At 46.7% G+C, this 261,413-nt stretch overlaps 1 protein-coding gene across 1 annotated transcript; it reads right to left on the bottom strand.

Moving 5' to 3' along the window:
• Positions 1–324: 324 nt before the first annotated feature.
• Positions 325–197,752, bottom strand: MED27 (mediator complex subunit 27). The gene is made up of 8 exons (XM_079927719.1): positions 197,541–197,752; positions 194,894–195,038; positions 133,147–133,277; positions 67,587–67,680; positions 29,059–29,166; positions 21,031–21,072; positions 3,154–3,231; positions 325–937 (listed from the first exon to the last, which is right to left on the bottom strand). The coding sequence occupies exons 1-8, from the start codon at positions 197,741–197,743 to the stop codon at positions 803–805; spliced, it is 936 nt and encodes a 311-aa protein (XP_079783845.1). The 5' UTR covers positions 197,744–197,752; the 3' UTR covers positions 325–802.
• Between the last annotated feature and the right edge of the window lie 63,661 nt (positions 197,753–261,413).

The raw sequence follows: 261,413 nt of genomic DNA on the forward strand, positions 1-261,413 counted from the left end.
TTGAAATGGAATATTTGCCAACACTCCCCTCTCTCCCGAAAGCAAGAAACAGGGACATGTGTCCTCAAAAAGAATTATTTCAGGGCTTCCCTGGTGGCGCAGTGGTTGAGAGTCCGCCTGCCGATGCAGGGGACACGGGTTCGTGCCCCGGTCCGGGAAGATCCCACATACCGCAGAGTGGCTGGGCCCGTGAGCCATGGCCGCTGAGCCTGGCCACAGTGAGAGGCCCGCGTACCGCAAAAAAAAAAAAAAAAAAAAGAATTATTTCAAACGCAGACATTACTAAGTTATTTTTCCTTCAAAAGGCCCATCAGATCTGCTCACATGTTCACGGAACTGAACGTAAAAGGTACTTTAAGAAACCGGAGACAAAGCCTTGTCCTGGGTACAAAAGGTTTATTGCTTATAAAAATAAGTTATGGAACAAAACAAAAACTGAGCACGACACAAAGGCTCATTCCAACTATAAAATGACTTAGAACATGGATCCAGGCGGGTCGATGGACTAGTACTGCGAACATACACGGGAGAACATGCTGCCTAACTTCCTTATAGTGAGTCCTGAGACGGTCCCTTGCCGTCCACGCGCCAGCTCAGGTGTACAACGGTCCCATTAACAGAGACGGATCTGCTCTTCAGGAAGCTCGGCCTTAGCGCACGACATGCTGTTTTGTGGAAGCGAGCGGGCGGCGGTACTGCTATCCGGGCCGCAAAGACACGTCTGAGCCATCGCTGTGACTGAGGGCTTGTCTGGGAAGGTGCTGGATGGGGGTCTGCGGGCTGGCCCGGGGCCGGGGCAGGGTTACTGCCGGCAGGTGTCGTGGAAGGCTTCGAGGGTTCGGAAATCCCTCCAGGTCGGGGGAAGGCCGTCCTGCAGGAACTTCCCGCAGCGCTGGCACGGGGCCTGGAACAGCTTCATGTAGCTCCTTAACCAGGTCTAAAAAGAGAAGTGAGGAGAGAAACGACAGAAATGGGATCCGGGTGCTTCGGACGTCATCCTTCCTGTCAAGCCTAACCATCACCAGGATAGAGCCTGAGGTGGCTGTGACCCCCAAGAGGTGCCCTGGGATTCTACAGCAAGCTCTGTGCAGAACCCACAAGGTCACAGCACTGCTGATGCTCAGTCCCGGCGCCCTGGGCCCCTCCCAACTAAGGGGACTTTAAAATAGAAATCCCTACTCTCAGGCAGGCAGCACTCCCGGAGGAGCGGCCGCGAACCACGGCGCAGCCTCACGGCCCGGCGGGGGCATGACCACATTTCCTCTGAGTCCCGAACGTCAGCACTGATCCTCTCCTTGTTCACCACCCAGAGGTGGCCACAGACACGTGCGGAGAGAGGGTGAGTGGAGAATTCCCCACTAAGGTCAACGTGCCTTCCTTCTGCTCTGATTTCAGAGGTCACCACTCACTGTCACAGTGTGGCCCGACACACCTGGGGGGAGGGCAGGGACAACCTGGTACCACATAACGTAATCAATGGCAAGTACCCGCCGGAGGGTGCAGAGTGCAGAGGGCCTTCGGGCATCACCCATGAGGATGAGAGTCTCATAACTCAATGCTCAGACTCAAGGAGACTCACACCGTACCAACCCAAGCCCACAGCGACAGGCCAGCGAGTGAGGCGAGCTCCCACTGCGACGGGGGTGTGCGAATCTTGTCACTTAACATCCTCCTGAATCAGGCAAGAGGAAACTGCTCTTCGGGGAGGTCGGCCGAGTGGACGGATACAAACGCTTCTGCTTCGGCACGGCTGCCTTCCTGGTGGCAGACCGCGGCTCACCCACCCTGTCCCCCTTCCAGAGGCTGGGGTTCAAGGTTTTGGCAATAAACATGAGGATGTCAGTGGATCACTCAGGCAAACTATTTATTCTTCCCAAACCCCAAAGTCAGTTACCAAAGGGGAACTGGGCATTACCACACGTCAGGTTAAAGAGCAAGTCTTTCGATCCATCCAGAAAGGAAGTACCCGCTAGAGACAGCCAACTGCAACAGTTCTCTCTACACGAGAGCGCCTGCGCGACGGCTCCGCTGAGCCCCAGGTCTGCTTCTTCACCTCCCCAGCGTGTGGGCCCATCAATGAGCCAGGCTGTATTTTCTGAGAAATGAACTACAGGCTCCTAGAAGCGTAACTGCGGCAGCAAACGTGACGAGGTGGATCGGAAGAGCAGAACTCCGCCTGGCTGTTGGCACTGAGCAGCGCCTGCTGACGGGCCCATTTGCTGAGTATGTTCTCTAACGGGCAGCCTTACCGGCCAGAGTTGAGATGGGGCAGCCTTACTGGCCGGAGTTGAGATGGGGCAGCCTTACCGGCCGGAGTTGAGATGGGGCAGCCTTACCGGCTGGAGTTGAAATGCGGCAGCCTTACCGGCCGGAGTTGAAATGGGGCAGCCTTACTGGCCGGAGTTGAGATGGGAGCGTTAGCGGCAGGGAGAGACGGAGCCTAGCGACGTGAGAGCACGAAGCCCCGTCAGCGTGGTGCTGAAACAGCTGGCCACGTCTGCCAGGATACGGTGGGGCCAGTTGTTGGCCCTGCTGAGACGGACTGGAGGGCGTGTGATCAATCAATGAATTGGCTCCAGGGGTGGGAGCCGGGGGCAGAGGGGAGTCCTGACGTGCAGGACCGATCTCCAGCACGTGAATATTCTGGTTCAATGTCAAGTCACCGACGGCCGAACAACCAGCTCGAGAAATTCTGAACGTTAAACGAGAGCTGGTGGGAGCCGACCCCAGCACACCGGGGGGATGGCTGTTTCTGGGTCACTCCCCATCCTGAGCTCTGACCTGGAAGTCTAAGGAGTAGGGGTCTTGGAGGAACGGTGTCACGGTACCTGCTCAGCGCCAAGCACAGGGCCCAGCACAGATCAGGAGCTCGATAAATACCTACTGACTAAATCAACATTGGAAACTGTGCTGGAAGGTCACTTCTGAAACCACCATGTGTTCGGCAATGATAGGAAACACCAGCTAATTAAGCAGGACATGGTTTCTCCTAGATCTCTTCCCAGTTGAAAGGAAGTATCATTTCCAAACTGGACCGTCTCCCCCCTGCGAGGCCCTTGCGAGCTAAAGACGGTCCAGCTACCTTCCGAGCTGCCTGTTCTCACTTAAGGAGCCAAGGCTCAAGGGGGAGATGTGACTCCTTAAGCCACTTACCATGAAGGATCGGACCACGACGTCGGGCATCTGGGGCAGCTGGTAGTGGAGCAGGGCGGTGGTGGCGTGGTCCGTCACCTGGGAACCAAGGACAATGCCTGGGTTAGAGCTACTCGGAACCAGCACAGAGAAAACAAGATGAAGGTGCTCTTTTTATATGACGTCTCGTGGAGGAAAAGACATCTAATAAAATCTGAAGGTTGAAAATTAGTTAGCAAAGTTGGGGGCAGGGGAGGGAGGGGAGGTGCGTTGTAAGCAGACAGGACCCAGGTAGTCAGGCCCGGAAGCAAGCGAAGTGTGGAAACTTCCAGCAACTCCAGACAGGCTGCGGCACCTGAGAGAGGCGAGGTCAGAGGTCAGCGGAGAGGTAAAGAGATGGCAGATCACAGCCACTGCATGAAACGCCGCCTGGACGCAGAGGCTCGTTTCCAACTGTCCATATTCGACTTCCTCTTCACCCGGGAACAGTTTTCCTGCCGGCGTAACTGGGCTTTCTACTTCCTTTAATTCCCATTCGGGCTCATAATTTGTAGCCATACAGATTCTGTGACTGTGACCTTGATCATTTCTGATGATCTTTCCCTGAGGCCTCACAGATCCTGCTGTTACCTTTCTGAAAAGCCGTGTCACTCCCAGTGTGGTCCCGTCTGACCAGCTCCCTGGAAGCTGTGGTCTAGTGGGCCATACCCACTGACCCATAACTCCCCCAGCAGGGCCCAGGGCATGACGGCTTTAAGTTCACTAGAGGCATCTGGAGACCAGATAACAACGTGCACTAGGTTTAAGTCCCAGCTGTCTGCTGACCTGATCCAACTACTTAATCCCTCTGGGTCTCAGTGTCCCTCCTGAAAAGCAAAGGGTTCGTCTAAGATCCCCTGTAGTTCTGAAATATGATGACACCATGGATTGCTAAGGCCTGCCATCCATGACCGAATTAACAGATTATTCCTAATTTGATAGTTGTGCTCAAACTCATGGTTTATTTCATTGTCTTCATTCGGGGGTCTTGCCATTACAAATGTTGTGGGCAAAGAGCAAAACGAAACAAAAAAACCCCGATAAAATGATTAACTTTGTGAACAAGAGTGAACACGGTGTGCTGACGGGCCTCAGCAGCAGTTAAGCAAACTGACCAGGTGGAAACCAGCAGGGCTGGTCCAGGTCCTGCACGGGGAGCTGCAAATGATCCAGAAATTAGTCCAGCTGTGTGTCCACACCCAAGGCCAGGGAGGCTACACCCTGAAGAGTGAGGATGCAGGCTCCCCAGTTCACCGAACCGCTAAGATGCGATTTCCCCTGGGATAAAATGGTCACGCACGTGAAGTGCCTACCCTCCAGCTGTGCCTCAGGCCCGCCTGCCCCCTCTCTTCTGCTCTCCCCGGCCCCCGGACTAGCCCTCTTTCCTTCTGGACTTTCATGGCCTGCCTGGCGGCTGGTGAACCCCGCTGGACGATCAGCTCTGTGCAGGCAGGGATCACGCTCGTCCAAGTTCATGCTGTGTCCCCAAGGCCTAGAACATCACCTGGCATCTAGCAGGTGCTCAATACATATTTGTTGAATAAAGAAATAAACTTAAAAGTGGCCACTCATCAAAGGCCACATACCGGAAACACCTGTACTGGCTTTCTTGCAAATACAGCAACGGTTCACATATCCAACATTGCTGAGAAATTCTTACCCAAATGACTTTCAAGATAAACGGCACTTATTCCTTCAAGTGCAAAGACTGTTTTTATTTTAAGCGTTTTTGACAGACAGCTTTCTAAAATGAGCAATGCTTAAAAAAAAAAAAATAACAGTAGAATGATAACTTGGCAAAATGGCGGGTAGTGATTGGTGGGGTGAAATGAACGGCTCCAAAATGCAGCAAAGCGAACTGGGCCCCGATGATACCTGCTTGAAGCTTGGTTCTTACCCATCAAGATGCCTTGCTAAAAAAAAAAACCCACACAAGTGCCATTTATAGGCTGATAAGACATTCCTTACAATCACATGTGCCGTTACAAAAGAAGCCAAGCTTCCGGAGAATTCCTTCTCCTGCCCCCACTGTTTATTTTACAAGCCTCTTAGAAGCCCCAGCCTGCATACAAGCCCGCAGAGCAGGTGTGCCGTGTGTCCGCTCTCCTGCAGCTGCGGGTGTGCTCCTTTCCCAAGTTGCAGAGGCTCCACCTCCAGCCCCTGGACGAGTCTAGATCCGTCCATTCTGGCACCTCGGGCGCCTGGCCTGGGGCCCGAGTTCCCAAACACACGGATCACCCAGAGGCCACGTCCGAGGCCGGGAGGCTTTGTCTGCATGCTTTCTTTGCTTTTCTTTTTACAGTTTTAAGCACGGATGACCAACGTTTAAAATTCAGAAAATGTCCCTAACTTGGATCCTCGGCTTCTCAACACACTGGAAGATCTGGGGGCAGTAACAGTGGGCCTGCCTGATGGGCTGCTAATGAAGATTAAATCAGTCCAACCATATGATGGGCCCTGTGACTGTGACCTGGCCCTGCTCACTGGCCCCCACAGATCCAAGTGGCCACCATCAGCGGGAGATAAGGAGGGGCAGTGCCTCTGGGCAGGGCAGGTACCTGCAGTTCGCTCTGTGTGCCCAGTCTCACACCCAGCCCGCTTCCCTCGTGCTACCTGCCGGGCCCCTGTGGCCTGTGGATTTTAGGGCCTTTACCCAAACAGCGCCAAGCATCTCTGCCCCTCACCCTCCTGTTCGCTGGGTGCCTGGCGGGGCAAACCTGTGCTCATCTACCCCTCCCTTCCTTAGCTGGCCTCTGGACTTGACCTCTCCTGGCTGAGTTTTGATAACTGCACGGTGCTAAGCCAGGCAAGGCATCATGTTAATTACAGGGGCATCTAAGGCGCTCTTTCAGACCTGTTCCTCCTGTGTTTGTTTTCAGCAATGACCGGCCATCCACCCAGCAGCCTAAGCTGGAAAGCTGGGCTTTTCCTCCCACTTGTACTCAAGCAGTCTCTTGCATTATAGCTCATTTATCTGGAATCCCTCTCCTTTTTCCCAGTCCACTGTCTAAGCTTCCGCCTCTTCCTGTCGGGATGACCAGAAGAGCCCCAACTGGTTTCCTCTGGCTGTGGCACCCAGAGGGGGTGTTCTGTGGCAAGGGGTCAAGTCTGTGGCTCTGGAGGTGTAAACTCTGGCTCCACCTCTTCCAGCAACGCCACCTTGGGCAAGTCACTTCATCTTTCTTAGCTGCAGTTTTCCCATCTGTAACAGCGGGATAATAACAAACATTACCCAGCACCTGGGGTAATGGTGAGGATTAAATAAAATAACGTGTGCACGCTGTTCAGTAAATATTAGCGATTATTACCACTAAGCTATAAATCTAACTATGTCACTGCCCCACTGAAAACCCTTTCAGAGCATGAGTGCACTCAGGGTAGAACCCAAAAGTGCAGACGTGCAGGACCTGGTCCGGCCTCCTCTCCCTTCCCCCTCCCACTTCTGAGAATGTTTCAGCTCCCTGTGCTCCACCTCCTCCCCTCCCTCCCCTCCCCTCCCTCTTCCTCTCCCCTCCTTTTTCCTCCCCTCCCCCCTCCCCTCCCCTTCCCCTCCTCCCCTCCCTCCTCCTCTCCCCTCCCCCTGCTTGGCTCCTCTTCCTCTTTCTGGGCCTGGCCTAGATCCTTGTGCTTCCTGACCGGGTCATGTCCCTTTACTCAGACCTTGTCTTTCATAGCATTCCTGACAACTGAGCTTGTATAATTATTATTTTTTTTTGCAGTTTGGGTTTAGTGTCAGTTTCCCTAACTTGGCTGTGAACTCTGAGAGGCCGGACACCATGTCTGCCTAGTGCCTGACACAGAGGTTTTCGAGTCGTGTGTTGACTGAACAGATGATCCCTTCTGTCTCTGAGACGTCCAGGGAGACTGGCTCATGTGAGGTTTGGGGACGGAGACAAGGGCCTTAGTGGGGTGGAGAGTGGGAGACAGGAGCTAAGGACGCTGGACCCTGGTCTACCCTTACTCTGCTGGGAATCTTGACCTTCCATCTGCTGGGAGTTGCTGGGGTTCACTGGCCGGTTCTTCCCTCCTTCCTGGCACGGGGGAACTTTCTGGTCTCTCCTGGAGTTGGGCCACGGGGCTAGTTCTGACCGAAGCATCAGGAAGCGGAAGGGGCGTGTGCTACTTCCACAGGAGATGGTGAAGAGCAGATGTGGACCCTCCAAGACTCCCCTCCCCCTGCAGTGCTGGGAGCCACTCCCTCAGACGGTGCATCTGCAGGGCGGCAGAGCCTCCGTGAAGCGGAGCCCAGCCCTCCGACAGCTCGGGATGGGTGTATGGTGGGAGCAAGAAGTAAACTTTTATTGTTTGAACAAGAAAAACTATGAGGCCTGTTTGTTACAGCAGCCTTCTCTCTCCTCTTCAGACCGAAATACTGCACCCTCCTTGGATTATTCATTTCCCGTCTAAAAGATGAGCCACGGCCTTTGCCAGGTCCGAGGGTCCTGTAAGCGGCGGCACACACAAGTCCAAGCTGCGACCTAGGAAGCCTCCAGAACGGGGCCGCGCGACATGTGGTTCACGGACCAGTAGCAGCAGCATCACCTAAGAACGTGCTGGAAATGTGAGTTCTTGGGCCCCAGTGTAGACCCGGAATCGGAATCTCTGGGTTGGGGCCCAGAAATCAAGCCGGCCTCTCCAGCTATTCTCAGCGATGCTAAAATGCAGAAAGATGCAACTGTTACTTGGCACCCAGATCCCCTGGGGGTCCTGCTACCGAGCAGCTGTGAATTACGCAGGTAGGTGTGGGGCGGAGCTGAGACGGGGCACTTCCAACAGACCCCAGGCCTGGCCCTGCTGTGGCGGAGGGGCCGCAGGCCGCTCAGGGGGCTGAGGATTCTGGGCCCTACAGGGAAAAGGCACTTCATTCTGGGGCACGACACAAAGGACTACAAACCCAAAGGAGAGCTTGTCTTTCTCATGAGTCACAGTGAACCACACTACCCAAACTTCATAATGGCGCTGTGGAAGGAGGGGCTGGGCTGGTAGTGGTGAAGTATTTTCAAAATGAAATATTTTCGCAGTGGGTGGCGGTGGACTGGTAGGGTTTTCCTTCCTTCTGACAGGTGCTCTTTCAGGACTGCGGGGTAATTTTATTAACCTGTGGGGAGCCACATTAATGAGAGCTTACTGTAAGGTCCGATGGCCCGGGTGAAAGGAGGCCTGGGGGTAAGAGAAAACATCGACCAGTATGAGGTAGGAGAGGCACTGGGACATAACGACCTCACCTGTTCTGGGAATCAACAAGAGACTCTAACTTCCTGCCCAGAAAACAATGGGGCTGACGGGAAGGGAAAATGGGCTTACGCCCCACAACAGACCAACCAACACCTGGCCCTGCTGTATCCTCACCAAATAAGGAATTACCCTGTATAGCAACCCCCCCTCCCCTGGCAAGCCGCCTTCTGCTTTTACCCCAATAGAAATCCCCCTCATCCAGGACTGGGCGCGACTTCTCTGGCCCCTTTCTCTCGGACCAGTGCACCTCGCCCGGGAGCGCTCCCTCATAAAGCTCACTTGAAGCTTTCCTCTGTTTCGCGGTGCCGTTTGTTAAGATCCGACCTTACACGTATGATGTCTGTGTCCCGCTCATTCAATCCCCACCATAGCTGAGGCGGGTGCTCCCCTGCGTCCATTTTAGAGACGAGGAAATGGGGACTTACAGAGCTTGGGAAGATGCCCCGGGCCACACAGCTGGCGAGCGGCAATGGGTACGTGGGCCCAGACCCTGCAGGCCCCAGCCTACACTGCCTCCCTCCTAAGACACCCTGGCCAGCTCTCCGGTTTGCTGATAAAGGCACACGTCCCAGGGGCCCCGGTGTCATCTGCCCATCACCTCCCAGCCCAAAAGTCTAAGGCAAGCCAGAGGCCCACCGCCAGGCGCAGGTTAGACCTGCAAATGTGGCTGGTGGGTAACAGGCTTCTAAGAGCAGAAAACACTGAATTAACTAGAAAACGTCCTTCTCCAGAAGCGGCTGGAGTCGCGCACCAAAGCTCTGTTTTGGCATCTGGCTCCCAGGCAGGGCACGGAATCAGTTTGTACATTACTGGGCGGGCAATCTGGCCAAATTCAGCCTCTTTCTTCAAAAGGCCCAGTATATTCTCTTAATTGCCAAATGGTGGCAGCTTTTTCTAGTGCCGACATGATCGTTTAGTTTCTTCAACTTCCCATCACCAATTTTAATAGAAGGAAACAAAGCTAATTTGCTCTTACGTTTTCCCTCCCTCCCTCCCAAACTTCCCCGACTGGTTTTCAGGTTCCCGTGGCTGAACTCCAAAGCAGCAGGTAAGACATGGTTGTCAGATGTTGGAGAAATTCACCTGCAATGATCTTCCTTTTTGTCAAAGCATTCCACCTTCAATATTTTTTTGTTTCCTGCTTTTCAACAACAAAGTTGTTTTTTTTGCTCAGCATCCCAGATGTGGGAAAAAACAGGCCTGGGGCAACAACAAAAAATTGCTATTAACTAATTTAAATCGACTCTGGACCAGTCTGGCCGCGGTTCGGGTCCCATTGTGATGCCGAGCTAATGAGATTCCCCTGGGAGATGAAAGCCACCCTGTCTGGCGGCTGAGGCCACAGAAGGGCACTAATGCTCCCGAGAAAGGGAGGCCATTCATCCACCAGTGAGTGCTGGTTTGAAAAGAGCTCCGAAAAGATCAAAGCAGATGGCGAACCCAAGGAAAGAGGGAGGAGAAGACATGAAAGTAACAATCAGCCAGGGAGACAGGGGATGCGGCAAAGAGGAGTGGGGTGCGGGGGAGAGGCCGGGGGCAGAGACTGTGCTGAAACCAGCAAGGGCGGGAAGAGGACGCGCACGGAAAAACAGGGCGACTCCAAGGAGTACGCAGACACTGGGGACTTCGCCAAGAAATGTCCCGTTTCATCTCAAGGCAAAGAAAAACTGCAGATGCTCTGGCTTCGTCTGGGGTGGGCACCTCCTCCCCCTCAACCCCGTCCCGAGGCTGGACTGCAGGTGACTTATTTACTTAAAGGAGGGCGGCATTTCTATTGCTGCCAACACACCCACTTTGCTTTATGAACCTTACTTTCAGTTTTCTCCTCCACCAACCAGGGCTTACTGAAATTCCCTCTCCCCCAGGCTCAAAGAGGCAGAGAAAGAAGGTCTTCCAGCACCCAAACTGATGGGGAACCCAGCTCAGAAAGGGAGAAAGGAATCTTTCAAGAGACCTTGGAACAGCTGCCGGTCAACACACTGAAGAAGACGACTCCAGTCAAAACACGTCCCCAAAACTCCTCCACCATACTGTGTGCAAAGAGCTTCTGGCGCCTAGAGGGTCCTTCGGAGGTCAGGAGTTATTTTAGCTGAACCCTAATGGAACCGCCTGCACTAACGGCAGGTTTCCAAGTCGACGTCTACTGAGCACCAGCTCTGAGCGAGGGCTGGTCTACACCACGCGGCCCAGGGAGGAGCCTGGGCTTTGGGGCCAGACTGCACAGATCCGCAGTCACTCAAGAGCCGGGTGACCTTGGACAACGATTAAATGGGTCAGTGCAGGGAAAGTGCTTGACCAGTGCTTGACAAATGGCAAACACCCACCAGATGGGAGTCATCCTATCTTTTCCTCACCATCCCCACAACCTTGTGATGGCACTACAAATGGAAGACAACTTCCACTCCAAGCGAGGGAGCAAAGTCACAGGGAGGTTAAGTGACCTGCCCAAGCCAAGCAGCAGAGCAGGGCCCTAGGCCTTCAGGGGACAGAGGCTGTGGGAGTGTGTGGGAAGGTGGCACATGAGGCCATCTCCTCCCTACTAGGGAACGGACCGCAAGACTCTTAGGGTAGAGGTGGGACTCAGTCCCAAGTCCGTTCGCTTACACCTCAGCTCTTACCACGTACACAGCTGTCCCTCTGCCTCACTACCAAAAGCTTCTGCCCATCTTACTCAACCACCTACCCTGAACCCAGCACCTACCCTGAACAAATCCCGACACAGGACCCTCAAGAAGATCTCAAGACTGAATGAGTCTCCCTGCCTTGCAGAATGACAGGAGGAAACGGGGCAAATGAAAGCCGGCAGTGTTAAGTCAGGTGGGCAGGCATACTACTCAAGGAAAATCAAAAGTACAGCCTAAGCGGGGGTGGGGGGGGTGGTGCTAAGAAAAGGGGGAAATCCCGCTGTTGCAGTGATGGCTTTGGCATACAGAGCCCACTCTTCTTCCCACCTGGGCCCTCCTTGAGCTGTGAGGGCAAAGAGAACGGCTTCAAGTCCAGCAAGACTATTTTCTGCTGAAGGTCAGCCCCTTAGAGCCTGGGTTTTATGGCGGCCAGACAGACTCTGTTCCTTATCCACAAGGGAAGAACAAAGGACAGAGTGGTGGTACACAGAGAGGATCAGTGAGACGCAGGGATGGGACCAAAACTCTCCTAATATATTATCATCCCCCAGCAGTTTCCTCTTTTAAAAAGCAACAATGTGTTGTATTTCTTGGTGGCCCAGGGACTGTCCTCGGGGATTCCTGAGTCCACTAAGGTTGTAGGCATCGTCCTGACTCTGTGCGGGCTTCCAGGCTGGAGGGGAGAGCTTGCAGTGCAGCAGAGGTGAGGCGTACAGACTCTGGAGGCGGGCTGCCGGGCACCACCCCCCAGCTTCTGGAAGGCTGTCTAGGCTGGGGGCCAGGACCTGTGCTGTTAAAAAGCTCCCCCGGGGGATTCTGATGTCAGCAGTGTTGGGGAACCACAGGTGAACGGGCCGCTGCAGGTCTCTGCCCACTTCCCACCACCAGGGGGCAGGACTTCAGCCACACAGCACGGGGTGGGAGCTGAGCCTGGACACTGGCTCCAGCAGCTAGGTGGCGCTCTTCCCAATGCAACGGACTAACGGCACTGAGTACATTATCTTACCTGCCAGCACGCAGCCCACGAAGCCCAAGCCCTCCCTGGCTGAGCTAGGAGAGCTGGGGCCTCTGCCTATTAAAAGTATGTCCCGCAAGGTTAATAAATAGGAAAAGTTAAGTACAAGTGTTTAGAAGTTGCTTATTTAAAAGAGAAGTCTGGAAGAGACCCAGATCTGGCTCTCCTCCAGTCGATACCTGCTTCCACATACTATGAAGAGGAGCTTCTCTCTGGCCTGTATTAATGTGAACAAAAGGGAAAGAAGACCCGGAGCCGTCGGGAGGCTGGGGTACAGTCCTAGGTTCATCACCAATTATCTGGGTGACCCTGGCCGCATCACTCCCCCCGCTGGCCCTTGGTAAAAGAGCACGAGGCTGCGATCACTGGGCGCCTCAAGGTCTAGGTTTTCCGTGGACACCACTGCAGGGCCTGCCTGCACAGCCCCGCCCCGAGGGTACCTCAGTGCCCAGCTCCACCCTCAGGCCAACCAGCGTCAAGTGAAAGCCCTCTGTTCTTTTAAAAAGGACGCGCTAATCCCAGCAGGGGGCAGGGGCACCAGGTTCCTGCCCCCCTCCACCTGCTGCCCTGACGTGATGTCACGGAGTCCTCAATTTCTGGGCCAGTTACCAAGAGCTCAGAACCAGGGAGACGATCAGCACAGCACTATTCTTGGGAACCTCTTCCCATCTCGGTGGGTTTCAAAGAGACTCTGGAGCGCAAACTAACAGGCAGCAAAGCCAAACATTTGTCACTTAGTCGCACACATGCTGGTCCTGCGAGTCCAAGAAATATAAATAAACTTTCATCTGCTGGACATGCTCTAATGCTATACAAGGAGATCAATCCACGAGTTTGGGGCTCCACTCCGGGCTCTGCCAAAGACAGACCCACCCTTGACGAGAGGGACACTAGGAATCTCTCCAAAGGAGAAAATTCTTTGTGGGTCTGGGAGTCAAAGATGTGAACCTAGTGTGTTAAATGTTTAAAGAGACAGCAACCCTGCCAGCAAAGTTGCTCCCAGGATGAGCACTGGTTTTACGAAGAATATTTAAAACAGCCCCAGAAGTGCTCATTTCATAAAAAGAGGAACCACGGTTATTTCAAAATTGAAGGCTATGAAGCCAGTCCTGAAAGTGCTGGGGGCAATGGGGAGCAGTGCAGAGACTGGCTTCTAAAACTGGGAAAAGAGTCCAGGAGAGCGGAAGCATGGGGCTTTAGCTTTTATTATGCAGCTGGAGTCTCTAATCTGTACCCTGGATTTGTGTGCCACGGGTTCGGCAGGCTGAGAGGCCCAGGGAGGAAGCACCACGGTCCAGGGGGACCAGGGATTTACTTAAGACAGGATCAATACTTCCTTCTCTGCTGATGAAGGAGTCATTTGCATGGGCTCTGAAGGGCTTAGAACTGTCCACCGGAGCCTGGCAGTGCCGCTCGGGATGAGACCAGGGCAGGGCTGTCTGGGTTGGAACTGGGGAGGGGGAGAGAGACACTGCTGCTCCATCCTGCTTCAAGCCCCTGCCACAGCTCTGAGATCCAGCTCTGTCTGAGAAGGATGATGCTCGTCTGTAAAGTGCAGAACATGGCCTGTGGCACAGAACAGGGCCTCCATAAAGGAGTTTCTGTTTGGTGTGAGGGGTTCCAACCCAACCCTCTTCAAAGTCCCAGCCAAGATGTCACTGAGGCCCCAAAGGGAAGCCCCTCAACTCCCAGGACCCTTGAGAGCAGGCTGGGCGGATCCTCCAGAGGCAGCTGTGCCTCTCCCAGGTGTTAACGTGGGGCGCCGATTCCGTGAGGCAGGTACTCTTATGATCTCTGTTTACAGATGAGGGAACTGAGGCAAGTGAGGCCACACAGAGAGCAGTGGTCAGCTGGGGTCTGAACACGGGACAGCCCAGCTCCCAGCCACTGCCAGACGGCTCACTGGGGGGAACGCGACAGGAGGCCGGCCAGGACGGGGGAAGGGAGGGCGCTGGGTCTCACGGGGGGGCAGACAGACATGCTGCCAGGAAGGTGCCCTCAGCGGCGGGCGGCCTGTGGGGTGGTGGGAAGGGGCCGGGAGGGCAGGAGGCTGGGCTTCCCAGAAGCGGCTGCTGGGTTCTGACCCGGGACACACGAGTCTCGGGCAACACCTCAGGAAGAAAGAAGCTGCGAGATGAAGGCAAGTGCTCTGCGCCTCCCTAACGGCAGAGAACCACAGACCGCTTCCAGCGGCGGGCGCGTGGGCGTTCCGGCTCCACTCTCACCGTCAAACTGGGGCGTGAGGCTCTTGGTCATCACCACCCTAAGCAGCGGTAGAGGGAGCCCTGCAGAGGGAAGGTGCTGGGGTATCATAAGGGGAAAACAAGTGATCAAATCTACCCCGGGTTTCGGAGCTTGTGAATCTTCAAACACGACCCTTAGGGGACAAGGTGGTGATAAAGGCTCTTGAGCTGCAGCGTGAGTGGAGTGACCCCCGCCCTTCTCAGCTCCCAGGGACCTGGGCTAACCCTTCACAACGTCCCCTCCCCTCTTCCTTCTGCGGACCCAGCCCGGTCAGTGTGGTCCGGCTCTCAGGTTAGGAAGGGGCTGCCCTCCGGGATAACCCTGGAACTGTCCGTCGCCTCTCCTGTCCCGAAGCTTGTCCACAGCCCAATGCTTGGCTCCTGCAGAGTTGCCACCCGCGCACGCCCCGCCCCGCCCCGCCACTGAGACCACGGACGGGAACCTCTCTTCCTTCGTGAAGCTGCCCCCCGGCCCTGCCACCGGTCAAAGTTGCTCCCTCGGCTTTCCGATTGGGGCTGCCAAGACACATGTGTGAGGCAGCAACAGAACACACAGAAACAGGACGCCAAGGCCACCATATACGGTCCATCGTACGCAAGCTCTCCTCTTGGAGGAAGTTGGACAGCGTTTGAGAGAAAAGGGGACCACGAGAGCAACGGGATCCAGAAAAAGCAAAGGGCCCTCCTACGACATGCGACCCCCTTTTGGAGGCTGAGGGGTCCCCTCTAGGCGCGGGGGCCTCTGCCGACGGCCTCACCTGGGCAGGGCAACCGCCAAGGGCAAGGACAGAGATGTGGCCTGCTGCCTTCGGGCTCTCACCACAACCACAGCCTCCTCCGGGGCCTTATCCGTGCTGTTGGAAGAGGGGCTTCTGGAAGGAAATGGAAGTGAGCTGGGAGGAAGAAATCTGAGATGTTCTAGAGCATGAGATTGAGAAGAACTGAACGCCTGTTGACTGAGTCCCTCTGGTGACGTGCGACGCTAGAGCAGGTACAGACACTCGGCCACGTGGGGACAGCCCCCCTTCCCGGGGCCTGGAACGAGTAACAAGTTAGGTCTGCCACACACTATTTGGGCAGGCACTCAATTTAAGCCAGGTACTCAGTGTCTCCAACATTTCAGAGAACTGGTCCTTCTAGGGTTCACGCAATCTTGTCTATTGACAAGCACTGGGTGGCTGCTTGATAAAGTCTGCCCCACAGAGGCCAGTGTTTGTATCGAAGCGTGAACGAGGGAGCGAAAAAATGAACGAAGGAGCGAACACAGGAATGAAGAAGCAGTGGCGGCCTGCTCAGAACATTATCCATCACCTGTCCACGGCTAAGCTCTGCACGGGACTGAAAGGGTTACTTTTGCCTCTGCTGCCTCTAGAATAATGACTGTGGACGAAGAACCGGACATCTGCGGCTATGACTTTTGTGCTTTGCCTCCAAGTGAAAGAGCTGCGACGCAGGTGCCAGTCCCTCCGACACCATCTCTCTCGTCCCCACCTGCCCACCTGGGGCTGCACACACACTCCAGCTCTTTCTGGCCTCCCTGCCAAGATTTAACGCAGTAAAAGTAGCTGCAGAGTTGCTCTCGCTCTTCCTAAGTTACTGGATGAAAATGCCCACTGTTTTGAAGTTAGGAGGTTAAAGATCAAAACAGTGAGCGCCCCTGCAGAGTTTAAATGTCAGAAAAATACGAACACGCTTGAAACCGTTCCCGGCTCTTTGTGATTCTGCCCTTTCAGACGGTGCCCCCTATTCCGAAGTTCCATTCTCTGAATCTGCTCTGCGGGAGGCTTGCGGGCTATAAAAAGCTCCTCTGCCCTAGGACCGAGTGCAGAGAGCCTCCGGGACACGGCGGTAAATGACGGGAGCCTGTCGGCAGCCGCGGCTCCACGGCCAGCTGTCCCCAGCCCTCCACCGCCGGGGAAGGGGGCTAATTGCTGACAGTCCCCGTCACAGACAAAACGCAGGTCACGTTTAGCGTCATGCGGTAGGATCTGCCACGGGACCTCGTGTGCTTGTCTTTAACCTGGGGAGCCAGGCACAGCCCGAGGAGAATCTGACAGGCGCGTGTTTCCATCCTCTCAGCGCCTGGTGCTATTTTCCAGAAATAAAAAGGCGAGTGTAAGCTTGGCTTGGCTCTGCGAGGCAGTGTCCCCTCCCACCCCCAGCTTTGTCACCTTGAGGGAGAGACCTGGGGGGGCTTCCCGCCTTCCCATCAGGCCTCTCTCTGCGGCGGCCACCGTTGCTACTTGTGGGCAGGAAAACACACACAACACACAGCAACTGCAACCGCATAATGAGCGCCAAGGAAAGGAAGCGCTGGGGCCCTACCTACAGCAGAGCAACGCGGGCAGACAGCTGCCCCCGCGCTGCTCACAGAGCCACGGTGGCTGCTAGTGTCCCCACCTCAGAGCTGGGGCTGGGGCACAGTTCCGGCGTCTACCCACACGGTTAGGACACTTGGGAACTGTTTCCTGCCCGAGAAATGACCTCTTATCGGTGACCAAGGATCCTCCTTGACCTTGTACTTCCCCAGTCACTTTTACTCCTGTTCCAGGTTGAGTCTTTCTGGGTCAGGTTGACAACTGAGCCTCCCCCGGCCGGGTTACTTGGATGGGTGTAAGCAGGCTGATGACGGGCAGAAGGGAACGTTTACCACTGTGCTCTCAAGCAGTGTCTTTCTGGGAAATGCTACGAGCAACATCAATCAGGACACCTCAAATTTAAGTGGGTGGACAGGAAGAAAATAGAATTCTAAGCAAAAGCTGATACTAAAAAGCAGAGTTTGGAAATGTTGCCACCTAATCTTTTCTTTTGGCATTTTGAGTTTGAAATGTTAAACAGCATCCTGTCAACTGGACCAGGCCTTCAGAATCTGCAAGGAACACGGCGGTGCCAGCTTTGCTTTCAGTCTGGCTGTGGAATAGGGAGGGCGGCCCTCTGACCCACAACATGGCCTGAAACTAACACAATGAAATAAGCCCAGTGAGGTCACCCCCCATCGTGATCCCACGTTCCACATTCCTCATCTTCTTTACCAACATCTTCCGCAAGAACAAGATCCCAAGCCCCTGCGAGGCAACGATGATTAGCTGGAAAGCTTTACTGATAAAGGATGAAACTGAATTCTGTACTACGTTATTTTCCAATATATTCCTTACTTTGACAGCAAATGGACAACGTTTCAGTAGGGACGAGCACGGACTCTGTAATCCACTAATTCTTACCTGCCCCTGAAAAAGGAAAAGAACCTCAACATTAGCAGCCTTTTGTTCTCATCAGAAAGCACTACCTCCTGTCTCCAAATTATGGTTCTTTAATCTAGTACACGTCAGTCTCAGAGGTCAAGTCCATTTAGTTAAAAAATAGGTGAGGGGAGGGATGACAAAGGAACCTCAGAAAGGGCTCTGCGTAAATACGGATAACATGCCATTCACCAGTTGAGATAACATTCCCATCTCTACAAATTCATCCATTTTTACTGCTTCAGACATGTTACATAAACTATGAGGAGGGAACTGGCGGGCGCTCCTGAATCTCCCCAACTAACCAATATCAAATTTTAAACGCCGCTGCGCTGCGTGTTTAAACGCTACTGCGCTGTGCGTTTAAACGCTGCTGCGCTGCGCGTTTGTAGTTTTAAACAAATATAAAGAGTGCTTGGCAGGTTATTTTTAGGGGCGGCAGAATAAAAATACAGCACTTTCTCTCCAAATCTAAGCTTCACCAAATCTGTGTTTCACACATTTTACAACTTCCTAATAAACTTTCTGCTTGCATTCAAAAATACTTAATACTACACAGAACATTAAAAACTATATTTGCCAAGGCAAGCCTGAATGGAAATTGGACATTGTTAAAATCCCAGGTTATGGGTCTGCGATGCCCGGGGCCTCCGAAGTCATTGCCCGCTTGTTGTGGAGCCAGAGAGTAACTCACTGAAATACCACAGAGGACGCTAAGATAAACCAGGTTAAAAAAAAAACAAACCAACACTGTGTTAACGTTCTTCTTCACTGGGAAAGCGAAACAAGATGCAGATACGAGCAGTGCTCTTTCTCCTCAGAATGCTTTTCAGCCACAGCTGCTGGGGGAAAATAAGAGCTGTCAGCAGGGACTAAGTTAGCAACTAAGGCCAAGGCTTTATGCAAGCTGAACAGGTAAAGGCCTTGGGTATGGTCACCTAGATAAGAAGGCCAAGGTTAAAACATCGTTGCCTACACTAAAGCCCACACGTGACTACGCACTTTTTTTTTGGGTGGGGGCTGCGTTGGGTCTTCATTGCTGCGCGTGGGCTTTCTCTAGTTGCGGCGAGTGGGGGCTACTCTCCGTTGCGGTGCGCGGGCTTCTCATCGCGGTGGCTTCTCTTGCTGCGGAGCGCAGGCTTCAGTAGTTGTGGCTCGTGGGCTCAGTAGTTGTGGTGTGCGATCTCTAGAGTGCAGCCTCAGCAGTTGTGGCACACGGGCTCAGTAGTTGTGGCGCACGGGCTTAGTTGCTCCGTGGCATGTGGGATCTTCCTGGACTAGGGCTCGAACCCATCTCCCTTGCACTGGCAGGCACACTCCCAACTACGGCACCACCAGTGAAGCCCGTGACCATGTACTTCTTTCCCTTAGGCTCTGGCCCAGGGAGGGAGGCTGTTTTTTCCTTTCTGCATCTAAGTTGCCCAGCTGGGTGAAGGACTGGGGCTGTCAGAAGAGCCAACACTATGATTCTCTTTTTGAAATGAATTTTAAGTTTCGGATTAGTTTCAGATTTACAGAAAAGTTGCAAACATGTTACACATAGTTCCCATATACCCCTCACCCGGTTGCCCCACTGTTAGCATCTTTCATTATTGGGTACGTTCATCACAACTAAGAAACCAGCGTTGGTTACTTATTATTGACTCAAGTCCACACTTTATTTGGATTTCACCGGTTTTTCCATTAATATGTTCTTTCTGGTTCAGAATCTAACCCACGGTAGCACACTGCATTTAACTGTGATAAGATCGTGACATTTTCATGCTTACGTAGGCTCCCTAAGTGTGTGGTGTTACGCCTCAGACCGCTCCCCAACCCTGGACATCTGTCCTTTGCTTCCCCCTTTCACTGTAAAGGGGCCCAGGGAGCAACGCGAATTGAGGTACATTAGACGCCAATAGCGGGCTGGTCCGTTAGCTCCTTTGATACAGAAGCCCAGTGCTCACTGCTGAATGCGGATGGGCTTTCCTTTTGGGTGATGACAACGTTTTGGAACTGGATAGAGGTGGCGGCTGCACAACAATGTGGAAGTCTAAGAGCTATGGAATTGTTCACTTTAAAATGGTTATGTTATATGAATTTCACCTCAACTGCAAAAAACCCACCACCCTATGCTAAGCTACCCGGCACACCCTGGACACAGTTTTTACTCAAGTGGGGATAACTCGGGCCCAGCTTTCAAAATCGCATCCTTCCTCCACACTAATCCCTCCACTGGCTTCTCACTGAATTGACAGTAAAATCCAAATTCTGCACCGGGACCTAAAGGCACCTGCAGGGCCGGCCCTGCCTCGCGTGCCTTCCCCGCCGCCCTCTGCCAGCTCCCATCGCACGGGTCCCAGCGGTGCTGGACCGTGCAAGTCCCTCCTCCACAGCAGCTTTCAGGGCTGCTGCTTCCACTGTCTGGGACCCTCTTCCCGTGGCCTTTCGCGTGGCTGGCTCCTTCTCCTGCTTCCCGACTCAGTTTAAATTTTGCTGCATAAAGCCCTCCTGAGACCACCCTGATGCGAAGGAGGTCCCTCCTGTCCTCGACCACAGCCCCCGGTAATGACCTGGAGTTCTCTTATTGATTCTGCTTCCTTGTTTGTCTTGTTTCCCCTGTATTCCTAGCACCTAGCATAGTGCCTGCCCACGGCAAAGGGGCTCAATAAATAATCGCTGTTGAACGTGAGGAGGCAATGAGTGGATTTACAACCAACTCTATTATCTGCACTGCTGGATGGAAGCGGACACAGAGGACGGAGAGCACAGAAGAAAGTGGCTGGTGCCCTGCAGGGGACCTGGCCTGAGGGCCATGGGAGAAGCCTTCAGAAGCCTCTTCAGAAGCCTTCAGAAGTATTGAGCTGGGCCAGGGAAGGGGCCCTTCCACCACTGGGAGCTGGGAAATGGACTTTCTCTGGTCACATTTCATTTTTTTCTGACATTTCCCAGAAAGTATTTCTTGGGGAAGCCCAACAGCTGAAAAAGATGCCACTGTAATACAGAGTGGGGGTGGGGTAGGGCCAGCCCTCATTCCTCAGCCCATCCTCACCCTTAAGGCACCCGTGTAGATTACAGGGCTGTGAGAAACTGAATTTAAAAACTGTGGGTTGAGTCTGAAGCAACTCAAAAGCCTCTGATTTTTTTTTAAAGGCATAATTTATATACAGTAAAATTTGCCCTTTGTGGGCATATAGTTCATTCCATGAGTTTTGAAACATACAGTTGTGTCATCACCGTAATTAAGACACAATATTTTCATTACCCAAACATGTTCCCTTATAGCTCTTTGGGGACAATCTCCTTCCCTCACTCCTAACCCCTGGCAACCACTGATATGATTTCTGTCCCTGATGTTTTCTTTTCCAGAACATGACATAAATGGAATCATACAGTGAGCAGCCTTTTGTGTCTGGCTCTTCTCACTTTTTAAAAAGCCTCTGATTTAAGACCAATGTTTACACCTCGAAGTATTCATATTTCCCTTAGCGCCTCCTGAGGAAGAAGCAAAAAGTACAACTTACCTTCTGGAATACTTGATAGTTGGATTTGGACCATATATCGAGCTGGGGGGGGAGAGATAAAATATCGGCATCAATTTTAGAATTCTGGACTCCAAGAAATGATATCGTAACTACTGTTATTAAGCTTGGAAAAAACACATGATTATAGAAAAACAGAATCTTGGGGTTGAAAGGATCCTAAATGTCGAGCCTGAATTTCCTCTTTATCAACCTGTGGTGATTTGAGAAGACGATACGAAGAGGTATAAGAAGTCAACCTGAGGCACTTGCTGCGTCCGCAGCCCCGTGAGCTGAGCCCCTCGTTCACTTCTCTAACTTTGACCCCTGCCACGGTTCTCTTGCGTCACCCAACATGCCAAGGTCAGTCCTGCCTCAGGACCTTTGCACCTGCTGTGCTCTTCGCCTGGACTGCTTTTCCCACAAACCCTCCCATGGCTCCTCCTTCACTTCCTTTGGCTCCAACATCACCTTGTCAGAGAGGCATCTCCCAGTTACTCTACAATATTCCCATACCTGTTGTCTTGCTTCTCTTTATTCTTTCAAAAATTAAAAATCTTCACAGCTCTTAAACTAACTGAAGCTTTTACTTCTTTTGTTTACGTTGTCCTGGCACAGGACCTAGCATGTTACAGGCATGCGTGGAGGAAAACAGTGACATGTTACCTCCAGATAACTCGGAAGAAAACCTCAAAAGAAACATAGGAAGTTAATTCCCTACACTATCAATTTGGCTGAAGAAAACTGTTGGGCAGCGGGTCACATTTGGGAGGATAAGTCAGGTTTCTATCATGATCTTAGTGCCGCGGTTTAGCCCAGGGCTTAACAAATGTAGCATTTAAAGACTATTCAGACATTGTGGAAGGGATAAGAACAACTTTTTGTATCTTTTCGTTTCACCAAATCACTGCCAAGATGACAGCGAGATGCCAAAGATTCTACATCTAAATTATTGGAAAAGTCACATCAATATCTGAAGCAATAGAGTTCTCTTTCCATTTTCAGCCCACAGCGGCTTCTTCTGCAGTTCTCTGCTGTTTATCCTTCCTGCCTGTTCACATCATACAGAGGCTGACATAAACACAGGGCCATGGAAAAAGAGAAAAGGAAGAATCTGCATATAGAGTGAAAAGTTCGCTTTAATTTAAAAGAGAAAATTACATACGTATAAAAAAATCTTCAGTATCTGCAAAATGTTTTAAATAAAAAAATCATCCAGACAGAAATACGCACAGGGTTAGTTAAGAGATGGACTCTCTAGCCTGATTGTGGCTTCTGAAAACACACAGCGCTCACTCCAAGTGAGGGTGTTGCTCTTTCTGAAGGCGTTGAAATACATTATTCAGGACCCTAGGGACCAGTTCTGACCACCTGGGATAGAAGGACGCTAGACGATACGCCCTGCTTCCCAGGCGCACAGGGGTGAGAAAGGGATCCGATGACAGTGGCTTCCCCTTTTGCTGTGAAGGCGCAGCAGGCAGCCTGTACTTGGTTTTCTGCTAGATTTACGCCAAAGAAAGCCATTTAAGCAGGTGCTCTAGAGTTAGTGCCCTGCCTCTCCTCAGGGCCAGCAGGAAGAGTTCAGAGATTCATTTCAGGGAGCCGGGACTGATGCAAGTGAATGTTCACTAGCCTCAGCTTATTTGCTACAAAGGAGGGCGTGGCTACCAATTGTTTGCTGGCTGCAATAATCAAAAAGGAGCGTTCTGGAAGCTACAAACTTTCAGCCCCATGAACGAGAAATTATGCTGAACTACAGTGTCAGGGAAAAGAAACTAAGCATCCCCCAGTACTCTGGGCACGCATTAGAAAGATCTTAAAATGGAAAAGCCAACCTTATGGTAACTGGGGCTGAATCTGCAGTCTTAGGAGCAGCCTGTGGGACTCTGGGGATTAGAATGAGTATTTTAGGGGTGGGAATGTGGTCTCTTTTCAGATAAAATGGAAACAAACCCCACAGATGACCAACCGCTTCAGCACAGATTCATCTGCTCTAAGGTTACACGTCAGACATCAAAGGTCCTCTTGATGCACAGGAAGAACTGGTGATAACAGTGACAGTCAAGTTCACTCACCGAAATGAAAAATCCGAATGCCCCAAAATCAGCAGGCAGAGGAACGCTGACTACGATGCCCATCAGCATCTCCGGCACAGCCGGAGAGGGCGGATACCATCTGCAGATGGCCACGTGTTCAGCCTGCACTGCACCTGCGTCATCTTTCTAAAGTCTCCCAGCGATCGCACGAGAATGATAAAATTATTTCCAATTCACAGGTGAGGAAACTGAGGCCCCAAGACGTTAAGCAGCTTGTCCAAAATCACATCGTTAACATGTGGTAGAGAATTCAAAACCAGGTGTGTCTCCAGAGGCCCAGCTCTTAACCTGGGAGGCAGATGGCCCTGTACCTAGAATTCAGAGGGAATGCTGACTCCCAGTGGCCCCTAAGCTGTCACAGCTCAAAGTGGTGGTGGGACAGTCTTGCAAAGCTCAAGGTGACAAACCTGTCAGGCCTGCTGACGTGACAAACATCGCCACTGGAATTCCTTCAGCAGCGAGCGAAAATCACGGCCGCTTACCAGAAAGTTATCAATTCTTCATTTCAAAAAATAGTACAATGAAACTATAAATTATCTAAAGTTAACACTTCCAAATAAAACCCAAGCCTCCCAGGCACTTCAACGTCTAAAGCTTTTATTTATTAGTAGCTTCGTCTTGCAAGGTCAACAGGTGATGTGTCAGTAGGGGGAGGGTGCTATAAACCAGACATGGTGATGGATTTCTCCACGGTCACCCAAGTTTTCAAAACCACAAACTTCTACTTGGTCATCTGCTTAAGTCTGCCCACCCTCCCCTGGAGAATAAAAAAGTGAACAAGTTTTACAGGTCTGTTCTTCTTCAACTTTTCACTTTCAATCAGGACATGCACTTGTTACTAAAAAACTGCTGAAAGCACAATTTCAGGGCATCCTCTGCATATGAATTAAACCGGATTCCCCTTCCCCGATAAGTAACAAGAGGCCATTTTTCTGAAGGTTGTCTGAACAATTTCAAAGGCTATAACAAATCAAAATGTTCCCTGCATCTAATATCAAATGGGGCTGATGCCAACACTTATTAGAGGAATCAGATTCAAGCTTCTTCCCCCAACCGCCTCGACCCAAACACACACACACACAACTCTGAAGTGGGAAGAATGCGGGGATCAGAAATTACCCTGGAGGCAGCTCTGGCTGTCTTTGAAGGTTCCCTTTGATACCACCATTTCTTTTCCTCTCTTGTGCTAGGAGGCTAAAAGCAGCCTTTTTAAAATTGATATGGGATAATTAATGAAGCTATAGCATTAACATAACCTAAATCCCCTAATAAGATAAATTCAACCGAGACACTTATATTTTTTCAGCTAAGTCTGACTGGTGTAAAGTCAGGACAATGGCCAGGTATTCAACATGCTGAGTCATGGCTCTTTGCTCCTCCCTGATGACAATGAAGAGTAGGGTGGTAAGTCTTAACAGCATTTTTATATTTTGTTTGAGGAATTAGTCTGCTGGCGCTTGGCATCAAAAATAGGCATCACAGGTAAAGACGCAGGATGATCAGGGTAGAGGCCGTGGCTGTTAGTGCAAAGTGAGGGACAGGCTTGCTGGGATTCTAATGGGGGGAAAACCTGCCAGAGCTGGAAATCGGGGTGGCGTGGGGCCACTCTTGTAACAACAGGGCTAAGAACCCTTTCAGAAGCTGGTTGCTTTCGGTTTGGAAGAAGACAGACACCTGCACAGGCAGGAGGAATTCGCAGTTCAGACCCCGAAGCCGAGGAGAGGCTTTCCCAGCCGTCAGGGCAGCGATCCACCCCCAGGCAAGCGCTTAGGCACCAGCTCAGCAAATGCAGGGCTGCACCTCTGCAACAGCAGAGCCGCAGGCAATGTGTTCTTAGACCACACCTCAGGCTCCGAAGGCTCCTTCCAAACCTGCATTTTATTTGGGATGTGCCAGACGGGCCAACACGTTAATTGCACTAATGCTTGTATGTAGATAAATGTGTAAGTTCACATATACCAGTATCAGTACTAAAAAGAGAACACTAATAATGGCTGCACAACTTTATTTTTATCATTTGTAAGGTACTCTGAAAAAAAGGGGTGCATCGAATTGGCTGGGCTTAGATTCTGGGCGAGCTTCTCTGACAAATGCGGTAAATGTGCCTTTAAAACAACAAGTGGGGACTTCCCTGGTGGCGCAGTGGTTGGGACTCCGAGCTCCCAGTGCAGGGGGCCGGGGTTCGATCCCTGGTTAGGGAACTAGATCCCACATGCATGCCACAACTAAGGAGCCCAGGTTCCGCAACTAAGACCTAGCGCAACAAAATAAATATTTTAAAAAACAACAACAAACAACAACAACAAGAACAAGTGGACTCAGTCCTCCTAATCGTGCTCTTCCTGCTTTTAGGGTCCCTGCTTATCTCTAGGCCAATGTATGCAGCTGTGAAAGGAAGCAAGAGGTCTCCTGTACCATCTTTGCGATACGACTCAGAATGCAGGCTCCCAGACACACAGTCACTTTCCTTCTGGTGAACAGAGAACCCACGCTAATCCCTCATCAGGGAGCCACGACCCGTGTGCATGTGCGTGCTTCCTTTATTCTTTACTTACGACTTCACTCCCTGGTGCTCCGTCTAGTGCCCGTCTCTCATTTCTGATTCTCCATTCTTCCAGCCCACCTAAAGCATCTTCACATCCCCAGGAGGCTTTTTCATTACCCCTCCCGCACACTCTTATTCTACTGTGTTTTAGGCACTGAGGTATATCCACAGGAGGGAGAGAGTCTCGGGACAGAGCCTGGACCCTCGAGGAGCCCCTGGCAGATGGAGGTTTGGGACCTGGCTTGGTGAGTGACTGTAGGCAAGTCATTTTACCATGCTGGGTCTCAGTTTCCTTGTCTGGAAGATGAGTCTAACAGTGGTACCTACGGTTCCATAACCACTGGAGGCAAGGTCTGTTTCGCACAATGTCTACCAGACCAAACATGGAGGACGCTAGAATATTCATTAACTGCAAGACAGACATGCAACAAATAATCAGGACGGACTGATCCTAGTACTAGAGGAAGACTGTTCAAAATGCCACGGAGGTTCGAGTGGATGACGATCACTTGTACTGTGAGTAGAGGCAAACCCAGGCCTGCCATCTCCAGAGCCCGTGCTCACAGAAGAGGCCTCTGGGAAAACGGGGGCCAGATGAGAAGGGACAGAGCGCTCAGCCAGTGTAAAGCCGGTAAGCTCGCCAGGTGGACGGGAGGGGCAAGCGTCCCAGGTCAAGGGCACAGAGCACAGGTGCAAGCGTGGGCAAGAATCTGGCACGTTCTGGGAGCCACAAGTAGCACGAAAGGCTGGACAGTAAAAGACGAAATGTATGTAGAGTGACGGCAGATGAGGTCGCAAAGGCGGGCAGAGGCCAGACCATAGGCATTTCCACGCCTTGCTAAGGGGTCTGGATTCTATTCTACAAGCCAGATTTTTCGGAAGTGTGTTTTGCCTAACACCGGTGTCACAATATGCTCCAAGAATAAAGGAAGGAAAAAGATGGATGGTCAAATTAGCTGGGAAAAGACTGCATACGATGTGCCCCTCTTGGGAGATTCCCAGGCACTTAGGCAAACTACGTGCTTAAGAATTTCCACAGCAAAGAAAGAATCCTACTGAACTTTCTCTAACCCAGCGTTTCTCAAACTTTTTTGATCATGGATTGCTTTGTGCCTACCATCTACTAATATCCCACGTTGCTGCTTTGGGCAACGGGGACATGGCAGAAAGCAAGAAATCATCCCCTTGGCTGTGTATTTCAGGAAGACGGCTCTGGAGGCCAGGTGAGGGAGAGACGGCGGAGGGAAGCAGGACTGCAGACTGGAAGTGAGGAGGCTGGTGCAGCGACTCAGCGGAGAGAGGAGAAGCGAGGAGTGAAGATAGATGGGAGGGGCCCAGCTGGAGGGATAAAGAGGGAGATTCGCCAGGACCCACTATCAGACTCCATATGGAGACAGCGGAAGGAAGGCCTGAGCAGTGGTGGTACAGTCACCCTGGAGAAGGACCAGCTGAGGGAAACTGAGGTTGATTTTGGACAGGCTGAACTTGAGGTCCATCGGGGGAGGAGAGGTCTGACCTCGACACAAATCAGGAGTGATCCCTGTGCGGGGGACACGTGCAACCACAGGGGTACATGTAAGAATGGCCAAGGGGCATGAGAGGAGGGGGAAGAGAACCCCCAGTAATCTGGGAGTCAAGGGGGTAGATGGGAGGAAAGGAACTACCCATAGCAGCTGAGGAGGAGTAATCAGAGAGAAATTCTAGAAGAATACACGTGAGACTATTTTCTAATTCCCTTGTTTTAAGTGCAGAATAAAAATAATACTAATCATTTATTGACTATTAACTAGGTGGCAAACCGCTTGTGTTATTTCGGACACTTTCGGTATGGGGCAGTTAAATAAATACCATGTTCAAGATTGATGCTGACATTTCAACTCAGGTAAACCTCCACTCCTGAGAATCTCCACGCAGAGTGTGCCTCACTGGCGCCCTGCATTCGGCGTCTCTTACAGCATGGTCATTATTAGTATCTAGCTTTATGTATTTATTCTTTATATCCCCAAGTCACTTGTAAGTCCTTGGAGAGTAAGGGCGTGTTTCAAAGCAGGGGTGACTATAAAGTTGTAAATCTTGAACAGAGGCAACAAGAACCCTGTCTCTAGATGACCACTGACTCGGGCTCTTGGCGAGGGTCTCCACCGCCCCAGCCTTGCCTCTGCTGCTGCGAAGGAGTTTGGAATTTCTCGTCTAGAATCGCCATCTGAGTTTCTGAGTCACATACACAACAGATCACACTTGCCCCAATTATCTGTTTTATTCTCCACACTTGCTCCAAAGACACTTTGGTTTTTCCAAAAGGAAAAAGGAAAGCTTCCCTGGAGGACTGCTCTTCTCTCAATGGGGAGATGTATGAGAACTCTGCAGGGACCTGGGAGTAAGAGTAGCTTCCCATGGTGACAACACTCAAGTGGAATGTGGACATTCGAAATGCTGGGTTACTTGTTCAAAATACAAACCCACTTTACAATCCCAAAATACAGACCCACTTTATGGGTCACACCTTTTATATAACACACTCTTATGTGCTAAGCTACATTTGTCCCCTGTTTTTGGAGAACAGTCTATCCTCATTATAATGTGGCCGTTGGGTGGTAAGTGCTGGTACAAACAAACTTTTAAATTTTAACGGGATTCATGAAGAGAAGGGAAAGCTCCAGGGAGAGGTGAAGATGCAGGCTTAGTGTCAGGAAGTGACCAGGGTGTATCTGGGTGGGTATCTCTGGCAGAAGGCTCATTACGCTCTGGAAGCAAACACAAATGAAGGCTGTCGACTCCCATTAGCATCTTCTGGTGCTCTCTGCATCTCCATATGGAGAAGAGAAATTAGGGGTTCACGTGGGTGAACTTCGCATGAAACAAATCACTCCTGGAAATAACTCATCTTTTTTCAATTACAGTATTCAATATGGACTGCTATGGATAACCAACTTCTGGGGGCTCCTTGCTAGTTTCAAGGAAAATGATCATTATCAGGTTGTGTGTCACATTAACTTGAATTTTCCTCATGGTTCTAGGAAAAGCAAAATGCTGAACCCTGGGCTATTGATGTGCTGTGCGACTAGGCAAAAAAAAAGAAAAAAGAAAAAGAAGGGAAAGAAAAGAAAGGAAGAAAGAAATTCATTTCCTCAGAAGACACATTTAATGAGGCAACTGGGGGTCTAAGGTGATAAATTAGAAATTCAACTAAGGGTAACAGGCTTAAAGGAAAAAGCAGAAGCTTGATGAAAAATGCAAGGAGAGAGAGAGAAATGTTTTTTGTAAAGTGTTCAGCTTCATACTGATACAGCTGTGATTGCTAGTGTTTAATGTCATTCATCTGGGACTCTATTACCTTTGTTCTGGGATACAGAAAATAAAGGAAAAAACCAAAGACTCCAGAATGCTTACCTTGCCATCCTCCGTGTGGACGTTTTCATTATACCCCTTTACTATCGTTCGATCAATGAACAGGCTCCGCATGACAACGATCACTTTCAACACCTTTCCCAAGGTCACCTGTCAAAACACACGTGTACAAGCAGGAATGCTTACATTGGAACATGCAAATCACATGAATTGGGCGAGACAATGAGAAGAAGAGAGGATCACCTCTCCTCCTGTTCCTGAGAGACACACCAGTGGACACTCGGAGGAAAGACGCGGTGGTCGCGCCTTGTGCCAGCCTCCTAAGGCGTTTAAGGTGGCGCAGGTCCCAATTCATCTAACTACCCTGAATTTATTTATAATATTGGCTTAGAAACTCTCAGGATAATTTCCAAATGTTTACTATCTGCTGGATAAAGTAAGTTTCCCTTTTTTTTTTTTTTCCTGTCTTAAGATTACCTTCTTCAAAGACTATCCTACAATTCTGGCCTTCTAGGAGTTAGAGCACATTTGTTTTCATATTATGTCGTGAGCCTATGTACACCCATAGACTATGCAGAGAGTACAGTAGAGGGGTGAAAGACAGGCGCCAGATATCCCCTGGTTGAACTATCCATTTTGTTTTTAATATTTATTTGGCTGTGTGGGATCTTCGTTGCGGCACGAGGGATCTTTTTTAGTTGCGGCATGTGGGATCTAGTTCCCTGACCAGGGATCGAACCCAGGTCCCTTGCACTGGGGGCACGGAGTCTTAGCCACTGTACCACCAGGGAAATCCCTGGACTATCTATTTTTAACAGCTGGTAAAAAGTGGAGCAGTTCTGAAGGTAAACGAAAAGTAGCTGAATTTTATCTCCAAAAAGGAACGTGATCCTGTAAATACATTTAAGTGCTTTTACTCCCTCAGAACCTAAGCACATGTTATAGATTAAAAACAAACAAACAAACAAAAAACCTAAAAAGAGTGCAGTTTCACACATGCCAGGGAAGAAGTGACCTGCTGGGCTTGCTGAAGAGGCTCAGCCTTCAGGATAGAAACGGCGCCTTCTTCTCTTTTCGGGGCTCACGAAACCCTTCTGATGCTTTGTCAAGCCTCCTCTTTCATTTCCTAGATGAGATCCTAAAAGCAGACTCAAAGGACCCAACCCAAGGCCCACTGTCTGGGTTGGTCCATGAGGCTCTGACATCACAGAACTGGCTAAAAGGAGTCCTGCTGGGCTCAGACAAGAGTCTCTGCCCCAAGCAGCAACCCGAATCCTGCGACTCAAGCAGCAGGCCATTCTCGGGACGCCACCTTCAACCATCCTTTCCTTACAGTTCTTAACCTACTGTTCAAAACAACAACGGTCTTCTCTTCTTGATCAGTCCTGGGTGTCAGTGAACATTACTAATACCTAGCTCCTTCAGTAACGTCTAGTGCTGAGTTGATCTCTATTTCTATATGCCCCAATCAGTACAGAATATAAACGGGGTAAGAAAAAGATATGACGTGCTTATTTACATTTAAGAGAGTGTTAAAAGCACCTTATTTCTGGATAGTACTTTTAAATATTGCTATACCATGTAACATTTAATAGGTCATTTCTTGCATAACTGGAAATCACTATTTAAGGATGCCAGTAAACCAGCAAGGTAGTAACAGAAACTCTGTCTCTAGTTTACATGCAGTCTTGGAAGGAAGCAAGGGAGGGAGAGGAACCCAGTTACAGTTCCGGCAGTCATAAGCACCGAAATTAACAGCCCCTTGCTGGGTTACAGTGAAGGTCCAACATACCCCGTCCAACAGTGCCACCATTTTCTAACATATTTTAACTCTCTTTGCTAAAAAGCGTAGATAACTAAGCAATTGTTTCCTTAAAAGAAACAAAATCTAGCTGACTTTAACTGATAAATTCCCTTAGGAATTTCTCAAGCTTCTTAAAATGAAATTAAAAAAAAAAAAACAAAAACAGGGCTTCCCTGGTGGCACAGTGGTTGAGAATCTGCCTGCCAATGTAGGGGACACGGGTCGTTCGAGCTCTGGTCTGGGAAGATCCCACATGCTGTGGAGCAACTGGGCCCGTGAGCCACAACTACTGAGGCTGCGCGTCTGGAGCCTGTGCTCCACAACAAGAGAGGCCGCGACAGTAAGAGGCCCACGCACCGTGATGAAGAGTGGCCCCCGCTCGCCGCAACTAGAGAAAGCCCTCGCACAGAAACAAAGACCCAACATGGCCAAAAATAAATAAATAAATAGGAAAAAAAAAAACCACACTAAAGATACTAGAAATGTTATATTTAATTTTTTTTGTTTTTATAAGTGATTTTTGGTATTTTAAAGTTAATAGTAAAATAGTTAATAAATGCTTATTATGGAAAAATCTAAAACTAGAGAAAAAGGGAATAAAATAATTGTTTATAGACTTTCCGTCCAAAGCTAATCACCACTTTAACATTTTGGGGTGCTTCCTTTTAATCTTTTTACTATCAAAGATGCACGGTTTTTGAATTTTTCACGTTTATAATTGAAACTAAACATATCATTTCAAGTCAAAATTTTATTTAAAATTATGAGGTAAGCATCATTCCATACTGCTGTGTAGTCCTCAAAACTGGCATTACACGTGGCCTGGCATTCTACTGAGTGGCTATACTATAATTTCTTTAACCATTCACCTATTGCTGGACATTAGCTGCTTCCAAATTTTCCCTAATATTAATATTAGGCTGCAATGTGCCCTTTTGTTCACCAAATTTTTGCTGCATTTGGTATTACTTCCTGAGGATAGATTGGTAGAATTGTAATTACTGGGGCAAACAGTACAAATATTGTAAGGCTTTTAATACAATCTACCAGAAGGGTTAAGAACAGTATTGTCAGCACCCCACTCTTATCAGCAGTGGGTGTTATTAAATCAAAACAAAACAAAATAAAATCCACCCCCTCCCAGAAGTACCGACTTAAAATTACCTTCTTTAAACCTTTCATTATGGAAGACTTAAAAAAACATATACAGAAGTAAATGAAATAGTGTAAAGAACCCCCATGGACCCATCCCAATGTCAACAGCTATAAGTCTCGGGCAGATCTTTGTTTTACCTACACCCTCACCTACTTTTCCCTTCCGGAATTATTTTGAAACAAAGAAGAGCCATGGTCTCGTTTTATCTGTAAATATTTCAGTCTGTATCTCTAAAAGATAAGGGCTCTGAAAACAAAAAAAACATAGCCATGCTGCCACTCCACATCTAAAACAACAACAGGAATTCTCCAGTGTTATCAAACCTGCAGTTCGGTCAGTGTTCATTTCCAACAGTCTCATAAATGCCACATTAAAAAAGAAAATTTGCTTGTATCAGGATCTGAGTATGGTCCACACAGTGGAACTGGCTGACCTATCTCATAAGTCTCTCCTAAACTAAAGGTATCCCTCTCTCTATCCCCTCTCCCCATGCTATTTGCTGAAGAAACTGGGTCATTTTTGCTATAGAGTTTTCCACAGTCTGGATTTTGCAGATGGCGTCCCGGTGGTGTACATGTTACTCCTTACTCTGTACTTCCTGTAAATTGGTAACTAGATGAGATTCAGGCTTGATTTTTTTTTTTGGCAAGACTACTTCACAGGGGTGTCACAGACTACCGACAGGAGGCATGTGAGGTCAGGGGTCTCAGTTCGTGATGCTGGCAGATGATGACCCATTAAATTCACCAGGGGTTACAGACGGTCGTATTCCAATGAGATCAACAGCCTTCATTTATTAGCTGGAACACTTTTATAAAGAAAAACTTCCCCTATCTACTAACTGGTTACCCAGCGGTAGAATTTATTATATGTGTGAGAGAAGATAAATGCTCAATTCTTTCCATTTATTTACCAGCTTTCTTTTTTTAAACTTTTAATTTTATATTGGAGTATAGTTGATTGACAATGCTGTGTTACTTTCAGGTGTACAGCAAAGTGATTCAGTTATACACATACCAGTTTTCAAACAACGCACTGTTTCACTAGTTCACTTCCAATGTAGATGGCTTAGTTTTTTTCCCTTAACATTATTATAAACTCAAAGAGTGAAACATATTTGATATATTTTTGTCTGATGCCATTGTTCTTCTTACGGACGCTCGAATGTTCTGTCTGTGGCTGGTAGGCATCTACTTGAGGCTGAATCCTTTCGTCGTAACCCTAGTCTCTGTGGTGGCTTCCTTGCTGTCTGGTATATGATAACCCAGGCCTGTCCTGTACGGTTCCCACCTGAGGTCATGAATCAGCCACCTCCTCAAGCAACTCTGGCTCCTTCCAGTGGGAAATGGTATTTCAAGAGCGCGACCAGAGCAAGGGGCAAATCATTTTTTGATAGGTTAAATTTTTTGTTTTTCATGCTATGAATCTGGATTAGGATAGTTTTTCCTTTCCCCCTTTTTTTCTTATCCTACATTCATTTATGTATTGAGGTTTAAGCGTTTCAACTTCTTTTCTAATAAAAAAATACGATACTCCGCAGTCATATGGCCCCCCCTACTCCTGCCCCCCCATCATACTTCACACCTCTGCCCTCCACCCTCAGCCCGTCATGACTCCCCCCCACCCCTCCTGCCCGGTTTGCTCTGGAGTCCTGGGATAGGCTGGTTCTCCATGCCCCGCCTCGTGCGCTGTGGCTTCACGCTATCAGGGAAGGTGCATGAGCCAGGCAGGCTCACCAAGAACACCCCTCCAGCTTGTGTCTATCCCGGGCTGCGCTAGTTTATGGACACTCAGTGCTATGAAGTCTGGCTCTGGTTTACTTTTGTTATCTCTTGAACTCGTCAAGGTCTATGAAGTTTGTCAATTCTTATTTTTTATAGAGCCAGGAAGGACCCTGGTACTCAACTGGATTGAATATGCACAGTTATGGCTTTTTGAATTTTTAACATGGTCATAAGGAAACTGCATACACAATTTTGAAGCTTAACATTTCGAGGCTTTGGAATCAGGTGCATTTGGAATTGGGTCTCGGCTCTGCTACTGGAAAGCTTGGCCCAGTTACTTACCTTCTGTGAACATCACTTTCCTCCAGCTAATGGAGATAATGACCGCGAGGAGTCAAGGAGACAAGGCGCCTGGTGAGGGGTGTGGCGCGGGGCCTGGTTCCCAGGGGCAGCTATTGCTACTCAGCCCAAAACCTTGTCTGGACTTCACAGAGGCGAAATGATTTGAAGCCAGCTAACATCAAAGCTGGAACCGGAAGGGCTGCTGCCTCCGGTCCAGTGAAATTGCCGCCTATGCTAATTTGCCTTTCTGCTGTCACACCTGGGGCTAAAGGGACACTGCAGAGAGTGGGTGACAGTTGTGCAGGCCCTGAAGTATGAACAAAAATGTGTTCCTGTTGAATGACTGCTGAGAGTCTGCGAGCCTGAGGTGCAGGCGGTGTGGGGAGGGCCCGAAGCTGCCACGAAGGCTGATCTTGCGGACTCCCAGAAGAGGCCATTTACTGTGAAGGTCAAGCGCACTGGGACTCCGTGCCACACCTGTCCCTTACAGGCAGGGTGACCAAGGGCAAGTCGGGCCACCTCTCGTGCCTGCTCGCACAGCCGCAAGACGCGGAGCGGCCCGCTGAGGAATGAAGTGCGACGACGATCCGTGGGAGACACGCGGCCGCGGGCCATCAGCCTTCGTTCTCCTCAGAGGTGGTGCGGTGGAGAGGGTCCTGTGAGCCCTTCGAGCCCTGCCCTCAGATGGAGCTTCACGTGTGCTCTTCCCAGCTCGCACGTCACCCTATAATGATTCAGATCCTTATGTATCTGGACTGTGCCAGTTCGTATCTGGATGCAGCAGGTTGCAGTGACCTTGGAGTTTTGGTAGACCGATCCGGCGGTGCACCATATACAGACCACCAGCACCGTTCTACAAACTAGCCAGTGCTGGCCATGGCTGGAGCAAAACGCCCAGAGACGGGACCACAACTGCTATGGGATCCCACAAATAAAGCTAATGCATCTGGTACCGAAGCGGGCTTGCCGTTGCCAAGGTAACCCTTCTTCCACACTGAGCAGGTCACTCACTACCTCCGCGTCTGTCCCCGTGTGTTCAGATGGCAAGTTGTGAAGAGTCTAGGAGTGCACTGTGCTTCCCCAACGGGGACCAAGGAGCGCTTGGAAAGGAAGCCGCTGGGCTGGACCACCCAGCTGGCCGTCACCCTTTCAGGAAGTGCCCTTAGAGATGCTGTCACAGCCCATCCCTTTGTGGGGGCTGCGTCAGCGGTCTTATCTGTTCTATGGCAGTCGCCTACCAAGCTGTATGGCATTGGGAGAATTTCTAGTTCACTACGGCGAGGCAAGTCGCAAAGTGGGAGGCAAGTGGAGGAGAATAGCAAACGTATTTCATTCTGCTCTGCTGCTGACTGCTATCCAACGCAAACGTGACAAATCTGGTAGTTGAGACGTTATTTACACTGGCAGACCAGGTGAGCTTGGAAGGTGGGAGAAGCTGACCGCTTGCCACCTCACTCCCCTGGGCTTGTGCAGGGAGAAGGCACCCTGAGCCTGAGCAATAGCTGTGTCTAGGATGCAGCGGAGGCGAGCTGACCAAAGGCTCATCTGCACGAGGAACCTGGACTGGACACAGCACCCCCTGGCCCGGCGTAAAGCACGTGTGTGGGAGGTGAAGTGGGGAGCACACTATCTGTCACTCAGACAAAGGCTGCATGGATGAGCTCTGATTCTGGGGCAGGGATACAGTTAAAAAAAAAAAAAGAAGCCAACCATATATACACATGTCCACAAATGTTATTTTCCAGGTACAAACAAGGTAAAAGTTTACTGTGTAGGTGTCCTTAAGGGGCCTGCTGTACTTGAAATGATGTTTTTCAAAGTGTAGTTAGAAAGGGGTGGGGAGGGAGGGAGAGAGGGGCAGACAGGCACCTATAGGAGGTTCAGGAACAGTTTTTCTTCAGTACAGAACCAAGAACCTTCCTCTCTGTACTAATGACAAAGAAAGATGAGGAAAAAGTGGATGATCCCAGTAAGCACCTATTTATTGAATATATAAGCGTATGTGTTACCTGAAGCACTGGGCAAGGGCACTACTTCAGAGGATCATGTACCTTCAGAGCTGGCAAGTTTTAAAAAGTCATTTTCTCCAACTCCTCCATTTTCTAAGGGGTAAACTGAAGCCTAGAGAGGTTAAGAGGTATCAGATACGGCTCCTACCTTGAAGGAGGTGATACAACTGACACATGCCTGAACTAACTGGAGGGGGGTACACGGCGCTTTACCATGTGGGGCTCACCGTGTACCTGAGAAGTTTTGGGGAGAAGAGTGCTGCGTCGCTGAGCTGTCGGAACATGCTTGGTTGGGCGCCTGTCCGTTTTACCCCACGTTTTGAAAGGTGGAGTTGGCCGTATAGACGCGCACTCCCCAGACGACGTCCCATGAAACATTCCTCCAAGAGATGTTCTTAGATGTGACCTGGAAAACACGTTCCCCCAAGCTTTTCCCTGACGCCTGGGGGGGTCTTCCCCCGAATAACGCGGACACCCCCTCGGCTCTATGACAAGGACTGGGGCGTGCCCACGGGGCTGTAGTTTCCTCCTCTACCTAAGAGCCCTGCAGTACAGCCCAGGCAGGTAGGTGTCTCAGTCTCACTCTGAACAGAAGGAAGCCGAGGTTTAGCACAGCTTCGAGGGCAAGGTCACTACTCTTCTGCACAGGGCCAGGCGCCTGCCTCTTGCTGTTTCCCCTTCTCATGCCCGGTCCATGATCCCGCAGCAGCGTCTCTACATCACAAGACACGGCGACCACAGAGCCTTGGACCATCTCATCCTCAAACCGCCGGCCATACTTTCTGGAACTCTGGTAAGTGGCTCAAAACTGTGCTTCACAAGGCTCCTGGCTTCCCTCCCAAATGGCTTTGTACTCGACCTCATCTATAAGATGCCACTCACACACTTGCTTTGTCTTTTTAGTGGTTTTTTTTTTTTAAGTGAGCGCTCTGAATTCTGCACAGCTGCTAGGTATGTGCAGCCCTGACAGAATCGTGCTGGGCGAAATTGTTCTCCTGACAGCAGGCCTCTCAGAGCTGCAGCAGCAAGGACTGGGGCCTAGAGGTTCAGAGGGAAACCGGCTGCTGCTTCTTTCTAGGAAAACTGTAAAACTGGAAATAGCCAAGAGAAAACGGAGACAGACCAACCCTGAAAGGCTGAAACGCTGGCCAAGCTGAGGGAGCGAAGATAAACTCGCTGTCATGGCTGGAAGAGGAGGTCACTGGTGCGAGGAGCTGGGCAGTAACCCAGTTGTAACAAGAAAATGGGCTGCGTGACTTGGAAACCAAGAGGTCAGACGGAGGGAGCATCAAAGATAAAACTGAAATTCCTCTACGCTGAAGGTCACCTGTTTTTTGCTCAATGGGGTGGCTCAGTTACGCCTCTGCTGATAAAATGCAATGCAACGTAGTGTGATACAAGAAAGAGAAAATCAAACTGGAAAGCGACTCCCATGGATGGGCTAGATTTGAGACGTGAAGTTGTTACAGCCTCAAGATGTGAATTATATCTTCCCTTTTGACAAAGACCTAAAGTACGGCAGATAAGCTGACTTCAGGTTCTGCTACCAACAAGTTAGAAAATCAACTTGCCAGCAAGGCAAGCAAGCACGGGAGTTACGTGTAAGGACTCTGGGGGAAGCAAAGACCTGAGTGTAGATCTCAGCTCTGCCCCCTCCTGGCTGTGTGACTTGCGGCAGGTTACCTGGCCTATTAAGCCCCGGCTCTCTTGCCTGTAGGACCCAGGATAAGGCTACTGTGGGGAGGAAATGACACCAGACTTGTGAAGGGCTTAGCACTGTGATTCAAACATGGCCAGCACGCTATCGCCACCCGCGGTCATGCCGGGTGACTCCCTCCTTGCCCTTGTCATGGGGCACAGGCAGCATGGGGAGGGGGCGAGGGCCAGGGCTCGGGAGCCTGAGAGACCCAAGGTCAAATTCTGCCTCTGCCGTGTACAAAGCAGCGTGGCTCTGGGGAAACCAACTCACGTGAGCTCTGGCTTCCTCGTCTCTAAGATGGAACCTTTTATAAGGACTGGGCAACCACTGCTATTAAGTGTCCAGGGGAGTCACTACTGTCACTCGCTACGTGGTAGCAACTGCTGTACCACTGCGGTAATCCTTTCTAACAGTTACGAAGCGCGCCGCCTAATAAGATAGGCTCATTTTTCTTTAGGTGGCTTATGCCCTTGATGAGTACATTTGCATCATCTCCTAAGGAGCCATCAGAGTTAACAATCTGGGCACTTCTGATCTTCCTGAACCCATTCCTCTCTTCAAAAGTCACAACTGCCCTGGTGGGAGTGGAGTTTCATCAGAGAGGTCTTACTCATTCTCCAAATTCGTTTTCTTTTCTTTTCTTTTTTTTTTTTTTGTGGTACGCGGGCCTCTCACTGTTGTGGCCTCTCCCGTTGCGGAGCACAGGCTCCGGACGCGCAGGCCCAGCGGCCATGGCTCACGGGCCCAGCCGCTCCGAGGCACGTGGGATCCTCCCGGACCGGGGCACGAACCCGTGTCCCCTGCATCGGCAGGCGGACTCTCAACCACTGCGCCACCAGCGAAGCCCTCCAAGTTCGTTTTCATGACAGGGACGGATTAAGAAATAAGTTTCCATTTCATACGATAAATAACAACTTCCTCACAGCCATCCACTCTCATCTGGCTTCATGTTCCCCTCAACAACAACAAAATTCACACACAATGTAAAGAAGCAAAAAGACAACAGAGAAAAACTGTGCTTCCTGACCTTGGTTTCTGGCTACCTTACAGGGTTTCCCTTGCAGTGTCACGAAAAATCCCCCAAACCGTCAAAACAGAATTTAGTTCATTTTCATTTATAAAACATACATTCAAATATATAACATAAACCCCTCTGGGAAAAAGGAGAATACGACGCCTGTATAAAAATAGGGCATCGAGATTCCAAAAAGATGTTGGGAGAATGAAGTGGGATACGGGTTAGCTGACAAAAGGAGAAGCTGACTATTGTTTTCTCCAATATGCTGAAAACGTCAAGTTTCTACTAAGGGATGTGATGCGGAATCCCCGTCAGCACACACACCCTTCACTTGTCCCCTGCCCTGAACACGGCAGTAAGGAAGCCACCGCACTCAACGTTCCCGTCTTGCAGGACATGCCTGCTGCCCGGAAAGCAGCTATTTTCTCTCCTGGGCGGAACCAGTTGGCCCAGGGGTAGGAACTGGGTCTGGTACAGAAGGTTCTCCCCATACTGGCTAGACCACGTAAACTGCCTCCTTCCAGAATCTGGCCTGGAGAACATGGAGAAGACTGGGAACCGAAAATAGCACTCCTCTGAGAGGGAGGCCATGTAGCGAGAGAGGGCGGAGGAACGAAGTGCTGGGGAAAGGAGGAGGGGAGACAGACGGACAGACGGATGCCCTGGAGCCTGGAGCTGCCTTGCGCTGCAGACGGCTTGCTTTCCGGTCCTCCCCCTCCGTCCACCCAGCAGGTACTTGTCAACGCATGTCATGTGCAGGCTAGGCGTCAGGTACACAGAGGTAAACGAAAGAGAGCTTCAGAGAGCTAACAGTCCCGGTGCAGGAGACAGGCAACAAATAAATATATAAATAAAAATGTATAATTTGCCAAGAGTTTTAAAGGAAATAAACAAAAAGGGGAGAGCTCAAAGAGAGATTATTTAGGCAATACCTATGTGCGAAAAAAATGACATTTAGATCAGATGATTCAATTATTCGTTTGTTCACTGAATGCACTCCAGTATTTCTTGGACACTCACTATTGTACCAAGCCTCGGCCTAAGGATTAGAGATGGAGCAGTGAACAAAACATCTCAGAAGGGTGCATTCTTGTGGGGGGGGTGAGCAGACAATAGAGAAACAAAAATATATCATCTGTGTGGGGCTAGGAAGGCAATAAAGCTGGGTGAGGGGGTAGGTTCACATGTGGTAGAAACCTATTATGTAAGGTGAAGCCAGGCCATGCGGGGTGCTGGGGCAGCGGCCGGCCATGGGAGGAGCCTGGCAGAGGCCTGGGCGGGAAAGACCCGAGAAAGGAGGAGGAGGCCGGTGGGGAGGGCAGGAGAGAGGCAGGCGCCGGGCAAGGGCAGGCTGGCGTGCTCGTGAAGGGCAGAGGCTCTGACAAGAGGTTAGCTGCATCCGGGGTGAAGTGGAAGCCGCTGCAGGGTTTTCAGCAGAGAAATGACAGGTTTGATGTGTGCTTTAAAGAAACATGTCCTTGGCTGCTTGGTGGAGAGATAAAGAGAAGAAACAGGGAGACCACGAGAGGACGATGACAGCTTCGACTGGGGCTGTGGCGGCAGAGGAGGTGAGACGCCAGTAGATTTCAGATAGAACGAAGATGGAATTGAAGACAGGATTTGCTGACAGATGGGCTGTGAAGTGAGAGAAAGGGGGGAACTAAGGAAGCTTGTAGGTTTCTGGCTTGAGCACCAATTAGATGGTTTTGCTATTTACTGAGATAAGATGGGGAAGCAAAGGGGTAAAACAGGGGGCAGGGAAAATCACTTCTCTTTTATGAAGTCTAACACACTTCTGAAATGTCTCAGTGGAGAGATGTTAAATGGGCAATTTGGAGACTGGGACTCACGGCTGGGGTCTGGGCTAGATAGTTCAAGTTTATGAGTGATCTTCTCGGGCCCTCGTTTTCAGGGCAGTCTGGGTGAATTCAGATGACCTGAAACCTCACCCTAAACCCACGCAACTGAGCAGCATCATCTGGGCTCTGAGGAGCTCAGGGGTGTTCTTCCCGGAAGAAGGTGGGTCTGTGGACTTAAACTGGAACCATCCCATCGACGGGCGATTCAAGTCCAGGTGGGTGAAGGTGATCCCCACATAGATCTGCCACTTGCCACCTGCATTAGAATGGGACCACGGTGCCCTTGGCACGTGTGACCCCATTACACCTCCACTCCTGTCGATACCCTGTTAGGCAGCGCTTGGCTTTTTCATATTTCGACTGTAGGATATGTGCCAACTTGACCTTGATGTAGAAAATTTTAATTCAAATCAATACGTGGCCAAGGTCACTTTAAAATCCAATTAATATGAATGGGAAAATATGCCCCACAGTTCTGTGAGCTGAAAATGGAACACTTGCAAGTTAACAGCAACAAAAGACACAACCAAACAAGCCTGTCTGGGTCCTTCTGTGTTTGATAATGCAGCTAGCTGTGTCCTTAAATACAGGCAGGTCTTAGAACACCGAAAAACGTTACATGGTTTGGGCTTCAGTTTAGGGGAGCTTAAAATTAAACTGTAGGTTCTTTTGAAGAAAAACATAAAATGTACTGAAAACTGTGAATTCCTATAACCTGATTCTAAATAAATTAAACCCTGGACTTCAACTCACCCAGGAATCCCTAGAGAGATCTAAGGCTTTGATAGAGTTTGAATAGTGGCAATTTGCATTTATATAGAACACCTTCCCAAAACTGCTTGCAATGATAACCATAACATAAGGGGAAACTGAGGCAGATTTTTCCGAGACCTACTCCTACTAGCAAAGGCAACCAGGGCTACAGGTCGCTTCCTCCTCAGATTTACCACCTTTGCCCCCACACTTACTCCTTAGTGATTTTAGAGAATTGCTTACTCTACACCAAGAATCAGAGACTCAGGCAACAAATGATGAGGACATTATGACGACTAGCTTCTTCCAGGTTGTTCTCTCCTCCTTCAGCTTCATTGCTATCCCGTCTGGAATCCCGGCTTTCCTACCCTAAACCAGGTTAGAACAGACTGTAAATCAAGTATCCATCTAAAAAGATAAAACTGCTTTGTAACTTTGAGGAACGACTGCAAATTATGTAACATTGGAATGAAGTATTAGGGGTGCCAGTGAAATATCATGAACCTATTTCTCAATTGATTTTATATTTGGATATTAAAAAAAAAAAAGGCTGCTGCAGGGATTGGAGCTGAGCTGTATGAGGAAAGGCCCGCTTTGGGTGGCCTTTTCAGCATCCCAGGGAATGCTCATGGATTTGAGGTGCAGATGTCCTGCAACACGGGCTGAAAAGAAAGCCTCAACCTGAATGCGGTCGGCTAAGGTCACGAGGCAGCCGTGTGAGGGCGTGTGTTCACCTCTCCAGACTGCACTGCGGCAGCAAATGAAAAGCAGCCCAGGTCTCTGCAGCTAAAGGACAAGCTGCTGCCTGGCATGATGTCTGCTCTGTCCTCCCCTCGTGGACTGGTTCAAAGGACCGTCTTGCACTCTCCTTCATTCAAAAATACTACAAACCAGCAGCCTTCCCATCCATCCGTCCCTCTCCCCACCAAGCGCCAGTTACCTCATCTGTTGCTAGCATGAATGCTCTTCACACACTCATTATTCTTTAATGATGCCTGTTTGTAAATAGCAAGATGGGATGCAATTAAGCCATGAGAGGCTAAATAAACACACACACTAATTAGGATCTTTACAAGAGATTTTTTTTTTCATGTATAGACTGGAATTTACCTTCATTAATCTAACTTAATTGCAATAGTGCACCAATAAAGAGTCAACACAAATTAAGTGCTCTAAATTATCTCCTCCATATTAAGGGTGAGCAAGCGATCCTTCCTTTGGGTACCAAGCCCTGCTCTGCAGAAGGAGGGAATGAAACGAGAAAACAGCACCGCTAAGCATCAGGAGGAGGATTTCGGCAGTAAGACGGGCGTCACAGCACTGTCACGAGGTTGCACTTCAGGTGCCTGAAGTTAATGAGGTCAGGGTCATAGGTTCACACTGCAGCCTTCGCCCCTCATGAGTCGACTAGCTTGGCTCAGTTCGGAGGTAGCAGACATCACCCCTCAACATTTGTCAGCTTTCTGTCACTGGTTCCAAGACAGAAAGAGTAAAGGTTTGGATCAATCAGTTCAAATCCATTCCCACCCCTAGAATAATAATGCCCAGAAACATTTGCTCTGTGGCAAGGCAGTACACAGCAGAGATTTCTGCACGAAAGGGACGTCTGTTAAGTGCAGGAAAAGAAAATTTCTGGTGTTTTGACCTTTGATTCTAGAAGGCGTGAAGGGTTATATACATTTGGCAACTAAACTGAACCGAAGCAGAATACGATGGTGTAGCAACATTAGACGTCTTTTTTGCAAAGGCCTCGGAGTACCAACAATTTATTCATTCAACAAATATTGACTGAACCCCTCCAGGTAGCAGGCACTGGCTGGATCAGGCTCAGGAAACTACTTTAGGAAAAATGTCACTCGCTCCAGAACTCTTTTCACCTTGTACATATTGTATTTGTCCTTCCCTGATCACTGCTGCTAAGTCATGTATCATCTTCCTCTTTGTCAAGCACAGACATGCACAGACGCACAGAGGCCCCAGCTTCCCTCCTGCTTCCTAACTGGGCCAGTGGTGCCACTAGCCTGGGGACTGCGACTCTGAAGAAAGCCAGGTCCTGAGAGGTCCAGAGGAGCAAGAGGGCTGAGGCAACTACCCTGAGGACCTGGGACTCTACATTCAGCTACATGACCAAGACAGCCTCAACCAGATTCCCCAGTTCCTGATTTTAAAATAAATACTTGGGATGTTCTCCATGACATTTCCCAAACTGTATTCCATGAGAAGGGGTCTGTGGCCAAATACGTCGGGGAAACTGTGTAGACATCATCCTCCTCTTGCAGATCCACAGTGTACGAGGGCATATTGAAGGCTCTGGAAAGGACTGCAGTGAAGGAACCTGCTTAACTAGCTTTGTTTAGCCAGTGAGTGCTCCTGAAACTTACTGTGCACATCACCCTCCTTAAGAATTCGTGTTGCAAGAAGTCCACGTTGGGAAACACTGTTAAATTACTACCAGAAAAGAAATACCCTGCCTATTCAGCCAGTCCCCAGCAGCCTGGATCCTGTTCCTCCAGTTTGATACTACACCTCAGCTCACTCCCTGCCTGCCTCCCTCCCCGCAGGTAGAAACAGCAAGGCATCGCAGACCCCAGAGCCTGGAACCCACAGGACCTGGGCTCACTGCGCACCAGACCAACAGAGTGTCCGATGATGGAAAACAGCTCCCTGACAGACTGTGGATAAAAATTTATCAACCCTAAGATGTTTAACTGCTCCCAGTTCAAGCACTTTCAAAGATTCACTCAAATTCATTTTTAGGGTTACATTATAAGTCTCTGAAAATCCTACTCTTGTAACAGCAGTACCGACAGCCCTCACTTAATCACTCTGGTAGATCATATTTAAAAACAAAATAGAGCTAAAAAAATTCATTCCATGTTAGTGAGCAGATGTCTAGCCCATTTGCAATTAATACGACCCACTTCCATACAATCAGACTGCTTAAAATTCCTGGAACAAGATGTAAAACTGAAGATGCAAATGTTCTGATTTTAATGAGAATGAATGGAAGCTATAAAACCCACTCTCCCTTTGAGGGTAGGTACAATCTACAAATAAGTCCCAACTGCACACTAAATTTATCAACAAAACAATCATTTGATAAAGCCTGTGTGAAAGAAGAAAGCAGAACTGGGAAAGTCAGGAGTATATTTGGAAAGCATTTCCTACCAAGATTAAATGTTATCAAAGCCATCATTCTTTTAAGGAGCTTTCAAGAAAACTTGACTCATTTCAGTACATTTCCCCCAGTTACCTACACATACTAGGAGATTCTTGTACTCCTTTGAGTCCATGAGATCTTGTCAGTGGACAGTGCAGAGGGTGATAGAAAAGACCATGACTTTGGTGCTTCCTGGATCACCCTTCAGATCCCAGCTCCATCACTATGACCTTGAGCGAGTTAGTTACCCTTCTGAGCCTCAGTGTTCTGTCTATACGATGGTGATAACATCTTGTGTGGGTGTGAATATCAAATCAACAGGGGTGTATTAAAGACCCAAACAGAGTTCCAAGCACACGGCAGGCACGTGAAGTGGCAGCAATGATTAGAAATACTATATTCATGGTGGCAGGGGCAGACTTGTCTAGGATCTAAAGACAAGTCTCAACTTTCACTTTTCTTTCTCCCTGCTTGGAAGGCCCTCCTGTCGGCTTACCGAAACCTTACCCCTTCCTCGATGGTCCAGTTTGGAAGTCTCTCCTGTGGTCTGTATTTTCACTAGGCAGCAGTGGGTTTCTCAAGGTGTGGACCCCACAACTCCATCTGAATCAGACACCCCACCCCTGGTCACCCTATTGGCTCTGGGCCGGAACTGACATTCCCAACAAGCACCAGAGCCTAGCCGCTCTCTGAACGCTGGGGAGACACCTAACTCGGGCGATGCTCGGTCGGCCTCTGTTGAATGAAACAGCAAAAACCAAGAACCTGAACTCTCACAGCACTTACTTGTGCCCCTTGTCTTCATTCATTTGTTCCATAGCTATGAAGGGAGTACCTCCTCTGTGCCAGGCACAGTTCTAAGCCTGGAAAGTTGACAAGGACCACGAAAGAACCGGACGACATATCTTCCTGGGGGAATGCACAGTTTCGTGGGGGATATGCTCCAGGAGGAGAGTAGAAGGGCAGGGGACAGGCACGAACACTCCTTCTATCTTTCGTGACTGGCACAAGCCCTGTGGAAACCAGACACTCAGAAAGGATTTGATGACAACCATGAACAAAATCAACAGGGTAAGTCTTCAAAGGCACAATAAAATTCTTAGAGATCTGGTAGCAGTTTGGAAACATCCAGAAATGACAAGGCACGCAGTAACGCAGAAAGAACGTGTACTTTGGAGGCAAACTGACAGAGTTTAAACCTCAGCTTTGTTACTTATTTGCTATGTGCTTAGGGCAACTTATCTTGCCTCTCTCTGTGCCTTACCTACCTCAGAGGGCTGATGGGAGATTACACTGCAAACAGCACATATGTTCATTGAATAAATGTTTACGGGGCACTCAGCATGTGCCGGGCACTGTTCTAGGCACTGCGGATACAGCAGTGAACAAAACGACGTCCCTGCCTTCAAAGAGCTCGCCTTGTGGAGGGTGGAAATTGACAGTAAGGTAATACATAACGTGCCATAGGGTGAAAATGCTATAAAGAAAAACAAAGCAGGGTAAGGGACAGGATGGCAAGGGGTGGGGTAGGGTGCTATTTTAAACAGTGCCATCAGGGGAGACCTAGAAGCTCTTAGGAAGCGAAGGAGAGAGCCAGGGGCAGAGGGCACAGTTGGTGCCAAGGCCCCGAGGCCGGAGCAGGCCTGATGTGCTCTGGGAGCAGTGAGGAGGTCAGTGTGGCCAGAGTGGATTGAGTCAGGGGGCAGTGGTGGGAGATGGGGTCGGGGAGGAAGGGGACCGTGTAGGGTCTGACAGATCGTGGTAAAGATACCTCTAGGTGCGATGGGAAGCTGGTAGAGTCTTCTACGCAGAAGAGTGACATTTCAAAAGCAGTGCTCTAGCTGCAAAGTGATTACGGTGTGTGAAAGGCTACAGAGGTGCAAGGGTGGCAGGAGGCTGCCATCAGCCAGGTGAGAAGGGACAGCAGCTGGAACTGGGGTGTCGAGTGGAGTTGGTGAGACGTGAGTAGATTCTGGATGTATTTCTTTCCTTCTTTTTTTTTGACTTTTTTAATTGGCGTATAGCTGATGTACACTGCTGTGCCGGTCTCTGCTGCAGAGCAAAGTGACTCAGTCGTACACACACAGACATTCTTTTTTATATTCTCTTCCGCTAGGAGTCTGGATGTATTGCTAAGGAAGAACCCGCAGAATTTACCAATGGACTGGCTGTGAGAGAAAGGAGACGCAGAGGCCACTCCAAGACTTCTGGTCTGGCAACAGGACGAATGGAGTCGTCATTTCCTAACACGGGGACCACTGCCCACGCGCAAGTGGCAACGTCAACCGGCACCTGGGCCTGAAGTCTGGGGAGAGACCTGGGTGAGGATGTAAACCTGGGCTTCAGCAGCAACTATTTAAAACGTATTTAAAATCCTGGGATGGATGAGATCACCTAGGGAGTACGGACAGAGAAGGGACCAGACCCAAGAACTGAGCTCGGGACACGCCAATGTTCTGGGAAGAGGAGGAGGAATCTATAGAGAAGACTGAGAAGGAACAGCCAGGGGAGTGGGGGAAGCTCCTGAAGAAGTCGCAGCTAATATTATGAATGTTAACTTTAAGGCAAAACCCAACAAAGCCCCTACTTCAAAATTCTGTTTGACAGTCCTCACATCTCTGTAGTTGAACAAAATGGAGGAATAACGGACGCCCTACAAAATAAGCATGATCACCGAGCAGTCACCTTACAAGCAGACACAGAGACAGTCACTGTGGAATTTTAACTATGCATACTGAAAAACACAGTTCAAGAACGAGGAGAAAAAGGACGGTGAGAATTCTCATCTACGTTTAAGAAACAGGTCCCACATTATTGCAAAGGGTTTTTCAACAGAGACAAAGAAATTTTTCTTATGTTCACAATGTTTATGATCAACAGTCAACATGGTTATTAAGCCATGAACAAGGCCCATACAATTTCATGATCTTCAACAAATGTCTAGTAGAAATCACTGCCATCCCCCCCCTCCACGCCCTGCCCCCATCCTGGCCGTCTGAGCTCACCAGCGGCTGGCCGGCTCCAAGGATTAAGTAACCAGGTGATCTCCACAACAACCCCACGAGAGAGCTCCATTTTACACGGGGAGGAAATGACGGCACAGAGACATTCAGTGACGACCCAACATCACATGGCTAGAATCGGCCAAGCAAGGCACTGAACCCTAGCCGTCTGGCTCCAGGTCTGCTTAGGAGCTCGGTTGATTATGATGGTGATGAGAATGACGTCAATCACTACTCCTGTAACTACATACAGCACAATTAGTTAAATTAATTTTAATTAAAATTCAATATAATTTACATAATTAATAATACTATAGACCATATTAGTATAAACTCATGCTCATCTTTTAATTCAATTGCCAACCGAAGTGGATTGCGTATGTCACTTTTATTAGAATCGAGCAACTGTTTTGTCTCAATGCACAGACACAATGAAAAGATTAAATGGAGGAAAAATCAACTGCATAGATTGGGATTAGGGAACAAAGTAAAATACCAAGATAAACTGCTTTTAAAATCAGCTGAAGATTTAATGCAGCTCTGGAAAGTTTCGATTATTTACACGCTTGGTCTATGCCGTGTAAATCTGGGCTAATGAGATTCAATTGCTGTGTATAAATCTGAAGCAGGACAACCCGACTGTCTAAAGAAAATAGCAGCTTGGACTCCTGTGTTAATAACTCTTCAGAACAAAGATTATGATTCGGGAAGAGTAACATCATTTTTGCTTCACATTATTGATTGCAGGGGGTATTGAGAGAAATGGCTCCATTTGGTCAAATATAAGCTCTGAGACAAGTGCCAGGGCGTCAAAGAATCTACTGACCAGTATTACTGTTCTTCTAATAACAAGACCAACAATGACAATTTATTTATTTATAATTTTATTTATTTATTTATTTTTGGCTGCATTAGGTCTTTGCTGCTGCACGCAGGCTTTCTCTAGTTGCAGTGCACGGGCTTCTCATTGCAGTGGCTTCTCTTGTTGCAGAGCACGGGCTCTACGCGCACGGGCTTCAGTAGTTGTGGCACGTGGACTCAGTAGTTGTGGCTCGCAGGCTCTAGAGCACAGGCTCAGTAGTTGTGGCGCACGGGCTTAGTTGCTCCGCGGCATGTGGGATCTTCCCAGACCAGGGCTCGAACCCGTGTCCCCTGCATTGGCAGGTGGATTCTTAACCACTGTGCCACCAGGGAAGCCCAACAACAACAATTTACATTGTCTCTTTGCCCTATGGAAATTATGAAGCACCAAGAGAACGCTTCTCCTTTGTAAAGTCCCCCGTGTCTAGTACCAAGGGCTATGCAGTGCTACGCACGGGGGTGGATCACCATAGATCCTCACAGGTACCTGGCCGGGTGGCGCACTTCCCCTTAGGCTCTTCATAAAGGTTTTGTGCACAGTGGTACATGATTATAGGTACTGTTAAATGCATCTTAAAGCAAAGTGATCCACTTAAGATCAGTCCAGGACACTGCTGCACTCTTTTTAACACAGGCATAAACAGGACTTCAGGAGCACAAAAGATGGAACTATCTCAGCCTGAAGAAGTAAGGGTGGGCTTCTTGAAAGGTAACATTAGACCCCAATCTCAAAGAAGGCGCAGCAGTTTTGCCAGAAGGGGCAGGAGCTGGACAAGGACACCACAGAGGGCAAAGCAGGCACAAAGCACAGAAGCAAACGGGCACGGAGTGTTTGGGGAATCTTGTGGTTTCTAAGGAGCCCCTGGAAACGAGGAGGTATTGAGGGTGGAGAGCCACTGGCATTTAGCATTCTGGGGTCAGGGATGCTAATCCTTCTGCAAGACACCACCAGCTCCATACAAGGAGAGACTGTCCCATTCAAAACGCCAGGAGTGCCTCCACTGAGAAACACGAGAGGGTACCCAGGTGGTGGTGGGAGGTAGTAAGAGGGGAAGAGGTTGGAAAGGAAAACTGAGGCCGGGTTCTAAAGACTGCCCACATACACCTCCCTAAGGAGGAGGGCTTTACCCTGCAAGCAAAGGAGTAGGAGACTGGCTTGGGGAGACCTGTCCTTTGGAATGAGCACTAAATATGGAAGATGGAGTGGAGGCAGAGCGTCCAGAAACAAGGAGGCCAGGGGATCAGCTAGGTGGCTGCAGCAAGAATTCCGGCAACAGAGGTGAGAGCGGGGGAGGTGGGCGGGGCCCGACTGGGAGGCGGGAGGCGGGATGGGCAGCGCGTCGGGAAGAGCGTGCAGGCGGCGTTTTGTGTGTACGGGGGTGGCTCACTGCGGAGCTTTCAATTCGGGGTCATCTTTCACACAGTGTTTGATCAATACAATTCTTGTATCTGCTACAAAAATGAAGATAAGTGATGGAGCAGAGAGCTACCAAATTGGGAGCAGGTATAAGACAAGAAGCCTGGAACTCAGGTACCCTGGAAACAGACCCAACACTTCCGCCATTGAATAGAACTGAATTAGGCCACACACACAAAAGGTAGTTGTGGCTTTACTGCTGCTGTTTAAGGTAACTGTGCATTTACTCAACCCCTTTTTCTGAATTCTGAAAACAGTTTTACCCCGCCTCAAAAAGGCAAGTGCCACAGGTTCCCACCAGCATTAATTTCATAAATCAATTAATAATAGTTAAAGCTAAAATCCAATGAAACTCCTTTGGAGTTCGAACAGCTTTCTCCAACATTTAAATTCACTATTATAAATGCTAGCCTAATGAAATATACCTGGTAGAGTTGGTGGAATGTGCTTCCCAAGTTTGGGGGGATAAACGCAATTGAGACGTGTTGAGGGAAACTAGAGGTCTGCATCATGGGCTTCCAAGGCACCATTAGAAATGACAGACCCCAGGAATTATTGGCATATTAGCATCGGGGGGGTGGGGGCGGTTCTGGGATGCCTAACTAGGTTATCCTTAAGTTAGACTCAAAATTTTTAGGGAATCTGAGGGACACTATCAATTACCACTTAGCCCTAAACACACATTCATGTAACAAGTGTCCCACTGCCTCTGGGAGCAACTGTCTCGAACCAATAGGTAAATAAACTAAAGAAACAACATATACCTAGTAAATGGTATTTGTAAAAAAGGAAAGGGGGGAAGGAAGGGAAGGAGGGAGGGGGGAGAAACGAAGAGGGGAGGGGAGGGGAGGGAAGGGGAGGGAAGGAAGGGGAGGGAGAGGAGGGAGAGGAGGGGAGGGGAGGGAGGGGAGGGGGAGGGGAGGGAGGGAAAGGGAGGGAGAGGAGGGGAGGGGAGGGGAGAGGAGGGGAGGGGAGGGGAGGAGAGGGGAGGGGAGGGGAGGGACGGGGAGGGGAGGGGAGGGGAGGGAGAGGAGGGGAGGGGAGGGGAGGGGAGGGAGGGGAGGGGGAGGGGAGGGAGGGAAGGGGAGGGAGAGGAGGGGAGGGAAGGGGAGGGAGAGGAGGGGAGGGAAGGGGAGGGAGAGGAGGGGAGGGAAGGGGAGGGAGAGGAGGGGAGGGAAGGGGGAGGGGAGGGAGAAAAGTATAAACTACTCCTTGAAATTAGTTCTAAGGGAAAAAAATGCTTTTGTCAGAATATAAAAACGATGTAACTAAAAACAAATTATTTATGCTTTAGCTGTCATTACACTGAAAAACACCTTTAATGACAAGCATTTGGGGTAAGCTGCCCCACTCCAGGCCCCTCCTTCGCATGGCCATTCTCTTTAAGAGCAGTGTCTCTAGCACTGTATTTTAACCTGGAAGCCACCAGAAATACAGGTGGAAATGAAGTACACCTGTTAAAATATACTGAATATAAAACAAGAATATGAAGATTAGAGGCTGAATCAGCAAGTCACCAGAGAGCCTCCCTGAGAAAGGACTTAGAGCTCCATCAGGGTTTAAGACCAGTGTCCTTAACCTTCTCTGGGAATTAACCACCCCTTCTAACGGGAGCCACATACCCTCCCCTCAGAAAAAGGCATGTAAGTGTATCTACACACAGGGGTTCAGAGATTTCCTGAAGCCCATCCAGTACCTTCCAGGAGTTCACGGGCCAGCTTAAGATCCCTGGGATGACGACAAGAGCTAGTTTCAGAAAATTAAGTCAGAACAGGAGAGGGAACCCCACAAAAAATGCCATCTGTATGTCTGAATGGAACACCGTATCTACACACACTGAAAATCACAGCCTTCAGAAGATAAAGCCAAGCAAGACTTTGGTGTCCATGTCCAGATGGAAGCGCTGCAAATATTTTGCCTAAGAAACCTCAGAATCCAGTGGGCCCTGAAAAATTACTGAGCCCGTGACCCCCTCTCTGCGTCCCTAGTGTAGTCTCCCCTTCTCGGTTTGCTCGGTCCCGAGTTCATCTCTGGCACCACAAGGCCTGGATACTCCAAGGGCAAGGAACACCCTGAGGAAGCAGGAACAACATGCTTCAGGGCTGGGAATGAATGAAATGACATCTGGGCAGCTTCAAGTAGTTTTTAATTTTAATGGGTGAAAGCTTGAGCTCTCGAGTCACACAGACCGGGGCCTGAACTGTCACTTACTGTTGGGGTTATCTTTCCGCTGTGACCCTGATCCTCTGCAAGTCCCAGCTTATTAACCTGGAAACGGGATAAAGTCACCTACCTCCTGGGGTCCCGGGCAGAACTAGTGAGGCGGGTGTGTAAAGACCTGAGCTTGGTGTCTGGTACAGAGAGAGCACTGACTAAACAAAGACACTTACTGAGGAATCGGTAAGATCAGGCCCGTATTTCTGTTCCCAGTGAATTTTACACTTAAGAGGACAGTTTTTGTTTTATAAAATTTAATCCTAAGCATAATGCATGGTTACAATAAAAGAAATCAAATAATATTTAAGTGTTTCAAGTAGAAAGTTAAAGAACTAACTCCTCTCCCCCTCCCCCATGAGGTAACCACTACTCTACCAGGAGGGTAAAGACAGCCCCCCTGGACTGTTTACAGATGAAGGTACAAACAGGTGCGTGTCCATCTCCCTCAAAGCCGGGACTGCACAGTCTCTACTCCAGGCTCACATCCCCTAATAGCTCATCTCAGTATTTTAAAAAATCTTTTAATTCAGTTTCTTTATATATACACACATCAATATGAATGAATATTATTCAACACATAATTACTGAGCACCTACTATGTTGCCAGGCACTGGTCTAGGGGTCTGGGACACATCAATGAACAAACAGACAAGATCTCACTCTTGTGGAGCTTACAGTCTTTCTGGAGGAAACAGATAAGAGACAATAAGCATAGAGAATTCCCTGGCGGTCCAGTGGTTAGGTCTCTGCGCTTTCACTGCCGAGGGCCTGGGTTCAGTTCCTGGTCATGGAACTGAGATCCCACAAACTGTGAGACTCATGTAACAGACAAGAAAATCACGTACTATCTTAGAAAGTGAAAAGTACTATTTAAAAAAAATAAAGGACATTCAGGCAGATCCGGGGCAGGGGGTAGTTACACATACTGGTCAGGAGAGGTCTTACGGAGAAGGGATACAAGAGCAAACCTCGAAGGATATGAGGAATGAGGCCTGCAGACGTCTAAGGGCAAAGGCCCCAAAGCAGGAGGGGGGTCAGCAGGGATGGGAGACTGAAGGTGGAGTCACGGCAGACGAGAAGGACTGGGGCTTCTACCGGGGTGAAATGGGGAGCCTTCGCAGGTTCTGAGCAGGGAAGACACGCTTCTTGAGTTTTCCTTTAAAAGACTCTCTGGCTCTGTGTGCAGAGCAGACAGGGGATGGGGGGAGACCAGTCAGGAGACTGCTGTACTGACCCAGGTGAGAGGTAATGGAGGTGTGGACAAGGGTGGTGGCAGTGGTGGCAGAGGTGGGGACAACGGTCACATTCTGGACCAGACATAATTTCATATAATGTAAAAATCTAAATATGCTCGCTTAAAAATGTTAACTTCTTATTTTGAAATGATTTTGAACGATTTCAGACTTACAGGCCCTATATGTTAGCATTACGCTGCATGAGCTTGGGCCTGGGTCCTTCCATCTGCCCTCTCTCCACACACACACACACACACACACACACACACACACACACACACACACACAGGTGTGCACACCCACACTCATACTGTCTATCACCAAGCCTTCACCCGTTAATTTGAGCATTCATTGGTGATTCTTGATTCTTATGTAAAACAATTATTACTATGGCGGCTGCCAAATTTTCTAATTCTTTCTGCATCTGTTAGTTCACATTCTACTGTAAGGAATGGTTTTCCCGTAGCTGTTTTTACGTTATACTGATACCTCCCATTTCTTTCTTTCTTCTTTTATTTATTTCAATCAGTATGGACACGTGGATCACGATGGTTTCTGTGGGCTGTAATCCGTTACTATCACATGTATCTTGGCGCTCAATGGTCCCAGGCTTGGCTGACAGGAGCCAAACTGGCTTCTGTGTCCATTGAACACACCCCCATCATTCGGTGAGCCCTTCCCTTGCTTTGGCCTGAGAAGATGTTCCAGGTTCACCTTATACTTCCTCTGCCCGTGTTCTGGAACCAGCCGTTTCTCCAAGGAGCCTAGTTCTTGTTAGCGAGAATGATGTTTAAAAACAAAGATGGGGACAAGAGACGCACCCATTGTTCCTGGAGTCTCCCTGCTTGTAGACCATCCCAGCAGATGGAGTTGGGACACGTGTGCACATGGGTATGTGTACACACACTTGTATCTATTTCTGTATCTATCTGCATATACGTATCAAAAACAGTTAGCTCACACTGACACTGCCAGTTTCACTCCAACACCAAGGGTTTATTCTAGCCTTTTCCTTCTTTTTGGTAATGTCCCTCTTCAAAAGGGAGAAATCTGGTTCCCGTTATCTGCAATTTATTTCCTTATTTCCTCAATCCTAGAATACATATAAAGTGGTTTCAGAACTGTTAGCCCATACCTTCTATGAAAAACTGGCAAACCACCAAGAGGTTAAACGTTTATTCACAGGTACAGCAGCCCTTAGCCCAAGGATCTAGAGTCACGATGCTGTGTTCAAAGGTTACTAGGGTTAGCTCTCCATCTCTTCCCCAAAGTGTGGTTACGTTATTCATTTGAAATACAGTTAGGTTTATTTATTTCTGTTTGCATTCCTTTTTTAAAAAAATCCACTCTAGTCGACTGTATTTATTTTTTGCATACATGAAACATTACCATGGTTCTAAAAATCAAAACTAAACAAAAAGATATTCTCAGAGACACATCCCCCTCCCTATACACATCCACCCTACCCTATTACCACCTACCTCCCTCTAACCAATTTCTTCGTTTCAGGTTTCATCTTTTCTGTGTGTTTCCTCTACAAATGAGAAGATAACAGATATTCTTTATCTCCTTTCTTACAAAAGAGGAAGCATATTCAGGATACTCTTACACTTTGGTTTTTTTCTCTTAACAATGTATCCTAGAAATCACTTCAAATGAGTCATAGAGGTCTTTCTCATTCTTTTTTAAAGATGAAAAAAAGCAGTGGTGTGGCTCCACTGTGTGGCTGTATCATAATTTATTCGATCACTCTCCTGTGCACAGGCACTGAGGTTATTTCCAGTGTTCTGCAATTACAAACAAGCTGTAATTAATAATCTTGTGCGTATGTATTTTCATACTGTTGGAGGTGTGTCTTCCGGGTAAATTCCTAGAAGTAGTACTGCTGGGTCAGAAGGTAAATGCATACAGAGCTTTGCCAGACGCTGCCCAAGTCCCTCCAAAATGGTCACACCAATTTGCATTCCCACTAGCAATGTATGATGGTGGCTGTTTCCTTACAGGCTCACCAACAGAATGTGTTGTTATACTTTTTAATTTTTGCAAATCTGGTAGGTGAGAAATGGCACCTCAGTGCAGTTTTAATTTGCATTTCTCTAATTATGGGTATGGTTGAACATCTTTTCGTATGTTTAAGTACCACTTTTATATCTTTTCAGAGGGTTAATTGTCTGCCTCTTTTCCTCATTTTCTGTCCTATTTTTGGTCTTTTTACCCTTTTTAAGAGTTAAAAAATGATCTTAGGTATACTAGCCCTGTATCTGTGATACACGTTGCAAACATTTTCTCCCAGTGTGTCGGCTGCCTTCTGACTTTGTGATGTTTTTTTGCCACCTAAATTTTTTCCTTTTTATGGTAGAGGCCCTGTTGATTTTAGATCCTACCTTTGTCACACGTAAACTTTTAAATGTAATTGAGTCTACTTCTAGTCTATTTTATTCTACTAGCCTATTTGTCCACCCACGAGCCAGCACCACACAGTTTTGGTTTTTTTTTTTCCACACAGTTTTAATTATAGAGGCTTTAGAGTATGTTTCAATGTCCGACAGGGCAAGATCCCCTGGTAGCTTTTCTTTTTTGGTTTCCTATCCTTTCTGCATGCTTCTCTTCCAAATGAACTTTAATATCAGCTAAAATGAAACCTTTTAATGAGTGTATTATATTTGCTCACATTTACTGATAAGACTGATACATGTGGTCTCAACTTGGTCACATGACTGTACAGTTATTATGTGCCTCATATTTCCAATGCTTCTTTCTCTAAGTGACGTTTTCTTTGCTTGCTCACTCGTTTACTGATTGATTAATTGTATTTAGGAAGGTTTATATTTTTGTCCTCACGCTTACCTTTGTACTTATACATTTTAATGCCCTTAGACTCCCATTTTCTTAGATACCATTTTAGCATTTTGTTCGTCAATTTTTAATGGAATCCTTTAAATCTTACCTATTACATATATAAAAATCAATGAGCTCACTCTACTTTCACCTTTACCTATCCCTTCTCCCATTTTTTGTTTAGATTATTTTTACTGTTAGAATACATAACATTTATATATTATTACTTTACCCTCATCACCTTTGTTTTAGTCTTAGATCAGCAATTAAATACACTATATGCTCACTATGAGTCCTTAGGCTGAAGTTTCCCCACTCTTCTCTTTGTTGACTGAATCTCATTCTCCAGTAGGCTCCTCAACATGGGCTAATGGGTAGAGAATTCTTGCATGTTTAAAATGGTTTTTCTCTGATACTTGAAAGACATATATACCTTTGATTCATACTTTCTTTGAAAATGCTGCTCCATCATTGCCTTGCTTGATATATTGTTTTTGAGACATCCAATGCCAGTCTAATTCTTTTGCCTTGTAAGTTATTTGATTTTTTGCTTGGAAGCCTTGAGGATCTTTATCTCTGAAGTCAGAGAGCATTATCAGAATACATCTTAGACGTGATTGTTGCTGGTCAATTTTCCCAAGTACCCAGTGAGATCTTTCAGTGTGCAAATTTAGACCTTTCATTTGTAGGAATTCTTCTTAGATTATAGTTTTATGTATTGGTTCTGTTCCATTATTTTGTTCTCCTTCTTCATGGCCTCCAATTATATATGTGTTGTCTCTTCTCTGTCTGTGCCTCACTTCAACCACTTTCTCTCTGAACCTTTCTACTTCTTTCTTCATCTGATTTTCACTCTCTTGGTTGTTTCTTAGCCTTTCTTCAGTGCCCTTTATTAAATGTCGTTTGAATCTATTTTTCCTTGAGCATCTTGAAATTTAGTCTTAATCTGAGATAATTTTATCATTTTTTCCTGAGTACAGTAAATCCTTTTCATTTCTTCATCTTTTTGCCAGTTTCTGTTTTTAATTTCTGAATTCCTGACTTAAGGATTTGTCTTTTCACCTCTCCAAATGCTTGAGGGTATTAAAATCAGTTTGGAGTGCTGTCTGTGTTAAATAGCTTTCTTCTGCTTTGTGGTTTTTGCTTCCTTGGTGGTGGGGTGTGTGTGTGTGGGGGGATTTCTTTAGTTGAAGTGTTTATTCCTTCAATATTTTATTATGAAAAATTTCAAACACCTAAAAAGTTGAAAGAACTGTCGGGTGAACACCTGTATTCTCATGAGCTAGATTCTGTAACTGTTATCATTTTGTTCTATTGCTTTCTCACATATATATTCATCTATCTGTCCATTCATTCATCTTAGTTTTTGGAAGAGTTTGAAAGTTGCAGACATTAGTGTATTTCATCCCTAAACACGAAGGCAAGCATATCATTAAGCAGTTTAATGTTTGTTAAAAAAATGTTTTCTGAGGTAAAATTTGCCTCCAATAAAGTACATAAGTCTTTAGAATGTACCATTCTCGGAATTTTGGCAACTGCGCACAACCATGTAAGCCACACCTCTGTCAAAATGCAGAACCCTTCCACCACCGCACAATGTTTCCCATGCCCTTCCCAACCCACGCCTGCTCTAACCCTCCCGGGGAAGTGCTGTTCTGATTTTTATTCCCCTTAGTTTTGGCTCATTCTAAAACATCATGTAATGCAATCATACCGTATGCACTCTTTCGTATGATGCATTTTTCCCTCAGCAAAGGTTAACAGTGGGTGTGCAAGTGATAGCTCATTAGGATTTGTTTGTTTTTTACTCACACATAATTCGGAGTGTGGGTGTTCTTGGTCTCTTAGCTGTGTCTAACGTATGGTTTTTGTAGTTTTATCTGTTCTTGTTTTTCCATATTGTTTGGAAGGTATGTGGAGAGACTTGAATTTAAATAACCATTCATAACATTTCTGAGTGTGAACATTTTCAAACATAAAGGAAGACAGATTGCTTAATAACCACCCAAATTTAAAAATTATCAGAGTTTTGCCATACCTGCCTTATTTATCCCTCCGTTTTCTTTGTTGAAGTATTTTTAAAGCAAACCTCATACATCATGTCGTTTGAGCTCTACATACTGAAGTATGTGCCTCTAAACAACAGATCTTTTGTTTTATAGCCATGAGAATGTTACTAATCCTAACAAAATTACCAACAATTCCTTGGCATCCTTGGAAACTTAGACCATGTACAGCTCCTCTGGATTGCTTAGAAAACATTCTTTTACAGTTGTTTTTTTGAGTCAGGATCCAGACAAGGTCCACACATCACATACTGCTGTTAAGCCTTTTAAGCACTCCATCCTCTCCATTTTCCCCACATTAAGTTAGTCGTCCTGTAGAATGTCCCATATTCCCTTGACTTTTACTTTTTGACTTTTTTTTTTTTTTCTTTTTTTGTGGGCCTCTCACTGTTGTGGCCTCTCCCGTTGCGGAGCACAGGCTCCGGACGCGCAGGCTCAGCGGCCATGGCTCACGGGCCCAGCCGCTCTGCGGCATGTGGGATCTTCCCGGACCGGGGCAGGAACCCGTGTCCCCTGCATCAGCTGGCGGACTCTCAACCACTGTGCCACCAGGGAAGCCCTTGACCTTTTTTTTAAACCTCAAAGTTTCTAATCACTAATAAATCTCCATTCATATCATTGCCATTGCAACAAACATTTCTAGAACCACTTTTTGAAATTTAGTTTGATAAACTGTTCTGAATAGTCCTAGCAGTTAACATACTTCTTAAAGCAGCAGTTCTCAAACATTTCGGTCTCAGGACCTTTCTACACTCTTGAAAGTTACTGAGGACCTCAAGCAACTTTTGTTTCTGTAGAATACATTTGTCAATATTTACCATATTAGAAATAAAACAGAAATGTTTAAAACACAAGACTACAGGAGCCAACAGGTGCCCGCATGATGATGTCATCCCTCACGATGTAGCCTCTGGAAAACTCCACCATGAACTTGTGAACGAACAAAAGTGACAAAGGAAAGCGATGTCTGAGTATCACCATAAAAACAGTTTTGACTCTGTGGACCTCCTGAATGGGTCTCTGTCATCCCTTGTTGCCAAACCATAATTTGAGAACTGCTGTTGTAAAGAATGGGTCTGATTTTTGGAAATAAATGTCCTTTGGAACCAGGTTTGGTAAACCAACTTTTTATGTGTCAAAAGTGAAGCGGCACTATAAAAACTGACTTTTATTATAAATTTTATGAGATGGCATTTTTCCAAAAAAAAGCACTTAACAAAGAATTCTGATAATATCCTGTGCTGTGACAAAAAATGGGTAGGCTATGTTAAAACACGGGTACAGCTTCGTAAAGTGATGGCTGTGGCATCGCAGAATTTTAGCACTGGATGCTCTCAAGAAATTTCTGAAGGACAACTGAAGCTAGTTCTGGCTTTGTATGTTTGGGAAAAACCTGTTTTAGTACTTCAGAACTGTTAGTGGGGTGTAAACTAGTGCAACTGTTTAGGAAAACATTTGGCATTTTCATGGGAAGTTGAATATTTGCCTGCCCTAAACCAGGGTGTCTCAGCTTTGGCACTTTAATTTGGGGCTGGACAATCCTTTGAAGTGAGGACTGTCCTGCTCATTGCAGGACGTTTAGCAGCATCTCTGGTCTCTACCCACTAGATGCCAGCGATACCCCTCCCCCCACGTTGTGACGATTTAAAATGTTTCTAGACATCACCAAATGTCCCTTGGGAGGCAAAAGAATCACCCCTAGTCGAGAACCACTGCCCTAAACTAAGCATTCTTCTCCTGGGAGTCGCTCTAAGAAAAACCTTAGCCCATGGGTCCCAAGGAACACGAACAAGAATGTTCAAAGCAGGGCTTCCCTGGTGGCGCAGTGGTTGAGAGTCCGCCTGCCAATGCAGGGGACACGGGTTGAGAGTCCGCCTGCCAATGCAGGGGACACAGTTTCTGCATGACCTTTTATTTCTTTTCGTAGGTTCCATATATATGTGTTAGCCCCGGTCCAGGAAGATCCCACATGCCGCGGAGCGGCTGGGCCCGTGAGCCGTGGCCACTGAGCCTGCGTGTCCGGAGCCTGTGCTCCGCAATGGGAGAGGCCACAACAGTGAGAGGCCCGCGTACCGCAAAAAAAAAAAAAAAAAAAAAAAAAAAAGAATGTTCAAGATACAAAAATAAAAAAACATAAACAAATCAATGACCACTGACAGAAAAATGGATAACTAAATTAGGCTATATTCATATAATGGAATATTTCATATCAGCAAAATGAATAAGCTATTGTAGCTAAACCAACAATTTGAGTAAAATTTAGTTAAAAAATAAAAAAAAGAATGTTGAGTGAAAAAATTAAGTCCCTGAAGACAACATGTGATACCTTTTAAAAATCATTAAGATAAACAGGCACAATTACAGAACACACTATACATATGTATCTAGGAATACATAGATTTGTGTGAAGTCCTCCCTCAAGAAAGAGGGAGGAAAGAGAATGACCCATAAAGGGAGGGATAACAGTTCCTACAGGACAGGGGCCGGGGACACTCACAGGGTATAGGGTTGCAGATAATGTTCTAGCTCTCAGGCTGGGGGGTAGGTTCACAAATGTTCACTCTATTAGTAAATAAATAAATACGAAAGGGCCATGTCTGGATCAATGATGACATTGTGATCATCAAGCAAGGATTATGATCGATTTAACCTGAAGTTAAAATTAAAAGAATCAAATGCCCGGCCCTACCCACAGTCTGTGAGGCCCAGAGCCTGGTCCCTGCGTGTTCTGTTTCGGAAGTCTCACCTCCTCCCTCTCTTCCCTCGCTCCCTGCACTCCAGCCAGCCTAGCCTCCTGGGTGTGATCTGCACACAAACCGTCCTGGGCTCGGGTCTTTGATGCTGCGCTGCCTCTCATGGGCCCGGCTCCAGGCTCGCCTCACTTCCCGCAGGTCTCTGCTCACAGAGGGGTTCCCTGAGCCCCAGCTCCCCGCACCATGCCCTCCTCCCTCCAGCCCCTGTGCGGATCTGCCCCCGCCCCCTCCCCATCATATTATGCAACACCTGGCTGGTCTCCCGTCCGTGAGTGCAACGCAGGCTCCACGAGTACACGGACTGTGGTCGAGGCTGAACGGCATCCAGCACTACGCCGTCCTCTCCTGGTGCTCAGTGTTTACGGAATAAATACATGAACGCTTTAGCAACCTAGCTCACAAAAGGGCCTGATGCTTGATCTGAGACGCATCAAAAAGGCCCACCTTCACTGGAACTCCAAGGGCACAATGGTTTAACGTTATGCTTTTTGAAACGTGCTCCACAGATGACTCGAGACTCGGGTGGGAAATGTGGCATTGGGGCTCTACCCCAGAGCTGCTGGATCAGAATTTCTGGGCTGCCTGCCAGGAATATGCATTTTCCACAAACTACACTGGTGATTCTTGGGCCTACTAAAGTTTGAGAACTACTGAACCCAGCAGAGAAATCAAGGCTCAAAACAGTTAAGCACTTTAGCTGTTCAACAGTCTTCCTACCTCAGAGAGCTTGGGATGGAGTGAAATGAGATAATGTGTCTAAACGGTTTAAAACAGATGAGTCATTCAAAAACAAGGCGTGAATACGTTAAAGAAACTGAGGGTTGGTAAAAAGTATATTAAAGAGATTGATAAATGAGACTATCTGTTGTAAACCATATAACAATAAAGATTAATCTATAACGTATTAAGGTACGTTTCAAGTATGGTTGAAGCTTCATCTGTGTCTTCTCCTCTTACATTTTCATACCTAGTGGATCAGTAAAAAATTGTGGATTAATATTTTAAATGCCGAAAGAAGCAGCTGCTTGTTCTACTCTGACTCAGTTAAGCTCTTACAATATTTTGACTGTTTGAAGAAAATTAATAATGGGATGTAAGGCGGCAGATTAACTGAAACTAAATATCAACACAGCTAGATTTATTTTGGGATGGCTGAGCTCATCTCTTCAAGGAACGGGAACAGAATTTACTTTATCTTGAGCTATTAACTTACACAACCCCAAAACAGCCCCCGACCGGAGCGGAGAGAGCCAGCCGGAGTGTAGTTAAGGATTAGGTAAGAGGCTGAAAGTTCAGATTTCATATTAGCCAGGACTTGGCCTGTCCAGGCTCCAGTCGATGACCCAAGGCTCACAAAGGTGCCAGGAGAAGTTAAGGTGATAACCGCCCTGAGAGTTCTGGAAGCAGGCTAGTTTCCTCTCCCCTGAGTAGCGGGTCCCCATTGCAGCCATGGGGAGAAACCGGGACATCCAGAAGAGAAAGATGCTTTTCTGCGTCATTCGTGCATTCACTCAGCGAACACTGACTCAGCCCCGATCTGTCCTCCCTTCCCTCCTCCTGAGCCTGCGCTCCCTGTGTGTCCACAAGCAGGAAGCGGATACAATGCCTGGGCCTCCAGGTCAAGCACAGAGCCCAGGCCGGAGGTGACTGCTCCTACGTCTGATGGGCTCTGAAGCCCGATGTCTCCAGGCCAACAAGGAAAGGCAGGTTTAGCTTTCAGAGGAGCAAAATTGATCCCAAATCGCCTTAGAAGGTGCCAATTCGATAATATAGTCCTCATTGTTTCCTTTCCCCTCTACATCGTGAAGAAGCTGTTGGTGACAGGCTGAGGCTCCCAGGCACAGATCTTCGTACATCTAAGGCACCTGCTGCTCCCTGGCAGGGATTGCTTGGTGAGGGAGGAAACCAAAATGGGATCACCAAACCTGCCCTTTGTTCACAGAATGCTCTGGAGTTCAATGACTTTATGCCATTTTCCCATGTGTGTGCACAAAAAATCCAAAACCCCCTCTGTGCTCACACACCAAAACCAGAAGAGATCTCCAGTGACACCAAAATCAGTGGAGCATGCTGACTGTGGACGCCAGGCCATGTTAACCAGAGCTGTTTCTGGACTCCTATGTACACCAGTGTGGACACCAGGCCACTACATTTCACAATTCAAGTGACTCTTGGAAAGAGCTGTCCGGGGCTTCCCTGGTGGCACAGTAGTTACGTAGTTAAGTAGTTAAGCAGGGGACAGGGGTTCGAGCCCTGGTCTGGGAAGATCCCACATGCCGTGGAGCAACTAAGCCCATGCGCCATGACCACAGAGCCTGCGCTCTAGAACCCACGAGCCACAACTACTGAGCCCGCGTGCCACAACTACTGAAGCCTGTGTGCCTAGAGCCCGTGCTCCGCAACAAGAGAAGCCATCGCAATGAGAAGCCCGCGCACCGCAACGAAGAGTAGCCGCTGCTCGCCACAACTAGAGAAAGCCCGTGTGCAGCAATGAAGATCCAACACAGCCAAAAATAAAATAAATAAGTTTATTTTTTAAAAAAAAGAAAGGAAAAGCTGTCTGCTCCACTGCTCCCAACACTGCCCTTCCTCCACTGCCTCTGTGGCGTGGGCAAAAGCTTAAAAATATACCCTGGTACATGTGCAAGAATGACCACGCCACCACTATTTAAAAAGCAAAACCGGAAATGACAGGAGAAAGAATAAAGTGTGTACCGTCACGGAATGAACTATTACATAACCATGAAGATGATCAAATTATCAGATACAACTACCAACATGGCTACATCTTAGAAACAATCACACAATATGACACTGTTCTTATAAAGTTCAAAATTCAACAAAACTCAACGACACATTACTTAGGGATCCATGTCCATGTGGTAAATTCATACTTAAAAAATGAAGCGAAGGGGATGATTATCAGGGTGGTGGTGATTTTGGGGGGAGAGGCAAGGACTGGGGAGAAGCACACACTGCTTATCTTCTGCTTCTTAGACTGGGTAGTAAGCTCATGTGTTTATCACTATACTTTTAAACTGGCATACACATTACATATATTCCTTTGTATACATCAAATTACACAATTAAAAAAAAACAAGAAAAAATTACCCGCCTGGTGTCTGATCACCCAAATCTTACTCACCAGCGCTATGAAGTATAATCAGAGACGGGAGGAAGAAGCACCCCGGAGGCCTGGAAGCCGTGTCCTGGCTGCACGAGCCTGGAGAAACCACGACCTCCACCACCCCAGGTTCCTCACTTGTGAAATGAAACCCATCGGCGCTACCTACCTTGAGGGCCTCTACGAGGAGGAAAGGAGATGAGCGCTAGGTAGAGCACAAGGCTCCGCGTGGTTCCGGGGGGGCAGGGGACATGTGCTCTGTCATACGGACCGCGTGCTCGGCCCTGCCTCTCTTCCCCTGAGGAATGACCTCCTCCACTCCATATTCTTCTCGGGGGCTGCCAAGGCAGGACCCACCCCCCCAGGGGGAGGGACAACTTCAGGTTAGGCCAGTGGGAGTGTTTCCCCTCGGATATATGAGCACAGGCGCAGGATGAAAGGACGAAAGGCAGTTGAGGTCAAATCACTTGGGCCACAGAGTCCAAAAGGGACCTTGTCGGGCTTCCCTGGTGACGCAGTGGTTGAGAGTCCACCTGCCGAAGCGGGGGACGCGGGTTCGTGCCCCAGTCTGGGAAGATCCCACATGCCGCGGAGCGGCTGGGCCCGTGAGCCATGGCCGCTGAGCCTGCGCGTCCGGAGCCTGCGCTCCGCAACAGGAGAGGCCACAACAGTGAGAGGCCCGCGTACCGCAAAAAAAAAAAAAAAAAAAAAAAAAAAAAGGGACCTCGTCCTGCTCCTGACACCCCTGGAGTGGACCTGGTTTTTGTCCCTCCTGGCAGGGCAGCTCTATCTTCATGTCTGTGAGCATCCAGCATCATTAAAAAGCAAAACAAAGACAAAAACCAACCCTTTTCTTGCTTCAGTTCATCAGAGCAGGTTTCTGTCGCCTGCACTCACGGAAGCCTGGCTGCTTTAGGAAACGCTGCTTTATTACAAAGCACGGTGCACTTCAGGCTTCGGCCAAGCAGGCAGAGGGAGGTGTCAGCAGAGACTGCCCACACGCGTCCTGCTTCAGCGGCCTAGTTGGTCCCCCCATCAGTCTCACTTGCCTCCCAAAGCTTTCAGAGTGCACCACCTCCCAGATTCACACAATTCATTTCAGAAGGATCTCCAGAAAACAAGGTTCACTCCTGCCTGAACCTCGTGCAGTGGCGCCCCACTGCCTACAGCACGGGTCTCACACTGTCTCCACCGGTCACAGGGCACAGGTGACTAGCGAGGGGACAAGGGGAGGTGGCAGCTGCCAGTCCCGCTCTCCGCCCAGGTGGAAATTCCCTTCGACCTCAGAGAAGATGTGTGTGGTGACAGCAAGTGGCCTAGGGATCTGCAGTCTAATAAAATACCATCTTTAAAAGTAAAAGCCAAGTAAAGCCATGATGTTAAAAGTATGATTATCCACCTGGCAATTTAATTCCGAATCAGATCACCCACTGCTCTTCCTATAAACAGACACCACCTTGTGTGAATTCCCATGTCACCTAAGGAAGATGACAGCTTGCTGGCCAGATGCACAGTGATCTGAATTAGCCACTCGTGGCAGTGAAAACGGTGTGTATAAAAGCGAATTCTGTCCTTGATCGAGCCCCTAAACTCTCACCATCAGTCTACGAAAACAGAAGCTCAGTGAGAAAGCAGATGAGGCTGACAGGTCGCTGTGAAGTAAAAGCCCACTTTCTCAGGTGGAAGTAACTCTAATATCTTAGACTGTTTGCCTAGAAGCCTGTTCTCCCTGCTCACTCCTGTCAATGCCAAATCCCTATACCTTCATCAGGAAACGCAGGCTCAATGACCCAGAAATAATTTGAGCAAACCTATCTCACTGTGGACACTTTCACTTTTATCTTCATTAACTCTTTGGTCCCTGTCAAGTATCCTGGAAGTGGGATTTATGTTTCAGCTGCTGGGTCTAGAGGATCTTAACATTTAGACAGTTTGTACATTTAACCGGGGCAGAAAATATTGCATGTTTTTCTAGACATATACAAATTGTTTTCTTTTTCTAGCAAAAGAACACTGTGTTACCTCATTCGCTGTATTTTTTAACTGAAAGAATTTTAAAGAAAATAGCATGTTACCCAGATGAACGTCACTGATTTTGCCTCGCATGTGAAATCCCGCCCAATTAACAATCCCACGTCTTTTCCTTTCTTAAGAGAAAAACACACATGCACACACAATAAGCCTGCTCTCTTCAGGTGAGTGGACTGAGTGAACAGTCGCTCGTCCTGGGTGACTACCTATTTATAAGAGTTTACAATGGTAAAACGCTGAAGTCCGGGGACTTCACACCAGGCCCCAGAGCAGCAGTGCTAGTGAGACGTAAAAAAACCACTCAGTCCTGAAGCTTGCCTTCCTGATGTCCATCAAAAACCATCACTCTAAACCAGTTAATTCTCCTTTTCTGTAAAACATGGAGGCTCCTCAAAATCTGTGCTCGAGGAAGGGCTCTCCAAGCATGTGTGTCAGTGCCCAGAGCGCCGGAAAAGCACCTCATCACTGCAGTCTCTGCGCCTTTCTAATTGCGACTATTGCGACTATTCTAATTGTCTCTGCGCCTTTCTAATTGCGACTGTAATGTAGCATTTCTATTCTACCGTATTTCCCAAACACACCTGTCTTTGGTGAATTTATGTGAATACAAACATCAGTGATGAGGTCCGGAGGCCAACTTGCTCAGAGCAAACCCACATCAGAAACAACAAAATCAGACTTCCCTGGTGGCCCAGTGGTTACGAATCCACCTTCCAATGCAAGGGACGTGGGTTCGAGCCCTGGTCGGGGAACTAAGATCCCACATGCCGCAGGGTAACTGAACCTGCATGCCGTAACTACTGAGCCCGCGCACCACAACTAGAGAGGAGCCTGCGTGCCGCCGCTAAGACCTGACACAGCCAAAAACAAACAAATGAATAAATAAATATTGAAAAAAAAAAAGAAAAAGAAAAAAGAAACAACAAAATCAGAAACCGTCAGTGATAAGCACTCAGACACTTTCTTCAAATACGGAATGGATTTTATAAATGATTTCCCACAGCAGGATCCAACAGGTGAGCGTTCCTACTGTCTTTGGTACACTATAAGACAGGTTCACCAGAACACCATGAACTGACTCACAGGGGACAGGGTCTCACACTGTATTTCCTGTCTGGGTAACTCTTAGATGAGCACTCAGACACTTTCTTCAAATACGGAATGGATTTTATAAATGATTTCCCATAGCAGGATCCAATAGGCGAGCATTCCTATTGTCTTTGGTACACTATAAGACAGGTTCACCAAAACACCATGAACTGACTCACAGGGGACAGGGTCTCACACTGTATTTCCTGTCTGGGTAACTCTTAGATGGGCTCTGCGATTTCATTCAAAAGCATGTAGAACGTACTACAGAATGCCGGTAAAGAGAAATAACGCTGTTCACCATCAAACTGGGATTTAATTTCCATTCTAGAGCTCCGACCACACAGAAACAGGTTAACCTGGAGGCCAATGTCCTTGCACGTGTCCCTACAAACAGGTCAGGCAGAACTTACGAGAAGCATGGCAGACGTCCCATTGGGTCTGGATAAGTGGATGGACATTTCAGGGAACATCCTGTCGATGCGGCTAATCACGTCGTCAACATACCTGAGAGGGAGAAAGACACACAGGTGAAAGAGCTGGAGCCCTAGTCACAGAAATACAAACCTACGGTACGCTTTCCTTCTCAATTTAATTTTTCATTAGTGAAATACGTTTTTAAGAAGGCAGATGGGATTTATAAGCCTTTTAAGGAAAAATACTACTCCCCAGTTCTCCCTCTTGCTTTTTAGTGATTTAGTGACCATCCATTTTTTTAGTGATTTCTGTTGGTATTTACCTCTGTATTTCCACATGATGTGTTTTTAATGCCAGTTCCTGGTTTTTCATTTTAAGGTGTGACCTCGTGGCTTTCTTCTATAGACCAGAATTTAGTTCTGCCACCTTCCTGGCCACTGGGCTCCAATTACAGCGCCCCTCCCTCTGTCCTCCTGGTCTAGGGATGGAAGCAGCTTCCTGTTTTGCTCACCTGTTTGCCTTCCTGTTTCCTCTTTGGCTTCTCATCTCAATCACCTCAATAATCAAGTCTCTGGATTAAATTCCTTCTGTTTTAAATACCTGAAGTCATTCCTGTTTTTCTGGTTTGAGTCTAACTAATTCAAATGATCTCACCATTTTTGCTTAAATCAGTATTTCTTGTTTACATTCTAAAATATCTGCTATATATATTTTTTAAATAGCTGAGCTGCATAGTGGCTCGTGAGTATATTTATTTACTTGTACAGTTTTTTTGTTTCACTGGATTTTCACTTGATTCTTTTTCTGTGTACCTATGACAATTTTTTCCCTTAAACTCTCTACCTGACTCTAAAACGTCTCTGACTACGGTCAAACATATCAGACATATCAGTTTCCATTTTTTTCTTGGAAACATCCCTCTGAAAGGCAGTCTTCTGTTCTTCTGGTCCAAATGGAAGCTGTACCTATTACGATTCAATGATCATTGAGATAACTGACATTAAGCACTTAGCATGGCATAAACTTAGGGCTTAAAATTTATAAATAACTCTTACTGGTATACCATGGGCATCGTGGGCATAGTCTGCAAAACTGTCCTCTCTTAGCAGGAAGAATCCCTCCCACCCCCAATACCCCAGCGGAAGCTCACTGAGAAAACACCAACCCACAGCATCAACAGAGCTGGGTCTGGCTCAGATCCTCGGAGAATAAAATCACAGCAGCACTTGTGCTCACCGTCCAATCACACGGGCACAAAGGGGATGTAGGATACAGTAGCTGAGATGCAAAACTATCTGCTAAGGATTTTTACATTGGATTTCGTATCTGTTGGATACGACAAATTAAATTACACGTCCATTAGATCAGGGACATATAAAAGCTATGTTCTCTTGGGGGAAGAGGGAGATTCGCTCTCCACTCATAACATGAACAGAGTTTAGTTTGAAACCTGGGGCTCATGAGAGACAGCAGACAACACAATGCCAGTTGTTAAAAAGTGAACATCAACATATGAGCTATGGAAGTCAGTAATCTTGCTGATTAACCTATCAGGTTTTCCCTAGGGAACGTTATATGCAGTTTTAAACTTCAAGTTGAAAAAGGAAGGGGGAAAACTCTAGAAGGCCCAGTGGTGAGTAACAATGATAGGAAGACCAGAGCAGAGACAAGCGAGAAGAGGCGGAGGTGCGCTGAAGGCCACTTGCTCCTGCAGAAAAGGGGGCTGCCTGTGGGGAGACTCGGGTATTCTTCAAGTGTGCAAATGGCTTTTAAAACTCGGTACCGAAGAGCCATCTTCCATCTCAAGAAAGGACCACAAGGTGAGGATGTGGCATTAAAAAGCGAACTAGCTTAAAAAGAAAAGAGGTACTGCTTAAAGGCAAGGCTCCATTCTGTTGATTTTGAAAATGGTTTAGAAAACAATCTTTCCTAGATGGCTAAGAGCCAGACTGACTAAGACATCATGCATCATCTCCCGCGGTCCCTTCTAGATTTACAGCTTCATGATACACAACCTTAGCTCTAAGCTTAAACGCTACAAAAGAGGCGAAAAGATGAGGAAAGGAGGAAAGTAACTCATTTTTCACAACTGCCTACTGTTTCTTGAGATGGTGGAAGACAGGTGGCAACATTCATGTCAAAAGTTCACACCAGGTCACTGGAGACATTTCTGCATTTACAGACTGCTTTGCTAACAACTCTACGTGTGCGATGTAAACCCAGTTACTTCAGACTCAGCAGGAAGCAGAAATCCACTCTCCTGTGTGGATGGAGGTCATTGCTAAGTACATGCTAATGGGGAGGGGGACAGCCAATGTCTTCTGAACGGATCCTCAATCAATAGCCATTATAGCTCTGGACAGTAGAATGCAAATGAATATGCAGAACTTGAGCACAAAGTTAACATCGTAATTTGCTCTCCCTTGTATCTTTCACCTTGAAGGTTCCGAAGTACTTTCTAGAAAACCTGTCTCTCTAGTAGGCTGGGAATTTAGGGGCATAGGTAGGTTAGGTGATGATTCCAGAAACCAAGTTCAGGGTGTAGATTTCCAGGACTCTATGCCAGCTACTCGATTTGCTTGCTTTCAGCAGGGTCCAGCATTCTGAAAGGGCAGAGGCAACACAAGCTCCCTGACATTTCTGGAATCCTCTGCATACGAGCTCTTTACTTGTAAAGGGAGGCAGCGGCAGGAGAAAAGAGCCCCAGAAGAAATATCTGATGTGGACATGGCAAAGTAGAGAGGTCGGGGGCGGTATTTTTGGTTCCCTCCCCAGCCAGTGATCTCAGATAAAGCTCAGCAAAGCTCAACCCAAAGATTTTATTAAGCAAAAATGCGCTTCAAGGAGATGGGTCTTCATTCCCACACCTAACATAAAGGAGATGCAAATTTCCTTTTTACAGGTGACATTATGTATTTGCCAAAAAAGAGAAAGAAAGTCAGCTGCATCTTTCGCTGAGGAAAACGATGTCGGAATCCTAGAAGCAAAAAATCAAAACATTTCATTTTCAAATAGACCCAACCTTCAAAACGCAAATGCACCACCACTAGTGACTTGACAGAAATAAGGAAAGCTTGGAACGGCAAATTAAAAAGCTGGAGCCGAGATGACATTTTCTTTCTGCAGAGGGTGGGGGTTGGCATGGGAGGGGCTCCTGGCTTCCTCTGTGTGCCCCGCCAGCCCCGCCAGCGTGTGCAGAGCTCAGAGCGCGGGCCCAGGACAGGTAGGAACAGCGCGCTCCCCTCCCACACGCCACCATATGCTGCACTCAGCTCTGCGGCAGGATCGAATGACTTTAATTTTTACCTTTGGAATATAGGCAAACAAGCACTAACACGGCAGTGGTGACTGGTTTACACTTGAGCAGACGCGGTGCAGAACGACATTAATTTCGTGCCAAATTGAGCAGTGAGTCACAATTTGCACATATCTGTCAACCTGTTAACAGGGTAATAACTTGGAAAGATTGCTGTTCCTATTTACATTACAGAGGCCTTTCGAAAACGGAGAGCTGCTTGGTTCTCCTCCTTGAAGCACTCAGCTGATCAGCTGGCTGGCTGGTCCAAGAACCAGGTTTTTAGAAACACAAACTCCTAGAAATCACAGGTTCAGATCAAGGTGGGATTCATAGTTTCAATATTTTCAGGTAGAAAATGAACTTTTAAGCAATTAGAGAATTCCATCTCCCTGTCACGCTCCTCAGTTACAGTCAGACTCTCAATGGGTTCTGATCCAATTTCCCCAGTGCATCCGATGGCTCCTTCTCAGGCTTTCCAAAGGCTTCCTTAGTACCAAGCTTCAGTCTTAACTATTCCAACATCTCTGCTGATTCAGAAACAACCATGCCTTTCTCAGAATCCTAACATTTGTCTCTGAAGCCCTATAAACCTTGTTCTCTTCTGATTTTCTTCAAGTAGCTTGGCCTGCTCCTTTAAATGTCCTTAATCAGAGAATTAAAGAACACCGGGATCTCAGAGGTCCTCTTACTCAATGTCCCCGTCAATCTAGGGACTTAACAGCATCTCCAAGAGATGGTCTGCTTAAATAAACAACCCTGTAGCACACCTTATAAGACAGCCCCATGCACTGCTGGACCACCAGGCTGCCTCCAACCCACTGACCAGTATCTCCCTCCACCCAATTACTTCCTTCAGCCTTGTGAAATCACACACGAATATTTCCTCTGAAACCTAAAGGCTTTCTGCAAACATGTAAAAGACTATTGGTTTCCCGATTTATCAGTGTTTTTAAATCTTTCTTGGGTCACAGATCCCTTTCAGAATGCACTATAAACTAAAGTATATGTCTGCTCAAAATTTTGCATGTAATTTTCTGCAGTTTATAGGTCCCTTAAAGTCCATTCATGGACCCCAAGTTCAGAAAAACTGCTCTAGACCTGTTCTAGAATGAAGGTATCTGGTTTTCTTCTTTAGTCCTTTCTGGGTGGAAAACTGTAGTTTTCAATAAAACTATCTTCATTTTGGAAGTATATATATACATTTTGCAGCCTAGAAGTGAACATAACTGAAGTGGTAGTACAGGGGGTACAATGGATCTGATAGTTCTGATCATCTTAAAATCATGCTTCCATGCTGGAGTCCAAGGTTAGTGTTTGTTTTTAAACTACTGTCTCTCACTGCTTATCTTTCCAACAAAGTCAAGGACCTACTTCCATGACCTCAGAGGTCACCTGATAGTAAGTAACCCTTTCTGCCTTCTACAGCCACATCACCTGTGCTTTACAGAAGCTCCTTGCTTGTAAAAAGAGAGAGCTCCCCACTTTCTGCATCACTGCTTAAGGCACAGCTCGGTGGCGAACTTAACCTCAAGTCCTCGGAGGGCCAACGAGGCCCCGAGGTCCAGCTGCTGCTCTGCTCTGGCCTGGCCCCGCCTCCTCCCCCCCACGTCCAGAGCAGGCTCGCACTACCTTGCACGCTGTGCTGTGCACGTTCTACATTCTCCACCTGGAGGATTCCTCTCATAACTCCTCCCACCCCCAGGCCCAGGTCAGCCCCGTGCATGCTTCAAGTCTTTGGGTTCCAGCTTAAATGACACTTCCTCAGGGGAACCTTCTCTGACACTCGCCCCGGTGCCCCCATCAGTAAGTGCGCCCTTCATCTCACCTCTTACGGCACTTTTTTAAAAATAAGTCTTTATTGGAGTACAACTGCTTCACAATACTGTGTTAGTTTCTGCTGTACAACAAGGTGAATCAGCCATAGGCATACACATGTCCCCATATCCCCTCCCTCTTGAGCCTCCCTCCCACCCTCCCTATCCCACCCCTCTAGGTCATCACAAAGCACTGAGCTGATCTCCCTGTGCTATGCGGCTGCTTCCCACTAGCCAACTATTTTACATTTGGTAGCGTATATATGTTGATGCTACTCTCGCTTTGCCCCAGCTTCCCCCTCCCACCCCATGCCCTCAAGTCTATTCTCTATGTCTATGTCTTTATTCCTGCCCTGCCACTGGGTTCATCAGTACCATTTTTTTTTTAGATTCCATATATATGTGTTAGCATACGGTATTTGTTTTTCTCTTTCTGACTTACTTCACTCTGTATGACAGACTCTAGGTCCATCCACCTCACTACAAATAACTCAGTTTCGTTTCTTTTTATGGCTGAGTAACATCCCATTGTATATATGTGCCACATCTTCTTTATCCAATCATCTGTCAGTGGACATTTAGGTTGCTTCCATGTCCTGGCTATTGTAGATAGTGCTGCAATGAACACTGTGGTCCATGTCTCTTTTTGAATTATGGTTTTCTCAGGGTATATGCCCAGTAGTGGGATTGCTGGGTCATATGGTAGTTCTATTGTTACACTTTTTAATTCTCTCTGCGTCTCCCGTCCCAGTTGTAATTAAGCAATTTTTCCCAGTGATTACTTAAGGTCTATCGCCTCAACAGGTCTCTCCAGGGGACTGCATGACCGCCTTCTTCAAGGCTGAATCCCAGCAACTGGCCACGGTGCCTGGTACCCACCAGGCACTCCTTAAATATTTGCCGAAGGAGCAGACAGGACATTAAAAGTAAGCTATGCAGACGCCAGTTAGGCGGTTATGAAACAACTACAATGCAAAGTTCTCTTTAGCAGGTGAAGATGTGACGTGTTGAGTTCACTACATTAGCCATCAAAAGTCACTAACAACGGCAACCACAGAGCCCCTCAGAACGCACCTCAAAGAAGGCAGCAGAGAGTCTTCAAAGTCTTAAAGCTTAATACGCAGCTACAAGATCCCTGCATCTGTTTTAGGAGCAGCTCGATGCTTCTAAGAAGGAAGAGCGTTCTGAAGGCATGCATTGTGTGACTGACATGCCAGTTTTCAAATGCTGCTTTTAATGAACTAATTAATTCTGCAAAAACATTAGGACAAAGATGTGTGCTATCAAATCAGGATTACAATACCAAAATGATAACAAAACAGAATGTGGAAGACATTTCTAAAGATATCGGTTTTGCAAAACATTAGTTGTCTCCCCTACACACTGAAATATATTGCAGGGTACCTGTTATTAAAGCCTTAAAATAACTTGCTGGACAGATGGCTTAGTTCTCTAAAGTCTGACCCCCCCTCAAAGGAAAAAAAAACAAAAAAACCCCAACAAACCAGGACTCTAGCCAGTGATCCCGTGTTAGCGAGACGTTTAGCAGCTCCGACCAGATTTAAATAGCATTTACCCCACACAGTGTGTACGATACATGCAGTTCATTTTCTCCACCCGTACAAAATCTGAAAGTTAGGAAATCATATATTAATAAACCACCTTTCTGGGGAAAGGGTAATGCCCGGCAGATAACAAAAAACAAAAAATAGGAGTAATTTGCACCATCTGAAAATAATTTAAGATTTTCCTCCACACCTGTCCAGAATGATGAGACCAAGAGGACTTTGCCAGTGGGTGCAAACAGAAGGGGGTTTGTTTAATTACTTCATGAGAATGAGACTGCCTGAAACTCCAACTATCAATCTCAATATGCTGAAGAAACAGGATTGGAAACTTAGGTCAAACTTGCTCACTTCCTCCACTTTGGCCAAATTTCTCAGGTTTGTAAAATATTTGTATCATCACGTAGGTCAGAGATGTTTAGTTATTCTCTAACTGTACGTAAAAAAGCAAGACTAGACGAGTGACAGACAGAAAGAGAAGCTAAGATTCCTCCACCGTCTCTCACCACGCTCCCTCCCTTGCCACCTCTACCCAGCTAGCTAGCTACCTACTGTTATTCTCTTTCAAGAAAAGACACTCAAAACTTCAAAATCTCTTTATGGAAACTCAACACTTAAGCAGACATGGCTGTCAAGAGTAGGAAGACCTGCTTCCTCAGAGTGGAACTGTAGCCAGGCCACAGAAGTAGAAGGGGAGCTTTCCCCTCTTCTCTCCTGAGTAGCTTATGAACTTTGAACTACGTGAATGTGTGACCTGAACAAATCTGGGAGAACCACCTGGGCAAGCAAACAAAAGCCACCTCCATTTCCATAAGTTGAAATAAACGCGCAAACACTCACCATATACTGAAATACAGAAACTAACCTTCCTTCTTCCATTGGGTGTCCAGCAGCCCAGTAAGCCGGGTATGTATGAACTGGGACACATGGCAAATACCATCATAAAGACAGAATTCTTCTTATACACGACTTAGCATGATTTAGAGAGGTAAAGAATTCAGTCTGTAAACTACCCCTATTATCTATTAACAAATATTTATTGAGTGCCTATAGTTGTCAATAATTACTGTGTTCAGGGAATGATCTTAAGTATTAAGGATTAAAAATAAATAAATTGTATTAGCTGGCTCACAGCAGGCTTTCTCTGGAGGGACAGGTCCAGTCTGTGCTTTCTGCTGGAGAAGAGTCAGGTTGAGCAGGAAAGCAGGCCTTGCTTTCCAGTTTTCAAAGCACTTTTGTATTCTTTATCTCATTCGATCTCTCACTAACTCTGTAAAATAAGAAGGGCAAGTGCCAAACTCCTACTTCATAAATGACAGAAAAAAGGAGGTTAAGTGACCTGCCCGAGGTAACAGCACAGCTAAATGGCAGAGCCGGGCCCAGAACTGACGTCTCTGATCCCCATTCCAGGGCTTTCCTGCACATCACAGTGCTTTTATAGGTCTGTGAGGATTGCACGGAAAAAGCAGATTGCCTTTTTGTCATTCCCCGGGCTTTATGAGACAACTGAGAAAGTTTTGAGTAGCGTATTGACAAAATGGAATCAATGCATGATTTTCTCTCTTCCCAGTCGTTCAGTAAATATCCGCTCGGTGCCTAACTGAGCCCAGGGACACAGTGATGCTCAGGTGGTCTCCGCCCTCAGGGGACTCACACTTCATTTGGTTACAAGCCATTTTCCTTCAAGATCACAGGCTTATTTCCAGGAAAAAACAGGACAACTAAGTTAAATTTCCTTCCATTCCCCAGTTGGGAGAAAATCAAAGCGCAAAGTTGGTAGGTTACAGGAAGGGGTGAAAGGTGAATACTTGTTTTGCATTTTACTTTACATTAATAACTAAAAGGTAGACGTTTTTCTCAACGTCTGTTCTTCTTGCATTAAAAATTTATTCAGGGGGACTTCCCTACAGTGGATAAGTGGCTAAGACTCTGCACTTCCAATGCAGGGGGTCTGGCTTTGATCCCTGGTCAGGGAACTAGATCCCACATGCGTGCCGCAACTAAGAGTTCGTATGCCACAACTAAAGAGCCCATGTGCCACAACTAAGGAGGCTGCCTGCTGCAACTAAGGAACCCTTGAGCTGCAACTAAGGAGGCTGCCTGCTGCAACTAAGAGCTGGTGCAACCAAATAAATAAATAAATACTTTAAAAAAATTTATTCAGATATTGGTGGGTCCTAGTTTTCCCTAAAATGCTGAAACAATGTATTAAGCTTGGGAAAGAATTCTGATTTCACTCAACATCTACCTCCTCTGCGAGCCCTTCCATGTTACAGAGAGGGGGAAAAAACCCAAACAAACAAAACACCCACATCGAACTTTCCAGCAAGACCAATTTACAATAGTTGTTAAATCAGTCACCTCTGTGGGATCTGCGAAAATGACCCTCAGAGCTCACAGCCCGCTCCCTTTCATGCTAGGTTCCTGTAACCACACTCTCCCCGCACCCCTCAGGGGAAGGGCCGGCCTGGGCTATTGCACTAGTCCCTGTGTTTTCCCACACCTGCCCGCACCTCTGGAAACAGGCCCTTTAGAAAAGACCTCCTCAAACTGGAGACCGCCTCTTTGCTGGAGACGCCTCCCGGAACTCTAAAAGGTTCCCCTCAAATAAATCCTATGACGTTCCAACCAACCTTGCAATTCTCCCGCTAGAACCAGAAATCGGAAAAATAAATTCAAAAATAGTTCAACTAATTGAGAACAGTAGTGACACGACTATTCTAAATTGGTAATGAAGTAAAACTTCACATACACTCTGCTTAGCACTTTAATTCAACATCATTCGTATAACAAGTGTCTCCTGGAGTGTTCTAACTGTGGACGTGACTACTTTTGAAATTCATGGCTTTAAACAGAATAATGGGATCATAATGAAAGTATCTGCCTCACTGAGAAACTGTTACCCACTCTTCTCCTCCTCTCAGTGCCCCCTTCTCCGTAAAGGGGCCACGCCCCTCCACGCTGCAGGCACAAACCGTTCCTTCTCAGACCACTGCCAAGCGCTAGTTTGCTTCTCCCTCTAAGTTCACTGTCCAGTTCACATTTGCCCCAGACCAACAATTTCCAAAGCGTGACATGAAACTCACAGCGCGGCATGTGGGGTGGGGTTAGGTGATCTGTGGATGAACACTTTCAAGGTACACAGAAAAGTATGTAAGGAGCAAATAAAACCTGTGATCTCATAGATATTACTTCTTAGAAAGGGGTTAAGTTTTAAAAATGAGTTTATTTAAAGAAAAATATTACGCAAATAATAGAACAGCTGACCAAAGATTACGGCAAAAATCCTATAGGTGGTTGAAAATGACCGAGTGTAGAAACGCCCTTCAAATAAGGCAGGTAATTAAACAGCTTTGTTTCAAAAAGGTTTTGCTTGTCTTTGTAGATTGCGGGGGTTTTTCCATTCTTAATGAATCTTCAGTTTTAGACCTTAAAAAAAAGAAAGTTTTCACCCATACATCTGGAGCTATTGCAAAGAGGAGCTATAGCCAAGCATCCTAGGAGGGGGTAGGTGTTTAGGTCAGCAATACCGCGAGGCACGGGCTCTGGCTGATCCATCACCCTGGGAGCTGACTACACGAGAAAGCGCGTCTGGGAATCTGCTACGTGAGCACGGGACCGGGGCCTTCTTAACAGAAAATAAAATGGCTTCCACTCGGGCACCGGCATGCATGGCCACGGGCTCCAGAATTCCTTTTGCCACCCTCGAAGGAGTTAAAACTTGTACCAGAATAGATTTCTCCCAGTGGAGCCAAATCTAGGATTCTACCGGTGGCAGGTAAAAGACGCTTACGGCGCCCTGAACAAACTCTCAGAGGGCACGCCCTACAGGTTTACGGTGGCCTCACCAAACCGGGGCCGACTCAACATTTACCGTATTGCCGTAAGCTGAGAAATCTTGCGGCAGTCTTTCAAATCCTGGCACAAGCTTTTACACTGCACATCAGAGGAGAAATAAAGTCAATCAATCTGACCCTCTTGCTCACCCCCCTGCGTCCTGCCTACTTGTTCCTCTCCCACAGCACTCCCATCCCAAGGAAACTTTCCTCTGCCCAGGGAAAGGGGAAAACTTCAGAGGAACAAAGGCCATCATTTACAACAAGGAAGGTCATAAGAATGATTTGAAAAAACAAACAAACAAACAAAAAGCTTGGAAGGGTGACTTCATCCAGAAAATGTTCCTCAAAACAGTCGACAACAGGCCTCTCAGTAATGAACACAATAGAGAAAAATCACTGAAATCAAGAGCAGATAATTTGGAAAATAAATAAATAAAATTGAGAAATTTCTAGCTAGACTGATCAAAGAAAAAGAAACAAGACACAACTTACCAATATCAGGAATGAACAAGAAAACATCACTCATTCTAGAGACATTAAAAGGATAATAAAAGAATGTTACAAACAACTTTGTGCAAACAAATTCGACAAGTTAGATGAGATGAACAGTCTTTGAAAGATATAGATTATATAATTGATATAAGAAGAAATAAAAATCTAACTTGCCCTCCATCTTTTTTTATTCATTAAATTTGTTATCAAAAGTCTCCACATACAGAAAACTCCAGGCCCGCATGGATTCACTGGTTAATTCTAACCAAAATTTAGGGAAGCGATAATACCAATCTTAAGGAAACAGAGGAAGAAGGAACACGCTCAACTGATTTGATGGGGCCAGAATACCCTCACACTGAAACCAGACAAAAGCACATTACAAACAGAGAAAACTACAGACTATATTCCTCATAAACAAAGACATAAAATCCCTTAACAAAATATTAGCAAACAGAATCCAGCAATACATAAAAAAGACAATACGTCACGATCAAGTGAGCTCTAGAAAGGCAAAGTTGAATTAACATTGAAAAATCACCCCATGTTGTGGTGTATACATAAAATGGAATATCATTCGGCATAAAAGGGTGCATTTTGTGTAAATTATACTTCATTAAGGCTGCTTTTTTAAAATGTTTAGAATATGTGTTGAATTCTCTGCACTACCGTCAAATATTAATGGGGTGAGAGTCAAATTAAGTCATTTTAGATAAGTCTTCGGGAGACAAGGAGAGAGACTGGATCCCCTGGGGACTCTAGGTGGTGAGAGCTTGGTTTGCTGCACTAAGCCTGTGTGAGTGTCAGGAAGACCATGTGCAACAATGCAGCCCTACACCAGGCGAGGGGCAGGGGCAGCATGGCAGTCACAGTGCTCAAAGGCTCAGGTGCAAAGGTGGGTTTCATCATCATCACTGTCTTCTCATCAGAGCCTGGGACCAGTCCTTACAACTTCGGTGTAAATGGACATGAATCCATAGAAAGTACGAGAGGAGATGCAGCCTTCACATACCAAACATGCCCACAGCAGCAGAATTTCAGCAGGACAACCTCATAGTGTGATGCTCTTTTGGCCTCCGTATTTGCCCACCTGGATTATTAAGCATTTCACATGCATTTAAATACAGAAGATATTTTGGATATGTTTAGACCTGTACATTACTAGTAAAGCAAGATATTTCCCTGGGAACAATTTTTGGATACTTTCTTTTCAGATGGAAAGGGAACAACAAATATTTTAAGAAGGCGGTACTGTAGTTCAGATCATAAGATCGCGAGTCGCACTGGATGGGTTCAGGTTCTAGCTCTACTAAGTGAGGCAAATTACTGGTGCCACCATTTTCTCCATCACCCCATCTTAGCCCAAAGTGTGTAGGGCAGTGTGCGTAGCTGAGAGAATCCTGGATTAAGTGTAGAAAGATCTGGGCTCTATCCTGGTTCTCCTGCTCACTCACAGGGCCACAGCGGGCAAATCATCTAGCCCTTCCAGCTTTGGTTTCCTCTTCTTTGGACTAGATGATCTCTAAAGGTCCTTCCAGCTCTGGTCAGTTCAATATACACTCCCTGAGAGCTTACTATATGCACAAAGAAGCAATTATACAGTTTCTAAAGACTACCCATCTTCGAATGGTACATATGGTGATTATTCTAGAAAATTCAATCAGTCAGAACACCCCATGCCTTAACCTTTGTGAATAATTGAAATCTATTGTACTTTAGTAAAATTCACCAGTGTTTTAACAGCAAGACTATTTCAAGTATACAGTCCTGGCATAAAACACATTGCCTTTGTCACTGTCTAGTGGGGCCCATTGCTAGAAATGTCTGAAGAAACGTATAACTAGAAAGGATTCCTGCAACCAAGTCTTAGGACTAAAGATGAGTGTCTTGACAAGAACCCCAGGAAACAGCAATTCTGTAATCAAGGAAATTTACAGGAAGGATTCCACCTGCTAGAGCTCACGTGTGAATATTTCCTGTGGCTGAGCAGAATGCTCCAGGGCTCGTGTAATTAACGGGCACACAAGGAATACAGCTTTCACCTGAGGATCTGAGAATAAAATAGGTAAAATCAAATATTTACTTGAATGCTAATGACTTTAGGAATAGAAGTCAGGAACATAAGCATACAGGTCCTTCAATTCTTAAACTTCAGACACCCACGCTCGTAAACAGAAGATCTGTTACAACCAACAGAGGCAGCCATAACTCAGATTTGGTTACCTTATATCCATCGCTCCACGTAATGCTCCAAATATCACCATATACACCTACCCTATGAAGGCTTTAACTCAGTTCTGACCCGTGAAGGGGCGTGTGTGTGTGCAGGTGTGCACGTGCATTGGGGACGCAGCTCGTAGTGATGGAATGTCCGTTTCTCCTGCTCGGATCCCTCCGTTGTCCTCGACACGGAGGACACAGTGAATCACCCTGTGAATGAGTCGACAACACAATGGTGTCCAAGTCAAACCCTTGGAGTTGTGTTAATCCGGAGGATTACGTGTAAAAGGAGAGGGAATCATTCCATTTTGGTAAAAAAGGGTGTAGTACCAACGTGAATAATAACAAAGGGATGACAAATTGGAGGGTGTGCTTAGAAGATGAACACACCAAGGAATCCTTTTTGGAAACAAGGTGTACAAAGACTTAGCAACCAGGGGAGAGAGTCTGTCTCTAACAGAGAGGAGATGATACAGCTACTCCTGAAACGTGCAAATGGAAGTTGCTGAGTGAAGACAGATCAATTATTCTCGGTCGATGAGAATAATAAGAGAGAGTTCCAGCAGGGAACACCGAGGTTAAATATCAGGCACAACTTTACAAGTGGAAGCATCGCCAGCAGAGTAGAGAGGCTGCCAGGAGGCGAGGAAGTGACCGCCTGTAGAGGCATTCAGGGTTAAACCTGACACCTGCCTAATTATGCCCGGAGTTATTCCTGCCACAGTTCAGAACAGCAGAGGTGTGCCATCAGAGAGGTCTGTTCTGATCTAAGGGAGGATGAAAACAAGGAGGTTAAACTCCTGCTTTTCAACACTTGTAACCCTCTGGAATAAGTGAGGGTTTTGCCCACTGGGCAAAACTCTTGACATTTAAACCCATCACAAGCCTGTTAAAATGGTCTGCAATCTGCTGCAGCGGGCAAGAAATCAAGATAATGGCGACTTGTTTTGGAGAAAAGAAAGGCAGCCGTCTGGGAGGTGCTCTGGGTGATACACACCACACCCAGAGAACAGTATGTCCTCCCTGCCCGCAATGCTCTATGACATTTTTCAGTCCTAATTCAAAGCTTCCTTTGTTGAGTTCCAAACGGGCACATTATTTGTTGTTAAACAGTGTAAAGTGTTTAAGCTTCATTAGCACGACTCAGAAACTTTTCATCATTTTCAGGAAAGTTCTAAGGGCCTGCTGACAGCTCTGGGAAGCACGACTTTTTTCAGATTTCCACTGTAAATGATGACTGACCATTGGCCTCTGCATTCCAAGGCCTAATGAAGGCAGCAGGGTACAGGGCAGAACTCGCACCTTCATTAACTAGCTGAGGGATCCCAAGGGATCCCATACCCTTAGGTAAGGGGAAATACCTAAGCTAGCAGAGCCCACGCATGCCCACTGGGACCCAAACGCTCTCAGGCTAAAAGGCTTTTTGCTCACTCTCTGAGATGACAGCGCATACAGTGTCACTCCCAGCACTTTTTTTCCTCCATGAGAAGGACTTTAGTGAATCTGCCATTTTTGGAAATACAGTCCAAGAGTTGACAGATTTAAGAATCATAATAAGAGCCCCCCCAAAGAATCATATAATTCTGGAGCTGGAATGCAACTGGGAGGACGGCTAGTCCAAATTCTTTACTCTTTGGAAGTGAAACTGGGGCGCAGAGGCTGGCAGGCTTGGGTAAAGCCTTCTAGCTGGTTGTAGACCAAGCTGGGATTAGAATGCAGACCTTCTGAATCTCTTCCGGTCCTAGATATGTGGCTACTAATAAATGTTACGAACCAGTAAACTCTTCCAAAAGACAGAGTTAAGAGCCTCTTAGAGTCACGTGTAAAAAAGTCGTCATTGTATTTTTCCACTGCAGTTTTTACAATATCCTTATCCACTCTCATTTTTCCAACAAAACATTCTGGTCATAGTTTAAATGTACTTGAAATTATGCCACACGGTTTGGAGAAATCTCCTCGATCTATTTTCAAGCACAGACTTTGGAGAAATAATGAGTTTGTGTTAAATGCACGCTTGGACGTACTCAACTCAATCTAGGCGGGATGCTGCCCCATGCTCGGTATCTGCTTTAGTATTTTCTGAAAAACTTTTGGAAAAAAAAAATAATCCAGTTACACGCATTTTCAGCACTATTCCCTTCTGTGAAGAGGTAAAGCTGGATGAAGAGTAGAGTAAAATGGTTTCATTTTATGTGGATTTCAAGTAACGGGCTAATGATTTTCATTCTGCAGATGTGGATGACACTTCAGCATTGATTCGAACACGCTGGATTCATCTATTTTGGTTTGTGAGGAAGTTTCTACTCTAAAGATAAAACTTCAAAAAACTGAACATGTATTTCGAAAACCTGTGCTGCACTGGTCAGTAAAATATTGAAGCATCATGTTCAACGAGACCATTTTCAAGCCATACATCACTTTCTGTTTGGGTCCAACCCAACTGTTTGAAAGCTCATTTTTACAGTGTTCAGGGATAATAACAACCGTATCATTCACAGGAGCCATGTCCAGTCAGTTTCTACAGAGAGTAAATGGAATTTTTCCAAATAGATCAAGTTTTAGTGGAGAGAACAAGGACCCCCTGGGGTTAGTATTTCTGAAACAAAATGGCCAGAAATTAAGTTTAGATAATTTCAGGGTATATTTTTCAAGTGTGACTGGCTCAAAATGGGAGGGCCGCCACCTTAAACATGACATTTTTTAAAGCCCCCAGAAGCAGCAAGCAGAAAAAGAAGATGGGAACAACCATGATCCCTGTGTCATGGCAAAAGGATTTCTGATACCAACAGCTGCAAGGGGCAGGACTCAGTCCCTGCAGCCTGGCCTCATTCGTCTACCACTACCGGACAATGGGCTCTTCCTCGTCAGCAAAGGTTTCAGAGGCCTCACGCCTATGTCTTTGGATGCCTGAATTTAATTTTATTCACTTTTATGACTATCTTTTTAAAACACAGGCATATTTATTGCTAACAAGAAAACAAATTATTTTATTAACGTTACAGGCATCAACTCAAGCCCTTGTGCTTTATATTTAAAGTTGTTTTTTTTCCGGTTTCTTTTCCTGTTATGTAAGCATTGGCTCCTGGCTGTTGTTAGTGTGTGTGCTGCATGTTTCCAAACGCGTTACCCTGACAACCCAAAGAAAATGGGCTCTGCAGGAGGGTCTCTGACAGTCTGGGGAAATGACAACAGCAACATCAGTGAGGCCCTCGCTCATGCGTCTTGGTTCTTGACTATGTAACAATTTGTTATGGGGGCCAGAAACTGAACAGTGACTAAGTGAGTGCGCGCCTATACGAGGCTGGTGACCCACCTGGCATTAAGTCCCTCCAGTCTGACTGTGAGGCAATGGAGAAAGCAGCAGAGATGCTGAAAGGGGTGAACACATGGGCTCTGGGGAACTTGGGCAAGTAAGTAAACACTCTCAGCTTCAGTTTCCTCAACTAAAAAATGATGGTAATGGTTGCATTTAGCTCAGAAGGTTGTTAGGATTAAATAAGGTGTGAACTACTTAGAACAGTGCCTGAAACCGGGTAATTACTCAAAAAACAACAGCTGCCTGAGGTGGTGGTAGTGGCGGTGGTGGTGACGATGTACGACTGTGAGGCAGCATCCCGGCTCATCTGTGCCTTTGTTAATTCCTTCAATGCCAAGATGGTCAACGAAAATTTCATCCAGTGAAGGCAAATCACTTTGGCCCCTTGTCAGGCCCACAAATAAAGCAACATGGGGATTTTTTTTTTTTTTTTTTTTTTTTTTTTGCAGTACGCAGGCCTCTCACTGCTGTGGCCTCTCCTGTTGCGGAGCACAGGCTCCGGACACGCAGGCTCAGTGGCCATGGCTCACGGGCCCAGCTGCTCCACGGCATGCGGGATCCTCCCAGACTGGGGCATGAACCCGTGTCCCCTGCATCGGCAGGCGGACTCTCAACCACTGCGCCACCAGGGAAGCCCACCATGGGGATTTTTAATGATGTAAGAACAAGAGGAAGAAGAGGGGAGTTGGTGGTGGTGGTGGTGGGGAGATCGTGGTCTTGTGATGTTGTTACCTAACCCCTGTCCCAATCTCTCTTATTTAAACCTTGAACCAAGGATGTGCAATTCTTATAAGATGGTGGACTGTTTTAGAAAGTGGACAGCATAAGGTTTAAGCGCAAGCGATCAAACTGGTCTGCTCTGATGGAGTCCTTTCGACACAAGGATGTATTAACCATATTTCAAGCTTTCCCACAGCACTACGCTAATGCACGTTCAATGTTACATTCTAAAATACCTCAACCCCTCCAGCAATTCCATTCTCAGTTATTTTAAACTCACTGTATTTATGTGACTGTACCTTTCTCAGGAAAGGTTTTTTAAAAGTGAAAGTATATAAACTTAGAGATATCATGTATGCATTACGAATTTTATTTACCTCGATCTATATCATTTATAGGTATTTTCACTTAATGTAAAAAAGGTTTGGGAAGGTGAAAAAATTCAGATCCCTTAATTTTTTCTTTTGCAAATAAATTATTCATGAAGCTCTCTCCCTCATTCCCAAATGGTTAGGTTTAAACAACTGCTTAAAGTGCTGTTTTTAACTGAAGAACACATTATTCATAAAGCCTGCAGCCCAGGAAACACTTACTTGCTAACTGGTCATTTTCATCTGATCAATGACTTCACAGGGATGAAACAGACCACAGTGGAATATGCTTCCAGCACCAGGCCAGTGGCATTAAGAGCCTGCCTCTCATAAACAAAGCAAGTTGGTTAATGGTCATTTTATGGTCCACTTATTACCCTGAAAATCTATCACCGTGTGGCTTAGTCAACCTTATCTGAAATGATTTGGGGGTACTAAGCACAGTGGGAACCTTCCTGTAACAGGTCAATGGATCAATTTATTTATTTCCAATTTGTTCTTTTCAAGTTGAAAAACCACTGAAGACTTTGCAAGCAATCAGCTCAATAACCACGGGGCGAGGCCGTCACACTGGATCTGGTGGTCTCGGCCCTGCTCTGGCATCTACGGTTCCTGGGTCAGTGCTCTGGCTCACAGGCGGCCCCGGAGCCGAGTCCAGCAAAGACACAGAGCCTGGGTTTGTCTCCGTGGGGTCTACGTGTCCACCAAAATCTTGGGCTATCTTATGTTCAAAAGTATTGCCGGGACTTCCCTGGTGGTGCAGCGGTTAAGAATCCGCCTGCCAATGCAGGGGACATGGGTTCGAGTCCTGGTCCGGGAAGATCCCATGTGCCGCGGAGCAACTAAGCCCGTGCGCCACAACTACTGAGCCTGCGCTCTAGAGCCTGCGAGCCACAACTGCTGAAGCCTGTGCACCTAGAGCCCGTGCTCCACAACAAGAGAAGCCAGCGAGATGAGAAGCCCGCGCACCGAAACGAAGAGTAGCCCCTGCTCGCCGCAACTAGAGAAAGCCTGGGCGAAGCAACGAAGTCTCAACGCAGCCAAAAGTAAATAAATAAATAAATTTATTAAAAAAAAAAAAAAGTATCGCCGGGCTTCACTTTTTCTTAAACACAAACCCAAAGTTAAGAAACGTTCAAACAATAAAAAATAAAGGATTCCATTTAAATGACGTCTCGGCCACTCTCATTTTTCGATACGTATTCTCAAATTTCTCATAAAAAATGTCACTAATTTTAGATGTCACCACCCCTCCTCCCCCAAAAAACTGGGGGAATTCTCTTTTTAAATTACTGTCTTTCAAATATTAACGCTCCAGTGCACAGCAACCAAGCATCAGCAAGACAGCGGGTGATCATCAGGGATTCAGGAGTCTTTAATGAGTCTTGGTGACCACAGGTATCTACAAGCGCGATATGGTCCTTTCACCTAAGATTAAGAGTGCATTCCTGCTAATCCCAAACTCAAGATTTTAAGGACCCGGCAGGTGGAAGTTTTCTTTTTGCTGAATTTCAAGTCACTTGCAATAGGGCTAAAAACTCAATGTTGTCCCTAACGTAAAGGAAGAACGACTTTTACAGTTTCTGAGGATTCTTTTGCTCTTCTAGTAGCATTTCCAGTGACATGGTTGAAAGTAAGAATTTGGAGTCTTTATGTCAGTCACCGTACTGATGCCGGGCAACATTGAACCGCGGACAAGAACCTGGAATCTGGACACTGACTGCCCTAGTTCAAATCCTCGCTCTGACTCTAACTATGTGACCTTGGTTGAGTCACCTAACCTCTCTGTGCCTCAGTTTCCTCATGTGTTAAGGAAACATAATAGTACCAACCTCACAGGGATTTTGGAAGGATTAAATGGCTTAATAAATGCAGAGTCCTAAGACTAGAGGGAAGCACCCAGTAAGTACTATCTGAATGCTCGCTAGAACTTGACCTCTGTCACTCTTCACTAGCTGTGTGGCCCTCGTTCACTTTCTCGCATCCCAGTTTCTTCATCTGTAAAACAAGAACAATAATAGTATTTTCCTCAGAGCGTGGCTAAGTAGCACTGCATGTAACGAGTGCCTGGCACAGGGTCTGGAACACAACACGCGCTCCACGTGCACAGTGACCACTGTCACTGTATCAGGAATCGAACACTTCTCACATTGCGTTCTACTCCATGCAAGAATCTTTGTGCTTGAATAAACAATATGCCGTAAGCTTACTCAAGATACAAACCCTGGGCCATTCCAATTTGTGGGTGTTAATTCAAAAATTTCAGAAATGCCTGGTACTATTTTTGGAACTGTACTTCACCAAGAAATCTCTCTTAAATGTATCCCCCAAGACAGCACTGCTGTGAATCAACAAAAAAAATGCTCAATGGCTACTTGCAAACGGATAATTGTCAAATTAAACCGAAGTGCATTTTTTTTTAAAGGTATCACTTCTGCTTTCATTATCAGATTACATTTATAGCAGAGACTCCAACTCAGAAAACACTTGTGTCTCATGACTCTTATACTCAGGGGCTGGAATGGGTCTTAAGCTAACAGATATCTATCAGAGCTGAAAGGAACCCAACCCCCTTATCTTCTGATGGATGGAAACCTAGTGGCATTAAGCAGTAGGCCCAAGGTCACATAATTAGGCCCAAGGTCACGTAATTCCTAAGGGCAGAGGTAGGGCAAGGATCTTGCTTTGCTTCTGGCTCCAAGGCCGTCTTTCTTCCCACTATATTAGAAGGCTCTCCAATGCAGACATTCTCTTTGTGAATTTAGAGTTTGCACTGTCTTAAACACCAGTTACTACTCTGTCTTTAGCCACAGTATGTGTCCACACACACGGTACAGTGAGGGACTCCACCACAGCAAGACAGAGACTGAGATGTCAGTTCTCTTTGCTGGGACATGGTAAACCTAGATTTTACAATGTCTGATGATACTTAAGTCAGTATATGTGACATTACTATTTTAATATCTTGGACTTTTTAGTCTAAGTGGCTTTCAAAACATTTTAGAGAAATATTTTTCTTTTACTTATTTTTCATGGTAATATAATCATAGTAAAAAGGGTTAGAGCTTTTGGGGAAAGTTTCACAATTTATAGGGTGGCCAGAGGGGTGGGGCCTTCTGTGCCCTTGATTCACATCTACTGCCATGGGGCCACCACCATTCTAGCCCAGTGGGGATTCAGGAGCGAGTAAGACAGCCCTGACAAACCACCAGAGAATGAAGAGAAGCTTCTGTTCAGGTGGCGATGGGCATCGTGCACAGAGCTCAAAGGGGGCGAGATGGCAGCGCGTGAGGGTGGCTGCGTCAAGACGGAGCCAGCATAAATGTTGGACTCTCTCTCAGTCTCCTGGAAACTAGAGCAACTAGACGGCAACAAGTGAGAAGTGGATGAAACCTTCAGTAAAACTTGATTTTAACAATTCCCCACGAACCAAAGAATACAGGTGGGCAGGACTGCACAGGGTCAGCAGCTGGGAGGCTGGATGGTGGGAGGGGAAAAGGGACAATTGATTGGCCCCAGGGCCACACCCCCCCAGGCCACCAGGAGACATCTCCTCCAAAAACAGGGGCTCTAACAGAGCGGAAGCCCTGAAACCTGGGGCTGGAACAGCTGGCAAATTGAGTACGTCTTCTCACCGTCTGAGCGAGGAAGATCGCAGACGCCCACGAGGGCTCCGCGAGGGCTGATGGGTCAGCCCAGGCCGTAGAGCGTCCAGCAAACATTCCACTCAGAAAGGCAGGTCCCTCACTCCTGAGGGCATGTGCTGGGAGTGGCAATCCCATGAAGCAGGAGAGGAAGCCCTGAAGGGTAGGAGGGCGGGCCGTCCAGAGCAAGTGCCCAGCAGCAAACACAGCACCTAAAGGCCGGGCCCCCAGCACCCTGGAAGGCCTACGCGGCATGGAGCTCTGAGAGGCAGATGCCTGGGTCCTTTATGAGATGGGGAGGCCACCTGGGCCGCCACGCTCCCTCCACAGATCAGGGAAGTCCATTTCCCACCCTGGGACGCAACAGAAATGCGACCCTGCCCCACTCAGTACAAGAAAAAAGAAGATGCAATTGAACAGACCAGTAGTCCACACCATGAAAAAGTGACCACAAGCAGATAAAAACTGTAACCAATTATTTCATACGGAGCTAAAAGAAATTAAGAACACAACTAACTGATGGTTTGAAAAAACAGCACAAATCAGAAACAGAAGTTCTCAGAAGTGAGACGGCCTGACAACAAGAACATATATAATGAGAACTAACAAAATTCAGGAAAATGTGAGAACTACTCTCTAGAAATCAGACCAAATTAAAAGAAACGTAAGAGCAAAGAGCCATCACAGAAAGCACAGTAAGAGAAACGGAGGCGAGAGGAGACAAGTGAGGAGTAGGAGAATCAAATGTGCTGTGTGGACCTTGGCTGGATGCTGATAAAAAGCAAGCCAACTGGGCTTCCCTGGTGGCGCAGTGGTTGAGAGTCCGCCTGCCGATGCAGGGGACACGGGTTCGTGCCCCGGTCCGGGAGGATCCCACATGCCACGGAGCGGCTGGGCCCGTGAGCCATGGCCGCTGGGCCTGCGCGTCCGGAGCCTGTGCTCCGCAACGGGAGAGGCCGCAACAGTGAGAGGCCCGCAGACCGCAAAAAAAAAAAAAAAAAAAGCAAGCCAACTGTAAAAGGACATTTTCAAGACAACTGGGGAAATGTGAATATGGGCTGAGTATTACATGATGTGAGGGAACTACTGTTAATTTTAAGTGTGATAATGACATTGTGATTATGAAGTGAATGACCTTATTTTGTAGAAACAAGTATTCAGGAGTAAAATGACATGATGTCAGAGATTTGCTTTCAAACCTTACAGCAGAAACAACTTTAAGAAAGCAAAAAGCAAAGAGAAAAGAAGATAAAGAAAATATGGCCAAATATTGGTGATTTCGGATTTAGGGGAAACGTTAATTGGTGAGGGGTACCTTCCTGCTGCTTGATCAGGGGAGAGCAGAGGAGGCAGAAGGAACAGTGCTGAGGCTCAAGGCAGGAACTAGCTTGGAGAGTTCCAGGAACGGGGAAAAAGCCTGTAGCAGGTGCGGGGTGATGGGGGGGGAGGTGTAGTGGGGAGGGAGGTCATAGGGGAGGTCAAGGGGGAAGTGGATAGAGCTGAAGCTATGGAACTAAGCAGGGGCCACATTATGTAGGCCTTTGTAGACCGGAGGAGGAGTTTGGAATTTGTTCTTAATGTGATGGGAAGCCACTGCAAGGTCTAATCATTAGGGACAAAGTTGAATTTATGTTGGAAAAACACTGCTGTGTGTAGGGGCAAGAATGGAAGTAGGGAGACCAGTGAGAGGGGTTTGCAGGACTTCAGGTGTGAGATGGGAGCAGCTTGGACCTGGGCCACATTAGTGGTGATAGAAGGGTGGGATGTGACATGTAATTTAGAGATACCGCTAGCAGACTAGATTGGGGGGAAGGAAAAGTGGAGGTGAAGAAAAGAGACATTCACTCTTGGATTTTGGCCATCATAATGATCTGTCTAATTGCAATCTTTTCCCAGAAATGAGAAGAAAATTTCCCAGTTCTCTATGATTATCTCTATACCGTGCTCTATGCAAAGGGCCCTCTTTCTCTAAAATAAAATTTCAAAAGCACTGTCAGATTTAAATCACCATCAGAAGTCTGATTTACACATGCCCTGGCTCAGGCCACTCCCTACACAGATAATGAAGCCATAAACACACAGACTATGCAGGTAAGTGACAGAGGACAGTTTACTGCAAGGCCCACTACACTCTCAGTTAAAAAAAAAAAAAAAAAAAATCCTACATTGGCAATTGCTATCTTCCCCCCAAGCATCTTAGCTCTAGTACAGGTATCTTCTAATTGGATTTGTTCCATCACAAACCTAAAGGTTTCAAATGTAAGAGGTTTGAACCATCGAATATTTATTTCAGATCCTTCTGGAGGAATGAATACTAAAATGATCTGTCCCTTCTCCTTACGTGGGAAATGAGGTCAAATTTCATATTCCATTTCTCATTGGAACAAGTCCTCACTACAAAATAGTGTCTTTAGGTTTACCGAAAACTGACAGTTTAGCAGGCTATTCCTCTATCAAACGCTGATTTTCAGAGATGTTGTACTGTAAGCAGAGGGACAGACAGTCAAGCAGGGATGTCTGTGTCGTCAAGGGACAAAGAACAGAAATATCTGCAAGGCAGCGAAGAACAAACATTACTTCCAGCAAAAATCAGCTCCTCAAAAGCCAGGCCCTCCTCCTGAGGGCACCAAAGTCCAACGTGACATGACGTGTCACCTGTGCGGTGAGTCCTCCCCAGCAGCCATCACTGGGCCTTGCGGACACGGGGGGCTCAGCAAACATCCACTGAAGGAACGAATGAGTGTTGCCTTTGATTCTAACGGTCCTTCTCTCCTGAACTCTCCAAGCCCCTGAGCTGGATGAACAGAGGCTCAACTAGGGGCAATGCTCCAGAGGCCACAGGTGGAGAAAATCCCTGGTGGCATCACAGAAAGAACTGTCGTGCCACAAAAGCTACAGTCTGGATGCTGGGCAGCCTACCAAGCTTGCTCCACTGGTCCTGTTCAGAAAATCAAGAACAAACTTAGCACCCACTGACAAAGGGAAGAAGTGGGAAACGTATAATGCAATCATGGTATGTTTTTCAGGAGAAAGGTGGAGGAAATGGGTCACCTCCCAGCCACTGAGGGAAAAAAGAGGCACTGTGGGCATGAAGGTTAAGGCCAAGAGGCTGAGCTGGATAGAGCCTCGTTATCAAGTAGCAAGTGGGCCACAGTGTCTAAAATGTTCTAGGTCTTTATCAGGAAAAGAGTAAGCAGCTGCATTATTCCAAATAAAAAGTGGGGTCCTTAAGAACACAGACTTCATTTGTTTTGAAGCATTTAAAATGATAAAATTAAGCCTAAAGGTATGCAGGAAGGAAGATAAGGAATGTTCAAACACCATTTATCTAGTATCCACCTGTAAAGGAATTTTAAGAACAGCATGTCATATCATGTCATAATATAATCGATCAGCAAGCATTTAGAAACAAACTTCACAGCTTTAAAAAAAATTGAGAATGTTTTCCAAAGAAGACATACAGATGGCCAACAGGCACATGAAAAGATGCTCAACATCACCAATCATTAGGGAAATGCAAATCAAAACCATAACGAGATACCACCTCACACTTATCAGAATAATTATAAAAAAGACAACAAATAACAAGTGTTGGCAAGGATGTGGAGAAAAGGGAACCCTCGTGTACTGTTGGTGGGGATGTAAATTGGTGCAGCCACTGTGGAAAACAGTGTAGAGGTTCCTCAAAAATCTAAAAATAGAGTCACCATATGATCCAGCAATTCCACTCCTGGGTATTTAGCCAAAGAAAACAAAAAACACTAATTAGAAAAGATTTATGCACCCCTGTGTTCACTCCAGCATTATTAACAATAGCCAAGATGTGGAAGCAACCTAACTGCCCATGAATAGATGAATGGATAAAAAGGATATGGTATGTATGTGTACACACACACACACACACACACACACACACACACAGGAATATCAGTCATAAAAAAGAATGAAATCTTGCCATTTGTGACAACATGGATGGACCTAGAGGGTATTATGCTAAAAGAAATGTCAGACAGAGAAAGACAAATACGGCATGATTTCACTTAAATGAAGAATCTAAAAAACAAATTAACAAATATAAAACAGAAACGAGTTACAGATACAGAAACAAACAGGCAGTTGCCAGAGGAAAGGGTGAGGGGAGAGGAAAGAGGTGGGGAGATTAAGGGGTACAAACTTGCAGCTGCAAAATAAATGAGTCACAGGTACGAAACGTGCAGTGTGGGGAATACAGTCAGTAAGTACGTCGTATCTTTGTATGATGACATACTATAACTAGACTTACAGTGGTGATCATTTTGAAGTGTACAGAAACATCAAATCACGATGTTGTGTAACAGGAACTAACAGTCTTGTAGGTCAATTATACTTCAAAAACAAACAAACAAACTTGCAGAAAAAGAGACCAGGTTTCTGATTATCAGAGGCAGGGGTGGGGGAAGGGAGAACTGGATGGTGGTCAAAAGGTACAAACTTCCAGTTATATAAGATAAACGAATACTAGGGATGTAATGTAAATACAGTAAATACTAGGGATGCAATGTAAATGTAAACATGGTCAATATAATGAACACTGCAGTACGTTATACAGGAAAGTTGTTAAGAGAGCAACGCCTAAGAGCTATCATCACAAGGAGCAAAATTTTTTTCTATTTCTTTCATTTTGTATCTATATGAGATGCTGGATGTTCACTAAACTTATTGTGATAATCATTTCATGATGTATGTAAGTCAAATCATTATGTTGTACACCTTAAACGTACACAGTGCTGTACGTCAATTATATCTCAATAAAACTGGGAGAAAAAAAACTGAGAATTTTTTTCCAGAACGGATTATGTACTTTTCTATATTGAAATGTATAGAAAGTCATTACTATTACAGAATTTATAAACAATTTAATATGTCAATAAAAAACTGCAAACACCCAAATGCCCAGAACAAGAAGATAATTGACATTAATCACAAACCACCGTCCTGTCACCGATTCCCATCTGGAAAAATCCTCAACTCTGTCAGTATACTTTCTTGCTTCAATACTTATCTGTCCATTCCCTCTTTCTTCCTGGTAACCCAAACCCTAACTGTGTCAGATATCATCCTGCAGGGAAGGCAGCCTCAGCCCGAGCCACAGCCGGAGGGTGAATCCAGTTGAGGTAATTCTGGGTCCCTGGGCAATGACCTAGATGCCAAGGGGCATTTGAGTGATGTGCGACCTTTTGGCCAATGAGACTTGTGGGGAAATCAGCTGCAGGGCTTCTGGGAAAGGTTTCCTTTTTCTTAACAGGAGGCACCAGAATAGGCAGAAACACTTCCATCTGGCCTTTACCTTGTCAGGACCAAATGGGCTGCAGCCATCTTGCAACCGTGAAGGGGAGAAAGACTAAAGGCAAAGGTCAACATGCTGAGAAGAGCAGTCTGGAAAGACGATGCCCACGAGCTACTAAATGACTGTATTTCACTGGATTCTAAGATACATTCCTCCCCCACATTTCATCATCTCTCAAACCAGATGTCTTTTACAATCAATAGTATGTCATAGTTTAATTGGCGGAGATTTTTCTTTTTCAGTGGAACGTAAAATGAGGGTACATCTTACAGCTGGTGACATCTTAGATTTGATTAAATATAGTACACCACAGCACACTCCCTATCTTTGAACTTCCTGTTATAATAAATTGTCTTGTAAATAAAATGTCCTGCTGTTGAAGTTAGTTATACTGGGGTTTCTGATACGTGTGGAGTAAGGTACCAGGCTTAACTGATACGCAGTCGTTCCTTGATATCCACAGGGGATTGGTTCAGGACACCCCCCTCAGACACCAGAATCTGAAGATGCTCAAGTCCCTTATATTTAGATAACGGTGCGGCATCTGCAGGTAACCTACTCACATCCTCCCGTATACTTTAAACCGTCTCCAGATTACTTAATACCTAATACAATGTAAATGCTATGCATTCAATAAATAGTTGTAAATGCAATTAAATGCTTTGTTGCTTTTGGGAACTTGCTAGACTTTTTTTCCTCTGAATAGTTTCGATCCGCAGTTGGTTGAATCTGGCGGAGGGCCGACTATACAGATCAAACAGGAGTAACCTGGGGCTCCCACGTGATACGGAGTCCATCTACTGACTTCCACTCCCTTCCACCTGTACTACTACTAGGCTAGGTTGTCCATGACCCTAGTCAGTCAGGATGTGTGATCATATCTAACCAGGCAGATAGGGTTTTTACAGTGAGAAGGGGCTTGGAGTTGCCAAATTTAATTATTTCATTTAAAAAATGAGAAAACTCAGGCCCAAAGGGAAGTGACCTGTCCAGAGATGTGGAGCCAGTCAATGGCAGAATTTGAGTCTTGACTGTGTGATCTGGGGTGTCCGGTACGCCCACTGGGGCCTCCTTGTGCCCACATGCCCAATGGTGTAGCACAGGAGAGAAAAATGGGTTAACAGGAGAGAATGGGTTAACTCAAGCAGCATAACTTCTCATCCAGTTCAGCTCTCGGGCACTACTTTTGCACTGGGTACTTTCTCCCCGATTCAGCTGTGCTCCCATGATCACCCTCTATTTGTCCCTTCACTAGTCAGTGCATCTGAGATCCCTTCCTCAGTGCTGGTTTTCTATGGATCGCCTCCATTTTCCATCAGTTCAGAAGCGCGTCTACATTTTTTTTTTTTTTTAAGAACAGCAAACCCAAAAGGTGCCGGGGAGAACTGCGTGATTCAGGCATAAAAACTTTGGTGAGAGTGGGTGATCAATGGAACCTAAGCGATTTTCTGCCTGATACACTTGGTTCTAAAGTTAACTGTCATCTATTTTCATGCTGACCTTTAAGCCAATGTAAAAAGCCATAAAAAGAAACTTAATTACTTTGCGGTCATTCGTAAAACTTGTTTTGGTTACTGTTATTTATTTTTTATCCTTTAATATGTGAGTTGGAAAAGGATTGCTGAATACTCAAGTATGTTTGTATAGTACCGTGGAGCCAATATTTTTAAAAAGGAATGTATCTCCCATTTTATCACCGAATAAACAACAGGTTAGCATCACACCTCTATTATGATAAGTTCCCCTAATTTTTAATATTGTAAGCAGTCACCCCTCTATATTACAAAGAGTATATACAGGAATGTGGTTAGTGGGCTGTCCAGACCGTGTTACTTTTCCTTTAAGCTTGCTGGCCAACCCCATTGCTTATTAATTCCTCCAACAGACAGTGGGCAGAAGCAAAGACAAGTTCAGCTACATGCTAGTGTTGCCAGAAAAGAGGGCAGGAAAGACTGGGACACATGCGGATGGTCATGTCCCAGGTCTCAGGACCGCCAAGTGTGGGTTCTTGGCTTCGTGCAGGAAAGAATTCAAGGGCTAGCCACAGTAAAGTGAAAGCAGGTTTATTTAGAGAGGTACATATTCCATTGACAGAATGTGGTCAGTCTCAGAAAGTGAGAGCAGCCCTGGGAGAAACACACTCCACAGACAGTGTGAGCCGTCTCAGAAGGCGAGACGCCCCCCACATATAGGGGGGTTAGTTCTTATGGGCTGGGTAATTTCACAGGCTAAGGAGTGGGAGGATTATTCTAACGATTTTGGGGAAGGGGGCAGAGATTTCCAGGAATTGGGTCACTGCCCACTTTTTGACCTTATGGTCAACCTCAGAACTGTCACAGCACCTGTGGGTGTGGCATTTAGCTGATGTGTTAATGAGCGTATAATGGAGCTCAAGGTCTAGTGGAAGTCAACTCGTCTGCCATCTTGGACCCAGTTGGTTCTAACCAGCTTATGTCATGTCCTATGGCTGTGTCCTTCTTTGAAAGGTTGTGCCTGGCTCCCTTCCTGTCTCACCAGAACACCAAGGAAAGAACTAACAGAGAAGAAAGGAGACTAAAACTAAAACCAATGGCTACAGGGAAGCACAAGTTTGATAAAACGTCCTGAGTTCTCATCCAGTTGCTGCTTCTAAATAAACAAGCTTCATAAAGTTTGAGCAAATATTATCTCTCTTGGTTTCAGTTTAAAAAGTAGCTGTGTCTAGAGTCATTCATTCTTTTAACCAACATTTACCACATCCTGTACTGTCAAAAGCACTGGGGGCACAAAGATGAACATGATACAAGCCCTGCCCTCAAAGAGTTCCTGGTCTAGAGAGGCAAAGAGAAACATCCACGTGGAACACTGGACAAGATAAGGAATGACACAGACAAGAAACACATGGGCATGATGAGGATACAGATGGCTTTGGGATCGACTGGGTGTGAAACAGGAGGGAAGGGGGCAGGGTACAACCTTTAAAAGAACGACACAGCCATAGGACATGACATAAACTGGTTACAACCAACTAGGCCCAAGATGGCAGAGGAGACTTCCACCAGACCTTGAGCAGCAGTATACGCTCCCTGTAACACGTCAGCACGCTAAATGACACACCCAGAGGTGCCATGACAGTTCCGAGTCTGACCATAAAAGTCAAAAAGTGGGCAGTGACCCAATTCCTGGAAATCCCCGCCCCTTCCCCAAAACAGCTGGAATACTCCTCTATTCATTAGCCATGAAATTACCCATCCCTATAAAAACTGACAACCCCGGTACCCTGGGGCCTCTCTCGTCTCTTCTGAGATGGCCCACACTCTGTGGAGTGTGTTTCTCTCTAAATAAAGCCAGTTCTTACCTATCACTGTGTCTCTCACTGAATTCTTTCTGCGAGACATCAAGAACATGAGCTTCATTAAGTCCTGAGAGCAGGTGTGTGATCTCAGTTAAAAGACCATGGGTTGGGGCCTCCCTGGTGGCGCAGTGGTTGGGAGTCCGCCGGCCGATGCAGGGGACAGGGGTTTGTGCCCTGGTCCGGGAGGATCCCACGTGCCGTGGAGCGGCTGGGCCCATGGGCCATGGCCGCTGAGCCTGCGCGTCCGGAGCCTATGCTCCACAGAGGGAGAGGCCGCAACAGTGAGAGGCCCGTGTACCGTGAGGGGGGGGGGGGAAAAAAAGACCATGGGCTCAAGTCCCAATCTGAGTTTCATGGTTTCAGGTGCAAGGGACAGGAATTCACTAAAACTAAAGGAAAATGAGGGAGTTCATTGGCAGGACACCCAGATGTCTCTTGCAGACCCAAATAACAGGAAAGCTGCCAGTCTTCCAAGGGAGAAGGCCTAAGAACTGAGGGGATCTAGGCAGCATCTCTGTCTTTCTCAGGGCCAACAGCTATTCCACTCACCAGGGTCTGTGATGGAGGACTGTGGGGTGTGAGGTCGGCAGCTTGTGTAGGAAGGGGTGTGAGGGCAGAGGAACTGGTGGAGACAGAAGGTTCTATACGGACCAGAGTGATATTACATATATATTACATATATACATATGTAATATATACTACAGAGAGGAGTTAAAAGAGATCTTAGAACTACATTAGTCCAACTTCTCATAGTTAAAAGTGAAGAATCTGGGGTGAACCAAAGTCTTGTGGGCCCAAGTTCACCTGGCTAAATTGAGAGCCCAGAAAGGACCAGCCTCTGGTCTCTCACTAAGCCCAGGAATCCAACCCCACCCCTACTCTAAAATGCTATGATGCAAGAGATTCAGTTATTTCTCCATTATCCTAATCAGCTGGTGATAAGTTATGATATTAAAATCAAAGGCCAACGATTCTCAAAAGACATGAAGCCCCGAGGCTTGGTAAATACTCTGGAAAGCAGAGTCCAAATCCACAGCGATGCTAGGGAGCCAGAAATCAAAATGAACAGAATTTCTCAAGAAGGAATTTAATAAAGATGGATGCATTGGGACTGACATATATACACTATTGATACTATGCATAAAATAGATAACTAATGAGAACACACTGCACAGCACAGGGAACCACTTAATGCTCTGTGGTGACCTAAATGGGAAGGAAATCCGAAAAGGAGGGGATATATGTATATGCACAGCTGATTCATTTTGCTGTACAGCAGAAACTGACACAACATTGTAAAGCAACTATACTCCAATAAAAATTAATTTAAATTAAAAAAAAATCAAAGGCCAAGAGGAAAAAAAGAGAAAAATGAAACAGACATGGGTGGGGGGGAGGTGGATTAGGTTATTTTATTACTGGGATGAGTGATAGGATTAATCGAATGCTAGTCCTGAAACCAAACAGTGAACAAATGTTATCACTAATCCAATCTTCCATTACTGATAGGCCGTGCCAATGGATTAAAACCAATCCTGCTGGGATAAACAAGGCAATCTAGGGAAGTGAGCAAAGAAGTATCTTCAAAGTCTCTTTTCTTCCTTGATAAGCTGAACTTTTGACTAATTTGCCTCATCACTTGCTTTTTAAAAATCTGTAAATATAAACTGTTTGCAGTGATTATGGAAATAGCTACCAAAAGACATCCAACCAAATAACAAACACAGCAATAAACTAAACTGGTTCTGAATGTAATCTACAATGCTATTATCTAATCAGGAAAGACTAAAAAACAGATCATTATGTAAGAATGCTGTAATTATAAAAGAGGCCTCCCCCCCCCACCGCCCGTTTTGCTCTCCCAAACCCTGATCACAACACAGTTATTTCAAGATTCTACTTGCAGGAGCTCCATTTAAACAGGAGAAGCACTAATTGGGACTCTAGTAGCAGCTGTACTACTTTGATGTCAGTCGCAAGGATGAACTTGAGCAGAATTCTTTACAGCCCTGCCAAGCCAGAGTTAGGAAGGTTAACCCTTAGGCAGCTCGTTCATCCAGTCCTGGTCTCTGGAACCCTATTCAACAGCTGCTTCTGCAGGAACACTCCACCTGTGACACGTCCTCTGACTGGGGCCCCTGTGACTATCACAGAGCAGTCAAGTAGCAACTGAATAAGTCAGATAAGGAAGTGACGGCTCCAGAGCCCAAGGCAGTCAGGTCAAGGCCTGGTTTCTGGAAACGGAAATGTATTGAAAGATGGAAAATTTGGTTTCCATTTGCCATGACTGCTTAGCCTTATACAGTCTCTCAGGGCCTTATTTTCCTTGAGTGTAAAAGCAAGCTGGTCTGTTACGGAGCTGGGTGGTGCTAATGGCTGCACAACAATGTGACGGTACTTAATACCACTGAACTGTGCACTTGCAAATGGTTAGGGTGATAGATTTTAGATTATGTGAATTTTAACACGATTGAAAAGAAGAGAAAGATCCAAAGAAAGTACTTTGGTCCAGCTGATTGCTAAGGAGTATTCCAGCTCCTTAAAAACCCAAATTAGGGCAATGTGATTTATCCAGCCCACCCGCTACAGGCTCTCGGTGGTGCAGACCAACCTGCTCTTCTGGCTGGCCCCTGAAGAAGGCCTGTCCCCCCACTCCGGGGGTTCTGGAACCCACTCCACCCCTCAGCTCCCCAGTAGCCGTGGGCTGCTCTAGGTCCATAGGAAGGACCTAAGCCACCTCAAAAATGAGTGTTCCTGACCAAAAATTTTAAACTTTAATTTAAAAATAATTAGAAAAACGGTGAATTGGTTATTATTGATGGATGCTAGAGAATCAACCCTACTTTGAAAACTGATGGATAAAGGGAAATTAAGCATTTACTCTGCCTGTCCTAAGTAAGTTGCACCACTGGATAACCAAGCAGTTGACTGGGGGGAGTGAGTCCTTATAGAAGCATTCCGGCGAGTAGATGAACAAAGGAATGATAGTATTAATATACTGCATTGCCCAGAAAGTTTGTTCGGGTTTTTCTCTAACATCTTATGGAAAAACCTGAATGAACTTTTCAGCCAGCCCAATATTACCACTCTGCGCCCTAATGACTCTAGACACCGGCCATAAACAGCTGCTGGCATCATCAGAAAAGAGAGACAACTAGACATTCTGTGCCTCCTGACAGAAGACAAGAGCATTGATGAAGTAGCCTTGGCAAAACAAGCAAATCAAACATGACTGACCAAGCTTCTTGATCCAACTGCCAGTCTATACAGTACATACAGAGGATAGAGCAACATGATCAAGAAAACCTTGAGGATGCAATCAGCAAAACCCAGAACACGGGAAACCATAGGACAAACAACCTGGTCTCTTCAACAACAGCAACAAAATCGTGAGAGAAGAAAGAGAGAAAGGGAAGAAAGGAAGAAGGGAGAGACTGGAGAAAGAACTAGTTTGTGTATGCTCGAAATTCTCCATTAAAAAACTTAAAAAAAAATAAAACATTAACAAAATTATTGGGGAAGAATTGGTAGAGGACAGATAATTTTTAGGGCAGTGAAACTATTCCGTGTGACACTATGATAGCGGACACATGTAATTACACATTTGTCAAAACCCACAGAATGTACAACACCGAGAGTGAACTCTTTGTAAACTATGGACTTTGCGTGATAATGACGTGTCAATGTAGTTTCTTCAATTCCAACAAATGTACCAGTCTGGAGGGTACACATCTGTACCAGGGTACACATCTGTACCAGTCTGGAGGGTACACATCTGGAAACACATCTGCTCAGTGGCAGAGTCACTTATCCCAGAACATTCCTTACCTTCGGACAGGGTTCTTTGCACTAGACCATGTTACCTACCTTCTTGCAGAGTAGCACCTGACCCCAGGAAGACAGATGGATGGACAAACGGACAGATACACAGATGGATGAATGGATAGACAGATCATAAAATCCACTCACCCACAGGATTCTATAGGATCTCTTTTTCCTTAGGCTGCTTGGTCTGCCCATACTGACATTTCAACTTTTTATTGAAAACATAGTAAAACTATATGGATCTCCAATTGAGAATCTCAGCTCAAACTGTAACTATTTCTCTTTCTTTTTTTTCCCCAAGGGAAAGATACTCATTTATTAATTTTTTAATTTTTTTTACATTTTTGAGTTCTATTTATTTTTTTATACAGCAGGTTCTTATTAGCCATCAATTTTATTTTATTTATTTTTTAAAATTAATTAATTTATTTTAATTTTTGGCTGGTTGGGTCTTCCTTGCTGCACGTGAGCTTTCTCTAGTTGGAGTGAGTGGGGGCTACTCTTCGTTGTGGTGTGCGGGTTTCTCACTGTGGTGGCTTCTCTTGTGCGGAGCATGGGCTCTAGGCATGCAGGCTTCAGTAGTTGTGGCACGCAGGCTCAGTAGTTGTGGCTCGCGGGCTCTAGAGTGCAGGCTCGGTAGTTGTGGTGCACGAGCTTAGTTGCTCCACGGCAAATGGGATCTTCCCGGACCAGGGCTCGAACCCATGTCCCCTGCATTGGCAGGCGGATTCTTAACCACTGCGCCACCAGGGTAGTCCCAGTCATCAATTTTATACACATCAGTGTATACATGTCAATCCCAGTCCCCCAATTCATCCCACCACCACCACCACCACCCCCGCCGCTTTCCCCCCTTGGTGTCCATACGTTTGTTCTCTACATCTGTGTCTCAATTTCTGCCCTGCAAACCGGTTCATCTGTACCATTTTTCTAGGTTCCACATATATGCGTTAATATACGATATTTATTCAAACTGTAACTATTTCTTTAAATGACTTTTGGTCTTCAAATTGCCAAAAGTACAAATATATCACTAACAAGAAAATCACTGTTTCTTGCGGGGAGGATATATAAAACAGCCTTAACATTGGGTAGAGGGGAGGGGAGAGGAGAGAAATCGAGCTGCCGCCTAACGAGAGCCATAGCTATAAGCACTAAACTGCTTTAGAAATGAACCGGCCACCGAGTTCATTAACTATCAAATGCTGGACCAGGCAAAAATTTCCTCTCACTCAGGGCACACCTGATTTTGACCCCCAAACACAGGCTACTGGAATCAGCAGAAGGTTGCACCGATTAAGAGATTCTAGCATTCAGGAGAGCCGAAAACAGACTGGCAGCACCAGTTCTTGTACACAGCAAGCTATTTCATGTGTCTGCACTTTGTCTTTCCATAAAACACATGGGACCTTAGGGCAAAAAGGTAAGGGGTACAAAATAATATATCACTCTTCACTTACCAAGAAGACTCTGACAGGAGACACTGCTGCTTCCCAATTAGTTCTTTAAAAAAATCAGTGCACGATATTCAATCGTTTTGTGAATTTTGCTCTTCTTGGAAACTCTCTCTTTAAAATGGGTTTTGACTGTTTGGTGGGAAAGCTGTAGACAAACGTTAGCGTGCCTAGTCCCATTTTTTCAAAGAGGCACAAGAGACGTTGAGCTTTAACTATTACTTCGCTGCTGCTAAGGAGAGCCTTCTTAGTTCAGGGAATTCTGACACTTCTTGCAGGAGACAGCAGTCAGCAAAGACACAATTTAATTCCTTGTTAGTGGAAGAAACAGTTCAATGGAGCAGATGAGGAAATAAAACCCTGGAGGAAGAGCTTCAGTCACCTAAATTTTTTGACAGAATTTGCACATTTTAAAAGCAAGGATTAAATCCCAGGTTTTCACCAGAAATCAGCAGAGCTTTCTTTCTTTCTTTTTTTGATTCTATTATAAATGGAATTGTTTTCTTTATTTTGTTTTCTGCTTGTTAACTGCTGGTGTATAGAAATACAACTGGTTTTTGTGTATTGATCTTGTATCCTACAACTTTGCTGAATTTGTTTATTAGCTCTAATTGCTATTAACATGTGACCCCTGTGCTAGTCCACACACTTTCTTTCATCCCCAGTTAATTGTTGAAGAGACGGAGTAGCTGGGACTTGCCCAAGGTTCTACTGCCTCTTCCAGCTGAGCTCCCACCCAGCTTAGCGCTCCAGCTCACCCCCTTAACTGAAAAGGCTCTTTTCAGTGTACTAACAAAGTCCAGCAAGTACCCTCTGCGAAGCCTCCCGTCCGTCTCCTCCAACTTCCCAATCTCTACCTCCTATTCGCCTTCTTTTAACCATTATCACGAGCCCAGCTGGACTCCCACCCCAACCCTGGCCCTCAGCTCTAGCTGTCTGGTCGCAGAGATAACGCTCAATAAGTGAAACCCCAGGACCCTTTACCCCCAATCTCCTACCTGGAGCAGAGAACCACAGGGGGCATCCACCACCTCAGTTCCCCCCCAGCCCCTGGTAACCCTGGTCTCCAACGAGACAGCCCCGGTCTTAGGTGTCCCAGAGCTCTGCACACACGGCCCTGGCAAGATCAGACCCTTTACCTGCAACACACCTTATAGGAAATGCAAACCAGGTTTATTTTAGGGGTTAGCCCCCCGACTTGGAATCTGGTTTTCATGCTCACAGAAAGGCAGCCCTAAAGGTGGGACTCCCGGCTCCAGATCCAGAGAAGCTCCAGCCTAGCTTTCTTTATCAAGAGCTAAATCTGGACAAGGGGATCATTTCTCAGAGCAGCAGGGCTCCTACCTGCGACAAAGAACACCGCTGAAATTGTTACCCAAAATATAAATATGATTTCAGAGCTGTTGGTGAGGACTCACATTTTGTGACTGTATGAAACTTAATTTCACACCTTGTATAAACGTTTGCTCATTCACAGCAATTGTTGCAAGTTCTAGGGAAAAACCACTATTTGCTTTAGCTACATTACAACACATCACATGCTTCTGATTTCTGCACAGGGTGAGAGCTAAAGACATTTTCCCTCAAAACTGGCATAAGACGAGCGTAAGCTCCATGGAGTCTGGGCCCATGTGCTGAAATGAAACAAAAATACCGTCTCCGATAATGAAGAAGTCAAACACATAAGAAAATGCACAGATGATCCCAAATGCTTTTCTCTAGTTCGTTTATTTCAAAATGTGGCCCTTTGTGAGAACTAATCCTAACTGATGCGAGTGGCACAGCTCTTCCTTCATCAACTACTCCGAGGAGAAGCAATGACTAGTCCCAAAGAGGAGGACCAGAGGGGACTCGCAGGACTCACAGCCACCTGGGTGGTTGAGCTGGTTTGCAGCCACAATGGCAGGAAGGCGATTTACCATATGGACACAACCACAGAGCAAGGCTACAGCGTGAGGAAGGAGGGCTACAGTCAGCTGTGCGGGCCCAGAATCATCATGCTACCACCCAAAGGCAGCAAGGGGAGCTCGGGGACAGGGGTACACTGCCAGGCAAGGAATTAACACGCTTTCAGACAAAAACTGGCCTCAGATTTCCCACCAAATCTGATCACTGATCTGTCTTCTTCCGACTTTATTTTGAAGTGGCAGGGAAGGTGAGAAAAGGGATTCTCATCGGAAAGAAAGCACTTGGGGAAAAGAGCTTACTATGCTTAGACCAAGCCCCCCATCCCACTTAGACATGGGTATGCTAGTGGCATTAGCAACAGTGGCAGCAGAGAGCATTTATTCCACACTCCGTATGTCCCTCCACGTGGAGTAGTCGGCTACATGGATGGCCCCCAACAGAACATGTCCTGGTATTTATGCCCTTGTGTTGGGCAGTCCCTTCTCCTTAAGTCTGGGATGACCTTGTGACTTGCTTTAGCCAAGAAAATGTGGCTGTACTTCGATATAACTCAGTCTCAATGCCTGAAGAATGCTACACTTTAGAAGGAAAATTTTAAGACGTGTATGCAAAATTTAGATATAAAAGCCAACTTGCCAACTTTCTCATTTCCTAATCATTCTGTAAAACTTTTCCCTCACTAAATAGGTACTGTTAATTGCCTGGGAAGAGTCTCCTTTTATGTCAGCAGTAGTTCTCATTTCAAAGGCTACCTGTAATGCTTTACAAAACTGGCTTTGCCTTTGGTGTGAGACAAAATATGGAAGTTTATTACTACATTAAACCTAGACTTCCCTTCCAGTAATTAACAATAAATATTTTTAGCACCTGAAAATGTGCATCTCAGACAGCTATGTAAATATTTAGCGCCATCCTTTTGAGACTGTTAAGTTTTCATTTTCAGTCATGCAGGCGTATGTAAGTGTTTTCATTAATAGCCTAATTATATCGAATATTTTCATTCTGCACAGTATTTTGCTTCTATATTTGAAATAATTGAATTCATCTGTGCTAATGAATGTTCTAAATGGACATTTTAGTAACTGAAATCAGCACATATTGTAACCCTCAGAACAATATGTAAAACAAGGACGAATGTTTATATTAGACCAAGGCGCTCAAGGTCACATTTCAGTGTAAATTCCTTGTGTTGCTCCAACTGACTCTGATGGGGGGGGGGGGGGGGGGTGGGGGGTGGGAAAGAGCTTACCACGCTGAGACCAGTTTTTTACCTCTAGTCTCACGAATAAGACCCAGCATCTTCACTTGCTGTTCAAGGCCCCGCTTGTCTTTACAACCTTATATTAATGCTCCCCATTCTTTTGTGTTCCTCTGACTGGAACTGTTGCCTCAGAGGCCTACACGGCTAAGCCTCCTGTCACATGTGCTCGAAGGTCTCCTTCTCAAGGAAGTCTCCCCTCACCATTCCTTTAAGGCAGCTCTCCCAGCTCTTCTAACATTCTATACATGACTTATTTATTATGGTTACTATCTTCCACACTCTCTCTGCTAGAAATGAGGACTCCACGAGGAAAGGGGCTCTGTTTTGTTCATGGAAATATTCCGAGCACCTAGAACCAGATATACATATATACACACATACATATACCAGACACTTAGTAGATATCTGTTTAATCAAGAATGACTTATCTGCCAGGCACTGTTCTGTTCTAGGCCCTGGGGCTACGGCAGTAAACAAGACAAACAGGGTCCCTCTTGCATAGAGACTTCAGCCAAATAATTTAAAAAAACCAAAAAAACAAGACGATAAACCAATAGAGGTCAGCAGACAGTGATGAGTACTACAAAGATAATTAAAAGGTAGTATGGTGGAGAGTGACTGGGGAAGCTACTTTAGACTGTAGTCAGGGAAGGCCTCTCTGAGGAGGTGATATCTCAGCTAAAAAACTGAATAAGGAGATCTCTGACTCTTGCACATGCTTGTTTTACTTTCCATATCCCCGACCCGTTGTGGGCTAAGGCAAGTCACAGTTCCCTCCTTCTGCCCAGTCTCTGTTTCTCCTGGCACTTCCTGCCTTTATACGGTCAGTACTTTGGCCCCAGGTTTACCTGTTATGGCCTCACTGTGGACTGTCCACTCTGTTGTTATGATGTTTCCCTCTACAGCCATTTACGCCGTGTGTCTTTTATTTAATTATTTTTTTGGCCGCGTTGGGTCTTCGTTGCTGCACGCGGGCTTTCTCTAGTTGCGATGCGTCGGGGCTACTCTTCCTTGCGGTGCTCGGTCTTCTCATTGTGGTGGCTTCTCTTGTTGCGGAGCATGGGCTCTAGGTGTGTGGGCTTAGTTGCTCCGCGGCACATGGGATCTTCCCGGACCAGGGATCGAACCCGTGTCCCCTGCTCTGGCAGGCGGATTCTTAACCACTGCGCCACCAGGGACGTCCCACGCCATGTGTCTTGAACTCAACTTTCTGGCATTTCTATCACAAGCTTAGTTTTCTCGTAGTTAGAAACGCAGGACCTGTTTTTGTCCGATACTCCTTGAATATTGTACACAGTAGGATTTTGGTGTGGGGGACAGTCTGAGTCTTTTTACTTTAACAGGTATTTATTCTATTGGGATTTACTGACAGTATAGATGTACGGTCTAAAACTGGTCATCTTATTTTATGGTTTCAGCTATTAGCGCTTTGCTGCTGTTTTTATCTCTTGCTATATGGATTGTCTTTTCTGTTGCCTTGGGGGTTTATACTGCATCTTCTTTCTTTTTTTTTCCAAGTTCTTTCTAATTTTACATCATATACTTAAACCTCTATTTCTTGATGTTTAGACACATCTCCGGCTCCCAAATAAGATGAGAAAGTACGCCTACCCAAACTCAATTCTGTTTGCTCTATGAATGTTTCTACATGCCCATGTTTTATAACAGTTACCTTCTCTTTTTATTCTTGACAATTATTTGGCCTTGACTATTTATACTAAACGACAGATGGCTTTGCCATTATTCACCAGAATGTAAACGCCTATATTCCCTGTGCCTAGAACAGGGCTTAGTACACAACAGGCAGTCGATATACATTTGCTGAATGTATGAAGGGACACAGTTGATCCCTTGACTCAACTGGATTTTTGTCATTAAGTACGTATTTGAAGAAAGGTTCATCGGCCTTTCCTAGAGTTCATGCTTTATCCCTACCTCCTTTTTTTTTTTTTTTAAAGAACACTGCTAACACTGCCATTTTTCTATATAACAAAACTTGGCTGAATATAAAAATTCTTGGGTCAAACTTTCCACACAAATTTTGTGGTATGCTCCACGGTCTCCTGGCATTGAATGAATGCTGTGGAAAACAATCTGAGGCAACGATTCTTGTAAAGTGTGATACTTTTTCCGGTCACCAGCTTTTTTTTTTTTTGCAGTTCGCAGGCCTCTCACTGCTGTGGCCTCTCCCGTTGCGGAGCACAGGCTCCGGACGCGCAGGCTCAGCGGCCATGGCTCACGGGCCCAGCCGCTCCGCGGCATGTGGGATCTTCCCAGACTGGGGCACGAACCCGCGTCCCCTGCACCGGCAGGCGGACTCTCAACCACTGCGCCACCAGGGAAGCCCGGTCACCAGCTTTCAAGTAGGTTAAGACCCTTCCTTTGATTGACTGGTGCATCTTTTGTGGGTTTTAACTTCTTTTTTGTTTCTTGCATTAAGTTTTATGAGAAGAAGCCTGGTGCAGAGACCAAAAATCCAGGAAGTCTTTGAAACAAGGAATAAGCAAAGGTATAAAGATGAGAGAGAGCAGAAGGATATGGGAATGAGCAACCGTGGATATGATGTTTCCCTAAACCAGCCCCGCAGAGAAATTCACTCAGCGTGGAAGTGGGGATGGCTGGGAAGATGGGCCGGCAGGAGCTGGAGCTCTCTTCCTTCATTCTAAACAGGTTCTATCTTCAAGAAATCACTACCTCCCCAAGTATCACACATGACAACGCACGAGATCAAAATGTTTTCCTGATGATAGTAAGTCAGTCTTTTAGGTATTTCAAAGGCATTCTTGCTTTCTTGCAAATTTACTCAATTTTCTATTTCCTCTTGCTTTCTATTTACATTATCCCAACTGTCAGGGGCACAATATTTTGACACAATAGCGAGCAATTAAAATGCTACAGGCAGTCATGAAGAATTATGCGTGAAACTGGTCCTCTTCCTACTGGAACAAGTACCAGAAAATCTCATTCATCTGGATTCTACTGAGGCAGTGGGGAAAGCAGTCCACTGGGAATCAGGACGCAGGGGATTAGCTCTGGCTCCCATCCTAGTTGTATGTAAGTTACTGTCCCTTCCGAGGCCTCAGAGTTCCCAGTTAAGCAATGAGAGTATATGCTGAGGCCCTGGGCAGCAAAAAACTACTGGAAAAGGTCAGAGTTTGTGTCTCATAAAACATGGACAGAATGAGTTGACTTTTAGGTTTACAATTTGTTTTTTTTAAATATGAGCTAGGAAAATTATTTCTGTAAATACAACAGTCACAAAGTAAAATAAAATCGTGATATTAAAGGGATAAAATCATGAGCTCTTCCTCCTTCTTAAAAATTTGTCTAGCATAGTGATTACTCGTATTTTTTTATTTAAAAAAAAGACAGAGTAAATACTGAGAAAACATCCTTTGTCAGCCACTTAGATATGCTTGTTTACACAGGAATAGTTATGAATGTATCAACTGTGATTTGTCCATTAAAGAAGCCATTAACTTTGCAAACCTAGCTCTGAACGAGGATACGCAGAAGTGTGGGGAGATGGGAATGGTGCTGGATTTCTTCATATTCATTATCTCATTCAAACTTCATAACAATTGCAAACGTTATCATCCCTATTTTGATAAATGATAACAAATCCTTATTTTGTGGGTGAAGAAACCAAGGCTGTGGCAATTATATAAGCAGCAGGTGACTATAAGGAAAGAATGTTTATAACACTTTGAAAATATTACATTATTCAGACTTCACTAATTAAGACTGAGCTTCCTCTTAGCAAAACCATGAAGCGACGCAGCTGGTGTGGTTCTAATATTTTACCTGGAACTTCCCCCTCAGGACAAAAGCAGGAGCCCAGGATCTCCCTTGACCTTTCATCCCATAAAAACATGCCTGAGGAGGCCCCAGCAGTGGGTTCTGTGGCTGCAAGCCACACTCTGATGTTACTCCTTCGTAGGTAATGTGGCAAAACACAAAACACAAAATTCTACCGTCTTAACCGTTTCCAAGTATGCAGTTCGGTGGCACTAACTACATTCACAATGTTGTGTAACCAACTTTGTTATTTTTAATTTAACTTTTTATTATGGAAATGTCTGAACATATCCCAAAGTAGAGAGAACCATATAATGAACTCTCACATCAGCCAGCTCTAGCAATTATCCATCCTGTTTTAGTTACCCACCCCCCATATAACCACACTTTTTAAAGAACTAAACTAGAATAACACAGATTCATTATCAATTCACCTACCATCTGCTCAGCATGATATTGCAGTATTTTAACACCTGCCCCTAGGAAGCAACAGATTCACCTTTAAAGTGACTGAATTATGAGCACCCTGCTCAAAATACTTTGTTACTGACCACCTGCTAGCTAAAACCCACCTTCAGCCAGCACCCTCCCGTGCCCCTGCTTTCACACAAACCAGGCAGTTCACGATCTTTTTCTTCTGGTCGCGCTGCATGGCTTGTGGGATCTTAGTTCCCCGGGGATTGAACCCGTGACCTCTGCAGTGAAAGCGTGGAGTCTTAACCGCTGGACCGTCAGGGAATTCCAGTTCATGATCTTTTCCCATCTCCGGTTTTCCTTAGACTGTCCTCCTCCAGTCCACCTAATGTTTCCTCCTCACACCTCCTCTGTTTAAGAAAGGCTCTGCTTCCTTCAAAGTCCAGCTCCAGTCCTCTCTGCAAAGGGTCAGGGCCCTCATGGTGCTCTCCTTCCCACAGGTGAGCCTACAGATACATTGTAATAAACACCTATGGCTCATCTCCAACAACGCAGTGATGCTCCACGGAGTCAGGCCCTCTGCAACCTTCCTGCTCTGATGGGCATCTTCTGTTTTATCCACGGGCCTCTTTCTGACCGACCCTGAGGCTCCTGACGTGGGGTCCTGAAATTGCATGTGCTGTTTGCTCGCAAGATTATAATTTCCATGAGACCAGGGATCTTGTCTGGTCAGGTATCCCAGATCCCTAGTGCCTAGAACAGCAACCAATTCCACCAATGTTTATTGAGCATCCTATACATTTTCCAAAGGTGGGGAGTGTCTCTTATTCCAAAAAAGGTCCGGAACCTCCAGCCTAGTCCTTTTGGATCCATGCCTTGGTCATACAGCCCACCGGGTCGTTGGTTTAAGGGTCACTTAAGAGGGTGTTGTCTCTTGTTTCACCCTGAATTCCATGCTCTGCAGCCTGAAAGCCAGTCCTGCCTCAGGGTCCTAGGTTCTGACCAGATAGAGGACTTCCATTAGAGCAGGAGATCTGGCCAAATCTTACCTCCCGGATGACCTCCGCTCACAATAATCTCGCGAAGGACTGTCTATACAAATCGTCAGGGGCTGATATTCCCTGTCTCTGAACATAGCCTCACCCTTCAATCGGATTGCAAGCCCCTCACAGTCAAGGGCATGTAACACTGTGCAGTAATCAGACATAGGGTGGGAAATCCATAAACACTTGTGGTCAATTCATTAATCAATGCCACTGGCATTACAGGGGCAGGGAACAATGAGAAACGTGGAGGTATGCTAACGAGCAGAGAGAAGTGAGTCCTGTCTTTTAAATCGTAATACAGAGGCACTAAAAGAAGAGCCTGTTTTCCCTTCCAAGACAACTTGTGACAGTTTTTCATAACTGCTACTTGTACCCAAATATCTTTAAGGCAGACGCACTAAACAACAGACGCTTGCTAGGTAAAAGAAGAGCTGCATTTCAAAAGCTGCAGGTGCCATCAGAGACCTAAGTCTGCACCTGTGGAGAGAGAACTACCCCGAGACACCACCATTCAGAACTGACATTTTAGAGCAGAGTTGTTACTTCCACATCCTCTAAGCCAGCCAGGAACCCCTTAGAAAACAGACAGGAACAACCTAATTTTATTAGTTGCTACAGAAATCCAAAGCAATCTATTTTCTAACTCCCTATTGGAAGCAAGAAAAATACCTTTGACACTTAACCCTGCCCACACCCCACAAAGATCTGAATCAAACTCAATAAGGGTAACAGGCAAATCTCCACTGAACTTTGTAAATGATCTGTCCTCTCACAAAGCCAAAGTATCAGCAATCTAACTTCCTGTTTTCTGGCAACACACTTAACAAACATAAATTAAGAATTTTCAAAATCAAAACGCAATAAAACATACAACACAAAATACATAAAACAGAATTTAATTTTTCTTTGAAGGTTCAGGAAGGAACTCAGATTTTTCAGTGTTTTGGATTAATTTAAATCAGGACATTTACTAAAAATGCCTATTAGTAGAGCTTTTTATAAGTTCCTTTGGTGACCTCTGTTATGATATTTTATTATTCTTCACTGCCCAATTCTTGTGATATTACCTGGAAAGAAAGCAATGTGCTCCCATGTATACTGTGTGTGTGTGTGTACTCAACAGAAAAGATACAAGCCAACAGGAGATATAATTTTATCTGAGTTTTAAGCTGATGAGAAAAACAGGAGAGGAAGGTCTTGTTACTGTTTCTAACACCATTAACAGGAATCTTTTTACTTTGTAGGACATGGCCGTGGAAGACGGCTATATGTAAACAAGGATAAAAATCTACAAAATTCCAATCTATCAACATTGTTTCTCTTTTGGTGCCATCTCTTAAAAGGAATGCACATACTCCTACAAAGGATAACTCTTCAGAGCCCACCTCCTCCACGAAGCCTTCTTCACTGCCCCTCACTAGAACTCCTGACCCGTAATATTCATTTGGTACGTACTACTATCATCTAAATAACAATATGCATAGTAAATAAGCAACTAGCACTTAGTGAGTGGTACTATCCTATTGTCCCATTATTATTATCCCCATCAACCAATGAGAACACTAAGGGTGAGAGAGGTTAATTAAGAAGCCCAGAGACACAGAGAATAAATGGGAGACCTAGGGTTCAAACCCAAGCAGACTGACTCCCAAAGCTATTTTTTCAGTCTATACTTCCTTGTTTATTTTTCATATGCACTATGTTCTAAATCCCCTTGCCTGTAAATGTCTAAGAACAAGGGTTCTCTGTGTTCCTAGAGTCCTCTACCACCATGCCTTACGTAAGTTTGCTGATAGTACATAACACAGTAGTTTAATATCAGTTCGTATTCATTATAAAAAAAAAAAAAGCCCAGACTCTTCTTTTGCAAGCCCTTATTTACCATGTTGAAAGGTTACAGAGAATGCCGCGTTTTATTGTGCTTTGCTTCATTGAGCTTTGCAGATACTGCGTTTCTTACAAATTGAAGGTTTGGCACAACCCTGCATTGTCAGATGATGGTTAACATTTTTTAGCAATAAAGTATTTTTAAATTAAGGTATGTAAACTGTTTTTTTAGACAGTGTTATTGCACATTTAATAGACTACACTATAGTGTAGACATAACTTTTTATTTTGTGTGTGTGTGTGTGTGTGTGTGTGTGTGTGTGTGTGTGTGTGTGGTACACGGGCCTCTCACTGTTGTGGCCTCTCCCGTGGCGGAGCACGGGCTCTGGACGCGCAGGCTCAGCGGCCATGGCTCACGGGCCCAGCCGCTCCGCGGCATGTGGGATCCTCCCGGACCGGGGCACGAACCCGCGTCCCCTGCATCGGCAGGCGGACTCTCAACCACTGCGCCACCAGGGAAGCCCTAGATATAACTTTTATATGCATTAGGAAACCAGAAAATACGTGTGACTTACTTTGCGATATTCGCTTTATTGGGGTGGTCTGGAACCAAACCCACCGTATCTCCAAGTATGCCTGTACAAAAAATATTAATACTGGCGGTAGGGGATAGGAACTAAGACCAGCATTCTGGATCCTAGCCACACAGTCATAGTCTCACGGCTGAGAAAGATTACAGCAGACAGGAGACACGCCTCTCAGATCCCCTTTGGGAAGGCCTGGCCGCCTGGCTGTGGGGAGTGCAGTCAGCAGGCAGCCTTCAGCGGCCAGCTCATTCAGGGTCAGTGTCAGCAAGCCACTTCTCTGTGTTAACACTAATTCCCAGAGACCTAAACCTTCCTCATGGTCTCCCTGTTAAGAGTTGGGGGGGACTTCCCTGGTGGTCCAGGGGGTAAGACTCTGCACTCCCAACGCAGGGGGCCTGGGTTCGATCCCTGGTCGGGAACTATATCCTGCACGCATGTCACAGCTGAGAGTCCGCATGCTGCAACTAAAAGATGCCGCATGCCGCAACGAAGATACCACGTGCCGCAACTAAGACCCGGCGCAGCCAAAATAAATAAAGTAATTAATTAAAAAAGAAAAAAAAAAGTGGGAGCCCACGGGGGTCAGGAAGCAGATGAAGCCCTAGCCGAGGCCCGGCTTATGGCGGGTCCACCCACGGGGTCTGCGGGCGCAGCTGGCGTGCGCCCTTGAGGCCAACGTCCTTGGCAGTCGGCACAACCACCACTTCAGGTCCTTGGTCTGTGGGGTTAGACCATCCATAGTGGAGAAGGCCAAGTGCAAGTGTGCTGCTGCCCTGCCCCACCCCACCACTGTCTCCCAGGCAAGACAGCAGTAGATCAAAGAGAATACTGCACCCCACGGCAATGGCAGAGATTAGTACCATCTTGAAGGATCTCAAGGACGCAGAGGAAGTGGTCTCCATCCTATCTGGACTGGTGTAATTTGCCAGTCTGACTCCTGCAGAAACCAGACAGATCCTGGAGGAAAACTGCAGACTACTGAGAGCTCAACCAGGAAGGTAGCCCTGATCACAGCCACTGTGTCAGATGCAACATCTTTTCTAGAGCAGGATAATACAGTCTCTGATCATACAAAGCCATTGGTTTAGTGAATGCATTTTTTATTCCAGTCAAACGAGAAGATCAGAAACAGTTCATATTCCATGGGGGGGACGGTACACGTTTACAGTCTTGCCTACGGGCAAACTTCTGCCCTCTGTCATAACACAGTAGGAAGAGCCCTGGATGTCTAGACATCCCTCTGACCGTCACAGTGATCCATGACATAACGACATGATACTGATCAAGTCAGATGAGCAGGAGGTGGCCAGGTCGTTGGAGGCATTGGTAAGATACATGCTATGTCTTCCCCATCCATAAAAATGTTTAGGGATCCGGAGGCCAGGTGCATGCCAGGACGTCTCACTGTAGAGAGACAGCCCTCTGCAGACTTCTCACACCCTACACATCTGCTGGGTATGCTGAGAATACAAGACCCTGACCACTCTTTATCTGGGACATCTCTCAAGGTTGTGTTTGCAGTGAGCAGCCTTGAGGGATAAGGTAACATCTCCCTGCAAATAAAGAGCAAACTTGCTGACAGGCTGCTATAATGCGGTGGGTTTTCCAGGCTCAGTGTCCCTTCCTGTGATGTAACCCACTGTGAGGGCAGGCATCCATCTAGGCCCACCCGAATCACCCCTTAAGGGATTCAGGAAACTAAGGAGACCCTGCTGACAGCCTGGCTACTCCTTTTCCTGGGACTTCTGTCAGCATCTATGTGACTGTGATAAGCTAGCATTTTAGCTTGCAGAAAAGAAGCGGGGGTGGGGAGGTAAAAGCCTCAGACCTTGCACAGCTCTTGACACCTACATAGAGTAAAACATAATGATTGCATTTTGCATCTCTTATCACGAGGAAAAGCAGCACCATGTCTGGTGGGCCTCTTTGGGTGCTATCAGACCCACCAAGTCCTCAGGTTGCACAGGCCCAGCCACAATCAGCTCTGAGATGGAAGCAGTACACCCTGGACCGAGCATGAGGAGAACCAGAGGCCTTGGGCTCTAGGGCACCACCACGCTGTCTCAGCATCCCTCCCGCAGCTTGTGTCTGTCTGTATAGGGAATCCCATACGATCGACTGGAGGAGGAGGAAAAAGCCCAAGCCTGCTTCACAGACAGGCCGCCTTGGTGTGTGCATACAAGCCAACAGTGCACGGCAGCTACGTTACAGACTCACTTGGGATGAGCGTAAAGGCCAGCAGTGAGGGAAAGGCCTCCCGACAGGTAAGGCTCAGAGCATTCGCAGCAAGGTGTCAACCTTGTGTGGAAAAACAAGTGGCACAGGTTAGACGATATATGGGCTCATGGGCAGTGATGAGTGGTCCAGTCAGATTGTCAAGGGCCTAGAAGGAACGACTGGAAGGTAGGACAAGAAAGTCTAAGGTGCAGACATGCAGGAACACATGGGGGTGCGCTGAAGGGTAGAAGATCTTTGTATCACCCACCATGGAAGAGCACTGGATAATCAAGGGGAAAAAGTGACCTGACCAGTTAATATCAGTCAGCCTTGTCAGCATGATGGACCCATGAACAAAGTGGCCACAGTGGCAGGAATGGGCCCAACAGCACGGACTTGCACTTGGAAGAGTTGACATAGTTACTGATGCTAACAAATGTCCAAACTGCCGGCAACAGAGACCAATACTGAGCCGTACAGGAACAGTGGTGTGGCTGACCGAGAGCGTGACAGACAAGGACATGCAGCAACAGGTCCCTCTTCCAGGAAGACCTTGCTGCCTGCCTATGGGAGCGCGGTCAGCACTCAGCCTTCAGCGGTCAGCTCACCCAGGGACAGCCTCAGAGAGCCACCCCACTGCAGTCACGGCCTTCCTGGAGCCACGTGCGTCTGGTGACCAAGCAAGGCTGGCCGACGCAGGACAGCTCTTACAGGCCATGCTCGCTCCATAGACCTCCTGGGCTTTGTCAGGCTGTATCACAGTTTACCGTCTTCCCCTGTCCAGTCATGCGTCTTCCCCCTTCCTCTGACAGGTTCTGAGCCCTAATAAATATAGCGCACCCCAAACTCCATCTCAGCACCTGCTACCGAAAAACCTGACCTATGACAGAGGTGAATGCAAGGCACAGCGCTAACTTGTACGGCTCAGATGCGTGGGTTCTGGGGCCCCAGTGCCCGGGTCTGAACCCTAGTCCCGCCACCTCCCAGCTGGGAGACTCTGGACAAGGTTTAGGCAAGGAGAGTAGCAGCACCTCTCAGAGGACAAATGTAAGAATGAAACGGGTGCCTTTTGTTTTGGCTTTCATCACTAACCAGTCCTACGCTCTTTCTTTCCTCCCTGTAGGTTCGGCTTTGGTCGGTGATCCCTCACCTCATTTCTTTGAACCCAGAGTCTATAAATCTGGGCTCATTTGTAGAACAGAAATATCTGTCCCTACTGGCTGATAAAGTATCGTTTCTCTGCCAAAAAGAAGTGCTAACAGGGCAGAGCTCCAGGGCCACAAGGAGCACTGAAGCAGAGAGCTGGAATTCGTAACACACAAATGCTGAAACCGCCCCCTTCTTCTTGCAAAGAACCAGAAGCAAGGGCTGTGTGGCCTCTGCTAGGCTCACACACAAGACTCAATAAGCAATCAGTGAAGTATCCCACGTGGGGAATCTCAGAACAGCAAACAGGGGTGATGATTCTATGATACCATCCAAAAGCATCACCTAAAAAATGATGCAATTTTTTAATATCCTGTTTCGGGGTGTGTTTTCCTCTCTCTCTTCCTCCTGCGCTGCCCCCCCCCACCACCAAGTCAGGAGAAAGCGGGAGGATACCAGCAGGAGCAGAACAGTCAAGGGTCCAGTCCTGGCTCTGCTCCTAGTGAACCTCTGTGACTTCTTGGAGAGAAACACCTCCCCACCTGCACCCTCAGTTTCCTGCACGGTGAAATGATGGGAGGGAAGCAGCTGCCTCCTGGCTCTTCTGGGTCTGGGCTTTCATGACACTCTAGACACGTCCCTCTACAATATCAGAGGTTCCTTAATGGGCAGGACAATGCCACATGCTGTCTAAATGTCTGTTGGATGAACTGTATTAAATTAATTGGTCTTAGGAGACTTTAAATATTTAAGTGCCCTTTGTTTAAAAAAAAGTGCAAAAAAAAAAATCTTTTAAAGGAGAGGAGAAGTTCATTTGTAAGAACCCACCCTAGCCCACCTCCGATCTGTGAAGTGAGGTTCTCTGCATGCCACACTTGGGGCCGAGGGGTGGGGTAGGGTGGGGTGGGGGCGGGGCCTATTTGAACTGACAAGAGAATATGGCAGTTCCGGCCAAGAGAAGGAAAAGGAATTTGGTGCCCTTTATTTACTTAATTTCAGTTATTTTATTTTATTTTTCCCAAGGTGCCCAAGTCAACGGGGGAAAAAAATCTAAATCTATTTTGTTATATGTCAGATAGGAAAAGAACATCCTTCTAGAGCTACTGTGCTTGGGATTTATACTGGCTTAGTGATATGATAAAAAGGAAATGAAATTTTATTTAAGACTGTGAGAGACTTACAAGGATATTTTCTTTGGGGCACTGAGATGTAAAGTAGGAGCAGATAAGTGGAAGGAAAAGGACCCTAGGAAACACTTCTGAGGCTGCAATGAGTGGGGCTAGGATTGGAGAGGGGACAAGTTATCAAATCTGTAGCTAAAACCCCCTCGGTTTCTTCTCTGGAGACGTAAGTCCCAGCAAATCTAACTCTGCGTGTGGAGAACCGGGGCAGCTGTACAAAAAGAAAGTTCCCAGAGCCAAACGTTACATTCCTTCAAAAGATCTACCTGGGAATGTCTTTGCCTGAGCCCCCAGTACCTCAGGGCGGGAGAGGTGGAGGGGGCATGAGGACGTTCTGCTCAACAACACGTAATGGAGTCAGTCTGTGGGCAGGGCACACAGGGGAATCCCAAAAGGCGGTTCCGTCCTATTACGAGTGTCTACCAATGCTTAGAGACTAGGATCTTCTGTAAGTTTGATCCCAAGACTGGCAAAGTGTCTTGCTGTGGTTATTAAACAGTAAAAAAAAAAAAAAAAACCAAAAAACTAAGTTTCCAGGGACAAAGATGAGAGGGGGAAGGGAGAACAACCACCTCAGAAAAAGAGCCAAAGACAGGAGCACTGGGTCTCAGGCCCGCGCTCACCGCAGTCTCCCAAGCCTTTTCACATCACGGCACCCACAGATGACATCTACAGACACAGTGACACAAGGAACTGCTCAAAGCCCCAAGCAAGTCTCCTTGAGAGCTGAAGGGATCAGTATCCCTTCACTACTCCAGGAAGTGAGCTCTGGGAGAAGAGCCAGGTAGAAGAGTGAGAGGTGGGATAGAGTGGTCCCATTCAGCAGTTCCCACTTCTCAGAGTCTTGCCTCTGCCCCTTCCTTTTAGATTTTAATGGGCAGTGGGCCTGTTTTTGGCTGCTCTAATATGAGCCACCAACATTATATTTAGGTCCGTTTACAGGGATTTTCAACTTTTCCGAGTCCACATCCTCCAAGGAGCCTTCCTGGTTCCCTTGGGTTGATTTCATATCCTTCTTTTGAACCCTAATGGCCTCTTTACTTGTCTCCCCAGGGCACTCTTAAGTTCTTTAAAAGAAGGTTTATTCATCACTGAATACCCAGCATCTAGCATTATGGACATTAGATTTTAATTTAAAATTAATAAAAAGCAGAGCAGACTAAATAAATACCAATTAAACATAAGGAATAGGGCTTCCCTGGTGGCACAGTGGTTAAGAATCTGCCTGCCAATGCAGGGGACACAGGTTTGAGCCCTGGTCCGGGAAGATCCCACATGCCACGGAGCAACTGAGTCCGTGCACCACAACTACTGAGACTGCGCTCTAGAGCCTGCGAGCCACAACTACTGAGCCTGCACCCTAGAGCCCGCGAGCCAAAACTACTGAGCCCATGCACCTAGAGCCCGTGCTCCACAACAGGAGAAGCCACCACAATGACAAGCCCACGCACCACAACGAAAAGGAGCCCCCACGTGCCACAGCTAGAGAAAGCCCACACGCAGTGACGAAGACCCAACGTAGCCAAAAATAAATAAATTAATCAATTTTTTAAAAACCGATAAAGAATAGCAAGAGTCTAGACTCCAGCGGTTCAGAGACCAGCACCCCTACCAGAAAAATCACTACAAATGAAACTAAAAACCTATCCCCAGCACCAATCAACTCCAGACCCACAGCCATGACACAAGTACAGGAAAGAAGATGGACATGGTGAAGAAAAGCCGTGACACACTCAAGTAAAACCTGCAGTGTTTGATCACCAGGTGCACCAGTCCCCGATGACCATCTCCTCTGAATTCCTCACAGCAACTGGTAGAACAATGAGCACACAGTAGGTACTTGACAGATACTCACCAATATATAATAATTTATCTATGACAGGCTCTATATTAAGGCATTTTCAAAGCCATAAAGGAAAGGAAACCTACATTTCTCAAATTTTTGCACTTCACCCAAAGAAAATATACAGATGGTAAATAAGCACATGAAAAGATGCTCAACATCATTATTCACTGAGGAAATGCACGTTAAAACCACAACAAGGGCTTCCCTGGTGGCGCAGTGGTTGACAGTCCGCCTGCCGATACAGGGGACACGGGTTCGTGCCCCAGTCCGGGGGGATCCCACATGCCTTGGAGCGGCTGGGCCCGTGAGCCACGGACGCTGAGCCTGCGCGTCCGGAGCCTGTGCTCCGCAACGGGAGAGGCCACAACAGTGAGAGGCCCGCGTACCGCAAAAAAAAAAAAAAAAAAACCACAACGAGATACCACTACATACCTATTAGAATGTCTAACGTTAAAAACACTGACTACACCAAGTGTTAGTGAGGCCGTGGAGCAACTGGAACTCTCTCACACCCTGCTGGAAGGAATGTAAAATGCTACAATCACTTTGGAAAACAGTTCAGCAATTTCTTAAAAAGTTAAACACACACCTACCATATGACCTAGATATTGTACTCCTGTTTACCCAACAAAAATGAAAGCATATGTCCATACAAAGACTTGTACCTGAACGTTTATACTGGTTTTATTTGCAATAGTCAAAAACTGGAAACAATGAAAGTGTCCAGCAACAGATAAATGAATAAACAAATTGTGGTATATCTGTTCAATGGAATACTATTCAGCAATAAAAAGAAACGATCTGATACGTGCAACACTATAGATGAATCTCATAATAATTATGCTGAGTAAAAAAGTCACATTGAAAAAAAGAATATATACTGTATGATTCCATTTATATAAACTTCTAGAAAATGCAAACTAATCTATAGCAACTAAAAGTAGCTCAGTGGTTGTCCGGGGACGAAGGTATGGGGTGAGCAAGTTTACAAAGGGGCATGAGGAAATCTGGGGGGTGATGTGTTGATTACCTTGATTATGATAAGTAAGGTGATGGTTTCACAGATATGTCAAAAACTATATACATTATACGTGTGCCATTTATTGTATTTTTTGTACATCCCAATAAAGCTGTTAAAAAAAGCTATAAAGAAAAATAAGACACATCAGATCAGCAATGAACTAAATTGTGTACTTCTGATTTACATAAATACATTTAAAAGCATCCAAAATGACAATGCAACATGCTTAGTTGTGATACTAGTTTAACTAGAAGGACGAACCACTAATATAAAATAAAAATACATTGAAAGGAAAAAAAGTAAAGTATCACCAGACCGTCTTATTCTGCGGACCAAAGAGTCACAAAGCTAAATAAAGCTGGTCAGGGAAATAAGGTATTGACGACACCGGATACATCTGGGAGCTGATGAGGAAGCAACCAAGTTAGGATCCACCTTTTTCTGAGTTTTAAATCCCAGCAGGTTCTCATCAGTAGCCTTGAGCAAACAGGCTCTACCAAATTTTCGCCACAACAATTATTCCCCTCATCGTATAGACGTGCTGACAAGTGTTTTCCCAGATACCTCCATCCCTGGAGTGTTCCTTGCGCCCCTCCTGGAGCAGGGGTCCTGAATCTCAGGGGCAAACAGGAACCACCCTGGGAGCTGTTTAAGAATATGGATGACTGGGCCTCTCCCCACAAAAAGCTCCCTATATGATTCTAATATGCAGCCGGGGCTGGGAATCACTGCTCTAAAGGCTCCCTCATCTCTGGAGAAGAGCTGGGCCGCCACATCCGGCTGGTTGGTCCCTTTACTTGGGAGCCCGTTCTAGTCCACTACTACCCAGCCGTCAGAATGTCCCCAGAGGGACATCCCTGGTGGCGTAGTGATTACGAATCCGCCTGCCAATGCAGGGGACACAGATTCGAGCCCTGGTCTGGGAAGATCCCACATGCCGTGGAGCAACTAAACCCATGCACCACAACTACTGAAGCCTGCGCGCCTAGAGCCCACACTCCACCAGAAGCCACGGCAATGAGAAGCTCGCACAGCGCGACGAAGAGGAGCCCCCGCTCACCGCAACTAGAGAAAGTCCGTGCACAGCAACGAAGACCCGATGCAGCCAAAAATAAATGTCCCAGGGTGAGGACTGACCTTGAGAGCTCATCCTAAGAACCAGCAGACCTTGAGCTCAGAGCTTAATCTAGGTTGAGGAACTGCCTCCAGACAGAATGACAATGACCGGTTCCTTTACAAGAAGCAAACTCGGGGAAGAGATGGACCTCAAGTCTGAGGAAGCTAGAAATAAGTATAACCTGGGCTGAAAATAGGGGTTTTTAAAATTATTATTAAAAATTCCTGTGTATCTGCCATGAATGAGGACTGTCAGAGCGACCGGCACCACCAGATCAAAACCCATTCTCCCCGAAAAGACTCAAGCTAAGAGACAACGCCACTTCCTAACTCAGGCCTGTTCCCACACTACCGAGGTCACTGTACCTGTTAAAGCTTACAGAACAGTTTTCAGCACAGATAAACAGAGATACTGGCTCGGTGCTTCCTGCCTATTATAACTCTAAATAGGGACTTTCTGGGCCCAAATCCACAGGTTACTAATGGCCCACATGGCAGACAGAGAAAGAAAGAGAGCCACATGAAGAGACCACCAAAATTACCTTCCATTCCAAGAAAGAACAGAAAGATGAAAAAAAGAGAGTTTCACTTAAAACCAGCGTGGGTTGGGAGTGGCACAGTGTGAAATATTAACAGCCCGGAAGCTCTCTTTGTTATGCAAAAAGGGATTTTAAAAAAAGATCCAGCTTCTGTCTGATGAGTGTACTACTCAAGCACCCGTTTCTTTTCTTCCTTTGCCCAGGAATGGCTGGAGTGATGTAATTACCACACTAGACAGCTGTCTTCCCGGATAAAATCACCTTGTAAAGGAGAAATGCAATTAGAGGATGCAATGAAATACAACTTTTAAACTGACTTCGCAGGCTGCCACATTCGAGTTGGTGCTTAATGCCAGCTTCTTTATTACAGTTTTCTATTTTATGCAATTTCTCTTTGATGCAGTATCTATGGGAGACATGGAGTCTTAAATTTTAGTCCACGTCACAGAGGGTCTGAGATAAATATAGGACAGATCAGCTGAGAAGCGAGGCCAGGACCAGAAGCAGACAATAAAGGGCTGAAGTGCCACCTGGCGGCGGGGCAAGGCTGGGCAGGGCGGCAGCGTCCTTCGCCAGCGCTTCCTCTGCGTGCCCTCTGGTCTCCCTCCACCACCCCGACAGAGTCTACCCACTCCCAAGACCTCTCCCATCACGTCTATACTGCTGACTGCCGAAACGCTACTTCTTCAACAACAATCCAAGCTCCAGACCCGTATTTCCAAAAAAACCATTTTGTTGTGAAATTGTAAAAAATATATTCCAAGGTAGATAAACAGTATAATGATCTCATCGACAGTATTACATTCTCATGATCCAGTTTCAACAATTAGCAACTCTTTTTATCATATCCTCCAACACTTTTGAGAAGTGGAAGGCTGGAGTATCTTAAAGCAAGTCGGGTCCACCATACCGCTTCCCCAAGGCTTATGGGCACCTCCCACGTGCTTCAAAGGGAACTCATTCTCTTTTCCGTTGGTTTGCAGACAGGAGTACTTCTACACCTTCAGATTGCCAGCCTGATCAAGCATACGCCTAGCCTGTCGAGAGGGCTTGACGAATGCGTGCAGAGTGAACGCTACAAACATAAACACGCTCGTGCGAGCACGCACACGCACACGAGCACGCACACGCACGCGAGCACGCACACGCACACGAGCACGCACACGCACGCGAGCACGCACACGCACGCGAGCACGCACACGCACACGAGCACGCACATGTGCACACACAGCAGCAAACCAGACGGCACGAAGCAGAGGTCCAGACGGAGGGTCTAGATGAGGAGACGGGATCCAGGACTTGCTACTGGCTTCCTGCCACGGGCCAGCACTTCCGAGAACGGGTGAACGCAAGGAAACCCTCTGGCGGAAGCAGGGGAGCACAGTGGTTCTCCTGTCCGTCTAAAGTACGGGTGTCGGCAGGCAGCTACTAGCTGAACCAAACATGCTTCTCTCAAGGGGAGAAGAGGATCTTCCACAACACATATGCTAATGGCGCACAACGACACAGAGCATTAAAACAAAATGTCCCTATGTTTATTCTCCACAGACAGACTTTTACATTAATATTTATGAGGGATTCCTCGTTTATTTCTCCCAGAGATTTTTCTCCTGCCCAAATAGAGGGGGTAAGAGATAAGTAACATGAACCAATTATCTTTTAAACAGCTACGAAGGACCACCGTGTTTATCTGCATTCTGCTACTTGATTCATCTTCCCAACACACCACCTTCCGCACACCAGCCCCTGCTCAGGGCCCCGGGCCTGCTGCTCCCTGTGGCGCCGCTGCAAGGCCTCTGTCTGCCTTTATGGCCCTGCTGTTGCTGCCCCGGCCTGCATCCAACCCTACCACCCTCACTCAGCAGAGCCAGACCCACAACTGCAAATGCTCACCTGCGGCATTCCTGCACCTGGCTCCCAGCCATTTTACACACCCAACGCTTACGCTTCCAACTTATCAAGAAGCATGAGCAGTACAAACACACGTCCAGCACATCTTGTAAAGACACTCTCGCCTCATCAGCTTGGTGGGGGGGCGGGGGGGCCAGCACAGAGGGGAACTAGCCTCCAGGGCCGGTTCACTCAGCCGTCAGTATGTGAGCCAAGGCCAGGCCGGAAAGGGACACAGGGAACCCTGGTCCCCAAGGAGTTTCCAGGCTTAACAAAACACAAGGCAGACAGTGGCAAATGCCGTGGAAGGGTTACCAAAATAAAGCCGTACAGGAGTTCAGAGTTGAAGGTTTCTATCTGCCCAGTCACTGAACCACATCTTCCCTTCCCCAGTCAATGCCACAGACGGAGAAAGACACTTTCCTTCTCCACCCGCCAATAACACAAGCAATAAAAACATAAGAAAGGACATTTCAAGAACTATTACTGACTGCGTCTTCTCCGGGCCCTTGAACGGAAACTCTAAAGACCAGGAACAGGCAACAGTGGAGCCTGGATACATAAGAAGACTAGTCCACACCCTTGGCCTCAAATGCCTTCTGATTCGACTTCAAGGCAAATGGAAAACAAATGTGAACAGCAACAAAAAAGCAGAGGAAGAAAATGAAATGATGCTTGTGCAGTTAAACTTTTACAATCCAATTGGGTGAGGCCCTGGGCTCTTCCCTGTTCCCACGCTGAGGTTAAGGGTGCAGGCTGGCTGCACGAGCTCAGAATACCAGGCATCTGACCACCAAGGGTTTCTTTCTGTCACAGCGTCGAGATGGTCTGACAACATTTTATCGAGTTCTCACCCTTTTCCCAGCCACAATGATAAAAACCTCAAAACAGCTAGGCATACCAGTTCCTACCAACCTTTTAACCTGTACAAGGAAAACTGGTTGAAACTAACAGGCTGAAAATTATTTTGTTGACGAAACAGAGGGATACAATGAATTACAGGATTGAAGAGACATGGACAGGTAACCCCTACCATATTAACACTCCTTTCCAAACTCAGGACGCTGAATAGGTTTGGATAAATTTTTTTTTTTTTGATAAGACTGGTATCCCTCACTATTCCGGGACACAGCTCCAGTCTCATAGGAAAAAGGCAAAAGAAATACTGAGTCGGACAGCTTAAACATAACTGATGTTAATAAATGAGCTTCTGGAGTGTTGGTTATTGGTAACTGATCTCTTCCTTATTAATATGGTCCCGCAATGGAGAGGAAGATTCTTCCATGTTCTAGAATGCAAACAATGTTTTAATCTTTAATTATATTCTCAATTTCAACTCTTCTGGAGAATTATAGCCACCAAGGCCTAGGATTATTTCTTTATTACACAGCCTCTCAGTGGTATTTAATGAATATTGTTACTTAATACTTGCCAGTAGGGGAAAGGAGGATTTAGTGAATTTCTACTCAAGTTTTGATGACTTTTTGCGGAATGTGAGGAAACTTACAGCTGCAAAGGTCTCTGTTTCCTTTCGGGAACACTTGCTCTGCTCACCAGCCCAAGCGCAGAGTCAGCCTGGGAAATCAGCATCCCTGGGAAAGGGGATTCAGGAAGCGATGCTGTGTATTTCTAAAGCTCACAGCAATGAACCGGTTTGCTTCTCATTCGTGGTGTATTCACTGTCGCTTTGCTCAGAGACAAACTAAACTCTAATAAAAAGAGATGCCAAACATTCTTGTTCAAGGCTCCTACCACCATCTAAGTTGAAGAATTTAGTATAAACTTATCAACATACCACCAAATTCTGCCCTCAACCAAATATCAAGGTCCTCGGGAGGCAAAACAAAGCCCAAGTGATCAAGAAGAAAATTAGGTCCCTGCAAGGAAGCAGGTTCACAGCCACTATCAAACGACATCTCTATCAAGGTTTCTGTAAGAGCATAGCTATTAAATACAGAAACTTGGAGTTTCATCTCTGTGTGGCTGAGGAAAAAAACTAGTAAAAAAGGTCTGGAAAATCAACAACAGAAGAGATAAAGATGTAACAGCCAGGAAGCTACAGGAAGAGACTCTGGGTTTAGTGCGCTTCATCCTGGCAAATATTTGCCTTTCTCAGTTTAAACGTCAGTGACCACGGTAAGTGGAGCCCCCTCGTTCATCACTATCGCCAAGGACGGATTCATGTCACCGCTTTGCTCTCCGTGATTCCTGTAGGTTTCACGTTAAGCAAAAGACAACAGAAGCCTCTGCCTTTCGAGAACAGAAGCTGCATTTACCACACATTTTGGAGAGAATCCAATCATCTGTATAAGCACCATGTGTAATTTCAAGTCGATGATCTTCTTGGGAATTAGCGTGCAAGGCAGTGGCAGAAAATGAGCCTCTTTCAGTTAAACTCCCAGAACCAGATCAGTGGCCACCGTACCGAAGGCAATCTGTTGTTCAAACACGGGCCCCCTAGGTGTGCGTGTGGTGTCATTATCCCTGTTACCTCCTGAATGGGCGGCCTTTCTCTCCAGCAACACTTGTCCCTGCACACAGTTTCTGTGTGTTGTTGTTACTCAAACCTGAAGTAGGTCATCCAAGAACAGGAGCATGAAGTGAAGACTCCCCACACTCTCGAAGGTATTAGACAATATTGAAGCAGATGCCCAATGGTGAGGAAATGCCGCTGGCAGGCTCGGAAGAACACCAAGGAATCCTTTTCAGCAATAAAATGGAACGAGGCACTGACACACACACCATGAATGAATCTCCAAAACACCACATCGAGCAAAAGAAACCAGGAGGAAAGTATTCCGTGCGGCATGACTGTTTAGGGAACGGGGATAGAAATCGGGGCAGTTGTTGCCTGGGGTGCTTGAGAAACGGGACACATGTATAGTCAACTCCTTCAGGGAGGTCTGCGGTAAAGAGGAGAGAGGGGAGCGGGGAACTGGAAGGGGGAGGGGATTATGAGTCGGGTGTTCTCCCAGGAGTTGGTTGTGGAACAAGCATGTCTGCATTCTACCAGGAGTGGGCCAGGACAAGGGGAACACTGATGGAGCAGGACAGAAACAGGAGACCCACGGAGAAATGGCTCGGAGCAGGTGAGAGGGGACTGGGCCTAGTGGACAAGCAGAAGGGCCGCTCTTGGCCGTGAGCGGGGACGGCGCGTCCCCGGTGACTAGCGAGAAGGCAGCCTACGAAAGGCCCTTAATTTCGTAGGCAGGACCTCTTCACAGACCATAACGTGATACAAAAGAAACTGCCTGGCCTGACAACTTCCGGGGCAGGGGGTTGGGGGGGAGGCAGGTAATACTTTTACAACTAACCTTTCTGTAAAACAATTTATGTTTTCTTTCCTGAAACCTAAATGAGATCTGTGTGTGCGGAAAATAAGAACACAGAAGAGTCTTTCACCTGCTGCCACTGAAAGCCGGCATTTCCTCAGGCCAAGGTGCTGAACAGGAGTCACAGGCCAGTCAGCTTGGCCATACTGATTAAAACCAACATCCCACGTTGCCACAAAAGCACACTAAACGATACAGCATAGAGCTGAGACTGCTATCTAAGAGGGCACAGATAAACGTGGCTCCAGCTGACATAAAGTAAGTACACAGCGAGCTCAGGATGCAACTCACAGATCGATCAAGTACGACAGCCACTTCCCAGGCTGATCCCAATCCTACAAAGGCCAAAGGCTGACAATGTTTACCCTGCAACAGGGGACACAGCTCCTTTATGAAAACGATAGTGTCCGTCTGCAAAAGACTTAATACGAACGCTCGGGAATCACGGAAGTGAGGTCGCTTCACCAGTGCCCTCTGAACGCTAATACGGGATCAAAGACCTTTCATCATGAACAACATCTTTGTCTCCTTACAAGCTTCTTTGGAGGGGGAGAAAGATATGAATCATTAATCCCACAAATCACTAATCCTCTGGGAACTCGGGGAGAATCTGAGTTTTCAAAGACTACTGCTATTAAAGCCAACCGCATTTAAAAAACAAACACATTAATGTGTGGTACAACTCTCCTGTGTTCTTGCCACGCCTGTGGTCTCGGCGCACTCAGGCAGAGACAGTGGTTTTGTGGCAGTAGCTTCCGTGCCACCCAACTGCTGACACAAGCCAATGCAGAAACTCAACTGCCACCACACTAACAGACGCACAGAGTTCCAGGGGTGGGCGAGCAAGGGGCCCAGCCACCGGTCCTTCACCGGCCTCCTCCACTGTTTAGAAATAAACCCTTTCCTGGTGAGCTGGGACGAAGTGAGAGAGTGGCATGGCCATATATACACTACCACGTGTAAAAGAGACAGCTAGTGGGAAGCAGCCGCATAGCACAGGGAGATCAGCTCCATGCTTTGCGACCACCTAGAGGGGTGGGATAGGGAGGGTGGGAGGGAGACGTAAGAGGGAGGGGATATGGGGATATACGTATGCATATAGTTGATTCACTTTGTTATACAGCACAAACTACCAGAACATTGTAAAGCAATTATACTCCAATAAAGATGTTAAAAAAGAAAAGAAAAAGGTCATTGGAGAATATAACACAGAAAAAAGAAAAAAAAAGAAATAAACCCTTTCCTTAGAATCCTGTAAGGTCTATGCAAGAAAGCATCCAGCTCTCCATGAAGGAAAGCCTCCGTCCTTCACAGCTGGCAGTGGAGAAATCGGGTGAAGTTTGGCTGGGCCTCCCTGAGTGGGTCTCTCTCAGCATCCTGCCTGTGGCCTTCTCGGGCACGTTAGGACCACTTCCTTAGGACTCGGCACACTCGACTATGACTCCCTACTACTTGTTTGTTCCTCTATTTCTACTCAGAGTGTCCTGAAAGCTGAAATTCTATCTTATTCATCTCCAAATCCCCAGCACGGAGCACAGAACCAACCACCTATAGGCCCCGAGTAAATATTTGCTGAATAAATAAGTCAATGGGGCTCACAGGCTCCGCCACTCTTCCCTCTGTGTAATGGCTCTCCTCATTGGCAACCGGGGTGCTTTTAAAATACGTCTGCAAATTCTTTTTTACTTTTAAATTTTCTAAATTTTTTGGCTGCGCCCCGCGGCTTACAAGATCTTCCTTCCCCGACCGGGGATTGAACCCGGGCCCCTGCAGTGAAAGCGCCGCGTCCTAACTACTGGACCGCCAGGGAATTCCCTGAAACATGTCTGCAAATTCTGACACTCCTTCCTTCACAAGGGAGAGGCTCTTCCCCCCCCCCCCACCGCCGACCTTGAATGTCAGTCAGACGTAGTGAATCACTTCTAACACACTACAGGGTGGAATGGATGCCACATACCTCTGAGGCGAGGCCATAAAAAGGAGAGGCTCTGCCTGGCTTGCCTTCTTCTAGATGGCTTGCTCTGGAAGAAGTCACCCCTAAGTCCAGAGGACATTCAGGCACCCTGTGGACAGGCCCACGTGGAGGGGACTGAGGTCTTCCATCGACAGCTGGCACCAACTTACCTGCCATGTCAGTGAGCCACCTTGGAAGTGACCTTTGAACCCTGGTCCAACTTGCAGATGACTGTGGTCCTGGCTGCCATCTGACTGCAATGTTACGAGAGGCTCTGAGCCAGAACCATGCAGCCAAGCCATTCCCAGGTAGGATCCACAGAAAATATGGGCGATTATGTTTACTGTTATTAAACCACTAAGTTTGGGGGCAACTTTTTACGTAGCAATAGATGACTACTGTAGCAACCCTGGAGGATTCGGGTGTTGTTTTATAAGGGAGTTTCAAGGGATTTCCATAATGACAAAGATAGTTTATGGTCATATCATACTTACAATAAAAATTCTGTAATGAGTCGTGTCCTACAGATAAAACCACAACATGGCTGATTAACAAGCAAATTTAAGTATTCCACAGGTCAAATTATACTACCTTAAAATCTAAGAACTACATTCAACAAACGTTGGGATGTGATACAGAACAATATTACAATTCTTCTTGAAGGTTGTTTCTTGTTTTTAAAAATTATATATTACATACGCATAGAAAAAAATCTAGAACAATATCCATCAAAACTTTAACAATAACTTTCTCAGGGTGATGGTATTATTATTTTTTCTTTCCTTTTTTAATACTTTTGGTCTTTTCAAAATGTACAATATGTATATATTACTAGTGTCCTATTTTTTAGTCTAAAAAATATATATATGATCCAATTAGGCCAGCAGCTATGAATTGCTGGTGTCTCTATTCTGGACATCTAACACTATAAGTGGCACATAGTAGGTGCTCAATAAAAGTGAACAGAATGTCCTTTAGCTGTAGATCCTGCCTACTGGATAGTCACTTTACAAAGGGATTCCAGGATAATGTGAGTCCACAAAGCTCAATGATGTGAAAAGGCAGCAGTCAATTTTCACAGGAAAGAGTCTACTAAGTAAAGGAAATCATTTCAATGTATTCTTAGGACGCAGTAACCACTTTTCTCTTTGAAACTAAGTATTTTGAGTGATTTATTATAAATTTATAATGACAGTTGTGAACACCAGTTGTTTTCTTTTCTTTTCTTTTCTTTTGGCATGCGAACAGAGTCTGTTGATTGCCTTGGTGCTTAAAATAGTTTCTAAGTGTCCTCATAATAGCATGTCACCTGTAAACAGGTTTCAAGCCAATGCAAATTAACAAATGGTGAACAGATGGACTAAGAATTGACTTTTGTCAAGAGAGAGTTAGCAACAAACACTTTTGGCTCCAGCCTTGCGGGACCATTAGAAAGTCTTTCACTTCTCGCCAAGCATCTTGCCTCAGTAGGCAATCCAAGCAGAGAAGATGACAAGTTATAAGGGCCCGTTAGACTTTTGAGAGCCGAAAGTTGAGATGTGCAGAACCACCAAATCAACACATGAGAAGCATGAGACAGAAGAAGCTTCCTGCCAAATGGTGAAAACTCTCTCTATCCTGCATCACTCAAAGAAACTGTCCCTGTATTCTCTGGAAAGGATAGCACCTGTGCATGCAGCAGACAAAAAATAACTTGTTGGAGGCGGGCTGGTTATGTTCATCCCGTCCTGGAAGCAAACGTTAACTGTGAAGAAAACCTGAAAGTCATAGGAATGGTGGGCTATGGGTGTCCACTGGTGAGAGCAAAGATCCCCAGAGCCAACCCCTGCAATCTCCCAGCTCCCGAATGGCCCTTCTCCTCCTCGTTCTCCGGGTCTCCCCCTCATGGCATCTCCTTGGAGAGGCCTTCTCTGACCCCTCCTTACCACCCTATGTGTTCCCTTCCTAAGTACTAATCATAACCAGAAATCGTTGTAGTAATTTATTAATTTGTTTAGGGGTACTTGTTTTTTGTCTTTTACCCCCAGTTAAACCAAAAGCTTCAGGAAGATGGGACCACGTCTGTCTTGCTCATGATTGTATCCCCAGAGCCTAGGGCAGTGCGTGGCAGAGAGCAGGCATGATAAATAGTTGCTAACCAAACAGAAAATAAATGAGATCCTGTGTAAAGGCAAACAACCGAATCTCCCCTGCAAACACTCCTCTGGACTGGAATTTTAAAATGTAGTTTGTAACTGAGGATGTAAGCAAAAGAGGGTACAACAGGAGGGCGGGTTGGGCTGGGCAATGTGTTTAAAGACCAAGTCGAGCTTTGGGGAGTAGTGCCCCTTTCAGGGGAGTGTTCACGTGGATAGAAAAGCTACTGGCAAAGACTGGTGTGCTTCAATTTCTGACTCCACATCACTGACTGAGCCTTGGCCTTCATCTACTGGGGCTTCTAGTAAAGAACAACCCAACGGGTAGAATAATTGTGGCATACTCGAACGAATACTACACAGCAACAAAAAAGAACAAGCAACCTGGATGAATCTAACAGATACTGTGTTGAGTGAAGACAGTTGATATAAAAGATTACATATTGTGTGATTCCATTTATATGAATTTCAAGAACAGGTAAAATCAATTGTTCAAGGAAGTCAGAATAGCTGTTAAACTTGGGGAGGGAGGCGGCACTGGGAACACGAGAAGAACCCTCGTGGGGGTTCTGGAAGCGGTGGCCACGTGGCTTGATCTGGGTGGAGCTACACGGAGGTAGACACATGTGAACCACCAGTGATCTGTACACTTTACAGTGTCTGCTATCTCTCCTGTTGGGAAAAGGAAGAGCACATATATTACTATTTTAAAAAAGAATCAGTGGGCCTAGCACTGATTCTAATCCCAGCTCTACCAGATTCCCTGGATGGCCTGCAGCTTATCAAAATGTGCTCCTCGGCTGTGTCATTTGTAAGATAAGGAGAACTGCCCTTATGCTCTGCCAACTCTGGGAATGTGACAAGGAAACAAAGAATAAGCTCTGAGGTATCCTGAAGTCCTAGAGTCACACACAAACCACGTAAACTATGAAGTGCATTATAACTGCTTCTTTTAAGACCTATGCAAAATAGATTACCTACATGTTTGGTTTCTAATCTTAACAGATACCTTTTTAAAAGAAAGAAATGACTTTGCAAAAACAAGTTTCCATTAGCTAAAAACAAGCACAGAGCAGACTTCCCCCAGGACAAAAGTACGTTTTTCAAACCCATCACTCACTGAGGCGGTAAGACAAGAGTCGTGGGTTGAGCCTTTGGTCTACGTTTAGCAGATACTCCCATCTGGTTAGCAGAACGTTTCAACGACTGTTGATTCAAAAGGCCAGATGCCAAACCTGCATGGTACTGCAACTGCAGAGAAAAACCAAACAAAAGGGGAAGAAAGATAACATTTGGTAAAAGCTAGACAAGGGGCATTACACTATCAAGACCTGATACATCTTACCGGCTCAGAACATTTTTAATAACTTCAAATACAGCTGCTAACTTTTGCTTCAAGGAATGTATTTATAAGGAGATAATCAGACAAATAGGAAAAGAAACATGAATAAGGTGTTCATCGTGGCATTACAAAATGATAAAGAACTGGAAACAATCTAAATGCCCAACAGTAACTGGGAAATTGGGTAAAATACGTAGAGAACTTTAAAACACCATTTTGTTGAATTAAAAAAAAACCAAACAGGTTACACTGTAAACAGAGAGACGCTTAGAAACATGTTCTCTAAAATGTTAACAGCGTATTTCTAAATAGAATTGGGATAATTTTTTACTTTATTTTTCACCGCTATTCATATATGCGTTATGTAAATGGTTTTAAAGCTTATGTCATTTTTTTACAAGAGGAGCCAGTGGGCTTCCTTAAAGACAGATTAGTTCTGGGAACTCCTGCTGCCGTCATGTCTTGCTTATAATAAAAAGCATATAACTCATGGTCCACTGCAGTAAACCGGGAGCACAACAGGCTTATCATAAACAGATTCAAACATACCGCTGGGCTGCTGTTTCCCGGGGTTAAGATACAAGTATCAATCACAAGAATAAACACGTGAATATATCTTACGATAACGTATACAAATGGATATAGGTTCACTGAACAGAAATGGTTGGAGAAGTTAATCCCACTCCATGGGCACGCAACTGGAACAACACAACTGGGGTAAGGAAGCAGGAGACTTTAAATGGGCTGACAGCCAGCATCCTTTGCTTTGTTCACGACAAACTGCTGAGCTTCGAGGTTACTTAGGACAGATCATCTTACTTTTCTAGACTTTGATTTCTCTATTGGAAAAGAGAAATAATACTGCCTGATTCTAAAACAAACAAGGACTTTTCAAAAAATCTTCTTTATTGAGTTATAATTTACATAAAATAAAATGCACACATTTTAGGCGTACAGTGTGATGTTCTGACAACGTATACCTGGGACACTGCCACCCCAATCAAGATACAGAAAATCTCCATCACTGCAGAAAGTTCCCTTGCGCCCCAATGCAGTCAATCTCCCTCGCCCCCAACTCCGATCATAAGGATCTTTCCATTTAAAATACAACTCATCACTCTCACTCATTGCCAAATGAAGCTTATATCCAATTTGACAGGTGACCGTGACTCCCATCTTCCTTCTTTAAATCCCATACTTTGTATTTTAGATCTTAAGAGCTGTCATTCATCTCCATAATAAAATTATCCTTGAAAGGTATCCCAATTTTCAACAGATGTAAATAAAACATTCAGATGTGAAAATGCCAAGCTAAGAATTCGGACTGAGACCATTTATAACATCACTATGTTTCTTCCTCCCCTTCTCACATTAAGCAAGGTCTTTCAAACATTTATTTAGAATCAACTAATATACAAATAGTAATTCATTCTGAAGCTCTGAATCAATTTCTTTTCAAAATGCTCTTCCAAGGCATAGATTTCCTTTGCAGAGTCAGCTACATTACAGCTCATGGTAATGAAACTGGTGACCACCATACAAAAGGGGCCGGGCCCTGGATGCAAAGGGTAATAACCTTCTGAAAAATAAATGGCCTCACCTAAAGCCACTGGGCTGCACACAATACAGAGTGGAAGAAAACAAAACCAATTGAAATGATCTGCTTCTTGAAAGTGGCTATAAAGATGAAGCTACCCAGTGACCCGGTAACACTGAAGCGTCTGTGTCTGGAGCACCCACATTGCTTTTTAACAGGCTCTTGATTTCCTTGGTCGATTTGCTGTGGGAGCCCTACGGCTGCACAAGACAAGACAAAGATACATCACATTGATAATAAGAACGGAGCTCTTCTCGGGGCGGAAAGGGGGGGCATAATTTGGCTCTAACAACTCATCGCAGACCAATGAATTTTGCTCAAATTTGTTTTTCTGCGACAGATTTCTTAAATGGGAAATCGATGGAAGCAAGGGACAGTACGAGTTTGAAAGACGATGTTTCAAAATGTCAGCTACTTGGGTTTCGATCTTGCCCACCAGAATCTGCAATGCGTGCAATATGATGGAGCTTTACGGAATTAAAGGGAAAGACAGCTTGGCAGGGGTCCCCTCCTGGCTCAAGGAATCGTCTCCTTTTGGCTCTCCTTCTTCTGTGTATCTTACTGGGGTCCACGCAAGCTCAGCCACTCCAGCCCTGCTGACTCTTTTGAGTGGACGAGTCCTGCTAACTACGCAGAGCAGCACGGTGATTCTGCCCACCTGGCGTCATCTGCCCAAACAAACCAACCCAAAACAGCAGAAACGCATGCCAGCTGCTGTCTTTCAAAGGGTTCCTTTGAAACTTCTACCATCTTGGATGCTCTTAATGTACACCACACCCCTAAGAGCACAGGAAGATGGAAGGACTTTTCTTCCCCCAAAACGAAACCTGCCTTTGAAAGCTGACTCACAGTGATTAAGCAACATTTGTTCACCATATATACGCTTCTCGGTTTCCAGGATCACAGCTCCGACTGTCAAGATCTATAAGGAGCCCATTAAATATTTACCGAACCATCTTTATAATGGGAGAAAAGGTCAGAGTTAATAAAACTGACAGGCAGCTCCTGTCCAACTGGATTTATACATTATTTAAGCACTAAATACTCCATCCCATGAAACACAGTTTAGATTTGAAAAGACTCTTGGAAAATGTTCACTCAGACAATGGTTCTAGAACAGGAGAAGGGAGTTCAGAGCTAATCTACAAATTAACATTAAGAACATATCACTCCCCAAAATACTGCCATAAGTTTTCAGTTACAGGCTCTGTAATATTTTCTATAAAATATATATTTCAATAAACATATGTGGCTTGGGAGCAACTCTATTTCAAAAGGCAACTAACTTATCAAAGTTATAATGTGATTTTTCTATCCAAGATCATTTCTCCATTAATCAGCAAGAATAAAATGAAAGGGGGAGAGAAATAAAGCCGTCCATTCTTTTAACTTCCACATCTCACAGCTGTGGGGAATGGGAGTGTTCGTGTGGTCAGCTGCGGTGAGGGGGCTCTTCATTTACTGGTAAGTGGCTACTCCGCAGTAGCAGCTATTTCCATGTTCTCTGGATTTTGAGAACATTTCTCTCAGTTCCTATTTTGCTATCTATTAATGTCAAACTTCTATTTTCTATGACTAACCTCGGATTCTTCTGTCAGTTCTCAACCTAAAGCCCTTTCTAATCAATTACGTCTGCTAATTAGCTCTAGGCCTGAGATATTTTCAGCAACTCATAATGATCTGAGGGAAACACCATTTTGAATTAGGAAAACCTTGATTTACTGCCTATTTCTTAAAGTAATGCTGTTTTAGTAATATTAAACATGCACAAGTGTTGAATGTTACCAGGTAGGGTCCTGGTAAACTCTAGTGTACAGACTAAGAGCCTCTGTAACAAGCATTCTCTTTGAAAATGTGCTACTGAGCTCTGCTACTAACAAGAGCTGTGCGGTCTTACACATCTCACTCCCCTCTCTGCAAAACATGCGTGATGTTTTCTCCAAGGATCCACCTAGCTCTAAGGTTTGATTCCTCTAGGTTTCTAAAGAAGTTACATGGGTATTTGACTTCACCACAAAGTGTTGAAGTAATGTCCCTACAATTTCATACAACAGCAAACCCTTTTCCTCTGGATAGCCTAAGTCTGTACTGCTTTTCAAAAAGTCCAAATCCAATTAGCTTTAATATGCTTCAAATCACAAGTAACAAAAGGTACTGGAAGGAGATGACATGAAAGGAAATTATTTTTAAAAATAGGACTCAAATGCAAAGTTTCTGACTTAAATCTCGGGTTCAGAAAATCAGATGAGCAATGATCCCCCTGCTTAGTTCTCCAACTTGTTTCACGTCCTCCATGTTGTTCTGAATGCTCTACCTGCTCCAGATAGATAAAGGACGTGTTCTGCAATGGACAGAAGTTTGAGAAGAAAATAGAAGGAAGTTCATCATACTGATTACATTCAATATACTAATTAAGCCAGTGGTGTTCAATTAGGCCTAGTACTTAAAAGCTGTAGTGGTTCCTAGAACCTCCCAGGGGACCATGGTACAGCATCTATTCATAAGCAACACTATCCTACCCATGCCATATGGCCTGAATCCCACTTTAAGAAAACTGACATTCAAAAATCTCAAAATTTATAAGCCAGATCAATGAAGGTTCGATTCTTCCTACTCTGAAAACCATTGTTTTGTTTTCAAAGACTCATCAAAGGCTTCTTTAAGGGTGGGGGCAAGTTCAACAACAACGACAGCAAGACTCCTCCAAACCTTAAGGCATTTCACTTTATTTCTAAAAATCACTTTACACAGAATTACACATACGTTTCTAAGAACACTAGGAAGACACATCGGTACTTCCAGTAACTAAACCCTTTGGATGAAGAATGAGCTAGAAGTAAGTCATAATAAATTCTGGCTGGCTTAGAGCAGGGCCACAGGAGGGGAAGAAGAGATGAAGGCTGGGGAGCCCCTGGGCCTCCTCCAGTCCCCCTCGGGCAGCTCCCTTCTCCCAGCAGAGCTCCTCTCTGTCACCGGGACTTGGCAGCAGGTAAAGTAGCCTGGTGTTCTTTCTTGGTCCAGGAGTGAAGCTGGCCACGAGGGAGACACATCTGGAGGACACAGCCTTGTTATTGATTAGCCTGCATTCTCTGCAACCTGCAGGGTAGCGCATGACGTACAGGTGATGCTAATGAATTTGTCAGCTCCTAAGTGGACTGGCAGATTGGTGAAACTGCCCTGGCCTGGCCTGTCACTGGAGCCAATCTGGAGAACAGAATGACTCCATCAGACAGTCCTCTTAAGGCTGGTCTCTTACAAAAGCAAACACACAGCTTTGCAGGTGCTCACTGTTGTGACAGAGCCCTGAAGGAATCCTTTCTCCCTCTTACTCTAATTGCTAAAAAAGCGGGCATGTCTGAACCTCTCCGCAGGCTTGAGTTCAGGAAAAGGCATCCATGGGGACTGCACTCGGATTACTTCAAATCATAGAATTCTCATGTCAGAGAGGAGTCTTAGTGAAGCCTCCCCTCCCCCCACCCCACCCCCACTTTACGGGAGAGCAGACTCTGACCTTAAAGAGGTCACACATATCACAAGAGGGAAAAAGGCCATTCAAGGTCCACCTTACGTATCTTCTTCCTGTGGTTTTAAGTGTGCTGCATCTTTCTAACCGGAGGACCTGGCGTGTGTCACCTCTGCTTCGGCAATGACACACAGGTCTTCTTCTCGGGCAGGCGGAAACTAGCGCTAAGGGAGCGGGCGCAGAGCGTCACTGGCGTTCGCTGGCTCTTGTCTGCTCTGTTCGCTCTGACCTCTTGCAGGCGCTGAGACGTCACATGTTTTTCCCTCCTACTGACTCCAGTCATGTCTAAGGTGGGGAGTTTGGGGAAGTTCTAAATGCTACCATTTTAAGGTTTTAGTATCATCCGGCATCAAAAACTTTGGTGAAAAGAAACCAAGAAACCATAGAAACCTCAATATTGTCAGAAAACGTAAATTCTAGACTCAGCAGTAACACATCTGACCTTCCTAGCAGCCTTGATATCGTTTGATGGGGCAACCGTGCTGGTGCTTCATGGGTTTTCATAAATTACCTTATTGTCCAGGAGAATCCACATGTCTATTATCTGTTTTTAACTGAGGGATTATCTTTGAGAATTTGTGTCATACATCATGGTAGTAAGAGGCAAGGGCACTATCCACGTGGGACCACTTCCCCTGCACATCACTGACCATAACAACCAGAGCTGGTTGGCATAAGTGTGCTGACAATCTTCCCAAGACGCAAGAGTGCACGCCAAGCTCACGGCCCCAGTCTAGGGACATCTGACACCGGGATCAGTTCATGCCACAAACACCTGGATCAAGCCACACGCCATGAAGCTGCCGTGTGTGTATGTGGCGCTGGGAGGGTGGGGGACGCTAAGGTGAGATTTTCATACAGTCATATTTCTCCTAAACCATTAAGCTTTCAACTAAAACCATTATTTGTACAAAACTAGGAACACTTCGTCACCACTTCGAGTTGCAAAAACCTTTGCCCCTCATTATTAAAATGTGTTTTGTTTCCAGCTAATGAGAAAGAACCATGTATTACAATAAAGCTCTGCTTCTTCTTTGGAACATAATTCTAAGGAAAGAAAGAAGCAAGGTTGCCTGGTATTATCTGTGCCAAGGAAAACAACTACAGAAAAATACCATAAATCTAATTGTTTTGCTCAGGTTTTTATCTAAGTATCGGATAATGATATTAGGTTCTTTTCTCATTTTATCTCCTACTGCTTCTTTCATATAGCCAATATGAAAAAGAAAGAAAGAAAAAACAACCTTAGATTTGAGCTTTTATGGGTATATTGTTTTTTTTTTTACTTGGGCAAAACAGCATCAATAAACCATAAGGAAGCGTCCAATTTATTTGCCTATTTGTTCTCTACTGGGAAGCTGGATTTCAGGCCTTTCAATTACCATGAAAGCAGGACACCAAGTCAGGGCTGTGCTTCTGCTCAACTGTGGCATCATTTCCATGCTAAACGCCATTTGGGTTTCTTTTTTCCTACATATGAGTCCTCAAATGTCCAAACTTCAAAACTGTCAAAGAAGTAAATAGAGAGCATGGATAGCAGTCTTCTTCTTTCTTAAATATCTGCAATGTTTAGAGTTGTTTAGAATTGTTCCTCTGGAGAGTTCCAAAACTCACACCTTTATTAACAGGCCTTTCTCCACAACTGCCCCTGTTTACACTACAGCTGCATGCATGTTGTCATACTTCAAGGATGTCAATCAGCTGGAACAGTTATATCACTCATATATCTAAACAGATCCAACAAAAAGCAAACTGTGAATGTGGCTAAAAACGGAGGAAACAGCCATCGTAGGGACTATTTGTAGAGGCAGAGAGAAAGCAGACAAAAGAAAGCGAAAAAGAGACCCTAACAGACAGACAAGGGTACACAAAAACTGGTGTTGCCCCATCTCCTGTTAACCACCCTGCCTTTCATACCAGGCTTTCAACCTGTTTGCCCTGCGTGGTCCTGGAGAGCAATGCACAGGGTCATAAAAAACATGTTGGGGGGCCACCGGGCCACTGAAGAAGGTGAAGGCAGGATATGCAAACAGGATCAAGGCAGAACCTGACGATTCACTAATGAGAGCGTTCTAACAGGCTAGTAAACGATGGCGACAATGAGCGCACGTCCTCTGAAGAGGGACAACACGGGGGCAATCCTGCTCACCTGCATTCGTATTAGAGGAAGCAGTCCATGCCAGATGGGCCACCATGTCCTTGTCTCCAACTAAGCCTGAATCACCCCAGAATCATTACCCATTTACACACTATACTATATCCAACAAAAACAAAATGTGTCCTTGACCTTTCTCTATCACTGACCAAAGACAGAAGTAGCAGGGAAGAATGACACGCCCCAGAATTAGCTTTATATTTCCACCAGAAATGCCAAATACTAGTTTTCTATTGCATACCTAGGGCCTGGATCCAAAGTCTAAAATGGAAGGCTAGAATGATGTCTAAGGTGCCTTCTAACACTGAAATTCTATGATGTTGTATTTCTCTATGAAAATGCAGTCTAAACTTGCATTGGTGAAATTTAAATATATTTTTGAAACGCAAACATTTTATCAGTCACCAGAAGTCTCTACTTAAGGCAGTTAAAGAAGGGAAAGGGCTCTTTGTGGTGTCTGATGCTTGGCTGTTAGCTGAAATCTAGTGCAATGCTAGAGGTCTAGCGAGTAACAAATGTTTGTTGACACACACTACTTTGTTATTCCTCCCAAACATTCATAGGTGAGGCCTGGAGGAAGAACTGAATATTCCCATACAATAGGTGTGTCCCTGGATATTTCTTTCTTTCTCTTCCTCCCAAAGAAACCAGAGGTTTTTCAACTGAGAAATGAGTAAAATGACAACCACCGGACACTTCCATACCTCAATTCTAGACACTGAATTCTAAGCATTAGTCATTTGCTGACTTATCACTGAAAAGATTTCAGTCGAGAAACCAGTAAACATGATTTTTAAAAAATTACCAATCTGACCAATTTAAAATTATGATTAGATTATTACAAACTTCTTTTATGGGTAGTAAAAATGATTCCTATGTGCTCATCGTCAGTCAGTTTAGATTTAGTTGGACAGTTTAACTCTCCCTTCTTCTAATGTCATGAAATGCGGAGCTCTGCTTTAAGCATCATTTTCATTACCATCAAAAGCAGCCCCCATCGGCTTCTTCTTCTTCCTTCCATAAACATCATAAACATCGTCAGCTGGGAGCCAACTGGCTCCAAATCAGGGATCTGACCAGCCTCAGCCCCAGCCCTTGCTTACTCAGGAAATGAAGCAAGGAGGCGGGGAAGAGGGAAAGGCAGCACAGAGAAAACTCAGAAGGAAGAAGGATGGGAAACAGCCATACGATCACTGACTTTTCTGACTTTAAAAGATACGCAACTATGATGTCAGTCAGACAAGCTGAAAATAACAGGAGTGGAAGCAAAAGGCCAGCAGCTCAGGTCAGAGGCCTGTGAGAGCAGGAATCAGGAAATAGAAGAAAACGTTCAGGAAGACACTCTTCTTATTGATCATTTTTAACAACTGCCTTTTCCCTTCGGGAATAGGAGGAATAAAGCCTGGTGGCTTGGGGGCAGTAAGTCCAAGGAGGCAAGTGCTTTCCTTTGTGCTTTGGCAGCAAAGGCTGCAACTCCAGAGGCAGTGTGGTCCCCTGGGTACCAGGAGGACGAGCTTTGTAGTCAGACAGCCCCGAGTTCAAACCTCAGCTCAAGTACGAGTTATTCTGGGCATTTCTGGGTGTTTCCTCTTCCCTCTGAGCCTGTTTCTCCACCAGCCCAATATGGGAAAAAAAAACAACCAGATTTCTCTCGCAAGGACAAAGCTGTTCTCCTGTTGACGGAGCACACGCCCTAAGGCAGACTTCAAAAGTGCCTTTTCCTTATCTCACAACCACCCCAGGGAGAGAGGTACGCAGCCTCCTTTTACAGATGAAGAAACGAAGGGCAGTCATAGAAATTAAGTGATACGGTACGTGCAGAACATGTAAGCACAGGGCCCAGCGCCCGGGGAACAGACAGAGCTGGTCTCGTGATTATCAGAAGTGACTATGCCCCAAAATTCGCCTCTTCCAACAATGCCCAGAATGACCGAATCTTCACAAAACTGATTAAGAGTATATCACCTTTTAATCAAATACTGTCATCCTAAACATGTCAGATAATAAACTGGTAAGTGTAATGGGAAAAAGGAAAAAGTACGCCCCCAGCCCCGCTGTTCTGAATGAGTTCGGTGTGCGGAGAAGGAGCCCCGGCTTGGTTCCTCTTGTACAAATGAGGAAAAGGATCCGTCACGCTGGTGATGCCTCACCCTCCCTACGGGGCCTAGGGAGACGCTGCAAGCGCTCCCCACTACAGGCGGCCCAGAGCACCAGCTGGGAAGCCCCTTCCAGTACACCGTGGAGAGCGGTTCTTAAAGCTACGAACCACCTAAATGCCCAGAAACCTGGCTCAACCCTGATGCACTAAACAAGCAAGTTACAGAGTATTTCTTAGGCAGCTAACAAAGTATTCAGCACTGGAAGATCAAAGTCTCTCTCCAGACTCCCAGAGTACAGTCTTGCCTAGGTATCCACGGGGGACTGGTTCCAGAACCTGCCGTGGATACCAAACTCCGCAGATGCTCAAGTCCCTTATATAAATGGTGCAGTATTTGCATATAACCCACACACATCCTCCCGTATACTTTAAGCCGTCTCTAGATTACTTACAATACCTAATACAATGTAAATGCCATGGAAATAAAAACAATGTAGATGCTATGTGCATAGCTGCCAGTGAGTGGCAAATTCAACTCTTGCTTTTTGGAGCTTTCTGGAATTCTCTTCCCAAATATTTTCGCTCTGCAGTTGGTTGAACCCGAGGATGCGGAACCCACGGATACAAAGAGCCGACTGTACTTGTTTCCTTCCTTATCGGACTGTTGAAGGTTTTTCTGTTGGTTTAAGTTCTGACTGTGAATGTCTGCACAGGATAAAACGGGTATGTTTTCGGTTTAAAATGAACAACAGGTCAGTGTGAAATTTCTACTGATCAACAGGACTGAGGTACGACTTCTACTGATCTTAATCTAATTAAGAGTGTAGGTATGTAGTCAACTATGTGGATATAAACCATGAGCCCTCTACTTAACCACCCGTGAGCTTGGGGGAGTTGTTCAACTTTCCAGAGCCTCAGTTCTCTTCTATTACTGGAGATAATACTGCTACTCGATACCACTTGATGACCCTAGAAACGATCTGGGGTTTCACGGAGCAAAACCACAGTCAGCTTCTTGGAGTTAGTGAGAATTAAGTACATGAAGGCACTGAGCAAAGTGGCTGGCACAAAATACACACTCGAGAAATGTTAACTATGATTATTATTACTCAGCTGAGGCTGCTGAGCCATTAACAATTAGACTGAGTGTGAGAGGTGACTAAGCCAATAACTGGAAGGCCTTGCCTCTGATGAAAAAACCTTAGAGGAGATGGACCAGTGAAGAAAAACAGGCCTGTTTCTGGGTGGATCTGGGTGAGGGGAGTGCACAGAGTTTGGCAGGACCATAAGAGAGCTGAGCCCCTGACACAAAAAGGGCTGCTCTGATGTGCAAGTTACTTACTTCTATGATGCTTGGCAGCCCTACGCAAACCCCAAATTGTGCTGTAAAGAACAAGTCACGCGTACAAAATGGGGACAGCGGGAGGCAGCTGGGAATGTCCAGGAAGGAACAGTGACAACACGTCTATCACCAGCCACATCCATCCAGAGGTGAGAAGCAGCCTCCTTTTGGACCAGAGAAGGGAAGATAGTAGGCAACTGGTGCCACAGCCCATGCTTCCTTTTGTTACACAAATCAATACACCGCCTTTCCCCTTAAGCACCTGGCAGGTAGCAGCTGAGAAGAGCTGAAGCCAGCTCAAGCCAGTCCAGAAGTCTTTCCGAAGCCCCTTTTACAGGGCTGGCCACTAGAGAATGGTTTTGTGTGTATCTGTCTTTGCCAGACGGTCTCGTACCATTTGACAAGCCCCACAGGCCTAGCAGAGGGCTCTACAGGATGTTCCATAATGTTTGCTGGGAATGGGATGGCCTGACAGATGCAGAGCACAGTGCTAGACACGGATGGATGTAAAAAGAAATGTTCTCTGCTTTTAGAGGGTCAAGATCTGCCTAGAACGCACGCTCCGTAAGAGCAGCTAAGAGCACCACAGAGCTCCTCAGTCTTCATTGCTAGGTCCCCTTGTCTAGAACAACGCTCCGCATAACAGTAATAACGACACGAGCCAATGTGTATATAGGACTCATTGTGAACTGACTACGTGTTATTCTAATTCATTTAATTCAATCAAACTATACAACCATCCTATGAGGTAGGTACTATTATCTGTATTTTACAGATGAGGAAATTGAGCCACAGGTGGTAAGTGGCCTGCCCAAGGTCATGGAGCCCAGTAAGTGGCAGGGTCAGGCTTGGAATCTGGACAGCCTGGCCCCAAAGTCCCTGCTCTGTAACCACTACACTCCATGGCTTCTCCAGAACTTGGCATGTTCTCAGTAAGGATTTTTAATTTTATTTTTATTTCCTTTTTGCTTTTTTTTTTAACAAACCCTTGTATCGAAGTATTTTTTAAAATAAATGAATACAGAACTAGCAGGGGACGGCTAGGGGAGATATGAACTAAATGACAGAGTACAGTGGGAATCTGGACTCTGAATCACCTTCTCGCATAAGGTCCCTACAAAGTGGGAGGATGATGGGGCTCTACTGCCTCCCCTTCCTCCCCTTTCCTCATCTGTAAAATAGAGATAATAGTACCTACCGCATAGGGTGGTTGCATAGTTTGAATTAAATGAATTAGAATAACACCTAGTTCACAATGAGTCCTATATACACATTGGCCCGTGTTACTATTATTGTTATGTGGAGCATTGCTCTAGACAAGGGGAAAAGGCCCAGCTCAGCCTTTTCAGGGTGCAACGAGCAGTCACACCCAGTTAATAAGGGTTTGCTGTGAGGCTCCCTGGGAAGTAGAGAGAGCAGATGTGTCCCCAAGCAGTCCCCTTAGAAAACAGGAGCAAGCTCGTGCCATTCGGCCAACTGCTGCCCAGCTCACGGCCGCTCCGGCTGCTGGCACTCGCCGCCTCTCCCAACTCCCTGCAACCAGCTGCTCCTGACTTGCCCTTGTTCTCTTCCAGGCCTCCGCCTGCTGCTATGTGAGTGGGCAAATTCGCACACACCACCTTTTCACCCAGTTAGTGCCTTCTCACACCTGAGAAGCAAAGGATGGACAAGAAGCTGGCATTACAGAGCCACAACTTTTTTTTTTTTTTGCAATATAAAAACGTGTAAAAAGTTTTGAAAGTCAAAAGCTTTCTCATCAATACAGGCGCCAAAACTCCTGTGGCAGCAAAAACGGACATGAACTGATGTGAGTCTATTTAAATCCTAATTTATCTCACGTAGTGTGAACAGTCGAACGTTTTGCTACACAATGTTTGATTACAGGGTACTGCCCCAGGCCCCGCTGGAGACATTCGTAGCATATGAACCACGCTACCTTTCAATAATCCAAAACACTCAAAATCCAAAACACAGTCGGACCCGAAAGCTCTGGACACGGAGCTGTGAAGCCGGGCCAGGCAGTGGCGAGCGGGCCGGCCAGCACGCGCGACTTCTTGTCACGCGGGTCTCAACCTGAACTTCACCTTCGCAGAGAGCCTCCTCTGGCCACGGGCTCCAAAGGTGCCTCTGGGTACTCTCCGTCCCACCACAGTGCTTTACCTTAATCACCGCAGTAAACCCAAACAGGTATTTTATCCGTATTGTTTGTTTCTTTGTTTAGTGTTTCCATCCCCCGCTCTACCCCACCCCCAACACATACACTAGAATAAAAGCTCCACTGAAACCCAGACGCTGGCTCTCTTCATCACCACTGCAGCTCCGACACTCAGAACAGTGCGTGCCGCACAGCTGTAGCTCAGTAAGTGCCTGATGAACGAGTAAATAAGACGACGCTCAGTAAAGGCACGGAGGCATGGCAGGAACGGCGCACAGCCAGACCCACACGCCCTGCCCACACAAGTTAAAAATCCATATACTCCCAAGCAGTACGGATTTGTTCACACCCTCTGCGGACTTTACTTGGTAGACAGTCGGGGGGAGGGGTGCCACTGAGGATATTAGGCAGGGGAGTGGTACAATCAAAGGGTACTATAGCCTCATTCTTCAAAACAGCCCGAGATCCTCTGCCATCAGAATCACCTATAGAGTGTCCACCAAAAATGCAGAGTCCAGGGCCCCACCTTAAATCTGCTGGATCAGAATTTCTACCAGGGAGCCCAGGAATGAACACTGTAAGAAGCAACCCAGGCAGCTCTCAGACACACTAAAGTCTGAATCCATTCATAGTATAATCTCAAAAACATCTGTTGACTCCCTGATTGAAGAAGTCAGTCTCTAGCTGGAACCCACCAAGAATACGCTACACAGGGAAACCTCAGACAAGTCACAATTAGCTAATCTAAGGACACAACACTAGTTGGCCCCCCACGTGGACTCAGGGTTTTAAACACAGATGCAATATGCTTCCAGCGTTGAGAAGCTTCCATCTTTCCAACTCCTATAAAAAAAAAAAATCTGACTGTTTCATGCATATATTGTTGAAGACTGGTGGAGACAGCAGGATAGGGTCGCACAGTAGAGACTGCAAGAGCTTTTAGAATTCTGAGACCCTACTCGAGCTCTAACCTACACTTGATTAAGCAAATACAAAACCTGCATTGCAAGAGTCTTCAAATAGTTAAATTTTCAATCTTTATAAAAAAGAAAACCCATCAGATTTGATTGATAAGCGTACTTTTTAAAACTAAGAGTAAAAAAGTGAAGATTGGCAACATTTTTTGCCACATAATTTGCTTTCTTTGCCTTTTTCCACAGCACTGCACATAAATCAAAGAGATGCTGAAGAGGTCCATACATCACCAGCTGGCGTTCCAACACTATTTACCAAGTCTTTAACAGACGCAGGTCAGAGTATGGAAAACCATGACCAAGGAGGCTGCAATTAAAGGGAGAAAATTAACTCAAGAGAGTTAATTAAGTTTACAAGTAACTTTCCAATGAGCAAGTTATGATATTTAATAAGAACAGCCTCCGTGAAGCAGGGTTACAAACTATGCAGGGGGGCGGGAGGGGGGGTTGAGGAAGACAAGCCAACAGAATTTTCCAAACAAGAACGTATATTTGAACAAGCTGCCCTTCTATGATTAAGCACACAAATCTGGGAACAAGGCAGGGGAAATGATGTTTTAATAAGGTATGAGACAGCCTTGTGAGCTGCATTTTGCATTACCCTTGCAAAAAAGGGGGGAGGGGAGCCCAAAAGTTGCAGATCAAAGTGTACAGGCTACTGTGTGTGCGTGAGCTGCCGCTAAAGGTGGCGCAGAGGTCAAGCAAGGTGGATTTAAATGGGCTCGACTCCCCATACAGAAAGTGCAAAGATCCCTCAAAGGCAGCATGCTGAAATGGGTGGCTATGTCCTCATTTCCAAGGACAGGAAGAGATGTACAAGGCTTTACTTGTCTGCCTCCATCAGCTCAGCTCTACCGTAACAAAGTACTGGGAGGCTCAGTCACAGACACTTATTTCTCACACTTCTGGAGGCTGGGAAGTCCAAGATCCAGGTGCCAGCAGACCTGGTTCTCAGTGAGGGCCTTCTTTCTAGCCTGCACAAGGCCACCATCTCACCATGTGCTCACACGACCTGCTCTTTGTGTGCTCACAGAGAGAAAGCGCTCTGGTCCCTCTGCCTCTTCTAGTAAGGCTATCTAATCCCATTATGGGGGCCCTACTCTCATGACCTCATCTAATTTAATCACCTTAAAGGCCCCACCCCCAATACAATCACAATGAGGTAACATTTGGGCTTCAACATATGACATTTGCGGGGGGGGGATATAAACATTCAGTGCATAAGATGGTCCATCTGTTCAAGATGGCACAGGCCTGGTGAGTGCCTGGCCAGGTGCTCCACCATTATTCCAAGAAGCAGGGCTGTGTGCACTGGCAGCAGAGCCATGCTTAGTCCTGGGGACAGCATCCCTCCTCCCCCTCACTAGAGCACTGCTGGCCTTCCCCTGTCCCTGCACAAGGGCAGCGGCTCTAATTTTAATGGAGTCACTGCTTCTTTGAAAAGTTCAGCCTTTAACACTGCAATCACCCCCCACGTACTCTTGCCCTCAACTATCACTCCGGAAAAGCTAACTGCTGATGGCCAACGTAAGACGAAAGCTCCACTGAGAAAGAGGCTTTAAAACGGCCTGTAGGTAAAAGAGGGGGAAAAGGTCAGTCTTTCCTTCTCAAGAATTCAGTGTTTTATCATCTCGCTTTGCTGCTACACAATGAAGTATTAGCATCAGACAGATCCTCTTAGAAGGCATACTAGGGAACGAGAGACATAATACCCTATTGCAAATCAGCCAGGTGCAAGTGTCTGCACAAATTTCTTAGAGTCGTGCAATGAAAAAGAGACCTTTCATGGAAAATACGAGCCCATTACATCAAAATGTGCTTTTTAAAATACTCAGATGTTGGAAACCTATGTGTAATAGAAGGCAAAATGTATCCAAAACTGGAGCCAGAGGTCTTCTTGTTGCACATGGTAGAATGAACAGTCATGTTCACTACACTCCCTCCCCAAACCACAAAAACTACAGCAAACACATACACAGGGGGTGTTAATTCCCAAGGATAAAGAGAATAGGAGAGGAGACGACAACAGAAAAGAGGTCAACTAAACCGTAGAATACAGAAAGCACATGGGCCAGCACTACCTCAGCAGAGCGCAGTACTTGAAACCTACCCTGGCTGGCGGGAGGTGGGAGGGAGAGGGGAACAGGGTTAGGGAGGCTGGGAAGGTAGAATGAGTCAATAAAGAGCGAAGTGAACTAGACTGTAGAATTTCCAAAGACTAAGGAAGTGGAGGCGCCCAGTATGGTGGAAGGCCAGTGGGGTGGGAATAAAAACAAGGAGTATCGGTTAAGTCTTTTGTAAACATAGATCCCTACTCCCATCAGAAGCCAGGAGAGGCTGACCTAGAGGGTCTCAGAGACAACTGAAAACAGGGGGACAAGTCTGCACTCTGAATGGCGAGACAGCCTCCCACCCCCAACCTTCACAACAATCGTGGTTCACTATATGGCTTGGCTGTGAACACCACCTCATACTCATGATAGTATAAAAACTGAGTATCGGGGCTTCCCCGGTGGCGCAGTGGTTGAGAGTCCGCCTGCCGATGCAGGGGACACGGGTTCACGCCCTGGTCCGGGAAGATCCCACATGCCGCGGAGCGGCTGGGCCCGTGAGCCATGGCCGCTGAGCCTGCGCGTCTGGAGCCTGTGCTCCGCAACGGGAGAGGCCGCAACAGTGAGAGGCCCACATACCGCAAAAAAAAAAAAAAAAACCAACTGAGTATCAATTAAAGCAAATTGATGGGGAAAAGGTGGGATATGAGAGTTAAATCTGTCTTCCATCGTGGAGTCAAAAGATGACATCTAAAATAGCAGTCTAAGCAAGTTGTTAAGAAAGACTGTAGGCAAGTATCCAAAGAAACAACTAAAAGAGTTCAAAGGAGTTCCCTCCAGGGAGTGGCATGTGGTACAGTCAAAGGACGAATGCTTTTGTTATAAACCTTGTAGGATTACTTATTCACCTTTCTGTATGCCTTTGATGAAAATAAAAACTATAACAGAAAACAGAAAGTAGAGCTTCAAAGTTAAGCAGGCCCTGAAAATGTGAGCCCCTGCATACTACAAAATGTGCGTCATCACCTGGGGACTATTAGTTTACTACAGTAACACTTAATTTTATTTCAAGTTTTACTGCAGCAGTTAAAGGTTTTTATAACAGCAGATGCCTTCCCTCCCACACATCAATTAATTTGCAAATTATCTCAGGTTGCAGATATAATGAGGTGCAGAGAGCTTCTTTCCACTGGTGAGCACTGCCATCAGAAGGTAGATGTGGTGGGCGAGGTGATAACTGTGATGTTAGCTGCAAGCCAGAGCAGCCTGGGCTCTGGAGGATGCTCCGCCATTAGCCCGCTAGCCCCGAGGACCCGTCCCTGGCCTCAAATCAAGAGAAAGAACATAACGGCAACCACCATGAAAGACGGAAAAACAGTGGAAAAATTCTAGAGACGCGCAAGGGAGTGAGAGACTGTCTCTGCCTCATGAAATAAAAGCATGGTTTTTACGCTCCTTTTTATAGCTTCTCATTCGGTGTTTACCAAGAAAGTAAACTTTTTGAAAAGAAAGGATGAGGCGCTCTCAGTTCAACTTTGGACTGTGGTTTGGCAAAACCACCTATCAAGCCCACACATTTGATTTCTTTTCTTTTCTTCTTTCTGAAAGAGCTGAACCGAAGTAACCAAAGTTGTTTCAAAACACAAGGTTGAAAATAGTTACACCGCTTCTGGCTCTGCCAAAGAACCGTTTCTTTTCTCACTTTCACTTAAATCTCTCTTTTTTTAATGAACCAAATGATAAGATGAACAAGAAGACACTTTATCGTTTTCACGTATGCAAATAACATTTTGTACGGAACAAGGCAGCAATTGTAGATCTTAACACCTTGAGGGGCTGAGAGGGCTCATGAGGCAGAGCCCATCGGTAGGAATGGCAAACACCTCCATCACCAGGGTCCCTTTCCCTGGTTCCACGTGCTCTAGGAAAGCCCTCTTTTCCACCCAGCCTCCCTCTTGGCATCTTCCCCCCCCCCCCCGAAGCCTTGAGTCAAGCCCCTTTCCTCATGGGCAGCGCCTGACACTGCAGCCCACGCTGAGCCGTCTTTCTGGTCTGTGATAAATTGTCTGAGTGTGAATAAGCATTTCAGGAGGCTTCCTGCTTTGAGAATTCACCTTTCCAACGAATTAAATAGGTGTCTACAGCAGCCTGACAGATAGCGGACACACATTTTCTCCTTCACAACTGGTCCTGTGCAGAAGTAAACTATCACGCAAATATCGTTCCTTCCCCACCAGCCGAAAGCAGTCTCAGGCACGGCGTTTGTTCCTCTAAACACACCACTCTATTAAGAATGCCCGTCAGAGCCTCTGGAGTTTGAGGACAATAATTTTCTTTACACGCTTGTGAAAGCAATCCAAAGTTCCCCTGACATTTTCTGACCTGGCACTGTCTGTAAAGGGCACAGGTTAACAACGTTTAAGAAAAGATCACATACAATAATACATACATCATGAAGATTCCTGGGACACTGTGTGGTCCAGGACTTCGGATTCAATACCATTACCACCAAGAAAAGAAACAGCTCTTCCTTCCACTCGCACACCATGCTGCGCTCCACAAGCACCATTAAAATGCCAAAAAGGCATTTTCGGATCTACCATCATCTGACATTTTTGCTACGGAAATTCAAATTTGAAAAACTTTGGTAAATTTAGAGTCTTGTGAAGTACCACCCGCCTCCCCTTCCACTCCCCTAAAAAGGGCAAGAAGATTCATCACCAAAGGCTACCCCTCCCTCGAATGTCAGCAGAGTGTGGCATTTCAGCGCATACGTTTGTGTACACGAATCTCCAACTGTTCTGAGATCTCCACCGTCGCTGGCATAACCGGATGAGTTAATAATGGAACGGCTGCCTTCCTCAACTCCTTTTCATTTGCTCTTCATTTCTGTTGGTGTAACTTAGACCCTCGGTGTTCTGTGCAAGTCTCTGGATTCTATTTGGCCTAAATGTAAGAGGAAGACACCTTCCTTCCTTCCCCTACCAGCCCCCCTCTCCCCACTCAAGAAGCCAAGGACATTCATAACTTGGTGATTAAAAATACACCATTTTTATTTCAAAAATTCAATCATAACACATTCCCTTCTTTAAAAATTTTATAGCATCTACACTTTCAATTTGGGATTTCTCATTCATGCTAGGTGAGCCTCTTATGTTCTATATTAAATGCAAGGCATGTGTGATCGGTACTATTAATAATATAACAGTGCCAATCTCAGAAGCAGCAACACAGCACTGACACAGAGCCCCTCTGAAGAGGTGTGGAATCGTGAGTACCCCGGCAATATTATTAAACACGCGGGAATAAAGAATGCGCCTTACTGCCCCTCCCAGCTAAAGAATCAGGAGGAATTTTTCCTCTTTCCCAAAGGCATAACGTATCATTAGCTCTCATAAATATAAACAGACCTGAAACAAAAACAAGGGATTACCTTTATTAGATTCAAGGAAGGAAGAAAGAGAAGGTGAGTTTTAAAGTATTCATGGACAAATCAAGATTATAAATTCATCAAAGTGTATCAGACTCAAGGATTTAAGGTCACTAAAAGTCACCTTTTATGATTATGACAATAAAATAAACCCCAGTTCTCACTTCTTCAAGAACCAGTTTCCTAACAAAGCTTGCCCTTCACTTTGATATCATCACAGTGCTCTGTCCAAGGATGCAACTTGGGGAATGCTCTCTAGAGACGTCTGCAGAAGAATCCAAGGTACACCTCACTCCCAGGTCCGACAGAAGGCTAAAAATGAACAAGTGGTGGAGAACAGCATCTCAAAGTGATAGCTTGGGTTTCTGACACGTTATCATGAAGACATTTAACAGCACCCTCCTTGTTTCCTCAGCAATCCCACGTACTGTTTAACTTAGGGATGGTTCCTCCCTTTGCATGCAGTGGATTCAGGCAGAGTTCCTAACTGGGCACTGTCTGTGGCCATCACCCTTCTCCTGTCTGGCTGTGAGCACAGGTCAACGAGAAAGAGACTCAAGGTAGGAGGACATTACATACAGGGTTTTGTTTTGTTTTTCATTTCATTCTTTTTTTTTTAATTCTTTACTGAAATATAGTTGACTTACAGTGTCTTTATTATAAAACATCCGATTGTTGAGAGTAAAAAATGGGGACTGTCTGTGCTGAGACTTCAGCTCACAGGTATGTGAAGGTGGCCTAGTTCGTTCACAGCATGATAAATTCGCCAGAGCACGCGCACGTGTGCGCGCACACACACGTGTACACACATGCACACTTACCTCAAATGAGCAGCACAGAAACAGAAAAGACAAATCAAGACTCCTAGTCTACACAACTTCTGAAACAATAACTATCGCCTCTAAGTGTCTAGTGAGTGCCAGGCATTTAGTATTTACGACCCAATAAAGGAGAAGGTGTTCTCACGAACCTCACTTCACCTTTAAGGGAAGAAGCTTAGGGAAGTTAAGTTACTTGACCAAAGTCACACAGCTGATCTCAGGTCCAAATGAGCCCAACCCTGCAAGTTTAATGACTAAGCTATACTGCCTTGTCAAATAGAGTTTCACGCATTCAATAATGAATGATTAAAAAAAATAATAGTGAATGATAGTTACAGATATGTATTGCAAATCTAGTACGCCTGGCACAGCTCTAAGTACAATACTGGGAAGAAAGCAACGAACAAAGCAGACTCCCATCCTCACGGACAGCACGTTCCAGAGGGGCACGGGAAAGACAACGAACAAAAGGAATAAGGAAAACACGCAGGATGAGCAAAGTCAGGAGCGGGGGAGCAGGTGGGGGCAGCGGGGGGGGGGGGTACAGTACTCAATAGGGTGGTCAAGGAAGGCCTCTCTGAGAAGGTGCCATTTGAGCCAAGACCTGAAGGTGCAAAGGCATCTTGAGGAACCCAAGGAAACTTGGGACAGAGGAGGAGACGCAAGCACGGTCTGTCTGGCACGCCCTGACGCTAAGAACCCCAGAGGGGAGCCTTTTTCGGGACAGCTGCAGGCTATACCTGCGCTGCTTCTCTCCCTCGGGCGCCTGTGGGTGGGTGAGCAGGTCTCTGGCCTCCCCGCCACCACACGTGATGGCTGACCGGGCTGGTGCTAAGCCCGGCCCTCCTCTCTCTCCAGCTCCATTCGCCAAAGTTCATTCCACACGAGGAGCGCTCGTCCTGACACTGCTCATTCCACATGCCCTCCCACGCCTGGCTACACACACGTAAGAGTGTGGTAACGTACTTTTGTTTGCCCATTGCATTAACAAAGATCTAAAGACTGGATGAAATCGAGTGCGAGGCAGAAAACACGCACTTGGTCTCTGTTGGTGGAGAGTGTAAACCGGTACAACTACCCTGAACGGCAAGTGGACAGTATCTACCAAAAGGGTAAACGCAGCTCCCCTTACGCCAGAGACTCCTCTAGAAACATACTGGACATCTGGGCAAACACTAACACGCCAGGATATCTGCTGTGGCATGGACTAGAATAACCTCAATTATTATCATTAATAACCTAAATCCCCTCTATGGAGAGCTGGGCATGGCACCCCCACAGAGTAGGCTCGGAGCAGCTGTTTAAAAAAGAATGAGGTAAGAGTGGTGAGGATGAAATACTGGTCTTTCAAAAGAATACGTCTGTCAGGAATTGCAGCTGTAAATGAAGATCCCTTCGTTCTTAGGAGTAGAGGGTCAGGATACAGGATATCTACTCTCCAATGCTTTAGCAAAAAATATAATAATGACAGTATGCATAATAACAAAGATAAAGTAAATGTGGTTGAATCCAGTTAAAGAGTATACAGAGTTTAAGGCACTATTCTTCCTTATGACTTTTCTGAAAGCTGGAAATATTTTCAAAATAAAATGTTTAAGAAAAGTGTCGAGACCATGGCCCATCATCGCTAGGGGAAAGCTCTACGACACGCAGATGACCGGGAGCCCCTTCAAGGAGCAGGCATCCAGGCCGGTACCCGAAGCAGGCTGAGAAGGGGCAGGGGCGGAAGACCCCTCTGTGGCAATAACTAGCCCAAAGCTTCAGTCGGTCAGTTAACACACAATCCCCTGACCCAGCCGGAGAGGCAATAACGCAAGTTCCGACACAGATGCTGGGTCAGGGGCCGTGCAGCCCACGCTCCCACCCACACATCTTCCCAGTCCAGCCCAGCGGGAGCTGACATTCTGACTGATGGCTGTGAAGGACCTGCAAACTCCTCAAAAGAAAAATAAAAGAATAAACAGGATGAAAATACATTTGTGTGCTGGGTTACTTAAAGTAGAAAAAGAGATATTTTGGAAACACCTGAAAAAGCCAGAGAACAAAAATAATATCTGGCTAGCTTTTTTTTTTTTTTTTTTTTTTTTGGGTGCACTGGGTCTTAGCTGCAGCAGACGGGCTCCTTAGTTGTGGCACGCGAACTCTTAGTTGCGGCATGCACGTGGGATCTAGTTCCCTGACCAGGGATCGAACCCAGGCCCCCTGCATTGGGAGCACAGAGTCTTATCCACTGTGCCACCAGGGAAGTCCCCTGGATAGCATTTGATAAATAAGAGCACCTCATTTTCCTAAGCGTCCGGATGCACTCGGAATACAGGTCATTTGGTTTATCTGTTATTGTGTTTTAACTGTATTAGTAATTCATATATCGGGAATGCCAACATCCCCTGCTTATTAAGAATGAACATGTTGCAATAGTTTGGGTTTGAATCTTGGCTCTGCCCTTTAGGACCTGAATGATCTTAGGCAAGTGACTTAACCTCTTTTTACCCCAATTTCAAAAACATATAATACACATAATTTCATAGGGTTGTCTGTGAAAACTAAAACACACCATTCACCGCAGAAATATTACTGATTCTATTTCCAGGTACAGTGCTAGGTGCTAGGGATACAGCTTTGAGCCTCATGGAGCTTACAGCCTGTTAAGTATAGCTAGACATTAAATAGATAACCCCCGAAACTAAAAATTCACAAACCTTTGTGACAAATGACTCAACGAAAAGGCCCAGTGCTGAAAGCCTAGGCCAGGACATTCCCAGCAGAAGGAACAGCATGTGAAAAAGCAGAGGGAAGGGGGAGCTTGTGAAAGTGAAAGGCGAAAGTGCGTGTGAATGTTGAATCGCAGTGCTGGGAGCAGGGGAAGCCCTCCACAAAGGGCGCGGTACTAACGGAAGCCACCAGACAAGAAGCACATCCTGACCATCGCATGCACGTAGTACTCCATGTATCGTGGAGAACGGGAAGCTTGAGTCACAAAGCAAATAATCAGAGTTGCAATGAGTGTAATCTTAATTTACGGGCTCACTATATATGGGGTTGCTATATTCTGATCACTTTCTGAAATGACTTTCTGACTGAGTGTTGCCTATGGAATGAAAGCATGAACAGTAACAGCTGTGTGAGGTTTTCAAGCCCACGGTTCAGTTCTGTACCTGGGCACCAGCTTGTTCAGCCACAAATCGCCCCAGGCATCTACACAAAATAAGAGTAAGGTAGGCTCTTAGAACAGTGGTTCTAGCAGTTGAAAGACTAGTTACTGGCACACAAAACAAACAGCGAGCCACCGAAATCCACGGAGCGGATGGTAATTCATATTTCAGAATCTGAAGCTTGGATGGTAGAGAGAGCAGATGGCTGTGCAATATTGCAAGCACATCCACAGCAACAATGGGCTCGAGCTGCCTTCGGTGGCCGAGAGCGAACTGGAGCTGCCGGGCGGTGAGGGGAAAGGACGACGGGCTGGCCAAGAGGCTCCTGGGGACATCACAAAATGCCAACAGGCAAAACAGGCAGGGCTCTCCCCGAGCAGCTGGGCCCAGGCAGAAGAGGCATGTTTCTCGCACACAAGCTTCGGCCAAAACAGAGAGCGTTCCCGCGCCAGAAGTAAGAGCAGCGTGCAGATCTCTGGATCCAGCAGGGATGTGTCACCTGTCTCCCCAATACCAGCTAAATCCTGCCTGGCCCACGGATGCCACAAGCTGGGTAGTGGGAGGACAGATGAGTGACGCAACAACTAAGGTGCAAAGAATCCGCAGAAGTTACAGTCGGGAGGATGCGGCCTTTCGTCTAGTGCGCGCTGCTACGTATTTAAGAAAAAACAAAAAAAGGCCCCAAGAGAAAGTGGCTTCACCAAGACGACACTTTCATCCATTTCTTTCGTTCGTTCATTCGTTCGTTCAGCAAATATTTATGCACTGCTTCCTAAAATGTGCCAAGCATCTTCTAAGCCCTTGGCAAACATCAATGAAATAAACAAAGAATATGTCCTAGCAGAGAAAGACAGACAATAAGCCCTTTTCCTTTTTAAAGTAAAATATACGGTATGTTAGAAGATGAAACGCATTGTGGTTTTAACACGTGCAGGCTAGGGAGGCTGGAAGCGAGGGTGCTGCAACGTTAAATGCGGTGCTTACTGAGAAGATGAATCTCGAGTAAAGATTTGAAGATGAGGATACAGACATGTGGCTATTCAGAGGAAGAACGGTCAGCCCAGAGGCCCTGAGGTGGAGATGGGAGCCCACCTCGGATGTCTCGGAATCAGGAAGGAGGCTACTGGCTGGAGCAGAGACGGCAAAGGAGAGGGGAGAAGCGCAGGGCTGGGAAGGGTGGTGGGCAGACCTCACGGGGTGTGGAAGGCCACCGAAAGCATGGTGGCCTTTACTCTGGGACAGATGGGAGCCACTGCAGGGCTTGAAGCAGAGGAGTGACATGCCTGGACTTTCCTCACTAAAGGACACCCTGACTGCTGGTCAAGACTAGGCTACAGAAGCAGGGAGAGTCACCAAGTCCAGGGCAGGCCCAGAACAAGAACATGAATGTCAACCCGGTTTAACAAAGGCTTCAGATTTAAGTGGTAATATTTTGGTCCTTTTACTTTCAACTTGGACTTCTAAATTGCAAAGAATGTCACAGACCAAAATAACTCCCCACAGGATAAAGAGTTAACGATTTTCCGATGGGAGAAGAACGTCTCAGGCTTCAAAAAAAAGTAAGAACACAAACAGAACTATTAGTAGATTTGATGTTCAAATGCTTTATCATCAAACCTGTCATTTACTGTATGAGTGCAATGTGTCAGGCGCTTTGCTGAGAGGCAGGAGGGCTCAGGGGCCCGCGGAGGGCTCAGGGGCCGGCGGAGGGCACGGCTCTGCGGCCAGACTTCACCACCACCCCGCTGTGGATAGTAACTGTACACATGCCTTAGGGCTGCTGTGGGGATTAAACGTGTTAATTCAAGACAAAACCTCGACCACTGCCTGGCACGTGCCGGCGCTCAATAAACGTCAGCCACTGTCATTACTAGCTGCCACAGTGCAGTCAGGTATGGGCCCCAGGCCGCCACACTGAGGGAGGAGAAGGAGGCGGGGCCTCACGGTTGCGGTCGCTGAGCTGAACCGCCCCCTCCAGGCTGTCTGATGTCAGAGGCCACGCCCACCCGTGTCAGCTTGGGAGGGACTCCTTCAAGCGAGTCCACCTGGAGAGTGAATGAGGACACCACTGCCCAAGGATGAGGAAAAGAAGTCAGGGGGCGGGTGTCCACCGGAGCAGAATCACGCCCCGTGTGGGCCAGGGGACACTGACACACAACACTGGGTCCCACCTCGAGGCGGTTTCACAAGGGACACCCTTCACCTCTGTGACCACAGGTCCAACCCTTATAAAAGATATTACCTCTGGCCTCTCTTCTGGCTCTGAAATGTCATGGTTCTGTGTTTTGGAGTTTTTTGTTTGCCTGTTTCCTAAGACCATAGAAGGGGGAGAAGTATCAATAAAAAAGCAGGACAATTTGATAAAGAAGAAACAGACAACACGTACTCCCCCCTCACAAACATCTTCTGATACGATGCATCTCACTCACAGTACCACACCGTTATCAACCATCCCACGTCACTTTTCAAGATGTTGTCAGATAGAAATTGATTACTTGTGAGATTTCAGCTCGTCGTGCTCAGCATCCGTCCTGACACACGGGTCAATCGACACGAAACAAAACCAGGCCTTTCAGGCCGGCGGAGCCTCACTCTCTGCCCTGAGGCGGGGAACTGAATTATTAAACGATGAATGGCAAGCATCGCCACCTTCTTGCTTTACTTCCCTGTGAGAGAATACGTGAAACTACACGAGGTAAGAGGCTGCATGGCAGGTGACTTAAGAACAGTCATTTATAAAACACATACATATAACACGGGGGATGGAGTGGCGGGGCAATGAGGAAAGGGGCTGAGCGGGCCGAGGTGACTCCACACACAGAGAAGGTGTCACCTGACGGGAGCCTGCCCATGCGAATGTCACGAGAAAGCTATAAATAAGGCTGCAAATCTATACGCTGGGCAAAAGTGTGACGCGGCAAACAAATACTAAGGCAGCATGTTTACTTTTAGCCGTGTCCTGATGGGGACGATCGGCGGCTTAACTACACCCAGACCTTTTAGCCCATTGAGATAAATCTGGATCAAGGACACGAAGGCCCCAATAAGAAGTATGAGAGGCGACAAAGTATTACACTTACTCAGCAGGTTTTCACTTCTTCCCGCCGGCAGGTCCCAGGCACGTGCACTCCACTCCACACTCACACACCAGCACACACTTCAGGATGTGCTAGGGAGGCTCCAGCAACATTTTAATTTTCCCCCTTCTTTTGCTAATGTCAGAGATAACGGATGCTTACCTTAGTCATTTCGCCTCGTGCTGAGACTGGCTGAGGGAAGGGATCTGCAGCCGTGCTCCAAAGAGCCAGGCTGCATCCGCGGCCAGGATCCAGGGCCACGGAGGTTCCAGCATGACTCCGGGGGGCGCCGCTCACGATTCATCAGTGGAGCAGTGCAAGGCAGGGACCGCATTACGCACGTGACCAAACCATGGGCAGCAAAGAAGGATAAAAAGGAGGAAAGGGAAAGAACAAAATCGAGCTGAAGAAGAGGGGCAGAGAGGGGAAACACAAAAAGAACAAAAGGTAGGTCAAGAGAGGGCCGCCAATGTCAGCATCCCTTAGTGCCTGACCTGGGTGAGGACGCAGAGGAGGAGACGCACTGACAGAGGGGAGAGGAGCGTGGTGCGGTGACGCGGAGGGCGCAGCACAGACACAGTCATGGGGGAGCCAGGCTCGAGTGGGTCGGACTGAGCACATAGACGTGTGTGCGTATTCTCCCTGTTCTCACATCCTCTGTCTTTCACCGTCAGCCTGGTGATTCAGAGGCGAGGAGCAATTGCATGGACCCTAAGTTTTGGAAAGGACAAGGTACGGAAAGCGTAAGGGAGCGGCACTGAATGGACATTTAACTTCTGAGAATCCAGCCTCGTGCCGGCGAGTGGCTGTACAATGCCCACAGAGCTCATCCGCGCGCCCTCCCCGCCCGGGGCTGCGGGCTCCCCTCGTGGAGTTGGCCGGCCTGCAGTGCTCCTGTGCGTGTCGACAGAGCTCTAGTTGTGAGCTGAACCCCTGCTACTGAAAAATGTGCAGCCACAGGAGCTGTGGACCAAAAAAAAAAAAAAAAAATTATGTTTTTAAATCTTTAAATATTGTGTGGCTTAGAAACTTAGGACCGAAGTCCAAATTAGTACTGTGTGGCAAGAAAAGGGGGGCTGGGGGGGGATTCAGTCTGAAGCAATTACGTGCAAGCACATGCATGGGGTCTGGCCTATGACGGCAGCTGCCACTGACTTTCTTCTTCTCAAGAATGCAAATGATTAAGATAGATTAAATACCTACTTTGCTTGAATACTCTTGATAATGAGTTTCTTTCCTTCTTTTAAGGGTGTTTGATGTTGGCAGCTGATGGATCTTGAGTTAAATTGTTTTAATTCAGAACAGCACCATCTGTTGTTAGGATCTGCCGGCTCAAGACAGGAGGCAAGACACCACCGCTGAGAGCCAGTGAAGGTGAGAAGCAAATGGTGCAGATGTTGGCGCGGAGAGGTGGGTGGCAGGGTGGAGAGAGCACTGTGCGGGGAGTTCAGAGACTGCGATTCTGGCCTCACCTCGGCCTCTGAGTGCCCATGAGATCTGGGACTCGATTTCTTCTTCTACAAAACGGGAGACTGGCTTGAAGGTGGCGATGACGGTGACACTGGCATTCACGACTGGCAGCTACGATTCTTAGTGCGTGCTGTGTGCCTGGCACTGAGAGGAGAGCATTACACAAACGAACTCACCTATACCCTTTTGATACCTTGTTTAAACTCCTTATGCCCGAGAGTATGTGTACTAATGTTGTCCCCATTTCACAGCTGAGAAAATCGGACTCAGAGAGGTAAAGTCACTTGCCCAAGGTCACACAGCTAAGAGTGGGAAAGCCAAAATATGTGTCTGACTCTGGAGACTGTGCTTGTAACCAGGGTACCATGCTGCCCAGCAGCCACTTAAGAGCCTTCGAAGAGCCCTGGGATTCCTGCCCCTCCAGTATCCAGAGCCCAGTGGCCACAATCTGCCTTTGCTCTGAGTCCTCACTGAAGCAAAAGCCAAGGTAAGAGCTAAGCAATTCTGCTCCTGGAATCTTAGATCTGGGAGTGGACTCGGCTGCACCCGGCAGTACTGCAAGACAGGTCTCATTTCACTGGGCTCCACTTTCAGTCCACATCTGTGACCCGAACATTGAAATGAGTTGTAAAAATTAACAAAACCTGAGCTAGATCCAGTGGAAAATCCCCAGCATTTGATTTTTGAAAGGCTCGCTAAGTATCTTCCAAGATATGCTTATTCACTTGGAACCATGGCACTGACTGTATGAAAGGGGTGATGGTGTTCCCATTAATCGTGTGGACATTACCTCGACCAAGCCTAGATATGGGAACAAGTTAGGGGGGCCATCGGGTTACTTTGTGAGGGGCAAGGTAAGTTTTCTAGTAACATCTGAAGTGGGCAAATATAAACTCTCGGTAATAAAAGCACTACCTCCAAACAACTTGGATATACTCTTCAGAAATCTATACAATTAAAATTAGGAGATGAGGAGGACATCATACTCCCCAGAAAATGAGCAGACAGTACAGTGTTTCAAAAGAGAAAGGAGAAGTAACAGCCTCCCAGAAGCTCAAGATTTAGGTGCTAGCGTCAGAGTTATTTTTACTGCCAGACTCTGGGCAACTCGTTTAACCTTTAAGGCTCCATTTTCCCAGCTACCATCTTAAAAAAAGGGGGGGTGGGGTAGTAGGTAAAAATGTCTGCCTTCAGGAAATAATAAACTCAAAATCGGGAACACTGCATGGTGGGGTGCACTGGGGGAGCTGGAGGAGGAGGGGCTCAAGCACCTGGGCAGGAACTGTCCCCTGGCTTGGTTTCTTAAACCAGGAGTAGGTACGTAAGTATTCACTCTCTTATTATTTATGCATTTCAGTATGAATAGCTTCATAGTTTACATATAAAATCTTGCGTAATTTCAAAAAGAAAAAGCTCTTCTGATTGCCCTGATGTGGAGAGCAAATGAAAACATATTCTATCAGAAAACAGTAAACGATGACTTCGATTAAAATTTAAGTTAACAGATTTAAAAAGGAATTCTAACGGTCAGTGCCGTAATTTATGATTCAGGAAAAAGAGTCTTGGCATGACGGAATCAACATTCGACAGCACAGTGGACAGATACCAATAAGATAAATGAGAAACCATCCAACCGAAAGAAGGGCCAAAGCATGAATGAGCAAAGTGCAAACGAAGACACACTAATACCACTTCCTCCTGGGGAGCTGGCAGAGCTCTTCTTCCGTTAATATCCGGTATTGACAAAAATCACGGGAAATGGCATCTGCACACACTGTGGTCCAGGGTGTCAGCTGGGACTTATTTTCTTCCTCATAATTGCTATAATTTCCAAATTTCTGTAATAAACCTGTAACTTTCATCATTTAAAATTAAGTTTTTAAGTGACTCATGAGTTTACCGAAAGGAAAAAAGAAAAAAAAGACAAAGGGTGGACAGAGAGGCAGGAGAAGGGAAGGAGGGAGAAGAAAGCAGGAAAGGGGAGCCTGAGGCTTGGCTCCAGGCTCGGCAGCTGCAAGCCTGGCACAGGTCACTAGCTCTCCAGGCTCAGTTTTCTCCTCCATGAAAGAGGGACAACGATGCATATGTCAGAGTCGCTTCTAGGCTGAGAAATAACGTGAAGCACCCAGCACGGTGTCTGAGAGTTTTACAGGTGCACAACGAATGCTCTTTTTATTATCACTCCTATTTCTCACGGCCGCCACTTCTTCAGGGGTCTTTCATCAGAAACCCTGGAGGGAGAAGGGGCTGGTGCCCACGAGGTCTGTCCTCAGGGGCGATGAGAGAGGCAGGAGGATGATGCAGGCTTCCCCCATCCCCAGGGTGGCTGGTCTATTGGCAGCCTGTCTGCCCAATGCACCACATTGTTAGTTTGCAAGCTAACGTTGTTTCTAATTATCTGCTGTGCAGTTGGATCTGCTGACCTCACATCTGAAGGACAATCCTGTATCTGCTTAAATGATCAAAAACAGTGCACATTTTACCCACAAAGTCCATGGTTGGAAAATTACCTGTAGAACTGAGTCAAAATGAAGACACTCATTTAATTTGTTTCGCTTCTGGTCAGTTTTCGTTTAACAAGAAGCATGCCATTAACAAGGTAAAAATAAAATTTATTTAATCCAGTGGAAATGCATTAAAAACAGGGAAAGGTTTTAATCGAAAGTGTTAGCTCATGCCACACACCAAAAGTAATTTTAGATCGATTAGAGTTAAAAGTATGAAATCAAGTCACAGAAAAACATGGGAAAAACAAGATGTGACCATCTCACAACTACTTTCTTCATTTAAAAGAGACATGAGACAAAAAGAAAAAGACCCAACAGATTTGACTAAATAAATACTTTAAAACTTCTGTGGGTTAAAGAAATATATAACAAAATCTAAGGCAAGCAAATTGGGAAGAATATATACAAAAGCAAAAAACCTTAATAGTAATAATGTTAAAGAAAAACAATGAAAAATATTTGCACAAAGTATGCCAAGATATGTGTTCAAGAATATTCCCTGCAGCATATTTTTAAGTATAAAATAACTAGGCAACCTGTCTATCAATATGAAAAAGTAAAATATAGTGGTTATATCCATATAGTGGAAGAGCACATGTATGGTGTACATACATATGATCTATATGAAATATTACTGAACGAAAGAATTATAAGATGTTCAGTAAGATCCACTTCTGTTGTTGATTACACACACACACAGGAAAAGGTCCTAGAGAACTATTCATCAAGCTGTTAATGGTGGTTATATCAAAAAAAGGAAAAAAAAAAGTGGTTATATCTGAGTGGTAGGGGTAAAAGGATGGGAAGGAACCCCACCCTAGCCCTTCACTTTTTACTTTTTAGACCTCTGTGCTTGTTTGTTTTACAACAAACAGATATTACCTTACAATTCCCCAGAAAGCAATACTACGGCAGCCACTCCCAACTACTTGTCAATATCTATTCTCCTTTACTTTCTTAGAAACAGAAGCCCAAGCTTTTAAACAGGAGCCACTGCTGCCCAGCCAGAAGACTATATTTCTCAGCAATCCTTGCATCTAGGTATAGCCAAGTGTCTAAGTTCTGACCAACAAACAAAATGTTCTGGCAGGTCCTGCGAAACCTTAAAAGCTCATGATGACTGCCCTCTGCTCTTTCTTCTTCCGGGTTGCTGCTAGGAATGAGAATGTGAGGATGGCTGGAGCTCCAGCAGCCATACTGGACAACTTGGGAATGAAAGTGATGCATGGCAAAGCAGTAAGATAAACGGAACCTTGGTCCCTGACAATACGGAGCTCCCGTTACCAACCCTGGAATATTTTGAAAGGACTATGGCATCTACAGCCAAACCTGATCCTGATATAAATACATTTATATGTCTAAACTTAGCAAATTAATAGGCAATGATCTGAATTGACAAATAAAGAGAAGAAAAGAAATACACCTAGGAAATAATATAGAGGTGAAAGTTCAATCTCACTACTAATTAAGGAAATAAACAAACACAGTAAACTGCTGTGGTTCACCTATCAACTAAGTAAAGATGGGAATATTTTTGTCTTATTCTGACAATTTTTTCCAATACTCATCTTTTCACACACTGAAATGGGCCAACTGGTATTGCCATGGATTGTCAAGTGGCATGGTCGTTTTGGAAAGCCAGCTGGTGATATGTACCAAGAGTGTTTTTAAAGATCCATACTGCATACCAGACCCAGGTAAGAGTGAGCATTCTCCACCCTGCCTCTCCACTGACTGCAGCTATGAAACCTGGACGGCACGTATGGAGCAGTTATCTGAGGAGTCTGAGAAGTAAACAGTAGCAGATGAATTAAGAAAGAAGACCAGAAGGCAAAGTACCACTGAACCAGGGATGAGTGAACCATCTGTTTATCCTCTAGTATCCCCCAGCCTGAACTCAACGCTGCCCCAAACTGGAAGTATGCATCTCTAGTTCTGGCTCAAAGAGTGGGAAGAGGGTTGCCTAGTTCAGAGAGAGTGGGCAAAATCGTCAGCTGTTGGGTTTTTTCTCCTCTCCATTCCCTCACGTCCCAGCTCCTCAGCAATTGTAGCAGTGGTAGTGACAACAGCATTAGCAGCTGCGATGGGAAACCAAAAGGGCCTAAAATTTTGAGGGGAGGTAAATTTCCTTTCCAATCAGAAGAGCTGTAGACCAAAGGGAGTGGAGGAACATGCCCCCACCCTTTTATTCTCTCTCTGCCGTCCCATTACTTTGTCCCAAACGCAATAGTGAGAAACACATAGCAGGGCAGGGCAAATAAAGCCCCAGCTTTCTAGCCACGGACCAGAAAGGAGAGGCCCACAGGACCAGAAAGTAAGAGAGATGGCAGGAAAAGGCGTGCCTGGGGAAGCAAACTCCTAAAGTTGTTTATGAACTCCTGCACAAGCATGGGTTTGCCCCTGGAGAGCATAAAATACATTCTTACTTAACAACTCGACTACGGGATAGAGAATCACCAAGTCACAAACACTGAGTGGCATAAACATGAAACAGACTGGAATAGCCACAAAAAGCCTTTGAAAACAAAACACTGAAACCACAGCCCATTGAAGGCTGATCTGAACCTGCAGTCTAAAACCCAACAGGGTCGACTGCCTGCTAAAACAAAAACAGCCATACTCGCCACAGAATTTAAACAGTTTCCTAACGTAATAATGAAAATGTCTAGGATACAATCCAACATTACTCGGCATATAAATGATGAGGAAAATTTCAATTCAAGTAGGTAAGGTAAACATACCACTACAAGATGACAGAGATGTTGGAATTTTCTGCCAAAGGCATTAAATGGCTATTATAAAAATGCTCCAACACGTAAGGGCAAACACTCTTGAAATGAATAGAAAACTAGAAAGTCTCAGCAAAGAAAGAGCAGATTCAAAGAAGAGCTAAATGGAATTTTCAGAAGTGAAGGACAGAAACACACACACACATATCTTAGACCACTTGGCACCTCTGCAGTAGTTCAACTGGTAACCTATAGTTTTATAATAAAGCCTGTCCAAATCCTGAAAAGTAAAAAAATCCATACCCTTTGACCCAATAAATCATACTTCAGGGGCTCTATTCTTAGAAAGTACTCCTAAGCAAAGATAAAACTTTGTGCATGAAGATGTTTATCCCATCAATATTTGTAACAGTGATAAACTAAATGTCCAATCTAATAGGGAAACAGTATGGGAAACTATGGTACATGTCCTGAATAGAATATTATAGTTTTTAAATTTTAAATTTTCTGAATACTACAGAATAATGTTACAATATCATTAAAAAAAATTCTCGGGGTATAATGGGAAACGGGGTGGGGGTAGTTTTGATTGTATATGAAGAATGAATACAACAAAGCTAAACACAAAAACAGTTACCTAGGAAAAAAGACTAGAAGGAAAGAATATTAAAGTGTTAATGGTGCTAAACTAAGTAAAGGGATTATAGATGACTTTTTTTCTTCTTTCTGCTTCTCTGTTTTTCAGATTGGAAAAATAAGCACATATTACTTTGAAAATAATAATTAACTACTTCCTGCCTCCCCCGAAATTTTCCCTATCTTGCACTCTCAACATGATCTCTCAAGCTACTAAGTCACATTACAGATTTTCCAACCAAAATTTTTCTCTCAGGATTGAAAAAAATGTTTCTTGAATGCAGGAATCTCAATTACTCTTGTTTCTAACCCTCCAGTCAAACACTTGGCAAGGAAAAATATTCCTACTGCTGATGGTTAATAAGTAATGTGAAATTATTCAGAACTACTCAAATCAGAACAGTCCTCCTTATTAGGAAAAAAATTTTTAATATGACACATTTGCAAGAACACCATTCCGAAGTAGCTTGGTCTCTATGGACAATTACAGAATGTCAAGCTGTCACACAGACGCCATTAATAACTAAACTGTTCTTTTGATTCCTCCTAACTTAAAGGTCCCCACCTTGCAAACTGTCAAGGAGGCCCCTTCCCCTCCATCTGTTCTACTGTACCAGGCTTAACATGAAAGGCCAACAGCAGAACCCCTCTGGGCCCGTCATCCTGGCCCTTCAACCACATGGATAAGCCAGCCCACTCGGTGGCCGCGGTCTGTCCTTCATCCGACACCCTGGTTACGGGGGAGGGGAGCAGGGATTGGCAGCATGCTGGGGTCTCATCACTCACGTTACAATTTCCAGAAGCAAAGCAGACCATTCCTAAACCAGAGAAAATTAGCTGTGACCAATTTTCAGGCTAAAAACTGCACACTGGGTTTCTGCCCTTTAAGCACTGGTGTAGCCGCTTAGTTAATTAGAGATGTGCTGTCGAAAGCAAACAGCACCAAAGGACGGCACAGGGTCAACGCTGGCGCCTGGGCAACTTGGTGTCTTCTTCAATCTCCCTGAAATGTGATTGAGCATAACCTTTAAGAGTAGTGAATCACCAATCAATTTTGGTGAAACAATCTTGCATGGGACACAAGAGCGTGCCCTGTAGAGGGAGGAACCTACCATGGCAGCAGGGCCTAACCATCTCACTGTGCAGAAAAAGTTACCAAGATTTATCTCAATTGATTTTACTTGCAAGGAAAACACATCATAAAACTGCAACCTCAGCTGGACACTAAAGGTCGGTCTTGGCTTCTTGAAGGATGAACTTGATATCAATAGTTATTAGGACACATTCATACAAGATACACAGGAGAGATGGAAAGAAGATGCTGGTAATCCTACTTAATCCTGATGCGGCCCTAAATCAGGCTCTGCAGACTGTGGGAAAAATCAAGGAGAAACTTCAGTATTCCTGAGATGAGATTCTTTTTTTTTTTTTTTTTTTTGCGGTACGCGGGCCTCTCACTGTTGTGGCCTCTCCCGTTGCGGAGCACGGGCTCCGGACACACAGGCTCAGCGGCCATGGCTCACGAGCCCAGCCGCCCCGCAGCATGTGGGATCTTCCCGGACCAGGGCACGAACCGGTGTCCCCTGCATCGGCAGGCAGACTCTCAACCACTGCGCCACCAGGGCAGCCCCTGAGATGAGATTCTGTGTGCATGTGCTCATCTTTGGAGCCAGAACAGCAGCAAAGTGGTGACTCTAGAGCCACATGAAGGGAGACGTTGTGCAAGGGGCTGGAAGATCACCAGCGTCGATGCTTCCCTGCTCCTGCACTTCTCGGTGACAAGTGAGTGAGACCCGGTCCAGTGTCCAGCAGAGAACTAGGCCGGCCCAATCAGGAAAATATACACAATCACAGAACGTTGGGACCTGGACAGGACTTTACAATCAGAAAGGGCTGAGAAAGAAACACAGCAATTCGAGCACTCAGCAGCTGATACTTAATTTCTGCTCCACCAACTGTCGACTGTCGACAAGGCTGGTTCCCAGAACCCCACATTACCCTAACCACACATTCAATCCTCGGGAAAAGTAGAAAAGTGAAAACACTGCCAGAAAGAAATGGAGGCAATCCAAAGAGAGCAAGAAAAGGTAAAATTTCTTCAAAAGAAACCAGAGTTGGGATGTGTGTGTGTACACACAGGTTTTACACGGTTTTAAAATAAAGTTATTCCTTTTTCTTAAACCTAACACCACAAAGTGTTCTTGAGCCCAAGAAACTGCAGGAATAAAATGTTTCTTACACTGTGGAACAGGCCTGATCATATCTATTACCAATTCAACAAACATCGGGGCATTACTTGTGATGTAATACAAATGGTACTTAACTACGAATCAGGAAACAAGGGGTCCAGTCACAAGCAGGTGACACGGGAAAGCACCCCAGAAGAGGTGAGGGCAGGTGGGCGTTTTGGGATAGGGAGGATCTGGGAAAAAGTGAGGAGCAAAGGATGTTTCAGAAGAGGCACAGTATCAGCAAAAGGGAAATGTGGAATCCAAGCTGACAGAAGACTGACTAGTCTGCCTACAGGAGGGTACACTTAGGGCGACAGACGGGAGAGGCAGCCAGGGTGGGCTGCAGTCGGAATGCCAGGCTAAGGAGGGCAGGGGTCACCATGGCTCACCACCCAGGACATCGCCGTGGCAGGAAGAAGGCAGGCCACAGGTGGCAATTTACAACCTGATTTTGGCTGCAAATGTCCAACAAGGGAAGTCACTGCAAGAGACAGGGTCCAGGCCGTGTCATACTCATGTGGAAGAGAACACTAGGAAGTCAATATAAATGACAGATGCGGAGTATCTTCCTTTGACAGTGAAAGATACTAACAGCAACAACTGTAGCAGAATGCCTTCAAAGGACTCTTGGGTTGGATTTCTCACCGTTTCTCTGTAGGCAAGTCTCTACCCGGTAGCTCCCTGCAAGAAGCCCCTGCCTCTCACACAGGCCTCCCCGCTCCCCACCTAAAGGAGCCCCACCCCCATCTGTTCCTAGCCTTTCATCCTGCTTTAGTGTGTCTTTAAAGCACTTCTTACTACCTGATGTTATTTACATCTTTTATTTGTACGCCCCCCACCCCTACCGAGAATGCAAGCTCCATAGGGCAAGGACCTGAAGACTTTTTTCACTGCTATACTGACAACACCTAAGCATACGGTAGGCATTCGATACATATTGGATGAATGACTGAAAAGACTCAGTGATGGCCTCAATCAGCGTTTATCAATCATAACTTGTCCAAGGAAACCCTAGATTCAACACCTACATACATATACACATATACATACATACACACACCCCCCACGCACATATACCTCACCCGACACACACACACTGCGGCCAGCACTCTAATCAATCTATCCTTTTCAACTGAAGTGTCAAGACAGTAGTTTTTATAATCAATCGTGAGATGCTTCCCAAATAATGTGTTCCCAGTAACAGTTAAAGTACACGAGACTGTCAATTATTTACTGATAAACAGATCAGACTCAAGGTTATCCCTCTAACATGTCTGCCACTCATTTGCATTTCAGCAAGCTTTCCTGAGTGAGAAAGAAAGGAGTAGAATTACAGCTGGCTGGTACATGGATTTCTAGAAGGATTAGCCCAAATGCCACATGTACTTCGTTCTAAAATCTGACAATGTTGGGGAGAAGAGAGGGCTTGTCTTAGCCACAGACTGACACCCTTTAACTGAGGGTCGATTTCTTTCTCATCCCATCATTATAATACTTTTCAAAGACCGATGCCATCTCTTGCCCACATCCCTGAGCCAGACATCAAGACTGTGGAAATACGCACAGTTAAATTAAAAGGAGGGTTATAGCACTGGTCTATATGGCCCAGAGTGCTTTCCAGCCTCTAGATCTGTGTCACCCAATATAGTGGCCACTGGCCACATGTGACTACTTAATTTAAATTTTATTAAAAAAAATTAAAAACGGAGTCCCTCCGTTTACACTAGCCACACTCCAAGTTACATGACAATAATACATGGTACATGTCAACAGTTACAGGAGTAACCTAGAGGATGTTTCCATCATCACAGAAAGTGCTATTGGGCCTTCTGAATTCCTAAAATGAGTATGTCACGTGCCAGACGAACTGCAGTGGAGGCGCCTGAAGCGCCCGAGCAGGCTCTTCCCTCGCCATCTTAACCGCGACGGGCATTCAGCTTATGATCAATTGTGCAAAAGAGGAACCATAAAATAAAACAAACTGTGGTCCAGGAAAAAGGGCAACAGGAGAGAGTAACAGGGCTACCACTCACTTTCTGACTTATTTCATCCAGCCCTAGCATTAGCTTGGCCGAGATACGCGCGCGCTGCACACAGCAAAGCTGTCACAAGCAGAGATGGATGTGGCCACACAGAAAAGGGACCGTGAGGGAGGAAACCAGCATCGGCGAGTACCCAGATCTCTTGACTCCAGGAGAGTTGCCTTAAGACAGTTTTATTCTTTTACATTTCCTTTAAAAGGGGTCAGCTATTTGTCTGCAAACTTCTGCTTCACAAGCAAAACCAAAACATCTTGGAGAAGGGCTGACGTTTAATCTGCAAACAGTCCCTTTTTTGAGGTTTCATAATGAAAGATTAATTCCACACAGTGGCTATCTAGTGGTCATGCACTGAGTGTGTTTTTTTTTTGAAATATACAATGGCTCTCAGGTTAAAGCCTAATAACTCTGCACGTAAGTAACATCTCAAAGGTAAGACTTCAATATACACGCAATGAGAAAAAAAAAAAATCTCTCCATAACAAAACCCAGTCAAACTTAGGAGCAGAGATTCTCCACACCACATTCCAGGTCAAGCGAAATTACTGCTCCATCCTGTTCTTTATGAATCGGCCCCTTAGTAATTCCATGGAAAGGGGGCTCAGAAACCTGTTAGTGAGCTAGGCTATAAAGAAAAACACAGTAAGGAAAAGAAAGTAATAGGGCGGGAGGTGCTAATTTCTTTACACTAAGCACCAAAGATCTGAATACAGACGGGGGCTTCTGGGGAAGTGGGGGAAATAGGCAGGTTGGTTAGAGGAAAATCTTTCCTTCTTATACACACGGACACGGACACTCCAGTGAGTGCTTACTACATGCCAAACCCTACAGGGAGTAATCCATAGATATTATCTCAATCCTCACAATAACTCAATGAGGAGGACACTATTACCCCAATTTACATGCGAAAACTGAGGCACAGAGACATTAAGCAACATGGCAGAAGTCACACAGCCAGGAAATGGCAGAAGCAGGCTATGAACCCAGAAAGCCAGGTTCTAGAACGCAAGCTTGAAACTCTGGTGCCACAATCCCGATGTTACTGCTCTGCTTTCTCCTACTGTTCTCCTTTGTGTGCGTTATGTTCCAGGCAAACCAGTCGAGTCTCATTAGCAGAAGATAGAGTTCACCAAAGTGTGTAAGATGGTGTCTACCAGCTGAGTCCTGGGCTGTTCCCAGGTGAACACTGTTTTTCACATTAGTAGCTCTGTATTACAATGTCTATTAGAAAACCCATACATAATTAATCATTAAAGAAGTCACAAAGTTTCCTTTTCAAAGAAAATATATTAAGGAAAAAAGTTAATCTATTTAAAAGGTATCAAGTAATCAAAAGTAAAAATGATATGGGAAGAAGAAGGTGGTATGGTAATCTCATTTTTTCAGATTGGCAAGTTCAGAAACCTAGTTTTTTAGCACCTTAATTTTTTTTTTTTTTTTTTAAACATTTGCTCACACTGCCCTTTCCACCTGGAATGTTCTTCCCATTTTCTTCCCCACCCTCCACGTCTGCCTGTCAAAAGCACAGACATCTTTCAGGGGCAGGTCAACACCACCCGCCACCCCCCCGCCCCCAGTCTTCTTCAGGGTGTACTGACCAGGGTCGTCTCCTCCAGAAGACCCTCAGAGGCCCCCTGAGCCTTCCCGGTGTGGTTATGGCTCTCTGCTCTGTACCCCACGGATGTGTCCTGCTCACCGCTCACTGCACCGGAAGGCTTGCGAAGGCGGCCTGGTCTTCTCCGGGGCCCCACAGGGTCCAGCACACAGGCCCTCCAGAAACACATCCTAAAGGATCATGCTGGGGCCGTGCAGAGCATTCTCAGGAGACGAGATCAGGTACTCCTCACTTCCGTCAACAAAGCAGAAAAGGCGCAAAAGAGCTATGTTCCAAATACTTCCTGAAGCAGAAGACTCCAGCAGAAAGGTCGGGAGCCCAAGCTATAAAGAACTGGAGATTATTTTGTCACTAATGCTCATCAAGTTTGACTGCAAGTCTGCGGGCCTAAACCAGGACTGAGCTTTCTGTAAGTCCTCCACAATGTGCCTCACCTTCTGTGAGAACTTTATAAACAAAATACAGTAATTAACCTTGGGACCACTGAAAACCACATGTACAACCAGACAAAATTAATATTTACAAGATCGAACAGGACAGCAAAGACGATTAAATCAACAAGGATTTAGATGTGGGTCAACTCAGACTCCAAACCACAAATGCAACCTGCTGCTAGGATGCCTTCCACTCACTCACAGCACTGCTAAGCTGCTTCCAAGACAGAATGCTAGGAAGGGAAAGGCATGTGGACTAATATTACACCGATGGAGGGAGGACTCCTCATTACCCACGCGTTCACTGGGTCAACAGAGCAGCCAGAACCACTAAATCCACAGAGAGTGCAAAAATCTCATTTTAGTCAAGCCTCCATCACGACGCAATTGTAACGAGTAGTCCTGCTAAGACAAGGAGCTATTTATTGAGCCCTTATTATATGCCAGGCACCACTGTAAGTGCTGCAGGCATCTGAATCACAGAAGCCACACAACACCCCATGGGGAGGCTGTTACGCTTAGGCCCCCTTCGCAGATGAGGAAGCGCGGAGGGGCTCGTCACTCAGCCCCAGGACACCCAGGAAGGACTTGGCAGAGAGGCAGGGCTTGAAGCTGGCATCAGACAGAGCCCAAGTGCTCAATCATCATGTCATATTCTGCGTATCTAGCTTTGCAGTTTTACCCTCAAACACAACTGACATAACATTTGCTCCCATTTCCACCACGATAATTATGGCATATTGTTTATTTTATGCCTTCATTAAGTAGGACAGATAATGGCCGTTTTTACAGCTCATTATTAGTCCTACAACGCACACTGCTCCTGTGAGAAACAAAGATTAATCTTCCTACATCTGCACGGACTCCTGGTTGGGGCCGTCACGACAGCGAAAAGGAGGAGCCGACCTCAACCTCATCAGCGGACGCCCTGGTAAACGCTCACATGGCGACCCATCCCCCGTCCCAGCGATTACATGAGAATTGCTGGGTGAAAACATCCCCAACTTCCAAGCAGGCATGAGCCATTTCAGAAAAGCAACTTTCTGACTTTCAGAGTAAGAGAGGAAGGCATAGCCATGGTCCCCGAGGACTCATGACGTGCAGAGGAAGCTTCTGACTGGCTCAGCATGACTCCTTCCTCTAAGACCTGTCCGCCCCAACTCCATGGGCACATTCATTGGACCAGAACAGTCAGCTGACTCCAGATTCCCTCATGGAAAGTGGAACTGCAAGGCTCTTCGTCCAGCCCCTACTGCTCACATCAACTGAGGTGATGTAAACACCAAGGCCATGAAGCTGTCTTGCTCGACCGAGAGCACCCACCTGCAGACAAAAAAGCCTGATGGAGACACACAAAGAGCCAGGGACAAGGGACCGTGAGTCCTAGAGTGCCGAGACAGGCAGAGGCGCTGCTCTGGTTCCTGACGTCTTTCTGGTTCTCAGCGCCATCCCCCTGGAAGCCCTGGCTCCATTTCCTGCCTGCTGGTCCCATAAAACACCCAATAAATGCCCCCCTTTTGCTTATTTTCCTTGAAATCAGATAAGCCTAGACAAGGTAAACGTAAACATTAGCCTGGTCACGTGAGGTGACCCTCAGCCACCCCCATTAAGCAGGACCATTTAAAGCGCTGGGGCTTGTTTGGGCCTCATCCACCTCTAAGGGGAGAGAGGGGGGTGGGATCATGGAAGGAGCCCCGGGCTCGGCCATCTCAGCGTTCAGGCAAACCTGCCTTTGCACCAGCAAGCAAGCAGGGACCACCATGTTCAACTGGCCTGATCTGCAAGTCTCTGGGAGGTCCAAATGTGATCGTGGATGGGACTCTGGGCTGTGCTCTGCTGTGAGCAATTTCTCCGGGAGTGCTAGGCGTGCCTGAAAGAGGGAACACAGAGCTGGGCGCTGAAATATTCTCCTGCGTTTGTAGCCAGTTTCCTTCTGCCTGAAATAATCAGGAATAACTTAGGCGGGACCTCAGTAAACTTCATTTTCTCTAGGATAAATATAAGCACGTGGCAAAGCCAATGGGAAGCCAGAATTTCAATTTCTCAGATATTAAATTAGCCAGTGACTAGAAAATTCTGCATATATCTGGGATTTTCTAGCAGGTGGTCCTAAACATTACTCATCAAAGTGAAAAGACTCCCTGAGTTTAGGACTCATAAGCCCCCTGACGGCAGAAAACCAAGTTTATCTTTCTTCAAGATGCTGAATAATCGATGTCCCCCTCCACTTTCTCAGCCCCTCCTTGACAACAAGGATGAAGTTGTCACCCCTATGGCCTCCAGTGAGGCAACAAATACAATGGAATATTCTGTGTTCAAGGGAAAAAATATGAAAAGTGACAATCCTATTTTTTTAACGTTAAGAATTTTATGAGACTTAGCCACCAGCTTAAAAGTAAAATCTTAATATATCAGGCTGAATGAAATATGTTGATCATATGAGCTCATTCGAAAGTCACACATAAAAAGCATGATACAATATGCATTATAAGGATTCCGGTCCCCTCTTCCTACTGCATAGAGAGGCAAAGTGCATTACTTTTTTTTTTAGCAACTGGAAGGTCATGTAAAGGACACTGACAAAAATGTCCGGGCCCTCCAAATCCACATCTCTACAACGCCAGTGAAAATGCATCAAAAGCTAAGGATTTTGCAACCAGCCCCATTATCAATACACCACATTTCATTTATCCTAAAACCTTCTGAAATCAAGATACACCTGAAAATTACCTTTGGCAGCGCTCTTCCTCGTGTTTTCTCGGTGCGTCTTACAATCAATGGCACCTCACGGTCAATAAAACAGAAGCTATTTGGGGAAGGCGCCACCCCTCACAATTCACACCACCTTCCCAGCCCTGAAAAGCACTAACAAACCCACAAACTCTAGCCGCATTCTGGAAATCCCGCTTTATCTGAAAGGATGAAGCAACAGCAGTGGCTAGATGTCCTCACTACATCAGAGAGAAATGAAACGTAACTCCCATGCAAGGATCAGAGAGAACAGCTCTCCACAAGTCAAACAAGACCTCTGGGATCAGAAGCCAAACAAGTGTTTTTCCTTTCTTAAAAGCTTCTAACTAGAGTATTCACTTTGGAGAGAGGCTCCTATCTCAGGGAGGGTAGGAGGGGAAAGAATCACCCTCAGAATGACTTCAGTGAAGAGCTTACAGACCAGCACGGGGCTCGGTTCAAGGGAGACAAGCTTCAGGTTTAAACAGTAATTTGTGCATAATTATCCTCACAGGTTGATACAAGATAGTTAGATTAAATAAATTAATCAAAGTACAAATTGTGCTGGCAAGCTCCAGCGTCTGGCTTCTCCTAAGGCCAACCTGCCAGCAGCACCAGGGCTGCGTTTCACAGCCCCCAAATCGGAGCTGGCAGGTGACGGGGGCAGGAGAGAGGCAGTCACACTCCCAAGCAGGGGAGCCAAGGTGACAATCAGAGGGGCGGGCAGAGGGAGGGCTCCGCTGAGCTGTAACAGTGGAAGCCTTAAACACAAGATCCATTACAGCCCGAACACCCACAGCCATTTACACATCACGGTTGGAAATAAATCCTCGGGAAAGCAAATTTCAAGGGGAAGCAGCCATTAATACGCCTTGCCCAAAGCCCAGCTCAAGTCAGATCTCTTGTCTGCCAAGAGGTGTGACCAGGACGCTCTCTTTCTCTCACCGGACCCCCTCACTTGGAAGTCAGGTTATTATCAATATATTAGGATCAATGCTAATCTATTTCATTAGCATACTCCTAAGAACTAACATTTATTGAGCCCTGGGCGAAGTTCTTTACTTAATGCTGGTAACCCAAGGAGGTAAGAACTATTATGATTCCCATTTAAAAGATGTGGAAACTGAGACTCAAGGACCAAGGGACCTGCCCAAGGTCACCCAGTGAACAAACCACAGAGCCTGGGATCAATCTAGATACATAGCTACACTGTCAGGGGAGGAGAGGAGGTTCAAGGTAGAAAAAATATTATCAAAGGAACGAAAACTGTTTCCATTTCTTTGTAAAAGATTAATTGATTTGCATGAACATGATCCCATGTGTAGAGATTCGTGGTAGAATTAGTAAGCGGGTCCCTGCTATGAGGTGAAGTAGCAGCGACCCACAATCTGGCAGAAACACAAACCCATGGCCACCGGCACATAGACACAGCCCAAAGAAGCTGGGTCAAAGGAACAAGGGAGAAGTGTTGACAGAAAAGTTGTAAAACACCGCCTTGATCTTTTCGGCTGTCAGCTCCATCTATACCCATCAAGCCAACTGATAAACATCTTTCTTTGCAGCTGGTGGGAGAACAAGCACACAGGGACAGCATCCGTTGCTGCCCTCCGACTGGGACCCCTGCACAGTCCCATTCAATGGCCACGTCTCTCTGGAAACTTCATCAGAGTGTCACCCTTTCTGAGCTTCTCTGCAGGAAACCCTTTGCACTCTCCACCCGTCACACTCCATTACTCAGCTTCCAAATTCAACTTTCAAACAAACTGTCTCAAACATCTCCTATTTTCTTTCAGAGGAAGGCATGCACGAGCTTTGCCTTTGTGTCCTGTCACCCCAAGCTCCAGATAATACAGTCACCCCTCATCTACAAAGGACTGATACAAGACTCTTTCTGCAACACTGAAAGATACTTTAGGAAAGAAAGCACAGGCAGGAGGAGAGGGACCACGGGAAGGAGGGACAAGGAATGGGCAAAGCCGTGAGGGATGGAGGCTGAACCTGGACTCGGGGAAGAAGTCCTCAAATCACAAAGTGAGCCAAGGCTAAAAAGACTGAAGGCGCCTGGTTCACAGCACACTCCTGCAGCCGTGCCCCACGAGGCTCTAGGGCTTGGCTTCGGGAGGGTCTGTCCAGCCCACCGCAGTCAGAGCTGGAGGTGAGGTTGTAGACATAAAAATAACAATACTCCTGGGGACTTCCCCAGTGGTCCAGTGAGTAAGACTCTGCACTCCCAATGAAGGGGGACTGGGTTCGACCTCTGGTCGGGAAACTAGATCCTGCATGCATGCTGCAACTAAGAGTCCACGTGCCGCAACGAAGATCCCTCGTGCCACAACTAAGACCTGGCGCAGCCTAAATAAATTTTTAAAAAATAAATTAAAAAATAACAATGCTCCTAGACCTCTTTATGTTTGTTACAAGACTGTGCTTTTTATACTTATGCTGGTAGTAGGTTGCAAATGAAGTCTGATGTGGCAGACTTTTAAACTATATTGTTTTAGCTTGAATATTCTATACTTTTAAAAATTTTTTTATAAATTTATTTATTTATTTATTTTTGGCTGCATTCGGTCTTTGTTGCTGCACACGGGCTTTCTCTAGCTGCGACGAGTGGGAGCTACTCTTCGTTGTGGTGTGCAGGCTTCTCACTGCAGTGGCTTCTCTTGCTGCGGAGCACGGGCTCTAGGCGCACGGACTTCAGTAGTTGTGGCACGTGGGCTTCAGTAGTTGTGGCTCGTGGGCTCCAGAGCGCAGGCTCAGTGGTGTGGCGCACGGGCTTAGCTGCTCCGCGGCATGTGGTATCTTCCCGGACCTGGGATCGAACTCGTGTCCCCTGCATTGGCAGGCGGATTCTTAATCAATGAGCCGCCAGGAAAGTCCCTGAATATTCTATAATAAGCTTTTATAAAGTATAACATGCTAAATCACTACAAAATTTGTTGTACTGTAAGAAGGGTGTAAATAAAATGCTCTGTATGCAAATTTAAAAGAAAAAGAAAAAACCAATACTCCTCTCTCTGTGGCAGTGGTGCTTGAACTTGTGGGGGCCACAGACCCCTGAAAGGATCTTGATGAAAGCTGAGGATTATTCTCCTGAAAACTGGACCTACATACATTCAGGACCCAACAGAAGTTTGACCGCAGACCCCAAATTAAGGACTCTTAACTTTTGTGAGCTACTTTTTGACAACATATATTTTATCAAACAAAAACAGGCAAGCAGCAATCAGGGTGGGAGGGAGTGGACAACCGACAGGCACAGAATATATATAATTCAATGCCCCCTCCAATCAAATGCTTAAATTATTTCTAGGACATCTCGGCCACATGCCAGCAGAGGCCGCAGGAATGGATGAGTACTGCTGTGACGACCAAGATCAGAGATCATTTCTACGGTCCTGAAGCTTTGGGGAGCTAAGTTATGTTTTAGCAACTCAAATTTAAAGATAACAACAACAAAACCCTGAAAATATGACATAATATAGCTAAATTAGGGAATTACAATTCACATAAGAAATTCTCCTTTGCCAGCCCACATATATATATTTAAAATGAGATTACAGACAATGACCTTTGTGACTATAAAAATGCTTGGGGTCACAGATCTCATAGACAGTTAGTAAACTTTTGGAAGTTTGTATCCAAAGATTTTACGTAAAAGAAGAGCCATTTTCTAACAACGCCCCCGTTATAAAGACACCACCATGTTCTCCAAACAGAAAGCAATTGCCCTGCATCTGTGCCACTGAGACAGCAAAGGCACACTAGAGGATAAAAGGATCTGAAGTCGGATGATCCGTGCCTCTTCCCGGGCATTTACAACCCGCTGGCCTGGGGCAGGTCTCTTAACTTTTAGGAATCTGAGCTCCCCCTTCAGTAAAATAAGGCTAAGACGCAGAGTTATTATGATGAGGAGGACAGTGACAAGAATGATGGTAACTAACACACACCAGCCCTCTTCTGAGCCCCTGCATATACTAAGCTTTTGATCTTCACAACAGCCCTGAGGGAGGAAACTGTCATCAACCTCATTTTACAGATCAGAGAACAGGAGTAAGTTGCCCAAGGCCACAAGTAGTAAAGAGAAGAAGCAGAACTTGAACCCAGGCAGGCAATCTGGTTCCAGAGCTCCTGCTTTTATCACCACGCTACACAGCCTCTCCGGCTGGATGATATGATGAACGCTTCCACACTTTAGAGACTGTAAAGTGCTGAAACAGGGACTTCCCTGGTGGCCCAGTGGTTAGGACTCCACACTTCTACTGCCGAGGGCCTGGGTTCGATCCCTAGTTGGAGAACTAAGATCCTGCAAGCCGCGCAGCACAGCCAAAAAAATAAAGTGCTGAAATACAATATAAGACACTTCTGCAACGTTCACTGTCTCCTTTCTTTGCCCTTTTCATATCTGCCTCAAAATAAGATAATCTGCCTTCTGTTTGTATCCCCAAACTAGTTTAAAAAAAAAGACCAAAAAAACCCTTAATATTCATTACCCTTCAGTAAGTCAGGCCGTGAGTGGAATGCACAAACCAAATAAAGACATCTCAGCAGCTGTGCACCGAGGAAATACCGCAGCTAAGAGTCACCTCCTACCCAAACATCAAGAAAAGCAGGACCTGGAACCCTACAGCCCCACCTCCCCCCTCAAAAACACGTCACTGGAATTTTAATATTGACTTCAAAGACAAGGAAGCTACTTAGTTAACTCAAAGTGTTTTGTTGGTTTGTCTTCTTCTGTTGGGCCTCGCTAGACATCGGAAATACCCTGGTGAACAGGCGGGCAGCGTCCCTGTCCCCTGCCCCAGCTATCGGTACTTAGTCTATCGCGAATCACGCCACAATGTGGGCAAGGGGGGCTGCAGGAGTACGGGGGGTTACCTCACCCTGACTTGGGGAGTTGGAAAAGACTCTCCCGAGTATGTGAGCATAAACAAATATGGAAAAATAAAGTGAGAGAATATTAGCCAAACAAAAAGAGGGGTGGGGCCCGTTGAAATAGGCCACTTCAACAGCATGAGGGCAGGAGGGCATGCAGGCTGAGTGCGGAGCTGGGGTACCATGTGAGCCAGACCGTTACCAGCTACATTACAGTCTGTCTTCATCCTGAGCGCAAGAAGAAATCATCACCATATTTTAAGCAGGAGACTTGTGAGATCAAACTTGCACATTTAAAGGTCACTGATGCTATGTGGGGAGAGATAGGAGGTGGTGAGACAGGGAGGCCAGTTAGGAGACTTCTGCAAATGTCCTGGCTATGAGAGAAGACGCCCTGAAGGAGGGTGGGAGTATTCGCTCATCCATTTAGCAACAAACACTTACCAAGCGCACACCAAGCACTAGAAACCATGGTTCGACCCCAGTGCTGGAGGTGTAAGGGTCCAGCGCAGCTGACATGCAGAGGGAGTGAAATCCAGGAGGCAGGGATGCTGCCTGATTGATCTTGCTGGTTGTCCTTAACCCACCCCAGAGCCAGTGTTTCCAGCACTCCCCTGGCCATCGGCTCCCAAGGCCCCACCTCCCTATGAGGCTGGCCTTATCTGACGAGTGGGAGTAGAAGGTGGAGGTACAGTGGTCGGGAACTGCCCTCCAGGCCCCACCGGGGTGCAGGTATTGTCAATGTGCCTTTAGGATCAACCACTAACTGGAGGCTTACGAGAGCCCTTTCCCATCTTGTGACTCATCAGAATAAAGCAACTCCACCCTCTGCGAGCCAAGAGCTCTGAAAACCTTCCTCAAAAGCCATACGTGCCCATCACTTTGTGACTGAGAAGGACAACACTTCACAATTCGGAGGACGTCTCAACAGGAAAGGCAACGTTCCCCACAAGACATCTTAACTAGGAAATTACCACACTCCAGTTCTATAAGCTGAGGCCCCCGAGCACGGCATTTGGGCCGAGGATTCCAATGAGCTGCCAGCAGGATAATGTGGTGACGCTCTCTGAGCTACTGTGAAAATGCATTAAAATCTCAATGTTTGAGCTCATCCAAGCAATTAAAATGAACACGGACTGCTCTGTTTTAGACTGGGAAAAACAAGGATAGGAGAGCGTTGGCCTCTATAATCCTCTGAGGCTTCTCGGAACATTTTAAAAGCATTTAGATAGCACCTTTGCTATCCAAACCAAGCTGACGGTAATCTAGTTAACCAGCAACATCTCCACTGGCTCAAATTAAGTGCTACGGGGGGAGGGGGCATGGCGGACGGGAACTTGCAGCGCTGAAAGGAAACGCGTACCCACCAAAGGCTTCCTCTGTGCTGGCCCCGCGCTAAGAGCATCACCTGCCCAGAAAAATAAGTGTCTTCACAAGCATTTTTCAGGTGAAGAGGACGAAATCTGGAGAGGAACTGTATAACATATGGAAAGCATCGCAGTGATTTTCACAGGAAAGAAAATACAATTCCACGTGATCACTAAACAAAACTCTTCAATGGTTGCCTCATCATTTTCTGCTAAGAAACAGACGTCGAGAATTTATTTTATCTTGAAACTCGGGTGGTTCAAATTCTCATCACAAACACCATGGATGATGTAGGATTTTGAATCAACTCATTCTCTGGGAAACATACTGAATTATCAAGTGTGATTTTAAATAGAGAGCTAGACAAATGATTGGATGGACGGCCAGGCAGGTGGCCAGGCAACAGGAGAGGACACAGCGCAGGCAGCGGGCCCCAGCTCGCCCCTGGTGAGACACTGAAGTCAGTGCACAGGGCCAATCTTACCCACGGGCAAAATCAGCCTTCAGGGCTTCAGGTATTTAAATGAAATTTAAACAGACCCATTCGCTGGGAGTTCCCTGGCAATCCAGTGGTTAGGACGTGGCGCTTTCACTGCCAGGGCCTGGGTTCAATCCCTGGTCAGGGAATTAAAATCCCACAAGCCCCATGGTGAGGCCAAAAAAAAGAAAATAAACAGACCCATTGACAAATAAGAGAGAATAACACATGTGCAGCACCCTTTGCAGTCACTAATCCACGTCAAAGGAAGCGCGGGGAGAGTTCTTTCAGGACAGAAACAGTCCAACTGGGTCAGGTCTCACGTCAACGGTGGCAGAAAGTCAGTACCCTGACTGACTGATGGGATTTTTTGCCTTTGGACACAAATATAAGATAGATATTTAGTGTTCTCTTAAAATCAATGAAAACCCCTTAAAACAAGCACAACCTGGGACTTCCCTGGTGGCGCAGTGGTTAAGAATCCGCCTGCCAACGCAGGGGACACGGGTTTGAGCCAAGGTCCGGGAAGACCCTACATGAGGTGGTGCAACTAAGCCCGTGAGCCACAACTACTGAGCCTGCGCTCTAGAGCCCGTGCGCCACAACCGCCGAGCCTGCGCTCTAGAGCCCGTGAGCCACAACTACTGAGCCTGCGCTCTGGAGCCCGTGAGCCACAACTACTGAGCCTGCGCTCTGGAGCCCGTGAGCCACAACTACTGAGCCTGCGCTCTAGAGCCCGTGCGCCACAACTACTGAGCGCCCACAAGCCACAACCACTGAGCCCGCGTGCCTAGAGCCCGTGAGCCACAACCACTGAAGCCCGCGCGCCTAGAGCCCGTGAGCCACAACTACCGAGCCTGCGCTCTAGAGCCCGTGCGCCACAACCGCCGAGCCTGCGCTCTAGAGCCCATGCGCCACAACCGCCGAGCCTGCGCTCTAGAGCCCGTGCGCCACAACTACTGAGCCTGCGCTCTAGAGCCCATAAGCCACAACTACTGAGCCTGCGCTCTAGAGCCCATGAGCCACAACTACCGAGCCTGCGCTCTAGAGCCCGTGAGCCACAACTGCCGAGCCTGCGCTCTAGAGCCCGTGCGCCACAACCGCCGAGCCTGCGCTCTAGAGCCCGTGCGCCACAACTACTGAAGCCCGCGCGCCTAGAGCCCGTGAGCCACAACTACTGAGCCTGCGCTCTAGAGCCCGTGAGCCACAACTACTGAGCCTGCGCTCTAGAGCCCGTGAGCCACAGCTACTGAGCCTGCGCTCTAGAGCCCGTGCGCCACAGCTACTGAGCCTGCGCTCTAGAGCCCGTGCGCCACAGCTACTGAGCCTGCGCTCTAGAGCCCGTGAGCCACAGCTACTGAGCCTGCGCTCTAGAGCCCGTGCGCCACAACTACTGAGCCTGCGCTCTAGAGCCCGTGCGCCACAACTACTGAGCCTGCGCACTAGAGCCCACGAGCCACAACCACTGAGCCCGCGTGCCTAGAGCCCGTGAGCCACAACTACTGAAGCCCGCGCGCCTAGAGCCCGTGAGCCACAACTACTGAGCCTGTGCTCTAGAGCCCGTGAGCCACAACTACTGAAGCCCGCACGCCTAGGGCCCGTGAGCCACAACTACTGAAGCCCGCGCGCCTAGAGCCCAGGCTCCACAAGAGAAGACACCGCAACGAGAAGCCCATGCACCGCGACGAAGAGTAGCCCCCGCTCGTCACAACTAGAGAAAGCCTGTGAGCAGCAATGAAGACCCAACACAGCCAAAAATAAATAAAAATTAAAAATAAATTTATTTAAAAAGAAAAGAAAAACCAGTGCGACCTTAGGCTACAGCAGAATATGGGCAAACTGGTGATATGCCAAGGGCAAACAAACCAGAAAAGTGTATATTACAGCAATAAATTTGCATTTGCGTTAAGCACAAGACAGAATTAAAATGCACCAAACTATAAAAGCAGGATGATATTTAAGATGTCAGGAGTGCAAGACAAAATTTCCTTTATGTTCAGGCCCTGTTCTAGATAAGTTACAGGTGTCAATTAAGTCACCCAGACCCTATCAGTTATGCTCCTTTCTGACAGTAAAGACAGGTAAACTGAGGCACAGAAAGGCCACTGATTAAAGGGGAAAAAAGACCAATAGTGGAGTCAGGAATTGCTGTTAAAATCATGTGCTTTGGGCATGTGCTGATCAAGTTCGAGAACTGGATATATGCTGAGTTCCAGGAAGATGGGAACGGATCAGTTTCCTTCACCGAGTCTAGAACAGTGCCTGGAACACAGTAGATGCCCAATAAGCACGTGTTCAACAGACGGATTAGATACTTCCTAGCAAACAGCACACCGCTCAGAAGCAGCTTGGAGATTAAGATGACTGAGCATCTTACACCGAGTGCAACCACTTTCTCACGTATGAATGCATGCACACACTCAAAACCTGCAGACTCTCTCGCTTCCAAATCTACCGTGTATGGTCATCGGAAGAGCGCCGAGCCCAAATGCTCAGTGGCGGCAACTACTAATAAGTGATCGGTAATTCAAGAAGCCTACTGACTGAAAATCATGATGGTACGACGTAACCCTCCAACCCTAAAACACACAGAAACATACAAACGGGGAAAAAATAAGAGCAACCGGCATCCCATGAACCCACTGGAGGACTAAGTACAATTCCTGTTAAAAAGGGGAAAAAAGTGGGCAGGGGGCTTATCTTTACACAGTCATCCCTGGGGACCCCACCCATGCCAGGAAGGGGATAAGAGGCTCCAAGGCAGTACCTTTCTTTTCATGACATGCCCAGCAAATATGCCAGTTAGTTGCTAAGATCCCAACTTCTCATATCATACTTATCACATCAGAGCTTAAAGCAGATGAGGGAACCTGCCTCTCTGAATCTGCGGGGCCTGGGGCTGCTCTGCTCATGGAGGTCAAGGCAATTGCCCTGAGCCACATCCATGCCTGGGCTGGGCCCCGCGCAGTCTTGGTCTGCGCACAGACTGCAGCTGTCAATGGGTCACACCCACCGCCATGGTTCCCTCTGATACAGCATGTGGACTGACCACTGCTCCTGCTTCACTGACAGGGGGATCAGCAGACACAAAACCACAGGTAAATGGCAATATTTTAATGGGCTTCAACAGTGGAAGAAACCTCTCTGCTTGCCTGGACATCCGGATGACATTCCCTTTTCAGGCTACCGAACACTGCGGGTCCCAGTTAGAGGGCTGGCGGTGTGGCCCTTGGACAAGTCGCTCTCTCTATAAAAGGAGGGGCGCTGCCCCACCTGATCGTGGAGGTCCCCTTGAGATCTAACACTTGGCCAGAGGGGGCACAGTGCCTGGAGTCTGTTTGGAAATATGGGGAGGTTGGGGGGGGGACTCAATTACGAGTGTCTACTCTGTCCCCGACGGGAGGCCTTCAAAGTGACACCAGAGCCCCAACCCTCGAGGAGAGGGGACGGACCTGGAGGGCGAGCAGCTGCGGCAGTGCGATCAGTGCAGCTGCTGAAAGCCTGTGGGGCAAACACCGACCAGATCAGCTCTGCCTGGTCACTCTGGAGGCTCCTCTGCAGCAGCGCTTTAATCTCTGGGCTCCTCCCAGAGGAACCGGGCTGCGTCTAGCGGAGCAGCCACAAACGAAACTAGAGATTTCAGAAAGAGCCTCCAATCCACGGGGTTGAGGCAAGTCTGACGGTGCAACAAGCTACTGACTTGCCAGAACCTACTAGATGAGTATACTGTCCCCGGGGGGAGTGAGGGTCTTGGGAGTTTCGGTCCCTTGGTCAAGTCAGCGAGGAAAAGCAGCAGGCCGAGCAGGGCCCCGGCCCAGGGAGCGCGGCAACCAGCTCCGGAGAGGCTGCTGGAGCCTCCCAAACACACACGTGACTGCTGCAGAAGAAGGGGAGTGCTGACGGCACAGGCACAGGACGCAAGGGCGGAACTCCCGAGCCCAGCCCAGAGGTCCTTAAGATTAGGGCATGGCCGCCAGAGAAGGGATAAAGCCTCTAGGCGCTCCCTTCCACACCTCCTCCCTTTCAGTTCCCCCACACCCAACAACAACACAAAGCTGCAGAAGGTCAAGGGCAAGTAAATAGCAGCGGACTCAGAAGGGAGAAAACTCAAACTCGTCGTCATCCAAAAAGGAAAGAGGAAGAGATTTACAGGCTTCAATTTACTAGGAAATAGCTACCTGCAGTAACAACTATTTACTAAAGGCCACTATACATCCTACCCTGAACAGAAACCTTATATACAGTTTCTAATTAGACATTCAGACCAATCCGACGAGACTGGTATTATGTCCATTTTCTAGTCCAGCAGGCTGAGGCTCAAAGGTGTTAGATAACACCCGAAGTCTAAGTCCTAACAGGACAGGGCTTACCCTTGTGGGGATAACGAACAGGCAGAGGAGGATAAAAGCTGTCACAGGTGTAAAAGCAGGGGCACCTAATCTGGGTACATCTCAGAAGACTTCCCAGAGGAAGTCTAAGACCTAAATGACTAAGACTTTTCCAAAGAAAGGAGGGAGAAGGAAGAAGAGCGTGTGCGAAGACCCTGAGATCAGAAGATTCTGGGGGACCGCAATGCATTTTGCAGACAAGAAGTGGCAAAAATAAGAGCAGGGAAAGCGGGAAGAAAGGAAGCTGAACGCTGAAGGATTCCCGATAAAATGACATGATGTCGGGCATTGCTTTCAAATACTCCAGTCCTCACCCCTGACCCCCAGAAAAGAGAGTAGGGGGATGTGGAAATCAATGAAATAAGAGTGGCAAAATAGTCTTAATTGTTGAAGCTGAGTAGACAATGGCTCATTAGATAATTCTCTTACTTTTGTGTAATTTGGAACTTTCCACAATAAAAAGTTTAGGGGTTTTTTCCCCCAGAAAGAAAGGAAGGAAGGGTGGGGGCTAGAGAAGGGAGCTGGTGCCAGGCCATGAGGCCCTGCACCCGGACTGCTAATGGTAAACAGGTCATCTACCAGGCTCTGCGCTGCACACTCAAGGGAGTATCCACGAAATCCTCACAGCCACCCTAAGACGCAGGACTGTTCGTGCCATTTTGCAGATGAGGAAACTGAGGCTAAGAAGTCTGGCCAAAGGTCTGTCTGCTTCAGGACTCAGGCCCCTGGTGCGATAACTAAAATGCCTCCCAATGCCAGCCGGGAGCTGGAATTGATCCTAAGGGAGATGGAGGAAACCACTGAGGAGCAACCAATCAGGTGTCTTCTTTGTCCAGGTCCCTGGGAACTGCCGAGCGGAAGATGGCTGCAGTGGGTGGGAAGGGGCAGGAAGCCAGAGGGGAGGCAGTAGCATTGCCCCAAGCAGTAAGGGGGGCCTGGGCTCAGACAGTGGCAGTCAAGGAAGGTGGGGAGGAAAGACTAAGTGGTTTTGGAGAGGTGGCATCAGTAGATCTTGGTCAGCAGGTGTGAGGGTCCAGGCACCCCACCACGAGGAGCAGGTCTGGGGGCGGGGGCAGGGTTTCCGTTCTGGGCTCCTTCTACCCGAGAAGCCTGTGAGTCCCACGTGCAGATGTCCAGCGGGCACTCTGACACGGGTCAGGATCTCAGGCGAGCTTCTAGGCTGGCTGGAGTGCGGTGTCATCCGTGCACGGCTGGCAAGTGAAGCGGCAAAACAGATGGGCTGGCCCAGAGCAGGCGTGGACCACAGGAGAGAAGCGCTAGTTCTCTCTCAGCTCTTTCCCAGCCCACACCCGCCATGAGGAAAAGAAGACAAGCAAAAGGGGAGGCGTAACATCATATTCTTTCTGCACTTGTAATGGTACACGTCCTTCCCCACCGTCAATGTGCAACTCACCAGGAACAAAAATGATATGGGACCATTTCCTGTCTACTAAGCATTCCTGGAAGAGAAGAGAAAGTGCCTTTTCAGGCTCTGGTTACAATGTACACAAAGCTCTGGGCAAACCGCACAAACCCAATCAGCCCAGAAAAGGCTGCTATAAAACAGCGAAAGAGGGACTCAGGCTGAGCCCCCCTCACCCCCAGCCCCGGACAGAGCGACTCCTGCAGGGCACGCGGGACACACAGCCAGCAGCCTCTGCAGCCTGCGCAGGGTAGCTTCTCAACAGAGTTCCTGCTCCTTTAGAGAAAAAGAAGGAGGGAATCACACATCTGATTCCAGGCCACAACAAAGTGACAATTTTCAGAAACCACAACTAATAAGTAGAACATAAAGATATGGAATTAGGCCAAAGCCTTGGGGTGGAACCCACTTAGAACTATGGGGGCATCAGGTGATTTTCATGACGGCTTACACTCGGTGTGTTACAGGAGGCTACTGCTGTCTAGAGAACCTCTGAAAGGTAATCTTCCCCTAAGGGCCTCTAGGGCTGCTGCTCTATCCTGGTCTGTTCTGAGATGCTCTGTAGCGTACACAACAGTTGTGCTTAAGAAACGTTACTGGACAAGAATTACTCTCCTCTGCTCCCCAGGTTACACTTTCATTTCCAAAACAATGGAAATGCATAAATGATTCCACTGCTCCTTCCCAAGTGACAGCCAAAAGGGACTCGAGAGATCTTCAGTCCAGCTCTTCATTCTACCAACAAGGAATCCAACAGTATCTAGAAACCCCGGAGATTGGTTTTGTTTGGTTCTTTTTCCTGTTCGGTTGTGTTACTCTTTGTTCTTTTCATAATGGCTCACACAGTATCAGGGCTTTGGGTGGGGAGGGAGGAGAAGCGTGCAGGGTTTAAGGCCAACTAGGGCAGCCACTATTGCAGTCAAACTCACTCTGCTGGTAAGTTCATGCTGAGTGACAGGGAGCCAGGAAGGTTAGATTTAGGTGGAAGAACACCTCTAAGAATGGTACCTGCACCTCTGCTAATAATAACAATCCAGAACAGTGCATGGTCCAAAGCCACGGTGATTAAGGCTTTGGGGGGCATTTAAGTGATTTTCTTTCCTCATTATGTTCTGAATGAATCCATATTCCCTGAGTGAGTCGGGGGTGGGTCTGGTGATAAGGAAAACACTAGGAACAGAAATTAGTTACTGATAACACACCAAGTGGGATAATCCCTAAGAGGCTGATGGGGTTGGCTCGCCTCTTCCCAGTTTTCGCACTTCTGTCAAAACAACAGCTGCCGCAGAACACCTGACATCAGGTGCTGTCGCTCAAATCAGGCTGACTCAGTCAACTCCGGACGACTTCTACCACGTCCTACCCGCTCCTGAGCGCTGGCTGCCAACCCGGCTCTCTCAGGAAGGGAACACCAGGTGACAGGCAACACAGACGAAACTTCCAACCTCAGCCCTCAAAGAGCTTATCATCAGTTCACCAACTGACCTCACCTTTCCCTCCAAATTACGCTTCTGGAATCTGGCCCTGGCCTCCAGCACAGGACCTGAGAATTTTCTCTCATCTACCAGTAGCACAACTAAATTTCTCAGTAATGGCCCAAACACAAGCAAGCAAACCACACAAGGGGCTGTAAACTAAAAATTCAACAGAAAACCCTTTTTACTTATTCTTTCATTCATTCAGTGAATTTTAATTGACTGTGCACTGAGTACCAGGAGCCCTGCTAGGCGCTGGGGACCCCCCCTGGGAACGAGAGGGACACTGTCTCTCTCCGCAGGGACCTAAGAGGACGGGGCCCCTAAGGGAAAAGGCTCCGTGTTGCAGTTTTAACCAATCCTACCCGTTAGCTCCATGATGCCAAAACGTCAAGAGCACCTTCAAGGCTGGATGTGAGGGACATGAATGTTACAGCAACTTAAAGCCACTGAGTAACCAGATTCTGATGAGAACAGCTCGGGAAGGTAGAGTGGAGCAAATGTCTTCAGCCTTTCCAACTGAATACCCTTGGAATTGAAATTTGCTCTTTCTCTAATAAAAGTGAAAAATTAAGCATGCAAAAACAAAGAAAAGGCAGCGCCAGCCCCTTCCTCAGGGCCCATTTCCCAATCCGGGGAGAAAGCGACACTTCTGGGGTCTTTGCTGCTTGAGACATCACCAGGAAAAGGCTGAAGTCTTCGCCCCCTTTTCAGGCAAATACACAAGCAGCCTCCTGCCATAAACAAACGCAGAAAGTCAAAGCCGGAAATCAAAGCCTGGAGACAGGACACTGGAAACCTTCGGACAGGGGCCTTGAGAATAGTTCAGCCTAACTCTCAGCATATCTGAACGTAATAAGAACAGTCCAGAACAGCGCCTGACCCCAAGTCATGATGATTAAGGCTTTGGGGGGCATTTAAGTGATTCTCTTTCCTCATTATGTTCACATTCACTATCTTACAGCAAGGACCGCGTTGACGTCAATTATTTTTTGCCGTCGTCGAGAGCCTGTCATCTCTCTACAGAACAATACTCTATAGGTGCACAAGAGTTGAAAGCTAAATTCTTTCCCCAATTCAGCACGGGAAAAGTGCTGCTCCCAGCAATTTGACATCATTTCATTAGATTAGATTAAGTTTTATTTTTTTAGGTTAATTTTTAAATGTGTTATCCTAACAATTATGCCAACTACCATGTAATTAACATTCTGACTGACTTTACAAAAATTACACAATCCCCTAAAGAAAATAATTAGTCAGTAAGCGTGAATGAGACTTCTCTATGGCCAATGGCACATAAAATAGAAAGTTCATCACATAATGGGTGGTATCAAAGCCTTTCCCACACTTCCTTCAATTCTTAGCCAACAGTGCAGAAAGCTGACATTGGCAAGTTACCCTAAACTTCACCTAACATATTAATGCACTTTCCGGTTTAAACTCGTCGAGGGTAAAATGAAGAATGATGAAAGCTTTTGCCATTAAAAAGCTCTTTTCATTTGTAAGAGAGGCATGATAAACATATATCATTGCTGCTTCCATATCCCCAGCTGGAAATAAGAATACTGGCTTGTTTCTTGGGGCTACTTCTTGAGTTTATTAAAGAAATGTACATAAGGCATCCTTACCCTTGTTTTCCTCTTTCCTTTCAAGGTTTGAAGTACAGTATTTGTATAATAGATCTTAAATCCCTTCCAGAGTAAGGTAAGGTATAAATAAGCAATAGTCAAATAGGACATTATCTACCATAACAGAAATAAAAAACGTTTCCCCTGTAGCCCACCTTTGAATAACTGGCAGGGGCTGCCTAGCCCCAGAACAGAGTTGTGAGCCCAGAGGTGGCCTTAGCAGGAAAGAATACAGAGGGTGGTTAGTGACGTCTGCCCTGGACAAGAGTGACAGTTTCAGGACCATGTCCCATGTATTTGCCATCTCCATCCTTCAGTAAACCACTAAAAATGAGTAAAATGTGATACCAGTTTATGAATAAAATATAACATATGAATTGCTCCTGTGATGAAGGTTAAAGGGGGAGAAATGTTTGCTATAGTCAAAACCTTAAGCCAAACCTGATGAAAGCATCCAGTTTTAGAGGAAAGAACACTGACCTACATCAGGAAAGGCAAATTCTAGTCTAGCTATGAAGCCATGAGCAGGTTGGTTCACATGGCCTTGGTCTGCTTGGCTATAAAACAAGGGGGTAAGATAAACATCTCTTAAACATTCTCTTTATTTTGCCAATTAATGTTCTAAGACTCCAAAAGCCCCTCTCTGCTGGGGCACTCGGAAGCTGGCGGAACAGCAGTTACTTCAGAGGCACGCACCAGGCCAGGACATGACTGAACCCCTACACCACTCACACTGCTCACATGGGACCTAAAATCTGTGATACATTTCTACATCTAGTTTTAAGCTGTAGCATCTCCAGGACAAGAATTTCCACATACGTAATATTTCTTTTCCTTAACACATCCTCTTTTCCACCTGAGGGCAAGGGTGGGGGGCAGGGACAGGGTCTTCTATTTTTATACTCTAATAAATTCAGCAAACAATTAAAACTACCTTCATTCAAAAGTTAAGAGTCATCACTTCAAGTTAAAACCAGTCGCTTCCACTGAGTCCCACACACTCATGGTTTCGAGATCAGCCTAAATCTTCCCACCAATGAAGTGTCCATCCCTCAAGCCTATTCCAAGAACATTACCCACGTGATACATGAACACAGCTTCCACGTCCAAACGCCAAAAAGCAAGACTTTCTACCAGGAGTCCAACCAGAAATAAGTCACCTACAGATCAGATCCCACCCAATCACCAGGTAAACTCACATTAGGATGTCCAAGCGTGCCCCTGGGGAAATAAGGATGCTCAAACAGAAAACCCTGAGAGGGCAGGGCTATCTGCGTAGGGCCAGAACAGTCTCATGTCTGGCCCTGGCAACTGCAACAGACATCTCTAATTTCTTGTCTGCCCTGCGTCCTCTCCTGCCTCTATCTAATTCCAAGCAGCCCCAATTCCTGTGGTTTAGCTGATCTGCACTGGGCAGTCAGAGAATCCCACCCCCTTAACTCAATGAGCTGTCTGGGTAGGTAGGGGCCACCTACCAAACAGGGCCAGAATCCGTTTTCAGGGTCTGGTGTGGACACCTGGAGATCACCTAGTAGAAGGACCACGCAAACCTACAGCTGCCAGTGTGTCTTTTCCACCACTGGGAGATATCAGGCCAACACTGGGAAGCAGGCGTAGACGGGGCAGGAGAGTGACAGATCCCCATACCACCTGGGCACCCTGATCCTCGAGACTGAAGTGGGTCTCTGTCAACAGCAGCCCAGAGCTTGGAGGACAAGCCTCATAGGTTAAATGCACGCATCCCAGGTTCAAGGTTCCACTGCAAACCGAAGAATGTTAAATACTCTTCCAGACAAATTCAAAGGAAAAATTCTACACACTGGAAACACTGTCAAGGTTTACCTGTCACTTAAGACCTGAGAGGGAAAAGAACCACAGGAAAGAGGAAAAGGATGACGGATAACTGGAGGGGGCAGAGCAGTTCACAATCAGTAACTGTAAGAACTATTATCTCCAGGGAGGTAGCAGTCTAATGAGGAAAGCTTCCCAAAATGTCCCAAACATATATTCTAGCTTGCTCTCAGCAGCAACAAAACGAAACACAACACAATAACGCACAGCGCCCGAACAAGAGGAACTTGTTAGTAAACAGACTAACTGTTTCCAGGCTTCTGAGCCTAATTGCTCCTGTTATTTTTACACTGCAGCTTACTTTTCCTTTACAGCCGTCCTAAGGTCTACGCCACGGGCCTGCCTACTGCAGGAAACCATGAATAGCAAATCCCAGGGAGAGCGTTTAGAACAATCTCCCTCAGACGGGTGTAGAGTAATTAGAGCAAAGAGAGCATTAGGAGGTTATTTATTTTATACGTAGTATACACACTACTACGTATAAAATAAATAAGCAGCAAGGACCTACTGCTGGTTATCTATTTTATAGCACAGGGAACTATACTCAATAGTTTGTAATAACATGTAAGGGAGAGAATCTGAAGAAGAATACACACACACACACACACACACACACACACATATACGTATCACTGAATCGCTGTGCTGTACACCTGAAACTAACACGATACTGTAAATCAACTATACTTCAATTAAAAAAAAAAAAGATGAAGAAAAAAAAGAGAGATGGGGACTTCTCTGGTGGTCCGGTGGTTAAGACTCCGCGCTTGGGTTCGATCCCTAGTTGGGGAACTAAGATCTCGCAGGCCACGTGGCACGGTGCGGGGGGCGGGGAGAGAGAGACAGTAATCTACCAAACTCTAGTGATGCTCTTCCATCAACAATGGGGAGGACAGGCCAAGCAACATAAACCATGCGAGTGGCTGCACACTGAGACCAGCAGTCCTTCACCTTCCGGGGGTCAGGGACCCCTCTGAGAATCTGATGAAAGCTAGGAAGTCCTCCCCAGAAAAACACACACACACACAACATTCTGCATGTGATTTCATGGGGTTCATAAAAGCTGCTCCCTACACCCAGCAACCAGGTTAAATGCACCTGACTCTGAACAATCCTCAAAGACTTCAGAGGGAAGTCTGAAACTTCCAACTCTGTAACCCGATGCTGAATCAGAACAAAAAAGGAAAGAAAAACCCTCACTCTCTGCCTTTATGAAATGCAAGAAAACTTGCTTTTTCCTATGTTAGCTCCATGTCTGACATGTCCCCCTTACCTTGTTTGACCACTTATATGCCTGAAGGAGCTGACTGTAGAGAGGGGTTTTGTCCTGCACGGGATCCAGACTCAACAGCCCGCTGTTATGGAGAGGATGGTTCTCAGAAGGCTTGCCGACCAAGTTGCTCAGCCGTTCCAGCTCACTGAAAAGTAAACAGATACAGCAAATAAACCCGGGTCCACTGCAACTCCAGTGCTAAGCCAACCACACTGGTCAACGGCTGTTCTTCAAACCGCCCATCAAAGGTCCCTTAAGAAGAAATACTTTCTGAAAGGTTAAGAAGACTAGGGCCACTTGAGACAACCCCTAACTAGGGGCTGATCTTGTTTTGCAACTGAGCTCTCTGGCGCCATGCTAAAGGAGAACAAGGGTTAAGAGCGATGAAATCAGTAAGCCTCCTAAAATCAGCCTTGAACAACTCGAATCATTCTCTGAGGGGGTGTGGGGGGAGAGGACACTTTCTGGAATTTTGAAACGCAATATAACACTGCTTCTCACTAAGAGTTTTCAGACCCACGTACAGATCAGTACCTTTGGCAGAACAGCAAGTACCTGAATAAATGATGATTATTTACCATTCACACAGAGATAGATTTGTACGTGGTGCTTCACAGATGTTAAAACTTAACAAAACAAAGAAGAGGGCTTCCCTGGTGGCGCAGTGGTTGAGAGTCCGCCTGCCGAAGCAGGGGATGCGGGTTCGTGCCCCGGTCTGGGAGGATCCCACATGCCGCGGAGCAGTTGGGCCCGTGAGCCATGGCCGCTGAGCCTGCACGTCCGGAGCCTGTGCTCCGCAACGGGAGAGGCCACAACGGTGAGAGGCCCGCGTACCGCAAAAAAAAAAACAAAGAAGAGATAAAGTAAAGAAACGGAATGGGAAGACAGCACCGAGGGGCTGTGTCAAAGAAACATGCTTCAGTCTAGCAAAATAAAAACCTCTAGAGCAGCTTGGGAAAGGGAGCCAACAGCAAAAGCACGTTCCAGGGCTTCCCTGGTGGCGCAGTGGTTGAGAGTCCGCCTGCCGATGCAGGGGACATGGGTTCATGCCCCGGTCCGGGAAGATCCCACACGCCGCGGAGCGGCTGGGCCCCGTGAGCCATGGCCACTGAGCCTGCGCGTCCGGAGCCTGTGCTCCGCAACGGGAGGGGCCACAGCGGTGAGAGGCCCGCGTTCCGCAAAAAAAAAAAAAAAAAAAAAGCACATTCCAGAAGCACGCCAGTCTGACGGGCCAGTCTCAAAGCGTCAACAAAGGCTTTGTAGGGACAGCTGCTCATGCCACGTTCATTCTGGAATCTTCAGCCACCTTCTTCTTGGTACTGCTGTCTAAAGATTTAAGAAGGCAAAGGGGTGATGTCAACATTCTTAAGCTTTCTACAATGGTGAAGGGTTACAACATCCTGTATATTACCACGGGAAGCCAATAGAAGAGGAGACGGACGAGAGGAAAGAACCACCAGCGCATCCCCTCAAGCAGGGAAAGTATTAACGGGCACTGCACCAGAGAACAGCAAGTGGATGTGGGAGTTGAGGAGGGGTGTGTGACTTCCTGGCTTTCCCCCAAAACAAGAATGGCAGCTACTTAGAGGAAAATAAATAAATAAATAACAAGAGGCTCCCATCATTTGGTCACCACCTCCTCTTCCATCCTACCTCCTCCTTCCATCTGGTTACTAAGGGGACCAAGTTGAGACGGGAAAAAAACAAAACAAAACAAAAAACCCAGCCACTCCAGAAATTATAGGATGACTAGCTCACCCAATGCCTTCCCCTGCTAAGGTCAGTTCTGAGAGGTAAAAGGCAAAAAATCCTGCAATTCTAACCCTCCTGGAAAGGACTGACTCTCATAAGCAGGGGAAGGCAAGTCCAGGACGTAACCAATTAAAAAGGGCCTACTATGTGCCAGGCATTTTACAAACATCCTCTCACTTAATTTCACTTACAAAGTAGAAGAAGGTGACTTGTAAGAAAGAAATATACAATCCTTAACCCTAAAAGACCACAAATTAATATTTGTTGGGGGCCGGGGGGAGGTGTAAGCAGAAGTGATTAAGCTGTTTAAGGCAGAGATTAGGTCTCTCTAGAGACAGAAACTTAAGAGGAACAGTGAGAGTGGGAGTGAAAGTACTGATCAGGTGGTTTCGGAAGGGGTAGGGGAAGAAAGAACAAAGCCTATTTTGTCGTGTTTGGGGGTGGGTTAGAGTGGAACTGATGAATTCCAGGTTCAGGGACGAAAACCTGGGGCCAATCAGATGGAGTGCACTTGGCTTTGGGGCAGCGCTGAGCAGGTCCTGTTTGGTACTATTTTATCAGACATGGTGGGGCCCAGCGGGCCCACAGGTGAGAACCCTGCCGAGCTGAGATGAGGAGTGGAAGTTCCTGGGGAGAGCACGTCCCCCAGTGAGAAATGGAAGGACCACTGAGGGGGTCCAGGGCGGAGGGAGACAGCCAGGACCTGAAGGCCAAGAGAAGGGAGACGAGAAAGCGGGGGTGGAGGATGAGGTGGCCCTGAGGGGCAGGTAGAGGCTTGGAGAGGAGGGAGGGGGAGCAAGAGAGCAAGGAAAATGGACAGCAGCCCCTGACTGAGAAGACTCGCGCGGGGTCGGGACAGGGTGGGAGGTCCCCGGCCCCTTCAGCCGGTACCTACTTGAGGTCCCGGTTGACCGAATGCAAGTTGTCCTGGAAGTGCGCAATGAAGGCCTTCTCCCGGCCCTCCAGCGTCTCCTTGTTGCGCATGCCATCCTTCAGGCAGTCGAACACCCTGCTCACGCTGGAGCGCAGCGCCTGGATGGCACTGATGGCCTGGGCAAAGGCTTCCAGGTTCACGCCGACACTTAACACGTCCGCCATGTTGCCGCCGCCACAGTGGGCCCTCCAAAACCAGCGAGCAAAAAGCCGCGCTCGCTGATGACGCAAGCCCTCGAAGGACTCTGGGAAATGTAGTTCTCGCGGGGTGGGGCGGCCCAGGTGATCCCTCAGAGCCCTGTCCCAGAGAGGGTTTCCACTTTAAACATGCGTGGGCAGGAAAGTGATCCCCTGGATCTGGGGCAGTCGAGCTGTACGCTCGGCTTTCCTAATGGTGACAAGGAAATACAGAAAGTTCCCTCACTTCCCCAAACTTGCACTCTTGGGAGTCATATGGAGAAGAATTGCTCAGAGCGTTAAGGTGTCCGTAGTGTAAAGCGTTGAAAAAAATGCTTCCAAATTCGTAAATCAATAGGAGAGAAGGGAAATTTCTTCCCTACAGTAGAATGCCAACTAATAAATGTAGAAGAAACGATGGAAAGAAAATTACCATTTGGCAACCGTTAGATTAATAACTGATTCAGATAGGAATTGAAGGATGCTAGTGGGTGAACGTGTGAGGAGTAATAGCATAGTTACATAGTCTCAACGTATCATTCCACAAGAAATTTGCTAATTAAGAAGGGAAAAATAATGATCCAGCAATTTCAGTTCCAGTTGCATACTTAAAAGAAGGAAAAGCTGGGTCTGGAACAGATATTTCTATACCCACGTTCATAACAGCATTATCTACAAGAGCCAAAATGTGGAAGCAACCCAAATGTCCATCGTGGGATGAATTCATAAACAACATGCAACATATACATACAAGGGAATATTTATTCACCCTTAAAAAGGAAGGAAATTCTGGGACTTCCCTGTTGGTCCAGGGGTTGACTCCGTCGGCACTGACACATGCTACAACATGTGTGAACCTTAAAGACATTATACTAAGTGAAATAAGTCAGACAGAAAAGGATAAATACTGTATGATTTCACTTATATGAGGTACCTAGAAGAGTCAAATTCATAGAAACAGAGAGTAGAATGGTGGGTGCCAGGCTCCATGTGAGTGGGGATGGGGAATCAGTGTTTAAAGGGAACAGAGTTTCAATTGGGGAAGACGAAAAAGTTCCATGGATGGTGGTGGCGGTAGCAAAGCAGTGTGAATGCACTTAGTGCTACAGAACTGAACACTTCAAATGGTTAAAATGGTAATGTATGTTTTGTATATTTTACCATGAAAGAATTTAATTCAGTAATGTGAAGGTAATAGGTAACAGTGACTTCATAGTGGAGAAACCTGGCTGACACTACTCTTAAAAGAGATCAAGGTCAACGTCACCAGTGTAGGACAAACCACCCCCTGATATGATCCACTGAGGAGAGCACAACATGACTTCTGTGATATTCCTGCCAAAAATGCAAAACCTGAGTCTGATCAGGACATCTGACAAACTCAAAGACATTGGACAAAATAACTGACATCTGAAAGAGAAAAACAAATACTGTATGCCAACACATATATATGGAATATAAAAAAAATGGTTCTGATGAACCTAGGGGCAGGGCAGGAATAAAGACGCAGATGTAGAGAATGGACTTGAGGACACGGGGAGGGGGAAGGGTAAGCTGGGACGAAGTGAGAGAGTAGCATTGACATATATACACTACCAAACGTAAAATAGATAGCTAGTGGGAAACAGCTGCATAGCACAGGGAGGTCAGCTCAGTGCTTTGTGACCACCTAGAGGTGTGGGATAGGGAGGGTGGGAGGGAGACGCAAGAGAGAGGAGATATGGGGATATATGTATACGTATAGCTGATTCACTTTGTTATAAAGCAGAAACCAACACAACATTGTAAAGCAATTATACTCCAATAAAGTTGTTAAAAAAAAAATCACAGGTGACTGAAAGAGCTTAACAACCGAGTGAATGGCTTCCATGTTTCCTTGAGAAGCCAAGAGTGTAATCTGTAAGATATTCTCCAGAATAATGAATTGGCATGGTCAGCTCTCTGAGTTAACGCCTCTAAAACATGGTCAAATAAATTTGTGCTTGTCTCTAAAAAAAAAAAAACAAAAAAACTGACATCTGACAAACTCAAAGACGTTAGACAAAATAACTATTGACCTATACTTTCTCACAAAACACTTGTGTCACGAAAGACCGAGAAGGACGGAGGAGCAGCCCCAAATTAAAGGAGACTAAAGAATGCATCCCATGATCTGGGATTTTCTTTTGCTGACCCGATTGAGACAATTGGTGAAATCTGAATAAGTTTTGTAAGTTAGTTCATAGTATTTTATAGGTGATGATGTCATGATTTTGTTCATCGTATTGTGGTTATGGAAGAGGATATCCTTGTTTTGGGGGAAATATACCCTGAAGGGCATAAAGGAGCATTGTTATGTCTGCATAAAAAAGAAAATAATATGGATATGTTTATTTAGAGAGAGAAGGATAAAGCAAATATGGTAAAATACTAACAGTTGTGGAAACTGGATGAGGAGTATACAGAAATTATTTGTACTATTCTTGCAATTGTAAGTCTGAAATTGTATCAAAATACTTTGTTTTCAATGGCCATCGATAAGGGGCATAGAAGGTGTAAACACGATCTAGGTGGCAAGAAAAGCCTTCAGTTCTACCAGGCTGTGCAGACCAGGATTTTTAAATTCTGTAGTTTATCTCAAGCCCACTTCCTTAATCATTCTGCCACTCTTCTCCAACCTCACTCCCCTCACACCCCCTCAATAAAATTCTCTAGTTCTGGAACACTAAAGATAAATTCTGCTCAAACACTGGGCTCTGATGTAGCTCTCCATGAGTATTTAAATTTAAATACCATTAAAATGAATTAGTAGTCCCATAAGAAAGAAAGGTGTTTTATTGTCTTGGGTTTATAGAGTTGCTTTCATTTTCTGACGTATACCTCACTTTTCTAGTGTGGCCATTTATAGTGTTTCCTAAGGAGAAAGGGTAGAGATAGCAGGAAACTTCTAGGTGTGGAATTTTAAACAAGTCACTGAGCCTCGCTGAGCCTCAGTTTTCCCATCTGTAAAATAGGTCTAGTAATAATACCTTTTCTTATAAAATAGCTTTGGGATTTATAACACCTTGCAGGCAAAGCTTTTGAAATATTGTTCAGTATATAATAATCACTCAGAAGATCATAGCTGTTAGGAGGATGTGCTGAGAAAGTTTCTGATGGGGCTGTGACGTGTGCTCCCATCCCCCACTTGAAGATTCTTTGCACAGAATCAAGAAAGGATTAGCAAGAGATCTATTCAAATTATCTCTAATGATATGACCCTGTTGCCAAGAGCTTGTCAGTAAACTGTGTGCTATAATTCACTATTTTTTTTTTTTTGTGGTACGCGGGCCTTTCACTGTTGTGGCCTCTCCCATTGCAGAGCACAGACTCCAGACGCGCAGCCTCAGCGGCCATGGCTCACGGGCCCAGCCACTCTGCGGCATGTGAGACTTTCCCGGACCGGGGCTCGAACCCGTGTCCCCTGCATCGGCAGGCGGACTCTCAACCACTGCGCCACCAGGGAAGCCCTATAATTCACTATTTTTAATGGCCTTTTCTTATCTCCTTTGTAGTGTAGGGGGGTTGTTTTTATTTTTTTACGGTTTCTGTAGAAAATATGTTTTAACTTTTCAAAAGTAAAGTATCCGTGTCTGTTGGCTTGTTTTGGTTGTGGCTTCAGTTCATTCATTCTTTCTAGGGGAAGAGTAGAGAAGGCTAACTCCATTACCGTTTTTACTCACCTGAGGCTTAGAGAGTGTGATTCCTGCTGTATATTTTGTCCCGGGGGTGGGGGGGGGGTGGGGTGGGAACTGTACCAGTCTATTTCTGCCCACACCCACGTGTATCTATAAACACGAAGTTTTGCGTACAATTTCAGGGGGTTCACAGCCCCCACTAAAGCCCAAGCATGAACCTCTGGTTAGAATCATGCTCTAAGGCAGACACCACGGGAGGATGGCTGGCAGCTAACTTGTAACCATCAGGTCTCCAATGCCTTGGGCACAATAGATGTTCGCTCTGTGAAAGCAGTGAGTTAACCCAATATGTTATATTTGCTTCTTAGATCCTCTCTCCAAATTATTTCATCTCTTTGTGTACTCAGATACCACCTCTCCTTCCTGCTCAGCCTTCCTCCTATCACCCACCCCGACACACACACATACAGACAATTAGATTTTCCTTTGTCTCATTCTCTGATTCAGTGGTTTAGACTATGATTGGCGCAATAAAGTACAAATACGCTCTGCTCCCACCGTCATTAGTTTTCAGGGTTTCTCTTGGGCTCTGCTCTTCTGGGAAACTCAGAAATTGATCAGGGGAAATATACATTTCCCCTGAACCTAGTAAGGAGTCTTTCATCACGTCAACAAAAAACTTTTCATTATGGAAAGGAATGGACAGAGTTTCTCTAAGGTGTTGTAAATTCTTGAGAATGTTGGCACATATATGCTTGCATCTGTGCGTGTTCGTGGGATAAAAATTACTTCAAAGGAGTTCATTTTGAGACATATCAGACTTTAATTATTATGATCTTATGTTTGGGTAAAAGGCAGCACCCTGCTACGAATACCTTCCAGAACGAACAAGCCATTAGCTTGGTGCTAGCAGCTCAGACGTATTAGAATGAGCAATCAGGATTAAAGTTGTTAAATTAAAGTTGGATTTAATTAAAATATGCTGCGACTCCCATCATATTCAGAGAGCATGTGTTAAGCATTCAGACTGAGAAAGCACCTTCATCAATTAATAATTATTAAGGATTCACTAGACGCAGAACACTGCATTGGACGGTTGGGCAGAATGTCACCAGATAGATTTAAAACCAACTTTTCCTTGGATAAGCCACAGCGGAACTGAGCCACCTGTCATAGTCAATGTGGCACAAGGCCTAAGACCTTGGGGGTGGCCCTGAGGATTACACTGAGGCAGCACGCGGTGCTGGGGACACGGTAGGCATTCCAGTTAGTCGTTCAACAAATACAGATAATGAATGTGCTCGACATTTTGCTAAACACCTGGGGAACCAATGGTAAAACCAGGTCCAGCCTAGCCTGATAAATATCACTGAAAATATCTTGAAGTAGATAATGTGTTCTTCCCCGTTCATCTGTTTAAGGCTCAGGGCATCAGTCATTTTTAAATTGCTTAGGACCAGGTTTACTCTAATTAATTTAAGCAAGTTTGGTAAAGAATCCTCTTTTGGTCTCTTCTGAACCTACCCCCACTCCTGTTTCCCTCTTTTTTCCTGCTTCTCATGATTTTGACACAGTGATGATGAGGATGGTAACAGGGATGATGGTGACCAAAGTGGTCCCAAGGACAGAGGATTCCTGGAGGTCAGGAAATCAGCCCAGGCTCGGCCCCACTGGGATCTCTCAGTTAACCCTTTTGAACCTTAGTTCTTGCATCTAGAGAATAAGGAAGTGGGATGGCCCCCAGAGCGAACCATCAGCCGTGTAAGATTAGAGGAACTTTTTATTAATTCAAGAGAGGGGAAAGGGAGAGAATCATTTGCCTTTAATGCCAATCACAAGCACTGCACCAGGGTTCCTGCACTCCCAACGCATTCATTTACCTGGAGACATCCACTGAGTGAAAGCATTAAATAAGGATCCAAAGAGAGCACATTCCTGTCCCCACGGCGTTCGCTCACAGCCTAGCAGGGGAGACAGTCACAAACGGGACATGAAAAGCTGTGAGGTTCACGTGTGGGGTAAGAGACCTGAATGGAGAATTTTGGAGGCCTTAGAGAGGGTGGTCACAGCGTCCTCCTGCAGAGGGGAGGCCTGGGCGAAGCCTGCCGAGGTGACTAGGGGCTATTCAGGTGCAGTTGGGGTGGGGGAGGGGTAGAGGTAAGAGAGTTCAATAGACAGTTCTAAGTGGAGGTGTGATGTGTGGAGATTAGATCTGTGTTTGAAAGTCCATTCTCTAGCTGCAGAAGTGGTCAAGCCTAGAGGCAGAGAGACTAGGAAGCCAGGGGGACCTGCACCTGCGGAGCAGACAACAAAGGACCACATGCGAGCCATACTCTTCCCATCTCAGGAAGCCAGGAGGTATTTTAAATATTTTAGTAAATTATTGATTGCCCATTCAGATGCTCACTTAATCAACAACGAGCGTGTTGTTAGGGACCTCCGCTTTCTGCCATGTTCATACGTAATTAAGTACAAAACATCTCGGGAATGGACCCTTTTACCAACACATTAGGCTGAATCAAAGTGGAACAGAACACAAGTTGTTTGCGCGGGCTTGACCGCAGCCCATTTGAGGGAGGAATTGCCTTCTGATTCCATTACGGTGTTATGTGGATGGTGCATTTTAATTAAGAGGAACCATGGACGGCCAGCACCGGAAGCTACCAACCCTGGAACCCTCACCCAGAACCTGGGGGCAGATGCCGAGCTTGTGGGCTCCCAGGGAAAGCCAAGACATGGGACAGCCGCAGCAGCGCGAGGATCTTTGTCTCAGAAGCTCTCACTCAGCACCCCTCCTCCCCGTCACATGCCCTTCCAGCTCCATGTCCCCTCCTCCAGTTCTCGGTAAGCCTCAGGAAAGACAACACAAAGAAGGCATATCGGATTCCCGACAAAGAAACGATCCATTCACCTTGGCGATGAAGTCTTATTTTTTTTTAATGTGTTGCTTTATTTTTCCTAATTACAAATACACGCTTCCTTTTGAAATCTTGGAAGGTGTAGACAAAGCCTACGTAAGAAGATAAAGTTATGCATAGTTCCACCTCTCGACATACTGGCTATTCACACTTCCACATTATTTTACAAAATTGGAAGCTTACTATTTTCTGACCTCCACTTTTTATAATAGAGCCTAAATACCTTTCCCTATCATGAAATAGTCTTCGAAAACATTTTATTTATTGCAAGGATTCCATTCGATGGTTTACAGAATTTCTTGAATCCCCTATTGTTGACCATCTAGGCTTTTCTACCTTAAACAATACAGCAGTGGACATCCTAACTTGTAAATTTTTGTGTGTAAAGTGAAGCCATTCCTTGCAGTTGATGTCTGTTCACCATTTGGCTGCAAATCACTTTCCCTGTTTGGGGATAAGAGGTGTAGAGGAGAACCAGGAGACCAGTTTCCACCTCCTTGGTATCACCAGTCCATTCTTAGAAGGCAGTGGACAGGGGGCAGATGTAGAGGGAGCACAGGTCTGGGAGGACAGACAGACACGTTAAGGTCCCAGCTGCACCACGTAGGAGTGATCCCATGAGAGAAGTGTTTGTCTGCAGCTAACAATCACAGGAAAAGCTAAAGGTAGTTTAAAGAGAGGAGGGCTTATTGGTCTCACGTGGTAAGTGGTCTAGAGGTACCTATGGGCTGATGTAGTGACTCATCAGGGACCCACACCCTTTCATCTCTCTGCCCCAGCACCCTCAGCCTCGTTTCTGTCACTTCTTGGTTGCAAGACAACTGGGTCCCAGCTCTGCCTTACAGGCGGGAAGAAGGAGGAAGGAGCAGAAGTGGCAGCAGCAGACTTGTGCTCACACCTCGTTGGCCAGAATGATGTCACATGGCTACCTTTACCTGCAAAGGAGGCTGGAAAATCAAGTTTTATCTTTCTTTTCCAGCACTGCTGTCCAATAGACACATAATGTGAGCCACATATTTTCTACTAGTCATAGTAAAAAAAGGTAGAGAGCCTCACACCTACTCGGATGGCTACTATTTTAAAAAAGAATGAAAGAAAATAAATTTTGCCAAGGATTTGGAGAAACTGGAACACTTGTATGCTGTTGGTGGGAAGGTAAAGTGGTGCAGTATGGAAAACAGTACGAAGGTTCCTCAAAAAATTAAAAATAGAACTGCTATGTTATCTAGCAGTTCCACTCTGAGTATACACTCAAAAGAATCAAAAATAGGGTCTTGATATTTGTACACCCATGTTCATAGCAGCACTATTCACAATAGCCAAATGGTGGAAATAACCCAAATGTCCACCAATAGATGAATGGATAAGCAAAACATGGTATGTACATACAATGGACTATTATTCAGCCTTTAAAAGGAAGGAAATTCTGACACATGTCACAACATAGATGAACCCTGAAGACATTATGATAGTGAAATAAACCAGTCACAAAAAGATAAATACTGTATGATTTCTCTCATATGAGGTACCTCAAATAATTGAATTCATAGAGACAGAAAGTAGAATAGTGGTTGCCCCGGGCTGGGGATAGAGGAAAATGGGGGGTTGTTGTTTGATGGGGACCAAGTTTCAGTTTTGCAAGATGGAAAGAGTCCTGGAGATTCATTGCACAACAATGTGAATGTACTTGACGCTACTGAACTGTACACTTAAAAATGGTCAAATGGTCAACTTCATGTTATGTGTATTTTACCACGATTGAAAAAACTAAGGACAAACCAGGTGAAATTTCAACAATAGATTTTACTTAACCCAATATATCCACGATACGATCATTTTAATATAAACATCACTAATGAGATCGTTTACATACTTTTTTGCCTACTAAATCTTTGAAATTCTTTGCGTGTAGCTAGTGGCTATACTATTGAACAGCACAGCCCTAGAATAAAGGCAGGCCAGGGAGAATCATGAGTGGGAAACAGAGGTTGGGTCAGCCAGCTTGACCCTTGGTCAGGTTAATTAATCTCCCTGAGCTGGGGGATGGGACACGGGTGGTGTTCCGTGTGACTGGTGCAAGAATTATGTTGGTTAATATGTGGAAAGCCCCCAGGAAACTGTCGGGCACAAAATAGCTGCTGCTGTAAATAGTAGTCATTGCTATTCATGTTTTCACGTATCCATGGAGAATGGAGATAACAATTAAAAAGGACATTATGCGAACTGTTTCTTTAAAAGTTTGTAAGGCAGTAAGGGAAATTTGAACATATTTTGTGGGTTTTTTTTAAGGGTCATCTTTTAGAGGGACACACTGAGCTACTTCTGGATAAGACGATATAATATACAAGCTTTGCTTCTCAATAATATGGGGGGACAGAGGTAAGTGAGGGAAAGGGTGAGAGAAGATTGACTGTCAGCTGATAATTGTTGAAGCTGGTGATGCGTTTGTGGGTTTCATTATATTGTTTGATATTTTTCCATAATGAAAAGTTTGTTTTCTTAGGGATATCATGTGAGTATTGAACACGCCTTGAGTTTTTCAGAGTCTAGGTCTTTTTTTTTTTTTTTTTTTTTAAGGATTTGTTGGTTCTGTTGACAGCCTGGTAGACATCAGTGGTCTAAGTGGCTTCTTGGGCACCAAAAGCAGTCAGCACACTGTCCACTGTGACGGTCGTTGCTGGAAAGGAAGAAGAAAGCATGGTATGGCCCACAATCATTTTACTCCTCCTGTATAATTTCCCCAAGAAAGAGACTTCCATTTTCTCTCCACCCAAAATGTGACGGCTTGTGTTACCTGCGCTGAGTTGAAGGCTGTTTACGTGGTATTTGACTCTATTCAACGACTTGATTTTCGGGTGGGTTTTTGTGTTTTCTTTCCATAATTGAAAATATGTAAGAGCTAACTATAGTAATCACTTTTATTAAGTGTTCAGTTACTGAAAGGCAAAGAACTTTTTAAAAAATAACAGCTTCATTGAGATAGAATTCACATACCTTAAAATTCACTTTTTAAAGGTTTTTTTTTTTAGCATATTCACAAAGTTGTACGGCCATCGCCACTATCTAATTCCAGAACACTTTCTGCTCCCCTTAGTCCCTGGAAACCACTCATTATTTTCTGTCTCTGTGGACTTGCCTACTCTGCACATGTCATAGAAATGGAATCGTATGATATATGGTCTTTTGTGTCTGGCTTTTTCACTCATAGTGTTGTCAAGGCTCGCCTATGTTGTAGCATTCATCAGTACTTCATTCTTTTGTGGCAGAAAGGAATGCATATGTCACCTTTTGTTTATCCATTAAACAGCTGATGGACATTTGGGTTGTTTCCACTTTTTTTGGCTATTATGAATAATATTTCTGTGTACGTTATTGTGTAGGTATATGTTTTCAGTTCTCTTGGATATTTATCTAGGAGTAGAATTGCTGGGTCAAATGTTAACTCTTTTTCAATTTTTGAGAAACTGCCAGGGTTTTCCGTAGTGTCTGCACCATTCTACATTCTCCACGTCCTCACCAACACTTTTCGATGTCTGCCTTGTTGCTTATGCCCACCCTAGTAGGTGTGAACTGAAATCTCATCGTGGTTTTGATTTGCGTTTCCCTGATGACTAATGACGTTAAACATCTTTTCTTATGCTTATTGGCCATTTGTATATCTTCTTTGGAGAACTGTCTATTCAAATCCTTCATCCATTTTTAACTTTGTCTTTTTATGGTTGTGTTTTAAAAGGGCTTTTCAAATTAATTCTGAATAATACCTGACATTGTAGTGAGCATAACTGAGCACATAGTAAAAGTTCTTTGAGATATTCATCATACCACACCTCACCCAAACTGCTAACCACCACCCCAATCTGTACTAGATATGACAAGCTTTCATTATGAATAGCTACCGTAACCAAAATATCTCCAAACCCTTTCCATGAAAGAGAACAGAGGGAGGAGGAGGATGCCATTCGTTTTCATACCTTGTGTTTCCCGGGCAATTGCTGGCATCTGGCTGAGTGATAGCTCTCTGGGTACTGCTCTTAACAGGAGAGATATGAATGCAAGTCAGCTAAAATTCAAACTGCTATGAAGATCAAGGCCATATGAATGGTGACCACCGAGTCTGAAAAGAACTTATAGAAGGGAGAGTCACTTTATCTGGGAGGCAGAAAGGGCTCACGTAGGATGTAACGTTGAAGCTAATCCAGCTATTCTCCAGTCTGTCTGAAGGATATTCTGGGATTGATATCCATAGATTGATAGCCACATCTTGATTCTCAAACATTTATTCAATAAATATTGATTAATCGAATATTATAAGCCCAGGGGATTCAGCAGGGCACACGGTGAGATACAGTCCCTGCCTTGCAGAGCCCACATTCTAGTGAAGGGAAGCAGATGGTAAAAAAGAGTAGCTCTATCTATAATATGTCACGTAGTGAGAACGGTTCAGAGGGAAAATAAAGCAGGATGAATGGACAGAGAAATGAGGAGGCAGCCGTTCTGATAGGTTGGTCTGATAAGGAGAGCTTTGAGTGGTAACTGGTGTGAGGTTAGGGATCGAGCCGGGTGGATACCTGTGGGAAGGGCATCCCTGCAGAAGAGAAGGCAAAGGAGAATTCACAGGAGACAAGATCACATGCAAACATCTACCGTGGAACAAAATAGCTCTTGGGCCACACATCAATGTTACGTTGATGCATTCCATCAGGTCTTTGTTGGAGTCATCTCGCTCATCTCACTTTAATTCCGGCGAGTTTGTTGTCATGTTGTTTGCTGGTGGAAGATGAGAGGGAACCAGTAGGAGCAGAAGGTCTGGGGGGTCTTCTGACTGAGTGGTGTGGTCTTTAGGCCTTTCCCTTTGAGAACCTCTGTACTGATGAGAATCTGGTTTTCAGCAAAGTCCATACCTCTGAAGAGACCATACCTAGAAGCTGTGGAAGGAATAGAAGTTTGGGGATTCAAATGAAATAAACAAAATATTGGCCAAATCTGGCTTCACAGAGGTTCAAGACATCTTCTCCTTTGTCTCCTTTGACCTTTCCCCTATGGACAGGTTCCTAAAAAATTATGATATTTCTTACTGGAGAGAACCTACCCAAGTCGTCCTCTTCTTTCCGTAAAGGAGCTGGATGTGCTTCATTTGTAGCAGAGAAGATGAGAACAGGAAGAAGGTCGTGATGGTGACCCTCAACTTACCTTTGTGTCAACCATGGGGAAGACTCCTGTGTAATCTAGTGGCAATAATGAGAACCAGTTGTGGGGAGGAAGATCTCAACCTAACATTGCAAAGGACTTCCTAGAATCAGGAAGGCAGTGAGTCCAATGACTAAAGGTATTCAAGTAGAAAAGAAATGGGCATTTATCTGGAGTCTATGCCGGGGATTCCGACACTGGTTGGTAGGGTAGACCAGAACCCCCTTAGAGCTAAGAGTCTATAATCACATTGTACTGTCTTTCTTCTAGGTAAAAATCAAGACCATTCATGAATGGGAACCCCATGGAACAACTTGAAGGTCATTTACAGTGCACTCTAAGTGTTTTTCCTCGAGTTACATGCTGTTAAGGGGGCTTTAATTAAGCTTTCCCCGCCGGGCACAACCAGGCTGTTTGTGGTGAGTGCAATATGCCGTCCCAGAATATGTCAAACTTCATTTGCAAATTATCAGACTGCTGTTTTTTTCCCAGAGCCAATCTGCAGAGTAATACGTTCAATAACTTTTGCTCTTTTCACTCTCAAAGATAGGTCTCTTTTTGGAGTCGATAGCGCAATGAATGCGGAATCTGGTGCAAATTCCAATGGAAAGAAAAGATATTGTTATTTAAAGGCCAAATAACGGCTTAAAATTAGAGTTGTGAAGGCATTGAAAAACACCAGACTTCCCAGATGGCTTGGAGATAATTCACTGTGCACTCAGTCCGTTCACACGCTAAAAAAAATACTTTTGACTCTGTTTCTCCTCAGATTGAAAGTTGGTGCCTGCATTAAGCATATGTGCTTCTCTCTTTAAATTTAGCTCTGAGTCATGTTGTGTTACATTAGGAATTCAGCAGGCAGGCGCTTGGAAAATGTACATCAATGCGTTTATTTTTAAATTAGACAAAAATAAAAATATATGTTTAAATATATTAGGCTGTATTTTTGCCCAGTTTCAAAATGGTTGTTCTCAAGAACAGATTAGATAAAAACAATAATAACGATGATGACACTCTGATTCTGGAACGCTGCCCATTCCCAAGGATCCCAGAGCAACTTGACAGATCCTATAGCTCCTCGCCCCCAGCCCAGCTAAGCACGGGATTCGTCATTGAAACCTCCGCCTCCATCAGGGACCAGGCAGCTCCCTTAACAGCTGCAGGGCGGCCTAATTAAGATGCTCCTTCCCCCAGAGTGTCGGGTTGCTGGGCAGAAGTCAGCTAGGGGTAGGGACGGTCAGAGGGGCAGAGGCGGACAGTCTGTGGGGACACCTTTAGCTTGGAGGCTACACTGCTGGACTATTGGGCACAGAAGGACAATGCTGGGTTCAAATCCTGCCCTGTCCCTCCTAATCCATGCATCCTTGGAAAAGTGATGGGATGGGGCCTCATGTGGGTCTCGGCTTCCTCATCTGTGAAATGGAGAATGGTGCCCATTTAGGGGTTGCTGTGAGGACTGCTGAATAGAATTCATTGAATTAATTTAGTCATTCACACAGAACAAATGTATTAAGATCTATGGGACAAAGTGGTGAATAAAACGAACGGACCCACAGTCCCAGCCCTCATGATGCCTATGGTCTTAGTGGGTAGAGAGACACTTAAGGAATAATCATAGCCATCACTATTTAATCAGAATTATGATGAACACAAGAGGAGAGTTTGCAACGTGGGACCCATCCTGATCTGAAGGCTCAGGAGAGCTCCAGCAAAGAAGTTAAAGAATGCAAACTGTTGGGTGGTGCCCAGGCACGTAGTAGGTCCTTTTTAGTCCTTTGTATGGGTTTCCTACAGCTGCTGTAACAACTGAAAAGTTAGTGACTGAAAACAACACACATTTATTCTCTTACAGTTCTGGAGGTCATAGGTCCTGAATGGTTCTCACCTGGCTAAAATCATGGTCCCCGCAGGGCTGTGTTCTTTTTGGAAACCTGAGATAAGAATTCATTACCTTGCCACTTCCAGCTTCTAGAGGTCCCCTGCATTCCTTGACGTGGTCCCTTCCTTCATCTTCAAAGCACATCACTCCGACCTCTGCTTCCATCTCCACATCTCCCTTTTCTGACTTTGACCCCCACCTCTGCCTCCCTTTTCTAGGGACCCTTATGATTATACTGGGCCCAACTGAATAATCCTGGGTATCCTCTCTGTCTCAAAATCCCTAACTTAATCATCATGGCAAAGTCCCTTTTGCCATATAAGATAACACACTGACAGGTTTCAGGGATTGGGTTGGGGGGAGGTTATTCTGTCTACCACAATCCATGAAGTTTAACATCCAAAAATAAGACTAAAAGAACAGAGAGAATAGAGGGGAGGAAGTTATTAAAAAAAAAAAAAAAACTATGCACAGCAGTTTCCCAGAGCTATATGTTTCCAGATTTAAAGAGCCTTCAGAGCGCCTAGCACAGAAGCATATCAAAAGCTCCAGAGAGAGAATGTCGTACTCAAAGGATCAGTGATCAGGCACTGAACTTTTTAACACCATCACTGGAAGTTAGAAGATACAGTGCAGAACCTTCATAATCCCGAAGGAAAATAAATTCCCAGCCCAGAATTTATGAATAATTTTATCAATTAAGTCTACATGTGGACAAAATACATTTCAGATGTACTAGGTCTCAACAAATTTTCCTCTCATGTACCCTTTCTCAGGAAGCTACTAGAGGATGTGCCCCATCAAAATGAAAGCGTAGGGCTTCCCTGGTGGCGCAGTGGTTGAGAGTCCGCCTGCCGATGCAGGGGACACGGGTTCGTGCCCCGGTCCGGGAAGATCCCACATGCCGCGGAGCGGCTGGGCCCGTGAGCCATGGCCGCTGAGCCTGCACATCTGGAGCCTGTGCTCCGCAACGGGAGAGGCCACAGCAGTGAGAGGCCCGCGTACAGAACAAAAAAAAAAAAAAAAGAAAGCATAAACCAAGAAAGTAGAAAACAGAGAATCTAGGAAAGAGCAGATGTAACACAGGAGAAAGGCAAAGCTTACCCCAGACGACCCAGACCACAGGTGTGCCTTGGCTCACAGGTGTGCATCAGGTTCAGCACAGCAATCAGGCCCAGGGTGTAGGGCTGAAAGCAAAACATGGAATTCATAGGTTCCTGAGGTTTTTATTATATCAACAAGAATTTTATAGTTATGATGTAGTTTGGAGATATAGTTAGCTACATAGAAAACTAAGCGACCAGAAAAATTACTAACTCTGAGAAACACAAAATTGTACGAAAATGTAATCATAGTACATTGTGTGGTCTTGGCAAACAATATTTACATAAAGCATAGGACAGTAAGCACTGCATATTGATTTAACTAGAATCTATGAGATTGAGAAGATGAGTAGAGGGGAAGTATGAGAGAGGTGGAGGCGGTGAGAGAGGGAGAGAGAGAAAGGGAGAGAGCGTGTGTAAGAGAGCTAAATCCTCATTTTCTCTAGTGGAAGTCAATTAGAAGTTGCCTACAGCTGAAAACTCGAGACGGCTAAAAGAGTTGAAGGTGGCTGCCTCTGGGGAAAAGATCAGGGTCAGCAAGGGGGACCAGTTTAAAAAATAAGCCTTATATGTCTTTTTGACTTTATAAACTATGTCCATGTATTAAAGTGATCTTCAATAAACTTTAAAAACATTTTTAAAGGAGAGAGATGGGAAGAATGCTCCCTGTAAAAGGCGGCAGGTGGTGGGTTCTGGGAAATGTAGCCCCTCTGTCAGTTTCAGGTTTTCTCTGATTTCAGCCTCATTAAATGGTGGGAGGGAGATGATTTCAGTAAAGGACATTACATCTGTAGGAGGTCCGGCTAGGTCACAAAGCCCCCTGCCCTCCCCAGCAATCACAGTGGCTGCTGCCAGGAGAGCAAGCGGGGTGGCGGACAGGGCCCTGTGAGGTGCAGGCGGCTGTCACTGCCTGGAATCCTCCCAGCAGGCCTGGTGGCCCCGGTGGAGGGGTCAGCTTGGGAGTGACAACGCTTCCTGGGACAGACCCGGGTGGGGAGGCAGAGAGGAGGACTGGAGAGAGACTGGGGAGATGGGGTGGGGGGATGGGGCTCTTTCTTGCATTCCGCTCCTGACTCTCACTGGGAATGTGAATATAATTCAGCTTGCTCCGGCAGCCCAGCCAGGGCCAGTCTCCATCCTCTGCTATCCTCACCTCTCTGTTCCACCTGAGACGAAGGAAAGGGGGCAGCCCTGGCATGGGGACTTACCTGGGGAGCAGAAGGAAATGTTGCCCTCCATCAACAAGGAGGTGTCTGGCTCCTAACGGGACTACTCCTGAGATCTGAGCAAGACCCCGGGCTGCACAGGCTCTGACACTCTGGTGGTGAAGAGTTTAAAGAACATGGTCGGGCTTCCCTGGTGGCGCAGTGGTTGAGAGTCCGCCTGCCGATGCAGGGGACCCGGGCTCGTGCTCCGGTCCGGGAAGATCCCACATGCTGCGGAGCGGCTGGGCCTGTGAGCCATGGCCGCTGGGCCTGCGCGTCCGGAGCCTGTGCTCCGCAGCGGCAGAGACCACAACAGTGAGAGGCCCGCATACCGCAAAAAAAAAAAAAAAAAAAAAAAGAGTTTAAAGAACATGGTCACTTCTAGTTCAGGGATGGGAGAATGGCAAGTGACTCTTGTTGGTTTCCTCTATTTCTCTTTTAAAATGTGATTATGATCACCATCGAATTATGCTGGGACCTCAAAAGCAAAACACATTTAAGATGTGCTGTCAAAACATTGGAGCCCAGACTTCCAGGGCCTGACATCCTGAAAGGGAGATGGAAAACCAGTCTGGAGGCCCTTGAACAGCGGACTTCTCCCTCTTGAGCCCAGGGAAAAATAAGCTTAGCCCCCAAATTCTCCACGGAACTGAAACCCATGTTTTATGCAACTGACTAGCCTGGCTGATTAGTAACAGATATTTAAAAGGTGTGTATAGTGGAAGGGTGGGTTGTCTGGGGTCAAGTGAGTTTGGAAAATGCTACGTTAAACAAAGGAAGTGGGCAGGGATGCTAAATAGTTTAATATTCATTGTAAATATCCAAAGAAGGTTGTTCCTTTTGACAGTTGCACCTGTTTCCAAGAAGCATCCCATAGGGTTAGAATTCCATGGAAGATGCTTTGGAAAACACTGGCCAAGCATCTGGAGCACCTGAGGGCTTGGGAATCCTGAGCCCTCATCTGCAATGTGCTTGGTCAGAACACACATTCATGTTCTTCTCTGTTCCCCAACCCCCCACTCCGTGAGGCTACCCTGAAATGTTTGCAGGCGGGACTCTACCTTTTTCTCATGCACCAGCCATGTAGTGCCTGGTTTTCATACAAGACATCTTTGTTTTTAATTGATTTCTTTAGACACGGAGAAGAGCCTTGGGAAGTAGAACCTTAGGGGACCTGATTCTTCTGGTTCTTTCCTGAATTCTTGGATCTCTTTTCAACCCCCTCCCCCCAAAAAAAATTATCATGAGAATTTTTAGGCCACACCACCCTGAGAATCAGAATTGTTTAGTTTCATGCCTTAGGGCCGAGAAATACGTATTTGCTAATAAAAGTCCTCATGCAACAGTTTCAGAAAGGGCCCCTTTATACCTTTTTCAAAGTCAGAGTACCATAGGTCTACTTGCAACAGAGTCTTCTCGTGCAGTATTTGTTTCAAGGCCATGGAAAGATACAGGTGACAAAGATAATCTCATGAATATCCCTTGGTTCATACTCTCCGAGGCCACTGACTTTGCACATCTGAGCCTGGTGAGCCATTAACCCTCTCTTCCTTCCTTCCTTCATTCACCTGTCCAACATATATTTAATTAAGTACCAGCTCTTGAGTCAGGCACTGAACGAGATGCCTGGATACGGTGAGCAAGACAGATGTGACCTCCGCCCCGGTGGAGTTGACAATCCAACTTCATAACTGATATTAAATATTTCCCGTGGGGCCACCATGTGTGGTTGTGCAGGGTGTTCACTGCACAAGGGTTCCAGGCCAAAGGGGAAAGTGGAAGCTGAAATCTACCCCTCAGTCCACTCACGAAGTCGATACAGTTTGGCGCTGCATCTGTCTGGAGGGGCCCTTTTTCTGATTTGCACAGAGGTGCCGCTGTGTAGCTCAGCAGCAACTCTGACTTCCTGTAAGGTTATAGGGATTAGAGACCTGTAAGTAGCCTCGTGTCAACGATTTCTGGGTTTATTATTAGGGTCTTTAAGCCCCAATGTTGAGCTGAGTGGTTGTTAGTCCCACATTACAAACAGCAGGCTTGCACTAGCTCATCTGAGTAGTGAGAAAGAGAAGAGCGGACTTTGACCAATTCTATTAGAATGGGTGTCAATTATTTCCCGAAACAAGGTCTGTGTCCTCTAGCTATCCTTTGAGAAACTGGGGCATTCAGCCTTAACCACTCGGATTTGTAAATAAAAAGTTTCCCTTCCCGCACTGTCTGATCCATCCTGAATAGCACAGGTGTGTGTGGGGGCGGGGCCGGGGGCGGGGAGATCAGCAGAAGCGCACAAATTCCACCTGGCAATTTTTACCGCTTAAATTCAATGTTTTCTCATTCTGGGTGGGGGGAATACTCTTTTTTTTTTTTTTTTTTTGCGGTACGCGGGCCTCTCACTGTTGCGGCCTCTCCCGTTGCGGAGCACAGGCTCCGGACGCGCAGGCTCAGCGGCCATGGCTCACGGGCCCAGCCGCTCGGCGGCATGTGGGATCTTCCCGGACTGGGGCACGAACCCGTGTCCCCTGCATCGGCAGGCGGACTCTCAACCACTGCGCCGCCAGGGAAGCCCGGGAATACTCTTTAAAAGCTGAATGGCAGCATTTGAGAAAGTGTTGAAGACAGAACGGGGGAAATGTGATCAATCTTTCTGATTTCCAAAGTGTGTTCTATGTTTGAGAGGGAGATCATTTTTGTGTGTGAGTTTCCTGGTTCAGTGCTTCCCAATTTTTCATGTGCAAATGAATCACCTTGATACTTCCTAAAACTCAAGTCATGATTCAGCAGGTGCCTTTCTAACAAGTGCCCAAGTAATGTGGATCCTGCTGGTCCACATACATCGCAAAGCCCTTGCATTCCACGTGCTCTGGCATTGGAGACACCGGAGTTAGTGCCGTGCTCCGCCATGTACTCGCTGTGTGACCTAAGTGAGTTAATTACCTTCACTGAGCCTTCGCTTTTTCCTCTGTAAAACAGACAGATGAATACCCACTCCTTAACCTTCTTGTTAGGATCACATGAGATGACAGACACATGGACAGCAGCGTGATGTCTGGCACATTGGAGGCACTCAATCAATGTGGGCATTATTTTCCCTCTGCCTTTTAAAAAAGGAATATCGGAAGAAGGGAGAAAACTTAGGAAAACAAAACCTCAGTTGTCACGGTCACCTGGTCTTTGTCACAGAGTCTAAGCCACAGGGGCTCAGAACCTGTGTTTCTAGTCTCAGTCTCCCCGAGGGCTGCGCCTGTGCGTGGCACCTAGTTGCTGAATGAATAAGGCACTTCCGTCAATAATAGTAGCTGTAGGTGGCAGTGGAGCCCACTTCCCCCCTATGGTGGCAAAATTAGAATATGTGGGAGGTGGGGGTAGAAACTAGATGAGAAATCTCTCTCTGAGGCTCTGATACCTCCCCCAAGGGACATCCCTTCTTCCCATTGAGGAATCAATAGTCCAAAGGAGCCTCCAGAAAACGTAATTTTGCCCTCTCTAAAATCATGCATTGCTCGGTACTGTTCTTTCATGTGAGTCCCCAGAGAGGAAAAGAACTGCAAGGGTGGCTTAGGAGGCTTTATCAGCTGTGCTGGGATGGAGAGTCTCCCTCCTGGGATCCCCAGCCTTGGAGACCTCATAGTTCCTTAATCTCCTCCCTGGGGTTTTAGCATGGAACTCTTTGTAGGGTTGGCAGGTCTTTGGCTAAAGACTTTGGCTAAAGTTGCACTGTCAACTTTGCAACTTGCTCTCACCAGTGTGTCTCACGGCTGCTCTGCCCCTGCCCCTGCCCAACCAGAGAGGTCTTGGCATCCTTCTGCCCAGGCATGGAAGTTCCAAGCCTTTGCCCCCCTCTCCAGGCCAGATTGAGCTGTCTCAACCTCGCCTTTCATTTTCTTTCTCTGTGGGTATAATTGTGTTGACAGCTACGAAGAACCAAATGTTTCCCTACATGGTTTAGAAGTGTGCGGCCCATGAGGTTCCTTTTCATTTTGTTGTTTTCACCAGGACTGCAATGAGCACAGCTGTCAGGAGGAAAACCTCAAAACATTTTGGGGAAATAGCAAACTTAGCATCCCAGCAATGTGTTACCATTAGACTAATGAATCAATCAGGCAGTCAAATCACATTTACTGCCTGAGAAGAATGTGCCTCTCTCTGAGCAGGTGTAGTTCAGGATGCCAAAGCCAGGGCCCCCTCTAGTACAGCCCAGCAGCAAATGAAGCCCAAACCCAAGCGAGAGCTGGGAGGAAATGGGGGGCAAACAAGGTGGGACACATGTCAGTTGACCGGTAGGCAAATTACCAAAAGCTGTGTTTAAGAGCTGAGAACCGGGAATTAGAAAGACAGCAAAGGTGGCAAGAGAAACAAACACACCATCTCCCTGAATCCATCAAACTACATCTCTCTCCAGTAGGACTGGATTAGATTTATTTTTTGTCTTAAAGGGATTTATATTTACCTGTTAAAAACAACTTTGAAAATAAAGAAGTGCATGAAAAAGAAAATTGTTCACAATCCCACTTTTGGCTGGATATACCATTTGTATATATCCTATTAATATGTGTTTACTAGCTTGTGTGGTTCAGAAGAACCTTGAACAATTGTTAAATAAATACATCCCTGCTCCTCTTTACCCTAGAGCAGCTTCCTGAAGCCGTCCACGTGAGAAGCAGTCCAATTGCCAACCAACATCTACAATTCTGAGCAACACGCTCATGACCCTTAAGGCTCGTATTAGAATTTGCTCTTTGTTTCTCACGTCCGCAGTATCTTAGTATGTGTGGTATGTCATCAAGTCATCAAGTCCTGATTGTTCCACCATCAAAATGTATTTCATATCCAATCACCTCTCACCACCTCCTCTGATGCTTCCCGTGTCACAATTATCTCTCATCTGGAATGTTGCTTTATCTTCCTCTCTGGTCTCTTTGCTTCCCATTTTTGCCTTCCTATGTTTCATTCTTCTCACAGAAGCCAAAAGCATCTTTTGGGATTGGCATATACACACTACTATATATAAAATAGATAACTAATAAGGACCTACTGTATAGCACGGGAAACTCTACTCAGTACTCTGTAGTGACCTATATGGGAAAAGAATCTTAAAAAGAGTGGGTATATGTCTATGCATAACTGATTCATTTTGCTGTACACCTGAAACTAACACAGGATTGTGAATCAACTATACTCCAATAAAAATTTTCTTAAAAACCTGTAAATCAGGTTATGTCATCCCCTTCTTGTAACTCTCCTGTGACTTCTCATTGCATTTAGAATGAAATCTAAACTCGGTGCTCTGCCCAAGAGGACCCCAGCCAACCTTCCCACCTTACCTCTTACCACCCTCTCCCAGGCTCACTCCATTCCAGCCCTGCTGGTCTTCTTGTTGTTCCCTGGATGTGCCAAGTTCATTTCCCACCACAGGACCTTTAGATATGCTCATCCGTCTCCCAGGAATGCTTTTCCCACAGATCTTTGTATAACTGAAGGCTTTCCTCCATGAAGACATTCTCTAACCACTCTTTCTTTAAGGGGGGAAAAAAAAAGCTAACTCTCCAAGCCTATTTTCTTTCTTTTTTAAAAAATATGATAGTTACTATGAAACTATTGTTAAAGTACACAGTCACTCTCAGAGAACCTTAAGCTGCAGACTTCCAGAATCTGAGAATCATAAAATTTTGGAACCTAAATTTCAGTCATGGGATCTTCATTATGTCAAAGCTGAGAGTTGAAGATTTCAGAAATTGTCCATTCTAAGAAATTCACTGTATAGATGGAGAAACTGGTCCCACTGGGATTGAATGACTTGCTCAAGGTCCAACAGCTAAGGGGAGAACTAGGATAGAACCAGGTCTTCGAACTTCGAAGCAGTGCTATGCCTCTGTACCAGTGGTTTTCAAACTGGGTTTCCCAAGGCACCCAGAGTTCCTCAGAAGTAACATGAAGGTTAAGCCTCAAGGGTAGAGGTAAGAAAAGGGATGGTCAGAGAGGGGATTCTCAGGCCCTCTTCAACTGAAAGAGTTCTACTTTTATCCCATTTATATTGAGAATTGAGTAGTTGTCTTTCTATTTTTTTTTTAATTTTTTTTTTCCAAGGAGGAATTTGAACTTTATTCTATGGATGTGTTTTAAAAAGAGAAGCAGCCTGATTAGATTTGAGATAAGGTTACATTAGACAGCAGTCCTGAGAATCCTTGCAAATTCTCCTGGGGAGGAGGGGAGGAGACTTTGGGAGATAGTAGAGTAGATTTGCCCAAGGCATAGACACTGGTGATCCAACAAGATCCCCACTAAGATCGGGAGACTGGAGATTTAAAACAAATTTTTAGGGTTTTTTTGAAATAACTATAGATTTACAGGAAAGTTGTTTTTTAAGAAGAGTTCTGTGTTCTTTTTTGCTCCCGCCAAAGTTTCAAAAACCTCTGTGCTATACACTATGCTCAATAAATAACCATGAGAGGCAACAAAGAAATAAAGAAAACAAAACCCCACACACAATCACAGTGGTACGAATGAGATCTTTAGAGGTATTGGTTAGCAAACCCCAGGTGGATACAAACATTCTAACTACATTTTCCTGCAGGCAGTTGTGGTGGATGCAGAGTGGTTAGGAGAGATCTGTCTACAACAAAACACAGTCTAAAAATCTGCATCTGAGCTCACTTCTCAAATAGAGCCTGGCAATTTCAGGTTCTGGACACAGAGAGGAAGAGAAAAGACTGTCCTAAAATGTACTTCTGGCATCATATCAGGAGCCACATGTATTTACAAAGAAGGCATACACTCCTTTGTGACAATAACATGCCTGGAGGATTGGATCCCAGTCCTGATTAAGTCCTTCAGCGACACAAGGAAAATCTCTCCATTGATCACGACTGAAACTCCCAGTTACCACCCTCCAAAATGCATGTTTCCCATCCTAGTGGGGCTACACCCCCAAAATTCAAAAAAAAAGTAACCAGGTCAGGATTCAGAAAGTAGCAATCAACAAGAATAAAAGGATTCACAACTGGTTGTGAAAAGGCATTTGTCCAGGTCTGCAATGTCAATGTTGAAAAGTGGTAGAATTTTCATAGATAAGCTTCTTCCACTCTAGGACACTTTGTGAACAGGGAATAGGGCACCCAAAGAGTACACTCTTCCAGTTCCCTAACTTTCTCTTTGTGTCCTCCACCCTCTGGTAGGTTGATTAGAAAGACACATAAACACATAGAATGTGTTTGTAAAGCACCTTGGTCCCCACGATGGGAAATCTCACTTCCACTTTGCTCGGGTCCAGATTTGATTTCACTGCAGTTCAGCATTTCTGCGACTGCTGAAAGATTAAAGATAAGAGATATTACCTATGAAAGCTAAGAGCAGAAGTAATTCTCAAGAGTGACAAGCCCCTGCTTATAGAGGTCTCTTTGTTTCTAGTGGGTTTTCAACCCTGTGCAACCCTGTTCCCTTACTTTGCTTTTCTGTTTCTGGTTGTTTTTTTTCACACCCATTCAACTCAAGAGTCATGAAAAGCCTTGACTCACAAGACAGCAACAATACATTATTTTTTAGCGTGCTTTATTTTCTTCATGGCTGGCGTGACTTTATAACTTATTATCCAAATGACACTATGAGAGTGAAAGGGGATCACAATTAATAAATGGTCTATATTGTGTACATTCGGTTTCTGCCACTAGAGCATCCGAACTCCCTGAGGGCAGACTATCCGGTTGCCGACGGTGTTATCAGCACCACGGACAGCGGCCCGTATAGGACACGCAGGGAGTGGGCGGCAAGGCGGTGGCCATAATGGGAGGTAGCTAATGGGGTGGCTCGGATATACCTAATGTGAAACTTGAATGACGAGCACGGGCTTGCTACATGAACAACTGGGACAAGAATATTCCAAGTGGAAAGTCTAGCTTGTGTAAAAACCGTGAGAAGAGAGTAAGATTACAGCTTGTTAGAAAAGCTGCAAGAATACCAGCATGGCTGCTGTGGGGAAGGCGGCTGGGAACGTGAGGAGGGATAACGCGCGCGTCCAGGGCCTCCTGGGGGTCGAGACTTTACCTCAAGGGATGTGGAAAGCCACTGAAGTTTATTCTATGGATGTGTTTAAGGGGAGCGGTGACTGAGTCACTTTTCTGGGTCCATCCACATTGAATGGGATCTATATACTTCAGGGTATTTTTTGCTTTACTTTTTTTTTTTTTTTTTGGCGGTACGCGGGCCTCTCACTGTTGTGGCCTCTCCCGTTGCGGAGCACAGGCTCCGGACGCGCAGGCTCAGCGGCCATGGCTCACGGGCCCAGCCGCTCCGCGGCATGTGGAATCTTCCCGGACCGGGGCACGAACCTGTGTCCCCTGCATCGGCAGGCGGACCCCCAACCACTGCGCCACCAGGGAAGCCCTGCTTTACTTTTTAATAGACAATACTTTCACATCGTTCAAAATTTGGAAGGATTCACTGAAAAGTCTCTTTGCCCTCTTTTTTTCCTGGAGTCAACCATTGTTATTAATTTCTTTGAAGTCTTGTGCCTGTAAAAGTGTATATAGGGCTTCCCTGGTGGCGCAGTGGTTGGGGGTCCGCCTGCCGGTGCGGGGGACACGGGTTCGTGCCCCGGTCCGGGAAGATCCCACATGCCGCGGAGCGGCTGGGCCCGTGAGCCATGGCCGCTGAGCCTGCGCGTCTGGAGCCTGTGCTCCGCAGCAGGAGGGGCTGCGACGGTGAGAGGCCCACGTACCGCAAAAAAAAAAAAAAAAAAGTATATATAGATATATATATATATTGCTTATATATATATGATATATATTCATGTATATTTTTCCATCCTTTTGTTTAAAAAATAATGAAAGCATTGTTTACACACTCTTCTGCGTCTAGATTTTTTCATCTGATACAATGTATCTGGGAGATCTTCCTCATCAGTTGTAGATTTTAGTTTAGCATTCAAGGCATCTCATCTCTCTAAAACTGTTTCCTGCTATTTCTCATAATCCATCCTTTTCTGTGAGACCAGTTAATGTCTTTCATCTAAATCTTTAGATCATTCTTTTCTAAACTGTGTTTCATGTTTACTGACATTCTTTTCCCCACCCCACCTCCAGATGAGTTTGGGAAATGCCAGGTTAAACAAGGATAAGTAAGGTTTTGTATTTTCGTTTGTTTGTTTGAAGAACTTCTCTGAACTTCAGTGGACTTTAATGTCCATGCAGACTCTCACAGAGGGCCTGTGGTGTGCAGCATTTCCCACCTGTCCTGGATTTTGAAACTCTTTCCCCAAGCATTTCAGGGAACTGAGGGGAGCTATTGAAAAGGCATTGAAAATGCTGTCTCAGACAGTATACCTCTCCCGTGGGCCCTACTAGATAAAGACTGACTAGTTCCTGCTACCCAACTCCCCTCCTTTTATGCTTGATGCTGACCAGTACTTTTCCCTTAATAGTTTCTCTCCAGACAGGTTAGAGCACAATCGATTGGGTTACCACTTTCTAAGTCAGTCCTGATGCTATACCCTAGTCATCCTGATTAGATTTGAGTGTTTCCAAGTCAGCAAGGCATTCACAGACTATTTCTCCAAGAGCATAAATGTCCAAGTTTATATGTTCCATGCTGATTCTTACCAGATCCATGTTGAATGGGGGTCTTCAGCTCCAAACTTGGGGCACCTCACCCCAGCTTCCTAAGGACTAACTAAGGCCAGAGGGCTTTGCACTCCACCTCCGGTGTGCTCTCTACTGCCCCACAGAGCCTCCCCAGTCCCTGTTCTCATACTTGATTGTGAAGGATATTTTATTGGACACCAGTCTTCTCTCTCCGGCATAACTGAAAAGCCTTTCAAGTCAGAAACTTTGTTTTCTTCTTCTTTGCATGTTCTATATCAACATCCCTCCTGTACAGTGCCAGGCACACTGGAGTTGATTAATATTTAATTTTCTTTTACAATAACTTTATGGGAGAGGACTATAGCTATGTCTATAGCTTCTCTCTCCGCTCAGAGAATAGAAGATGTATTGCTCAATGACAGCTCTGCAAACTAGTGTTCACGTGACCTGGCAGGCAGCAGGTACTCAGCAAAAGCAGATGGACGCAGTCTGCCCATCTATTTGAATAGTCACAGAACCAAGGATTATAAAGGCTGGGGGGTGTTTCAGAGGCCATTGAATCTGTCTCCCCTCACTTTATTTAAAAGGAAGCCGCCAAAGCGGGTCAGAGCTTACCCAAGTCCACACAGAGCTGAGACTCAAGTCCAGGTCTGCTGCCCTGCCCTGGCTGGCTGTCACTGGCAATGCTGCCTTGTTGGTAAAGTGGTGTAGGTGATGCCCACCTTGTAGGACTACTGCGAGGCCCACTCAGCTGATGGGGTGCATGTAGAATTCTTACTGCCTGGTGCTACTGCTTCCACTCAATGTGTGATGGTCATTATTGCTAAGCAAATGTCCTTCCACCCAATACCTTGTAAGCTTGAAAGAGTAAAGCTGATTTCTCTGCATTTCTAATGACTATCAGTGCCCAGTAGGCTCAGCAAGCACTTGACGATGATAACCCAGCAATCTGATGGCCCATGAAACTTCCATCTTACAGCCCTGTCCTCTTCCTAAGGACCAGAAGGTCGACTCTGAGGGAAAACTGGTTTCCTACGTGACTTTTTTAGACAAGACTCTAAACTTCCCTCTGCCTCAATCTCCCCTGTTGGCTCACTGAGCTTGGCCAAAGGAAGAAGATGCAGCAAAGCCTTGATTGATGGATTCATTAGGGCTTGGAAAAGACCTCTAGTCCTTAGAGCGAAGCACTGTTATTTAAAGAACACTGATGGAAGAGTGGAGTTAGGTATTCAAATCGCCCTCGGAGGACTGACAAGGCAGCCAGTCATTGTAGGGCATTCAGAGAGCTAATTCCTTGCTTCAGTATTTAAGGTCTTCGAAAAAGCTACATCCATCTTCCAGGAAGCAAAGAAAAAATGTACTTGCTTCTTCCTGCTATCTAGAGATTATTTAGTGCTCTGATATTGACACTGCTTCTGTAGAAAGATTTAAAGATAAAAGTGCAATGTATTCAAGTGCTGATCATTTTTCATTGTCACTTAGTGACAGTACAGCCTGGAGTCGATCGCTGCAAATTTATCTTTTGTGATATCGATTGTGTGCCTGTGTGCCTAAGCTGTTGGCAAATACCTGGCTTCATCAATGAGGGCACGCTGCAAGTGATGTGGGGGAAGGTATGGGCAAGAGAGAGGGGGCCCAGTGGGGACCCCGCCCCTAGCTTTCTGCTGTACCGGGGTCTGGAATGGGCACTGCCAAGAAGGTCCTGGAGTAGGAGAGCCAGAACAGATTGACCAATAAATGCCTGTTTAATCATCGCGTGAAGTCCCTGAGGTGCAAAGGACAAAAAGGCCCAGAATGATTTGTGTCCTGACGTGTATTAAAAGTGTGCAGGGCTGGATTTTTAGGCTTCTTTGAAATTCGTCTCTCTTCCCTAAAGTGGTAAACAGCTTCCCAGTTTGGGAGGCAACTGAGCTCTAGCCAAAACCCACTTTTCTTCATAATAACAGCGATATCATTTACAGAGCACCTGCTATGTGCCAGGACCCTCACTGGAAGCTTCCCTGCATCCTTCTTACAAAGAGCAACCCTGCAGTGTGGGTGGGGGACTGCAGAAGTTGGAAGAGGTTGGTGGTCATTATCATGCATCTTACAGAGAAGGCTGAATCTGAAGAAGTTACAAGACTTGCCGCAGACCATCTGCCTTTCTCTCCTCAATCATTTTCGTCTGTCTTATCTCCCGGGCCATCTTTCCTTTGAAGCTTTGCCCCAAATCCCACCTAGTCTCCCTAATAGGAGTGGTTCTCACCAGACCACAAGCCCTCAATTAAAAAATAAATGACAGTAGAATATAATTGAAGAAGAAAAATCAAAAAGAAAGAAAAGCATTGGGTTAGAGTTAGGAATGTAGCATTCTAGACCTGACTCTGCCACTAGCTTATATGGTGACCTTGCTACTTAGCTACTGTGGACTCAGATTCCTCCTTGTAAAATGGAAATTAAATGATAGAGTTCCTGTTGCACAGGGTTGATATGAAAGTGTACTGAGATAAAAGCATCAAGTGCTATTGCTAATTCACTAGTGTAATAAATATTTCCAGAGGCAGGACTAAAGTTGGGACACCCACTTGGTTCTGTGCAGATTATGTTCTCTAAAGCAGTGGAGAGCTCCCAGCTTTAGGGTTTGAATCCCTCTGCCACCTCTTGCTTATTGTGTGATCCCAGGCAAATCATTTAACCTCCCTGACCCTCAGTCTCTTTATCTGAACTATTGAGATAGTTGTTCCTGCTTCATAGGGCAGTTATGGGGACAGGAGATCACTTATGTAAAGATTCTCAGGAGGGGGTGCCCAGCCCAATGGGACACGTGTTGAAAACACAACAGATACCAGAGGCACTCAAATGGCTTTCATATCCAGGGTCTCTGCTGTCTGCCCACCCATGCCTCGCTGCCTGCTGGCTTCCAAGTGCGCCTCCCCAAACTCCCCACATCTCTAGCCATCATGGGCTTAAGCACTTCAGGTCCCATTAGAGACCACAGACCCATCCAGAAAAGGTCTACTTCAGGATGGCTGAAGCATCCTTGTTGTAAATGCCGGGAGTTTCTTTCTTTCTTTCTTTCTTTTCTGTAATTTAAGGCCAATTTTAATAGATTTATAAAAGTCATATATACAAAACACGTTCAACTAACTACTGTAGCCATATACTTTTTACACTGCGTCATGTATCTCCTAAACTGGAACACAGCAGCCGTAAACTGAGGTCTGTCCCCCACTATCGCTGCTGTTAACGGGGAATGCCGAGAATTTCTAAGAAGGATGAGCTCTCACTGTCCTTGATAGGTAGTCTATATCACCTGTTTCTAAATTTCATCAATCATGCCTCCTCCAACCCAGCTAAATCATTCCTGCCTCCTCCCCATGACTAAACTTTTCAACGCTGGTCCCCTCGTTTTGTCTGACATCCGTTTTGATGCTTCTAAGACAACCAGGAAATGGGGACCTCATCCCTGTCCCGCCCCAGCCATGGACAGCCCGAGTTTTGGAAACCGGAGAGTCCATAGAGATTATTGAGAGTCCAGCCCTCTTATTTTACAGATGGAGAAACTGAGGCCCAGGGAAGCGATGATCTCAGTAAAGTAACAAGATCAATGTTTTCAAGACAGTTTGGCCTTCTGGGTATAAATACATATAAAATTAAAATGAATAAGCCCTAGGACTTTATTGGATAAGTTAATGCACATCAGTGTCATGGTTAAGGTCAGGTGAGTAGAGCTATTAGCTTAGCCACAGTTTAATACTGTTTACTGAGCACTCCCGCTGGTCAGGAAAAGGACTTCCAAGGCAGGTGATTTAACTCATTCAATTCTCACAGCAATCCAAGGAGATGGGTGCTCTTACCCCCACTTCCCTCCCGAGAAGACTGAGGCTCAGAAAGGTTACATAACTTCTCCGTGGTCACACAGCAAACTAGAGGCAGAGCTGGGTTTCAAATCCAGGTCTTTCTAACTCAAAGCCCATCACTTCAATCTTGATGACATTTGAGATTGGAAGTCACAAGAGTGGCAATAAAGCATGAAGAGGCTCGAATTCCAAAGATGGGAGAAGAAAGGGCAAAGAGCTATCTTTGGGGAGCAAGGAACTAGGCGTAGCAGTTTGTAGAGTTGTCTCTTCTGCACTGGGAGCATCCTGGGCACGAGGATGGGGCTTATTCATCTTTGTATTGGAGCCTGGCACAGAGAAGGTGCTCAATAAATGTTTGGCGAATAATAAATGAAAAGTGTGGAACATAACTTTACCAAAGGGAAGACTGGGGGGAAAAAAGTACCACACAGAAAAACATATTATAGTCCAATGTATATGCGTCACCAATATTACACACCGGGAGAATGAGAGTGTGTTGTCATGACCCCAGACAGACACAAAGTATAGACAACCGGCCAAGATGCTACTCAAGCTGCTCATACAATGCCAGTGCTGCCAATTGTCTTGTGCATAGTGATAAGGTCATGAGAGTTACATTTACTGAATTCTTACCAAGGGTCAGGCCCAGCACTGAGCACTTTAAACAAATTGTTTCATTTAAGCCTCACATCAGCTCCCAACAGGTAGGTGCTGGGGCTAGTCCCACTTTACAGAGTAGAAAACTGAGTTTCAGAGAGGTTAGGTGATTTGCCCAAGGTCACACAGCTAGTAAGAGGTGAAGCTTGAACTTGAAACCTCATCTGCTAATTTCAAAGGTCTGTTAACTCAAAATTAACCAGTTAAATTGAAGTTATTGTCTGATTGTCCTTGTCATTGAATTGCAGACTTGAGACCCAAACAGCCATCAGCCTGGGAGCCAACACTTGAAAAATATTGTCCTAGTGTCAGTGTATCAGAACTTGACAATGATCTACATCTTACCTTCTGGTTCTTGTTATTCATCTTCATCTTTCCAGATCCCTCTCCCCAACTCTTTAATCACTGCTTGTCACCTGCTGATCTCCTGGAGTTTTTTTTTTTTTTTCCTATTTTTTTTGGAGGGGGGAGGGGTGGGAGGATTTGTGCAATCATCTGGAGGGTATCTTCCTAGAAAAGAATATAATCACAACAGCACCCTCTTCTAGATTCCTTTAGAGGCAGGTGGTCACTGAAGCACCCGTATTACGTTCACTAGAGTCTAAGTTCTGGGAAGACAGGGCCCATGTCCGTTTGGATGCTGGCAGTGTAGTGGATGCCCACAAAATATTTGTTGAACAAATGAATTTAATATCTCCATTGAGCAGAAATGGTACTAACATCTCCAAGCTGGGTAAGATGCCTTCTGCAGTGCATCAACCTCCTTGATTTCCAGGTCTCTGGGAAACATTTCCAGCTTCCAGAGCTGTAATTTTTTCTTTCATCCAGAAAACCACACAGGGCTGTCTGCTGGGTCAGCCTGACTGGCCTGACTCCACTGGCCTTCCAGGGGCCAGACTTTCCTGGTCTACAGTGCCCTCCCAGAGGATGAAGCTCCTGGGAAATGTATATCTAGTTTCCATGGAATCAGGATGACCTCAGAAAGGAAATTCCCTACTGCCCTGTAAGGACACTTTCCTAAGCAGAGGTTCTGGAGTCTGAGTGACCTGTGTGGCCCAGGATGGAGTCTTTGGAGTCTATGAAACTCTGGGGGAGCAGGGGGCATGGGGATCCCACTATCAGCATGCATGTCTTCTTTGGAATGTCCTTCCTAATCTTGACCATTTTCCCCCACTTTGCACTTCAGCTAAGGTTGTTCTCTGCCTGAACCTCTTCCAGCATTATTTTTGCATTGTTCTTCTCTCCAGGGAATATCCCGTTTTAGACTTTCCTCACAATTGAATTTGTCTTTCTCCCTCTGAGCCAAATCTTATTTTGTTATTTTCCATTGACATCTTTAACCCCCTCTGAGGCACCTGCAACACTTCTCTGCCCTTCTGGGTGATAGCAGCACCTCTCAATTAAGGACCTTCTGCAAATTTCATTAGCATGCTGTTTACTCCATTTTCCAGATCATTATTAAAGATGTTTAAGAAGAGCGGAACAAACAGCAATTCCACACACCTTCAGCAAAGCTGTGCTCTGTCATTTATCTTTGGTTTGTCCGCGTGCATAGCTCCATTTCCAAAGTAATGCTCTTCTCCATCCTGTGTTGAATTTATTTCGTAAGGAAAGTCTCATGACATATTATGGTAAACATTTTACTAAAATTGAATCTGATAACTACCCCCGTATGTGTGGTGCCAGCAAAGGATGAGTTAGCTCGAGGACCTGCTTGTTTTCAGTAGAAACATTGCCAGGGAACCCATGGTCTTTGGGACGCTAGCTGAGTTTCCACGAATCTCTCTATCACCTGGTCAACCAGCCGAGACCTTGTATTAAATACCTACTGGATTCTGACTTCCACTGTGCTGGGATGAGATAACGTGGAAGAAGTGACCTTTGTCCTCAAGAATCTTACAGTTCAACTGAGCAGAGAGAACATTCATACACGCATGTACCCACCACACAGAGAGCCATGAACAGGTCTGGGTTCTGATGAAAGCAGCATACGATCAGGTACAGGCTGCACTGAAAAATACTTGAGTGTGGCATGTGTTTTTAAACCTTAACTTTTTTTGTTTTGTTTTGTTTTTTGCGGTACACGGGCCTCTCACTGTTGTGGCCTCTCCCGTTGCGGAGCACGGGCTCCGGACGCGCAGGCTCAGCGGCCATGGCTCACGGGCCCAGCCGCTCTGCGGCATGTGGGATCTTCTCGGACCGGGGCACGAACCCGTGTCCCCTGCATCGGCAGGCAGACTCTCAACCATTGCGCCACCAGGGAAGCCCCAAACCTTAAGTTTTTATTATGGGAAATTTAAACATGCACGAAACGCAGAACGAGTATGAGTCCACAGGCACTCATCATTCAGTTTCAACAGTTACAACATTTTACCGTTCTTTTTTTCTTTAATAAATTTATTTATTTATTTATGGCTGCGTTGGGTCTTCGTTGCTGCGCGTGGGCTTTCTCTAGTTGCAGCGAGTGGGAGCTATTCTTCGTTGCGGTGCACAGGCTTCTCCCTGCAGTGGCTTCTCTTGTTGCGGAGCATGGGCTCTAGGCTCCCGGGCTTCAGTAGTTGCAGCACGCAGGCTCAGTAGTTGTGGCTCGTGGGGTCTAGAGCCCAGGCTCAGTAGTTGTGGCGCATGGCGTTAGTTGCTACGCGGCATGTGGGATCTTCCCGGACCAGGTCTTGAACCCGTGTTCCCTGCATCGGCAGGCAGATTCTCAACCACTAGCACCACCCGGGAAGTCCCCATTTTACCATTCTTATCCCATCTCCTTGCCTCTCCTTTTTGCTTTTTTTTGGGGGGGGGGACACTTTAAAGCAAATCTCAGACATGATATCATTAACATCAGTAATGACTTCAGAATATACCTCTAACCAATAAGGACTTAAAAAGAAAAATAACCATAATACCATTATCATATCCAACACAATTCAACTATACTCCAATACAAAATAAAAAATTTTTAATTTTTAAACAATAGCTTGTGCAGTTATGTTCATGTAGGTATTTGTAAAATTCGATATGCAACATAAAATGTAATAAATTTGGATGTGAATTTAATTTCAATAAACCATAAATATATGAAGCATATTTCAAAAAAGGATAATTCCTTATGACAGATCATCTAATACTTGGTTTCCTTGTTCAATTCTTCCCCTTGATGTCTAAAAACTGTCTTTTTACAGTTGGTTCATATGAATCAGGACCCAAATAAGGACCACATGATGTATTTGGTGGACGTGCCTCTTAATCTACAACATACCCTTTTCTAAAATTAATTAATTAATTAATTTATTTATTTTAATTTATTTTTTATTTTTTATTTTTGGTTGCGTTGGGGCTTCGTTGATGCGCACAGGCTTCCTCTAGTTGCAGCGAGCAGGGGCTGCTTTTCGTTGCGGTGCGAGGGCTTCTCATTGCGGTGGCTTCTCTTGCTGCGGAACATGGGCTTTAAGCGTGTGGGCTTCAGTAGTTGCAGCACGCGGGCTCAGTAGCTGTGGCACACGGGCTAAGTTGCTCTGCGGCATGTGGGATCTTCCCGGACTGGGGCTCGAACCTGTGTCCCATGCATTGGCAGGAAGATTCTTAACCACTGCACCATCAGGAAAGTCCTGGGATTCTTTTGTACGGCAAATTGTTCCTCTGCAGATGAAAAAAACATATACATTGCATTGGCCAAAAGGTTCGTTCAGGTTTTTCCATAACATCTTATGGAAAAACCTGAACGAACCTTTTGGCCAACCCAATATTATTCAGCTTAGCAACAATTACAAAATATATTTATACAAATCTATAGTAAACATCTATTAACCCAAATGTGCTATGTCTGGGAAGGGCCCTGAAGGGAAGGGAAGCACAAACAAAAGAGAACAAGAGCCACACTTCCCTGGTGGTGCAGTGGTTACGAATCTGCCTGCCAATGCAGGGGACACAGGTTCGAGCCCTGGTCCGGGAAGATCCCACATGCCTCAGAGCAACTAACTCAGTGCCACAACTACTGAGCCTGTGCTCTAGAGCCTGCGAGCCACAACTACTGAGCCCATGTGCCACAACTACTGAAGCCTGTGCGCCTAGAGCCTGTGCTCTGCAACAAGAGAAGCCACCGCAATGAGAAGGTCATGCACCGCAACAAAGAGTAGCCCCTGCTCGCTGCAACTAGAGGAAGCCTGTGCGCATCAACGAAGACCCAACGCAGTCAAAATAAATAAATTAATAAATTAAAAATTTATTTAAAAAAAAAGAGAGAACAAGAGGACCAGAAGTATAAGGAAATCCCAGCCAGCGTTAGAGAAGCTGAGAAGGCCCAGAGTGGGTGGTGGGTGGCTACAAGAAAAGATGGCTGAAAATGTGTCTCCACCAGCCCTAAACTCCTCTGTGTTTAAGGCTCCACGGATCGCTGGGGTGAGAGGGAAGCAAGGCCTGGCGTGTGACACCCAGCCAAGATGGAACGGCTCAATCTGACACGATCCGTATGAGAGTTCTGCCTCCATTTGGAGCAAAGGCTTCAACTTTTGAGCCCAAGTCTCCTCCCCAGGCACCTGGCTTGACAACTCTCATCTCAAGGGTCACTGTGCACGTGAAGCTAAAGGACAGCGGTGTCTGCTGCTCGGCCGGGGCTCCGTGGAGAGAGCTGTGTCGTGCGCCTGGCGGGGCTCAGCTCAGTCTGTAGCTCACCGGGCAGATGACCTGTTCTCTCTGCCTGACAGCAGGTCATCGCCTGGGGAAACTATCAAATTGATCGGCTCTGGTAACAGGTTGATCGGGTGTGGGGATGGGGGCGCGGTATGAAACATTCGACTAAGTGGGAAAATGGAGCAGTTCGTTCTGAGTCCTGCGGGGAGGTGGCCTTATGGTTGCGTTCCAAGTTTGGGTGAGTGATTTGAGAACAACTTCCCTGTCTTTTCTGAGATATTTGTACCACATTCAGATCATCTTGCACTTCTGGTCTCAGGTTTATTCTGTATAATGTTCCCAAAATACTAAGTAGGTTAGGTAATTCCTCCAGGGCCCTTGGATGCTCTGCCCCGATGTGCTGACGGTGCATTTGTTTACCCAGAGGGAACCAGGTGAGGAGAGAGCCTGGGCCCCTCCTTCCCGGGAGTACCTCTCAGAATCTGTGTAGCTTGTCCACACGCAGAACTGCAGGGTTCCATTCACTCAACCTTAAGACAGGGGAGAAGGACCTCAGCTCGCCCCTCTCGCCCCTCCCTCCCCTGCCGCCCCTCCACAAAGGGATTTGGAGGGAAAAGTTGAAATCCTCCGTAAATGATCTGGGCCTATCACAAGAGAGCGGCAAAAGAGATACGAGCTGCTATGGGCATCATCTCAATATTGATCAGGGCTTACAGTGCTTAATTCTTTACTGTTATCAAGTCTCTCTTAACTCCCAGCCGTCTTCAGTCCTTGTTCATTTCAGCTTTCTGTCGAAACAAGGTCAGCGTGGCAGCTGTTGGGGCACTGGGGGCCGTATCTCATCTCCCTCCTCTTATATTAGTAGACGCTTTGTCCCGCCACTCTTCCCTTTTCCATGGCCAGCCCCCAGCAGATGGTATGGTTTCAGGAGACCACCAGAGACACGACAAAGCTTTTCTAAGTCCATTAGAAATCCATTATTTAGGGCAGCTGCCCCTACTTCCTCCCCATTCCCTCTCCCCTGACCACTAAGATCTCATATCAGGAAACTCGATGTTTGGTTTCCTGAGGGAAAAAGCCTGTCTGCATCCAGAAAGTGACACCACGTGCCATCCGATGTCGGAATGAAGGTCTTCCTGTTTGGATGCCTGGGAGCAAAATAGCTGTTTGCACTCGGCACCATCTCAATTCCAAACTCACCTGCCGGTGGACTTGAGAGCGCGCCAAGTCCTGGCAGGGAAAGAAAGCGGGAAACGGAGCGATGTCTGAGTCCTTCAAAGCCGGCGATTCAGACAGAACTCTACTGCTAGTGATTTCAGCCATCGGCTAACTTCGTTTCAAAGAGCAGATCTCAACAGTCTACGCTTCTCTCCACAAGCCCCCAAAATAAAGCCGGCCGATCATGAAGAGTTGCCCCTCCCCTGTTTCTTGTTCTCAAAGCTGACTTGAGTTTCTTTCTGAACACGAGGATTTCCTCCACCCCCTGCCAGGGACCCCCTTGTCCCTGAAATGTGAAAAAGAAAGCAGCAACAGAGAGCTGATGTCTTCGCAATGAACGAAAACAGCGACGGGCAGCCTGGCCCGCTGCCTCGCTGAAGATCTGCCACCGTACACGCTCCTTCTCTCAAAGCAAGGCTCACAAAGTGCTCATTCCAGCTTCTCCAATCACATCGTCATTGTATTAATAACTTAGCCCTAGGGTGGGGTTGTCTCTGCCGGCGAGTGGCTTTGGGGCTTCAAGGTATCAACATACTCACGCTACCAACTTATCAGCCTGGCTGATAGAGCATCCGAGCTTTCTAGGGAGGTGTCGGGGGGGGGGGACCTGGAATAACCTCCGTTCCTCCGCTGAATGGAATCCCTGAGACGGGAAACACAGTCCAGCCTGTCCTGCATCGCTGACCTTCCTAGAACATTTGTGAGAAGACTTTAGCTTAGACCTTGGAGTCAGTTAGACACTGCCCCACTCCCACCCCCGCCCCCCAGCCAGGGATCAAGGGCAAAGGGCGGATGGCTGGTATAGCAAACCTGATGAGTTGGATTTGTGAAATCTGCTATGGGGACCCCCAGTGGAGTCTCCTTATGGTTTATTTCACTGCCTGCCAACATGTGGGACGCGTGGCCCTGGTGGTGAGTGGAAGCGCGTCAGTGGAGTCGAGCCTGATGTTGGGTAATGTGAAATCACAGTAAGAATTACTCTCTTTCCTGTTCTTTTTCAAACGTCACGTTGCTTAAAGGGAAATCTGTGACTCTGGGGCTCCTGAATCTTTCACGCCTCCCTAATATCTGCTAATCTCCCTCCTTAACAAGGAGACCTGTCCCCAGGCTCCCCGGCCTATGATGGGAACAGTACCTCCTGAAACTGACAGCCTTGTTGGGTTTTTGTTGTATTTATTTTTATAGTTACCTTATGTTTGCAGCCAGTTGTACTGATTTCCCATTTAGCATTGTGATATAAAGTTTCTATTTAAAACAAATATTATTAGGTTAAACATTAGATGATTCAAAATTTAAATTTTGGGCACAAACCCATGCCCCCTGCATCAGCAGGCAGACTCTCAACCACTGTGCCACCCGGGAAGCCCTGTGAGCCTTGCTTTGAGAGAAGGAGCGTGTACCGTGGCAGAATGCTTGGAGTTTAGGGAACCTGGCTCTGTTTGAGTTGTTATGGGAGATAAGGCCCTGAAAACTGCCCCCAGAGTGGTGCTGGGAGAAGGAATGGGGGCTGGGGCAGGCAGGACTGCTCTGGGAAGCCGGAGATCACTGCTTCTCTCTTGTGGTCATTTTCTCCTCCTTTCCCTCCCCTCCCATCACAGGTGTGGGGGGTTGTACTAAAGAGACCCCTCCTCCCATTCCCCTGGTGTCAAAAACTCCCTTTCCTTCAGGGAACTATAATGATTGGTCCATGAGTGGTCATGCGACTCAAGCCAGACCAATAGAAGTCCTTCCCTGAAAGTTTTCATACTGAATCTAGGGGGGAAAGTCCTCATTTTCCTACAATTCTTTGGTAAGGAATTATAAGGCTGTGGCTGCCCTATAGCTGCTCTTTCTGAGAGGATGGTGTTCATCCACAGAGAAGAGTTGAGATGGGAGACAGAGAGACAGAAATAGAAATCCTTGATTCCGTTCAAGTCCCTGGATCTAGGGAACCCTTCCACCAACCCCTCTATTTTTGTTGACTGCTGACCTAAAGCAATGCATGCCTTTTGTGCTTAAGATGGTTTGGGGTACATTTCTCTCATTTACCTCTAAGAGAGCCCTGACTAATTAAGCACATGAAAAGGTGCTTGACATTATTAGTCATCAGGGGATTGCAAATCAGAACCCCAGTGAGATACTCTACACCCACTAAGATGGCTAGAATCAAAAAGACAGAAAACAGCAAGTGTTGACAAGGATGTGGAGAAGTCAGAACACTCACACATGGCGGCCACTTTGGAAAACAGTCTGGCAGATCCCCAAAGGGTGAAACATAGAGCTACCATTTGATCTAACAATCCCCCTCCCAGGTATATATCCAAGAGAAATGAAAACGTGTCCACACAAAAACATGTGCGTGCATGTTCACAGCAGTATTATTCATAATAGTCAAAAGGTAGAAACAACCCAAAGGTCCATCGGCTATTGAGTGGATCAACAGAATGTGCTCTATGTCTGTTCAGTAGAATGTTTTTAGGCAATGAAAAAGAGCGAAATACTGATACGTGCCACCACAGAGATGAACCTGGAAAACCCTATGCTGAGTGAGAGAAGCCAGCCGCCAAAAACCTCACATATTGTAGGATTCCATTTATAGGAAACGTCCGGAATAGGTAAATCTCTAGAGACAGAAAGCAGATTAGTTGCTACCTAGGGCAGGGGCTGGGGGTCGGAGTGACTGTGGGAGGTGACTGGGGAGGGATGGTGACAGCTAAGGGGAGAAGGATTTCTTTTTAAGGCAATGAAAATGTTCTACAATTGATTGTGCTGATAGATGAACAACTTGTGAATACACTAAGAAGTCATTGAATTGTATAATTTAAGTGGATGAATTGTATAGTATGTTAATTATATCTCAATAAAGCTGTTTTTTTAATAAAAGGACCCCTGAGTAATATAGTGGTTATGGGTTGAAAGAAGACTTGGGAGAAGAGTGCAACTTGGGAGTTTACGAAATCTGTGCAAACACCTCTCTCTGCATCAGGCTCTGCCCCAGGCATTGCTTGAACCCACCCCAGCCCCGCCACAGCTAGTTGAACCATCTCCATTGCCTCTGCCAGCTGTGGGTCCTGGACCTAATGCAGGACCTCAGAGGCCACAGCAACAGGGGATGGGACCTGATGGCTGTCACCCTTTTGATCTGGGTCTTTTATTTTGCATAGAATTTAAATATGCAGATCAGGAGGAAGGGAAGGAAGGGCATTCTGGGCGGGGGTCAGGAGTAGTGGGGAGGTGGGGAGAACAGCCCAAGCACAGGCAGAGAGGTGGGAACTTGTTGCTCAGGTACCAGGAATGACAGGTGGCTGAGTTTGGAGTAAGGGGTCTATGGGATAGGGGAAGGAGGAAACCTCAGGGGCAGGGAAGCCACTTTTCTTTCGAGCTCCCCTGTGACATTCGTCTCATGATGGTCCTCAGTAAAAACTCACTGATCGGACTTCCCTGGTGGCACAGTGATTAAGAATCCGCCTGCCAATACAGGGGACATGGGTTCGATCCCTGGTCTGGGAAGATCCCACATGCCGCGGAGCAACAAAGCCCGTGAGCCGCAACTACAGAGCCTGTACCCTAGAGCCCACGAGCCACAACTACTGAGCCCACGTGCCACAACTACTGAAGCCCACGTGCCTGGAGCCCGTGCTCCGCGACAAGAGAAGCCACCGCAATGAGAAACCCGCGCACCGCAACAAAGAGTAGCCCCCGCTCACCACAACTAGAGAAAGCCCACGTGCAGCAACGAAGACCCAACGCAGACAAAAATAAATAAATAAATTTATAGCAAACAAACAAACAAAAAGACTCACTGATCCATCATCTCTCTGGGTCTAAATTTAACTCCGTCTGACCAAGACTGGCATTGTATCCAGGTGTCTCACCACTCCTTCTTTGTGTCCACCTAAGGAAGCAGGATTCATCCTCCCCACGGCTGTGCCTGTATGATGCCAACGCGTGGGCTGATGTGGTCCACCTGGCCCAAAACAGCGTTTGGAAGAACAGAGTCAGACTAGCTGCCTCACTAACTAATAATAATAATAACTAATAGCTGGCATTTGCTGGTTTCATAATGTGCTTCACACACACATGCCTTATCTCACTGAATCCTCGTACCAACCTAGGAGGTGGGTCATATCCCCATTTTATAAATGAGGAAAACGAGGCACAGAGAATCTAAATGCCAGTTGTTAATGGGTTAATTAATATATTAATTTAAACCATCTGCTTGGTGGTCCCCTTGTAGGCAGTTTAAATGAAATGTAGGTCTATTGCGTCACTTCTTATAGAACATGGATGACAGAGAGTAGGAAATAAGAACAGCTCACCAGTTTCGGGCCAGGCAGTACTCCGAGTGCTTTGCATGAATTATCTGCGGGGAGTTCTTTCCAAAGGGCTGTGAGGTGTTTCTTCTCACCCACGCTTTGCAAGTGAAACACAATTCAAGCAATTTCAGTGACTTGGCTAAGGTCACTAGTAAGTGGCAGAACGGGGACCCAACCCAGGGCCCCGTGACTCCAAGTCCCACCGCCCTGCCCATCCAGCCTGAGCGCATGGAGCTCTGTGGTACAGGGGCGCCCACCGCTGAGGTCAGTCACGAGTCCCACGGCCCCTGCACTGCCCGTGGCGCCCTACCCTGGGCCCAGCCTTTCCTGAGGCCTCCTGGTCTCTCGGCATTTTCCTCCAGGCCGACTCAGCACAGAGCAGAACTCTGCCGGTAGGACGGCCACTCCTGAACCCTGGCGTAAGTTGGGGCCTGGCTTCCCGTGTGAGGCAAGGCTGGGGTGGAGCAAAGGAAGCAGGAGATGGGAACTTCTCAGCTTCCCGACCTAGAAGTGGGGATATTTAGGTTACTTCAAGAGCAAAGGAGAAGTCCGGGAAAGATCTTATGAATGGGGAAAGTGCTAGAAAAAGGTCAGGCTAGAGATGGGTATGGTTAATAAGGCCATGGAGACTTCCCTGGCAGTTCAGTGGTTCAGACTCCGTGCTTCCAGTACAGGGGGCACGGGTGCGACCCCTGGTCAGGGCACTAAGATCCCACATGCTGCGTGGCACGGCCAAAAAATAAAATAAAGCATTGCAGTAATAAAGATTAAAAAACATTGAAGACAAATAATTTCATATACTGTATTTCCTTTAACCAGCTGGTCACAAACTCTTCAGAAACCCGGATTCCAGCCCTGAATGAGTGAGATTTAGAAGCAGAAGGCTGAGTGCGCGAACGTTTGTGCCAGGCTCTGTGCAAAATGCCTTTGGACGCTCAACCTTCCTTCCCAGCAGCCCCGGAAGTGAGGAGGGCTGTCCTCATTCTCAGGTGACGGCAGAGGCTTAGAGAGGGGAGGGAAGTAGCCAGAGGTTATGCGCATAAGGAAGGGGAGCTCTGCTCACAGCCAGGAATCTGACAACACACCTGCCCTCCTGCCTGATCTTTGTAACAGCAGGTAATGACATGGTCCCCCAATCAAAACTATGCAAGAAGTTGTACACTGAGCAGTCTGGCTTTTCCCCACCATCCTTCCCCTACCTCCCCTCCACTGTTGGCAAGCATTTTATGACCTTCTTATTTATCCTCTGGGTTCTATCTGCAAGCACAAGCAAATATATGTAATATATCTGTCTCTCTCTGCTCTGAACTGCCCTGTAAGAAATTGGATGACTCTGACGCTGCCATGCTGAAGAGACCCATGGCAGGCGTGCAGAGGGACAGGTCCCCCAGCTACCCCAGCTGTTTGAGACAGACGTGTGAGTGGGCGAGCCTCTGGAAGATTCCAGCTCCAGCCACTGTCTAACTGCAACCCTGTCTGGGACCCCAAGCAGGAACTGCCTAGCTGAGCCCAGTCAGGTCCCAACTGTGAGAGACTACAGTCCCGTTTTCATGCTGTTTAAGCCACGAAGGTATGCAATAGTTTTGTTACACAGAGTCAGAAAACATGGGTCAAGGATGCAGTTGGTAATTTGGGCTGGAAGTATAGCAGGGAGATCAGAGGTCTGTTGGCAGGAATCTTGGTTCCAGGTGTCCCATGGCTACGGCTGATTGGAGCTGGGATTGTGAGGAAGACGATGCTTTTCTTTTTTATTGGAGTGTATCGTTGATTGACAATGTCGTGTCAGTTTCTGCTTATACAGAAACTGACAGTTTATACATACGGTTTATAAACTGTTTATTTATACAGTTTATACATATACATATATTCACTCTTTTTTAGATCCTTTTCCCATATAGGTCATTACAGAGTATTGAGTAGATTTCCCTGTGCTATACAGCAGGTTCTTATTAGTTATCTATTTTAGAAGCAGTAGTTCATATATGTCAATCCCAATCTCCCAATTTATCCCTCCCCTCCTTCTCCCCTGGTAACCATAGGATTGTTTTCTACAACTGTGACACTATTTCTGTTTTGTAAATAAGTTCATTTGTATCATTTTTTTAGATTCCTCATATAAGTGATATCATATGATATTTGTCTTTCTCTGTCTGACTTACCTCACTCAGTATGCAACCTAAACGTCCATCAACAGAGGAATGGATAAAGATGTGGTACATATATACAATGGAATATTACTCAGCCATAAAAAAGAATGAAATAATGTCATTTGCAGCAACATGGATGGACCTAGAGGAAGAGGATTTTTATGGCGGCAGCTTGGGCGCCCCCCACCTTTACTCCATGCCCCCTCCCTCCCCACCACTAGGACCCCCTCTGCTACTCCATAGCGTCCACCCTTTGTCAACCTCATGAATCAAGTCTGCTTTGGGAGAATAATCTGCATCGCGCCAGTGTTTTTCCTTCTAGGGCTGTGAGCTAAACCTAAACCTTAAACCTGAGTTCTTCTTGTGAAAGGAAAGATTTTACTCCATGGTAAAAGGATTGAAGAAATCATTAAGCAGGGAGAGGAGGAGCGTCAGGGGACAAGGATGGGGTCAGCACGGCACTGGAGTTGGCTCACCACGGCTGATTATTCAATTTTCAGGAATTTTGTGAGCTGGTTGCTAAACACAGCCATTATTAAAAATAGAATTACAGGGCTTCCCTGGTGGCGCAGTGGTTGAGAGTCCACCTGCCGATGCAGGGGACACAGGTTCGTGCCCCGGTCCGGGAAGATCCCACATGCCGTGGAGCGGCTAGGCCCGTGAGCCATGGCCGCTGAGCCTGTGCGTCCGGAGCCTGTGCTCTGCAATGGGAGAGGCCACAACAGTGAGAGGCCCACATACCGAAAAAAAAAAAAAAAAAGAATTACATAAACTTATAATTCAATAAATAATATTAAAAGCAAAGGTAATAAGTACCCAAAACTCATCCCTTCCTAATTTTTTAACACAGTTTTCAATTGCCTGTGCCCTTGATCGTATTTACATCTATTGTGTGTGTGGTGGAAATACTGCATAAGGATGGCCGCCCAGCATCTCTTCCTGACCCCATGGTCAACAGCATCACGTTGGCAGTGTGAAACTAGCCACTGTGGGAGTATTTACACCATGGAAATTGGCCAACGCGACAAATCAGAGCTTTGTTTTTCCTCCTTGAGAACAAGTTGCAAAACCACTTTGATTCTGGGGAAATGATTTGGAGACAGGATTGAGATAGGGTCAGACCAGATTGACCCCCCCCAGCCAGATGTCTCATAGAGTTGCATCTGGCCGCACGTGGTTTCACATGATGTAATGAGAAGACACACGTGTTGTTCTCTCCAAGGCCTGCAGAGCCCGTTGTCCCCTTCTCCACATTTTGTTTAGTGTAATGATATGTTCCTCTGGCTTGTGTGAACAGTCTCAGGCTGTGGGTTCAGGCCCTCTCCCCGCCCATTGCAGATACAGATGCCCTGTGGCCCTCACTGAGCCACACACATCCAGGAAGTAGGGGACAGAAAAGAGGTGAAGTCAAAGGACCTCTCAACCATTGGCTCCCTCGGCCCTCTCATTTAGACCTTTAATCTTCACTTTCCCATCTCCCCTCATCACTACTGGGGCAACTCAACACAACAAAACCCACACCTATTCTTTATGCAAAACTATTGTTATTGGGGTGAAATCCATATAACATAAAATTAACCATTTCAAAGTTTCATTCATTGGCATTTAGTACATTCACGATGTTAGGCAATGACCACCCCATCTTGTTCTAAAACATTTCCATCACCCCAAAGTAGAACCCCTCATCCATTACGCAGTCCCTCCCCCAGCCCCTGGCAGCTGCCAATCTGTGTCCTTTGTCTATGAACCTGTCTCCTCTGGCTATCTCATAAAATATTTGTCGTTTGGTGGCTGGCCTTTTTCACTTAGCATATGTTTTCAAAGTTCATCCATGTTGTAGCATGTTACCGGTACTTTGTTTCTTTTTATGGCTGAATAATATTCCATTGTATGGATAGACCACATTTGTTTAACTGTTTATTGTCCGTTGATGGACGTTTGGGCTATTTCCACCTTTTGGTTATTGTGGATAGTGCTGCTGTGTACATGTACTTGTTTTTGTATCTGTTTTCAATTGCTTTGGGTCTATACCTAGGAGTGGAATTGCTGGGTCATATGGTAATTCCATGTTTAAGTTTTTGAGGAATCACTGGTGCCCACACCTATTCTTGCCTAGTGATATTGAGAGCAGAGAATTCCTTGAGTGGACGCATCAATCATCACATCCCCAGGGTCACACAGATCTGGGTCCTGCCACTTACTCGTGTGGAACGCCGAGCTCCTCTTTAACTCTGTCTGATACCATGTAAAATGGGAATGATAATGGAACTTACCTCTTAGGGAGGTAGAGAGCATTCGGTGAGTTAATACACGTCTTCTTCACCCAGTGCCCGGCCCACAAGGAGCCCTCCGTTAATGGTCGTGGTTCGCACGGTAATGCCAACAACTGTGGCTGAAACGTAGAAAGACACAGCTGGGAGAACATTGGAGACCATCTCATCCAATGGGACACAAAAGCCCGGGGGCATTCATCCTATGTGTCAGCTCTGGTACAGGTCTTACTAGCCTCCTTTCCTAGTGGCCTTGACCCTGGTGCGGTTCTGACCAGAAAGAGATGGTGGGGGCTGCTGAGAATGCCTCCCTCCTCTGCCAACTCCAGGAGCCCATTCAGGGGTAAGCCGGCCCCCACCAGCTGCCCTCACCCTCCGCCGCCCTCACCCTCCGCCTGCTGATCCAGCTCGGCCCTGGTAGCAGCACCAGGAGAGGCAGCTAAATTGGGGGGTGGCTGAACTAACCGACCCGCAGAACCCTGAGGTCACAGGAAGAATCAGAGAGCGGCCACCCCCTCTCCTGCTGGGTCACATCTCAACTGAATGTTGACTCCCAAGGACAGCATCTAGAAGCCCAGCTCTGGAGTCCTGGGGGATGGAGCTTGGCCCCCAGGTAGCGAGGCCCTGGGCCAGTCCAGAGACCTCCAGGTCTGTTTCCACCTCTCCGAAAAGGGATGATAATGGGACCAAGTCCATCGTGTTTGGAAGGTTCAGTCCTCAGTGCCTTCACATCAACTCACAATCCACATAACACAATAAGCACGCTGCTCAGGCAGAGCAAGTGCCCAGTTAGTGGTGGTTTTAGTCAGTTAGTACTAGCTTGGAAGATTGCAGGCACCACTAGTGATAATATAGAAAAGTGAGAGGGAAGGTCATGTTAATAGACCTGGAAGGGGAAAGTCACCTGTGCCAGGAGACAGAGGCCTGGAACCTTATAGCCACGTGACCTCGGGCAAATCCTTTCCCTCATGGGTCTCAGTGCCCTCATCTGTGAAATGGAAGGGAAGGGCCCTGGGGATATCTCCGAGGTCCCTTCCAGCGCTGGGATGTGAAGATCCCAGGACAGGCTCCCACAGATGCTCTGGTGTCCCCAGATCCCCCAGGGGCAGCTGGCTCACCACCTCAGCCCACCCCACAGGCTGTGACTCGCCCGCCCCCAGGCTCTCCTCCCTGCTGGAGACGGTGTTCCTTCCCAGAGAAGGGTCCAAACAGCTCTCCTGCCACTTGTTCCTCGCTGATGGGGGAGCAGTCTTTGTGGAGGGGCTTTTAAACCTTCCTGGTTGCAGCCAGTATAGATTAGCCTCGCTCCTTAGTGGGATTCTTCTGCGCTCACCGCCCGCGTCCCCTGCTCCTTCCCCCATTACTCTGGGCCTTCCTCTCTGTGGCTGGCGGGCTGGGGGCCTGGGGGCCCTGAGCCCCTGCCTGTCAAGAAGGACGGCTGATTTCTGAGCTCCCTGTCTGCGGGTGTTGGCTCAAGTCCTCCGGGCCCTCTCCCAAGCCGGCTAAGCCTCGCCCCCCAGGAAAGACCCTGCGGCGTCTTTCCTCCCTCCTAGGTCCCTGCAAGCGTGTGTGGGTGGACTTCCCACAGCACCGGAGCCTGCCTTCTTGTTCTTGCCAAAGAACCCCCAAATGTCACTTGTGAACGTTCTCCCACCTCACTCCTGGGTTTCCTCATCTTTGGGTAATGATGGTGGCTTTCAGGCCGGTCTGTTGCTATGGAATTCAAACTTATGACAGCTTGGTACCGTTTCGTTACCCATCAGCCTTTGGTTCCCCTGACTTCCTTTACAGTCAACTCAATAAAAATGTCACCTCGCCCTCCTCTTTTTAGTATTTATATTTCAGATCGATGTGAGGCCCGAAGCCTGTCAATTGCCCTCTGATGAGCTGCAAAAAGGAGCTGAAAACGGCTAGTGGACCCGGGGAAGCCACCGGTAAAATGAATCAAGTCTTTTTCACACATGGCAGCGTCCTTTTTTTTTTCCATTGAAGTATAGGTGTTTACAATGTTGTGTTAGTTCCTGATGTATAGCAAAATGATTCCGATATCTATATATTATATATATAATGTATATGTATATTCTTTTTCAGATTCTTTGCCATTATAGGTTTGCTATTACAATGTATCGTATATAGTCCCCTGTGCTATACGGTAGGACCTTGTTGTTTATCTATTTTATATATAGTATCAATAGTTTGTATCTGCTAATCCCCAACTCCTAATTTAACCCTCCCCACCCCCTTTCTTTTACAAAACAGAAACTCACAGACATAGAAAACAAGCTTACGGTTACCAAAGGGGAAAAGAAGGGCAACATCTTTTATTTCTACAATTGCGATGTCTGCCTCTGTTACCTTCCTGTGGCGTGAGGGGACTGCGTGTCCACTCCTTGGTGCTCTGAATCCTGCCAATTTGTACCGGGTTGTCACAAGCACTCACAGCAGCCTCGCGGGAAAACTCAGCCTGAGGAGCAGTGCAGAAACGGCTCCTGGGTCATATGTATATGTATAACGGATTCACTTTGTTATAAAGCAGAAACTAACACACCATTGTAAAGCAATTATACTCCAATAAAGATGTAAAAAAAGAAAAGAAAGAAACAGCTCCTGGGTGGGTGCCCGGTTCCTGGCACACAAAGGAAGCTGAAATCGCCTGCTCCTGGCTCTTCTGGGATGAGAACGTGCTTTTGCTGGGGCATGTGCTCCTGACGGTCAATCGATACACAAGTTAGGAGATCAACTGCCCTCGGTTTAGGTTTCCAATAGCCCCCTCCTCAGGCCATCAATAAAGCGGGAAAGATGGTCATCTCTAACATGGTACTGGCCCCAGGGCTGCTTCCATGGATGCCAGAACATCTCCCCGAGGCCCGGAAGGGAAGACGACTGTCTGAAGGCTGGACTTAGGCATCCACACGGGGACACCGAGACGGGCCATAAACACGCAGCTCGGAGAGCGGGAGCTCAGTCCTGCTCTCGTCCACGTCCCCTGGATGGTGAGGCAATGGGGATAAAAAGGACGACAGTCGAGGTTTTTGAAGCCGGGAGAAAAGTGTCACAAAGACATGGCAAAGGGGGCGGAGTGGGGTCAGGGAAGAGATTGTGTTTGTTTGTTTGTTGTTTTTTATTTGTTTTGTTTTGGCTACGCCATGCGGCACGTGGGATCTTAGTTGACCGACCAGGGATCGAACCCATGCCCCTTGCAGTGGAAGCGTGGAGTCCTAACCACTGGACCGCAAGGGAATTCCTTCGTGTTTTTAAAAATAGTTTATAAATTAGGAAGCAACAGACCATAATGACTAAGAGCATAGACTTTGGAGCTGGACAGGCCTGAATTCCAGGTCTGGTTTCTCTACCTCTTCACTGTGTGATTTTGGGCAAATGACTTAACATCTCTGGGCCATTGATTTCCTTACCTGTAAATGGAGGGTAATAATCGTGCGTGATGGGCTGGTGGGAGGTTAAACAGCATAATACAGGCAGAGACTGGCCACCCGTCTGAGCTAGAGAAAGTGCTCGGTCCTTTTTAGTTGGTGCAAAATTTGACCCTTGCTCTGTGCCAGGCACTTTGAAGCCCTTTTCTGTACATTAACTCATTGGATCCTCAATAATGGGGTAGCTAGCCAGGCGTCACAATAGTTTCTAGAACATTTCTTGCAAAATCTGAGAACTTGACTGGTATCCATGCCAGGTTTAGAGCCATTTCTCTCTTTTTTTCTTGTGCTATTAAAATTTTAATTTATTTTTTAAATTGAGAATGACTTGAATAGCAAATACAAAACACCATGTCAAGTTGAGACAGAGAGATCCTGGAAAAAAGGATAATGCATTAGATTTGGACGCTTTTATTTCCTCTTTTCATTGAGGTACAGTTGACTTACAGTGTTGTGTTAGATTCAGGTTACAGCAAAGGGATTCAGTTATACATATATACATATACATAGTCTTTTTCAGATTCTTTTCAATTATAGGTTATTACAAGATACTGAATATAGTTCTCTGTGCTGTATAGTAAAATCCCTCTTAGAGAGGGAGGGGGAGGGGCTATGATTAGAAATGCCGGGGCAGGGGACCGAGGGCCACCTGAAGGAGGCAGGGCGCGCACAGCTCGTGTCTTCTTGCCTGGCGGCTCACACACGCGTTTTCTTTTCTAGCCTCTTCTTTTGTTTGTTTCCTGAGGTGAAATTCACATAATATAAATGAACCATTTTAAAGTGAACAGTTGAACGGCATTTAGCCCCTTCACGGTGTTGTGAGACCACCTCCTCTGTCTAGTTCCAAAGCGTTTTCATCACCCCCAGGTGAAACGCCGTCCCCGTGAGCAGTCATTCCCAGCTTCTCCTCCCCCAGCCCCCAGCAGCCACCATCTGCTTTGTCTCTGCGGATTTGCCTGTTCTGGACGCTGCATATAAATGGGATCAGACAGGATGTGGCCTTTCGCCTCTGTGGCTCCTTGCACTTCGCATAACGATTCTGAGGTTCATCTGTGTTGTACAATGTATCAGTACTTTATTCATCTTTACAGCCGAATAATATTCCATGGTAGAGATCGACCCCCTTTTGTTTATCCACCATCCATTGACAGACACTTGGGTCGCTTCCACGTTTTGCTGGTTGTACATTGTGCTGCTGTGAAGGTGGGCACGCAACTCACGTACTCCCGCTCTGTGCTACTCTGATCTGCAATTCTCAAACCTGTTCGCTTCTCTCTTTCTGCCCTTGCACAGGCCTGTCCATGCCTCTCCCCTCTCTATTGACTCCTACCCACACTGCAGGGCTCAGTTTCATGCCACTTCCTCCAGGAAGCCACCCTGCTGCACTTGGGCTGGCTGGTGGTCTCCTATACCACCCGGCCATCTCCAGGCAAGCCCTTCTGCACATGGTGGTTATTGCTGGAGCAGCCGTCTTCCCCGATGGGAATGTGGCTCTGTGATGGCTCTGATCGTCATTGCATCCTCAGAGCCTGTTAAAGTACTGGGTGCGTAGTAGGTATTCCTAAAATGTTTGTTGAATGAATACGTGATCATCATCTCTGCAATTGCCAGGTCTTCTGTGGCAGCCTCGTGGATTGTCTGACCTGGGAGCAATTGCCAGATGGCAGGCTGGAGTGGGGCTCCTTGTGGGGAGGGGAGCTGCCACCTCCAGTTACTATTCCCAATGGCCCCTTGGGAGACTTGTTGATTAAAAATGTAGTATGAAAATGGGAGCAAAACTGCCATTAAAAATGATCAGAATCCTGCTCATTATTCTATTTGGAACGATGCTATTAATATTAATGACCCTTAAAAATACTTCATATACAGGCACTTTCCCCTCCTGCAATGCGGTCTTGTTCCTACCCAGACTCTCCAAAGCTTAGGTTCTTCCCCCAGCTCATCCCCTCTGGGGAGGGGGGCGCACCAGGACAGAGTTCCTACCACTCACTCATTCAGGGACTGTCACCATTATTTTCCCCACCCCCAGCCACCCATGCAGGCAACTCAGCAAGTGCTGTCCCCAGCCCCCTACCCCGCCCGGGAAGCAGGGAATATGGGCCTTTTTACAGTTTTATTTTGTAGTTAAGCGCCATGGTGGTTTCTGGGAAGGGGAGGGCAAGGTCTGGCGCTGGGGGAAAAGGCTAAGCTTTCCCTAATCAGAGGGCAGCCGAGAGATGACACAGACGGAATGAAAAGGGCCGCTTCAGTAGAGGAAATGAAAGGAAATCATTCACGGGAGGGCAGAGTGAAATGCCCTGTGGGGCGGCCTCCTCTGGAGCCCATCCGCTCCGTGGCAGCTTCAGCTGGGGGACACCGGACCACAGCCTGAGAAGCCTCCAATTAAAAATATTAACCCCGACGCCAGGGGTCCGACCCAGGGCCTGGTCACGGGGGGAGCAGCGGCTCTGCTGTTTGAGGAGGACTTGGGGGGCAGCAAGAAATTGGGGGAGGAAGTGGTGAGAACTCAGTCCTACTGGTCGTTTTGCCTGTCCTGGTGGGAGCAAACCATTCTTGGCACTTGGTGCCTGTTTCCTGCCCTTGTGGCGTATCGACCATCCACCTGCCCCTTAGGGACCCCTACTTCTGAGGCCAAAGGCATGGCCTCGACCCCACTGAAAACTCCCCAGCGTGGGGAGCCTGCCCACCGTGCTCACTGGTGGAGCATGGACCCTGCATACAGCAGGTGCTCCGTAAACACTTTCTGAATGATAATGATATGACATCATCACTGGTTACTTGGCCCTAATTCATTATCAGCAAAATCCCCAGCTGTCTTTGGAAATGATCGAGGGGAGGGGCGGAGAGCATTTAAGCATCTTTATGCATCTTGGGTGGGTTTCTTAGGCTTACATTTCTTAATAAATGTATTTATGGCAAGAATTTAGCAGGCATTTTTTTTCTCCAGGTCCAAGACGTGTTGATCACTTTTTTTTCCCCTTTCAATAGAATTGACATTTATTGGGCACTGGGCACGCACCCAGGGCCTGTTCTGAGGGCTTTACTTAACCCTCACACACCTGGGAGGCAAGCATGAAGGCAGCCTTACCCCACAGCTAGTTAAGCGCAACTTCATCAGTATGTCCCAAAGAACAGGCACTCGCCCCCTCTTCCCCACGCGCAGACCTGCACATACACACACACACGCACACGGACACGCACACCTGCACCTACACAGCTTCATGGTCATGTTTAGTAATTGGCTAATATAAAAAGCTTCTACAAAGCATCACACGTTACAAGAATCCCTCACTTCACCCCACAGGTACATTCCTCACCTTGTGGCCTTGATCAGGAAACTGAGGCTCAGAGAGGTTAAGGAACTTCCTGAAGTCTCACAGCTAGAAACCAGCAGACTATAGGGTATGGTGTTTGTTTAAATGCCAATGTGTTTGAAACCCAGCCCAGCGGGATCTTCTGATTTGCTGTCATGTGACCTGCCCCCTGCCCTTCTCTGGCAGCAGGCTGGTGCTCTCCACACCTCCCTTGCCTGGAGCACCACAGGCTGCCCCTGGCACCGTCTGGTGGCACAGGTCGGCGGCGCACTCCGCACCTTGTCAGATGGCTGCACTCTCTCTAGATGATCAGGCCAGGCTTCCCCAGCCTACTGGTCTGTCTTCAGTCTTCTTTAATTAAACAGCAGCTCTCCCTGGAAAGCAATTGAATTATCCGATTATGCGCTCCTAACCTGATTGCTCTGGTTCACGCAGGGGGCTTGGAGACTCCGGTGTGGGTGGGGTGCCAGAGGACCCCCTCCCATTCCCACCTCCCTCCCCTGCCCCACCCTACCCTACTTACCCAGGGCCGGGTCTGTGGTTGGTTGGGTATTGTCCCAAATAGTGACCAATCTGGGACCCCACGGCTATGTCTCCCAGGGCCTCCGCTGCCATTAAACTCTCCCGAGTGGCTGCTTCTCCAATGCCAATGGCTGCGAAGGACCGCCCCCAATCCCCCTCAACACTTAAGCTCTCGGATCTCTCTGTGGCCCCTACAATATTAAGCTCCTGGGTCTGCTGATCCGTTTGTGTAGTACTTCTCCTCAAGCTTTCTCGTAGGCATCTCCTGTGTGCAGGCACCCGGCCAGCAACTGGGCATGGGAGACAGAATCTGCTGTCACCTGGCCACAGTCCCCGGGCGTGGCCTTCACCCCGAGCAACCAAGGCGGGCACCGCCAGGTTCACCCCGCCTCTGCCAGGGCGCAGATCAGATCTCCACCCAGAGGGGTGTTCAAGATGTCATTGTGAAAATAAATAATAAATATTAGATACAATTCCAATGCTGCGTGCAGATGTCGTAATAACTCTGTATTGAGTGAGCTTCCTATAGGTAGCAAGTGCTAGGTGCTTTATAATTAAATGCGGCTGTTGCTGCATTTTGCTTTGAGTTTGAAAATATTTCAAACCTACACAAGAATAGTAAAATTAGTCCCTGTACACCCTTTGCCTAAGTTCACCAACTGTTAACTTTTTGCCCCGTGTGCTTTATGGCTTTCTCTCTCTCTCCCCACGTGAACATACATGATCCTCATAGCCGCTATTGTTGGTGTTTTGCAGAATCATTTGAGATGAAGTTGCGGACATCACACCCCTTCACCAGCAATTGTATGAAGCTTGTGTATCCTAAGAACAGGGACATTTCTCTTTCTTTCTTTCTTTTTTTTTTTTTTACATATTTTAAAATTTATGGAGGTCAAATTCATATAATGTAAAATTAACCATTTTAAAGAGAACAATTCGGTGACATTTAGTACATTAATGATGCTGTGCAACCACCGCCTCTACCTAGTTCTAGAATGCTTCCATCCTTCCAAGATAAAACTCTATAACCATTAAGCAATTGCTCCCAACCCTCTTCCCCCGTCCCGGGCAACCACCCATCTTCCTTCTGAGGGACACTCTCTTTAAACAGCCTCAGGGTGGTGATCAGATTCAGGAATTTACTATTGATAGAATACTGCTTCCCTACATACAGCCCAGGTGCACATTTTGCTAATTTTCCCAATACTGTTATTTTCAGCAATTTTATTTTTTCCCTTGACCCAGGATCCAGTCCAAGAATCCACACCACATCAAGTTGTTCTGTCTAATCTTTCGGTCCCTTTAGACCAGTTCCTCTGCCCTTAAAAAAAGAAAAAATATATATATATTATTTTTTGAGGAAAATATTTAGATTTACAGAAAAGTTGCAAAGATAGTACAGGGCGTTCTCTATACCCTCCACCTAGTTTCCCATCATGTTATCAGCTCATATAACCAAGACACATTTATCAATACTAAGAAATTAACATTGGCACAGCACTACTTTTTTAATATATTTTTAAAAATTAAATTTAATTAATTTATTTTTGGCTGCGTTGGGTCTTCGTTGCTGAGCACAGGCGTTCTCTAGTTGTGGCGAGCAGGGGCTACTCTTCATTGTGGTGTGCACGCTTCTCATTGCAGTGGCTTCTCTTGTTGCAGAGCATGGGCTCTAGGCACATAGGCTTCAGTAGTTGTGGCACGTGGGATCAGTAGTTGTGGCTTACGGGCTCTAGAGCACAGGCTCAGTAGTTGTGGCACACGGGCTTAGTTGCTCTGCGGCATGTGGGATCTTCCCGGACCAGGGCTCGAACCCGTGTCCCCTGCGCTGGCAGGCGGATCCTTAACCACTGCACCACCAGGGAAGCTCCTGGCCCAGCATTGTTAACTGAGTGTCAAACTTTGGATTTCACCTGTTTTTCCACTAATGTCTTTTTCCTCTTCTATGATCCAACTTTGCACTTAGCCGTAGCCGTTTTTTTTGTTCTTCTAGAGGCTGACCAATGTTAATTAGGTCCTTCACGTGCCCGTGTCATTTTATCTATTTATTTTATAATTATTATTTTTTTTTTTTTGCAGGATTGCAGGATTTTTGTTCCCCGACCAGGGATTGAACCCGGGCCCTCGGCAGTGATAGCGTGGGGTCCTAACCACTGGACCGCCAGGGAATTCCCGTGTGCCTGTGTCATTTTATACAACTCTACGATGTAGGTGTGTTATCGCCGTTCTAGAGAGGAGAGAAAACTGAGATCAGAGGTGACGCGACTCGTCCAAGGTCACTCAGTAAATGAGGCAGGATTCAAACCCCATCAGTCTGGCTCAGGCTTGCTCTCCTTCATCCACATGATGACTGCCACACACACACACACACACACTCACACAGACACACACATCACACACACACACATAGAGACGTGGTTTTATGAATTTATTGAGCAACTGGGTAGTGCAAAAGTTTTTCACAAAGCATCAAATGTTTAAAGGATCCTCGCTTTCCCCAACAGGTCCATTCCTGAAAAGTTAACTGTAGTTCTCTAGAAGAATTCACTAGAAAGTAGGTTTTTATTGATGGCTTGCTAAGTGCTTTGCATGTGTTTCTTCATTGGATCAGTACAGAATCCTTGGTGGGTTGTGTTGTTACACCCATTTTGTAGATGTGAAAATTGAACCACAGAGAGGGGAATGGGCTCGCTCCAGGTCAAACAGCAAGGTCTTAGATGAGCTGGGATTCAAACTCAGTTCTTTTTGTCCCCACTGCCCCATCCATAACCACCAGGCTCGACTTGCTTTTAGGTCTAAAAGGCCCCCACCGTTCTGCATCGTAGCCCAGGGGCCCTCAGGAGCGTTGGGTGGAACGGCCAGAGAGGCTCTGGGATCTGGCCAAGCAAGGCTGCCCACTCTCCTGTCCCTGGGGCTCCAGAGTCTCCTGAAGCTGTTCAGCTGGTTGGCTTTGTCATCACACAAATATGCTAATCCTGGGGCCCCACTTTAATAATGGGTCCAGCTGGTAGGAGCTTTTCTTTCAGGGAAGTGCGAACGCTGTTGCCATGGAATGCAGCCTTATACCCAGGGAGCAGGCATTACCGGGAGCAGAAACCGCTCTGGGTTGTTTTTCCCTTTATCCAAATTTCATTTCTCTCCGTGTGTTTCACCGCAGATCTTCATTTCAGTCCTCATGGAAAACTGGCGCACGAATGACGGTTTGAGTCAAGGCTCTCAGGGCTTCGTCTTCCCCGCTCTCCATATGTTTACACGCCACCCCTTCTGGGACAGGAGGCGGGGATGCGATGGTTATTTTTCCCACCCTGTGTGAAAATAGCAGGCAAGCAGTGAGTAGAACGGGATTGGTCCAACAAGCCACACATCGACTCCTCTTTCTCAACAGGACAGCCGTCCCCAGACTGCTCCTCCGCCACCCTTAGCTCCTGCTAAAACTTGGTTTAAAAAGTCTCTTACCACAGAGGACAGACTTGTGGTTGCCAAGGGGCGGGGGTAGGGGAGGGAAGGATTGGGAGTGCGGGATTAACAGATGCAAACGATTACGTACAGGATGCATAAACAAGATGATCCTATTGTAGAGCACAGGAAACTATATTCAATATCCTGTGAAAAACCATAATGGAAAACAATATGAAAAAGAATATATACATATGTATAACTGAATCCCTTTGCTGTACAGCAGAAATTAACACAGCATTGTAAATCAGCTACACTTCAATAAAATTTTTAAAAATTTTTTAATAAAATAATTTTTTTAAAGTCTCTAACGAGAAAGACACGCTGGGGACCTCCGTAGTGTTTGGCTTGGTGTGTATACACGTGAGTGCTCCTCTCCAGTCACACTGTGCACTGTGGCCTCTAGCCGTGGCTTTGGAATCAGTTGTCCTGGAGTCCACTTCCCACTAGCTGGGTGATCTTGGGCCAGTGACTTAACTACTCTGAACCTCCGTTTTCTCCTTTGTGAACAAGGAGGAACAAACGGTTACAGCACAAGGCAGTGGGTATCAGGGTGATGGTTATAAAGTACAGCCCCTGGCACCAACCAGCTGCTTGGCGATGGGAGCTGGGAATAGCATCACTTTTTCTTTCTATTACCACTCTCTCCTCCCTCCCTTGATAAAGCTGGTGGGGCTGTGAGGGTGGGGAGGTAGGGGACGGAATAAAGGACTCAGATGAGTCATAAGTGGTCTCTGCCTTCAAGTGCTTCGCAGCCTAGTCCAGGACGTGGGCCGTGTGTCCAAATAGCTCCAACGTTAAGTCAGATCGTGACCATGATACTCACGGTCAGTGTTTGCTGAGCGCTCACAATGCGTATGGTTTTGAGGTGTGCTTTGTGCGTGATCAATTCTAATCGCTCTAATTCCTGTGGGGGAGGGGCTATTCCTACTCCCATCGTGCAGATAAGGAGACTGAGGTCCAAAACCACGCAGGGTAGGGGTAGGGGCTGAGATTCCAAGCCAGCCACCTGCAGTGTCTTAGTGTCGTCGCCACACTGTGCCATCTCCCCAGAGGAGCAGTCCAGGGACCTCCAGGTCAGGAGCTGACATTAGTTTCCAGGCCAAAGGCCGAGCCTCGGTGCCAGGCTCTGAAGCCACGTGGGACTTGCTGGACACCTAGGAATGCAGAGGGCCCAGGCTTGGGCTCAAACCCATTTAAGTGCCTACTATTTTGTTCCCAATGGAAGACAGACCTGGGCAGGGAACATCTCAGGTATGTCGGGGAAACAGCCTGGCTCCCCCTGACTGAGGCAAGGAGGGGATGGTGGAGGTGAGCCGGGCTAACCTCTAAGTGTCATTTTTAAGCCTTACCTTCTAGACAATGAGAAGCTGAGTGTAGCCAGGTGTGGAGTAAAAGGGGGAAGAAAGGGGCATGGGGGTGACGGATAGGTGTCGGGAATCAAACCATCTTCTGAAGGTCTTGGGAGATCTTAAGCACTGACTGATCGGAGGCGTCCTCAAACTGTTCTTTTTCACCTCCCCAACTAAAACATAAGCTCGCTGAGGTCGAGTGGAGGGTCATATCTCTTGAGTGCTCATGGAGCCAGCAGGGTCACCAATGTCCAAAGATTAGATGCTGCTCGGTGGTGCCAATCCCTCCTGCCGTGCACCAGCTGGCCCTGGGTCTCTGATTGCTTTCCTTTCTTCCTCCTCCTCTCGTGCACAGGAAATCACGAGGACGGCCGGGACACAGGATGAAGAAAACCCAGGCCGGTGGGGTGGGGACAGGGCTGGGGGTGGGGGGTACTTCTCGACATGGGCCAAGTGCGGCCGCGTTTTCTCTTCTCTGCGACAGGAGTTCTTGGCGCCCCTTGATCTGCCGTGGGATTTCCAGACAGGGTGGGAGATGCACTGTTTTGATTAGTAGTGATGCCAAGTCATACACACACAGACCTCTCCACCTCTTCTCAGGATGCTGAGAAGATCTTTCAGAGTTGTGATCGCCTCCAAGTCTACATGTATACATGGCGAGAGCTGACAGTTGAGACAATTCTATTCGGGAGAGAGAGAGAAAGTGGCAGGGAGAAAGATGGGCTGGGGGTGCAGGAGAGGAGAGAGAGGGAGGGAGAGGAAGCAAGTGTGTGCACTAGCAAGAACTAGAAGGAAATTTCATTTTAAATATTCCAATTAGCAACTATACTGATCCTATTAATCGACGAATTCCTCAGCTTCACCCGCGTGCACAGGAGACATCACACTTCTAACTTGCTGCTCGTCTATTGAGGCGGCAAACGTTTATTGAGCACCTACTCTGCGCTAGGCACTGGGAGGTCTGTTGACTTGGACGGGAAAGCATTCCCAAGTGGAGCTGGTAGTCCAGTGGGGGTGTGGGGGGAGGGAGACCAGTAACAATACAGTGTGGGAGGGCTCCCTAGGAGTGGAAGCGAAGGCTCTAGCGGGAGCTGCGGGGCCCCGGATGCCCCATCATCGTCCTGTATCTGCCTCCCAACACGTCCAAGGTCATTCCCCAGACAAGACACATGGAACAGCCTCAGAGGGTACTTGGATGAACAGCCATCACTTCTTAACACCTGCTAGGGGTCAGCCCTTGGTATAACAACCCTTTCAATGCTGCATAGTTGCTATACTTTTCTCCTGTTCAGAGATGAGGGGACTCAGGTGATGTTTCTCACAGGGAAGCTAAAGGATGGCAGAATGGGGACTTAAACTTGTTCGCTCCCAAGGTCTTATCCCTTTCAGACCTCTTTCCATCAGCACCTGCTGCCTTGGACAGCCCCAGGTAGGTAGAGTCTTCTTGAGGAAGGGCAGGTGGGAAAGAGGAGGGAGGGAGAGGGAAGTCTGGAGTCAAGAACATCTAACATCTTGTGATGCTGAAACTCAAGAGCCCCCTGACTCAGCAGGATATAAATAACCCCGGCTCGTCCCTGGAGGGCGACTCGGCCAGGGTTGAGAACAACAGAGTTGTATCTACCCGCCCTGCTGCCCGTGGCACCCCATACCCCACCTGTCCTCAACTTGTCTCTCCCCATACCTGGCTGGTAGCTTCCTAGAGCAGATGCTGGTCTGTATCTCTAGCCCCCATACAGAAGGCACTCAACAAATAACTGTGGAGTGAGTGAATGGATGGCTGGATGGGTAAATAAACTGACCCCCAAATTTCCCAGAGCATCACTACTAGTTCCTTTCCCTACTTTATCGTCCAATTGCACCTAATACGTGCTCAATAAATGCAATTTGCTCAGTTCATGTTTAAAATCGCCCTCAATTAGAAGCATTTCCCAAGCATCTATTTGTGTCTGGTACAGTTCTGGGCTCTCCATGGGGGAGGCAAAAAGGCTCATCCCCACACTCAGGGGATGAAACAGGAGAACTACGTGAGGTCCGTCCTGCCTGACCCCTCTCCCAGACAGACATGATGAAACCATCACCAGGCAGCCATAACTAATCAATCACACCACTGTGTCCTGATGCCCTGGGATCTCGCTCAACACAGCCCTCCAGAGGGTCAACATTGCCCACTGGAATTGGCCCCTTCTCTCTGCCCCCCTACACTTCTCCATCCTGGAGTCTACCTGAGAGAGAGCACACAGGGCAACCAGAGGAACACTCCCTCTCTATAAGCAGAAGCCCATGTTCGCTCTGGTTCTAAAATGCGGAGTGGTGGGTGGGCTTGGCTGGGGAGAGGTTTTTGGTGACAGGAGAACACAGGCTCGGAGAGGCCACTGCAACTCTGTGGGTGGGTGCTGCGCTCCAAGGCGTCCATGGGACCAGAAATCACCTTCCTGCCCTGCTGCGGGGAGACCCCAAAGGGGCCAATCCAACGAACTGGACCCTGAGGGCTGCCACCCCTAGAGGACCCTGGAGGACTGGGGAGAACCACGGCACCCCAAACTCTGGGCTCTGTGTGTATGCGGGGACGTGTGTGATCAGCAGTGGTCATGAGAATAGTAGACCACCTGTGAGCCAATCAATGCAGGTGCCAGGTGCGTGCAGGAATGCAGGTAGCTGCTGCGTTGGGGGGGGGGTGTCTAGAGGGTTCCAAGGAAGGGTCCTCGGTGGTGGGGGTTCCCCCAGGGCTCAGGACAGGTAAATGCACGAAACATTTCAATGTTTCAACAATCGGCACCCAATTGAACAGAAGCAGGCCCTGCGTGGGGATGCCTCATGCTAAGAGGGTCTTTCTGGAAACGGTCCTGTCACATCTGGCCAAGGAGTTCCTGTCTGTGCCCAGGACCCCGCAGGCACAGAGTAGCTGCCCAGCACGTGTTGGCCCTTTAGCTGCAAAAGCAGGCCTCCACGCCGTGTGCTACAAAGGCATTTCTGGAGCCATCTCAGGCCCCTTTACCTGCCGCCACCTCTGCATCCCCCGTGGCCATGCTTGGGTCTCACCTGTGCGTGCACGAGGCGTGTTAAGTCAGGCTTCTAACAAGCCCGCTCCTGACGCATGTCTCCCCTCTCCTTAGGGACTTGTCACTCTGTTGATCGTTCAGGGAAACATTTGTAGTGGGAGAGCTCAGACTCCTGAGTAGGGAGGCTGGCGGTTCATCTGAAAATGTTAGGGCTGGAAGGACCCTAGGGCATCACCAGCTCAACCTCCGTCACTTGACAGTGCAGATCCTGAGGCCTAGAGAGGGGGACCCGGGGCTCAGTCAGGGTCCCCAAAAGATCCTGGGGGACAGAACTGCAGAGAGAATCTCCCCAGTGCCCAATCAAGGGCACTGACTGTGGGGTCAGGCGGGTCTGGGTTTGAATCCCAGTGCACCATTGGAGCAAGATGTTTACCTCTCTGAGCCTCAATTTCCCCATATGGAAGGTGGAGGCAGATAAGAGCGCCTCCCCCAGGGTCTGGCACGTGGTCTGTTATCAGTCACTGGAGATTTCTTTAAGAAACCCCAGCAGACTCCCGACTCTGGCCAGCAGCAGTGGCTGTAACCTAAGGACCAACAGTGGGCCTGGGGGGTAAAGGGGAGGGACTTGGAAGACAGGGGGTCACGCCTCCAGCTTTGCTGTAGACCGTGATTTAAGCCGGCCTCAGAGGATGAACTCAGCTGGATCGGGGCATGGGGGTACATCACCCAATTTGACTTGAAATTATACTCCCTCTGGCTTCTGGCGTCCCCCTAGCTTAGCTGTCTCATGAGTTCAAAGCCAAAGGTGGCATCTCCCCTCTGAGGCAGCGCGAGTGCCTCCTGTCCCTGGAGGATCAAAGGGCTTCTCTAGGGGAAGGGAGGGCCTCTAGGGTCAAGGGTCAACTGATTCCTGGCAGCCTGGTCACACTCAGGGTTCACCACACCCCTCTGAGCTCCCCGCAACCACGATTTCATTATTTTTTTAAAAAAATTCTTATTTGAAGATCTAATAGGCTTTATCCAACAATTTATGAATCCGGCAGCATCCCATCCAGCAGGCAGGAAAGTGCTCCCCCTGCGGCTTCATGCTGAAATCCTCACAACAGCCCTGTGAGGTGGGTACCATTATTAGCTCCGAGCCCTGCTCGTGAGCATCACTTTCTGCAAATGCAGCCTGAGCCCCTCACACAGGGTCTGGACTGTGCCTGGTGTGGTGATGGGGGTGCACCACTGCTTGCTCAGCACCCACCCCACGGACGCCTGGCTCAGGACCTTGTAGGCCCCCATAGACACTTCCACAGCAGCCAAAGTTGCTTGGCGGTCAGAACTCTGCCGAGGGGTCCCTGCTGAGACGCAGGGCAGTGGCCAGGAAAGGGGTGAGCCTTGACGAGCCACAGAGCTGCCCTGTCAGCAAATTCGGTTTCGGGAATTAGCAGGGTCAAGATGAAAGGAAATCTGATACAGAGCTTTTGTTTTTCCAGATTAAAAAGAAGAAAAAACTTCTGGGCATCCTCCACGGGTTGGGATGTTAGAAGCCATATCCTTCCGACCATCAGATGGATGGTGGGTCAGGAGAGCAGGTGGCTAACCTTCCCAGCCCTGCACGCTCCGCACTTACCGACCGATGGTGGAAAATGAGTGGGGTGGGACCAGGATGCATCCCCGCGTGAAGACAAAGCCTCATGACGGCCCTGCGGAGCTGAGGAACCTCTCTGGGAATGGGGGCAGCAAGGGTTAAGCGTGGCCATCCTAGAGGTCACAGGTGACAGCCGGCAAAGTCAATGGAGGGAGGGAGCAGTGTCAGCTGCGAGCTGTCTCCATCCATTAGGCCGAGTGCCATTAAGTGGGAAATCGAAGCGGGTTCCCAAGATGGAGAGTCAAACTTGAAGAGCAAGGGTACCCACAGCTGTCTAGAGAGCCCCCATCCTGACGCCCTCCTTTGGGCAGAAAAGACTGACCAAGAGGTTTAAGAAAGAGAGATGCTGTCTCCCAGCATCAGTGCCTGAAAGCCCGCCCAGACATGGCTGGTTAAGAGCAGCGCCCCTGCGGCCCCGTTTGGCAGGACCCAGACCAGGGGCCAAGGTCGCAGGGCTCTTAGAATTCAGGGGTTGATGGCAGAGAAATTTGCATGCCAAGGCGGCCTCCACGCGGTGGACAATTTAACAAGGGAATTGTTGCCTGCAACACGGCTCGGCTCGTGTCAGTGTGTGTGTGACCAGGAAAGAGGGAGTCCGAGGGCATGTCTTTCTGTTTATTTGTTTCTCTCTCTCACTGTGGGGTGTCTTTCGGAATTTCCAGCTGCCTTTGGTTACAGGGCCTCCTGCTTTCAGCCTGCTCACGCGGACGATCGACTGCTGGGGACTCGGCAAGCTGGCACATGATGGGGACCTGAGTGGGGCTGGGATGCTCAGAAGGCCGCTCCCTCTCTGTCAGCTCCCCAGGAGGAGCGAGAGGGAGAGGACAGGTATTTCTATAACTGGGTGAACCGTTTTTGCGATCAGCACACGTCTGAGAGGAAGGCGGCCTCTGCTGCGCCCAGATCACCTGCCTGGCAAGAAAGAAAAATGTTTTCCTCTAGGTGAGGAGTTGGGGTGGGAGGGGTCTGCAGGAGGTGGGAGGGCTGCTTCCTCCCTGCTGGCAGTGTGTCCCTCCCCTGGCTCCCCGCTGGGGCGCACCTTCCCCCCACCCCCCAGCCCCCTTAGCTGCCCACACACCTGGGGGTGGGCAGGATCCAGATCCTGCAGGGGTGGCTGCGACTCCTTCCTCAACTCCCCAGATCTCCAGCCTCCCACCCCCATGCTGAGAGCTGGGTGGGATGCAGGTGGAGAAGCAACCTCCCAAGGGTGGATTTGTGAGAAGAGGTCCACGGGAGGAGAGCTGGGGCTTGTATCCCCATGTATTTCCCAGACTTGACGAACCCCATTTTCTTTTGACACAGAGTAGTGTCCTCTGCTGGGCCACAGGCTCCCAAAGGGCTCTGGACCCCGCTCATCGCTGGAAGGAGGGTCCCTCACCCAGAACCAACACTGATCAGGCACTTACTACTGCCAGCGTTGGAGGAGTTTTACGTGCGTGTCTCCGTGAATCCTCCCCAAACCCCAGGAAGTAGGTGCTATCATTATCCCCGCTTGAGGGGTGAGGAAACTGGGACTCAGGCAGGAGGGAGTCGAGGTCTGGGTCCTCACGAGCCTGGGTCTTATTTTTCTTGGTGCTCATGGTTTGACCTTTCCTTGTCTCCTATCCTGATAACTAGGATTTGCCTCTGCAGTTTTTTTCGTTTTTTTTTTTTTTTGCGGTACGCGGGCCTCTCACTGCTGTGGCCTCTCCCGTTGCGGAGCACAGGCTCCGGACGCGCAGGCTCAGCGGCCATGGCTCACGGGCCCAGCCGCTCCGCGGCATGTGGGATCTTCCCGGACCGGGGCACGAACCCGCGTCCCCTGCATCGGCAGGCGGACTCTCAACCGCTGCGCCCCCAGGGAAGCCCGCCTCTGCAGTTATTTTGGTCTGTCCAGTGTTTTTTGGCGACATGGCCGGGCTGGCACACTTACACTGGGCCTACACACGGGCTCATGTACACGTGTGCGCAGACACACACACACGAACACACGTACACATAGATGCTCACACTTGCCCAGACTCCACCGCCTCCCTGACTCCGCCTGACAGTGTCTAACACACGGTAGGTGCTTAGTAAACCTCTGTGGGCCGCACAGGCAGCCTGACACTTGCGACATGGATAATCTATTAGAATTGCCACACTCCAAAGGCAGGACCCAGTGGTTTTGTCGCCATTTGCATCCCTGGGTTCTGGTGCACAGTAGGTGCCCTGCAGGGTGGTGTCCCCCGAGATCTAAGCTGGCAGGGTCAGGGTCGTGACCAGCCCCACTGCGAGAGGGAAGCCGATGCTCCTTTGCACCCCCATCCCCCAGGCTGAGGAAGGCCAGAGACTCTGGAGTCTACTCAGGAGCAGCAGCTGGTTCTGCCCGTGGGGCCTGCAGACAGTGCCTGCAGACAGTGC

Source organism: Stenella coeruleoalba (genome assembly GCF_951394435.1).
Source record: "Stenella coeruleoalba genome assembly, chromosome: 7".
Taxonomy (NCBI): Eukaryota; Metazoa; Chordata; class Mammalia; order Artiodactyla; family Delphinidae; genus Stenella; species Stenella coeruleoalba.

Excerpts from the sequence above, each read along its gene's own strand:
- MED27 (XM_079927719.1), bottom strand. The coding sequence starts at position 197,743 with ATGGCGGACGTGTTAAGTGTCGGCGTGAACCTGGAAGCCTTTGCCCAG. Across the intron at positions 133,278-194,893 it reads CATATAAGTGGTCAAACAAG|TTGCAGTACCATGCAGGTTT; the intron begins GTAAGGGGGACA and ends TTTTCTCTGCAG. Across the intron at positions 67,681-133,146 it reads ACTCTTGTCTTACCGCCTCA|GTATGTTGACGACGTGATTA; the intron begins GTGAGTGATGGG and ends TCTCCCTCTCAG.